Genomic DNA, 288,358 nt, shown 5'->3' with positions numbered 1-288,358 from the left:
ATATTTCTGTGCTGATGGCATCCTATTCTTCTACATTCCTTTAATGCACCAAGATCAGATATTTATGTAATGAGATCAGGCATTTGTATTTTTGAATAATATATGCGTTTTAAATGTACGTTCACAAAGAATGGTAATACATACTTAATTTTAAAAGCAGGTTATTGTCCTGTGACTACTCTATTTCCCATCCTTTATCTTTATCAGTTATTCCTTTTATGAATATTATAGTCTCTGGAAGCAGAAATGTTGTGCTTGTAGTATTGAGCACTTGTCTGTAGAATGCCGCATTTTGTCATGAAAATAATTTATATGCCTTACATGGAACAAGTAGACTTTCCATGGGGAAAGTCTAGAACACTTCTTTATGCAGATGTTACATATATTTGTGTAACACCTACATTTGGACTCTGAGCACAGATAGAAGTAAAGAAAATAAGTAACAGTCTCAGCCAAAAGTCTGAAGTCCTGCAGAGGAGCTGGTTACTGGGTACAGTCCTTTTTACTTCCGCATTTGTGCTTTAGCTAGAAAGCCATCCTTTGAAGCAGTGACAGGGGTGGAGCTAAATTTACTCAGTATAGATTTTTTAGTATAATGTATATTAAGTTTTTGCACCTTTGTCTTCTAGAACATTTTTCTGGACATGAAGGAGTATAAATTACTTGGGTTCTTTAGCTTCCTTTTAAAATGGGTGCTATAATGCCCTTTGGTACTTTGGCAGTTTTTCTTGTGTTTTCCTGTGTTTAGTTTACAAGCTCTTTGGAACAGAAATTATTTTGATCTGGATAACCCTTCTGCTTGTAATAAACATCATGTTCAATAACTAACAGAAAACCCATCCTAGTTAAATAGTACAAGATGCAAATACAATGAAAAAAATTGCTATCAGAGGAAAAGAGTAATGAGTTTCTCTCTGTAAATACTGTGATGATACACACCTTTTATGTGGAGTATTTAACTGTTGCAAGGTGAGTGTCTGAATTTTTAATGAACTCCATACAGTCATACACAGATCGCTTAGTTAATTGACTCACAGCTTATCTCTTAACTTGAAGAATGTCCTGTGAAATTACTCTTTCTGTACATGGTTTATAATTTGAAAGGAATTGCCCAACCTAGTCTCCTGAAATGTTGACCCCTACTGTTCTTTTATATTTTTGTGTATGTTTTAGTATCTCTCAGTGGTTTGTTTTGGTCTAAAAAATATGAATACTAATTATCTGCTGTTATTTTCAGTTCTGATGTAGCTTTGTATTAAATATTAGTTAATGTGTAACTGGGTTTTTTTCATAGAAATTCAAGGAAAATAAGAGTTTGTTCTTTCACACTTGTTTAAATTTTAATTGCCTTTCAAGTAACAAACAAGCTTCAAGCTAAGACTTGCAGATGTTTAAAACTAGGTCATCTTGTTTATGCACAAATTCTGCTTGCTACACTACAGAGTTATGGTCTATAAAAACACTTTAGAAGGATTTTACTAGGATTAGGCAAGTCAATAAGAATTTTAGAGTATCCTTATTGCAAGTTGCCATGAAATAACCATTATTTTTTATTAGTTATTGAGCTACTGTCATTCTGGTTTTTACCTCATTGGATTTACTTTATTCATCCAGAATATGATAGTTAATTTTTAAGGAGACTCTTCACTAAAAATATAAGCCATGAAATCAGACTGGTATTTAACCAGAATTGGTCCTGTGGTTTCCATAATTTGAAATAATTTGTGGGTCACCTTTACACAGGTCACCACAAAGAGAATAGCATCATGCAACACCACATAATCATACGTGGCCATTACACAGTCATCTTTTTAGCCATGAAATTAATTTAGAATATGGTAATGTAAAGATCCTTCCTTCTATCACCTCATGTTAGTCAGACCATGTGCTGTCAGCCATTCAGTTTGCTAAAGCAGTTCACAAAAAGGCCAGCAGTTTTGCTCTTAACTGCAAAATCTTATATTTGACCAATAATCAGAAGTAGAGGATAAGTGGTAAAATGGTGACATCACAACTGCACATGAAAAAGATCTTTAGTGTCACAGCAGCAGTTTGTACGTAGTTTATAATGGTTTTTAGATTTAAGCTGTCACTGATTGAGTAAGAGTAAAAAATTTCAGGATCACTTATGGTAAACTTAGAGTAAACACAAAGGCATGGTGGGATTTTTGAAAATTTTGTTCTTTTTTATCTGTTCTGCCTGGTCACAGCCAGAATCATCAGTGAATTGCTTCTAGTGAGTTAAAGGGCAGCCCAGTTTCCTAATGAAGACCTACATGCAGTTGGGTTTTGTTTTCTTTCTGGGAATCTCTTACCATTTTATGGCAGTAATATTAAGGATATTAAGAAAATTTTATTGGATTTCAGAGCTTTTTATGTCATCTTGGTAAATAGCACAAGATTAGAGTTTCATTTACCCCTGCTATTATCCAACCTTGTTCAGAATAAATAACATAAGGCTATATGAGAACTGACTCTTTTGAGTCAGAGAGAACTAACTCTTTTGTATATTATTTATCTCAGATTCTGTAAATGAGGAGAATGCTCATGTTACTATCCATATTAATATGAATTCAAGAGCCTCAGTGTTTGTCTCCAAGACTTACCTTCCTTTTGTAATTTTTGTATTTCATATTTGTCATCTTTTTATTACTCAGAAATAGGATAAGAATAGTTAATCTTACTGCAGTGCTTGGTAGGTTGAGTATATTGTCCACATGGAGGGGTCTCTCCGTTTCCCTGCTTCCTCCTGTTCTGCTTGATATCTTCCTGTCTGCTTCTACTTTACAGACATGAATGTATGTAAATAGATGATCTCGCTATTTGTGTTTGTTTTTTTATTCCTTCACTTTCTGATAGTGTGTAGGTGTACTCAAAACAGAATTTTAAACTCAGTGGGGGGTGGTAGAAGAGAAATGGAGAAAGTTGGCTTTGTTATTTAGAACATTGCTCACTTAGAAAATTTATTTTATTATTTGAGATGCAATTTGCAAAAGCAACTAGGCTAGGTTGATAGAGTTCTATTTTTCACTAGATGACTGGATTTTGAACCTTTTCTTCATGACAAATATCTATCTCCTTTAAAGCTAAATAACTGCAACCTGGAAAGAATCATGTTTTCATCTGAAATTTGCAGTGTTTCAATGTGAATAACACTGTAGTTAGTAAATAATTATCAGGTTTGATGTCACTGCTTTAACTTTTCTTTGAACACTGGATTCTTTGACTTCACTACATGGTCTGCTCTCCCTTCTTTCCCCCACTTCATCATGAGGAAAGAAATAACATTTCCTAGTTATTTTATTCATTGCTCCTTTACAGATCAAGACATAGTATAAAGAAAATCTTGAGGCACATTTAAGAGCACATTTAATAGCTGCCAGTTTAAGGATTAAAGCAGAATTTAACCCTTGCTAGCATTTTATTGAAGTCTAACCTGTGATTGTTTTTATTCATTTGTGCACAGATCTCAGTGGCATCACTTAAGTAGTTAGGCAATGCAATCTGTACTAATGCCATAAAGTGATTGTATAGGATCTCTTCATCTCATCTCTTTCAGAATTATTAAAACAACTATATAGACATACTGGCTCCTATATCTTGTCAGATACTAGATTGGAATTGCAGGTACAGGTGATATGTTTTCTTGGAATGATTAGTACAGTTCAAAAAGTAGCATTTGGTCACAGAAGCCCCTTTTATGGATCTGAAGGATAACAACAAAGTTCAAAATTAAATACTATTGAGAATAATTTGTCTCAGATCATATGAGAAAGGAAATAGTGATAACTATAGAGAGCAACACAGAGAGAGGATATAAACAGGGAATAGAGGTACCAAGATTATCATTTACCTGGGGAGAGTAATAGGTAAATTGTAGCCTGTGGAACAAGAACATGTTTCAGTCAGCACCAGTAGAAAAATCAGAAATAACTTAGCTTGATCTTCAAATTCTGTTTCTGGAATTTGAATTTGGTATGGAAGGGAAATAAACCAAGCCACATAGCTTAGTGAATGATTTACTTAAATTTGCCCAATTTATAATCCAAGCAAATGTAATTTGCATGAGCAGCACTGAAGCAACACTATTATTTTAGTGCAATTTTAAAGGCATTTTCTTCAGAGAAGGCTCATAGTTGTTTAAGTTCGTCTGAAACTACTTTTCATGTATTGCATATTAATGTATTGCAAATAAAATACAAGACTTGAATAAACTGGGATTTTTTGTTTGCTGGGAGGTTTTGTTTCAGATTTTTTTTTCCTCTTTACCTGTTCTGGGAGGAATATCTTGATGGTATTTGTCTTCTTATAACAGTTGACTTGCTTTAGAGACTGGTTAGATAAGTAGGTTCTTTGCCACTGATCACAGCCCCTTGAGACCTCCCATTCAGCCAGTTCTTAATCCACCTCACCATCCACTTGTCCAGCCTGCACTTTCTGAGCTTGCCTCAGAGGATATCATGGGGGATGGTGTCAAAAACCTCACTGAAGTCCAGGTAGACAACATCCACTGCTCTATCCAGTCACTTGTCATTGTATAAGGCAATGAAGTTAGTGAAGCATGGTTTCTTTTGTTTGTTGTCACCTTTGTGTAACACTGCTGAATCGTTATGAAATTTCCTGAACTGTATTTTGTATACATATGTATAATACATGTCCATAATGAGAAAAGGCAAAGTTATAGTTGGCTGTACACATTTATTTCATTTGATATTGTCATTGTGTGAAACCTTTTTAGTCTATAATTGTATTCAGATATCACACCAACACCAGTTAGGAGGTTACAACTGGTACAGAATTATAGCAAGAATTTTAATTCAAAACTATGTCCCATATGTAGAATTTGGATTTGCAAACAATACTTAATTTTAAACTAAACTGAAAAAAGACATGGCAGTAATTCCCTTAAAAATTAGTAGATCAAAACCCATGTCTTAATTTTGTGGCAGGCTTCCATTTCTGATGATACACTGAAATTAATCCATACCCCGTAATGTAACTGAGACAACACCCATAAAGGAGCAGAAACAATTCAAGTGGATTGTATAAATAAATATCATATATAGATTTTTCTTAGCTAAATCTGTGTCTTATCTGAATTTGTATATCTGTTATAGTACTTTATAAATGTGGAAGAAGGCATTCTCATCTTTGACCTAGTAGATATAATATTTTTTTCCATGGAGGAAGGCAAAATTTTGACTCACCAGGCTACCAGGCTAGTCTTCCTTGAAAATATTTAATGTCAGCATTAAACAAACTATTATATTTACTAATGACATCCCCTTCTCCAGATCAGCTACACTGGAGGTAAAAGGTGACCCAAAAGAGGTCTTCTGCTGATCTTGGTCTCCCTGTGATGTAGCTTTGCACCTAGGCAGAGCATGTGCAGAGAAGAGCCAGCCCACATCAATAGATCTGTAAGAGATCCAGGTGTCTAGTAGCTCTTGCCCATATAGGAAAATAGGGGTCCAGCCCAATTCAACAGTGCAGCCTCAGAAAACCTATGTACAATCTCTGATGATAAATCTAAACCACAAAACAGAGAATTCTGCAGCTTGCTTTTTAGTCCTCACCCTCCAATTCAGCCATTTCAGGGAACTTGCTGAACACTAAAAATCCTTACCAGTCTGCATTTCTTTCTTAGGGAAACTCAGTGTGCTGGGAAGATAAGAGATACTCTCCATTGTGTCTTGCCTAGTGCAAGCTCAGCCTGAGGTAGGGACATGCAGCCACGTCTGAGAGCTGTGAGGTGCTGCCTAATGAATGCATAACCTGAGGTATAAGCTAGATATCTGGGATGAGGAGGGAATACTCTGCTCCCATCTCCTTTCTTTGCTGGGATGCATTTCACCTGCTCGTTTCATTATTTATAATGTTTACTGCTGCTCTTCACTGAGTGGTGTCGTGCTAGTACTTTAGCAGGTTCTCTGTGATTTTTGGTCAGCTGATGTTTGGAGTCAGTACCAAAACCGGCAAAATGCTGCAAGCTGGACATTGTTAAGAGCAGGCAAGCAGTATGTAATAGTCTGTGTGCATTTTCACTGAGATAAAAGCAATGTGTGTTAACAGTTGCAGCCTATTTTAAATTCTCTTTCTGTATTGTCGGCATTTTCAGCTTTTGGTCATAAAGCATCCTTTTTTATGATTTTATGACTAAAATTGCATTTTGAAGAGTGTGAAGCATGTTAATTCATGTAGATTTTCAAGCCACTTTGTTTTATTGATTCATTTTCATAAACCATTATTAATAAATCTGGAACTTTCTTCAGATTTTATGTTTTGAAAAGTGTTGTCGTTTTCTCTGGTTTCAGTTTGAATCAGGCTATTTGGAAATGTGCTATATGCATTCAGCAGCAGCAAAACAAAGCTTTGCATTCTGGCTCATTGCCTCCATTGCAGGGGCAGACAGGTGGTGATGTCTTGTCACCATGACTACATACAGCCCTTAGGGAGGACTCTTGTAAGATGATAGTAATTCCTGAATGGGGGAAGGGCATGAAGATATTCTCCTTCTAGCTGTGGGTTCTTTTGTATGGGTTGCATATGGTTACATGCCTATCCTGTCCACCCTATTATATGTGTGCGTGCTCCCTGAAATGCAGTAATGGGAAAGAATCGATCACTGCAGACAGTGTGATAGAGGCTGCTTGCATTTGCCATTTAAAATCTTTACGTGGATTGGAAAGGCAAGAGGACAGTCACAGTTGGACTGTCTGAGCCTTTGCATTGTATTGACCAAAGGTTTTCCCTGAGTCAGACACTTCAGAAGGAAAGGTATACCTATATGCTGAGGTGAAAACATATTAATACAGCAGTGGTTTAGGGCACTGGTCTGAATAAGAAGGGAGAACTCTGTGGCTATGACCACTTCTAGCAGCAGAAAGTAGACACACTTGGTGGGGAATGTTAATGAGAATAAATGGAAAAAGCCCTTCATCTCAGTCTTCCCACAGTATATCCCAGCAAATTAGGTAAGTAATACAAAGTTGGGCTTTGCTTAGGACACATAGACTTTTGCTTGTGAAAGAGGTCCTAAAGCACTTTCGGTGATGAAATATGGTTTGACCTTGTCAATGTCATAGCAGAAAAATATTATTTCATCTTCCTTGGCTTCAGATTCAAGTGGGTCATAAAAGTGCCACCTAGTGAATTGTTAGTATTTTCCTTCCACATGCTTCATGTGGTCTGACCTGGAGTGGCCTCGTTTAAACTTCTGCAATCTGCCAAGACCACAGCTGGAGTTGGAGTTGCTGCAGGATACTTGTCCTTTCAATTCCACTCCTCCTTTGCAGTAGCAAAAGTAAACACCTCTTCTACAGGAGGAAATGCTTGAGTAAGGAGTGGGAAACTTGAGAGATATGTAGGGAGTTACCATAACCTCAAAAAAGGTAAAGGACTGTCAGACTTGAAGAGTGCAGAACAAGGTAAATGAAAGCTGGGTATTTTTGTGCTTTGCATGAGTGGAATTTTATATTAAGGAGCATGCAGTTGTTACTCTGTATGACTACACATAATACCCGGAGAAGATGGGTTGTGGAAAAGTGTTTGTTATTTGTGATGAAATTTAAATTATTTAGTGTTGGAGTTTTTGGCCTAAAGGTTAGTCAGGAATGTTGTACACAGACAACAGGAAGATGTCTCTGTTTCAAATTAATGTAGGCTGACATAAAGAAGGAGAGTGTAGAGCTCTGGGAGAGTAAAGATGGAAAGAAATCTTACCTTTTTAATGGGGAATTAATTAGAATGATTTGGCTAAATGGAAGAAAGGGCTCCAGCTAGTACTTCCTTAAAGTGTCTAAGTCCTCATGTTAAATGAGAGTTACTGTCTGGATCTTAGTTTCCCAAGGGAAGCAGCTCTGTGTATGTTTTCAGTGCTATGGAGCAGTGGTGAGCTACAGAGAACAATTTGTCTCCTTTGTACTCCATCTTTAGATGAAGCATTTCCTTCACTCTGCCGTTTGTTCCTAATGATTTGGGAACGGAAAAAAGCAGTGACCTAGAAAATATAGGAATATCGTTTTACTGTAAAATATTTACAATCTCTAGCTTCAGCTAGACAAATTCTGCAGAATGTGGATTGGGAGCAGCCAAGCCAGTAAACAGCATTGTCAGTTACATATTTTAATATGAAGCAAAAAAAAGAGCTTGTATATTCTTGTATATATGAACAGTCTGAAAAATATAAATAAAATTGTTAGAACAAGAAGTATAGGCTCACAAAATCACTTTGAGAATTTACTACCCAGCCAACAAATTGCTCCGCCTGTTTCATTAACAGCATAAATCACCTAAGTAAAAAAAAAACATTGCATGCTCTGGACAAGTATGCTGGGCTTAACTAAACAAAGAGGGGCTTTGTATTTTAGTTACCTATAAAGTTTAATGACTTGTTTTTAATGACATGAAGGCAAGGCTAGTAGACATTGATACAAGGTGCCAATGTCAGAGTGTAGTGAACTCAGATCACAGTATGAAAATAGGCTAATTGTGCTGGATCTAGGAACTGAGAATTCCCCTATAGGACTGCCCAATGGAGGCCAAGTACCCCTTACAGCTATTTCCACTCAATGTATATTTCCATGTATATGGGCAGCAAGCAGGATGTTGCTTCATGTCCTCATGTGGAACTCCTGAAATTCTGCTGTGTGTGAGGAACCTAGAAGGCATGGTAGAGGATGCAGGTAATTTAAATACTACTTCTGCCTATTGCACAACCTGGATGCACCAGGTAATTTATTCTCATTCTTTGGTAAAAAAAAGAAAAAAAAAAGTTCTAAATGGGGCAGTTATAGATTTTAAGGCTAAAACATATAACTGAAAATGCACTTTAAAGTAGATTCTAGGTTAAAATACTTCATTATGAAGATAACAGTAAAATAAAAATCATTGCCTGTCCTAATTTCGGAACAAACTCTGCAACACATGAATTAAGGATGCGCCTGGTACAGATGGGAGATGTTAGTAACATCGTTTCTACACAGCACACATTCATGGAAGTAGCATATGCTCTGCCACTTTTGTCTCGTCACTTTCAGAGTTTGAAACGAATGTGCTGTTCCCTGGACTTGCAGAAGCAAAATCCCATCCAAAGAATAAATAATATCTATGATACGTGTTGAGATCTGACTGTATAAATTAAAACTACTATCCCTTTAACCTTCTCTCTATTTTTCTGTTTATGTATTTCCTTTAATGTTTCTTAGTAGAGAGAGACAATTTATACAACTTTGGCATTGCATGCTTTCACACACTTCTCAGATCTTTCCCTGCATATTTGCATGAAGAGGTAAGATAAGGCCTTTAATATTCTGCAGATATAAAATCTCTATTTTTTTTCTGGGTCAATCAATTTCCTTCCTTAGATCAGAGCTGGGATCTCTAAAGTGTATACCAGGACTGAGCTTCCTGCAGTCATAAAATTAGACCCATCACTGTCATCCCCCTGTAACAGCAACAAGAGGAAAAATTGAAGATGTGTACATTTTTTTGGCTGTTCAATTAAGTCAATCAGGTCCAAATCTCTGGGGAAAAAATTCATAATATAACTTACAGTGTTTGTGTGACATAATTTAAAAACCTGTGCATGTTATCTTTGAGTATAGCTGCTGTTATATGATAAGTTGTTAAACTGCTTCTTGTGGTTTGCTGGATGTGATATCACTGTGTTAGACTGAGGGAAAAAATGGCATGACCCACTTTGATTTAGATGACCAGTTTCACTCATTAAGACTGTAATTTGCTTGTATTTCACTGTAAGCATGTACCTGGGGCTATGCCTTCTGAAAGCAAACCAAACACTTCTGTACCAGGAAAATGGTGAGGAAGAGTGTTTGTGATCCATGTATGTACAGACTACTACAGTTTTAGAATAAAGCTTAAAGATCCCTGTGATGCTGAAATTCCTGTTATAGAAAAAAAAAACCAGTAATGCTATGTAAGGTCTGGTAAGTGCTTTTTATATTTTTATGTGTGTTTCCAATTAAAACAATGAATACTTTTAGGGGTGATAGTGTTTTCCCTGTTACCCCTTAATGTAGGTTATGAGGAAAAAAAAAAACATTAAGTGGGTTTTATTATACAGGAAATGTACTTGAAGTGTGGAATGCTTGGGAACGAATGCCTGCTTTACTGCTATAAATTGTTCATGATATGTCTTTTCATATATGCATCAAACATAGCACTCGCTGAAGAGATGCATGTGATTTTTCTTTTCTCCTGAGAGATGGTAATTGGCTTCAGTTTACTTAGGCTACTGCAGTACAATTTATTCTCTTAGCTTAGCCAAGCCTCATGTTGCAGTATGTTTTCTTCTATGAGGGTGAGGCATTTAATTTGTGAAGTGGTGCAGAGTATGTGTTACATTACAAAGATGAAGCACATCCCTGCTCTGTGGTGTTTAGTGGAAACAGATCACAGCACTTGACCATTCTCCTTTACCTTCTCTTGTGTTATTATTAAATTGTATGTGAATTAACCATGATCTTTTAGAAAACATCCGTTGTAACAAGCTCAGTAATTTGAACACATGGCTAATGAACTCTGCTTGCTATTTGCTTTGTCTACTTATAATTAAATATTTCTGTAGTTTTGAGCTTCACTCTCATGGTGTTATTTGTCTTTTCCAAGGCTTATCTTTTTCTAGATACCCAAACATTTTCAAAATGGCAAAAATTAAAAAATAATACAAACTTATTTTAAGTGTAAGATTTTGTTGTTAGTCCAGTAATCTTTGGTGCTCAGTTTTCTTTATGTTTTTTCCATTTTATCTATCTAGTTGAAGCATTAAAGAGATGAACATAAAAATCACAACAAATGGCACTTCAAGAGAGTTAAGTTCTGAAATGTAAAAATCTTCACACAATTGTGACATTTAGTGTAGCAATAATAATAATGTATCATGTCAGTCATATACTAGTGATGAACCCTCTGGGCAAGGACTTTCCTGATTTTTTAATTCCTATCATGATTTCACCTTCCAAAGGATTTAATTTTTTTTTGTCAATAAATTACAGTATGCAATTTATAATGGACTAAGAAGTGCTGGGTACTCACCATTTCCTTTAATGCATTAATGAATTTCACAGTAAATACATTTGACTATTCAGGATCCTAACTTCCCATAATGGCAGTCCTGCTTGTCTTTATTGTGGCCAGTCTGCTTCTTGGAGGAAACAGTTGGGGTTTTTTTCCACCACACACTGGTGTTTCCTCCTTTGTTAAAATTACTTCAGTGCTGAATTAGCTCCAGTTAATTCTGTAAGCTCGTTACTCTTTTATGACTGTGCACATGGTAGCACTGCTGCATTAGCTCATGTGAGGCACTGGGACTTCTGGGAACACTTGCATGGGAACAGCATTAAACTGTGCTGCTTTGTGAATTAATTTGTAATGTACTGAACAGGAATATGTCTCCTTTCTGGGCATTCATGTGGAAATTTTTTCATCTGAAAACTCATTAAGGAAAAGTACCAAGTAATGAACTTCTACTAGGAGAGTGACTTAGCTCCACTGTCAGCATTACTAATGCTCTCTTTTTGGCAATACGTGACAGATAAGAAGTTGAATACAGAGTGGAAGGCATTTTGTCTGTGGTTGGACATGTTGAAAATTCACCTGGACATGGATCAGTATAGTCATACAGTAAGGATTTTAGGAGCTAATAAAATAAGGAATCCTACTTTGCTGACTGGAAACAAAGGAGGATTAACAGTAGGGAAGGAATACAAGCACAATATGTTAGTAGTCTAAAACTATGCTTGACTGGAATAGCCATCACTACTGGCTGGCCTAGTAGCATGTGGAGTGTTCTTTGAAATGTCTTTTCTATTCAAATGCATTGGAAGCATAGGAGTGCAGTAATGTGAGGTTTAAATTATACAAATTCAACTGATTTCTGTGTGATAAGGAATAGGTAGGAGGGAAGAAGTTGTTCACAGAAGCAGCAGAGGGTAATTAGGAGGACATACATGCCCTCAAAGTGAGCCTGTTTACAGACCAGGTTGGACCAAGACCCTCAGCCATTTCTGCTAGTCCACGCCAAAAGCAGTGTTTTTGCACATACAGTGCTTGGTAGTAGATAGATGCAATAACCTCAGTTTACAGAGTACTGTAAGAGACTCCAGGTTCCTGAAAATGAATTATTAACTTCCATTCCTCATCAGAACACTTGCCATCCTGTTCACAGAGCAAAAATTCTGCAGATTTTAGGTGCTGGTTTGAACAGATAATATGAAAAGATAACAGTAAAATGAAATTGTTAAATTGAAGTTAGGAGCCATAGAAGCAGAAGAGTTCCAAAAGTCTCTGGAAGTAAATTGAATAATTTATAAGATTAGATGAGTTAGAGAAGCAGTGGAATAAGTAATGTACCTAACTTTGACCTCAAGGATGTACATATTGACATCAACACAAGTTAGAAGATTCTCATTTAGGTCTCCTGTCTGGTGCTTGTAAGTATGCCCAGACAGCTGGGGAAGGCCATGTCTTGAGCTTCAGCCCTGTATTCTAAGAGGGCCAGAGGCCATCTCCAGGATCTAAGGGTATGAGCAGGCTAAACAATTCTGCATGTTCTTAGTAAGGCATTTTTCTGGTGTGGGGAAAGCCATTCATATAAGTACACAGCTGGATAAGCACACCATGGGATCTCACACACAGCTCATACATTGGGTGCAAAGCATTGTAATGAATGGGATGACATAAGGTTGGTGTTCTGTCACTAGTGGGGTTTCACAGGGCACCGTCTTAGGCCCTGTTCTCTTCATCTTCATGAAGGACTTGGATACGGGACTGGAAGAGATATTAAGCAAGTTCACAGATCATACAAAACTGGGAGGACCTCTTGACTCCAATGAAGGCAGGAAGACCCTGCAGAGATACTTCAACAAATTAGAGGTCTGGACAATCACCAACCATATAAAGTTGAGCAAGCAAAAGTGCTGGATTCTGCACCTGGGATTGGGCAACCCTGGATGTACAGATAGACTGGGGAATGAGGTGCAGGTGAGCAGTGCCACAGGGACCTGGGGGTCCTGGTCACTGGCGAATCAGCAGTGTCCTGGCAGCCAGGAGGGTCAAGTGTATCCTGGGGGCATCAGGCACAGCATCACCAGCTGGGCAAAGGAGGGATTGTCCTGCTCTGCTCTGCTCTGCTCTGCACTGGGGCAGCCTCACTTTGAATATTATGTGCAGTTTTGGTCACTGCAATATAAGAAAGATCTGATACTATTGGAAAGTGTCCAAAGGGAGGCAATGAAGATGGTGAAGGGCCTTGAGGAGAGGCCATATGAGGCATAGCTGAGGGCACTTGGTTAGGTGTGGAGGAGACTGAGGGGAGACCTCATTGCAGTTAGAACTTCCTTGTGAGGGGAAGAGGAGGGGCAGCACTGATCTCTTCCCTGTCGTGACTGGTGACAGGACCTGAAGCAATGGCCTGAAGTTGTATCAGGGGAGGTTTAGGGTGGATGTTAGAAAAAGGCTCTTCACTCAGAGGGTGTTAGGCCCTGGAATAGCTCACCAGGGAAGTGGTCACAGCACCAAGTCTGACAGAGTTCAAGATTTAGACAATGCAGGAGTTGAACTCAATGATCTTTGTGGGTCCCTTTCAACTCAGCATTTTCTGTAAACCAGTGAAGTATGGCTTCCTTATTGCATGCTTGTCCAACTCAGAGACAGCTGCAGCAACTGCTGATGCTCAGTGAATTAGAGTTTTTGACAGACTTTATTGTTACAATGTTCCATCAGTTATTTCATGGTTATATAAGAAATTTAATATTTAGCCAAAATATATTCAATATGGTATAATATCCACAGAATAAGGAACACTGAAAACATGCCAGTGAGTAAACTCCAGGAATATTCTACTTACTGTTAATTTTGAAGTGTAATGATAAATTTAAAATTAGATAATATAATAATGTATTTCAGTGTCCTAAATCTTTCTGCCCTTGAACAGCTTAATGACATCCGTATTAAGTCAAACTGTGTTATCATTTAACATCCAGATACTTTGGTTATGAACAATACTTGTCACAGCTCAGCATCAGTGTTATCCCTTACTTGTGAGATCAGCTGAGATGGTATTTATTAATTTTGAGAATTACTGGAATAAAAAAGAATCGCTAGGCAACTAAAACCAACTTTTATCTGTTTGCAATAACATTTAGTCCCTTGGCTAAATGTTAAATGGGACCAAACAAAAAAACTTCATTGGAAAGTTTATTTGCATATTTAAGACTCATAAAACATGGGCAGCTTTAGTAGCAGTAGTGAGGAGTGCCTTTATGGCTGAGGAGGGCTTTTGAGGGTTGAGAGACATTTTGGGGGTAGAATTGTGTAGGTATCCTGTTTTATACCCAGACAATATGCTGATAACAAAGAAGTAAAAAGAAATGCAGTTTGATCAAAGTTCTCAGATTTTTTTTTATAAGTATTTTACATAGAAGTTGAAATATGAAGTATAAGGTGTTTAGTTTTAGGGAAAAAGAAAGCAATTCTTATTCGCACCAAAGTCAGTTTTTATCTTGCTTTAACGAACTGAAGGTCAGAGACAAAGCAAAATAAACATAATTTTAAAAAAAGAAATCTTTATTTTTTTGGCTCATATGTAATATTGTTTGCGTTGTTTATGATAATAACAATTTCTTGCATGCATTTCACCAACACATTACAAGTCAAAAGCATTTGTAAAAGAAAGACTCTACATTTAATGTTAGCTTGTGTATGAAACACAAAATGTCCTGATGTCCTCGATTATACAAATGTGCCATTTTTTTCTTGGGAAATATTTTATTTGTACAAGCCTAGTGAACTGTGATTCAAAAAAGAATAAGAGTAGACTATGTAAACAGACACTGCAAGATAGCAAGGATTTAATCAACTATGAGACTATCTTGGAACTTCTGATGCAAATAGTGCTTAGAAATTCACACATTCCCCTAATGCTTTCCTTGCTATGTCCTGTAACTATTTGGAAACAAGCTGGGTTCCAGATTTACACAATTTACTTCACATTGGAATATATGCAAATATATTATTAAAACAAGATATAGTCTACAAATACTCACTTTTTTTTTTTTCCCATAGTGTGATGATGCCAGTTTGGAATTACTGTGGTTAGAAAATAAGCCAAATGAATGAGGAAAGAAATATAAGAAACAGTGATCTAAACTTGAAGACACTTTTCTTATATACAGAACTGTTGCCAAATGGTATTTCTTTACATTATTTATATTTGCTAACCACATTGTCAACAGGTTTAACAGTTTGCAATATGGCCTGTACAGTCTGATTCTACACGACATAGCAGCCACTTCAAATTTAAAATGCAAAACTAAAAAAGCTCATAAATAGCTGCAAACTATTGCTTAATGATTTGAAAGAATGAGGTCTGGTTGGACAACTTGATTCACTTCATCACTGACACATGACTTCCTATAGTGGAGACTGTGGACAGTGAAGGAGCAAGGTACAGCAGCAACAGCATTGACATGCATCAGTGATGCTCTCCTATTTATGACACAGAATACAACACGTCCCGTTGAGCTCTTGCAAATTAACCATACTGTGATACATATCTGATGCAATTCAATGCGGCAAAGACATTAAATTCTATGTTCAAATATGCACAACAGTATACTGTTAATATTTACATGGAAAAGGGTATTTAATGGATTCACTGGATGTTGGAGATAATGATAGAAGACAGTAACCAAATAATAGCCCAGGAAAAAAAACAGCTGTCAAAACCAAACCAAAACAAAAGAACTCCCAGATATATTTTGGTGAAGCTATTTTTCCAGTGCAGAAACTGCACAATATTTTTTGAACTGTAAATATTTTAACATAAACAAGAACTTATTCATGTTTAGTCATTCACATAAAAATAAGTCATTGCAGATTCCTGTAAATTAGAGGAGACTCTCCAGGCACATTAATCTGGATGCACATAGTCTGGATGCAGCCATACAAGTAGTTAGAATACTTCAAATTTAAGAGCAACCCTGAAACATGGAAGTTCTTAAAATCTTCAGCTTTGTGCAATGTCATATTTTTATTTATGCATGATTGACAAGTGCAGCATGTCTATGCAAATCACTCCTATCTGTACATTATAGAGAATCTGAGAGTAGAACTCCTGGTCCTCATACCTCTTTCCCCAACATAAAAGCTATTACAAAAATAGTCACATGTAATAGTAAACAACCTGTGAATTAAAAAATGATAAATACACTAATACAGTTTTTGTAAAAATATGACAAATGTGGCAGTTGCATTACAAACAGTGAAGAGAATTACTGTTCTACATGTTGTGGAAATAAAGTATCTTTTTGCACTCATTTCATGCTCCATCTTCTCTATGGAGCCACCTTTTCCCTTATTCTTAGCAGTGTCAGCTGTAGTGAAAACAGTAACCTCTTGTCAAGTTTTTTACCCTGATTAACAGAGCCACAGTCTGATGATGGAGGTTCACTGTTTTGTTATAGGCACTGACCTTAAGTATATATATAATGTATATATATGCACACACGCGCGCGCACACGCACACACACACATGTGTAAAAACTGTCAGTTTGGCATAAATCTCCTGCAGGAGTCCGGTTGATGATTCATTCTCAAAGACTGTAAACAAGTTGTCCCATTAACAAAATTCTTAGATCATTATTTTTTATTTTCCCTGATGTCTTTACCTTTGTAGTTCTTTTCTGCTTTATCTTTTTCATATTTTTCTTTGTCTGGCTTTGTTACACTGTCATAAGAGGGTGGGGAAGTTGTAGAAGAACTCTCATCTGTTTTTTCTGGGGTGGAGTTTCCTTTTAGTTTATCAATAATTATCTCTTTTATAATGTGTCCATCTCCTTCTTTGTTTTTATTTCTATTATATATACTAGACACCTGTTTAACTTTTACCCTTAAGAGGTGACGTCTGTAAGCACGCTGAATGATGACAGCAGACACCTCCTCCTGCTTTCGTTTCAGTGTGGTTGTAATTGGTTCATAGGAGACTTTAGAAGGATTGGCTGCCATAAACCGATCTTCCATCTGTATTCTGAGGGCGTCCATCTCCCCACTTTCCCCCAAAACACGCTTTGTGAAAGCAAACAAGATGTCAAGGCAGTGAATTCTGTCACCACTCACCATGGGCAGATCCATTGCAATAAGCTGGACTTTGTTGGGTTTTGCTATGAGAAGAGGTGGATCTAATGAAGCAGCAAAATCTGATAATTTACTGTATTCTATGAATTGTGTTGCATCGGGGTCAAACTTCTCCCAGACTTCATAAAACATCTCAAAGTCATCCTCGCTCAAGGGTTCAGCGCTTTCTTCAGTAGCAACACTGAAGTTCTCCAAAATCACAGCAATGTACATGTTCACCACTACCAGAAAGGATATGATAATGTAGCTGACAAAGAAGAAAATCCCAACAGAAGGGTTGCCACAGTCACCTTTCACAGAGCTCCCTGGATGATCTTTATGTGGGTCACAGTCTGGCTCCCCACTGTTGAGAATTGGGGCGAGCAAACCGTCCCAGCCAGCGGACGTGGTGATCTGGAACAGGCAGATCATGCTGTTGCCAAACGTTTCAAAGTTGAACATGTCATCAATCCCAACTTCCCTCTTGACATAGGCAAAGTTGGACATGCCAAATATGGCATAGATGAACATGACCAGGAAGAGCAGCAGCCCAATGTTGAACAAAGCAGGAAGAGACATCATCAAAGCAAAAAGCAGAGTGCGGATTCCCTTAGCGCCTTTAATGAGGCGCAGGATTCGACCGATCCTGGCAAGCCGGATGACTCTGAATAGTGTGGGAGATACAAAGTACTTCTCAATCATCTCAGCCAAAAACATACCTGGGAAAAAACAGCAAATAATTAAAATAAAATTTTAAATTAATTAATTACCTATAGAAAGATTTAGTTATTGCTATCTCCAATATAACCAGTGTAGGGATTCTATGCTATAGCAAAAATTATACAAGATTTTACATTTTCTTGAAAGCTGTTAATAAGGTGAAAGCATCTCTTCTTATGTTGAAATGCTATCCTAGAGAAGGTAAATAAGTAAAATAAAGACTGATTATAGCAAGTAGGTAGTCCCTGTCTAAACTTTCAGTAGTTCTTCAAATTATTGGGAAAGGGATGTTTATGTCTTAGATACAGCTAATTCTTGAAGCTCAGCCTATAAGCACTTTCTTTATGAAGGATGATATTGGCTTAATTTCTGCAAGTCAGGGATTTCTTTAACAGATCTATGTTTTATCAGCCCAATCTTTCTCAGATGTGTCACTCATTTGCACCTTGGACAGTCACTAGATTTTAACTGACAAATCTTAATTAGCAAAAGTAAAAAATCTCACCCATTTCACATAATTTTCAGTTTTAGTATTGAAAGTAAATCTGTGGTTAGTTTGAATATACCACTAAACATTCCTCTTTGTATTTGTACACATTAATCTAATGTGCCAAACAGTTCCATTATGTCTTTTGGTGTGGAAAATGACAGTGAATCTAATGGGAGAGATAAAAATCTTTTATGCAACATTACATATATTGTATGCTAGATAATATGAAGATCTGAATCAATATGTAAGTCATAGGAGAAAGGAAATTCTACAATCAGTATTAACATACTTGAAACAAATGTTTCCTATTTCTTCCAGTAATTCTTTCTTGAAAATGAGTTGCTCTTACCTACTATGGAGAGAATCACAACCACAAAATCAAAAATATTCCAGCCTATAGTGAAGTAGTAATGGCGAAGTGAAATCAATTTTAGGACAAATTCTCCAGTGAAAAGGACAATGAACACCAGGTTAATCCGGGATAAAATTGTTTCCATTTCTTTACTCTGATCATCTGTTTCTACCATCATTGTGACCATGTTAAGGCAGATGAGGATCATGATGCTGATGTCAAATACTTGTTTGGTTACAAAATCAAAGATCATGCCTTGGAATTTGTTCTGCAAACACAAAGATGGCATACAGTTTATACAGTGAAAATAATTTTCTTTTAAAATGCCAAATGAGAAAACAACACCCTTCAAGATTTAGGAATGCGAAGCAAGACTCATTCACAATAGAGGCAATAAGCCTAATACATGCTGGTTTATGTCTCATCTTGCTAGAGTGAATCAAGAAGTTCACCACTGTTGGCTGAAGAGACAAGAAGGGAAATGCTGCAATAATAAGAGTAATAACAATGACAGTTAATATTATTGGGTGAATGGGTGGTGTAAATTGATAGCCAGCAAGAGTACCAGCTGAATAGAAGCTAATTTTCTTATCTTTATTCTCAGATGGTATTAGAATGCTAACCCTCTTTCTTTCTTTCTTAAACTAATTGTGCTTGGTGAGATCATTGGACTGCTGAAGACACATGTCTCAAACACACCATGACTGTAATATCCTAGTTTTTCTTTAGTACTTAGCTCAATGTTTTTTGCCATATGTCTCTCCTTAGAAAGTCTATTTTTAACCACTTGGTGCATAAGGTGCAACAAGTATTTTATTTTTTTAAGCAGCGTAGGAGTTCAGTAAATAACAAGAGTAGTGTCTTATCTTAGAGACATATTTATCCTAGTCTATGCTTTACTCCCCAGGACATTCTTTTTCTCTGTAAGATTTTCTGCATCTGTCCTTCCCAACAGGTTACCAGTGCCCCTTTCTGTCTTCAGCTGCAAGGGCCAGTGCATCCCCATTTCCTACAAATTCTCTATGAGGAGAAAAAACAGAAAATGAATTTTATCCCTGGTAACAAGAACCAATAAATGATCCAAACAATTGTGGTTTTCCAGGACTTAGGCAGGGAATTTTGAAATTTATCATTATTAAATTTAACATTATTAAATAATTTTGTTCATACTTCAGTGTGTATGTTTTTAAACAAAATATTAATAATCCAATTTGATGGATTCCAAAAGGGACAATTTCTACCTTTACAAGAAAATAAATGGAAAAAATATTTTCTTTCCAGACCTATAACCTTATCTTGTGGACAAGACTATATTCCAAAATGAGTATTTAATATTAGGGACGTGAAAATCAAATCACTCTTACCACTGGCCTCGGTATAGGTTTCTGTGGCTTTTTGGATCCCAATTTTTTCATTGCATTGTAATATTTCTTCTGTTCTTCCGTCATAAATATATCCTGACCTCCAAAGTAAAGAAATAATATCAAAATTAATTAGTATCTACACATAAATCATTTATTTACAGTATGTCTCCCTGTAATATAATATTAACATTATATTTAATTTATATAAAAAGGAAGGGTTTTTTTCAGGTGTTTATAGGGTGGATGCTCATATACACTCCTAAAACACAGGAAAAACCCATTACTGGTGCCTTGTCAGCTTGGCAGTTGAGTTTTTCCAATGTTTCCATGCTCACTTTTGCTGAAATGGCTGAAAGCATTCTTGCTCTACTGGTGCTGTTCAATAACTTGGTGATTAGGATATGTTTAGTGAATAGGAACATGACTAGTGCCTTGCATGGCCTATCTTCTGTATAGACTTTCAGGATTACAGCTAGACAAGTCTAAAAGAGGCATAACTTTGAGGCAGAAGTTGTGTTAGGAGAGTGTATTAGTATCTAATCCATGGGTTTTAACAGCAAAAAAACCCCCCACCTTTGATGTAAAATTGGGAAAAGTAATTTATGTTATGCCATAGCAAATTAAAACACCACTGGAAGGAACCTTGACAAACTCAAATCAGCCTTTGTTTGCAGATACAAATGCTGCCAGTCAGATGTGCAACTGTCTGACTGACTTCCAGTATAGGTGAATTGTGCTTATTGATGAATCTTCACTGAGTCAGATGGAAGCACAATGTTAGCATCACTGTCTGCTAAGTTGGCCACCACAGCCTGAAGCATCACAAAATTGATAGTAACCCCAGACATGTTTAGGAAGCTAAAGAGTATTTTCACAAGGAAAAATTTCTGTAGTTCACAGTTTTTTTTTACCAGAGATTCTGTCTGGTATTGCTGTTATTTAATTGGCGATTGAAAAAAACCAAATCATATGAAACTGCTTTTTCACATCACACAAACATTTAGAATGACCCTGGCATTTGAAAACTAAAAACTGTGAGGCTTCAAAATATTTTAAATGTGATTATTTGTATTTTTATATTTTAAGGTTCTTTAAAACTGAACTGTATGCACTATCAATACAACTATTTAAAACATACTTCTATGTCAAAACTACACAGAAAGAAACCACCATTCCGTGTATATCTTTGCTTTACTACTGATAAAAAATTATAGATTGTATTTTTGTCTAATGAATTAATCTCATTCTTATAGAAGTGTCAGAAAAAAAAAGCCCTTATGTGCACATTTTTACTTATACCTACAAGCCTATTCATACGAGGTCTATTTGACTTACTCTTAACTTATTTGCAGATCCGTTATTCACTGTATCAACACAATGCCATATTTTGTCTTCATTAAGCATCAATAGTTTGTAAGAATAATTATAATGAATGTACCTTAATTTATCTTAATACTTCAGAGTAAATTGAAAAATAAATTATTTCATGCCAGATAATAGTGCATCTAATCAAACCAATAATTCACGATCACTTTTCACATCCTCATTTTAACTATACACTCAATTTGTAAATTATTATGAACCAACTTTTTATTTCTCAAAATGCTAAAAATGCAAGGTGCAGAATCACATCCACAGATTTTAGTACAGATAATTATTTATTATTTTTTGACACACTTTACTTCAAGTCTTGAAATTACTTTTGATTTTTATTAGCCTTAGAGAAATAACTTTTTAATTCTTTATAGCTAGTAATTCATACCAATATGGAAATATTTTAAATACTTATCTTCTTTTTTTGTTGGTTGAAGTTGTCTATAATAACACCAATGAAAAGGTTCAAGGTAAAAAACGATCCAAATATGATAAAGATGACAAAATAGAGATACATGTACAAGTTGTCCTCATACTTAGGTTGATCTTTTACCTACCAAAAAAAAAAAAATTATTACCCATGAGAATATTAGATGTAAAAAGCAATACGTATAATTTAGAATTAGGTATATGCCATCTCAGACAGAAAAGCTATGAAAAGCACTAATTTATTAAAAAGAGCACTAATTTATTATAAAGAGCATTAATTTATTAAAAAGATCCAACTTGTCCATTCCAATCAATATTTGGAGAACTGGAAGCTGACAGAATTATTGCTCATATGTAATTTTTAAGTAAATGTGCTCACAGATATGTTTCTGTATGTACATCTATAAAAAGTCCCTCATAGAAGAAATAAGCAAGGTGGGATGTAGAGCAGTCATTAATACTTAAAATTTTATTAGCAGAAATCTAAATATTTTATATTGTGTTCAGTATATTATCATGGAACAGAAACAATAAGTTTTACTATTGCCTAAATCTCCCTGGAACTCTTTTGGTCTTGCATGAACATTCTTACATCCAGCTAGGAACCGCTGCTTCAAGAAATACCTAGTGAATATATGTTTTGTGAAATCCATTAAATTGAGAAGTTTTGATTTATTGTCTCGGTTTTTCTGGATGCCACATCCCAGAATCTGCACCTCTAGAGCACAACAAGCTTGAGTGTAGGAATGCTAAAGATAATGAAACAGTGTGTTTTACTCTGAATATCACTAACATGACCATTTGTGTAAGTTAAACAGAGTATTAGTTTTGTAGCCAAAATAAAAAACTAATCCCCAGAAAGCTTAACAGATGATCTTCAGCCTTAAAATCTAATTGCACTAAAATATCTAGATAACATAGGTACTCAACCTAAGGAAACAACAAAATGCACAGTTACAAATTATAAAACCTGATTAATGTATTCCTTATTTAATAACTGCATAATATAATCTTAAATTAATTCATACTTATGATTACCAAAAGAATTTGTCAAAAACCTGTTATTTGTTCTACTACATTAACTTTATAATTAAAAAAAAATCCACTTAAATTAATTTAGCTTTTTTGGCTAAACAGAAGGAAGTGAGATTCTAGTAAAAATTCTGAGAATCAAAATAATATTTATTGGTGCTGATTATAATTATTTGTTGTGTATGTAGCTGTTTAAATTTTATACTCTTTATCAGAAAATAATCAACAGATGACCTTTGAAAGATTTACACTTACATCTCGTGAATCAACAGCAGCATACATAATATCCATCCATCCTTTGAAAGTAGCCTAGAAATAAAACAAAATTGTTTATCTTCCCAGTAAAAATACTTTGGTCTTCTGTAAAACATGCTCAAAGATCCCTTAATCTCCGTGGGGAAAGTAAAGGTTAGAAGGAATATTTGAAAAGGAAAATTACGAAAAATCAGAAAAAAAATTAAAAAAAAAAGAGCGAGAAGAATGAAAGGTTCACAGTAGTGAAGTAGTTATTGAAGACCTAGACTGTCTGTATGTATGACACAGATGACATTTATACACAGCTTCAAGAGCAGCAGTTTTCCTTACACATCTTCAGAGGCAATGATGGCCATGATATCTGAAGCCAGAGAATCAGTCATCATTCAGTACTACTACTCAGCACATAAGAGTCATATTGCCTTTACAGGCAAAACATTTTAATCTAGGTAGTTAATTTTGGAATTAAGGTCAGCTAGAAATACTGACCTGCTCTGAGATAGAAGGGACAACCATATAATTCTTAGATAACTTTGAATATCAGAGCTGTAAAAATCTTTTCATTCAGCGGTGCTGTATGTTGACTTACAGATTAGTGATTCTACGATCATCTAAATATAATTACATGCTTTCTTGCTTGTGTTTTGAATCAGATCCTAGCTTTAGAAGCTTCATGCTCATCAAGGAACCTGTAAAGAGCTAAGGTCTTTATTTCTTTGACACAAATAAAATATGCTCAGTACCTAAAATAAAGGCAGTTCTGAACAGTGCATAAGATAAGTAATTGAAGGAGAAATGCAATTTACAGATTTTGTATAAGTAGTAGTAATTAATGGAATGAATATGCTATGCAATAACATCCAGTATTTCACAAGGATAATACTTATTTAAATTTATAAGTAACATAATACTCATATAGTATACCATAATGACTCTTTAAAAAGCATAAAGGAATATGATAGTTCTATACTGTGCGCCACTAAAGATATTCTTGTATTTTCTACACTTACTATTTTCACATTATTATTATTATCATCATCCTGAGATTGTATTTTCTAGTCTGGGAAAGGAAAATTACTCTACTATCATTAAAAAAAAAAAAAATACAAGAAAAAATGTAATAGAGTTCCGTGAGCTGTACATTATTGCTATGAAAAAATTGTTCCTCTACTTTACAGTCTTAACTTGCCCACTTTTCCTAGATACCTTTAAAAAGACCATGTACATATATAAAAAGAAAATATATACGTTTACTTACTACTTGAAGCAGAGCAAGATATCCAGCTCCTACATTATCGAAGTTTACTTTCACATTCTTCCATCGGGCACTTTGATTGCTTTTTATGAGTTCCACACACTGAGTATAATTGTTGACATCACTGATATCAAACATCTCACCAGTTGTGGTGTTGACACAATGATAGAATTTCCCAGCAAAAAGATTTACTCCCATGATGCTGAAGATTAGCCAGAATATAAGACATACCAGCAATACATTCATGATAGATGGGATTGCTCCTACAAGGGCATTTACAACCACCTAGTGTACAAATTAGACAAAATAGCCACTTAGCTTACAGAAAGAAAACGAAAAATACTTGAAAATGCTTCAAAAATGTCAAAACAGTATTATTATGGGATGGACAAATAAAGTTGTGGGAGAAATTTTAATGAAGGTTTAATAAAATGCTAATGAGATTGGAAAAAGCAAGAAATAAAATGAGATGGAAACAAAGACAATGCAAAAGTCTGAAAAAAATCAAAAAGCAAAAGAAAACCTGTTAGTAGCAAGATGAATTCTTAGCAATTGTGTGCTCTAGAGAAAAAGAGAGAAATAAATGTTAAATTCCAGCAATATAAATTAAAATACATAAATAGAAAATAAAACCATGAAAAGCTCAAAGAATGATGATGTGGAAGACTAAATAAAAATGTCTGCATTTAAAGCTATCATTACTAATGATTTTATTATTAGAAAAGTTATGTATATATTGGCATCAGTGTATTTTAGTATCCACACAGAATGCAACACAATTAGGGATATCTTATTAATCATTATTAACAGCATTTGCTCTAAGTCTTGGTTTTAAATTGCCTGGGCTCACTATAGTTGCTCTTACATGTATCCTTCTTTTTCTTTTTAATTGGTTGCATTTAATTCCCTTGAGCTTCTGTGTATGGGCAAGGGGCAATAAAAGACCAGATGAAATCCTTGGACAAAAGTTTTATCTTAGTTATTGTGGAGGGATAGAATGTAAGAGACTAGTGCAGAAGGTGGTCTCACACCTGAGGAGTTGCAGCTGTACTAATCACCAAAGATTAGGAACAGGCCTGTCCTTAATAGGCCACAGCTGTGTCCAATAAGAAGACGAGTGCTACAAAAGAGTGGGTTAGTGAGGTGAGGGGAGAGTTGGGGTTTCTTGGCTGTACTGTGAAGAAGGAGTCAGTGCTGTGAGGAGCTATCCATGAGACATCACCAAGAAGGTGTAGAACTTTTAGAAATAAGTTGAACAACAATTGATAGTTGTCAGTAAGTTGACAACAAGTTATTGTAATTCAACTAAAAGAAAGTTGTAGATATTCAAACAATAATTTTCTAGCAAATCAGTAGAGACTGTAGTAGTCTTTTGTGCGTGGGCTTGAAAAAGGTAGTATTTTTCATTTCACTAAGTTGACCAAAAGTAGTCTAGCATCAATAGAAGTTTTGCTTATTTATTAGCTGGAGACTTGATGTGTTGTGTGTATTGCCAATCATGTAAAACATAGTGGTGATGGTGGTGTGCACAGGACACACTTCCCTACACTGGCAGGTGTAATCACTGCTAGGATATTGGCAGCCTTGCCCAGACAGGAACCACATTATTTATTTGGCAAATGAAGACCTATGACTGAACTATGAATATGTATTGCAGCATTGGGGTATTTTGAGGTGAAAGATTAAAATTACATTTCTCAATAAAGTTTTGGTTTTTTTTATTTTTTATATATCAGTTTTTTCTGTAAGTAGCACGGTCTGCTATGGTTCATAATAGGGTTTTTCCAGGAGGGTTTTTGTTTTGGTTGGTTTGTTTGTTTTTGTCAGATTGGCAGAATATGAAAATTACAATCTCCTCAACAGGTGATTTTAGCACTCTTTACATTCATAGGAAGGAAAAGGTCTCTAGCTAAGGAAATTATTTCTAGTCTCTCTCCTTCTATACTTCCAAATCTATCCTTATTTCAGGTGTCTTTTTGAAAAACCTTTCCCTAATACTACAGCATTTACTGTGGGATTTCTTTCCCCAGGCAAGTAGACAGAGAGACACAGTGAAGCTTTAGTTTCTGGTATGTCAATCTTGTCAGCTTTTTCACCTTTTGTTGGTTTCTTTTGCTTTCTGGCTAATTGTGTTTCACCTAAACCACTGACAAACTAATAGAATTGAAGTTAGCTACATAAATTGAGTGAAAAATTTCCCAGATAAACTGTAGGAAAAAACCTCCCGCCGTCTACTGTAAAATTTGTCATGTCTTTTTATTTTTCTAGGTCCACAAATCAACGGCAATTTTAATAGTCAGGGGGCTGGGAAAACACAACTATGCAACAGTGACCAGGAAAATTTAATGAGCTCAAGGTCTAATTTCCAAATGTAAGGTGTACATTGGCCTTGTTTGTAAGGACATGTTGAAAGGCCTTTTTCCACACATTTTTGCATGCCTTCCCATGTTGGAGTTCTTTGAAGAAAGCATGAGTGTAACCATTAATACATCAATTTTTGTATGCATACATTTGTTCAAACTCATTCATTTTATCTCACCCTCATTCCTTCAAATCGTGACAAGGCTCTTAAAGGTCTTAAAGCTCTTAATGTCCGTAGCGATTTAATGGCACCAAGTTCAGAATAGCCCAGAGCATTGGCTATTAAACTAACCAATGAGACCTATCAAATACAGAAAAAAATATTTTAAAAATAGTTCTACGCTGTTTATTTAAAACGAATAGAAATTCAAGCAACAAATCAACAGTGACAAGTTGTAGAATGCCACCATTTTCATACTTGCTGGAAAGGCAAGAGGTCTTATAAAGGCATGGTTAAAAAAGGAATATATTCTATTAAATGTCTATCTCCTATGGTTGGATAGGGTTTGACAGTCATATGGAAGCACACTGTTAGTGAAAGATAAAATTTTCAGGAAACTTTAAGGACAAAATAGCAATACTTTCTGTAACTTCATTAAGGTTCGACTTTTCAAACAATTTAAAATTCTGACTACATTAAATTGTTTTATTAACATCTGTCAATATTGTGAATATCTATAAATACTAATAATAATATAAACACTAATATAAATAATATATAACAACAAATAAACAATAAACTATAAGTACTAACATAAATATTAACATTTAATAAACACTAATAATATCTATGTACACTAACATCTATAAACACTAATAATATACTAAATATTGTAGTAGCTAATTACAAATATTTGTTATAAATATTACTTCTAAGTGAAACAGTTCATAACAACAATAACCAGGATATTTCAGAAATATGAATTGAAAGAGATGGTACTATCTCATTTGCCTGGCAAGTCTCTGTTTTTTTTTTTTTGAAGTCTTGTAAGTATAAAAAAATATTATGGGATAGATATTAACAGCTGCTCACCTTATAGCAGTAAGAGCTTTATTGTCTAGAACACTGTTAAGATCCTGATGCATTTTATTGGGATTTTGCTAAAAGACAATCCACTTAAGTAAGGAGCAATTAATTTGCTCCTCAAATGGAACTGAGCTTTAGACAGTGTTAATATGGAAGGAATTAATTTTCTTCAAGCAGTTTTGGAGACAGAAGTGGGGAAAAATCATGCCTTACTCATATTTTATTCATTTCTACCACCAAAAGCATAGATGACATGTAAATGAACATAGGCATATTTTGATCCTTAAGAAAAATCTCTCAAATGTTAATTTCTGTGCCTCAGTTTAAAGAACTCTTCAAAGACTCTACAGAAATAGGAATTCACTGATAATGGTAGTAAGATTTTGCCCATTATATGAAAAGTTGGTTTCCTATGTTGTTTATATCCATAAAGACCAATTAGATGACTCACAAACACAAGAGTTACAAGACCATGTCTAAGAAGGCCAGTCCAAGAGCAAATACAAATCAATTGTTCGTTGCTATGTATATTATCTAACAGAAAATAGTTTTAGTGAATTCATATTGCTGGACATTTCAACTGGATTTTATGTCAGAATGTAATTCTTTTTAACAAAGGAAAGGATTATTTTATTGCTCTAATGGATAAATGGAACTTGCTGTGATTTAGAAGCATATTAAGAAGAAAATCTTACTGATTTTCTGAATCTGTAACTGAAGTCTGTTCACTTACTAGAGAGAAGTATTTTTCAGCCATTATATTAAATATTGATGTTAATTATTATTAATAATTATCATTAATAGAATTTATTTTTCCTGTGATGCTACAGGAAGAGGAATCCTGTTTGTCTTTAGTCACCCATAATATGTTCCAGAGATAGTAAAAGATGGAATTTTCTGTATTTTTAATAGAATATTCATTTATTCACTCAAATCAACAAGGTACCCAGGCATAACAATAAACCTTAGTGTATAGACAGCACATTTTATGAATTAAAAATAAATGATGAAACAAATATTTTAAAAATATCTCTTTCACTGGGAGAGTGAGGTGTCCTATGAAATTGAACTCATATTAATAGCTCCTTCATTTTATAATTGTCTCCCCAAATTTGCACTGTGTCTTACCTATCTTTCACAAACAAGACCCTTTCCACACTGTTAGGTAGCAGCAGCTCCTGAAAGCCTTCAGTGGCACTGTGTGTATTGGCAGTTCTTAGGTCCTGACTGTAAAATTCTTCAGTCTTGTTTGTGCTCCCTATTTCAGATTATTGGCAGCTTTCTTAGCATGGTGATAGTGCTCTTATACCATAAACATTAAGTTTTTTTCTCAAACAAATACTTTATCTATTGGAAACAATGTATTTTCCTCTGGACAGTTCATCTGAGATGCAAAGTTTTGCTTGGAATTCTATTGTATATAAAGCTGTTCTGTACTTCTCTGGTGATCTCAGTCTTGTCAACTTGGTCTTCTCTCAGCTGTTCCACCTGTTTTGTTGCCAGTATGTGAGAAAGTAAATGTATCTGTAAACTGATAAATAGATTCATGCATGCAGATGCAGTAATTTTAAGAAACTAAAATGAACTCAAAATGGTAGAAAGATATGTCTCCTAAAATTGAAGGATTGTATGTGCTCATTTGTGTTTTTCTTCTAATATAGACTCTCTGTTGCAAAAAAAAAAAAATTGTTTAGAAGCTTAGCAGTGACAGCCCTGCTGAAGATCTTCGGTCAGGCTGTACAGTAGGATGGCTTGACAGAGTCTTAAACTGAGGTAGGCAGGTGTACCAAGAGTCATCTGTCACGGCTGGAAAGTGGCAGAGCTGAAAATTACCATTTCTTTGTGTAATCTTCAAAATCTAATTTAGTCACAATCAGTCAAAGCAGCTGTGGCTACTTGCCACAGTGAGAGACTCAGGTGTGTGAGATATTAAAGGTCAAAGCCCTAAAGGACTATCTGTGTTTACTCTTGAATAATTTTAGAGAATGAAATTAAACAATCTGATTAACTTTAGTCATTTCTATTGAAGAAGGAGACATTGGTGTTCTCACTGGCAGAATGCTGCTGAATCACACCTCTTTAAACTGCCAGTTAAAGCAGTGCAGAGGCTGCTTTTCTATAGGAAGATAACATTAGCTCACATTTCTTTCAAGTGCTGGTTGTGCTAAAGAAATTGCTGAGTTAGCCTTAAACACAGTAAGGCATTTTTTACCTCTTGCTAGAACATTGAAAATAATTCTTCAACAGTAGAAAGTTCCAATCTTATTTATTCATGTTTTTGTTTATAAAATTATGAACTATGGAAAAAAAGTTAGCAACATAAGCTGCTTTACTTATAGTGATGTATTTTTAGGTTTGAAAGCCTGCTCACATAAAACAATCTCTAAGATTAAACTAGGAAATCACAGAGTATGGCTTAGAATAATCTGGTGAGTTTTAAGATGCAAAAAGAATAATTAAAACATGAGTTGTAGATTATCTAGAAAAAACCCCAGCATTGTTTAACACAATCCTGTAAGAGTGCATCTCTCTACTTCATTATCATACTCTTAGGACAACCATTCACACTGCTTTATTCTAGTGTAGATTTTCAGGACAGAGCTAGAGATTAACTGTATAACGAAACTAACTCAGTCTGGTAAGAAGAAAGAGATAATATATTTTGAATTGTGGGCCACTCTAGACAGGTTTTTTTTTTCCTGTGGAAGTTACAAATATGATAAATTTCTCTATACATATGGAATAAGTATTGAAGAGACCAGAATTCATGCAAATATCTCAAGAAATAGGGTAGCATGGGCAGAAATTACTGTAAGTGCACAATTGCCCTCAGATGCCATCTCTCAGTTCCACGCTGAGGACATGTATAGGCAATGAACTGGGTCAGATAATGTGTGAGGCAAGAGACCAAAATATTCTGAGAGCAAAACCGGCTTTGATCCCTTCTGACAACATAAGCAAGGCCTTTGCACAGAAGTGTATCACAGCTGGGAAGGCAGCCAAGAAGCCTTGTATTCTCCTCTATCACAAACCCTGCCAAGTCATAGCTGATTTAGCTATTGCAGATAGTCCATTAAAACAAATTATTTTTTAGATCAAATAGCCACTGACTTTCTGGTTTTACTAGAAATGATTACAGGATAGTTTTCAGTTAAAGAGTTCTGAGAACTTAGATAAAATCTGGACCAAATGAATTGTTTCATTTGAAAAGCTGAAGTGTTCAAAGAAACTTGAACAATGAACTGTCTTGTTTTCTAAGGAATAAGGTAGCATGGTCAGAGTTCATTAATGATAGCATGCTTAAAAATTAGGTTTTTTCCTCATAAAATCTCAAGCTTGATACATCGTTTGTATGAAAATATTAACCATGAAGAATGGACAAACTGATAGGCAGGCATCCTTTTCCTTTTAGCATATGAATGGACTTTAAAGAACACCTCCAAATCACTGCAGACTATTACTAATGCAGTGTAACTATAAAATGGGAATTCTTTTTTGCACTTTTATAATATTAATCTACTAATTAATTTTACAACACAGAAACTTTACTATAGGGAATTTTACAATATTAATTTGTACTTACATCAACAATCAGGAAGTCCAGCCAGCACCAGGCATTAGTAAAATATATTTGAAAACCGTATGCTACCCATTTTAAAAGCATTTCCAAAATGAAAATATATGTAAAAACTTTGTCAGCATATTCCAGCATGGTCTTGATAGTTTTGCGCTGTTCAATATATATGTCTTCAAAAGCCTATAAAAATATATTGAGGTATTACACCTGTTTCACAGAATATGCATGATAAAATTAAGGAATAAACAATAAAAAATAGTTAGAGAAGAGCTAATATTTCCCCTTGTTTTTCTTCATTCTCTTATTTTATATGTTTTCCATCTTTAACCATAATACTAATTGGAACAATAGGAGACCTGTCTGGAGTTGAAAAAAAAAATTTAAAAAATTGTTTTACTAATGAATGAAGAAAGAAACTCACTGCAGTTTTTTTTATCCTCTGTGGTATTTAAGAAACTTTCATATAGACAGAAAACCCCCCTTTTCTTATATATCTGTTACAGATATTTATTTTGCTTTCTAGAAAGCAGTTAGATAAAACTTATGTCTAAAAAATCAAATTAAAAAGTAATGTATTTGCTAGAATATACAACTATGCACGTTGATATTGTAGCAAATGTTCAGCTTGAGTGAACTTGGAAAGTTGTGAAATGCAAGTCTTTTTGGATGGTGGTTGTTATGCTTAATTTGCTGCGGCAGTCTTGCATATCTCCTGCCTTCAAAATAGGAATAGAATGAAGTAATTATTCCATTTTTTAGTATGGTCTTTCACAAGCAAAATTCAAAAAGTAGATCAGACTAGGAGGAATTAAAGACTTAAATCAATATATTTAGCTATATATTCACAGTTAACAATAGCCCTTTGTACTCAAATGTCTTGACAAATATGCTGATAATTGGCAGGCAATTTAAACTTTGAGGAGCTATGCTGTCTTCAAGTTTGGGTCAAGTTTCATTCCATTCTGGAACGATGAAATGTAGGAAGTTTTATACAGCTACAAGCAAAGCAAGTCTTTCTGAAGCAAATTTGATTTTTGCTCCTAAGAGATCTCGAAATACTTCAGCATCTGCAATTTTGTTTTACTTACTAGTGCTCCACTGCTGAGGAGAATCATGAATACAATGAAAGTCTCAAACCAGTTGTGCTCAACTATGCTGTAGCAGGTTTTTCTAAGATTCCACCAAGTTTTTCCTTTGCCATCTTCTATACTTACTTGACAGCATGGAAATTTCTGTACACAACCTGCATTAGATTAAGAAATGTTAGTATCCAAAAGCCAGTTACTTCAAAGTCAATATTAACTGTAGTATATATTATTAGCAGCTTTTACTGATTTTATATGGTTTTTAAAAAGTAAATGGAATGATGAATAGGCCATCACATCGCACAGGATGATGAATATCTGAATTAAAAAAACTAATCTGGAGAGAAACTAGACTATGGTATACTTAATTATGAAAGAAGTCAATAAAAAATCAATATTTTTGACTGTTAGCATGTAACTGTTCTGTTTGATGATGGAGTCACACAAAAATTGATTTCTTCCAAATTTCAAGGGCCCTTTCAAATAGCTGAAAAGCATTTTACCAGTAGAAAAGTTAAGGAAGTTTCTTAGTTACGAGCTGTATGCAGTGGCCAGATATATGAAGTTACTCAAAGCCTAGGGAAATCTTGTTTTTTTCATCAGATTTCTACCATTCTGGGCTACAAATATTTTCTTTTGATTTTTGAGGACATGAAAGTACACCATATTTGAAACCTTCAAGAAGCTAAATGTACTTAGTAACAATGTAATTTTAGTAATACAAGTCGACAGTTATTCTACAACCTTCAGTAAAACAGGCTTCTGGTTCAAGAGCTTCTTCACTTTCAATTTCTGCTTGCTCGCCCTCTCCAGGAGGAGCAATATCAACAGTGCTGCCTTCTGATGAGCTTGATGCATTTAGTTTCTGTAAGTAAAGTTCCACAGAACAATTTTTTCTCATTAGATACATATTCTGTAAAAAAATGGTACTGAATCAAATCATGCCAGTCTAACTTTTAAAGAATGACAAATTTATAAATATGCATTATTAAAAGTAAAACCACAGTAATCACATGTAAATTTTATAATTCTGTTTCCCAGACATAGTGTTTTTAAATCGTTTTCAGTTGACAGTACTGTTGTACTGTTGTAATTATTTCATCTGAAATACTTTCTCCTTGACTGTGAAATAAGGCTTGTAATCAGAAAGCAACATTAAAGAAATCGTGGCAGTGAAATTCATCTGATCTATCACATGTAGCAGTTGTACACAGGAATTTCACAAGGGATGTAAAATGCACCTCTCACTTAAATACTTTAATTTGTGTAGGTACTGATGTAACAAAAGGGCATTCCAGGGCTGGGTAGATTTGTGCTTTTAGCTAAGCAGAACTGATCATGTCCTTTGACCTTTGGAGGAAGGTCATATTTAGAAAGTATGAAGACCTTTCTACACAATTTTGTTGAGAGAGTGCTTAATATCAACTACCTTTCACATTTAGTTTTCAAGATAGTGATATTTTTAGAATCAGAAAATCCCATACTGTTTAGATTTTGCAACAAATAATAAACAGTAACTTGTTTCTTGAAAGAGGCACTTCCATGTATTCTCTTCTTCTTCGGAGACACTGCTGAAAATGAAAACTAGTTATTTAACTCTTCAGCTGAAACCCACTCTCTTCAGGAAAATGTATTGGCAGCTAGGACCTTTCTGCCAGAAATAAAGTGGCACATATAACTTAATACAGCTTTGGAAGGAATTATTTCCACATATTTAACTTTTACATGGTGTGAATGAAGCTTTATACAAAAATCATGTTGAATGATGGATAATTTCAGGGATAATTTTCAAGAAGGTGCCTTTTGCACACACAATATATAGTCAATATAAGGTCTCTCAGACCTCAGGTCCCATGGTTGTTGCTGCATTGTGACCAAAAATACTGTGTTTAACTTCTCATATTGCACTTCCTCTATGATTTCTGAAATTTATATCTGTAAAATAGTTCCAGCCATGTTGCCTCTAAATGGAATAATTTTATTACTGGTCACGTAAATCTGTGAGTCTGAGTTAAAATACTGTGTATCTCATTGTGAGAATATTTTAAATTTCACTTTCTCTAATACATTAACAAGAAAAATACCCAGTAATGTACACTATATTAAACATTATTAGCACACCAACTTATTATCCACACATAAGGCTGTCTCTCTTTTAAAAATAATACTTGTGAATTAACTCTCTTCTTGTATATCATGGAAATACCAAGGAATATGAAACCTTCCATTGGAATGATAGGCAGTTTCTTCATTAAATAAAACTGAAATATTGTAAAATAATTTTCTGTCGCATTCAACTTAGGAAAAGTAAAATTAATTCATGGCCTGATCCAGCATCATTAAATAAATCATTGACTTAATAGTAGCAAGATAAAGGTTCATAGATAGTAGGCATCCTTTATAAATCTGAGTGAAAATTAAAAGGCAGTCAAATTTCTAACTGCATCTTCCTATGTAAACTCTGCTGCAGATAGTTCTGTCAGCATAGTTGCTAATACCAAGTGACAGAAGTGCAATTTATAGCCAGTACAAACATATACTACTATAATTCTTTTCAGTAATTTTCACATAGAGCATTCTCTTCATTATTTTTCATATAATCTCAAACAACTGCATTATTAAGAGAAAAACATCATTACTTAATAAAACTCCTCTTCTTTGCTTCAAGACCCTAAATTAGGAAAGAACCAATACGTTTTTAAATAAGGTGACATTAATGATATTCTTTCTAGTAATAAAGCTAATAAAACTAATAGGAAGCTCAAGATACATGATGGATTAGCACAATCTTCTTATCAGCTCATAAATGTGATTATCAGCCTCTAGAACACACCATGCCCTATAAATATTTATTTGCATCTTCAATGATATCACATTTTCCTTTATAAGGAAACATTTGAAAGCAATTGCTTATGATGCAGCATTCTCAAGGCCTGAATCAGCAAAACAACATGCTTGACTAGAGCAGAAGCCTGAGCAATACTGTGGAAATCACACACAAAAATAAAAGAAACAATCAGACTACCTCAGTGCGATTATATTTTTCTGAAAACAGTATTATAAATATTATTGTGTAGGATATAAACGAAAAAAATGCTTCATCACCCACCCAGATACTTGGTTAATGTATGTATAATCAGCCTCCATAATGTTCTTTCAGAGCAGTGCATCTCTTATCAACAGCTTCGATCATTAAAACAAGCTTTGACCAACAGCGTGTTAATGTGCCCATTTACAAGAAAATGCATTCACTTAAGACCCAGTCTTGCTCTCATTTGATTCTATTCTAAATTTCAATAAGAGCAAGAGCAGGCTACTGAAGTTTTAAGCTTTACAAACGGCTTCATGATTCAAGGGACAAGAAAATAAAAGGATTCAGCCATTACAAATTGCCTTTAGTAACTCAGCCATGTGGTTTTATCCTTTCAGTCTTGAAAGCTGCACTGTAATTGAGTGAAAAAATATAAAATGATGGAGATTGATGATTCCAAAGTGATTCTAAACTGACTTTAAATCTCAGATCTTATGACCTTTGACTTTTATATAATGTTAGAATATAATTTTAAAATCTCTCTCCTTAGAGTTTTATTTGGTGTTTGGAGCATATCTTGGTTTAAAATTTGTTCACTAAAATCTGAGAATTTTCAGAATACCCACCAATATTAATGTTTTTGGCATCTCTGGGCAATTTAGACCACAATAGGTGGATCATACCACACTATAATCAAATAAATAAAATTAACCACTTGGTGATCCTTTTCAAGCCAGTGAAACTCTGCCTGAAGGAAACAGCTTTCAATCCTACTACAGGACTGAAATCTCAATCCCCTCCAAATTTTGATGCCTCATTTTACTAGAATCATTTAACCTCCTTAGTTTCACGTAACTTTGTCTCCTGTCTTATAATTGCTGTCACTATTCCTGAAGGCTCTGCCAATTACTCATCAATGGCATGTTTGCCTATAATGAAAAAAATCCCTAGGATAAATAGATATAAATGCAATTTTATAAAAATGGTGCTGACTATTCCCTAGACTTTCTAATTTACACAAATAAGTCCCCCAACTCATTTATGGAATGCCATTGCGAAACACATTCCAAGCACCTCTATTTATAAAGGGGTTTAAGAAAAGAGAAGTTGTAAAATGTTTAGCTTTTGATAGTTCTTTAGGGAGAGTTATTTGCTAGGTATAATTTTAACGATTATGAATTAGTTTGCTTTGCTACCAGTTTATAAAAACTCAAGATATGCACTGTCCAAATGAATATAGCGTGTAGTTCGTAGCATCTTGAAGAACTGCATTACAGTGCATTGTAGATTTAAAAGTATAACTGTAATTTTTAGATCAGTAGCTACTGCAATAATTCAAATGTTATTCATTAAGGAGTTGAACTCATGGCAGAAATTATTTCAAAATAATTTAACACATTTCATTGAATATTTACATTTATAAGGGCTGAATCAAAAAGGGTTGTTTTTATTTTTTAAAAACTATGCATGCTCCCTTTTTCTTTGGCTTCTTTAGCATAAAACATTCCAGTACTTTTATGATCCATACTTCAAAACCTGAAGAGCATGCAGTTATTGCTAAATACTGTATTTAAATATTCAGAAAAACCATTAGCGGAGTTAAAAAATGTATGTTGGGCTTGCCAATCCCACCTGACCATGCTGTGACGTGAGTCCCATGACTCAGCAGAGAGCAGCTGTGCATGTTTCTACTCTTGCAATGAATAGGGAAGGTACATAGCTGAATAGCATGCAGGCCAGTCAAAATCCATTAAAAAGTGATTATATATATATATACATATATATGTATAACTTGCTTAGGTAACCTGTGTGAAAGTGGTGACACGTTGCTCTACCTGGTTAAAAAGCACCAGAGCTGCATTCTTGATTGCTCCAGCTTGGTTTTACCCCTGTGAGAAGTAAGAATGGTAGGTAGTGAAGTTCAATACACAGGATCACTAGTTTTTCTCTTTTTGGAATCTCTAATTCAAACATGGCTTTAACACAATTAAAACATAATTATTAATATTTTATTATTAGCTGGAAAAAGGGAAATACATACCATCTGAAATGTTCAACAAACTTTTCTACATAACTTGTTAGTTTATTTTAGAGAAATTAGAAATATAGAAGCTAGAACTACTAATCTGCACACAAAAATTGTGATTCATAAATAAAAGTGGAATGAATAAAATTAACAAAGACATGATTAGCAGATCTGGAAACTACTCCTGTATTTATATAGTCCTCAATGCTTATTAATAAAAATTTTAAGGGTTTTGTTTATTTCATTCCTCGTCTTTGTTTAACTGACTATGTGATTACCTCTTTTATTTGAAAAATATGTACATACAGGAAGCAAAATACTTTGAAGATGTATGCCTTCCCATTCCTCCTTCACCCTCTAATAATAGTAGAGCTCCTAGGTCTTGATGAAAATAAACATCTTTAATTTCTCTTCAACTCAAATGTGATGAATTATCACATTGTGTAAAGTTTATAGCTCAGATTTAGTATGCTATACACTTCTAAATCTATAATCTTTATCTCATTGTTTCAAAAGAGGATTGTATCAGTGCCTGGACAGTGGAACGTCAGTGTATCCAGAGGTATGGTTTAAATCATTAACCACAGCTAGTCTATAACTTAAATAATTTGTCACTTCTGAAGATACTCTCCCAGAACTAGTCAGTTTTAAAAAAAAATTACTATTGCTGGACATTTTAAACATGATTAAAAAAAATCCAACAAATTGATGAAGTCCTGCTGAGTCTGTTTTGGCTAAGAAATTTATTGAAGCCCTATGAAGATGCTTATCTTTTGGGAATGCAAAAACTCTTTTCTTGTCTTTTTCACTTCTTCTAGACACAAAGGCCCTGATGAAGCAAATCAGAAAACTGAATTTATTAATTGCTTTCAAAATTCAGTAGACTTGATGATGAAGGATATATTTAATTTTATCAAAATCATCTGTTGTGTTCATTAAAAGTCTATTGACTAGTCTTATTTCTCCAGTCTGAATTTGTATTTACTGTACATACCCTGTAGATAGAAAGGTTTTTGGAATTGTGAATGACTGAGGCCTGTAGGTATATGTATTTCTTTAGTTGTAAAATAAGTTTTCCATAACTGAGAAGTATAGTTGAAATTATTTTTCAATGTTGAAATGTAAAACTATATTTATAAAGCTGTCAGTCAGCTCTAATGAACAGTTGTTAAGTAGGATACAATCTACAATAGTTAGGAGTCTTATGTTTGGCAAGATTAGCATATTTACTCATTTCACAATAAAACCAGCATCCACATGCTAATGTTAAAACCAACCAAATTATCCCCTTCAGCTATTTCTAATTTATTTATCTTCAAAGGTAATGATCTTGAGTATCTTTTCTTCAGAGCAGAAATCTGTTTCTTTTCTGGTGATTATCTCATTGGGTATTGCACTTCTCTTTTCTGATCATTAAAAAAATCTTCCTTCAATGAATCAATGAAATGTTCTCTTCTTGCAGGTACTTTCAGCCAATTATTCCTCTAAAGCAGTGAGAAACTTTATAATATATATAAGTTATTGTTCATCCAAAAAGAGGTGTCCTCAAATTTCTGGTTATATGTATTAGAAATTGCAATCGGGTTCCAGAACAGGTTCTGGCAGATTTTGGAAGTGATTAACTTGCAAATTAATTAGAAAGGGTTTCCATGAAAGCATGAAAAAGGGGGGAAAAGAAAAAGAAAAGAGCTAGCCTTCGAAACAAAGATCGATGACTGGAGTTATTTTCTACTATAGTGTGTATGATTAAAAAAATAGGAAATATTACAATTGATTCCTCACTCAGCCACAATTACAATGTCTATAGTAATTACTTGCTCCTGGTATATTCCTCAGGAAAGGACAGGCTATGCCCCACTTCTAGCATAACAGACTTCAAAAAATCATTCTGCTCCTAACATCAGTGACAGTCAGTAAGACACTGGAGGAAAAAAAAATTCATTTTACGATTCCTGTGCAGATCGAGCTTTCCACAGCTCTGTGGTTAAATAAAATGTTACTATGGGGGATACCTCCTCAGGGTATTTTAAGTGCTAAGTACTGCCCCAGTTAAGGCAGGGAAAGTTCTGCCCCATCTCTTACCCCTCCTTTTGTAGACCAGGCCTTCTAGCAGGAATGTTTTCCCAGTGGGACCCCTTGAGAGGCAAAACAAAGCAAGTGATGGTGTACTGTTCTAGAGAGGTAACTTAAACACTGCACCAATGTACTCTTTATCTTCCTCAAAAGACAATCAGAAGGCAGCAAAAGATTCAGCAATACTCTTGAGTTGGTAGGAGAAGATTGGGAAACTTCACAAATTCCTGTCACACGCCAGAACTTCCAAATCCAGTGGATTTTTATGCACTCAATAAAATAACCCCACTTTATTCTTTCCATAGAAATTATCCAGAAGGAATAGAATAAGGAATCCAGAGGAGAAAGTGAAATTAATACAGCATTCACAATTTTCAGGATACTGTCTGATTAGATACTGTTCACAATATGCACATTTGCGCTGTATGAATACATGTAAGGCAGTTAAACAATAGAGAGTTATGTGTGAGCAGAACTTGATGGGAGTATTATTGTTTCAGTTTCCCAATGGCATTGGCTGCTACAGTCTGTGAAAATACTGAAGCAGCATAGAAATCTTAAACCTATCTTAACCCTATTGAAAATTTCTCCACAATTTATATATAAATACCATCCATTATTTACTGCTGGATTTCCCACAGCCACCTGAAATTTTCACTGTCAAATTGCTTATTAATTAGTTTCTCTTCCTGAAGACATATAGATACCAGTTCATGAAAAAAGAGCAAAATCCCTTTTGATTTATTACTGTCCAGAAACGTCAGGATGGCCTTAGAAGATAAAGATATGATGCCTGAACCAGGCAAAGCTGGGGTTGAACATAGCAATTGACTTGTGAAAGTCACCTTGAAATTGGCATTCAGAAGTTGTCAGCACATCAAGAAGGGCTTTTAGTCCCTTTTCTTGGGGTGCACATACATCACATTCACCCGGAAAGCAGAGGAGTTTCTGCCTTTGCATTGCATTTAGTTTTTTCCTCAGCTGTTCTGACAGAATATACAGCAGTATATTGTGAACTGAGCCATTCAATCTCCTTTACAGGAGAAATAAATCAGTAATACCTCTGGCACAACCAGTGACCTAACTTCTCTGAGGCAAAGTGGCAAAGACTAGCCAGGTGTGGATGGGAACTTCCCAAGTTCCTTCAGTGCAGATGATAACATGTCATGTAACTACAAATTCAATATCTGCACAGCCCCCGCAACATCCTAATGCATACTACAAACCTTTTAAAAAGTAACATATTCAGGAAATTTTTAGGCTTGTAACTTGATGGAGTTAATAGGAAGGCACTCACTATTGTATTTATCAAAGTTAGCCACAAGGACAGAAGAAAATGTATAGTGTAATGTCATTTAAAAAAACATCAGAATATATGAAAGGGCATAGAAAACTTTGCAAAAGGTTCATTGGAAATGAAAACCAAATTTTATTAGATCAGCTTATATGAAAAACATTTAACTCTCAGACCCAGAATCACTCTGAATGTTTTGGGTGTTTTTTAATACTAGTTGATCTTTTAATTGACACTGCTTTATACTTCCTCTCTTATATTCTAAATTTACCATGGATAAGCACTACTGCTGTACTATCTTATACATCTGCATTGAAACTGTTTGTCTCATAACTGAGCAACTCAGATGATAGAATATCTTGCTCTTCATCTTACAATTGTTACACAGAGCAACATTTTTTGCAGGTGCAAATAAACACACACTCTTGATGTTCCTTAGCAAAACCCTCATACCATGATTAACTGGCTCATGGCTATGCATCAGTGTAATGTGGTGAAGTTTGATATCGCTGAGGAATACATCATTATTGCAAATATGCCAGATATACAGCTATGATAAAGTCATGAATGCAGTGCTTCTTTATAGGAGAGCTTTCTCCATGGTACACAAACACTTTTGGACTAATGAGTAATTACATAACATCACAGCTTCTAATCTAATTGAAAACAAATTTATCCATGGTTCCTGATCCCTTAAACCTCAACATTCCTAAATTTCTAATGGCACTGAATATAATTAGATTCTGCTAATGCATTTATTAGCTTGTCATTGATCACTACCCCAATATACAAAGTTTTCCTCGAATACCATTAGCACCTGTTCACTGTGGGATTTGAGCCACTTAGATTTTGAAACACATAGCATTGGTTTGTTAGACCAACTTCTGCCACTTTGCACAATAATAACAACATAACAACTTCAAGTAAGCTGTTTCTGCATGCATGTGTATTACAAGGTCATTCTGCCTTCTACCCTTATTCCATACATTCTTATCACATGTAGGTACTACAGAAAAATGCTTTATCAAGTGTTTACTAGTCCTAAAGCCTCATAAAACTGTGAAAGAAATATTAATATTTAAAATAAAACATATTCCAAATTTCAATAAACAAAATACTAAAAATGTAAACTCTAAGGATCCTCTACTATACCATTATATATTTTTTTCTTGAATAATACATAAAATAGTAAAACATAAAATATATTACATGGTATATATTTACAGTTTAAAAAACTCAAAATATGTAATTAAAACATGTAAATGTATGACTACAATTTAATAATTTTAAGATATGAAAAATCCTACCTGTTTGCTTTCTTCCATATCAGATTCGCTGCTAAATTCTTCGGTATTTAAATTTTCAAAATCTGATTCTCCAAGTGCAATGGGCACTGTCACAGTGAGGCCTGGGTTGTTTATGAATGACATGTAATCATTTTCATCAATTACATATTTTTCCACACTGCTGCCTGTGCCTACACCACTGGTGGTTCCATTCCCATCTTTGAGATAATTCAGATCTTTGCTTATTTCAACAGCAGTATGATTGGAAATGCAGCTGTCTTTCTTGTTGTTTAGCTCTTCAAGTGCTTTGATTTCCTCTAAAGATTTCTGCTTTCTAATGAAGGCTTTTCGGATGAACTCCTGTATCTTTTTTTTAACATAATCTATGCCTTTCTGAATCCTTGCCACAGCAATCTGGAGATTGTTCATTTCATTATCATCGTCTGTAGCAGCAAGGTTGTCTGAACTAAATGAGCTCAGCAGCAAGGCCAGAAATAGGTTGAGTACCTAAAAGATGAGAGAATACAGCTATGTAGTAAATACAATCATATCAGAAGTGTTAAATTTGGCAGTGCTAGGTTAACAGTTGTACTTGTGCTAGGTTAACAGTTGTACTTGATGATCTCAAAAGCCTTTTCCAATGTAAATGATTCTATGATTCTAAAAAAATCAGTAGAGCAGGTTGCAGATCATAAATAACTTTTTGAGGCTCTGCACATTTTTCGCTGGTAAAATGTCAAGATTGCAAGGTCAGGTAAATGACTAAGATACAAAAATTTTGAATTCTATTTTATAAAAATTTAAATAATGTTAAAAATGTCACTAAAGGAAGAGAATTTAGACAGGAAATTTTGACTGCAAATTTTAACAGGAGAAGAAACTTAAAAATAAAGTAGAAGTGTAAATGGTGCATCCCTTTTATAGCACTTATTTATAGGAAGTACTCATCAATTCAATATTTTCCAATTGAAATTTTACATTTTAAGTTGTCAGCTTGAATTTAAACTTTTCTATAAAGGTTTCTTTTACAACCTTGAGTTAGAAGCTTTTTAACGCCTTTTTAAGCTGGATGACAAATCACTCTGGGTTTCTTTTTTGTTTTTCATGCATAAACAATCCAGAAAGTTCAGTACTAAAAATTAAACAGCACCTCTAAATTAGCTGAAGTACTCCCATCATAGTATGTTGGAGTTGACATTTTGGTTTCCTTCTAAGTGGTTGTACCCATAGTAAGAGTACTTCAGTGTATAGAAACGTATGAAAAAGAGGAAAAGGGAATCTTCAAATGATTTTACCCAAAATTTAGCACATTCATATTAATTTTTTAATTCCAAACAGAAGGATGACAAACATTTTCATTGCCTAGCTGGACGTCCTGAACATCTACATCAGAGTTAATGTTAAAAAAATGTTCATCACATACCACTAGGTTTCCAATCACCATGACTAGCATGAAAACAATAAGGCACATGGTTTGGCCTGCAACCTCCATGCAGTCCCACATGGTTTCTATCCATTCTCCACACAGCACTCGGAATACAATCAGGAAAGAGTGGAAAAAGTCGTGCATGTGCCAGCGAGGGAGCACACAGTCACTGGAGATCTTGCAGACGCATTCCTTGTAGCTCTTCCCAAAGAGCTGCATCCCAACCACAGCGAAAATGAACACAATGATGGCCAGCACCAGGGTCAGATTCCCCAGAGCCCCCACTGAGTTGCCAATAATCTTAATCAGCATATTTAGGGTTGGCCAAGATTTTGCCAATTTGAAAACTCGAAGCTGCAAAACAAAAACACAGATGAACCTTTAGCGTTAGTTACAAAATAGAACCTGGGTCCAAGTTGTTTAGCAGAGCATACCAATTTCTGTAGATTAATTTGTTCTTCAGTAGTAGCACATTATTATTATTTTAATATAAAGCAGGGATCATGGAGTATTTGTCAAACATGCATTGTTTATAATTTCATTTCAGTGATACACATAGTAAAAAAAAGTAATAATTTGTGTTTGTATGACATTTTATTTTACTATTTTTAAACATCCACTTACAGGTTATTCTTGAACAATTCTTAAAGACATTTTAGAAGTTTCTACACTTTTCATCACCATCACTACATCTTTGCTGGCTTAGTTCCACATTCCCTCAGCACCACATTAAGCCTTCCATGCTTAGATAGAGGCCATTTTTTTAAACAAAAACCTAGGTTGATGCAGACATTGCAATGTCCATTCAAATCATAAAAATTAACTTAAAAGTAATATTCATTACCCAATAATGAATATTGGGTTATGTGAAGTTGGGTACCATTGCAAGTAGTGCTAAATAAGTCAGTTCTTCCTGCTTTGTGTATTAGGAGATAAGGTTTTCAAGTAATTTGGTAACTGTTGGTAATAAAGGCTTTAAAATCATTAATCTTGTACCTCTAGTAAACATATTTATAAAGTAGTTTGTGCACAATACTAGTTACTATAAAAAATACATTTCTAGTAGAAGCTCAATAATATTTCGATTTAAATGTTATCTTAAAGTCGGCTTGTTATGATTCTATGTAATGGAGTGACTAAAAGTTTATTGTTGGTGCCCATTAAAGTAAATGTCAAGAGAAGATCTGCTTAAGTTCTTTACAAGTACCATAAAGTAATGTTCACAATATAAAGACTAAAAATGTTATGATTATTTGTGCTGGTGACAATATGTATGTTTTCACAGATATTCAGCTTTTATTATTCTCAATGAAATCAGTGTAAAGATTCACAAAATTCTTAAAAGGTAGCAATTAGTGTTATGTTGGCAAAGGATACCAGCTGGATAGAAGATTGATAGGATAATTTGATACTAAAAGGTATCAAACACCTTAAATTTTTACTTACCAAACATGGCTTTCAAATTAGGCACATATGAAAAGTAATGTGAGTCATTAAAGTATGTAATATATATTTACAAAATATGGTAGTTATTGCTGGCACCAGCACTTTTATTTCTTGAGTGAGATAATTGCATGCAAATATTTAATTATCAAGGAATTTACCAATCTGAATGACCGAAGAACAGATAATCCTTCAACATTTGCAAGACCAAGCTCCATTAAACTAAGGCTAACGATAATACCATCAAAAATATTCCAGCCTTCTTGGAAATAATAGTAAGGGTCCATGGCAATAATCTTTAGTACCATTTCTGCTGTAAATATCCCAGTGAATACCTAAAACAAAATGAATGAATTGTTATGAGAAATTTAAACACCTGAGGAATTTTTTTTTAATCTCTTACTTGTTACTATAAAAAACAACTGATTGCTATCTCCAAATGGTCTCTAAGTTTTTCTAAACAGTGAAAACAAGTAACTAAATCAGGATTTATAGTGGGACAGAGATTTAATAAACATATAAAAAAGCTATTGACCAGTCAACAGTTCAGCTCCCTGGTATGTGCTGGACTATCCACCCAGCAGATGATGTGATGTGACCTGGTGTTTTAAGTCCTGTTTGATGAGGATGGTTCCAGTAAGAAGACTTGACAGCAAGTATTTTCCTAGCTTACAGTCTAAAAAGATGATAGTCTCTAATGTCAGACTGTCTAAGCACAGACTCTCTAAAGTCTGTCTTGACAGATAGACAGGGGAAGACAGGGGAAGTTGGAGATTCTTGTCCCATGCTTTTTGTAAGAATATAGAGATTTCACATATAGTTACCATGCTGTATGATGGCTATTTCCTTTTAGGAAAATGAACTTCAGGGTGATGATGCTATTTGAAATATCTCCAAGTGCCAAATGTGAAATTATCAATGCATCTTAGTGGTTTTAAGTCTGGAATTTAACTCCACACTTTCTTGCAGTGCATAGTGATCAGTGGTTTGTGCAGCACACCAAAAAAGTTCGGGAGCATATATTTTTTGTAAAAGTATTTTCACTGTAGTGTAATTGAAAAGAAATTCCAAGAGAAATTATTAATTTGAATATTTTATCAATTTTGTACAGAAGAAAATGATGTTATATCAGTACCATGGTAAAAATAGCATAATCTACCTTAACATTTGAAAGAAAAAACCAAAGCTAGATGTCAAGAAATCTGGCTTTCCAGTGAAGACTGCACTTCCACACATGTTCAGTTATTCCATTATAGTAGTTAAAAACATATATTCATGAAAGATAAAGGCTCCAGTAAAAAAATCCTTTTACCTGTTAAAATCATAAGTGCCATTTCTTACACTTCTTATTCTTTTTATAATCTAAACTGATTATAAAAAGACATTCTGGAATAAATTTAAACAAATACAATACATTTATAAGTTTCTTCTTTTAGAAAAGGGTATTTTTACATCAAGTAGTGTAAGACAAACTACTTACCAGGTTCCCCACAGAAAGGACACTGCTAAACTGTTCTGTCATTGGGTAATGTTCCATGGCCATAAACAAGGTGTTTAAAACAATGCAAATAGTTATAGCAAGATCAACAAATGGATCCATCACAACTAAATTGACGACATGCTTTACTTTTAACCATGGACTCCAGCAATCCCAGATCAAGAAAGTATTTGCAAATCTGTACCAGCATGGTGGGCATTTCTGTCTGGATTCTTCAAGTTCTGAAAAAAAATAGAAAAAATGAATATTACAAATGTATCTTCTGGGAGTTCTTGTTTAAAATATGGGAGAAGATTATATAAATCAAATAAACTGCTCTCACTAACATGAGATTTCCATGCTTATCTACCTTAAAATAAGGCATCTAATTAATTTAAGATCCTCTACCACCAGTGGATAATGAAGTCCGTTCACTAAAGAGTAAATTATCTGAGACAAAGGGAGAAATGTGTTTGTCTTTCCCAGGACAGTAGGGAGAATCTAGACATTTAGTTTAGGTTACTTAACTTGCTTACAGCAGATATCTTAATTTCAGATATTAAAAGTCAACATGAATCCTTTATGAAGCTCATACCAATCCTTTATGAAGCTTATACCAATATATACTATATTTTTTGTTTGAGGCTCTGGCAATCCCCTAGACACTATTATTTTATCTCTATTAGTCCATTCAGTAGTGTAATATTTTGGAAGGTGTCATGAAACATGATTAAGCATTCAGATTGTGTAAATAACCTTAGAAATGCTCAAAAGCCCTTTGTAGTTGATGTTCAGAGATTCCACATGCCAGTTTCACATTTACAAAGAAAATTATGTAAATAATTTCTCTGCACATGTAGTTAGCAGAACTTCACTGAACTGCGTGTCAGATAAAATGCACTAAATACCTTCCATTGTATTTGTAAGTATGCTGGCTATGCTCATTGCTCTTTGTCTTGCAGCAGACTCTTCCAGCATTTCCATGGAAATTTGATATGAACTCAGTCTTCTTTTCCTTATTTCTGTTTCTGTAGTGGTGCCCTGTAAATGAAATACTGAGGAATTAGACCATCCTTTTCAACACCCAATTAACAGTATTTACTGCATAAATATTGTAGTGATAATCAAATCAGATTTGGGCAATGTACTATGTCTTTCACTGAATGTTCTGTTCTTGTCAGTATTTCTTCTTCATTGAGGGACTCAGTGGGAATTTTCTACAGTGGTACAAATAATCAACTGCAGGACCCAATACTAACACAGTGTGGGACCAAAGGTGGTTCACATTTAAATGACTGGCTGAACAAAATTTTTGCTTGGTACCTCCTTGATAGCGATAATAGTAATAGTAATAGTAATAGTAATAATAATAATAATAATAATTGCTATAGATGAAAAAGGCTTGCTTATTTGAATATTTGAAAGAACATCTTAATTTACAGAAGTCTGAAACTGAGACTAAAATGTTATGTAAATTTAAAGGTACATAGGAATTGTACATATTTTTCTCATGAAAGGTATGAGAAAAAAGTCCTTGAGAAGAATTCAGGAAGGGGTATTTCTAATAACTATCATGACAATAGAAGCCACCTTTTGTTTCATTTTATAGGAGTTTTCCTATACATATTTCCAAGCTATAGCCTTATTTATATATTAAATATCTACTTTGTTGAAGTTAAACTATGTAGAAATTGTCAAATTAAATTAATCTTTCTTCTCCATGTGTAGATCTCTTGCCAAAAGAAAGAAGAATATCATACTTTATGAAGGCTTAGACATAGGAGGTTGAGGATTTTTTTCCTTTATGTTGTCTTATTTAGAAACTATTGCAAATTATTTCTTTAAGAAATTATAAGGAAGGCAGAGATGAGGAATAAGAGAAAATTCTGTGCCTGACCCAAACTGTAATAAGTACTGGCTTACTTACAATTACCTCTGGTATAAGCTGACCAGTAGGTGAAGTCAGAGTTGAAGGTCCTCCAACCAAGGAAACCACTCCATTGCAATCCACAGTGCTGTGCATCTTCCCATTCACTGGAAGGGCTGGTATCATTCTAGACGACACACTGGCCTGACTAATGTTACTGTTGCGCCTCTCTCCATGTCGATTTGGAACAAAGAGAGAATCTCTTCTGCTCTCATTGTCTTCAAGAGTGCTGTGCTCATCATCAGCGAAGTCATTTTCAGATCCTATGTCCTTTGCATGACCTCTGAAACTGAAAATGCTGGTTTTGCTGTTGCGTCTTGGTGAGAACAGAGAACCACGAATGCTTAACAAAGACTGTAAAAGATTTAAAACAAACCAAACAAAACAGCATTAGAACTAAAGTTGTAAGTTCTTGGCTTTTCAAAGAATAGTTACAGTGCTGGAGGAAGGATAGTCACTTTTTTCTTCCATGGTATAAGTGTGTCCACTACGGGAATGTGTTCACCAGGGGACCTGAAGCAGAGGGGAAAAATTCTTTTAAGGTAATGTAGCAGGACTGAGGAAGAGTTGTGCAGAAGACATAAGCAAGGTTGAACAGTTCTGAGTGAAGAAAGTATATTGAACTGGCATGGACTGTGCTAGAGACAGTTTTCAATATCACTATCAAGATTTTGAAGGTACTTGTCTTTTATTCCTTCAATTACAGTACAGAGCTAAAAGTCTTTTACTTCTCTTCTTCATCCCCTGGATTCCTAGGGATAACAACTAATAATGCTCACCCATCACTTTATTCTGTTTTAATTGGTAGATGCAGAAGTGATCTTAAGTTTGCCATCGAAATCCTTCTAAACTGATGTAAGGAACTTGACTGACCTCTTCCCAATAGGCTCAAGAGTGGGGGAACAATACCTAGAAGACAGAGGGGACAGCCTGGGGAAGCTGTGGAGATAAAGCAGCAGCACTCTTAGGCATAGCTCTCCGGGGACCATAGCAGGCCATACCACACCTGCCAGAAGGTATCACTTTGCTATCAGGCAGCTCAAAGAAAGTATTCACCAGGGACACTGTTACCTAAAGATATTCCCTTACAAGTGAGAAAAAGAAATCAGTGGTTGTTGGTAATTCATCTTTTAATTACAGAAGAAGCCAGTTAATGAAGTGTTCTTCTCCCTTGCTACATATTTTATTAACAGCATTCATGAATAAATAAAATGAGTACTAATACTGGAGAAAAGTAAACTGGCATTCAGCCTTCTTCAGTTCTGCATTTTTGCAAATCTTCACATCTTGGTTCATCAAAAACCTAGTTTGAGACTATTGTCACTTTTTCACTATTTCTGCAGGTGGAAAGTCCTTATATATCATAGCAATGGGTTTGATCCCAGGATAATTAAAGTGAAAGTGAAAACTATCCTATATTATATAAACCTATGTTAATATTTCAAAAATCAAACACTGCATATATACATTTATCAACCCATATGTATCTCTGTATATGCATCAGATGTATAAATTCGTATATTATGTGTGTGCTGCAGTGGTAGAAGTGCCTGTTATAAGGTCTGGCAGGTGTTTACCATTAAGAGATGCGGTTTTTCTGCTCTTACAGCTACACCAAATTTTAATAGTTTGGGCTGAAATTTTCTATGCTGGCTGTCAGACTCAGGCTGAGTTACTTGAAAAATACCACCCAAATGATTTTGCTAACCCATTTATGTAAACTTGGCTGGAGAAAAAGTGCTGTTTTGCTTATACTGAAAGATAATTTTATTAAGAAAAACCCCTAGCTTCTATGGAACATGACACTGACTTCTGATAAAGCAGTAAACTAAATACTACACCCTTTTTACATGTCCTTTTAAATATATCTGGGCAACGTACAGTCCTTCAAAAAATGACATGCTCACCAGGGTTTCATCTGACTACCAGTGATAGCCTTGTTCTTTTAGAGAATGTTCCCATGGCTGCTATGTTTTATTTGCAGGCCAATCTTTCCAATATGTGTTGCCACATTTTGAGTATAGCTAATTGGATCAGCCCCCTCAGGGATTTGGGAGAAGTTATGTCTGTTCTGCAAGTCCCTGCTGCATTGAGACAAAAGATATAAGCCAAAATGGCTGCAATTCTAACACATGTAGAGGCAGAAATGTACGTGTCTAAATGCTACCAGAAAGTAAGGACTGAAAGGAAGGTTTGATTTTTCTGGCAAACTGCATCATTCATCTGCATATGGAATATGGTATCAAAGGACAAAGCCTCTTACAGGGCCCAGCTGAGCAGATTATCTCCCCTTACCATTCTGCCTCACTGTTTCATGCTCTGGACCCCATCTCACCAGGGAGATTCTCCATGGCTAACAAAACAAATGAGCTCTTCCTTTACCAATTCTACTGTTTGCAATTCTTTCGCTCTTGGGGCACCCAAGTTGTAGTTGTATGCTGTCAACTTTTGCCCCAAAGCTTTGTTACAACTGAAAAAAAACCAACAAACCTTTCAAGAGCATCTTTAATGAAGAAGTTATTCCTAACCTGGGTGGTATTCAGAGGTAAAAGTCATCTATTTGTTCAAACCACACATTATCATTTTGAAGAGGTGCATTTTGAGTGATTTTTTCTAGAAATGCCATAAGGGTTTGTAGCCTTGAAATAAGCCAAGATAGCACAGAATCATTTTGGCTGGAAAAGACCTCCAAGATCATCAAGCCCAACCTTTTGACTGATCATCACCTTGTCAACTAAACCATGGCACTGAATGCTATGTCCAGTCATTTCTTGAGCACTTCAAAGGACACTGACTCCACCACCTCCCTAGGTAGTCCATTCCGATTTTTTACAATCCTTTCCATGAAGGAATTTTTCCTTCATGGAGAAATTCCTCAAATTCCCCTAGCCATCTTGAGGCTATTTCCTCTTATCCTGTCACTGGTTGCCTGGGAGAAGAGGCTGACCTCCACCCAGCCACAATCTTTCAGAGAGTTGTAGAGTGATAAAGCGCCCCCCAAGACTCTTCCAGGTTAAACACCCTCAGCTTCCTCAGCTTCTCCTCATAATTCACTCTCTAGACCTTCCCCTTTCCTTCTCTGGACCTGCTCCAGCACCTCCATGACTGTCTTATACTGAGGGACCCAGGACTGGATGCAGGATTCAGGGTGCAGCCTCACCAGTGCCAAGTGCAGAGGGCATACCTTTGGTTGACAGAAGTGACCCTTTGATTTAGGGAAGTAGAGATAGAACTTTGTATTAAATTATTTCCAGAGGTCCTTCATAAACTACTTGTTTTCCTATGATGGAAATTATTCTCCTGGATGCAAGGAGAATGATGAAATCATGATTTCTAATGAAAAAGATCAGTATGACTAAATTTCTATACATACAGGCCCAGAAGATCCCTGTGTAATTTGTCCTTATTGTGTCCTTATAGTGCTAGTTTTCTCATTATTTCACATTAAAGAACCTAATTAAGGAAAATAATAGAAATTAACGGTAATGTGGGATTTCCTGTGCAGAGTATTTTGATGTTGCAGCCTGCTAAAAAGCCCACATATTTGTATAGTTTTGAAATGGATCCAGGACAGAAAATGTATGGTTCATTAATGGATATATATGAATACTAATCTTTCTTTCTCCAGTCTACTAGACACATCCTCAGAAATACATTTTCATAAATGTGTTAATTAAGTTTATAAGTATTCTTGGTATGTTTTTTTAATCCCTTTGCTAATAGAATGGGTCAAACCATCTCAGACTTACACTGTGAACGGTACTACCACTTCCTTCCCTTACCATTTACATAACTTCCAATACTTGCTGTAATATCAGTGAAAATAAAAGTAGAGTGGACACATGTGATTTAGTAAAGTAGAGTGATGTACCTGGTGAGGAGAAGTGAGCCTTTTTTCATATGTCAGTTGACTTCCTTCTGTGGAGAAGCGGAAACTTTTCCTTCTGATACTGTCTTCTGATTCAGACTTGGGGAACTTATCGATATCTCCTTTGTCCTCTGCTTCAGACATTTCTTTCTGTCTTCTTTTCTTCCTTCTGTTTCTTCTTTCTTTAGCACTCTTTGAGCTCAACTTTGATGCTTCTGAAGAGCTTTCCAGGAGTTCTCCTAATCCCCCTACACCACTGAAATCTCTTGATGCCACTGATGCCGCTGCTACTGCTGCTGTTGTCTGTCAGGTTACAAAGCAAAGTATTCTTAGTAGGCCAAAAAAGAATAATTTTATAGTCTTTTATCCACTGGTTTTTACTATCACTGTGATAATAATGCTCTTCATACACTCTTGAATGTGTAAATATACCCAAACAAATTGTACTGAAGATAAACTATTGAGTTGTACAGTTCCTCACAGTTTTGCAGCATGAGTTATTTGAAGCACCAACTTTGGCAGAATAACAGCTACACTATTAGCGAAAGAATTGCTGCACAAGACACTTGTCTGAAATAAAAGGAGTCAGAAAACTGTTAACAATAGTGCTTTTTCATGTATTTCAGACATGTTTTTCCATTTTTATTAAGAAAAGCCCCACATCATGGTCTAATTTGGCTGATCCCTTCTGAGCTGTTACAGAGAAAACTAAGGCCTAACATTCATCCTGTGAGCTAATGTATCAAATCCTGAAAGCAGTTGAATCCAGCCTTTCCTCACTGTCCTCACAGCAAGAACATTCTCTTTACTTTCCTTCCACCTTTGCTGGTACCAGGCACAACCTCTAGACACATCTTCAAGTCCTTCCTCCCTCTTCACATTTCCCCTCCACATGTCCCACTGTATCTGCACTCTAGGTCTTTTTTACAGATATGCAAAGATACATTTATTTTCTGTGGTGCTACAGCCTGAGAGAAGAAAATAAGGAAAGGGGTGAGATGACTTACTGGAGCAGAGTCATCCCAAAATTCAGGACCAGTATTTTTAACTACAGTGGTCAGCCTACTTGTTTGGGTTCATTAGAGAAAGGTTCTTTTAGTCATGAAAAAAAGAAGAATTGAGAGTATATCCAGTGCTGTTCCTCAAAAGAATTGTGGGAGATTGCGATGAAATTCTGTAGTGGAAATATCTTTAGGGGGATGATAGGCTGCTCATAGCTTACAAAAAAGGGTGGTGTGATAAATGGCAAGAGACGAGGGTTATATAACAAAGATGACTAGTAATTATCCAGCAAAACATATTATATTCAATGCCAAGTATTTCAGGAATGATGACATATCTCTTTACAGCAGGAAAGGATAGTTTGAAAGCTCATAGTATGAATTAATGTCTTTGCCACAATATACAACCCATGCTATACAAGTTGACTCGATACAGACTTTTTCTGCTAAATGGAGTATTAAAAGGATTCTGAAGTGTTTATAAAATAAAAAAACAATACTCAAAATTTTGTCATACTGGTTGCAGTATATCATCCTTCAAAGATTCTAACAGAAACAAAGGCAGCAGATGCCGAGTCATCACCCATCTACTTCATATAGTAGAAGTAAAGATCTAACAACTGGATCAATCTAAAGCCCACTATGATGACTTAAGTTTGTAGATGAATAAGTTCAGTGTCAAGGGGGTGAAGAGATGGGTCCCAAACTAATTTCTGCCTTAGCAACTAATTCAACATTTCAGTGGTGCACCTTGTACTGCCTACTTTCTGCTAATGTTTTCACAAACAAAAGAGATCCTGACTGTAATAATGCTTTACTTATAATGAATGTAGTGGTTGCTCATTTAAAAAAAATATGACTTTCAGGGTCTTTATTCAACCTTATTATAGTCTCTGTTTCTCAATCTATTCTAAGTCTGGATCAGCTTCATTTCCCCCCACTCTCAGATACACAAACATCTAGATGTGCCTGCTGATATCTTTTAGTATAATGTGATTTAGTGCCTTTAAGGCATTGAAACACCAGATTTAAGAAAAACCCAGCAATATACACTTTGCTGACATTCAACCTTTCTAAATTTGATTTTTGCAGGATTCTACTCTTTCTTTAGTAATTTGGAAGGGATAAAGTTTACTGACTAAAATAAAGATATGCTAATGAGATTTCACAAGTCATACATAAAGGTTTCTTTTCAAGCAAAAGACAGAGAGTTTGTCTTTTTGTTAGCACTTTATGAAGTCATTCTAACTCAGTGAAAGTACCTGTAAAGTATTACCAAAAATAGAAGTTCATAGGAGTTTCAAATTTGCTAACATTTTATAAACACTGTCCTGTTGAAAATGACTAAATGCCATTTGAAAAGCAGTGGAAAATCAGCCCAGAAATTAAACAGATGGCTGACTCACAGACCTGAACTCCTGCATATATTTTACTTTCAGATAAGAAAAGCTTTCACAAAAGTATCTATTAAAATGCTTTTTCTCATAAAACTTTAAATGATTTTCTTCTCTTTTCAAAGGAAACAAAGATTACTTGAAAAGAATTCTGAAGGAATATCTTTGTTATGAATATTGCTCATCTGGTTTTGAACATTGCTTGTCTGTTCTAAGAATACATAAACTTCTAATTTACTATAGTGTCAATTAGGGATATTTTTTATTATCTTGCTGGATAGAAACCTAGAAGAACACTGATTACAATCTTCTCTCTATTTGATGAATATTTGGGGAGAATTATTAAGTGCATCAAGCTTGGCAGTTTTGACTGAGATGTAAACCAGAAGTAACATCACTAGGCTTTTTCATGCTATATATAAGATCTTTAACATAAAAGGACCATTATTTATGACTACTTAAATCAGGTTTCTAGAGCCCTCTTATGAAAAACGTTTTACTTTTACAGTCTTTTGGTGAATGAAGTAACATCCTTTTCTGTACCATCAGCTTGCTTTTTTTACTCTTTGGTTCGTTCCTGGTTTTCATTGGCTATTTCCACTTTTATAACTTGCATGGTAAACATGCAAGATCTTTTATTTTCTTAAATTCATGGCACAATTTGTTCATGTTCTTAATCATAAAAGATTTTTTCCCTTGCCTTAGGAACAAGGTTGTTCAGAAAGTACAATTTCCATTATTACCTGAGCTTCTTCTTGTTGCTTCTTCAGTTGTTCCAGCATTTGCTGAAATTCTGCCTCTTTCTGCTCTGCTTCTTCCATTGTTGCTTGGTTCTGTTCTTCATAGGCCATGGCCACCACAGCCAGGATCAGGTTTATCAGATAGAAAGAGCCCAGAAAAATCACCAGAACAAAAAATATCATGTATGTCTTCCCAGCAGCACGCAGTGTCTAGGGAGTAGAAAGCATATTCATATATTATCCCATAACTTATCTTTTTCAGCTCATGCAAAAATAAGCCTATTTATGTGCTTTTGGACATCACCAACAATTTACTATTTATGTCATAATAATTTCTTACCAGCTGATAGAGGTTTTCCCAGAAGTCCTGAGTCATTAGCCGAAACAGGGACAAAAAAGCCCAGCTGAATGTGTCAAAACTTGTGTAGCCATAATTGGGGTTTCTGCCAGCTTTCACACATATATATCCTTCTGGGCATTGCCTATGTGAAAATCAAACATGAGGACTTGTCAAAACTTTTATTCCCTTCTAGAAAATAGGTATTAGCTTTTGGAAGACTATGCATTATTTTTCAACAGAAAAACCATAAATTACAATTAAATTAATTCAGAAAAAAAAATTCCCAAGAATTTAATTAATAGCATAGTAAATGAAAGATATCCTTTTCATCCACTCACTGGTTGAAATTACCTTAATATTAAAATTCTCCTCAATTACATTTTGCAAATAGAATCTTTATTCCAAATTAATTATTTCCTGGCAGAAATAATTGCTAAAATGTTGTTAAGGTTACAGACAGATTAAAAAATATTATCAGCTAAATCCAATTGTAGTATTAGGGATTTCCCTCATAATGCTGATATATATATTTTTAGTAAACCTCTTCACTGCTGCCAGTCAGGCATCCAAGTTCAGCTAACAATTCTAGGCATATAATTTGGCACATGTAAATGGCAGAATTTGCCAGAAGTGAAAGAGTTAGGCTTGAAAAATAGATTCAATCTTGAACTATGAAGCCACTGCTGTGCTTTCTTTATATTTTCCATGTTCTCTTTATCACTTTTAACTTTTGTTTCCTCCTACTTTTTTCAATCAGTAAACCATCAAAGGAAACTTTAAAAAAATTCCGATCTTATCAATAAAAACAACTTCATTTTCCAATCAAGCAGAAAAAAGTCCGTTAATTGTTTTTTTGTTTAGCCAGAGTGTAAAAAATTTTGACTCCAGTAAGAAATTCTCACTTAGCTTCAAAACTCCATAAGTTCTGTAACCCTGCTAAATATGGAGTTGCAACTAGATCTCATGTTACTTCTTTTCCTACAGAGCATAGCACAGAAAGTTTGAAAGGGTCTTACCCTGCATCAGAGCTATTACCACAAAGTAGGGCATCTCTTTGTCCTTCCAAAATGTAAAAATGAGCTGTGTAGAAAGCATTAGAAATATATATGAATAGATCAAATAAACCTGAAAGCAATACAAAGTAAAATAAAAATAAATTGTGTTTAATCATAGTAACTAGCTACTGATTCCTTTGTAGCTTTTTTAGGAGCCTTCCTGGTTGTTGTATTTTTTATTGTATGTATTTGATCTCTGTAAATCAGAGAACTGTAAGCAGTTCTACATAAGTCAGAAATATAAACCCCTCAATGTTCTTTACTTGGTCACAAAGAATTACATATTTTAGCCACAAATATATAAAATAGTTATATCAGATATTCTTACTTTCATCCTCAATGTAATCCTTCCAGTTAAACGTGCTCACTGTCAGGTTAACAAAAGTACCGTTTTCATTCATTGTGCTGTTAAAGTAGGAAATAATGTTTATCTCAAAAGTAGAATTGTCTGGAGGCCACTGCAGGCATTTATTCCTCAGGTTGCCCATGAACAGCTGCAGCCCTATCAGTGCAAATACACTCAGACAAAATACAGTCAGGATCATGACATCTGAGAGCTTCTTCACAGACTGAATCAGGGCACCTACAATAGTCTTCAGGCCTGCAAAGAGAAAAGGTCCATAGAATTATCAAAGAGTATCTTTGCCTTTCCCATGTAATTAAGAGGCCATGCAGACACTTAAATATTTTTTATTTCTTAAAAGGTAAAGCTTCATGAGCAGCCTCAGAGCTTGTGAAGATGAATGAAAGAAAAATATTCTTTTTTATGAATATGTAATGTACATATATTCCAATAAATCGAATATAATAATCTCAAGCAGGAAACTTTATTAATCATGCTTTCTGGGTACAGATTTGATTGCATTTACTAATTTTTCTCTACATTAAATATACTGCAAATAATTCAGTTGCCAGTTAATTCTAGACTTGACTTCACGACAGTGCAAAGCAGCATGAGATAGAATTGCTGGTAATTTTGAATGAAAAAATAGTTTGCATTTGATAAATTTTCCTGTGCATCATTTCTTTCCTTTTTGGTATCTTCTTTTGTTGTTAATTGCTTATTTTTAAGACTAAGGTCAATTTTAAGTGGTTAAAAAAGGAAAAATTTCATAACCAAGAACGCCATAGCACTAAGCTTTTGTAATGTAGAGACAATTTGTCACAATAAAATGCAGAAAAACAAAGCAAAGTAACCCATAGGCCTCATATTTTGTATTTCATGCAAGACTCTGTTAAACTCAAAGGCTGATTTTGCAAAATAAAAGAAGCTAATGCTGAAAAGGCAAAGAATCATAAACTAGGTTAATGATCCATGCCTTTTTATTTCTCTTTTTTTTTTTTTTTTTGGCAACATGAGCAGCAAACAGCAAGACTTATGCTCACAGGAAGTGAATTCAATGGAACGAAAGTCAGCCTCGGTGTTTAACCTCGCTCTCACCTGGAATGACTGATATTGTTTTCAAAGCTCGGAGAACTCTGAATGTTCTCAACGCTGAGACATTGCCCAGGTCCACAAACTCTGTCACATATCTGTAATAGGGGAGTTCACACACAAACACAATGACAGCACACAAATAACAGTTGGAGATACGAGGGGCCTAACACCTGACACCAACTACTTCTTACCTGGAATTACAGAAATAGTTTTCAAAGCTCTCAATACTCTGAAAGTTCGAAGAGCTGAAACATTGCCTAGGTTTACAAATTCTGTTACATACCTGTAGGATTAAATCACAGTTATTCAGAATTGAGGCAGAGCTTATACCTATTATGTGGGTCTTCAAAACCTCTGTGGCAATACTAGCAATCGTACTTCAAAATTTACCTGTCTCTTCAGTACATTTCACTTTAATAATTGTTTTGATCATTTTTTCTTAAATGTCATTGGAGTGAAACTCACTGATTTGTATTTGAACATCTAGTTAAACTAATTAGCTTGTAATGGGACGGTAACATGAAGTCAAAGGGATGGCTTCATTTCTGGTGAGCAGAAAAATGTAGGCCATGAAATTAGTGTCCCTCAGCAGTAATTACACTAGTGGCTGACACTCCATTTCAGTTTCTGCTGAATTTTACTTTGATTTATGAATACTAAAATGCGTTATACAGTGTCTAAGCTTCAAAGGTTGCAAAAATTAAATATGTTTAAGTAAATACATTTATTACAATAATATTTACCACTAATTTCATGCCCTAAAAGCTTAAAAAGTTCTTGAACCACTTACGCCATTAAAATGACACTGAAGTCAAGCCAGTTCCATGGATCTCGCAGAAAAGTAAAACCTTCTAAGCAGAAGCCCCTTGCAAGAATTTTGATAAGTGATTCAAAGGTATAAATTCCAGTGAAAGTGTACCTGAAAATCATCAGAGCAGGAATAATGGATTTTTGCATACTTACAGACAGTACCATTCTTTAGCAAAGATTACTCAGAAGAAAAAGTATTTCAAAGTGAAAGGAGTAAATTATTAACTTCACTTGCCCTAAATATTGTAGTTGCTGTCCAGTCTTTGTTGAAATTTGAACATGATACATATGCTACTAATTTTCTAAAAGGTTGGTTTAATCTCAGTTCTTGTACTTACAAATAATTTCTGATTCTAGTATTTATGGAAACATTTCAGACTTTGATATTTATATGTACATTCTTTGGCACTCACAGGGTTGCCTATTTGCTTGCATTCATAAATCAGGTAGATGTCTAAGTGTTACAAAAACTGAAGAATTTTTTTATGTCTAAATCAGAGAGTTTTGTAAAAATCAATTCTGGATAATAACTATACTAATGCCTGTATTACATGTTTATTTCATAAATAATCATCAAATACAAGAAAGCATCCCCAGACTGCTATTCTCAAACGTGGGGAGCATGATTACCAGCTTACCTGGTGTGGGAACAGCTATTCACTTAACAACATAGAATAGTCAGTTATAACCAGCATAATGCAGGCACTTCCTGAGACCCACATGGATCTCTGTGGACCTCCAGAATAAAGGAGCTCTACCTACAGACCCTACAGCTCTCCTTTCAGACTCTCTGCAACTCTAACAAGCCATCATCACTGTTGACTGGGAATGGGTTAAGGGCAGTGGTTTCTAAACAGGGTTCAGTGTAAGGTTCATTAGTGCAGAGAAATAAATAAATAATAACCAGTAATGGCTTTTTGAGAAAAGGAGGGAACGAAAGAAGCAACAAGTGATTAGAAGCAGGTTTTCCATGAGTAGTATTATTTCAAATAAAAACATAAAGGGCTTTGAGGAACATGACCTAGTGGAAGGTGTCCCTGCATGCCAGGGGTTTGGAACTGTATGATCTCTAAGATCCCTTCCAACCCAAACCATTCTATGATTCTACAGTATTTCAGAGGAAGACATGTATCTGTATTTTGTTACAGAATAAATATGCATTTACAACCATGAACAAGAAAGAGAAATATTCCTTATTTAGGTCAGCTCTTTGTTACTCTTTCATAGGTATGGCCCTTTCCTCAGCAGTTTGAGTTTCTTGCAGTTTGTGGATTATGTGTCCTTGTTGTGGCAGGCACTTATGAGGTCAAACCAGTAGGGCACAATAAAAGTCCCGCTGTGATGAGATCATGGATACTCAAGCAAGGTATGGCAACAATTTTACATGCACAATTTTACATGCACATCTGTAGGTCCCTGTCTGATTTACAGCTCAGAATATCCAAGGACAAGACCTCCTGTTTTTACTACACAGCAGAAGTTCAGATATTCCTCAGGCATAATTTTAGCAAACATGGTGTTACTCTTAAACCATTTAAGTTGTTCGGGAGGAAACGGGAAAGATATTGATGATCTCATGGAATCTGATTCTTCCTGACTCTGGACAAGTCCATTCTGGCATTCACATTTTAATAAATGCTTCTTATTTGGAGTCACACAAAAACAAAGATCTAAAAATAAAGAAGTAAAAATGTTCAACTTACTCTACATTCTTTGTCCAGTCTGGAGGGTTACTCATGGTCATAAATACGCAGTTGGTCAAAATAGTGCACATGATAAGCATGCTGAATAATGTAGGTTATAGTTAAGGCACATAAGTCAAAAAAGTAGGACAGCTTTGTAACACTGAAATAACTTAAAAATATTAGGTGTTTACAAATGTGTACAAATAACATCACACTCTAATTAAAGCCTAAAGCCAAAGCTTTGCACATAAATTTATGTATTTTAAATGGTATGTCATCTGGCATATAGTGCGCTTCCATTAAAAAAATGCAATACTTTTGTAATTATAGCAGGTTTTAAATGAAGTTTAATATATCTTTAACTCTGTAAATCATGAAATGACTACCCAAATGTACTCATTTAATACAGCTGGATGGATCAGTCTAAAAGATCCTTAGTCAGAGGTTGGTTGTTTAGGCCTGAGTTTTTCTTTGAACGCTATTGAAGTATATTTGAAAATACTCTCCTTTGTCCCAAATCCTTTATAGGACACCTATCCCAATGCTGAAAACACAATGCTGAAAAAGCTGCTCTTTACCCATGCTCTTTTGTCCTTGCTAAGTGAGTCTAGTTCATGAATAGTACTACTGGTCTTGCTAAAAGTGTGACCTTAGATATGTTCAAGTGCAATGGTTTGTTACTAATGTGGCCTTAGCTGCAGGGCTCAGTATGGATCAGGTCTCCTTTTAGATATAAAGCCTGATATTTAAACTCTGACAGATTTAGGTGGTTCAGTAGAGAATTCTCTCAGCAGGGATGAAGATCATACTGCAATTCACATGTGATATTGCTCCTTTTTTAAATGTGAGCAACATATATTTTTTTAGAATAGTTCACTCCCATGGACACAATTTGTACATCCACATGAAAAGTATTATTTCAGTCATTAAGTATTTTTAAATAGCAACACTTAAATCAACATTTAGAAAAAAGGATATGAATGTACCAAAATCTTGATAGCAATTTTTCTGATGGGATTAAAAGGAGTTAAAATATACAAGGCAGACGTGGCACTGAATCGGAAAATTGCTTTTCCTTTATTCAATACTATGAAAGTCTGCAAAAAAAAAAAAGTAATACAAAAATTAAAATACAGTGTTGACTACATATATATCTTTACCTCCTACTAAAAATTTCCATTTACCACCTGAGAGGTACAAGTTCCATTCTAATGTCTACCTGTGGTATAAAAATAACTTATTTCTATTAATGCAATGGAGTAAGTCTTCCACAGCCAATTCTCAAATTTGCAAAATTTTCCAGCATGTGAACTAAAATATGATGTAATTAAAATTTGTGGAAATTACAAAAAACAATACCACTTTATCAATAAAAGCAAAATGCAGGATTTTGCCACTAAAATATTTCAATTTTATTTCTTATGAAGTCTTTGATTACAGTGATTCAAATTTATCAAATGTATTCCACCTTGTGAGCAAACACAAACAAAATTAAAATAGCAAAAGGACAATGCCAGTTTGTACTTGGAACAAATACTTGACAGAATTATATACACACATATGTATAGTGATAAGGAGAAATTGTCATTACAAATCATTCACAATTTAAAAATTTGGTTTCATTTTCTATTTTAAATACTATTAATATCAATTATATGCATCTTCTAAAATATATATATGTGAAAAAATTAAAATTATTAATATATTGCCAGCTAACATAGTTCTGAGCAGTGTGAGACAGATGCCAGGGTTTGGCATCCTATGACAACAAAATTAAAAAAAAAATCTGGTTTTCTTGTTAACAATGTGCTCTTACTTTCCCTATATGTGAGCAGAAAATTTAACTAGTGATTATCTTTTAAAACGTGGTCCAATAAACCTATAGTTTGTGTTCAGTTTATTCTCTTTCTGTGGGCAGTCGTTGCCTAAGTGTATTTATCTATGAATGAGGTTTACTTGCATCTTTGGTTCTGCTTGAAATTTCTTCAGGACATAACTATTCTTCATTCCTTTTGCTCTTCGTCGATGGTAATGGCTCTACTTTGTGTTAACATAATAGAGTCTTTGTTACACTCTCAGCAGAGCTATAAAGTATCACTGTTCTCCATGTTGATTTCCATTCTCTGTAAAAACTTGGCTGTGATCAGAAAAATTCTGCCCTCTCTGTGGCCTTTACTGCCTTGGACAGTAATCTCAGGGAAGGAAAGTAAACCACTCCACGGCAGGAAAGAAAATAGGTAAAGGAGTGTTGCTGGTGCCTGCTCACAGAAAAACCTCAAGCTAACACTGAGGGTGGCAGAGAAGGGACACACACTCCTTGGCATTTCTCCCTGCCCTAGAGTCCTTCACCCAGCTGGAAATGCTAGCAAGATGTTGCCTGTCCCAAGGTCACTGCTGCAGCTGAGCCTGAAGACAGACTAAATTCACATATGATTTCCTCTGCACTGACAAGTCAATGATTAAGGGTAGTTTCTACTATATACACCAGAGGAGGGATGACTAATTCCAGACCATGATTTAAAATGTCCATTTGTTTTCTGTTGAGCATAATTATACTGCTACGTAATATAAACACAGGTGTCACACACTTGTGACTAAAGATCCTACAGTTTACTAATTGTTCTCAGATACTAAGAAATCCATCATTAGTGTGAGCTTTTACACTTTTGTTCCAAAAAAATCTGACTACTTTTTCTGATCAATGGAGGTTAGAAACTATACTTCAGAACTTCTCAGGCTTTCTGAAACTTCACTTGTTCAGACAACTTTATCCCTGAACTTACTTATGCAACTTTATTCCTGAAGTTTTGCAGGAAGTGGACAAAAGGGTTTCGTACTGACATTATATTGTAAGAATTTCCATGGAACTGTTGTCATAACCCAAACCATATAAATTTAAATAACCCTTGGCAATGCTACTTCTTTGAACTTTAATTTCTTTACATTTACTTAATAATGTATTTACTTGTATTATCTACAGCATTGTTTATTTAACTTTGGCAACTGTTAGGTTTTGCAGTTACATATAGATTCTGCTTTATTTTCTGTTCCCATTAATGAGGCCATAATTTTTAAACCTGTTTTACAAACCAAAGGCAACCGCAAATTTAGCCACAAAAGTGGCAGTATTATTTGCATCATTTTTTTCTAGCAAAAAAATGTTTCCTTGGAGTTTAAAGTATTTTATGCCTTGATTTTTTTATAGTGGCTCAAGATCAAATTTCTTATCTTGATGACAGCCTGGAAAGCTTCAAGCCATCAAGAGAGCAACTGTGTCCAGTTCTTTCTGTTTCAGAGAGGGAAAAGATAGTCCCAAGTACTTCATAAAACACCTGCATTTTTTAATTTAGGGATGCTCATCTTCCTTCACTCTCCTCACCCACAACACTTTGCAGTCTATCAGAAACTGAGAGAACCTCTTGATGCTGCTAAAGGAGCACACAGAAATAAACAAGAGCATAGAGGAAAACTGGCTTTAACTGCCACCCGTACTTTCTCTAATCAATGCAGGACCTAAGGTACTTTTACTTGTTCCCAGGTTGGACTATTTCAGACCCTGGAGGATTTTAAAACAGACTACAACTAATCCCAGCTGTGGAAATATACTTGTTTTTTCCTTGTCTTTCTCTTAACTCAAATAACACCTGTCCGCTTCCAATTGTAAGCATCATTGCTACAAGACCAAAGCCCATACATTCTACTGCAGATCCTGACTTGTAAAAAGTCAAACTTTTTACTTGAATGGATCTGTTCGAACTACCTTTTCTATCTCTGAGTCCCTGATTTGGGGATCATGTGAAAAGGAAGATTGTGTATGTCTGTGCAAATTGGAAGGGAAAATGCACCTCTATTAGGAGTTTGCATATGTTGCATTCACACACGTAACTTAGATACATTGCTTTAATTTCATAACTCTTTGCTCTGGTCTTTCTGTATGAAAACTCTTCAGAACACCAAAAATGTCTTTTTTTCAATTCATTCCTCAAAAACGAACTTTTCCATGGTCTTCTGGAGACTTCTAATTGACAGCTCTGCAGTAGAGATCTATCATAAAAAAACCAAGCACCTCAAGCAATAGTTTGCATTGTGGTAGTTTCATATGAGCCAACATTTACAGAATCTCTATATGCTACATGTATAGAGATAAAAATATTTAATATGTATGTTTGCATATGTTCTATAGCTATACAGAAACAAACAATATGGTTACAGTCCTCTATTTCACTAACTTGAGCGGATGCTATCTTGTTATCTACAACTATTTCAATTGCAAAACCAAGCTTAGAACATCTCTTTTGTCATATCCAGTCTTACTATTACATTGTAATAAAACAAATTCATTCTGTGCTCAAGTTCAGGCAAGATCAAGGAAGACACATCTTCCTTACAATGAAGTAAATAGCAAGTAACTCAAGAGAATTTAAGCAGTCACAATATGGAAGAGCATAAATCAGTTCTGTTAAATAAAAGGATGGTTCTGGATATTTAGCAGATTGATAGTTCTAACCATCATATTTTGTGATTAAGCTTTTCTAGTGTATAAAGTTATATTCTATTTTGTGCAAAACTTAATTCACTCACTTTTTTATTGATATAATATGGGTCCAGGTCTTCCAAAGGTTCAGACACCATTCCTGGAGGTATGTCACCATAAATAAATGGCAGTGTCTTTCCTGCCTCCAAGTCACTGTTTGGTTTTGGACCATTTTCATCATCATCATCTGTATGTTCTTGCTTGGGCTTTTTAGATTTTTCTTCTGCAGAACGCTTTTCAATAGCTGCGAGAGAATCTCTAGTAAAATAGCGGAAGCTTTCAGGTCCAGGTGGTACCAGCAGTGCCTGTGCCATGTTTTCATCCTGCAAATTTAATTACTTTTAGCTTCTTGCATAAGAATCACCTATAAAAGAAAATTAAATAATTTAGGCAAGCTAGATTGTACCAATATGAAAAACCCCAACATTTGGTCAGAAACTCTTTCCAGGCTTAAATAGAAATAGAAGCAGCATATTTCAAGGCTGAATGGCAGTTAAAAGCAAATGCTCAGAATTTGTTTTGATATTTAATAAATTATTTTTCAGCTTTTTCCTGCTGATCCAGAAAAAGACATTTCTTTTTCTGCCCACAGATACTGCTTTGCCTGTGTCCTTGGACACTCCCACTTAGAGAAAATTGCTGATAAAAGTGTTTTAACAGTACAGCTTTTTTTTTTAAATGCAAGTATTAAAGCATGTTCTTTGAGATACTGCTGAAAATTGTAAACCGACATTCTACAACTTAATAAATTTTATCTCTCCATATTTTTTCAAGCATCAGTTATACAACTTTACAAACATCAATACTTTCATTAAACTAAAAGATTTTGCACAACTGGTTTGCACAACTGTTTAAATGACAGGAACTGAATTATGGGAGGAACAAGCATAATTCTTACTTACTGACACTTAACTGTGGTGAAGGCTAATATTAGATCCCAGAGCAGCTTAGGTTGCATTTATTGACTGTTAGCTGTGAATCAAAACCACAGGCCTTTTAAGTAAACAGCATGTATAATTAAGGCTATATGGGAAGAGACGCTGCTTCTGATTCTTTGCAAGGCAAGTGTCATAGTACTATTTCAGACTGAAACTCATCCGAAACCTACGACTGGTTCACTGTGAATGGCTTTAGTACCAGTGGTGGATGATGCTGTTTTTCCCTGCTCTCTGCATTGAACTCTCTACTGTACAGCAGGTCTCTTTATGAAGTCCTGCAGTGCATCAACTGAAAGCAGTGTTATTTTTCGCTCTTCCAAGTCCTTCTGCAGCAGGATCAGTTATTTAAAGTGATGTGCTGTACAGCATAGTTGAGAGGTTTGAATAGCTGGAGGGAGAGAATGGCAAAATGAAGGCAGATATGGTTAAAGAGTCCTGCCACCAGGGAATAAATTAAAGCCTTACTTGGTGTCTACTTTGAAACAGTTTACAGCATACTGTTGTAAAAATGTTAGTTATGAGAACTAATTTTAAGAGTGAGTTTCAATACTTAACTAATTTAATTATGTTTTCTGTTACATGAAGCCATGTAGCCTTTGCTGCATTACTTCATGGATGTGCAACATATGTATCCTGGAGGTGCCACATCTAAATTTGAATTGTAATATTCTGCTCATTTGCACGCATTCAATAGTCCTTCTCCTAAAGCTTCTTGCCTGTCTGAAGCAGTTTGTAGAAATCCACACACACAGAGATACACAAAGTGCTATGGTAATGATCTTATGAAATAAGATATGTGAAGGCTGAAGGGGATGTTAAAAGTGCTTGAAAAACCCAGAGTAAGAAACTAGAGGAGAGAAATAAAACAGCATACTCCTAAATCTGAATTACCAATCCAATGATTGGTAAGGACTCACGTTCCTATGCCACCTCAAGTCTAAATCTCCGGAGTGGGTTCACAACACAGCATCCATCAGTGTGTATGATCAGCACTGAGGTCACTAAAATAATTCAGTCAGTAGATTATAGCACCAAGCAGATAAGTAATACAAGACCAGAACCAAGATATCTGACCATAAATTCAGAATTAAAATACTCTGTACTCTAGACACGAAGAAGAAAATTTCTCTAAAGGAATATCTGGAGAACTATGAGTGAATGTAATGTGCAGAATGAAAGACACCTTGGAGTGGCCATACAGATGCAATATAAAAGGAAAAAGTAAATTATAACATCAGCCAGAGTCTCCAGCATGCAACCTTATCATAGGTTTCTATGATGAAATTTCCACTACTATTTTTTTCTTTGTACAAGATGGATGCCTTTGCTAATCCCTTTTTTAAATTAATGTAACTCCCAATTAAAAGGATCCTAAACTCAAAATTGTCCCTTCTTTTTAGAATTAAAAGCACACTCATTTTCTGGATACAGTCCTTTGATTACTACTTTTGCTCATGCAGGATTAATGAACTATGAAGATGCCTGAGGTTTCTCCTTGGTCTTTCTGAATAATTCATTTATTTATTCCCCATTTTACAGGTCTGTGATTCAACTTGTCACTCTAGGTGCTTTTTCTATGAAACTAGTCTCAAAAGATGCATCCAAATCAAGTAATCAGTGTGTATTTCTTGTCTTTATAACGCAATGCATTTGTTTACTTTTCCACCATTAATAGTTACAGCTATGAATACTGTAACAAAATGCATTGTCCTCACTTAAAGGATATGCATTTGTATTTCTAGAAATCCACAAAGGAGCCAATGACTGACTGGGGAAAGTATTGGCAGACTTAGGGATTCACTGTATTTTTCAGGGAAAAAAAACATACCCTAAAAAAAAGTTTTCCTGACGAGTTAAAAACATTACTTGAGACCTGCCTCCACTACTGTCTAGTGCAATTATATCTTTTCTTTGCTGCTGCTATTACACAAGAAGGTTTTTCCTATACTAAATATGCCCCAAGCATTTTAATTTAAGTTACAAAGCTTAACATAACAACACAGAAATATGTATCTGATTACAGTTTCTCTACATGCATTAATTTAATAGAACAATTAAACAGAAGTTGTGCTGTTGCCTGTACTGAGCCCTAAACAAGCTCTTTGCAATCCTTGATTCATAAACTGCTCATTTGTTAGTGATAGCTTCCCTCTCCTTCCTTCACTAGTTTTAAAATTGCTTGTTATCTGGTAAATAAACAGCCAAGACATGAATTATATTAGGCAGAATTCAGATATTCTGTATATGTAATAATTCAGAAAAACTGTCATTAAAAAAACAATTTTTAAAGAAAGAGTCTCAAAACTACATGTGGTCCAGGCCCCTCAGTACCTTCTGCTGATCAGCAAAGAGAGTTTCAAGTCTTTGAAATGCAATTCTGGTTTATATATCATATATGTAATGCTCTGTAATTTAATACATTTCATTAGAAAAATGAAGTTCCCCTTTATTAAAGACATGCTTTTGCAATTTAGTTGTAATTGAGCATTGCATTCTGTAAGTCCTTCTCCAGTCTTCCTTCAGCCCCTACCTTTAAATAATAAGATGGAGCAATAAACAGTACATATATGTTTTTAATTTTATACATATTTCAGCTAGTTATATTGTGGACATATATATATGTCCCCATATATATAACAGCTAGTTATCTGTGGATATGTAATATATATTCACAGATAACTTTAAATTTTATTTTTAATATAGTAATCTTCTCTTCATTTACAGAAGATGAGTCAGAAAGTAAGTAAAATATCTTTGCTAACAATGTCAAATTAATTTTTCTGTATCTCTGAAAAAGCCAGAAGAAGTGGCCTGAAGGTATCTATTTTTATGATCTCTTAAATAGGGCAAATGGTAAAAGTGAAAGTACCAAGAGAAGTACCAGGTAGATACCATGATTGTTTATTCAAATCTTCAGGTTATCTAACAGGTTATCTGCATTTTGCATGAAACTGCACATACACCCTTCAAGGTTTTCAAGGTGGAGAAATAGCAAATCTTGCTGGGGTTTTCTCCCTTTAAAGTACTGCCTGCTAAAACCTTGAAAAAGCTGACTACTGAGATTTTCATTCTATTAAAACTGTAACAGTTGATTAGGCTTGGAGCAAGTGCATGAGTAGCAAATGGAATCTGTAAAATGACCAGCTATCGTAATTTTCTTATGCTAATCTTTTATTTGAGAAGCTGTAATTTGGAACTAGTATCTTCCCCTGTGCCAAGCCTTGCAACAACCTCTCAGATGCTAAAGCCTGGATTAAAAACTTTTCTCTAAATCACTAGTGTTAATAAGGGCAGCTGTCTCAATGGAAGCAAAGCTATTAGTCCAAATCAAAGGGTGGGTCTCCCAGAGTGGGACAGACAGAAACAGCAGGGCTATTGGCACCACCTCTAGCATCAGCTAGAAATTGCTTTCTGCTGTTTAGAAATTAAAAGTGTAGCTCTTATGTGCTGATACCAGAAAAATACCTCAACTCAAGCTCCTACTGTCCCGAGGAGGAAAGAGATACAAGAGAGCATATGCTGGGACAGTCTGAAAAAATGAGTCATCTTAGCTCCCTCTCATAGTGTTTGGGACGTTGCTTTACAAAATTCAGGTATTGATTTTTCTGGAAGTGAAGGTAAATTACAGTTAAATTACTGTTCTCTGATCAAATTCCAAATCAGGAAATGCTTCCTTCAGTTTGTTCAAGAAAGAAAAGGATAGGTAAATATTAGTTTCTTGTGAGAAGAACTAAAATTAAATATTTTTATTGAAATTTTTCATGGCTTTTGTATACAGAGAATAATTTCATGAAGAAAAATGTGGTCTGAAATACTTTTTTAAGTTACAGATCATTATCTTTTCATAATTGACATTTACCATTGTTTACCATTTATCTTGGCATATTTACCCTATTTTTTACTGCTTTAAAATATTCTAGTAAAAAATGAAATGACAAAAAAGATCAAAAGAGACTCAAAATGTCACTGCTGTATTTCACAGTGGTAAATGCAATGCAATGCAGATTTCTTTGAGATATCCGAAGAGACATTCAGTTAAAATTAGCCGTGGGTCCTAAGGCAAGGAATACATGAAAGTTGGCTTCATAAAAATAGGTATTTCAAGGAAAGGAGTGATTTCCTCAAAGGTGAAAACAGCTTCAGAACTTAGCACCTGGTCAGAACCTGCCTCTTTAAACTCTAATCTAGTAATTAAAACTTTAACAATTTGTTTTTATAGGTCCTCCCTGATGAATACATAGGATTTGTTTTCCTTTTTTCCATTAAGTTCAACATTTATTATTGATCCATTGTGTAAATTTTTAGATTATAATTTATCTGTGGCAATGACTGTATTTGTATTTTGTATTTTTGTCTGTAATTTTGCAGTCAGCCTCAGTAGCCTATAGGCATTAGTGTTACATAACTATTTAAAATAAAAATAAAAAATAATTAAATCTATGCCAGGTGTTTATTAATAAAATTAATAAATACCAGAAGACAAAAATACTTGTTATGAGAATATGAAATCAATTAATATTCCTTAATAAAAACTTGCTTTAAAATAATTTAGAATGGGGTGATTTAAAATAGGTGGAAACCTGGCAAAGAATAGTATATGTAGTAAAAGCTTCAATTGCTTCAGGGGTACTACATGCAATCTTATTTCATGTTCTCAGTAATGACTCTAAATTAGGTGTGAAAGTGCATTAACTAAACCTTAAGAACCCCACCCTCAGCCAAAGAAAACACTTCCTGCGACCTCTCTCCAACATTTGCTTTTGAATTAATTAGTTCTTATTTCTTATCTTAGTTCTTAATAATCAAAAATTGATAGATTATGTAAAGGAATAAATCTGAATTCCTTTAGATACCTACCTGCAAGTTGTAGAACTCCCAAAATAAATTATCTGACCCATTTATCTTATAGATAAAGTTGACCGAAACCTCTAGGAATTTTTTAAATGTAAGCCTGCCCTGTATTTTCTTTAACATCATGAGTTGCCTCTGAGAATGTGTGAAAAGAGATCAAGTGTCAATACTTGAAGTATTGGAGAAACCTGAAGAAGGACAATTGAAAACCATATGCAATTAAAGAGGAAGAGGAAGGGTCTTAGTCCATCAGTCTAATTGGAATATTTTACTCTAATCAACATTTTGCAAATACCTTCCAGCATCAGAGATCCTTAAATTCTAACGAAAAATAGATACGATATATTTAACACAAATTTCTATAGCTGAACCTCATAAAGGTGTTAATTTCATTTTCCCACTGGTATTTTAGTGAAGATATGTAGCAGAATATCAACTAGCCATTTTTGGCAGTGAAACATTATTTCTGGCAGAGAAGAAAAGACAGTCTTACCTTTATTTTTCTAAGAAATGCCAAATCTCAGAATTTAACCTCTGCATGTTTTGCTAATGTGAAAAGAAAAAGGCTGCATTTCTGCCAGAAAATGAATTGGCAAGGAAGGCTTCTCCTTGGGACCTGAAGTGTCTTCAAGACTGCAGTTCCTTCAAGACTTTCTCATTCTTTGTTCCTGTGTCCAAAGCTTCTCAAAAATTAATTACAGTAGACAAGGGTAAGTCTACATATTCAGATAGACATATTTTTCCAGCCTAAGAGCACTGAGAAGTAAGAAAAACAGGATTGAAAATTAGTTATGTCACAAAACCTAATACAGAACAAAAGTACTTTAAGAATATTCTTTAAGTGTGCATTTCAAAGACTCCACCTCATCTTTTACCTGCATGCTTTCAGTAAAAGGGAAAAATGGGCCTTGTTGGAATTACTGCATCACTAGAACAGTTTTTGGTAGACATGGAGTAAGACATGGTAGACGGTAGTTCCCAGACCAACAGGAGTGTTCTCACCTGTCATTTTGGGAACTGAACAGTGTGTCATTACTCCCAATGGATTTACTGTCTTTAAGCAAGCATGGAAGTTAATTAATTCTATATTTGCATGAACATATGGGTACTTCTTCAAGTTATCTATTATAGAGATTGTTGGTACGAATGCTTTTCTTTGTGCAATAAAATTTTTCTTCCCTGCTAAGTAATATAATACCAGAAAAACACAGTATCTTCAGGTTCTTCAGTATAAATTATTTGCATCATTACAAGAGCTGACCAAAGGTTGGCCATGTGTTCTTCAGTCTTTAATAATCTGGGTATCCAGTTCATTAAATTTAAAGTGTCTACTTACATCTTACACATATTCGTCTTCAGCCATTGAGATTCAGATGAGCTGTCTTTAAGACATTTATTGTCATTTAGATATGTCATCTAGATATACCTCTGGCTTTTTTTTTACTGTTTTATATTGTTATTTTGCTTTTACTCCTAGAGAAGAAAAGAAGAACACATCCCTCTCTTTTAGGTCTCTGCTCTTGTGAAAGCAGCTCTTAATAATACTTTTCTCCAAATACAGTGAGCATGAACAGCCACAGTAGAAACTCTGTAGATAAAATAAAGAAAATCTGAGTAGACACAGATCAGGTCAGAGAGAACACAAAAGGTGGGAAAACAAAAAGTGAAAGCTTTCTTTTAGATCACTGCTTCTTTTACTCTTAAAGACAGAGGATCTCCAAGTACTGCAAGTACAGAGAAAATATTTCAAAAACTAACCTAGAATTTTTCTGGTACTATTTCCTATCAATCTAGAATTGCATTTTCCCAAATATACAATAAGTGTTAACATAATTAGAGCTTCCATTGTTTAATAATGTAACATAAACTCATTCCAATGATGGCTAAGAGCAAATTCTCAATGCCTTGGTCATTTTGAGTGAAGCACTGATTCAGCACATTTTGCTGTGGTGAGTCACTGCTGGAGAGGCTCCACTGAAGACATCTGAAAGCTGTGTCTCAAGAACTGACCTCAGGGAATCATGACTCTGCCACCATTGATACTTATCCACCAACACATATTTTACACTGAATGCAGCTTTCCCTAGGGGTACAGACAGGACTTCCCAATCCCTTTGACTATTGGGTGCATCTGGATTCTGCCTCTCAAGCAGCACTGTGGCTGAAATTTGATCTCATGGTCAGATACAACAAAATGTTTAAGTGTTTCTGCTCACAAGTTTCAAAATAATATGTAAGAGATTCTAGAGGTTCCTAATAAAAGAACAATCACTAATACTAAACATTCATAAGGCATTTATTTTCAAAAAAGGGAGTGTAACTTCTCTCCAGTTGTAAAATATCTGCCAGTTTGCAAAATGCTGAGGAATTCATTTTTAATGTGAGAATTATTAATAACACTAGAAGAGCAGGTAATTTCAACAAATCGGTATTTTCAATTAAAGCACAAGTCAGTGAACCCTTTTTCACATGTGACCCCAACCTTGTCTCTACCTCTATGCATCATGGTTATACTGTACTAATAAGTGGTAGTTACAGCAAAACTTCCAAGAAGAATCATGGGTAAAATCTCAGGCCTAGTCAGAAGTGATTCCTGATTGACAAATTACATAGATTCTTTCATGTAGGGCTCCTTCCTGAACTCTTCTGCATATATAGCACAAGCATATAATCTAAAACTGGTTAGAATATGTTTCAAATTCTGAGACATAACATTACTTCAAAGAATGTTTCAAACTATATCCTCATGCTCTTTAGCTCCCAATGTAATGATAAACTGGAAAAGAAAGAAATGGGGTTATTCAAAATGAGATTTTGCTATAAAGATCATTATAGGACAATACGCCAGTGATGATGTCCCAATAAAACTTCAGTGAGCAATATCTAAATACATCACAATATTGATTTTGCTGTATAAAAGAAATAGAAAGCTCTGTTTGTAAAGTAGTATTCTTTTCTAAATTTTTTTAGGGAATCTTACAAAAATGCATTTGCAACAGAAAACATTGTTTATGAATTTCAGAAAAAAGAAACAAACTAAACTAGGAAAATTAATTGAATTGGTAAGAACCATGCAGCTGAAACACTTGCTTTCCTAGTCTTACTATGCTGCAGAAACAAGTCAATAAAAAATATGAAAGAATAAACTTCGTATAAAACAAGATTAATGAACTGTATTTGGAATTTGACAGTTGTCTAGGAAACCAAAGGGGAAAAATTGGAACTTCTGTTTGAGAGGCTCACACAGAGTCCTTGGCTGAATATGATCATTACTATACCAGGAAGAAAACACACATAAAGTCAACATGAAAATAGAGTGCTTTATACCCAAGGTTTAATACAGCATATGAAAGATGCACATGGATTTCTCCAAGGCATTTATTCAGGTGTCATGGAATTGTCTAATAAAATATAATCAAGCCTTAATTCTGGAATGTTTTCCAAATGGAGTATGGAAGTATGACTTACATCTAGTCTCTACCTGCATGTAACAAATCTAAAGGTGCAAAGCCTATAAGTTACAAGTTCTACCATCTCTCTAAAAGTTCTCTCTTATAATGTTGAAATTTCAATATATTAAAAAATAGTATACTAATTAGAGGCCTATAGCTCTAAGTGATATGTGCTATGGAATGATAGCTAGTGCTGTAGCAGGTACTAGAATTCTAGTACTCTACCTATTATAATACTAACTAAACAAATTGATTTGTAGGAAATACATGTCAAGTAACTTAAAATGGTGTTAGCAAAATCCTTTCAGGAAGACTCCTTTAATGCTCAGTTACACCTTCACTCAGTAGGTAAGACATTCCTTCATAATACTGGTTGAATTTTATTTATATTGATTTTGGTCAGAACTTTTGTCTCAGGTCAGAGACAAAAGTGTCTTCATGCGAGCATTTTGGCTTTAAATATCAGTGACAGGCTTTTCTTTAGACATTTCATTTAAATGACAGTAAACATTAGGACTGCCCTCCTTCAGTTCAATCTGACCTTGGACTCTTGGGACCTTTTGAAATTGCCTACTTATTTCAGTCATCAATTTTACACCACTCAGATATTAAAATATCGTTACTGATTGCCTTTCTAACCGTAAAGTCTAGTACTTTTGCCTTCTTCTTGTCACAAACAAGTTTTGAAGATTATTGAGCTATTAAGTAAGAATAAACATAAAGAATTTTTTTTAATGATTCAAAGCTGTTTGTGATGAGGGAAATTTATTTTGCTCCTTGATAAGGTGCAAGAGTGTAAGTTAGGTGTATACCTTCACTCATCATTTAGAAGTGCCCTCTATGTAATGTAAAAGTTATCACACATCTTAGATGCAGAGCATTATTTTTCTTAAAGTGTGCTTTTCAATGGAATATCTACTGAAAATAAGAATAATTTTCTATCTGTCTATCCCTGAGTGCCACTGTGAAGTTAGGTCAACTTTGCTAAAATATATAGGGAGCCTTCATTCCTTTGGCTTAATATCCTAAGTTTGTAGTCTAGCAGTTTTATCCTTACTATTTAGCCACTGCACAAGAACACATGCATTCAAAAGTAAATGTTCTTGATAGTAATAATTGTGGAGAAATTCATGGAATTTAAGGAAGTCAAGTTGGTAACATGTTAATTGCATCTGAGAAAAAAAGCCTGCATTTTTAGGTGGGACACAGATGAATACACATTCAGGTTTCCAAGACTGTCACACATATATCTCAAATATTTATAAAAAGGGATAAAAATATTTTTGTATCAGAGTCTTGTTACAGTTACACAGTTGTCCTCTGTCACTGGCTTTTGAGAAGGCAATGAGAGTTGTTTGTCAAGAAAGCACATTCATTTAACATCTGAAAACTTTGTGTTTGGACGTATTTAAAACTGGACCAAGAAATTTAGATTCCTATGAGTATGTTTTTAACCAACACAAATTTGGAATTCCTTAGTGTGTCCAAACATTAAAAGATAGTACAATAATGCTTAAGAAAGGACAGAGTTTTCAGGATATGCAAATCTAGGCAGGCAAGAAATGGGAACATGTGGCCCCAAATTCAGGCTACATGGACTAAAAAAATTTCTGCTTCTATTCCCAGACTACCAGGCAGTGAAAGGACATAATTTATGAGAAATGGTGACAGACTTTCCCTTCATTAATACAGTAGCCAGGCCACACAGTGCTATGTTGCCCTACATAAAAGGATCTATTTTTCCTGTGAACATTTCATTTCCTCGTTTACTTTTTCATCTGCATTTCTATAATGATTTGAACACAAACTTCCAACTTTCTAGAATCCTATATAATCATACATAATAATATTTTATGGTTAAGCAGATAAAGGAAGTTTCTTGCTTCACATTGTTCTTAAAATAAATTATGCTAAAAGATCATGAACGTTGATCCTCTCCACACTGAAAAGGAGGGCTTTAAAATTAAATAAGCAACATCTAATTTAGGTATAAATAATCTATAAATGGAAATTTCCTGCAACGTATACTTATCCCAAGATCCTCCTGTTGTGTGGTTACAATGGGTATGTATGGTAAAGGAGATCACAGAACCAGTAGTCCTGATGCTCATCCCAGCCATTTTCCTTTATGGAATCTGTGATATCCTCTCAGATTTACCAGTGTGCCTCATTGCATTCATTGAGGAAATCTTGTAGAGAAATGTGAGGATGTGCCTGATGTGTCTCACGGACAGGGAGTCAGCTGTCTGTTCTCCTCAGCTGATCTATACACACACACAGTAACTTCAGCACCTGTGAAACTGCAGCCCTGCTGAGCAGGTACATCATCTGTGCAATTGATACATCTGGCATGTGCCAGATCCATGCATATGGACTATACACTCAATATATGCATATTCAAAATGGGACCATATGATAAGGGTATATGACATCCACAACTTTGACCCAAAGAAGTAGCAGGAAAAACAATTCCAGCTTGAAAAAGAGACCTGTGCACATGGGTAGCTCCATGATTGCACTTACCTAAGTAAAACTACTCAGTCAAAAAAAGAGCAATAGCAATAAAGAATTATTAACCATACAAATAATTAATCTGATCATAAATAACCTTTTCCTTAAGCTTTTACATGGGAAAAAGCCTCATAAGCTCTTTAATTAAAGATTAACTTTTTTAGTTGTATTTTTTACTGTAAAACATATTCTGTGATCTGTCTTAATTGATAGAGTAAGTCAGCAGCAAGTTTTTGTAAGAAGATGTTACCAAGATGGGGATTGTTAGCAACAATTTGAAATCACTGTTTTGGGGTGGATTATCTGATCCTTTTTGTTTGAGATTTGGATCTTCGGGGCTTTTTGCTTTTGTTAGTTGATTTGTTGTGTTTGTTTGTTTGTAATGTGAAGAAATAATTTGGGGCTGCATAATGAAAAAAAGAGAAACTGGATACTTTTGTGACCTAGAATTTAACTTGCTTACTCCTATTTTGGATTACAGTGGTAGTACATTAGTAGTACATGGTTACTCAAGAGCATATGCTGTACCTACTCTATATTTATATTTTCAAGTATCGCAGTCCCTGCCTGAGCTGCTCGTATCCCTATTCCTGGCTTTACCTCATCATAAGGCAAGGAAAGTCAAGCAATAACATTATCACAGTCATATACAGGAGATTCCAGCTCTTCATAAAGACAATTTTGATTTAAAAGCAGATGAACAGGTTGTATGATGCCAGCTCCAGTGTCAAGGTCCTATGGGAGTCCTATTGGTCAAATATCAAACTTAGACATGCCATTGCAAGGTGCTTCACAGATTTTAATCAGGAGTAGATGTAATGCATAATATCAGGTTTCCAGTCAAGAGGATGCCTTTTTCCTACAGGTGGTTTTTAGAGTGGTTGGCAGTTGATTTGATGGACTGATTGACACCACAGCTCAGACCATGTACAAGTGTTGTGTAAGCAGGGCATCAATTTTACTATGATGCTTTAAACCATTTATTTATTCAAGTGAGGATGAAAAACCAATATATCTTGCAAATGGCAACAGTATATATTACTGATTAACAGCTGTAAGATAAAAAAACAAAACAGAAGAGTTATGCTGAGTGGAAAATAAGCTAACTAGAATTTTGTAAATTAAATTTCTAACTTCTAAATATAATTTTGTGATAAAGAACAGAGTAAATGCAACTTTCTGAAACTTACTTTCAATTATCACTGTCAGAATTCAGAAAATATACAAATAAAGTACCAAATATCAGAAACTTGCATTTATTCTCCTTAGGTTTAACTGAAGCAGAGTTCAAGCAATTCTTTTCCTTTGTCACCTTATGGCAAGAAGAGCATATAGATAAAAGGGGCCAAGATTTGTACTTTAGAGAACAAGGTCACAACTTGCTTGCCTTGTACATAGCTCTCTTTTAGTATCTGCTCTTCACTGATTCATCAAAAGTTGTGGGACTCCAGTAATGTCATTAGTACATGGCATACACACAACAAATTATATTGGGCAGAGATGGGAGCAGCAGAAGGAAATGGGTATCATCAGTCAGAAAGTTCTATCTTACATCCCACTATTTTTTTTTCTTCAAAAATCCTTGCTCTTTTGAGGGCAAATAAATTTCTCTCCATACCTAATCTTCATAAGGTAAAAGCTAACTCATCTAATGCCATCTCTGAAGAAAAAGAGGTGAAAGCATGAAAGGTGTCACCAGTATATTGATTAAACACACCCTACTTTTTATGATTTTTTTCTTTCCCTTGATACTTCCCACTCCAGGTTACCTGATAATATACAGAAATGACCAAACTATCACTCTGACAGCCTTAGAGAGCAGAGGGGAATTGTTTCATGTTCTTCACTAAAAATGTAAAATAGTCTTTCTTTGCTAACATCTAGTATTACCTATACAGAATTTTGCAATACTGACCTTTATGAACAGAGCTCATAAAATCAGACCTAACGTCTGCTCATTGAGAGAAAAATTGTAAACTGACAACACAAGCATCATTTCTGTAAATATCACAGCCTATTAAACAACATATCTGTTTAACAGGTGCTATGAAGCTTCAAATTACTGCAGCAACTCACATTCTTGTCTTTAACAACCTTCCATTCCAAAATGGAGATGTGCAAGAGAGTAAATATTAAATATTAAACTGTTAGAGTTTAAAAGTCCCTTCTGAAACTGTTTTCTTGACAAGTCAATTATGAAAGCACAAACGTGATGTATTTCTAAAACAAGCATCATTATTACTGATTATTTATCTTGGAGTTAAACAAGGATACCCCCAAGCACCATAAAGAATACAAATTAAAAACTTCTTTCTTTCACATCATTACTTCAGGTACAGGCCTTGCTTTCTACTCTGAATACCACCTGAGAGCCAATCTTGCTTTTTTTATATATATGCATTGAGGAGGTGATTTATAAATTGTGGGCTCCTTATTCTGCTGTATGGGCTTTTTTTTAAGGCAATTTTTTTCCTACTGTTTTCTTTCGGAATAATTTCCAAATCAATACTAATATAACATATGCATCTCTAATGTCTATATGTATCTGTAGAACCACTATTCAAAAAAAGAATTCACATATCAAAGTGATCTTCAGGAGATATTTTCCTTTTACCTTTAATAACTGACAGCTTTAATTATTATGGTAACAATGAACGAGACAATAGATGAATGGACAATGAAATGAAGAAATATAATAATACTTGTGTTGATATCTTCAAACAGCCCTATTAAGAAGTATATATTAAGCTTGACAGTAATAATACAGACAAAATGTGAACTACACATTTGTTGTGGACCTCTGCTTAATAAACAGTCGGTGAGTCCATTCTCTCCTACACACAACCATGAAAAAAAATGGCACAGAAAGAAAATATTTCCCTGTATTTTTTTACAAAATTTAGCTAATAAGGGAATTTATTCAAATACCACCATATATAAACTACATATATATAAAACAGCGTAGATTTTATCCCTGAATCATCAGAATCGTGAGTCTGAATATCACCAGATTTTGCTTCCTAGGAAACAAGGTCACTTCTATAAAATGCTTGGAATTAATGCTGTACACCTTGATTACAAAATGATCTGATTTTGTGAGGAAGACTACGGCATTACAACATCACATTAAGAGACCAGATATCAGACTTAACGGGGTTAAAAAGAAAAAAAATCACACCATCATCACAATCATCAGTACAAAATGGCTTTGAATTCCCCGTACCATCTTTGACTCTATCTTAACAGCAAACCAGAGGGAAAAATCCAATTCCAAAATGTGGAAAAGACCATGTTGCCATGATTGATTATGGGTAAAATTAAACGTTTTGCCAGCTTACCTGATTGAAAGAGAATGAAAAATCACTGCAAAGCCCAGCATCCAAAAATAGTGTAATACATGTCTCCTCCTGAAACAGTCCAGATTTCCATCCACAAAGCCTTACTAATTGATCACAATTTCTGTATTCTCGATGGAAAACACAGAGACCTTTCCAGAATGCTCTCTGCTTCTGCCTCCGCTTCCTGTTCTCAGTCACTCTATGGTACCCAACATATATGAGAAAACAGCTTATTCTGCGCAGGGGGGCCGGGGAGGGGATGCAGGGGCGCAGTGACGAGCCCAGCCCGCAGCACCTGACGTGGCAGCTCCACCTACTGGTGGCGAGCCCGAGCGCGGCGAGCGCAGCCGCCCGGCCTGGAGCCTCCGCTCTGCCGCCTTCCAGCCGGCCGCCTCCCTCTGCTCCGACCTGCGCTGCCGGCAGGCAAGGAGCAGAACAGACCCACGGAACCACACTAACTATTGAATAACCCTTCCAAATACCTTTTACATAAAATAGTTCAATTTTGAAGCCGTTGGCCTTATACATTGAACAGAGCATTTGGTTTTAAATGTGCTGTTTCCTTTAAAATGCATGGGAACAGAGGAATGTGTAAATAACAGACTCCCTAACTGCCTCCCTAACTGGTGTATGCAGAACTTGCTAATTATCTTGATACTTTCTTATTCATTAAAAACTACCAGGTACTTTTGGCACCATGTTCATGTCTTTCACATGTGTAAAATGTACTATGCTTATGTAAAATCAAAGCTCAAAGTCTTCCCCTTAGACAGGCTTCCTGGGCATGTGCAGATTTACATCTGCTTACCTAGAATTCCTCTGGCTATCCTGGGAAGAATTATTAGAGCACTGGCTCCAGCACCACCTCCTCCACGAGCAGCAGTATTGAGTGAATAATATCCTTCAGGCAGCATATTGTTTTGTCCTGCCTGGCAGCTTGAGGAGCGTTGTGTCTGTGGAAAGTGAAGTGTAGAAATGCTGAGCAGTGTCAGCAAGTGTGTGCAATATAATGACTCAAAGCCTTGGGGTAGAGACTGCTGCAGATCCCACCTAATTGAAAATCAAGCTACCAGCTTTCATGTTCAGTCATGTGGGATTTAATAAACAAACACGATTCCTCAAAACAAGAATAAATGAGTATAACAAGCAATTAATATCTTCCTTTCTTGTAGCTCCTGTAGTTCCCTTAAATGCCTCTTCTGCAGAGCTTAGAAACAGTCCTTTTCTCTGGCCCCTGGTCACACAGTTTGTTTTGGAAGCAAGGACCCCAGGGCAGCCAACAGCCAGCACCCTGATGGCCCCTACCAAGTCACAACTGCACAAAGGAGCAGGAGTAGTGATAACTACCTACAACTCATGTCCCATATCCCTCATATCAACAGATATCCCCTTTGCAGTTAGCATTTATCCTAAAACATTTTGTGTCAGTTTGTGAGTAGTCCATTTGGTTTTAGTTACACTTGCTGTGGGCTTGACAGATATAAACACCAAGTTACTGAATCTGGCAGCAGGAAACAGGAATACATTTTCAGGGGATGTATGTATTCTGTATGTACAGAATAATCTCTGTGTACTAAGCAAAAGAGATGTACCCTCACATTCAAAACTTATGGGTTTTGTAAACCTGGGGCATACAGGAACACTCCTCATCATACTGCTCACACAAGTACCCCTGTTTGCTTCAAAGAGACTTCTTTAATTTTTCATTTTTATTGTTAAAAAAAAGTTCTTGGGGGTCTTTGGAAGTTTTCTTTAGAAAGTCTTTATTGTCCAAAGGTAATCATCATCTAGTAACATCAGAGAGTTAAAGGGGAGTAATACATGTTGAATACAGTTTCTCCTGGAAAAATAAAGAAATGTGAATCTAAATAACAAACCATTTCAACTTTATTAAAAAATAAAAATAAAAATAGTCCTTAATACTAGCTGTGTAATTCCAACAGAAACAGGTATATGAAAAACAGTTTTTAACCTGAGCTGGTTCAGAGGTTTGATTCTTTGTTAAGTTTTATAAGAGTTTAGTCTTAATATAGCTAATTTTTGTGAACTAATGTTCCACAAGATAGTTAGATTAAGGTCAAATTAGTAGAGAACCCCCAGTCCTGCTTTTTTGTGATACTGTCCTTATATTTATTGCAATCTTCTGAGATATGCCAGTTGGCACAATGACTATACCTAATGTATTTGTCTGTACCAAGACAGCCTTCTCATGGGTGTAGGTGCGCTATTAGAGAAATGTTATGTCACTAATATAAACACTTCAATTATCAATCTTCACACTAAAAGAAGAATCCAGAAAATCTAAGTTTTGTTTGTAGAAATGCTCATGCCACACAAAGTCATGGTAAGTGTTCATTTACAGAATCACAGAATGGTTGTGTTGGAAGGGACCTCTGGAAATCATGTAACCCAACCTCTCTGCTAAAGCAGGCTCACCGCGAGCAAGTTGCAGGATCACATACAGCTGGGCTTTGAGTATCTCCAGGCAAGGAGACTCCACAGCCTCTCTAGGCAGTCTGCTCCAGTGCTCTGTCACACTCAAACTAGAAAAGTTTCTCCTCATGTTCAGATAGAATTTCCTGTGTTTCAGTTTGTGTCCACTGTCTCTTGTTCTGTCACTGGCCACCACCTGGGCACCATCTGGTCTCATCTTCTTGAGATTTGTCCTTAAGATATTGTATGCATTGATGAAATCTCCTCTTGGCCATCTCCTCTCCAGGCTAACCAGGCCCAGGTCATACATAGCTCATGTACGGCCTATATTCTTCTTTATTCATGTACAGACTTTGAATAATGTTCTTAAGATCTTCGAAATCTATCAGTGGCACAAACAAATAGCTGTATACATTTATAATATAAATGCATCAAACCATCTATATGGAACAACTCCTCCCAAACCCCTGAATTTTAAAATATGAAAATTTCATTTAAATTATATTTAAATATTAAATGTATATATGTGATAAATAGTAGATACACAAAATATCTCTCCTCCCTTTCTTCTGCCTCACTAGATCCCACTGCCAGATCTGAAAATCAGAAGTGACCATTCAAAGGACAACAACAAATAGGCTGCCTTGGCAAAAGTAATTTATAACAATTCCAGCGTGACACTTGTTTCAATTTAAATTATGATTACAACTTTTAATGAATCATCACTGAAAGTTCAACTCAGAAATTATATTTAAAAATGTAACTTGAAAACCCCTGACATTTCTAAATAATCTTTCTGGGAATCCTGCCCCAGGTGCAGTTTTGCTCCCAGTAAAGACTGAATACATGCAAAGCTATCCAGTCACTTTTAACTAAACAGCTCAAATACAAATGTTGAAATATCTTAGTTCCAAAGAGGAAAATAATTTTGAAGCGTTAAATAGGAATGAGTATATCCCCTGTATGGGGTTTCATAAGGGCAATCCCTGTACATAGCTCACATGTAAGTTTTCAGCACTTAAGTTATCAAATATTTATTTTATGAATACAATTATTTTTTGTCAACAATTCTCCTTAGTAATTCTCAGGCACTGTTGTGAACTAATGTACTTAAAGGCACCAAAATATAAAATGATATTATCTCTAGTCCTTCAACTACTTACCAATGTTACCTGTTGAAAGAAATCAAAATTGCAGTATTTAGCTAAGTGTAATGAACATGACTTTAATTCAAGTTCAACACTGGCTAATATAAGTGCATAAATCTCTTCAATTTCTCTCTTTCTTTTCTCCTTTTATCCCTACTATGCCAAATAAAAAAAACCCTACTTTTATTAAATTTTGTACCAGCTACTAATGCATATTTACAAGCCATGGACCTAACACAGTAGCTCAGTGGCTTTTCAACTAATAATCTGCATTTTTACTTGAGAATCTATTTTAACAGGCTATAGAGCATACTATCTGAAAAATTATCTGTTTTAATTATTCCTAACATTGTAATAAAGATATATGATCAGCAATCTGTACTTCAATGGTTATAGATTTTAATAATAACAAAATTATTTTAACATTATGTTATTAAATAAGTTAAACCCCTCCAAATCTTGTAGAACCAATAAGAAGGCCATATGCAAGTGGACTCTGTTGTGATAATTCCATTCATTCAGTAAAAATCAACTAAAAATAATTCACAAAGCATAAAACACCCCAACCACCTTTCATACTGGCCTAAGTGCTTCCAAAATATTGATCTCAGTTTACAAGTTTCCTGTCATTCAGATGAACTACAATCACAAAGTTATCATGAGCTGAACAAAATGTACACAACAATCACTGCTTAGAGATATCTTAAAATGTTCACTTATAAATGCACATACTCTGTTCATATATTTAGAAAGAGTAGGACTCTTGTGTATCTACATTTTGAAAAAATAAAATCATTGTATGAAACTGATGTCTAAGATAATTACCAGCAAACAATAATAAAATAACTGGTCAATAAAAAAAAAATTTCTTATGCCAGTGATCCTCAAGGTAGAGGTGGGCCTAACTGCATCTTCAGGAGCTTTGCAGCCAACCTCACTTGGCATTGTTCACTACTCAGTGGGAGATTTGGTGAAAAGTTCCACAGGTTAACTGGAAAGATGTAGCTTTCCCACCATATATGTTCTAAATGTTTCTATCCTCTAGTATGTAGTAGGCGCTGCATCTGCTGCCACTGCAGAAGTAGTTTACAAATTTCCAAGTGGTAGAAGCAATATTTATACTAATCTTGCTAATCTTGCTTGATAAGTTTTTTTTTTAATTTTATGTCTATTCAATCACAACACAGGAGAATCACGGAATGCAACTTATTTATTAGTAAATATGTTTTTTGCATGTCATATGCCTCAAGAACTTACAGGGATACAGGCAAACAAGTTAGGAGAATTTTGAGAAATATTAGATATTTATGTGAGTAACAAAAGTTAGAACAGGGGACAGGAACTGACTCAGATAATAAGGGTTCAATATCTAAGGCTTGCACTCTTCTTGTATAACTTTCAGAAATTAATGTATGTATGTGTCTTAGTTCCTCTCCTATGAAATGGAGATAATTCCTGATGTCAGAAGGGGCTATAGCATAAATTAATTTTGTTAGACAACAAAGCTGTAGAGATCAAGAGTGAAGAAATATTTTGTTATTCCTTGTAAAGTCCAAAGAGGCCAACCAGGCCTAGGAAGCTATTATTTCAAGCACCATATGTTCACAGGACATGGACAATGTTCAAAAGGATCTAACATATATATGACAAGACCAATAAACAAAGATGAAATGAAAGCAATCGATTTCAGAGTGAACAAATACAATTTAAGGTAGGCAGATTTTAAGAGGTGGGGAAATGAATTAAATGATACCTCAGCAACAAGTGCACTAGTGTGCTCTCAGAGCTAGTAACAAAATCTAATAATGTTCTCCCAGGACACCTATAAACAGAGAGATTGCATTCATATGTTTTCATTCCATTTATTGCTACTGAGTCATGTGGTTTAATTGGTCAGATGAAGGGTAATCATCACTTGGAGAGAGGGGAGGTTTTGTTAAGCAAACCTCAAGTTATGATTTATTTATTTGCTAGTCTTTAAAAGCTGGAATGCCTAGAATAATTGCTCTGTTTAATAACATATGCTTGCCAAGTTGATCTTGCTTTAGAAAGTTTCTCTGTCTCTCATACTACATGTAGCAGTTATCTATACTAAAAATAGTCCCTTTATAACTAAACTATGAAAATATATTACACTGAGAGAGAAACATTTGAAACAAATTACTCCAGCATGTTAAAGAAAAATAATTGTACTTTGATCTGCTTTTGGCCAAGAATGATAAGGAGAGAGAACATGTAAGCTGCTGCACTGAATTGTAAAGTACAGGTACACAATGTCACAGAGAGAAAAGATGGAAGTGATATGTTCTTTCAAAAACCATTGTACTTATTCCTTTTCAAATCTTAATCCATCATTGGTCATTAAAAGAGACTTCAGTGTTAGCCTCAGGCAGCAAAGAAATTACTGGCTTCAAAGTTTGAAAATATTGCAAATGTGATATAAAATAGTCCCTTCTTCAAAAGTAGATACCAAGACCAGAGAATTTTTATTATGTAGAAAAATTTTCAGAAATCTTTTGAATTCCAAAGCTTTTTTTTTTTTTCAGGCAGAGGTAAAATGTGGTAGCCTGCACTAATACATCTCAGATGCAAATATTTTAAATCTGAAAGAAATGTAAAAAAAATCAAAGATTGTTAATGATTAATAGTCACCAAAGCAGTTTCTCTTAAAGTAACTGGAACTGGGAAGAGAATATTCTTCATATTTAGAATAACATTAAATTTCAGTTTCACTTCAATGAGTAATTTGCAAAGGTGACTCTCAGATGTTAAAGGCAAGAATAATAGGCTTTATGATTTCATAAGAACTAAACAAAGGCCAATAAATTTTGATTGAGATTCATTTATATCTTTTTAAAAGATGACACATCAATAAACCACTGTTCAATCTGCAGACCTGTCTTTTGCCTGAGCAATTTCCAGATTTAGGTCTAGAGTTTGAGAGTTAAGAGATTTGTGGATTAAAAAAAAGATAAAAAGGAAAAGAAAGGGTTCTACATATGTGAAGCAGCTATTTCTTTGAGGCATGTAAACGACAGGCGTAGATAAGTGTCTGTTGGCCAGAACAGCTCCAAGCATTGCTCCTTAAGCTTAACATCCCATGCGCTGTGGAAACTGGAGTTTGACCTTTTGCTCCGTCTCTTCTGGGCAAATGTTTTTGCATGATTTAGAAGAATGGTTATTTTTTATGCAGATGACTGTTAGCCATGCTCTAAGAGGCAAAGAGAGATTTCTGGTAGAAATGAGCTCTATCAGCATGGCTGAATAAGCAGAGAGATTCTTCCAGCTATCCTAGTTTTAGGGGACTTGAAAAAAAATCAGAAAATGAGATTTATTCAATGCATATTTGTTTTCATTCCTATGGAGTTCCTATAACTGCTATTAAAATGGTTAATACAACCAGGAATAAATCATGTTTGTAGGTGTTGAATAGCTTTAGGAGATTTAGATTCAGCTATGAGAGATTTGCTAGGATCTCTTTGGATCTCTTCTTAAGTTTTCATAGAGAAACTCTTTACTTTCTCACTGTAACTGCTTGAAAGTTTGTGCCACTTTGTGAAAAATCCAGTTTTTATGGGAAAATAAAACCTTAGAAAACTCCAGAGAATCTCAGCAGTTAAGTCTATTTAATTACTGTGGCACTTTATTGTGGTATATCAGAGACCTTATAATATCTTATTTTAATTTTACTTCTCATGAAGATACAGAAAATCAAATCTCACTTTGCCAATGAGCTTTAGCACTAAGATGTAATTGCCATATACCTACAGATTTTAGAAGTGAGAAGTGAGTAGAAGGATTAAGATTACATAATAAAAGCTTTTCTGAGTTTGTGTATATTTTTTATAATGCAACTGAAATTCATATTTATTACCAGTACACCTTTAACTAAATTGCTCCCCTACTGCAAAGAATTACATATTAGTAGTATTCTAAATAATAAAGATTCATATAATTTTCAAATTTCTTGCATAAGTTTTATCTCACTTTTAATAGTACAGATGTTATTAATTCAAATGATATTTTTTCTTAGATAGCATAGAAGTTCCTGTTTAGTTTATGAAGTTGAATTAATATTCAAATCTTTAATATTACATACTCCAATGAAATTATAATTTTCCAAAAAATACATTCAAAAAGTGACTTTAGAATTAGGCTTTTGAATATGACCTTCAGCATTTTTGATCTCAAGTAGGCCTATATGCATTTATGACGTATTTCAACATTTATACAAGGTTGTCAAAGTATATTCCAAAGGAAGGTGCTGGGAGATGCGGGCTCTGCGGAGCAGAGCCTGTGGAGCAGGGCCGTGCTCCAGCACCGCGGACAGCGCCGGCTGAGAGTAACAGCGGCGGCACTTCGCGGGGAAACCCCTCACGAGTACGAGTAGGTCTGCATAAAGGAGTATTTTAAGGAAAAAGTTCCTTAAAGTCAAACTAGAGCGCATTTTTTGGTGCCAACAGGATTTCTAAGGGATTTCAGTCCATGCTCGCACAGTAGGTATTTTGAACTATTATTATCACTGCTTGCACTATTTTAGTATTTTGGAGTCCTTTCAGGGTCCAAGATCCCATAGCAGAGCTTGAACAAGCATGAAAATGGATCATTTTCCTGGGACACTCCAAGGCTTTGGAATAACTGTGATGAGTGGTTTAAGCTGACAAAAATATCTGTCATTACTCAAATGGACTGTCTCTTCAGCTACTACCTTGTGTTGACAACACTGATTTTTGTGATGAGTTAGATCATGGATCCCAATTCTAAGTCCATGGTTTTCATCTAGATCCATTCCTAGTTAACTCTGCACTTTTTTTCTCCCCAGGCCCCATGTTTTGGTATGATTAAATTTTCCTCCACAGCTGAGAATTGCTGAGCCAACCCCACATGCAGGTGGCTGCTAGCTGTGTGATGTGACAGAGCAGGTGTATGTGATAGAAATAGAAGATAAAAGTAGAAACAGTCAGCTACACAGCATTCCAGTGTAAGGTATCCTTTAGTAACACTAAATCCAACACTGCTATTATAGGAATTGTGGCTAGAGACAACTGGGGTGAGGCAGCCAATTTGTACATTAGTCTTTTACAACTAATAGTATCCAGAATACCAAAGATCAGTTCTAAGATGCTATAAAATGCAATGGAGCCTTGGATTAAAATAAGTAAAACAGATCACCCTAAACACTCTTTATTGAGCAATAATATAATAGTTCTTGCTACATCCAAACATTCATTCCTTCTGTCTTACTTAACAACTTTATTTTTCTTCTGGCTTTCAATAAATATATAGATGTCATTTGTGTTTTGCAGGATCAATAATCAAAGGAAAAAACCCAACACATTTACTTGCTACTATATCTGTAGTAGGGAGTTGTGCACAAAGAATGATTTATTTCTAAACAGAACGTGCATTAGTACATAGTAAAATAAAGATATCTGGCAGTACCTTGAGTTTTCTGCAGTTATGTGTATACTGATGTATTCAAATATTTACCTCATTGTAAAAAAAAAAAAAGAAAAAAAGAAAAAATCGTGTTGTGTACTTTAAATGTCAAGGCAGTTGTCAAGAATTTGTAAGCACTGCTCAGTGCTCCCGTTCCTGTATTTAAAGCTGTGTACTCGAGGGTAACAAGCTGTGCGGGCAGGGTGTGCGGCTCCAGCGCGCTCGGTCCTGCCAGGAGGTGGAGCCAGCACGGAATCCGCTGCCGCTTCGTTTCCTCCCTCTCCGCTCTCCCCCCTCCTTTTTTTCCCCCACAACCAATTTTCTGATCGATGCTGGGATTCAAGGAGTGAATCTCAGAACAGGAAGCAGGCGAAGAGACTACAGAATACTGCAGAGGCTCCTTTGTTGCTTTTATGGGGAGGTTCTTTATTTCTTTCCTTTTTCATTTCAGTGAAATCAGGAGTTTACAAGCTTCTTTGCCCAGGAACCTGTACCTGCAGTAGAAGGAGCCTCTCATCATCTATCTACAAGTGTATGGATATTTCTTATGCTATGATTTTTAATCCTCCTTTAATCAGGTAAGACAACATTATATTTAATTATAATGCTAAAAGCCAACAAATTCTAGCTGGTTTTTACCAAGATTCTTCTATTCTGGTGCCACACCTAGTTTTCAATTAATATTAATAGAGCAAGAGGAGAGGAAATAATAGCCATCTTTGCCACTGCATGGATTTTTCATAGCATTCAATCAGGTCTTAGCACAATAATGAAAAATGATGTTGCTCTTTGCAGCTTTCTGGTCCTATGTTTTTAAAGCACGCATGTTCATAATAGGAATTATTTTTGAGTTTGTGTTTTTCATCTTAATTGTGGTAATTTGTTGCTGCTGTTTTAAGGTGGTCATCCACAAGTGTTTTCTTTTTCTGTGGGAGGCTATATCGGTGCTGTATTCTGAATACAAATTGGAGGGTCTTTTAAAGCACACAACTGCATCTCTGGGATTGCACAATTTTGATGCAGAGATGTACTGTTGCTTCTTTATAGCATTTTCAGTGTGAGGCTGTCTTTACTTCATAAATTCATCAATTTTTTTTTCTGTGAGGCATAGGAGATTTATAGGATTCTCCCCTCCCTCATCTCCCAAAACAGCCTCTCCCTGATGGAAGACAGAATGGAGGACTTGTCTGTGACTAAACATGGTTTTGCACTGCTGCATATACCATATGAAACACATCTGTTTTGTGACTTGTTTTTTATATATAAGAATGAAATTTTTATTTTGAAACTTCATTCCATATTGCATGAGAGAGAAAAAAATATTCCTTTCATTATTTTTTTAGAAGCATGATACCCACTGGGAGAGACAGCAGAATGACTCAGGAGGTGGGAAGCTCATGCAGCACCCCCTGACTCTTCTTTCAAACCTTCTGGTCTTTTTTCTACCTTCTCTTCATTACAGCAGTAATGGTTTTAGTTGGTAAAAACAACACAGAAATGCACTGACTTACAAAGTCATAGATCAGAGAAGGGTCTCAATAACCAGGTTGTGAAAAATACAGAGAATGTGCAATCAGTTTTTTCCCTGTTGCTTTCTATTATAAGGTGTTAAGTAGCACTTCATCAAAATTTTCACACACCTGTGAAAAGGCAAACTTTTTTCTTTTTGTGGTGATTAGTAAAGCAACAGAAAATTGCCTGTTGGGATTTGAATGCTGGATGCTGTGTTGGCTTTAGTTGATTCCACAGATACAAGTGAAACATTAAGAAGGTTCACACACATTCTCGCCATCTCTGCAGGTTGCCTGCTTAGCTGCATTTTTCTGATCAATGTTTTCAATATGCGTTATCTGGTTATGGCTGAGCCATTGCAATGTCTGAAGGTCTCTTCACTAGATGGTAAAGGTTCCTTCATTATTGAACAGATCTGGAGAAATGCTGAATGATCATGTCCAAATGATCTGCTATTTCCTCTGGTGACAAATGCATTAAATAATTATGCTCTCATATGTCTATAGGCCCCACTTTAACAACAAACAGACATGTCAATGGGATGACTCACATTCTCAATATTAGGCAAGTGGATAAATACCTGGCTCTGTTCTCTTGATTTTTAGACTGCACAAATTTTCAAAGAAAAAATATTTGTAATAACAGAAATATTGCAGTGTTCATAAAATGCAGTTAGTAGGTCAAATGGGCATGTAGCTTCAAAGGTAATCTTTAGATGAACTCTTCTGTTTAAAAAAATAAAAAGAAAATCAATTGAGTTATCATAACCCTTAAAGGAAAATATTGAAGCAAAATTCTTACAGATTTTGAATATATTTATTGTGAACATTAGGTCTTGGGAAATAGAGGCGCATAAATGGCTGTATCATATCAAAGCCTGATCCAGATATCTTTTGCTAGGAATAAAGTTGGATATTTCTGAAGGAGTTCAAGCAAAACTTGACCCTAAGAGAAAGCTATGCTGTGTGAAACTTAAGTATAGGGGCTATTAAAACCTACTTGTTATTTCTGAATACTGAATTACTCTAAATGAAGTGTACTTTGTACTCATGTAAGCATCAGATCTCAACAGCAGAGACCATTGTACCCACCCTGCAGCAAGAGCAAGAACAGCATCAGTTATGCTGCCAGGGCTGCTTCCTTGATTTCATCTCAGATCTGGACGAATAGATTTGTGTGGTCACTACCTGCAGCCCTGCTCCACCCCCAAGGAGCCCTAAAAACTCTCCCACCCAAGGGTTGGAGAGAACACTGAAATCTAATATAGTCTATCTGCTTGACTCATACCTGGTAGCAAGAAATGCAACCATAATCCCGTTATGCACTCAGCTCTCAGCTGGAGCACAAAAAATCTCAAGCAAGATTTTCACTGTGTTGCTTCCAATGTTTAAGGCCATAGACATGCTCCCACTGGCTTCTCCAAACCACAGTGGATCCTTTGCAGCTGCAGACCCTGGTCCTGCACTCCCCCTGAGTGGAAGCAGCCTCTTGCCCATCAGAGCCTTCCTGTTCCTCTCTCGGTCCTGCCCTCGGTCCCAGCCTGCCAAGCAGGCATCAGGAATCCCAGGGCCTCCTTTCTAGAGGCTTCCTGAAGTCACTCGAATAAATTCATTTCTTGTACCTTCTCTCATTTCATGGACACCTACCAGTCTTAGAAATACTGGGTTAGAAGACATTTCTGCCAATGGTCACTTGTATCTCCTGTTCCTCTGTTACTGTCTTTGAAAGACAAATAATGTACCTCATTTCCTAGAGGTGGGAAGGAGGAGAGGCAAATGATGTTGTGAATTACTAAATGCCTTAAGAATTAAAAAAAAAAAAAAGCTGAGGAAATAATCATCCTATACTTAATGCATACTTGGGAAGATATCCTGTAAAGAAGGTTTGGGATCAAAATACTGACAGAGAACAATTTAAAGAAACATTGAATAACTATATTCACACTCTTCAGTTCAAATTGCAAGTTTGCAACTTTACCTCTCTTATTTTTGCCTCTGAACCTACTATTGTTCCTTTTCTGACCCTTACCTCCGACTGAAGTTCAGCTGCTGCCTCTTTCTGCCTCTGACTGGTCTGGGACCAATAGAAGGGCTTTGCTTCCACTCCAGTTTTCAGTGCTGGGTGCCTCAGAAGTTCTCAGTATTAACTGTGCTGAAGGGGCTGCTAATGTAGAAACACAGCCAACACATGGCAGCTCTCTAAGTATTTATTACAAGCTGCTAAGAAGCTTTTTCTGAGCATATCTAGAAATTATTTTAGAGACATGTTAAATGGCCAGATTTCAATAAATTTAAACAGGAGCAACAAGACTCAAACTCATATATTGCCTGAGCAGCCTACCTGTCACAATCCAGAATAAACAGTTTGTAGCAAAAGCTCCCAAAAAAACTGGCTGGAAATACATTTTAATGTTGCAGTATTACCACAATGCTTATTAAATAGACACAAACCAGTTTTTAATCTTCCTATTAAAAAACCCAACAGCATAGATTCATCATTCTTGCCTGTTGTTTTTTAAACTTGTAGATTAGGGAAATAATACTGTCAAACTTTTTCCAATAAGCAGACTAAAAATGTATTTTTTCTATTTAATGGTGAAGTTTTTGTTATAAGCATTCAGATGGAAAGAGGATAGATGAATCTGCATTGTGAAGTTGATATTTACTTTCTATTTTCATTGAAGGAAATATTTTGCCATTTAAAGTGCCATTAAAGAAATAAATCAAGTATCAACAATCAATATTTGGCAAAGCTGAAAGCATTATGAAGTAATTCACATAATGGAAACATTAAGCAAACGAAACTCTGTCAGGTTGTCCATACTATATGGAAAAAAAAATTAAAAATAAAAAAATTAGCAATAACTTCTTTTTAGGTCTCTCAAGATGAAGTTCAGTGATTGTTCTATGTGAAATTTTCTTAGGCTTTGTGCAATTGTGCTCCTTCTTGCTGCTTGATTCTTTGCTTGGTTTCTGCTGATTTTGGCCAGATGAATTGTTGTAGCTAATGCTAGTTGATCCTCACCATCTTTCTGGAGATCCTCACAGGTGGTTGCCATTATGCATTAAAAATGCAAACTTCCTTCACTAAGGAAGAGGCTCATGTTCAATAAGATAATGATTGCTCCATGCAGGGTACAGCTATCTTACCTGCACAAACTGATGACAGCACGAGCAGGCACGCATTTTGAGATGATGGATGTCCAGGTTTTGAACGTACAGCAAGGGATTTTCTGATGTGGCCTTGTCATATGAGAAGGGGTGCCTTTGTTTTATGCCATAAGGTGCTGTTTTCTGGTCTTAAATGGAGTTGCGACATACAGCTTTTGAGTAATTCAGATGCCAAACCACCTGCTCTAGCCAAAATATTGGGTACCATTCAAGACTGCAGTAAAAAGCAGGATGGCAGCAGGTCCGTCCAGCCTTTAGCTTAGCACTTTGGTTTCAAAGGCAGCATTTGTGCTGTATGGAACTGTACAAGCCTACCTGATTATTTTGGCCTGTTAACTTCTGGCTCCATAGCTTTCTGGTTGCCGATATGGAGCTAACTTAGTTAAAGCTACAATGTTTCCCCATCTACTGCTGTCATTCCTCTCACATCATGGTGAATGTTTCTTTAGTTGAATTATTACAAGCAGGCTTTCAGAGTGGGGCAGAAACAGCCCTCCTATCTGAATGGGAGGTAATTATGCATCATTTTTTTTCGATACCATCCTTCACCATGTCTCACCAACCTCAGTGTAACTGCAAAATCCTCCACAGACTTTGATCCCAATGTAGTTTTGTTTGATGATAAATGTAAATGACTCACTCTGAAATTAGAATTCTGACTCAAGTTCTCTAAAGCAATACACTGTGTTCTAGACTCGCCCGTTTGTCTCAGTAGGATAACAGATATATTAGGAGCTGGATTCCATACATGTATACAAAATGGAGATAGATACAGGCAAAAAAAATTGACAGTCTGTGATCTCAAGAAAAACAGAGTTTCATGGATCATAAACTGTGGGGAGCAAGGTTAGAAAAAAGTGTCCTTTGCCTAGACACTGGGATTTGCAGTTAAAAATCAGTTCCATAAACAGGTGCCAGCACCTGAGTATCTAAACACACCATGTGCTTAAAGGCAAGTATATGGCAAACTTCTAGACTAGCACTATAAAGAAACAAGGTCTCTGACCAGGATAGTTGAAATTTGACAGCCTATCTCTAAGTATGCTAGTTGTATTTTGTGTAAAACTAAACATTTGTACCAAAGCCAAATGAGTGGAAAATCCTACTTCTTGGGCCACAAGGCAAGCTTTGTTAGATAAATCTTCCCTCCTGGAAGTCTCTGGCAAAGTTATTTTAACCGGCACTGTAGCACACAAGGTTGTATCTGAAGAGTTTAACAGGTGTATTTGTAGAGTGTGTGAGCTCCATGTGTTTTCTCCTTGCTGAAAGTCAATAATGCAACCATGGAAACTACAAGATAAGTACTGACACAAGGCAGGATGAAAAAATCTTCCATCTGTAGTTGTGTTAACCTGAAAGCAGACATGGGGCAAACACTGCACAATTGTTTGCAGATTGAGGCTTTGGTGATGGCTGCACAAACACCCTGTGCAAATGTGTTCACACAGGTTAGATTTTTGAGTGCAGAACCTGGTTTCCATTTTGTGATGGGTAGCACTACAAAAGTGTTGACAGTAAACAGTCCCACAAGTACCGTGATAATACTGCTGAAAAGTTCTCCTGGTGAGGCAATGACAATATGCTTTGAAAATACAGGGGTGCAGGTTGAGTTCTGCTTTCATTTGGCTTCTGGAAAATACTAATAGATAAAATGAAAAGCACCAAATTTTACTCTCAGAAGCAATGGGAAGATGGAAACCTTTAAGGAAGTCAATTTTATTAGAAAGAAATAGACAGTACATATTACTGGGCCACCCTTAAAAGAGTCACTTTGCAACAGAAGAACATTTTACATCTGGCAAAGAGTTTGCTTTTGTAGTTATGTTGGCTAAACATATGCAACAGTCATAACATTTTCAAGACTTATTGTTTCAAAATTTTTAATGTTATTTTCAGTAATAGTTAACATTTAAAGTGCTTCACGGCCTTTAAGTTTGTGACCATAAAAAGATACTTGTGCTTTTGCCAGATGAAATTTTTGGATCTTTTTGGACCTGAAGCAAAGCTTTGGCCCTCAAAGCTAAGCCCAAAGGCAGGCTACTCTCACACAGAGAAATCTGGTACTTTACTCCAGTAGTATTCTTCAGGGGAAAAAAAACTGAACATAAGCCTCAGGGAATGATGATGGTGATGATGACCTTTAATGTTATATGGAACACTTGGGTGTTATTATTCATGCTGATATCTTGCTCTTTGGAGTGGCAGAGGCTGGGAACTCTAGAGAAGTGTTCTCCATTGCTGGGAAAGGTATTATATAGCTTTTCTCAGTATTGACCTCACTTCCAAATTAGTTCATGGATTCACACATTCTCAAAATAAGCTGTCCTTAGTGAGAAAGATGAAGGATATGATGCAGAAATTGAGTGAGCTGGTGAGCTGGTATAAATATTGTGAGGATGGGAAAATGGCTCTGGAATTGTGGTAAGAGGAAATATCATGGGGGAATCTAGAAGAGTGACTGATGGGCAAAACACAGTCAAATGTAGGATGGGGGAAATAGAAATTTTAGAAGGGTATACAAATTGAGTTTATATGAAAAAAAGTTGAATACATTGCAAAGGAAATACTGACTTGTGTATCCATGTTTCTGTATGGAAATAAGCAGCATGGTATGCACAGCTCCTGTGGGAAAACGTCCTTGCAGTGGTACAGCTCCAAGTTGCAGGTGATGCTGTGAGCAAGGAATTCTTCTAAGAAATCTTTGGGGAGCTCCTGTATTCCCTCTAATCAGAACCTGTTTTGCTGGCTCAATCATAGTGGGAATGGAAAAACTCTCCTGAGGAGGTTGTCAGCATCTGCTCTGTTGTTTTATTCACACATACCAACAAATGCAAATTCAGTACATAAAAAAACCCCGTACATTTAGGAAATTATTCTGAACTGGAAAAAAATTATCAAACTCCACTGAACAAATTTCAGTTTCAAATAGTCCGGTTACAAATGGCTGCAGTTTTATTTTAGCCTAGAATTTTGTAGATTGTCCTCAGCAATCCTTCTTTTCCCCATAGTTATAAAATATTATAATGAGCAAGCCTCCACTCCTTTTTTTTAATAAAGTTACCTTGAAACTGAATCTGCATTTTTTAAAAAAGAGACTAAACTTTAAAGCTGTTAATTGTTTTCTCCCTCTTATGAAGACAACCAGGAGCTATAAAAAATTAGTTTTGGGCAGCTATATGATGTAAGTATTCAACTTTCCATTTCTGGCACATTTCCATACTTCTGTGGCACTTCTTCTTTTCCTAACATCACTACCCAGGAAAGTGATGTCCGAGTATGAAACAAGGCACCCATGTTATTGCAATAATACTTTGCCACAAGGTAACTTACTAAGGGTTTCTCATGAATTTGGTGTGTTTCAGCTGAGACACTTTTTAAATCAAGGGACTGGTATAATCCACACTGGTCAGAATATCAGAGTAAGCACTCATAACCATTCCCTCTGATCCTGCACTTATGAATCTGCATTGCTCCCTCAGGCCTTTCAAGTTTCTTGATGCAATAGTGATAGTACCTTCCTTCTCTTACTTAACTGCATGTGTCGGCCATAGGCACATTGTCCCTCAGGATAAATTGATCCATAAAGATGTTTTCATAGCGTTCAGAATATTTTCAGTTTATGTCTTGATATGACAGGTTTTGAGAACACTATAAAAGGCAAACAGAAACTGGGCCTGGCAAACTGTTTCAGGATTTTTTTAAATGGCATTTCTATTTAATTGTGAGCCAATTAACTACTCTGTTTCCTTTCAGAGCAAAAAGCAAATCTTCTAAATTTAATAGAGACTTGTTTAATGCTTTTTAATGTTATATATCTGACTGGGCTTTTCATTACCCAGGGAAACAAGCATGCAGGTCACTAGGGAGTAGTGATGATATTTGCTCTCTGCCTTTGCTTGGGACATGGAGGGGATGAAGGGGCAGCTCTTAAGCTTTCTAACAGTTCCTGTATGATGGTCTGGCAATCCTATATAACCATTTGGCTGCATTCTGCACAAATCAACAACCATATTACTCATCATAGGATGTAATTTCATGCTGTTTGCTTTAATTTTTCCCTTTTGGTTGCCAAATTTTGAATACACATCCAGTCTTATGTGTCTCCTACTGATGACATCTTCATTTAAAATACATAGTTACTCAGCTGTAGAGATGCCTGTAGTGTGAAGCTTTGGACAGTTGGCAGAACTGTAATACATAATAACCATTAAAGTTACAGTAATTAATACATATTGTTCAGTACTACAACAGGAATATACAATTTTCCCCCGTCTCTGTCAATGTGTATCAGAATGCAGACCCTATATATTTTCATATGTTATTCTGGTTCCCAAAACACATGTGGTTCTGCTTCTTAAAACACAAAATGGGAACAATGGTAATGGGTGCAAAATAAGTGGCTGATATTTAGTAAGGAGGTGTGGAAGTAAAAGGATCTACTAAATATTTCACACTTAAAAAATCACATTAAAAGTATGCTGTGGAGCACTGAATTAAGGCTGTCTTTACGTTCTAGAAATCATGATTTGTAGGTAGTTGTGAAAACAGCAGTTTGAGTGAATTGCCTACCATCAGGCAGTACTGAGTACTCATCTCTTGCCCCTTTTCTAGTCAGTCCAGAGAGACAGACACTTCTTGATGTGGGCACAACTTGCCTCATCTTAGGGTAGATATCTGAAATAGGTCAGAAGAATTGCCTTTTACAAGACCTACTTTTCTCCAGAAATATGAAAGGAGTTCAGATTGGCTTAGATGCAGATGCCAATAGATACAGGCATCCAATGCCAGAGAAGGCAAACCCTACTTGTGGCATGGCCAGTTCTCCAAAACAGCATACAGACCTTGCATGAAGGACACAGAGTTATCATCCTTCTTTTCCCCTTCCCACTAGTCACTTCTCCTGATCCCTGTGCAGCACCAACAAATCAAGGAAGTCTCCTCCAAAACAAATCTCACTGCTTTTAAGAGCTCATCCATATTGTATACTACATCAGACAGTGAACGTTGCATTACAGTATCTACTGACAAATGCACTAAAACTACAGCAGACCTCAATTCTATGCTGTCATTTCAGTCCTTTTTCCTATAGTAATAGGGGCCTTTTATGGGTGTGTTCATACACAGTTTTAGGGAGGCCATGTTGATACACATATGAATGAGTTATTGAATACATGTTTACACATACTTCACAGAGATCCTGTCACATTTATAAACTCATTTTCACATTTTTTTGTCCATCCGTCCAATTAATTCCAGTCCAGTTATCTCAGTATTCCCTCTCTTGCTCATTCATCCCAAGTTTTTTTTGCTTTCTCCTATGTCTGCTTTCTCCATTATACTGCTTCCTCCTCTGCTTCTGTTCCCCAGCCTGGTCTCCTTTGTATTCAAATTGATCAACCTAGATGAAGTTTATGATCATAATAATCTACAAGTCTTTGAAATTTTCACGTCTCTGCAGCCAGCCTGCAGGACTACTGCAGCCAATTTTGAGACAGTTGCTTTATCCAGGCAGACAGTTCTTACACATATCATTTCCCTGGAGGTTTCTTATGCTGCCGGTCTTCAATCTGAGATATGTCTCCCTTTTCTCCTAAATGCCCCCTTTTCCTTCTACATTTCCTTCTGGGCTTTTATGTTTTTTTTTTTCCTTGTTTGTTTGGTTTGGTTTCTTTAATAACGAACATAACAAAATGATCTAGAACAAAAAGATGAAAGCATTCCCACTCCTGGATCAGCAGAGTCCACAAAGACAGACTTCAGTTGAAGGAAAATGCCTTCAGATGGACAATGAAACATAAACAGAAAAATGCATTATCTCTGTAATTCACCCTTGTAAATCTCTGGGGTGTTCTTTCAAATACGTGCAAACTAATTTTTCAAAAATTTTAACTCTAAGCAAGTATTAAAGATACTATTCAAAAAGAAAAAGTCCCAAAGAATGTGACTTATTCATGCTTTGAAAATTGGTAGCTATAAAATTTAAGGATAAATACATATACATTGCCTTTTTCTTAGAAATAGTTTCATTTGATTTGAAGCTTCCCTCTAAAAATTGGTCTGAGGCAAAAATGTAAAATTTTAGCCCCAGCACTTCAAGTTTGGCATAAGTGATCAAGAGAGGAAGAAGAAAAAAATAAAAGGAAAACGGATAGGTCAATGTCAAGTATCTCAGTAATAAACAGTACCATCAGCCCCATCTGCAATTAGCATGAGACATCACAACTTGTAACTAGTAGCTGGCTTGGACCCATCTGCACTCTGTCCCTAAGGATATAGGAAGAACCGCTAACCATAAACCATCCTAAGACTAAAAGAATATTTAAAAGTAAATATGGGACCGCATCTGTGATTTAATTTCCAGAATCACTGAAACCACTTTGCTTCTAGTTTATTTGAAGTGGCACTTTACTGAAACAAAGCCAGCTCTTCCATTCCAATGGCAAAGGGAATCTGGTGGGGACCATGAATGAGAAAGGAAGTTGTACTGTGCACTTGTGCTTTTTTGTAGTTGCGTTTTTTTGTGCATGTGATTCTATCTCCTTTAGAGACCTTGATGTGTTTCCAGGTGCAGCTATGTAGTAGAGGCATGAGTAGTGCTTATGAGGAAACATTTTGTGGCATCCTGCCCTTGAAGGTTGATAGATATCCAAGGAGTTAATGCTTCTTTCAAGCTGCATTAACTCCTGCAGGAGCCCCTTGGCAGCTGGTGCTGTGCAGCTGCAGGGAACCTGTCAGCGTCAGTACAGTTCCCGGGGGAGAAATTCTCATCTGTTATCCATGGAGATATTTGTTTCCCCCATGTGGGATGGTCCTCAAGCTTTCTGTGCCTATTGTGTTTTGGGTTTGGAAGTTTCTCAACAGGCAGTTTTGTTTGTCACTAGTCAGCTATCTTTGCAAATGCAAGCCTATTTAGACAATGCTCCGTTCAGATCCAGGTTCTCTTTAATTTGCAAAGTTACAAATAGGACATGTACACCCGCACGTCCTCTCACATATACCAAGTCAAAACTCAGGGGTTTTGGCATGTAGCGGATGAGGTTAATTTTTTTATCAAAAACAGCTTGAAAAGAGTGGAGATGATGTAAAAACTGTCCCAGCACCCCACTCCCTAGGTCCGTTTCTATGGTTTTACAGTCACCGTTTCCTATTTAAAAAAGCCCCACAACACCCGCCCACCCGGAGCAGGGGAATTGGCTGGCTGCAGGCAGTAGGCAGCATGGCTGACTCTGTATCCAATACAGACGGTACGCAAAGCTAACTGAAGGAGGGATGGTGATCCCCCGGTTTCTTCCCGCCCTGATGCTAAAGCCTGAATTTTGCTCCATTGCTGCTCAGCTCGGTTCCTGGGACAGCGGGGAGGGACCTCGCCCGGCGGGGCTCCGCTCTCCTTCGCCGGTGGCTCTGGAGGGCGGGTTCCCCTCAGCAACCCCCCTCCACTTCTGCCTCTCCTGCCTGTGTCTGCCCGAAACACCTGCTCCCTCCCGCCCCTCCTGCTGCTCCCGTGTGACCGGGCCCTGCTGAAGCCGCCGGGGGCAGCTGTCCCCCTGGAGCAGGCCGTGTGGCAGCGGAGGCTTTGCGGGAGTCCCCGGGCCCGCGGGCGGCGGCGCTCCCCCTGCGCAGCGCGGTGCCGCAGCCGCCGGACCGGTTGCCTGGCAACCTCCCCTGGGCGCCGCGCCATTGCGGAGCCCGGCCGCTCCCCGCCGCCTCCCCGGCCGCCTTCTCACTCGGCCTCGACGCTTCCAGAGACACCGGGCTGCCCGGCTCCCCTGGCTGTGCCCACGGCGGGTGCCGAGGCTCAGGGCGGCGGCTCGGTGCCGCACCTGCAGCACCCGCCGGCGCGGCGGGCTGGGCGGTGGCGCCCGGCGGGCTCCGCCCTGCTCCCCCTGCCTTACTCCCCTGCCTGCTTCGCGCTGCTCCCGGCTCGCCGCAGCGCCCGCCCTGTCGGCGGTGCCGGGTTACAAGGAGAGGGTGGAAATGTTTTGCGTGGAAGTGGGGGCTGCTCGCGGCAGCTCATGGAGATGGAGGGCTCGGTCCGTGCCCCTTTGTCCCTGGCTCGAGGGAAGCTTCGCCCGGCTTCCCTGTCGGAGCCTGGCCTGGGCTTACGTAAGCGATAACTGATAAGGCACAGGCTTATTCATAGGGTGTGTTTGCAACAGAATACACTAAGAGGCGATAAAAGTAGCATCACAGAATATTTCCCGCAATAATTTGCCAGTAGGTTCAGAATAATGATTTATGTTGTTCATCCAAAACTTCTAGACAGATGTTTGGGAGATGTTAGAATCTCCCATCTACCTGGTGCCTTGTATCCTGAGGATATAAATGATATATGAATTTTCTGTAGCCATGCTGTAGTAAAGATTAATTAGAGATTTAATTCTAAACATCTTTGCATAATGCCCATACTGGGAATGCTAAATTCTGAGTTCTGGTTTGTCAGGAAAGAAATCACAGCATGTTTTATTAACAGCATAAGTAGTCAGCACATTCTCCTATTCTGGCATCTGGAAATATCTAGCTCATCCCATACATATGGCACTTCTGTTATCATTACATCTTTGAATTGTATATTCACTCTCCCCACACAAACACACTAAAAATGGATATATCTCTAGCCTGACACACAAGACTCTACTTGTGGGGATAGTTTCTCATGATGTGTATCAGGACAAAGATTGGTTTGAAGAAGGGCCCACTGAAGCTAGATAGCTGAAAGGCTGTAATCACTTAATCAGCTTCATTAGGGATTTGGTGAATACTCTTGCATTGTCTTCCCACATTGCTCTTTGATTTGGAGACAGTATTTCTCTTTTTGTCAAGGGAATCTTGAACTGTTGTTTTGAACCTTTCTTGGATTTAAGTCAGCCTTTGTTTTTCCCTGTGGTCAAGGAGCACTGGAGGAGATCATTACAGTCTGGCAGAAAGCTTATCTCACTGTAGTAAATAAAAAAGTTAAGAATGGTATTTTCATCAAGTGAAAAATCCAGATTGTCTAATTGTCTAACTAGAAGGAAGGATTTAAGGGCCTCTCATCTGGAAAGACAAGTAGCTTTTTTGTTCGTGCTCTGACATTTGATTGAAAAGCAGCAATTTTTCAAAGGCTATTTCTGATAAAAGAGGAAAATGGTTTAACAAATGCAAGTAATTTCCAATTATTGGTTAACAGTAATTAAAGATAACAACTGATTTTCACCAATTTTTAAAAAATAATTCTTTGAAGTACATCTTGCCAGAGACCTATGGATAGTTTCCTGAAATAAGTTTTAAAGAGAGTAAGAAAATTGATTTGAAGGACCCCCAAACTTTCTCAGTATGGATCTTTCTATATCTGCTTTCACATTATATGATCCTTGCTACACATTTTTCTTAAAATGCTGTCCTGATGTCCATGTTGAAAGGAAACAGGTGATCCTGGTCACTTTCTGATCTTGGAAGAGCAATCCTGTGGCTGCTGTAACTCAGTGGTAGCCTAATTTGATCTTTAGATTTGCTAGCATTTAGGCATTTTAGTGACTCTTTTTGCCTTTTTATTCTACTTATACTGGGTTCTATACCAGGTAAAGGATCTGTGCCAATATTTGTTAGGGCCCTGTTCTGCTCCACTGTTCAGGCTCTGGAGATCCATTTGTTCATATTCTGGTGCCTTAAGCCTTTTGAGCTTGCACTTAGGTGAAGCACTATGATTTGGTAGACGCTGAAGGTAGCCAGCTAGTCCTTTTCACTCTAAAGTGAGAGGACATCTCGAGACATTAAGATTCCTGATTCCTTTTCTGAAGTGTGATGGATCAGCTCTTTGATCTTTCTGAAATCTGCCCAGTTATTTACAGTTTTCAGCCAGACTAGTGGGCTGATCTGGCTAAAATGCAGAGGTGCAGAAAAGCTCAGGCCAACACAGTGGGAAATGAGCAGGGTAAGAGTGGGTGGAAAATGCATCTGCCCTTTCTGACAGAACTATCTCATATCGGCTTAAGTTTTCAAGTAACTGCATTTTCAAAGGTAACTTGCTGGTTATACATCCATCTAAAATGTTGGAAATGTGTAGGAAGCTGTGTTTTTATATAGCTCTTGTAGAGCCATTTGGAAAGATTTGTTTTGCAGGAACACCTACTGCTCAAAGTGCACAGTTCAGCACACGATATTGTATGCAGGGGCCTCTGTCTCAGCTATGGCTACTGAACAGACAGTGGAGCGTTGTATGAGACACACAAACCTCAGGCACAGGAGGACTGATGTTTATTTGCTGTCTAATTTCAGTAGTGAAGCAGTGAAAACAAATTTTAGCAGAGGTACTGCACCAGCTCTAAACCTTCCACCTTCCAACAGGGCAATCCCATTTTATGCAATCTTTGATGCAGTTCCGTGGAGTGCTGACAGCTTCCTCTAGGCCTGTGGAAAAACATAACAGATGAAGCAGCACAAAACAATGAGAAACCTACACTTACTAAGACCCTAAAACAGTGAAGGCCTGTTACAAGTTTCTTGATTCTCATCCTGATCAGTTTTGCTACAAAACTCACACTTACTACTGATCTTTTCCTTCTGAGTTCTAGATTTTCTTAAAGTCCTTGAAAAATTGTCATATGTCTACTCTGTTAATTCCCTTTTTTCACTGGTAAAAAGTTTTTCTAACAAACCTTCTTGCTGCAGTTTAATGCCACAACCTGTTTATCTGTATGTTAGATAAAAAGAAAACAAATTCCTTTGCTTCTTTGGAAAAGCTTTTCGGACATATAAAGACAGTCACTGTGTCTTCAATCGATCTTTTCAATGTAAAATTAAGACAGAAAGAGCTCAAATTTTCTATCTCATGGACCCTACATTTCCTTGGATGTTTTATTTCTGTGGCCTGAATTCTTTCCGTATTGTCTAAGTATAAAATGTAGAACTTCCATTTCTTCAATTGCATCTCTTTTTGAGCCCATTTTGTTGTTTGTCAGGACATTTGAAATTCTAATACTATCCTCCAGTTTACTTGTAGCCCTCCCAGTTTCATGTCATCTCAAAGCTAGCAAACATGTTTTTCAGTTACCTAGATCACCATGATTAATTTAGTAGTACAGTAAGAATTGTAAGTATCATGGGGGAAGAGGTGACAGGAATTCTTTAGATTCAATGTTTTCAATTAAATGCATACTATTTACAAGAAGAAAAAGCTCTGCTTAGTAGGTCTCTTTTGCTCTTTCAATTAAAATACTATTTTATTTTAGAGCATAAAATTAATGGTGTTGAGTTTTTTTAAGATTGAAGGTCTTAGAGTAGTATTAACGTATTTTGCAAACTGCAGCAAGTATCACAGTAACCTATGCTTTGGTCAAAGTTGCTTGCCACTGTTTTAATTTTGGGACAGATTTTATTTAAAGTTTAATTTATTGTTTCAGCAAAGAAATGGAAATATGCCAATGTAATTTGCTCCTATCACAAAGTTGTAAGGCGTTGTCAAAGACTGAGCAAGCTATTATACAGAAAGGACTAGATGAGCTTGATGACTGGTGTTAGTGGAACGAAATGAAATTCAGAACTATAAATGAAAAGTCATGCAATTAGGGACAATCTAATATCGTACAGGGACACACAGCTGGAGAGTAAAACGATCACAGAACCACAGAGAATGATGGCCAGTTGCCAATTGTGCATTTTAATGCTTTGCTTTGCCATTGAACAAAGACAGTTTTTTACACATTTCTGAGGAAAAACTGGTAATCTATTTCCCTTCTAATTTTATTAATCAGGATTGTCTGTAAATGTCTCTTAGGACATCAGGAAAAGATTAGGAGGTTTCTCTTGGCTCTGTCCTGTCAAAAATCATTCACCCTCATGTGGAGCTTCTTTACACATGACACTGAACACCTCTTCATTTCTACCCTCTCTGTGGGCCTTGTATTTTACCAGATGAGTAAATGACAAGGTCCATTTCAAGCTTTCACACATGCCACAGTAGAGGGAAGATGGATACCGTCAGTGATAAAACTGTTCATAAAATGTACCCATCGCTGTAGGTGGGAAGCTAGACAGCAGTTGGAATGACTTATTACCAGAATTGCTATTCTTATTTCATGTTTATGTTTTAGGCAATTTTTTACCATGTTCACACAATCGTTCTTAAACACAGGCTATGTTGAATTGGGTTTTCATTGATATTTTCTATTTGATTTAATAATTTTCCCTTTTAGCTCTAATAATTTTATCTGTTAGATTTACTATAGCTGTGTACATTATCTAATATATTTTAAGGATTGTTACAAGCTTCTCTAGATGTATTACTGTTGTCTCCTCTTTAGAAGTATATATATTTTTCTTTTAGACTGCAAAGCTGATATTGCATTTCCTGTGTAGACTGCCTCTCCAAAATACTTGTTCATTTTTCCTTACAGCCTTGTAAGACTGTAGACCCAAGCCTTTAATGCAATGGGATACAATGTCCCCTGGCTATTTCTTTTTAGTCTTCTCTTTTTGCTGTCCTTCCTCACACTGTGCTTGTAGATTGTATAGCACTGCTGGAATCAAAATGAGATCTCTGGTAATTTCAGACTCTTACAATAAGAAACAAATAATCAGATGCTTTCATTTAATTTACTGTTAATGGAAGAATGAGGCACCTTTTCCATATTGTGTGAATTAGCCCAGCTTTTCAGGTACTTGGTTTACTGTAACTTTCATACAAAAGCAGTTGCCTATGCCTACAAACAAATAATCAAAATGCTTTTGTAGGTAGAAGCTCTTCTACTCCTTCTGTGAATCTGTGCTGCCTCATAATCCTCTTATTCTGAGAGTTCAAAACAGCCACAAGTAAACTGTAGTCCTAATTAGAGACAGCCAGGAGTTTTCATCCAAAGCTTCTTAACCAAAAAATTGGTTTCCTGGAATTATTTGTAAACTTTTTGTTTATTTCTTTGAATCATCTGTGAAAATAGAAAGCCCTATAGAATGAAACACTTTTCTAAAAAGGCTTTTAACATTATTTTAAAATATTGTGTAATATTTAAATTAATCAAAACCAAATCAGTACTTTTGATGTGGTTCAATTATAGTTCTGATTTGGCACATTTTGTCTTAGTTGCTGAAAATTTCAAAAATCTTATTTTGACCAAGTCAAACTCTTCATTCTGTCACCACAATTACAAAAGGAAAAAGGAAAAAATTATCAATATTTTCTCCTCTCTTCAGTGTCTGTTTTTCAAAGCCACAGTGATGTCTCTTCAGTCACTCTCTTAATTCCCTCTCCAACATCTCTCACTTTAGATTGACCTTTTGCTTTTTATTAGTTTTCAGACCTTTTTTTTTGTCCTCTTTGTGGCCGAAGGAAAGGAGACAGCAGAGAGTAAATGACTGCCAGAAGATCTGAATGTATGGATACACAATGTGTCTTGCTTGAAAAGTTTGGAAGAAGGAAGGAAGTGTGAAAAGTGTGAAAGAAGGAGGGAAGGGCAGAAGGTTGATGGTGAGGCAGGAGAGAGATAAAAAAGTTTTATTGGTGCAGCAGGAGGAAAAAGTATGAAAATTGGTAGGCATGGAAAATACAGAGCAAGCAGAAGGGTGGAAAGAAGTAGGATGGTGTTTTGGTGGAGTGGGGCCCAAAGGGGGTGTTTTACTGATTTGCCACAGAGAGTGGCTTACTGTGCTCCCAACCACCTGCTGCAGCAGGGAGCAAGAATAGCTGACTTCTGTCCAGGAACTCTCTGCTGCAGGAAACACTCAGAAGTGCCCTCCTTCCCTCCCTTTGCTGGCCGTTCTGCATTCAGAAAGAATGCACAGTGAACATATTGCATGCATTTATTTTAGAATATTTGCACTACCTGTAGTTTAAAATAATCCAGACTGCTGATAATACAGTTTCAGCAATTGCTTAGGTTATACTCTGCCTGTCTAACCTCCATTTTTTGATTTCTCTTACTTCACTATCCCTCCTACTTTCTTTTTTTCACACTTTCACAGTTTTAACAGCTATGGTCATATCAGCAGTAGCTGCTATGTATTCAAAAGAATATTTGAGAATCTTGAGACTTGACTGGTTATATAAAATCATATATTTTAGTGCAAGAGTCTCAGTTTAAGCAAACTCAAGCATGCAAAAATTCTTTACCATTTCTAAGAATTTATGAGTATATATCAGTACCATCTACTGGCAGTAAGAGTTACAGCACTTAGTAGGCTCACACAGGAAATGCCAGACTTTACTTCAATAACCAGGATCCTTCAGCAGGAAGTTAGGTGTGGTCTGTAAAAGGAGAATTAAAAAAAAAAAAAAAAAGAAGAAGAAGAAAGGAAAAAAAAAAAAAGGAAAAGGCATGATGGAATTTTAACTGCAGTCTTCTCTGGTGCCATTCCAAACCCACATAACGGCAAGATTCTTCACTGGTAATGAATTTTTAATTGTTTCCTGCAGTATTAAAACAGAATTATGCTTTTTCTTTTTCTTTTCTTTTTCCCTTCTGTAATTAGAAATAAAATCTAACAGGATCCTGCTGTAGGACCACTTTCATTTTCCTGGTGAACCTTTCTGCTGCTGGTAGTGAGAGCAGCTTCCAGCAGCAGTTTGGTGACCGTCCATGACAGAATGCACCAGGTGCATTTGCCTGCAGTGGAAGAGCATGCTCACAGGGAGACCTGCAGGAGTTGGGATCTGTGTGGATTGTGTAGGTGTAAGTGGCTGTGTGCATATGGTTGAAAAGGAGGAGAAAGCATCATGTTGCAGCTTATTTAACAGCCTTCAAAAATATTAATTTGTTGCGGCTGTGCCGGGGTATGTGTGCTAAGTGAGACAGTAAAATAGGATCAGGCTGATTGTATTCAAACTTTTGTATCATTTTAATCTGATTATTGTTTCTGGGGATATTGTCTTACTCAGAATTTGTTATTTTATTGCATTTGCTATATTTTTAATATGCTTACTCAGAAGGATGCTTGAGAAAAATTCTTGTAGGCTACAGCAGATAGCCTGTTTGCAAATTCAGATCAAAGTATTTGCATTGGGAATATTTTCCACTGTTCTTTTTAACTGAACTGCCTGCCTCTTCTTCATTAAGAAGAGATGACCCTGCTCTTGCTGGTGAAATTTGTGAAATATATGTACAATTGATATGATATCAGATGTAAAAGATCTAAGTGCAGGATGTAATGATTAAGGATCAGTTTTGTTTAATTCAGCAATTCTTCCAGTGCACAGTGTGTTGCCAAGCAGGGGATCTGAATACAGGTGCTTATGCCTGAACCTTGTTTCCTGAGCTGGCAGTTCAGCAAAGGCAGCATATTTGTACTCAAAGAGAAGCATCTTGTATTGTTTTCAACTGATCCTTCTGGCCTTACGTGGCAATAGTGGATTCTAAGAGTCATTTCTGGTCCATATAGCTAGAGGGAGGACTGGTCCAAGATGTAGCTTTCAGGGTAATAAGGAGCTACGTTGTCTGGAGTCTCACTCAACACTGAACCAAATACTTCAGAACTGTTGATTCCTCACACTGAATGTAATGGAAAATATCTCCTACTTTATTCATGGGAATGGATAACATGACCCTTGATAAAGGCAAAAGATGTTATTGTATTGTATATAAATTTTTTTTATCAGCCTGTAGAATTGACAATCTATTGGTGAAAAGCACTAAGTGAATTTTAAACTAAATGCTTTAAGAATCGATACCTCTGTGACAACACTTAGAGGCAAGCTGCAAAGGAAGATGGTTTGTCTTGAAATAAAAACAAATTTAAAAATTCATTTCACAGCAGCCTCCTCTTGGATGATAATTACTGAATTTAACAAGATGTCCCTCACAAAATTCTGTGATGGTATATTACTTTACATTGTTGGTAGATGTGTTGTTCTAAATTTTTTCTGTGTTTTTTTGTTTTGTTTTGTTTTGATTTTTAGCACTTTTTTTATGAGAGAGGCTAAACAGTAATTAAGAGGTGCAGGATGAAAAGATGGCACAATCAGTGCTGGTACCACCAGGACCCGACAGCTTCCGCTTCTTCACAAGAGAATCCCTTGCAGCTATTGAACAGCGTATCAATGAAGAGAAAGCTCAAAAATCCAAACAAGAACGCAAAGATGATGATGATGAAGATGGCCCGAAGCCAAACAGTGACTTGGAGGCAGGAAAGACCCTGCCATTTATTTACGGCGACATACCTCCAGGAATGGTGTCCGAGCCCTTGGAAGACCTGGACCCATATTATATCAATAAAAAAGTGAGTGTAAAAGTATTTCCATCGGACTTTAAGAAAACTAAATAATAAACAACCCTTCAAAGAGATAGTATTTCTGTTATTTTTGATCTAGAGCTTCCATATAATAATTCCCCCGACAGCTGATGTGATTGGCAGAAATCTCCACTCTTAGAACAGAAATTAGTAATGCTTGTGGGACCTTATAGATAAGTAGAGATGCACTTTTTTTTTTTTTTAATAAACCTGGGATTTTATAAAAACCTGTAACTTTCAGTGTTTTACACACAGGAGAATTGAAGTAGCAGCACAGCGTTTATCATTAGAATAATTACTAATTGCTGTGTTGTAGTTGTGAAAGGAGCAGGTCTTCAATATGAAATCCATCTCACAGATAGCTACACATCCTACTACTAGATTTCTTCACTGTTGTGAAAAGTTTAGGTTGCATTCTCTTGTCACTGGGAAGGATTGGGAAGTATGTAAAGATAATTTCTCAGGATATGATGATCATCCTGATCCATATTTACTCTGTAGAGGCATCATATATCCAACTTAGTCTGGGTGCAAAAATTTTCTTATCCAGTTCTATTTTGTACTAGGATTGTTTTCAAAGAGGAGGTGTTCAAAAGAGGGACATAAATAAAGTGGAGGTAGCAATTGCACTTGGAGTGTTGACAGAATGTTACATAATTAAAAAATTATTTTTATAGAGATGTTACTTAAAAAAACCAAAAAAACAAAAAAACAACAACAATCCTCATATTTGCTTTGATTTAAAGTAACAACAACTGCTGTGGCCAGCACAAAAGTGTTGAACTTTAGACTAGTGTCCAGATGGCCTTGGGTTTCCTCCAGATTTTCAGTCCCTTTGATTTTGGCATCATACATATTGCAGTCTCATTATTCTACTAGTAAAGAAGAAATTATTTTTTTCCCCTTGTTTTCATATTTTTTTTTCTCCTGCTTTCTTTTCTTTCCTGTGGAAACTAGCTAACTAACAAAAACAAGTGAATTAAAAAACAAAACCCATGAAAGTGAAGAAACTGCTTCAAAGAAAAATGAAGAAAGATTCCAAGAATTGTTATGATTCAAACTCAGACTAAGGGAAAAAATGCAAATGAAGATATTTCCTGCAGGAATTAGGGGTATGCCTCATCAGTAGTATGTTGAAATAATACCAATATAGGCATACCATGAATAACTAAGCAGAATAGCTCAAAAAATCGATTGTGCCTTAAGTGTTCATTGCAGGATTTCTAAAACGGAATTCATGTATGGAGAATCATGAGTTAAATCTGAAAACAAGGTTTTCAATAGTTATCATGTTTTGCTCCCTTTACTCAAGTGATTTACCCTATTGAAGTCTGGAAGGCAAATAGAATTTGGGTCAAAGTACCGATTCCTTTCCTTAATTCTTTCCACATTCTGTAGTAGTAAAAATCTAAATTCAATGCCAGAAATCCTAAAGTTAGAGCATGTATCATCATGCTTTCGAAACTAGAATAGTAATTCTGCAATTAAGTGTGGATGTGAAGTAAAATCCTGCTGAATTTCTTGTTCTTGATTGAGAAATGCATAGCAGTTGTCATGATCTTTTCATTACAAGCATTGTGGTTTCCAGTAGGCAAAGCAAGACTTCAAGCTGTATGTTGCAATCATAATTTCTCCTATTATTTTTCTTAGCATTCTTTGCATATTTTGAACATCATTTTTGGGTCAGGCTCCATTTTCATTTTTTAGCATAACTTGATGAGTCAGCATAACACAAATGCTACTTCATCAGAGGTTTGACAGAGTAAAGGGAACAGAAAACATAAGAGCTCTGATTATTAGGAGTCCTGTTTTTATTAACTCCAGGACCAATAGGAAGAGAGTTGAAAAATCTTCATAGTAAAGAGCATGTTACAGACTCTAGTACAATAAATGATCAAAGTACAGCTTGAGAATCACTAAGTATGGGAGACCGCAAACATGTTAAGTTTGGAACCATTGATTTTTATAATTTATAATTTATTATTTCAGGCAGGGAGAGGCATTGTTGTTTTAGCTGCTCTATTTGCCACACCTGCTCAGAAAGTAGAGCATAATCTTGACAAATGCTGCCCTCTAATTTCAGTTCAGTTAGATCATGGCTGCTGGCACTGTTCCAGGTCTGCATGGCTTATGTGCCCTTTGGGCTTCCTAGGACTGCCACAATGCTATCTAGATCCATTTCCTTTCAAAAGCATGAAAGTCATCCATGTGTAGAAAGAAGACATTATGGAAATAGACAGGACTTTCCTCAGATGTGGGGGAATCAACATAATTAAAAAAAAAAAGTACAGGTTCTTTATCGCTTGGATTTTAAAAGCACTGTTACATTTAAAAAATGTTTTTTTAAACGTTGATAATATACATGAGTTATTGCCTAAACTGGAGAGAGTGAAAATACCTGGATACAGTGAATAAAGTGAATTCTGTATTAGGTGAAAGTAAAATATGACAAGGAAAATAGATTTGCAGGTACAGAACTATCACAAGCAATAGTTGAAAAGGGGAGTAATACATTGCTCTCAGAGTACAGCAAAAATTGAGTACATTAGTTTTATGTTCAAAAATGGTTATTGAACCCTCTTGATTTCCATATTTGCATGATCACTTAAAACTTAGATCACTTTGACTTACTTTTGTCTTAGTACTTTGATTTGATAATTTAAGATGGTTATTTGATTTAGAGATTGAAGTTGAAGTTTTAATGGCTCTCATTTTGGTTACAGTTACACACCTCAGTGTATATATTATACCGTACAAAAAGTATGCTAATTCTTCAAATATTGCCTACATTACTTTCCTACTTGTCTCTGTTTACTAGCTAGCAATATCAGGATTACTTATGATTTCTTTATTGATGCATTTAAGTGTTCATTTAATTGTATATATAGTAATTTGGCTGGATGCTACAATGTGTGAACTGGACAAGGGGATTGTGTCAATGCAAAAAGAGCATATTGAAGAAATATGATTAATGATGAAATGAAAATGATTCAGGGTTTGTAACTTGGTATCTTCTAAATGCATTTTTTCATTCTCTTTTTCTTTTTCCAGACCTTTATAGTATTAAATAAAGGGAAGGCAATATTCCGATTCAGTGCCACCTCTGCCCTGTACATGTTAACTCCTTTCAATCCTCTTAGAAAAATAGCTATTAAGATTTTGGTACATTCATATCCTTTTCAAGTGGTTAGTCTAAAACTGTAATGAATTAAATGTTACTTAGTATTTAAATCATTCTCTGGCACATGTCCCAGGATCAATGTGATCGGTAGTGCTTTGTCCCTCTTCTCTCTACTATTTCTGTCTTCTGTTCTTTTTCTCATTCTCCTTTTTCATTTCTGTTCATTGCTGGATCCTAATATAGTAATACCAGAAGCCAGACAACCAGTCATCATCCTTTACAATTTCTGTATCTTCTTTCTTCCCCCACATAATTTTTCCTTCCCTCTTATTTTTTTCTGTAATCTTCATGTCTTTTTTTCATCTTTCCCCTCCTCCACATTTTTCATCTGCAGCTATATTGCTTGGAATACTTTCAGTTCTTCCCTGACACTGTATATTAAAATCAAATCTTTGATCCCAGATCTGTGCATGCATGAGTATTTAGTGAAAATATGGTTTCATTATTCCTTTTCATTTTCTGATTCAGATAACACTTACAGAAAGATAGATTCATAACACAGCTTAGATGTTTTGTTTTGTTATTCATTCTCAGTCTTGTATGTATCTCACCTGTCTGTTTTATTTCTTGAGCATTATTGCATTATACACTTGTAAGCCTATTGATGTTTTAATTTCAGTCTTCAAGAAGGTCATGAGATTTCCAATTGCAGGTAGAGATTTGAAAAGCTAAATTATTATAATTACTTAACTATTATTTTGCCTTTTTCTGTGTTTTAATAGCAGACTATAGTAGGCATCCCACTGGTCTCATCCCAAATACCAATGTGAGCAATGAGGTCATTGATTTCAGAAAGCCAGCTTACTTAATAAGGAAAGAATACAAATGTTTGCACACTTGTATTTACAGAAGTCTAACATAAGCACACTGAAAGTAGCTTTGTGTTAGCACTGCATATAGGGATCCTAAGATTATGTAGACTAAATTTTGAAAGGACTTTTTTCAGTCTTGGTATACTGGAAGACTGACAATTACAATGCTTGGTGTGTGCTAGACATTGTTATCAATGCCTAGCCTACAAATGACTTCCAAAACAATCATGATACTACAGAGCCTATTTTCAATTTTTTTGCTACAGGTGCCACTACAAATATTTTTAAATTATGTGACACTCTTTACCATATTCTGAAGCATTATTATATTGAGTTATGGGGAATAATAGAAGATTGTGGGACTGAGGTGGTGGTGAAGGGCTAGTCACCAAAGTCAGAATTCTAAAACATGTTGTTTAAATTTATGGTAAGGTATATTATAATTATTTTTCCACTAATGAAAGCATAGTGAGGATCTGCAACTCCAAGTGGACATTTCATCAAAAAGGATTTTGAAAGCCTATGTAAAGTACGGGCAGGTGAAACACTTGTACCATGGGTTTTTAATATTTAAAAAAATATATTTATTTCTCTTTTGCTCTGTTCATATGTGAATTCCGTAAAGGGAAGCTGGGTTCTCATAAAGGATTTAAAATATATTCATTGCACAGAAAACCCAAAGGACTGTTGAATATGATGCCAGAGTTTTTTGACAGCTCAGAAGGTAGAGGTATCATTATCACTTAAAGGTGTTTTTATTAGCATAGACATGCAAAGAAAAGTTTTCGAGGGTGACCTCACAGTACTTCTCACCCCATTGTATTTGGATTTCTATTTAGGAGCACCACATGAAGAACCTGCAGCTGTTCTCAAACTCGAGCTTTGTCCTGTCTGTAGCTTTAGGTGTTGGTGCCATCATGTGGGCATTTCGTGGTTCATCTGCATGGTTTTCATTTTGATGGTTGTGGTATTTTTGTATATTAGAAGAATGTCAGCAGTTCTGAGAATAAAAGGTTGTAGATTTAGAGTGATATGGACCTGTTCTGGAATTCTATTTGGATTTATTTTTTTGAGAATCACATGTGCTTTCCCCTCGCAAAAGCATTTATATTATGAAAGTCATATATAAAATAACAGCAAGAAAATACTTTTCTCACTAAGATTTCCCTATGTTCTCTCCTACTATGTGGCAGCTAGCTTTCAGTGTATCGTAGTGATAAGGAAAAATGTTGATACATGCCTAATTTTATGATAAAACATTAAAGTGAAGAAAATGTATTTTTCATTTCTTTGAATGCATGAAGCAGTTCAGATTTTTCTAGATAATCTAAAAGAAATACTTTTTGTGTTATTCCATTAAATTAGAAACTAATACTTCAAAGGATGACATTTCTGTTCAATAAGAAAAAATATTTTAGACTTGGGGTGCTTTTTAAAATACCTTTCAGATTTTCTAATTTTTAGTATATGATTGTTCTCTTGTGGCAATAAAACAGGGATTGAAAGCTTTAACATATTCAGGGCTTTTCCCTGGCTATTAAAAGAGCAGTAGAGGAATAGATAGCTCCTGATAGTGAAAATCTACCAAAGCAGTGTGTTATTTGATACTCTTTTTATGACATTTTCTGGCTTACATTCCTTAACTCTTAGCCTACATTATTCAGCATGCTTATCATGTGCACTATTTTGACCAACTGCGTATTTATGACCATGAGTAACCCTCCAGACTGGACAAAGAATGTAGAGTAAGTCAAATGGATTTTCTCTGAATAATATCCAATAATCAGAAATAAACTGCTGTAAATTATATTAGGATGGCTTCCCCTGGCAACAGCTACCTTGTTGGGATATCCTATCAACAGGTGTTCTGATGCTATTTCCCTTGCTGTAACATTAAATACATATAATTGTGTCATGACAAGTTCTTTAATGTCCTTCCTCTGTTTGCAGTACTAGAAGGAAAATGTAAGAAAAGCTATTCTTATGATCATACAGAAAAAGTGGATTATAAGTATTTTTGACTGTGTTCTATATCACATCTGTGCAAGAATGCAGGGAAATGCAGTCTTTCATCTCTGTTGCAATAACTGTTACACATAAAGGAATCATCGTACTGATGGCTGTGTTGATCACAGTGCAGCTTTCTCTTACCAAAACCAATCTAACAGTGGAAAACTTGTATGCAGAGTGAGCCATTAAAAAAGTATTGAAATGGTTAGTTAATCATTGGTGCAAAATGATGACTGCTTGTCAAATTGGTCCAATTAGCTTCGAGGTGTCAATACACAATGACAGTTCCAAAGCGGCAGGCCACTGTGTGAAACACTGTTCTTGGTGCTTCCTTTCTGCTGCTTCTTTCACATTCCCACTGATCCATACCTGTTTAATCTTCAGAAATCAAAACACCATAGGGCTATTAAGGTTTCAACAAAGACATTCTCATTTTGAGTTCAGTGTAAGTCTCTATGTATTCAGGATGCCTAGCATTTAGTAAATATTTATGATGAAAATTCGTTGCTTGAATATTTCTTCATGTCTGTATATTGTGCCAGTTAGAGTTACAATGGATGTCCTCATCTGTGGAGTAAAGTTCTGCAGGAAATAAATTTTTTAGTAATTGAATGGAAAAATTTCATATTGGAAAATTGTTTTCAGGCTAGCTCAGTTAGAGTAAGCTTTTTGAGCAGTTTAATTTGAATTCCTTTTCATTAAAGATATAAATTAAACTAAATTTCAGGATGACATCACTTGGACACAAAAGATTAAAATTACTCAGAATGCCAGAATTAAATTACATTTCAACACATTTTTTAGTCAAAATTTTATTGGCATTCATAAATAATTTTGGTTGTTCTTTCACTTGTTTGATTCCAGTACTACATCTCTCTTGCTGAAGGTAAAGTACTGGATATATCTACTCCACAGCACAGTTACAGAGCAATGAAGACATGAGGGTTGGCACTTGCCAACTTTTGGGAGTAAGCAACATTTCAGCATTAAAAAAAAACATTGAAGAAAGGAATTTTTAGCCTGAAAGTAACTTCTAAAATCCTAAGATAATACATCTGTGTGTTTTGTTATAACATGAATTCAGACTGGTCATAAACATGCACCAATGAAGTAACTGGGAATTTTGCATCTGACTTATTGCATAGAATGTAGAAGTTGAATTTAAGATGTGGGTTATCAGACTTTTAATTGTAATTTCATTTCTCTTTCCTTATGGTATAAATTATGCTGATGTTAAAGTTGGTTGTAACTGCCATTATTTCTTATGCTACTTAATGAGAAGAAAATGAGAATAAAACAACTAGAGAGAATAAACTGCAAAAATAACGTGATCTATAAACTCTGTCTTGCATATTTTCCTCAGATACACATTCACTGGAATTTATACCTTTGAATCACTTATTAAAATTCTTGCAAGGGGCTTCTGTTTAGAAGATTTTACGTTTCTCCGTGACCCATGGAATTGGCTAGATTTCACTGTCATTACATTTGCGTAAGTCTTCTACTTATTTTTTTTTATTAAAAATTCTTTCTGGTAGCATGAGATTAGTGACTAAAAATTGCCTCATATCTTGTCAGCCAGAATATTTGGAGCCTGGACTTCCTGCAGTTTCAATATGTTTCTTCTACTCTTTTACACATTTTAGTATTTCTAGCCAAGCATGTGCTGCGGAGGCCAGCATGGTGTGCCAGCCCATTAGGATTGTGAATGCCGTCACCCTGAACTGTTCATATCCTGTCTCCTTTCTGCATACCAGAATTAAAGGAATCCTTTTGACTTCCTGCTAATAGCTGACCAGATTAGTTTTCAAACATCGAGTCAATGCGGTTTATTATGATAAAACTTAATTTAATTTTATGGCCAGAAGTATATTTATAACACAGGCAAAATACGGTGAACGGTGAAAAGGTCTTGCTCAAAGACCCAAGCAAATAGAATAAAATCTGCCTCAATTCTGAGTAATTGTGATTTAATCCTACAGGTATGTAACAGAATTTGTAAACCTAGGCAATGTTTCAGCTCTTCGAACTTTCAGAGTATTGAGAGCTTTGAAAACTATTTCTGTAATTCCAGGTAAGAAGTAGTTGATGTAAGGTGTTAGGCCCCTCGTATCTCCAACTGTTATTTGTGTGCTGTCATTGTGTTTGTGTGTGAACTCCCCTATTACAGATATGTGACAGAGTTTGTGGACCTGGGCAATGTCTCAGCGTTGAGAACATTCAGAGTTCTCCGAGCTTTGAAAACAATATCAGTCATTCCAGGTGAGAGCGAGGTTAAACACCGAGGCTGACTTTTGTTCTACAAAGGCTGTACTCACATTTTCAAAGCATAAGCCTTGTTTGCTACACATTGTCAACAAATCAAAAAAGCAGGAATCAAGATGTAATTTATTTAAATTGATTCATGCTTGTATTAATTGTATTTTCTTCTCAAAAAAAATCAGCCTTTGAGTTTAACAAATTCTTGCATGAGATATTTGCAGTAAACAGCCTATGTGATTTGCATCTTATGACATCAAGCTTTCCTTTATATGTTTTAAATATAAGTTAATTTTAAGCTTTCATACTGATGCAAATTTTCTCATTTATTGGAGGCACTCGATATAGCAACTTAAGTCAGTTTTAAGTTATGTCAACAAAAAAAATAAACTCTAAAGGATAGCATGGGCCATGCATGGGCTATCGTTCCAAAGATGTCTTTCTTCTCCAAACCATCACCCCTCATATACTGTAACAAGATTATTATGATATCATTTCAATGTGCACATATAATGTCTTTACAATGGTGTTACATTAATATAGAATACATTGCAAAAGTTCATAAAAGAAAGGTTTGGGCAAGAAGCATCAGCAAAAGCAAAAAATGCTATTTTATGTAGGGTTGAGATATAGCATGAATAATAAAATCACTTGTTCTGGCAAAAACAATGTGTTTGGTATTATCTAATTTTTATTTTTTTACACTATAAAATAAGTATAAACTTACATATTCTCATTCATTTTTCCAAATAATAGGGCTTTTCTTTAAAATTATTGTGTCACAAATTACTAGTCTTTTTGCATGATATCTTTATCAGGAAAAAGTCACATGATTTTTTGTGAGTGTTTATTATCTATTTAACATCATAATAATAATCTTTTCTCTTTGCAGGCCTGAAGACTATTGTAGGAGCCCTGATTCAGTCTGTGAAGAAGCTCTCAGATGTCATGATCCTGACTGTGTTTTGTCTGAGTGTATTTGCACTGATAGGGCTGCAGCTGTTCATGGGCAACCTGAGGAACAAATGCCTGCAGTGGCCTCCAGACAATTCTACTTTTGAAACAACTGTTATTTCCATCTTTAATAGCTCTATAGGTGAAAATGGAACATTTATTAATGCAACAATGACAATATTTAACTGGGATGAATACATCGAAGACAAAAGTAAGAGTTAATTATATTATCTACTGCATTGATATTCTGGTATTGATTTAATCAGATTTGAGAACATCAGTATCTTTCTCTTGCCTTTAAAAGTGTGTAACATGGCCAAGAAACATAAAAGCACTCATTTCTCTCTAATAAATTAAAGCATTGTCATTATATAATTTAACATTCATAACATTATATTGGGTAGCAAAATATCATTTTCTTTCACTGAATATGACTTTTAGAGTAAAATCACATTGCAGCATAAACCAGAAATTTCCATGCTAGCTTCAATCCTCTTGAAATAGTGTGACAGCCCTAACATGGGATCTGAAATGTAACAGCTAGGTTAGTGCAAGGTAGTGCCCAGTCTCATAAGCTCACATCTGAACATCAGCTAGCCCAGGAATCCTGCCAGAGCACATAAATGTAGAATTAATGGAATTGTTGTTCCTTCTGGAGTTGGGTGAGTGTCTTTGCACCACACACCCTTGCACAGCATAGACACCTAGATGCCAGTGATTTACCCCAAGATTCTTTCTTGCAAAATAAGAACTAGATTCCATATTGCTGTCTTTTAAGTTGTTTCTTCTCTTTGGAAAATCAAGAAATGAGCACTTTTTTCTCTTTTGTACCTCATAATAGACTATTTCCACCATTTTAGGTAGTTAATGTTAGTACTGTGTTAACAAAACATCTTTAAAAATTCAGATAGAACAACTCTGAACATATCTATAGTAGATTGCTATTCTGTCTTTCATATTGTTAATCTCTCCCATTTATCTGTTAGCCCCTTCTATTTATTTTAGTGGTTTTAGTATATTTAATGTATTCATAATTAGGTATAATAGGTTTTTAATAAAGTCTGTATGCATATTTTAACTGGTGACTATATCAATGAAAGTTAGGAAAGCTCAGTTAAGAACTAAATGCTTTTAGATCCAAGTCTTATTGCTTTATAATCTTTTAATATACTTATCATCTCAGCATGCTTGAAATATACAAATGTCATGCAGAAGTTTTGGATGATAACCTATTCTTAAAGCCATCTGAAGAACAGATTCCATTCCATTCCCCTTTAGTTGTTTCTGGTACTATGTCACACAAATAGAAAGGGGTTTTTTCTAAATATCTGACCTACATTTTCCTAATTTCTGATTGAATATATTACTACATCTGCTGTAGACTAAGATAATCATAGACTACTTTATATTAGTCTTTATACAGTTTAAAAACTCTTATTCACCTCATTTCTGGTCCTTCCTAAGGCAAGTAATCCTATTTGCCGTTTTGCATTTTCTATACCTATTTTCATTTTTTATTCTTTTTTTCAATCTTTACAGTTAGTCTGGTTTTTTTTTCTTCTTATTGTTTTTATTTTGCCTCTTTTTTTGTTACATTTTTTTTGTTTGCATGGGGTTTTTTTTTATGAAATCCTTAAATTGGGTGCTAACTCCTCTAGCAATTACTTCTGATTTTTATCTTTACCTCATGCCATACATGCAACATTAGCACATTTCAAAATTAAGTCATTTTTATATCAGCACTGTATTTGTTGATTCACAAACGGTTTGTATTTTGTGACAGTTACTGCATCATTTTGTACAGTGGTGGCTGCAGCCACATCGTGATATTTTGTATTTACCTATTTGATTTTGCCCTGTCAAGTGTAGCATTTTCCACTTGTCTCTATTGGAATAAATCCAATTGCTTTTGGACAAACTTGTCAATTTGTAAAGGTCGTTCTAAATTTCAAATACCTTTTCTCCTAGCCTTATGTCTTCAGAATACTTGATGCATTATTTTTCTATTGTTTCGTGTCTTGAGTTGGTAATGAAACTTGTTAGAAAACCATGTCTAGCACAGATACCTGGGAGATCTGAGAGGTTCCTTAATGAATTGACATTGTATCACTGGCAATAGCTCTCTAAGAACATTTTTCAAGTGTTTTGTGATATTTCCAGCCAGAACACATTTCCTTTATTTGTATCTGGAAGTGTCAGACTTGTACCCATGACTGTTCTGTTATAAAGTTGGCGGGAGACAGGAATAGTTTTGTATATGGCATATTTTCTACAAACTCATATTTACTGTTTTTATTAATTTAGCATTATTATTTTTGTATTAAAAGAATCTTGTTTGTTTTCCAAAGAAGTGGACTGAAAGTTGAGCTGTGCTACAAAAGAATGTGAGTTAGGCCCACAGAGGGTTTTGCAAGTTCTGCTTGGAGCCTGCGGGCATTTTTAAACTTCTTTTTAAGTAGGGGTCAGATGTCTCACAGGCTCTGACTCTGTCATCACCAGAATGTCTAAAAATGCATTGATTTCTTATATGATATCTGGGACTAGAATTGCAGATATATAAATTATGGACATAATTTCTCTCTCTCTTTAAAATAAGCAGATTTTATGCTGCCTCTATCGTATACTGGTGGTAACAGAGTAGAAGCAGTCAGTAGGAACTGGTTGCAATTCCCTGCTTGCCTGTTTAGCATTAGCCCTCAGTTAGTTCATGCCAGCTAAGTTAGTCCATGCCAGCTGGCAGTGAATCTCACGGAACCATCTGCTTCCTGAGAACAGCCAGAACGCACCTAGTTCTGGCAACTTTAGCTTAATGTGCCACCTGACTCAAAAATCTCCATTAGAGATTCCCATTTTTACCCTAAGAGTCACAAACTAGGAATTGATGGCAAAATGTGTTTCCTTTTCTGCTACAAAGAAAGAAAAATAAAAAAGAAGAGTGTGTTGGGGGTTTTTAGGCCTTCTGTCACTTTAAATTGTATTTTACCTCATCTTAATAGTTAGCCTAAATGTTCAAGTACATTCCCATGCTACAGAATTTTGTATGTTAGTTTTGTGTAAGGTACAATAAATACCTGGTTTCTCCCCCAGCTGCTCAAATCAAGATCCAATTAGAGATTTCTTGAACGTGTTGTGTTATCACAGAATCAATGGGGGTGGAAAAGACCTTTGAGATCATCTAGCCCAACCTCTGACCTAACACCACCTTGTCAACTAGACCATGTCACTGAGTGCCACGTCCCATCTTCTTAAACACCTCCAGGGATGGTGACTCCATCACCTCCCTGGGCAGTCCATTCCAGTGCCCAGCCACCCTTTCTGTGAAGAAATTGTTCCTTATGTCCAACCTAAACTTCCCCTGGCACAGCTTAAGGCTGTGCCCTCTCATCCTGTCACTGGGTGCCTGGGAGAGGAGACCGACCCCCACCTGGGTACACCCTCCTTCTAGGGAGTTGTAGAGAGTGACAAGGCCCCCTGATCCTTCTGTTCTCCAGGCTAAACACCCCCAGCTCCCTCAGCAGCTCCTCACAGCACTTGTGCTCCACACCCTTCACCAGCTTCACTGCCCTTCTCTGGACCTGTTCCAGCACCTCAATGTCCTTTCTAAACTGAGGGGCCCAGAACTGGACACAGCACTTGAGGTGTGGCCTCACTGGTGCTGAGCACACAGAAGAAATCTCATCCCTAATAGTTCAGGTTTTTTTAAAGGAATACTTGGATAAAATAATATGTAATTGATAATTATAAATGAATAGTACTAAATGTTCTGTATCAAAAGGCACGAATTAGGTCACAGAATTGGTCTCATCCTTTGCCTTTTCTTGGTATTTTTTTATTTGCTAACATATACAATTTGATATTCCCTTGTATCTTATAATTTGGTTAGGTTGCTAGAATTAACTGCATAACTAACTTTTTGTTTTCTAAAGAAAGGCTAACTTGAAGATTCTGTAGAAAGTAATTTTCCTGTCAAAACAATACTTTCCATGCTTTTTTCATTCCTAACCACTATATGTTGCAGTTGAACAGTTTGTTAGCTCTGCTAGTTTCTTTCAAGTGTAAAAGTCTCTATAATTGCTCAATTTTCATTACGCATAAATATTATATTTCTCATCACCTTTTTGATTTTTTTAAAAGGTCATTTCTACTTCTTGGAAGGACAAAATGATGCACTGCTCTGTGGCAATAGCTCAGATGCAGGGTAAGAAAATGATCATCATTTTTCATTATGCATCAAAGACAAATAATAAGCTACTTAGAATAGCTCAGGTAGTCAACTTTAATATCAAATGTACTGTAGAGCTGCAAATTATCAATGTTTTGCATTTGAAGCTATACCTAAATACAACCATCTCTGTGATTTGAATTTACACAGGCACTTCCATCAGCCTCTTAGGCTACTTTTGTAAAGGTAATCACATGAATGATCTGTGCATAAGTGTTGCTGCCAACTTGCTAACAACTGTTTATCAGCCATGCTACTTGGTGTTCTTTTGTCCTGATGGAGACGTGCTATGACGAATTGTGGGGAAGGGTAGAATACTATTAGTTATATTATTAAAGTATTGAAATATTATTAGGAAGTAGAATTAAAAATTGAAAATTAATAAGCTATATATTTTTATCTTAGGTATGTAGAATAACATTTTACTTGTTCATAATTTCATTAGCAACTGGTACTCCTGAACAATTTTGTTTTACTGCAGTATATCGTAATATAGAGTAGTTGTTAAAAATAGCATTTCCTCTTCTTTTGTAGTCAATGCCCAGAAGGATATATATGTGTGAAAGCTGGTAGAAACCCCAACTATGGCTACACAAGTTTTGATACATTCAGTTGGGCATTCTTGTCACTGTTTCGATTGATGACTCAGGACTTTTGGGAGAATCTTTACCAGCTGGTGAGGACTTATTAAAATAAACAGCACCATCACCAATACCATTACTACATAGTATTTGCATAGTTATTTTCATTCACTTGTCCCTAAGGCCTTTGGAACTGAAATTGTCTTTAATTTCATATATGTAAACTGTTGTCTAAAACAATAAGGCCCTTATTCATGATTTAGGTTCCCATGTGCTTCTTAAATACGTTATAGGGAATAGCTGTTATTTTATGAAGATGGTTAAGCATTATTGGTTTTTTTACCTAAATGAATAAATGAATTTAAGTTGTCAAAGTTTCTTACCCATGCATGATGTAAAGAGACGCTATGTTTAATTGATTTGCAGTCTAGTAAAAATATGTTTTGTTTGAAAAGGTTACACCTTGTCCCTGAACTACAAATATCCTTACTTGAAGGACTATAATTTTCTCCACTGTAACATTTTGTATAATGCACTATTTTTGTGGCAGTGTAGTTTGTGGCATCAGTTTGGGACTGATGAGACAGGAAGGTAAGATGCTGATCAGTGGCCCCACCTACTGTTAAATTTAAAGGCTGTAATGTAGGTGTATAGATTCTTACTGGTATAAGTTCTGAACTATTCAGAATTGGATTTACCTTGACAATAGTAGACACAAAACTTTTTCATATGTATCTAGGATATAATGTTATTTCTATAAGGAAAAATTAACTAAATAATCTTGTGATAACATAAATCAATCTTGTATATCTTAAGTATAACACAGAGATTAACTTATTATACAACAGTAGTTAAAGTCTTTTTAAAGAGTGTATTATCTCTTTTTCTCCAGACACTGCGTGCTGCTGGGAAGACATACATGATATTTTTTGTTTTGGTCATTTTCCTGGGTTCTTTCTACCTAATTAACTTGATCCTGGCTGTGGTTGCCATGGCCTATGAAGAACAGAATCAAGCAACAATGGAAGAAGCAGAGCAGAAAGAGGCAGAATTTCAGCAAATGCTGGAACAACTGAAGAAGCAGCAGGAAGAAGCTCAGGTATCCCTGTAAAGTAAAATTTCTTCAGTCCATGAATGACTGTTAACAGATGCTTTAGGTCCACATATGAGAAAACTTTTATTCCCATATTACTTTGCCTCATCAATTTCTTCATATTGTAAACAATCTCTAATGTTTTCCATTGCACTGGTTTTGCTGGTTTGATTGAACCTGTTAATTTTGTGACAAAAGTAATAACCAAAAAGTTAAAGTACTGGGTTTTCAAACTGGAGATGGAAATTAACTTTTTATCAGAGCACTTAAAAAGTTGCCCAGAATGCTTGTGGAGATAATCAAAAGCCATCTGGATATGGTCCTTGGGCAACCTGCTTTAGGTGACCCTGTCTGCTGGAGAGGTGGACATGATGACCTCCAGAGGTTCCTTTGCAACCTCAGCCATTCTGTGATTGTCTGAAATGGAGGTGGAGGTGTGGAAAAAAAATCTAAAGAGTAATTATGCTTATATAAGTAACAGAAGCAAAACTATTGTAGGTGATAGTGCTTCAGCAATATTTGGCTTTTTTTCTACTCCCTTCAGCAATATTTGGCTTTTTACTACTCCCTGCCCATCTCTCACAGCAGAAAGACATAGTTTTAAAGAGAATTGGGAAAAGTGGAGAAACCGAAGAAAACACTTCTTTGATACAAATGTAATGATTACATGCTGCTTTGAAATTACATTTCATTTTTTGAAGGCTCTCAAATCTTTAATAGAAAAATTTATAATGTCTTCTTGGCATATGGTCTCATAAAGCAGAAGTTGAACTATGTCTTCCATATAGACACATGACTAAAGTCAGCAGTCAGCGTTTTTTGTTTCATTGATCAATTGCTATATGTTTGGGGGAATTGGGAGATATTCTTTTTCTTGTTTTTTACCACACCTTGTAAATAAATGTTAATGAAATGCTCCACATGTTTTGAAAATCAAATAGCAACAAGTCTGTAATAGTGTATAGTTTAACACAAATCTCTGATTGCTATTTGCAAAGCTGACATATCAGCATTACACAAGATCTTTAATAGACTAGGGAGTATTCAAAACCCATCAAAATGTTATAAGAAAGTGTTGGTTCCAGTTAACAGGGATTTTACCACTTGTTTGAGCCTTCATTCTTTATTTTTACATAGTGCTTCAGATGAAAAAAATCATTGCAACATATTGCTTCAATCTGAAACAGATGTTTTTAACTTGTTTTTTTGACAGCACAGTTTTCCCTTGGGTTACTCTTGCTCCTGGTTTATGGAGCAACGGCAAATTATGGTTCCTGTAGTATTTCACAAATTACACTTCTTATGATATGCTGGGTTTGGTGAAGTGAAACATTGCTTTTATTTCAAAATAATAGTTTCTTTAAGAGTGGCAATAAATTTGAAATAGTGAGCAGGGCATGTATTTGTATGAATGCTGTAAATTGCACATGTGCTTGTGTGTATAGGCGGCGGCAGCAGCTGCAGCAGCTGACTCAAGAGATTATAGTGGAGTAGGTGGAATAGGTGGATTCTCCGAAAGTTCTTCTGAGGCATCAAAGCTGAGCTCAAAGAGTGCTAAAGAGAGAAGGAATAGAAGAAAGAAAAAAAAGCAGAAAGAACAGTCTGAAGGCGAGGAGAAGGATGGGGAAGAATTTCACAAATCAGAATCAGAGGACAGCATCAAAAAGAAAGGTTTCCGATTTTCCATTGAGGGGAATAGACTGACATATGAAAAGAGATTCTCTTCTCCACACCAGGTACCATAGTATTATTACCTCTTAAACACCTTTTTTGTCTACTCATCATATAAAGAAAGCCCTGTATAGCAGTTTGGTTAATTCTTGCAAGATACCGCAGATTCATTAATATCCTAAATCAAAGACTAACCAAGTAAAAACTTGGAGCCAAATATGAAACTGTAAGAATTTGAGAGATTTTGATTTTACTCTGAATTCCTGTGTGAAAAATCAAAATTACGTATACTAATTAATATGAGCTGTATTTCAAGCTTCTTAGTTAAAATGGACCTATCTCCCCACCAAGTTGGATGTATTCAGCATGATGAGTAGCTTCAAATCAAGGTGCATACATACAAAATGTAATGTTTCAAATGAGAAGAGTATTAAAATTTGGGATGCTTAATAGAAATTAATGCTCATGTGAAATTTAAGAAATTAATTGATGTGAGACCATTAATTGTGTTATCTTAAAGAAGGTGGAAATGTGTGTGGCAATGTGTCTCTGCATGTGTTCTCTTACATTGAAACACCAGTGACTCAGAATGCCATCTGCATCTCCCATCCAGACATTTATTTCATTTGATAGTTTTGTAATGTTATCTCCTACAGTTTTCAAAGCTCCTCTTCATTTGCCCACTTCTCACTCTCCCCTTAGCACTGCAAATCCAGATCTCGCATACATTCTCTCCTTTTTCCACCCCTTTTTGTGCCTCTCTATGCTTCTTCCTTTTATCTCTATCTTCTTGATTTTCCCTGGTCTTCATGACTTGCTTTCTCCCTCTTTTTAGTCATTACTACTAAACTCATTCCTGCCTTTTTAATCCTTTTCTATTTCTGTCTCTAGAAAGTTTGTTTCATCCCTTAATAGATCATGAGTGTTCATACTCTCTTCATGTATTGTTTTCTCCAGCCTCCCATTCTCAAAGAAGCTCAGACCTCTTCATCCAGTATTTTCTTACTAAGGACTGTCATCCTTAGACCAGACTGTGGTGGGAATATAATGTTTCTGGCTTTCTATTTCTGCCAATCCTTCCACTCACTTCCTAATGTATTTCCTTTCTCAATAGTAATGTATCCTTCCCTTCCCCCCACCCCACCTCCTTGGTCTGTTTTATGTTGTTAGCTGTCTAACTAATCTCTGTGAGGCTTCATTGCTGAATTTAGTTCATGATTCATTCTGTTCCTTATACAAATTTCCACACATGTCAATTGACTTCAACTTCATGTTGAAGATCCATCTGATCCCCTAGGTGCATATTCTTTCCTATCTCTTCATTCAAACTGCAGCTTATTCAACTGCAGCACAATTCATCCATCTTGTAAGAAATTAAGCATTCCTCATACAAATTCTTGTTCTAACATTTTCATCTCCAAGTTCATTTACAGTTGTTTGACTATGACAGTCTAGAAATCACCTCCCCTCTGGTTTTCCAACCCTAGTTCCTTTTCACTCTGGATTCTAACCACTTAAATGAAATTCCACTCACCAGCTTTTAATACCATTTTCCTAGAGAAAACTCAGGCTTATATATAATCTTTGACTTTTTCCTTGGCATTTCATTTTCTTTCAATGTAAATGACCATTTTATTCCTCTTGAAATCTTGTTCTTCCTAACATTCATAACTTTGTCTCCTCTCAGTTCTCCTGGTTTAGTTGTGCTTTAGGAGATCCTTTTACCCCTTTGACAGTTTTCCAAAGGATTTCCACAGGGCCTTTTGCTAGATCCCTTTTCTCTCTCTTTTCTTTCTTTTTTTTCAAACCCTATTCTGGACCCACAACTGTGAATCATTTTTAACTTGGACCTCTTTACTGCTGTATTCATCAAGAATGTTGTTGCAAAGAGCACTAACCTATCCCATTGCTTTTCTCTAATCTGCTAGTAAACATATTTACCTAAAGATTTTTTTTTAATATCATAAAACATACTGTACCTAAAGTTCCTCCCAACCCACCTTGTCTACTTACAGTAAACAAGTCTCAGCTTTGACTGACCCAAAGCAGCATTCATAACCTCCTGTTAAATTTTCAAACTAGTTTCTTTGAGCTCTTTCTGGTATGCTGCCCTTCATGCTTGGAAGAAGCTCCCATGAGTTTTCACAGAACACTTCATTGCTTTCCTCAAATCCCTCTTTAAAACTCTCTTTTACCATGCTGCCTACAGAAAACTTGACAGGGAAGTGACTTCAGGTGAGCTAAGATGACTGTTTATCATACTCATCAATTTTGCCTCTGTGTATTCCCTTTCTTTTTGTATCCATCTGTTGTGTTACATTTAAATGATAAGTTCTTTGCAGAGTGCCTTTTTGTTCTGCATTTTGCAGTCCCTAATACAATGGGGCTCAGGTACACAAAGATAAGTTGCAGAAGTGAAACAAAGACACTGCTTCATTATGTATCATCTCTGCTGTTCATAGAGATCTTGGGTGAAATCAGGTGCTAATAGTTACCAATGAAGTCAAGGCAATTACTGATATGAATTAAAATTAAGAACATGTATAATTAATTGTAAGGTTAGAGCATTAATTTGACTCTAATACTGGAGATCCTCCAATAGCAGAATATTTACTCCAATGAGTAAACTGATGAAGATTAGCAAACCTATTTATATAAAATTACAGGCAAATTGTTGCATATTCAGGATAGCTAAAACTTTTAAAAAGAAGAAACCTCTATTATGGTCTACTTTAATATCTGAAGAGATATGTATGTTTTTAAACTACGCAGTATTTGGGAGCTACTTCTGTGTGCAGTCTGGGTCACAGAAAATTTGCCTAAAATTTTATTTACTCAGCCTGTCATACTAATGCCAGCCTGGGGTAAAGAGTGTCTAGATATACTTATTCAGTTTATGAACAGTTGGTAATAACATAGGCAGAAGAGCAGAGGAAACAATTCTGTCAAGCAGTTTCTTTTACTCTGATTAAACTGAATCCAAAGCAGTAGAATAACTAGTCTTTGTCTGTCACTTATGTGCTCTTTGTTTACTACCCAAAAGGGAGTGTATTAGCGGGGGGACTGTGCCAGTTCATTTCTTTGTAGATGACCTTACCCTTTAAGACATTGTGGATTTTTCCTCTGTATGAAAATGTTGTATTTTAAATTATTTTCATCTGATAATAATTGTTTTTATTTGCCTGCAGTCTTTGCTGAGCATTCGTGGCTCCCTGTTTTCCCCAAGGCGCAACAGCAGAACAAGTCTTTTCAGCTTCAGAGGTCGAGCAAAGGATGTAGGATCAGAAAATGACTTTGCTGATGATGAGCACAGCACTTTTGAAGACAACGAGAGCAGAAGAGACTCTCTCTTTGTTCCTCATAGACACGGAGAAAGGCGCAACAGCAACATCAGCCAGGCCAGTAGGTCATCCAGAACAGTCCCTGCACTTCCAGCAAACGGGAAGATGCACAGCACTGTGGACTGCAATGGAGTGGTGTCGTTAGTTGGGGGGCCGCCAGCTTTGACATCACCTACAGGACAGCTTCTGCCAGAGGTGATGATTGATAAAGCAGCCACTGCTAGCAATGTAAGGAAGTCTGCAACAGCTCAGGCATGATGTTCTGTCCCTGTATGATCAGTCACTGTTCCCACAGATTTAGTCACATGGCAACAATGACGTTTCTGGCTAAGCTGTGAATGCTCCTCTCACATATTTCAGCTATAAGCTAAAAGAGAAATTGAAGTTGTCCAGCTCTCATTAATTAAATATGGGAAAATGCATGCAAATTGATTGGGAGTTAACAGAATAGCATAGTAAACCATTGAATAAATTTAGTTTGTGTAGTCTTACACTCATTGATTCATTATGCTTAGACTTAACTGGATGGTTCTGTACTTGTATATCAGAAAGGGTATCAAAATGGAAAAAAAATACATTTACTTAATGGAATATTTTAAATTAGTATTTAGCTTCCTGCTGTCCATACATGAAACTTTTGATGTTACCCTGGTAGTACAACTTACAAGGGTTATGACAGTGTTCCTGTAATATAGCTAATTTTTCTATTGGTTTTTTCATGTCAACATTACTAAATATTTTTTCATTTGTCTGGAAAATGTGCTAGGAAATTCATAGTTTATTCTAAATTAAGAGTTATCTTAAGAAAATTCACTTATGCTTAGTTCCTTTACTGCTAGCTGTGTGGGCTGTGCATTTTTATGTTTAGAAAAAGACTTCACTGCCTAAATAGAAAGATATTTAGAGCAGAGCTCATTGACAAGCGCCTGTGAAACATTTTTTAGTCTGAAATCTGCTTTAATATCTCAGCCCTGTTTCAGCAAAATACTTAAAAACATATTCTTCAGGCACAAGAGCAATGTGCTGCAGTGTTTGATTATTTGTTCTCTGCAGAGTCAGGCATACCTTAGTCTGTTGTGAAGCCTCAGTAGAACTGGAGCATGGTGTGGGACAGCAGTGTTCTAAACCAGCAGAGCTCTACAGTAACTCACAGTGTTATTAAATGTACCATCAATTAGCTACTTCATCGGTGCTTTATTTTCAGGGCACTACTACGGAAACTGACTTAAGAAAGAGACATTCTAGCTCTTACCATGTTCCTATGGACTACCTAACAGACCCTAGTGCAAGGCAAAGGGCAATGAGTATAGCCAGCATGCTTACAAACACAATGGAAGGTACGTAGCACAGATATTTTTTTGTATTACAGTGCCTGAAAAGTGCTATTAAATGTGTGATGCATTAAGTGGTAGTGATGTTTTAAGGCAGCTATTTCAGCCTAGAGGGTACAGACAAGAAGAGATTTCTCTATGGAGTTAGGGGAGGGATTTTTTGGTGGTTTTTTTTAAATTTTTTTTATTTTTTAATTTGGGACTGATAAATTTGGAAAAAGATAAAAGCTTGCAAAATACTGATAGGTTTGAGGTAGAAGTAGCAAGTTTCCAATTTAAAAATGGCTATGTTTCTTGCAATAGAACAATCCCCTTCTACCAATTCAATAGACTTGCTGTTTTACAAATGAGAGATCATATTCTTCTTTCTGTAAGGGTAAATTACAATTACTCTGAATCACGAAATTAAGCAATTATTTGTAAGAAAGGTTGAAACATTTTGTTGAGCCTTAAATGACGAAACCCAAAATAGAAAATAGGAAGGTAATAAAGAGCAGTTGTGCACATGTTGACCATAATGCTGTCTAAATACTTTTCTGACTTCAGGCTTGCTCTAAATGCTTATCTTTAATGAGGAGATTTTAAATTTTTTTATTGGAAGGGACTTTAAATATCATCTAGAGTTCCAATCCCCCTGCCATGGCCAGGGACACCTTTCACTGGAGCAGATTGCTCCAAGCCCCATCCAACATGGCCTTGAGCAGATCCAGGGGTAGGACATCTACATCTTCCCTGGGCAACCTCTGCCAGGGCCTCACCACTCTCACAGTAATGAATTTTTGCCTACTACCTAATCTAAACCTACCCTCTTTATGTTTAAAACTGTACACCCTCATCCTCTCACTCCACTCCCAGATAAAGGCTCCCTCTCCATCTTTCCTGCTGGCCCCTTATAAGTGCTGGAAGGCTGCAATAAGGTCTCCTTGGAGCCTTCTCTTCTCTAGATAAGTAACCCCAGGTCTCTCAGCCTGTCTTCATAGGCCATGTGCTCTGGCCTCTGAATATCTTTGTGGCCTCCTCTGAAGCTGCTCTCATGCTGGGAACCCTAGAGCTAAACACAGCACTCCAGCTGGAGGAGGAGAACCCCTTTCCTCAGCCCTCTGGCCATGCTGCTTTTGATGCTGCCCAGGAGGATTTTGGCTCTCTGGGCTGTGACTGACATGGTTGGCTCACACGCAACTTTTCAGCCACCAATAACCCTAGGACTCTGTCTGCTGGGCTGCTTTCAATCCCCTCATCCCCAGCCTTATGGCAGGATTCAAGACAAATTTCTCTTTTGCATTCTATCTAGTATTAGCTTGTGAATGATTCTGTTATCTATTGAAGCTTTAGTATAGTTATTTTGGGGGTGGATTTTGGTGTGTGGGGTTTTTTTAATAGGTTATTTTAAATTGTAATTTCTTTTAACTGAAAGCAGTCTCAGTTTCAAAATATCAACACAGTTTACCAACAGCACCTTGGAAAACAGCATTTAGGTTTCAAAGAAATATCCAGGTGATCCTGGAATAGAGAAATATGTTAAAAATATTATTTTCATTTTTCTCTCTAGAACTGGAAGAATCCAGACAGAAATGTCCACCATGCTGGTATAAATTTGCTAACACTTGCTTGATTTGGGACTGCTGTACTCCCTGGCTGAAAGTCAAACATATTGTGAATTTGATTGTGATGGACCCATTTGTTGATCTGGCCATTACCATCTGCATCGTCCTGAACACCCTGTTCATGGCCATGGAGCACTACCCAATGACAGAACAGTTTAGTGGTGTGCTTTCAGTAGGAAACCTTGTAAGTCTTTCATGATGTGCCATGTTTGTAAAATGCATTTTTCTTTAATTCTTTTGTGACTTATGCACATTCATGTAAAAGAAAAAGTTGACTATTTAGCGGTTTGGGATTGTTGAACTTAAATTTAAGTTGTTGACATTTGTAAATTTCACCACTCTTACTTTACAAAATCAAGATCTACTGAGTCAATATATGCGCTTTGATTTTTAAAATCTTCATCTTCTGTCACTGAAGCTCATTAAAGGAGGTTTTTTTTATTTGATGAATAGTTACAAATCATAAAAACTTTCAGTTCCATTCCCACACCCGTTCTGTTCCTCACTAGCACCTCCTAAGGATCTGGGTGTTCAAGGAATTTTAGAGGGGAAAGACCCAGTAAGCATGACAGATGTCATGAAATGATGAAATGGAATGACAACGTCTTCCACAGGTCATCCTGAAGAAGAACAGTTCTGCTCAACTTTCTGTAAACCTTTTTTCTTAATAAAATAAGTTTATGATAGGAACAATTATGTTTATTCCTAGAAGTCAAAAGGTGGTCCAAGGGCAAAGATGAGTTCTAAGGAGATAAAAATTAGCATTAAAATCAGATAATATTCTGTGTATTGGCATATGTACATATTAACAGGCTAGATAAAAACCACATTTTCCCATTCTTTTTATTTGTAACCCAAACTCTATGATGCATATGTAAGTTTCAAATATTAATTTTATTCCTAACCCCAGTGTATGGAAATCTAGAGAAAATGTTCAGATTTATCATTAATTTCTTGCTGATAATATAACTTAGCACGTGTTGATGCCATTAGTTTTACTTTTTAAATATTTTCTTCCTAAACTGGAGTAAGAATCTGTATTTTCCTTGCAGGTGTTTACTGGAATTTTCACAGCAGAAATGTTTCTCAAGATAATTGCCATGGATCCTTATTATTATTTCCAAGAGGGCTGGAATATTTTTGATGGTTTTATTGTGAGTCTTAGTTTAATGGAACTTGGCCTTGCAAATGTAGAAGGATTATCTGTCCTTCGATCGTTCCGATTGGTAAATATACTATTTAAAATATGTTTCTAGATTACATTTTTGTATTTGTACATATATATTTTGTGCATTTTTCATTTGCAAATTAAATACTTGGCTGAGACAGAAGATCTTTTCAGAACTTAAAAAATGCTAAATTGCATACTCACTACATGACATGTATATATTATATCAAGTTTGTTTTGCATAATATCATAGTAATGTCTATTTCTCCTTCAAGATATTGTCAACATCAATTCTATTCTTGCCAAAAGTATGCTTAAAGGATTAACTTTTCTAAGAGAGGTATTTCTTAGCGGCTTCTCCTAGATGAGGGAGTAAAAAATTTCAAGAGCCACAGGGCCTATGCTACATGTGACTGAAGATTAGTGAATTGCTTGGTGAATAATGAGTTGATTAATAAAAGTTGATTGACAATTTTAGCTTATAGACTTCCATTACCAATTGCCTTTATTGGTTAGTTTTACAAGAGAGTAGTGTTAAGATTTTTCATTGTCCAGGGACTTTTCCTCCCTGCCAGCCTTCTCTGTACCATCCTCTGCAAGGGTCTATCTGCTGTCTGACAGCTTTTCTGCTCAGAAATCACTACAGCATCTCTGTCTGTTATTAGAGATCTCTTTCATGAACAGGAACTTGAAAAACCTTGGTTTTCTTGCAGACTAGGCTAGCATGCAATTCAGTGTCCAAACACTCTTCTGAAAAGACCTATACAGTGAGAGACATAAAGCTAGAGTTCCTGGTCATCAAGATCAACTTCTGCCTTAAATAAAAAAAAAATTAACTTGAAATGAAGGTTAAATACATCCCCTTTAAAAAATAAGGGGGTTTAAATAAGTTTTTTCTGGTTATCTGCATAGCATTACATTGTACTTTGCCTGAAGTCTAAAATCTGTCTGGATTGACTTCTCTCTCAGTAGTAGATTCTGGTTTTAACTTGACATTTATGTCAAGTTGTTTTTATGTCATATTTTCTTTATGAAATAAAATCATCGCATGAAATAATATTTAGTTTTATCTTCAGTTTAGTATTCTTCTCTGTCTGAACAATTGCTGTATCTTTCCAAGAATTTAATTTTTGTCTGGTTTATGTTGTACTTATTAATATACTTTCCCTTGTTTTTCTCAATGTTGCATGACAAGCTTTGTAAAACACATTACATTTATTTTAAAAGACAGAAAATATGTTGTTAAAGATACTTGCAAGTCACTTTTATGTCTGTCATTAACAACTCTAGCTTGTTTCTCTTTTTAGGAAAACCATTTCCTCCATCTCACTGCCTGTTAAGTTGAAAGAATCCGGAAGTGACTATAATGGTCCTGTTAAACGGATCACATTTTATATGTGCTCATTTATTTTTAGTAATATTTTCTCAGAGTTTACAGGAGAAAGACTGTTTTGTCCAACTTCTTTAACAAGTAAAACTTATTTATAAATACCTAAAGTCATCCAAAGAGTCAAAGTCTGAATAGGAGTCTTTGTGATAATTTCAATGTAATTGAAATGAGCATAGAGATACTATTTTTGATTTCTAATCACTTGAATCAGGACTTAACACTGCTGATGTGTAGTATTGTACAAAGAACTGGAATCAGAAATTTTGGAACTAAAACTTCAAAAGATTACAAGAGACATGATGTAGACACATGGTAACTGAAATATGCAATATATAGCAGCAATTTCATTATAATTAGATAACGAAGAACTATATACCATTCTTCTGTTTTGCAGCTTCGAGTTTTCAAATTGGCAAAATCTTGGCCAACTCTAAATATGCTGATTAAGATTATTGGCAACTCAGTGGGGGCTCTGGGGAATCTGACCCTGGTGCTGGCCATCATTGTGTTCATTTTCGCTGTGGTTGGGATGCAGCTCTTTGGGAAGAGCTACAAGGAATGCGTCTGCAAGATCTCCAGTGACTGTGAACTGCCTCGCTGGCACATGCACGACTTTTTCCACTCTTTCCTGATTGTATTCCGAGTGCTGTGTGGAGAATGGATAGAAACCATGTGGGACTGCATGGAGGTTGCTGGCCAAACCATGTGCCTTACAGTCTTCATGATGGTCATGGTGATTGGAAACCTAGTGGTATGTAATTAGTGGAGATTTTTTAAACTCTAAGGACATATCTCTTGTTTTTCATGATTTAGAAATCTAAAATGAAAACTAGAGAAGGACTTCAGGAAATCATGTATTTCACTTGCCCTTTCTGTACACCAGGTTCAAATATACCTTGATTATCTATGAAAAATGTTTGTCTATTTTTCTTTTAAATCTCAGTAAGTATATAACCTCTTTAATAAGGGCAGTGCTGAATTGTACTTACAGTTAAGAGTGCCTTTTAAAAAACCATCTAATTTAAATCACCTTTTACAGTCAAGTGAACTAAATTATCTCAATATTGATGGAAAACTGCTGGTTTTTATGACAACATTTATAATAATTAAAAGCTTACTGTTTCCACTTTCAGTCATTTCTCTGGGAAACAAAACAAGCCTGACTCTTCAATTTTTTTCTCATAAGTGATGATTTGTAAATGGCTTATCCCTTTTGCTAGTGGCTTCTGAATTCTTCCCAAGTAACATTTTTAATAAAGACACAAGTACTGAATAATGTTGAATAATGATACTTTCTTTTCTTACACTGAGCATTCATTGTAGTACCTCCCCAAAAGACACATGAAATTTCTGTACCAACATTGCTTTCCTGATGCAGCTTCTATACCCCTTTCTGCAGTGCTTCCACTTTGCCAGTTTTCACACTTTCTGTATATATACTTTTCATTTTTCTTAACAATCCTTTCCACAACAGTACTTCAGAATTAAACAAAATATTGATTTTGAATAATTTCACTAACTTGCCATAAACCATGATTATATTATTTGTAGTTCTTTCTCCTTGAGGGCTGGCATCCTTTTTCTTTTTAGTATGATCCACAAATTTTATAAATATGCTTATCCACAGTCATCACTACCAAGTATCATCAGAGTAATGTGAGTACTGTGGCATAACAGGAAGAACTGACAAACATAATTTAACTGCTTTTTAATTAAATTCTTTTTAATCAGTTTTGCACATGGTCTGTCATAATTGCATGCAATCCAAATTTCTCTTGTATGTTTGTAAAATGTCATGCAAGAAAGTCTGAAATAGCTGCTTGAAACTGAGATGAAATAGTTTCTTGAAATTGAGGTGTACCACATCTGGGGACTCTATCTCTTAGCTAGTGTGCCTGCCCAGGATGAAGATAGACTCATGTATACTTGCCAAATACAAAATTTTACTATATTCTGAATTAGAGATACTAGAGCTATGGTCTATTGCACTGTAGAGGACTGGCATTTGCCTACATTCCACTGTCCTATGAACACTACAGTGGGCACAGCTTGCATAAATCACTGCATTATGTTGTATTCTGCCTTTTTATGTCTTTCTCCATGTTGAGGAGCAGATCTGTACTACTGCAGATTGTGGAGGAGACAGTCAAGGAATAGCTCAGATTTTTACCTGTATTAGTGCAGTTAAACCAGCTGAAACTGCTTTTGTCAAGATAATATAATGTTGGGGACAGGGATTATAAACTGAAAAGAATAGCAGGAAGGTGCATAGAAATAAAGTGTTACATGTGAAATAAAAATTATCTCATATTGAAAAACTTTTAATGACATATCTTTTATGACTTAAAAATAAGAGTAATTTTTTCCTTATTTTATTTTAGGTACTCAACCTATTTCTAGCCTTGCTGCTGAGCTCATTTAGTTCAGACAACCTTGCTGCTACCGATGACGATAATGAAATGAACAATCTCCAGATTGCTGTGGCAAGGATTCAGAAAGGCATAGATTATGTGAAGAGGAAAGTGCGTGAATTCATCCAAAAAGCCTTTGTTAGAAAACAGAAAGCTTTAGATGAAATCAAACCTCTGGAAGACCTAAACAATAAAAAAGACAGCTGTATTTCCAACCATACAATAGTAGACATAGGTAAAAACCTTGCCTATCTCAAGGACGGGAATGGAACGACCAGTGGCATAGGCAGCAGTGTGGAAAAATATGTTGTTGATGAAAGTGATTACATGTCATTCATAAACAACCCAAGTCTCACCGTGACAGTGCCCATTGCTGTTGGAGAATCAGATTTTGAAAATTTAAACACAGAGGAGTTCAGCAGTGAGTCAGACCTGGAAGAAAGCAAAGAGGTAAGCCTATTTCTAACTTTAAAATACTCTGATACTTTTCTTTTTTTTTTTTTTTTCTCTGAGTGTTGAATTCAACTCTTTCTTTAATTCTTTTACAAAAGCATATACAAACTTGTAATGTTGTTTAAGGTAAATTGATGTAAGGTTGTGAGTTTTGAATGATGGTGATACAATATTGCACTTACAGTAACAATCAAGATACGTAAGAAAAGGTTTTAGAAAATTAATTTTTTTCTCTATTTTGTTTAGTTAAATCCTTAACAAGCAAAGGAACCAGTTTAATAGTCCTGGATACCTGAAGTCATATGAAGTGTGTCTGGCTGGTGGAAATTTCTCCATGCTTATTTCATTAGAGCAGTTTATTTTTTAATCTGCTTTTTTAACAGTTCATTCTGATGTTTTAACCTTTTTTTATATAGTGAAAAATACATCCATATACATCATAGATACATTTGAATACTGGACTAGCATCACTAAACAATGTCAAATAAATCACTTATAATCCAGCTGATGGTTGCAGAACCATTGAAGTGAAGTAATGGCCTTATGGCAAAAAAGTTACAAAGCTTAATATCCTAGTATAAGATCCTTTCTTTTGATTACTCATTGTTATTTTCAAAGCTTTAAGATATTTGAATGTGTTACCTACTGAGACTAATAAAATGTACCTCTTTCTGGCACAAGGTGGTGCCAAGAGGATACATCCAATCTAGGACTGAGAGTTATAGAGGATGCCAAGGCATTATTATTGTGTGTGTATTATTAACCCACTGCTTTGTCCTGCGCAACTGAAAGTGGTGGAGGCACATCAGCTCAAGTGGAGTAAGTCTGTGCAATGCTTAGTACTGATGCTAGTTCATTCAGCATTAGCATGGGTATTTTTAAACAGTATTGCATGCTGTGGGGTAGACATAAACTAACATAAAGGCTTTCATTAGTGATTTTTTCTTACTTGAATTTGAGAGTATAAATATGGGTAAGATTCTAGTAATCTTCTGCCTAAGATCCTTTTCTGTACCAACTGCATTACACATTTAGTCATAGTTTCTTGTTTCTTACCACAAATGTCTTTATTATTCTTATAAAATATTTTCTTTTCAGATTCATTGTATTAATATTTATCTTTCTCTTCGAAACCAGTACTTGGGTGTAGAACAAATCAGTTGAAGTTTAACCTTCAGTTGCTCTGTTCTTTATTGCACAAGAGCAGTTTGTCAGTAGGAGAGGTGGAGGGTGAGCTTTACACAAACCTCTGTGCTGGTGGTTAGCAGGGCTGAGTATGACAATGGTGCATCTCTTACGTCACTGTATCACTGGATGATGTGACTGCTGACTGTATTCATCAGCCAAATCTTTCTTTTCTCTCCACGGAAGGACCCTCACTGGGTTGTTCTACAAGATGACAGAAATATTGACTTCCTATAGGAAAAGTTTTAAAGCAGATTATCTCACATTTGAGGCATGAACTCCAGTCATTAAGCTTCCACCATAAAAGAAAGGCTTTCTACACCACCTACCATATTTAAAAGAAAACAGTGTCTTCATTGCATTCTTGGAGGCCCTTAATGCTGTTGTGCTTCAGGAACTGCAAACAGGTGATAAGACAAAGAAATGCATATTAAGTCAGGGATGAGCTAGTGCCAAACAGCTCCAACTGGCCAAGTTTGAAACTCTGCTCAGTATATTTGGGGCCAAAATTTCTTGCTAATGCAGATGCTGAAGGTGAAAAAATGAAGAGAATGTTTATCAGTTTCAGGGATTTTCAAGAGAGACACAGCAGTAAGCAAAGATTGTGAGCATATTTCTTAGAAAAGTGCCTAAAGTTCAAGTAGGTTTGAGTCACAGAAGCATGACACAACAGCATTAAAATCTTAATCCTAGTTCCTACTCTTCACTTGATACTCTTAACCACCATGGTTTATGATATAGTGGAGTGTTGGCTTATTAGTCATATGACCAACACTCTTGTAATGAAAATGTTCAATAGGAAAAGAAGGCATTTTTTAAATTAAAAAATTGACTACAAATGGCTTTTAATAACGTTTCCTCTTCATTGCCATGCCATAATGTGCCTTGTATTTCTGGCCTCTCTTGTTTTCTTGTTTATATGACACTGCTGTTGCCCAGTTGATTTGCCGTCACTTCATTGCTTACACCACAAATGAAAAAATCTAAGTCAGGAACTGCCATCAAATTGTGTTCAATTAGCAGATTTTCAGATGAAAGGCAGCTGAGGCATCCAGGTGCTATGAGGACACTGTACAGGATAGCCAGATGCTGATGAGTGTGTGTCTGTGTGCTTCTGCTTGCTTCTGTGTCTACAACCAAGCCCATGTATTCACTGTTGTATAGGGCAATAAGCTGAATTCCAACAAAACAATTATTATTTCTTAGCAAGTTTTAATTAAGCATGTTAATGTTTGGTGAATTCTTTATTATAGCACATGTATCTTTCCAGTAGTTTGATAGAAATGTTAACTAGATTATGCCTTTGTAGAAACAATACATAAAATGTTGTACATACTTAGTAGGTGTGAATTAACAAGGAATTTTCTAGAAAGTTACTGAAACCTAAAATAAATTTAATTATAAAAACATTGTGTCCCTAAGGATGTCAGTGGGTGAATACAGTATAATAAGGAAATTAGAGAAAAAATACTAAATAAAACTTTATCATGGAAGTAGGCCATTAATAATTGTGGGAACACTGTGCTGAGTCCATTGTCCTATAAATAAAGGTCTGTGGATCTGAGCTGCAGTACTGCTATGTAGTGTAGAAACTATAAATATATTTTTTCCATTTTAGGTTTTAAAGTACTGTGAGGATGGTTTATATGGAAAATTTTGTAGTACCTGTATGACTGTATAATAATTAGTTCAAATAATCATAATAGTGGGTAATAATTAATTATGTTAAATGTACCTTATAGGCCAATAATAACTCCAAGATATACCAATGAAAAAATATTTTTCAATGCTTTGAAGAAAATGCGCTCTCCTAATGCTGTTGCAGACACATTAATAATGTATATTTTACTCTAAGCAATATTCAGTGCAAAAAACCAGAGGTGCTGTGTCCTGAACTTCATTTCCTACCGTTCTTACTTCTCACAGGAGTAGAACCAAGCTGGATCAGTCAAGCGGGCAGCTCTGGTGCCTTTTAGCGAGGCAGAGCATCGTGTCACCAGTTTTACACAGGTTACCTAAGCAAGTTATACATCTCTCTATATCCTATTTAATCACCTTTTAGCCAATATTGACTGGCCTGCATGCTCTTCAGCTATGATCCTGTCCCATTCATTGCAATAAGTACCAACATGCACAGCTGCTCCCTGCTGAGCCACAGGACTCGCATCACAGCATGGGCAGGCAAGAGCGGCAGCCCCAGGATTTCTGTGGTTCTGGTCCTCTCCATAATACTTTAATAGTATTTTGCAGTGCATGCTATGTACCTCTCCTAATCTTGATGATAAAGAATTCAGGATTCTGTGTTTGAAGGGTTTTCTTTTGCTTTGAGGGAAGGCAGGATATGTAACACATATGCCACATTTCTCATCAGAAGCTTATATTTATATATTAGTCCATCTGTAAATTGTGTTGATAATGAAAAGCTGCTAACTGTTTTAGAAAACTTTCATATTATTGTCTTTTAACTTATAATGGAGGTAACCTGCATACTCATCATAGTCATGTTTTTATTTTCACTTTTTTTTTAGAAGTGCTTTTCTTTAGTACTTGTATAAGCATTTCATTATTTTGGAGATTAATATGCAGTACTCGGAGCACCATTAAGCATGAAATTAATTTAATTTCTTCAGTCAAAGCATGTGACCGTAATTTGGTTGAAAGAATTCATACAAAACTGTTATTTGGCTGGTTAAACATTCAGAGATCAGTTCTGCTCTTACTTACGCTCACACTTAGGTTTAGAGGTGCAAAGAGAACACTGATTGAACGATATGGCCCAAATCAATCTTATTATAGCTCTTCAATTTATGGTCAAAAAATGATTACCTCCCCAAATAGATAAAATTGTCTGCCTTGAGAAACTTATTCTCATCTCATCAGTAATAGACAAAGTTTAGCATTCAAGTAAATAAACTACTGAGTTTGGATCAAAATGTGCAGAAGTTCCTCAGCTTCAGTGTGATTTACATTTCACATCTTAAATAATGCCATAATATTTACAATACCACAGTTACTGCTTTCAGTTTTGTAAATCAGTGGAATTAAAACATACTTACTCCAGAGCTTTTCCTCTTATATTTTGTAAAGAATAATTATTCTGCTAAGATGTATTTTGATTTTAAAATATTCATTATTTAAAATCCCTTGATACTCTGAAGAATTTAGGCTTTGTATTGAGAATTGGTAACATTGTATTAGCATATTGTGATTCACTGTGGATGATATTAAGTTGTTAATGTTAGAGTTAACGAAAGTTTCCTTAATTAATATTTGCAAACAGTTGTTCCCTTACTCTATTTCAGAAATATCCTTTCATTATTGCTTGTATGAATTAAAGAGCCTTTTAAAGTAGGTACTAGTAGGAGAGCTTTTTCCCACTGGAACATATTTCCACTGCTACTTAAAATGCTTTTGCTTTCATACAACTTTTTTGCAAATATTTTCATTAAATAAATTCTCATTAATAAATAGATCAAAGGAATTATGAATATCAATAAAGTCCAGAGTCGACTATAATTTAGAGATACTGGGTTTTTTCACTTTTTGCAACCAATAATCACCACAAAATTGTTTTGCTTTGATTTACAGTGTTCTGGATTTTTATACTTAAAGAGTATTCTGCCTTATTGTATAAGCATTAGAAAGAGTGAAATCCAGATTCCACCTAATTACACCAGTGGAATCACAAAGATATCTACCACCTTGAAGATTTTATAGGTGATATAACCATACTGAAAAAGACTGGATAGCTTGGATATAATATTGCCATTTATATCATAGAACATTTCATTTTCATACTGACATCCAGACAGCACTGAGAAAATAAAACCAATTTAATTTCCATTATTTAGCATTTTCACAGGTATTTGGGAGGAAAGGAAATTGAAAGCAAAATCAAAATGGTGGTTTCTCTTGGCGCCATCTTTCTGTTTATGTCTGTCCTGCTCTTTGCTCCTTCAATCCCTTAAATTATGATTTCAACATCTATTAGTGGCATCCTGGCCAATCATGAAATTTCAGCCTTTGTTAAAAATGTTAAGCTAAGAGCTGTCCATCTACTCTCAGATAATCATCTTTGGAACAAACAAAGAAATGTTAGAAGTGGCCTGGCTGTAAGTGAAGCAGAATTGTATGAATCTATGCGATGTTGTCAAGGTTCAGAAAGTAATTATGTCAAAAACTTCCTGACCTAATCTTGGCTGCTGCTTTTTGCAATGCTTCTCTGATAGGCAAGCTGCTTTCCTATCTTGAAAGCTGAATTAAAATCTGTATCTCATACTGTTCTGTATTGCTGACTAAAGCATGTCTGGCAAGGCTGTTGGTACATGTGATGTAAAAGATATTTAAATCTCTAGGATAATCAGTATACTGCTGCTTTAGAAACATCTAACTACTTTTGTCCCCTTGCTGTTTTCGTTGAAAAGGACGTAGAGTATGTACATTTTAAGGTTTTGAAAAACAGATTTTTCTGAGAATAATTTTCTTAGCATACTTTTCAGAAAATTTCTATCCTCATAACTCTCAAAGAGTGTCTAATGCTTGATCCTGATAAATCTCTTATAATCTGCATGACTGAATCCTTTTGAAATCTAGACTCATGGTATAACAAAAAGCTTAAAATGGACTTACTATTAGATCAAAGCTAATGCTTGGGTTTGGTTATTATCTTGTTTCTATAGGTTCATTTTTTTAAAAAGCTAATGTTAAGTAAACTGCCTAAATTCAGTTTTTGTAATGCTGGTAAGCAGAGAGCAATTTACCAGGTACAAAGGTAACTTTCAGATATGTTTAGGTGAAGAACTGGGATATATGCTACATACCTAACATATCAGGGTCTGCAGTTGGGGTAGTCTAGCTAGCCAGCTGGATTCCATATGTGTGAACACTGGTAAGTCACAGTAAGTGCTAGAAAAAGTCTTCCTATGTATTAAGGCATGGAAAAACATGATAGCAATAACATCATCCATTGCCAGGTCATGTTGTGTTGAATATATAGAAATCAGTACAAAGTCCCTGAGTCAGTTGCTTTATGCCAGAGCATAAGTTTGCTGTGGAAATATGTAAATGTTAATGAAAAGTTTTCCAAGCATACTGAACTTAATTGAGTTGATAAAATCTTGAGATGTTGTATCATAAAATCTTTCTAGCTGTTTCTAATGCATACGAAATTTTATAAATTTTGTACATAATGCCTTACAATAAATTCAATGTTAAAAATAACAAAGAAAAATGAAAAAAGAAATTATACTGTTGAAAATTTCTAGTTTTTGTTCTTTCTCAAATGATGCTGAACTTTTGCAGACTGAATTTATTGATTAATTTTTGTAATATTTTTCTTTATATACAATCTGGTTGGGGCCAAATTCAGGTATAATAGAGCAGCATGCTAAGGAAATACTCCATTACATCAGCAGAAGAGTAACTGAGTTCTCAGGAATGAGGCATTTAATAGTTGCATTTCTAGTATCAGCTGCTGTTAATTCAATTTAGGATTTTTCTGTTCAGTTTAACTCCTGTGATTATTGTTACAGCTCTGTAAATTAAGCATAGCAGATTTTTATTGAGAGGAGACTTGAAAGATACATCTCACCATACACAGTGCCCCACATAAAGTTGTCTTTTTGATGTTCCTGATAATTTACTATTCTATTGTTAATTTTTTACCTTTCTATCTGATATTTGTGATCTCTCCTTATAGTAGCTATATCTAATCTTCCATGTTGAGTTAACTGTTAGTCTTAAGCAAAAAATAGGAATTCATTACCCTCTTTTGCTCATTAAACTAACTGCATAATATCTGAGTCACTGAACTCTTCATTTTCCTGTAAAAGAATGGACAGTATGTCTTTCAAACTTATGGTTCAGCCAGTTCATAATTTTTGTTTGCTCTGCTACTCCTACAGCATTCTGCTAGAAATGCTCTCCAGATTGGAATGATGCAAGCAACATTTTAAGAAAACACTATGTAATAAAAACAGTCACTTCTCAGTTTTAAAATGATTTACTGTATTGTATTGATAAATGGTAATTTTTAACATAATCTGTAATTTTTTTTAATGTACCTTACATTTATGGTATTTCTGGCTTTTCCTCAAACTGATGATTGACTTCCACTGATGTTTAAATGCTGTGGTCCTTACTTGGTGACTACAGTATTTATCCCATACTTTCTAGTTTCTCCATTTTAGAGGCAGTATTCCACAATGACCAAACTGCCATGCGTTATCTATAATTCAAACATATTGCAATCTGAAATTTGTCAAAAATGATCTGCAGAAAAGTGTGGATCCATCTCTTTGTACATTGGGCCTGACCTCAACAGGTGTTTATACTCATGCAGAAATATGAGATATGAATTTCTAAGCTGGGAAATTAAAAAAAGCATAGATGAAATGGGTGTGCAGATATCACTGAAACTAGGTGCATAATACACCCTCCAATACATGTTTCCATTTGTTCAGCCTTCCTCTGAAATGTGCTCTATAGTGAACCATGGTACACAAAAATCAAAGTTAAGCTTATGTCAGAATCACAACGCAATATACTGTCAGTGTGATTCAACAGAATCAGAATGGGGGAGAAAGACATAAATCTTCTTTTTGTTTGAAGAACAAACTGAATATTTGTTGCTATGTAAAATTCCATTAAATGTTTCAAGTTACTTTTTGTATCTGCAGACTAATACTGTTTACATTTCCTTTACAAAAACTGTATAGAATTTGAAGCTACTCAGAACTGTTTTAAAGGAATAATGCCTCTAACTTCAGATTTAAGTGTCAGCAAAAATATATATCTTAAATGTTATCATATAACATCTCTGTCTAATATTAATTCCCTATAGACTCTATTCTAAATCTGCTTACATCATTCCCTTTATAAGATTAGCTACTTATCAATGCAGCCATTTTACTGATGTTATACTCCATATAGTGATAACATTAGAAGAGTCATAGAATGCTGTAATCAAACTACTTTTACTTATTATAGTACTCATATTTGTCTGTTGCCAGCATCATGTGATGGTGTGAAAGAATAATTTTTAAGGTTTGGATTATAATGTTGGTATGATTATTGATGCAGTATTATTTTATTACAACATTGTTTTAAAAGAATTTGTTTTAACTTTTGTCATTCAAATTTTTTTAGCCTTTTATAGTAATTGGACATCTATGTGTACTGTACCAAAGTAATAAGTAGTTTCAAAATGCACAATAAATTCAGAAAATGCGTTGGCAAGTGAGTATGCAAAATATCAGCTACTGCTCCTAAAGTAATGTGCTGCTCTTTTGGAAATAAAGATAATTAAATTATCCTATAAAACTCATAATATGTGTTTTCATGTCAATAACAATGAAAACATTACATTAAAACTTTAGATTTAGCTTTTTACAGACTTGCTAGAATAATATTTACTTGAGGCATGAAAATACATCTGTGAAGCTTGCTGTTGGTTTGGTCATGATTTTGGAAATTTATTTGTATTAACACATGTTATCTAAAGTGTAACCTAAAATGCAGCCACATGATTGGAATAATTAAACAGTACAAAATGTGGAAAGTACCCATTCTTAGCTTACTGAAATTTCACTTCAAAATTCTTACGTGTGGCTCAGAATAATACTCCACTAATTTCAGCAATTCCTTGTATGAAAATACCAAAATATTTTAAATAGGGAAAATGCACATTATGTAGTTTCTAATCTTGTGACCTCACCTGTAGTAGAGCAATTTGGCATTGTAGATTGTAGATAAGAAGTTATTTTAGTATCACAGCACTGAATACATTCAAAATATTTTGATAAACATTACAACATAAATTTCTATTCAAAATAATAAAACTGGAAAAAATAATTATGTGGGGTTTCATTCACAGAAATTGAATGCATCCAGTTCATCAGAAGGAAGCACAGTTGATATTGGACTACCTCCAGAAGGTGAACAGCCAGAAGCAGAACCAGAAGAAGTTCTAGAGCCAGAAGCTTGTTTTACAGAAGGTAGGCAAAGCAAAACAAAGGCAAGATAAATAGACCTAGTTGTGTAGATTCGTGCAGGAGTCTCTTTTTATTCAAAATCAAAAGAAGTTTAGTGATTATAGTTGTAATATCTGATAGTATTAGTCACTCTTTCAGAGTTCCTGCCATAGATTTACTGTTCTTGTGTGTTCTCTCTCTTTGGAAGGTATTGCAAAAGATACAACGATTTAAATTCAAATACTAAAAAAAAATGGTCAAAGAGGAATTATAAGGATCTAATGCACCAGCGCTATGATAAGAAATAAGTCAAATGATTACCATTCATTGTGATTATTAATAAATATTTACTTTATTCTGACATCTGAAAATTTATTGTCACATTTAGGGTGCGTACGGAGATTCAAATGCTGTCAAGTCAGTGTAGAAGAAGGAAAGGGGAAAATCTGGTGGAATCTTAGGAAAACCTGCTATAAGATTGTTGAACACAACTGGTTTGAGACCTTCATAGTCTTCATGATTCTTCTCAGCAGCGGTGCTCTGGTAAATTAAGTGTGGAACTATTGTGACTATTGTGATTTTAAACAGCAAGCATTTAAAATTACAGTTAATCACATAGCTACAGGTAACAAATTAGAATTTGATGTCAAATGAATATATGTTCTAATATAAATATATATCTGCAAGATATAATTAAATGTCTTCACAATTTGCACTGTCCTATAGGAATGGCCAGGAAAAAATTTGAATTGAAAAAATATACATGATGATAAGGCACGTGTCTTTCCACCAAGTATAACTTCGGCTTTCACTTAATACTTTTAATAAGGCTGGGTCCAAACAATATTCATCTTTCAGCTGAGCTGAACAGCAATACACAAAACTTACTGTAGGACCGCTCTTCGAACTTCATTTTAATTTGTTTCCAGGCATTTGAAGATATCTACATAGAGCAACGTAAAACTATCAAGACCATGCTGGAATATGCTGACAAAGTTTTCACCTATATCTTCATTCTGGAAATGCTTTTAAAATGGGTTGCTTATGGCTTTCAAACCTACTTCACTAATGCATGGTGCTGGCTGGACTTCCTGATTGTTGATGTATGTATTCTTTTTCATGTCCTGTACGATAAGCTTAAAAAAAAAAGAATATTATGTTTTCAGTATAAGATTTCTGTTCTATTCAACAAAAAACTCTATTTTAACTGGTGTGGTGGTATGGTTTATAATTCTGTTCAGAATTGAAAAAAAAATTTGGATATACTTATTTCTCTAGAGATGTTTTTTTAAAATTCTCTAGTTTTATGAAGTTTTAATTCTTTCTTGAAATTATGCTTTTTACTATCTTTTTTTGATGGTATAGAAAAGATGCTGTTCATCCTCTTCAGTTGTTTTGTACATGGAAGCAATTTCTCAAACTGTTTCTAACATTCTAATGAATTACTGTAAGTGTCCTGTCACTTCCTCTGTGCAATATGAAAGGAAAATACTGCTAGGAATTGTCGGTTCCATTGTACTATTCCGTACCCTTGCACTTTTCACTGTATCATGGGGGTGACCTCAAAGACAGTTCAGAGAACCATAGATGAGCCCCCCTAGAATGGGTTCCCACATGATTTTCCAAAGGCTGCACTACCAAGGAGCAGATACACATTGTCTGAAGGAGACCTGGTGAGAAGTGCATTGTAATTTCAGGTCTCCTTGCTCAACAATGTATGTAAAGTACTTGGTAGCATGAATGGAAGACTAGAGATCTTTGACCATATAGCAGATGTTCATTTCCCTTCCATCCCCAATAGCCTGATTTATCTCTCAGTTCCACAGATGTAATTCCCATGGAATGCAAGTTAGGGTATGTTTTAGACCACCTAATTGTGCATTACGAAAAGCACCAGAATTCTATAGAAATTGCCAAATATCTCCCTAAAACTACAGTGGAGGTCTTTACTACACAGAGTTTGGAAAACACTATACCTTGTAAATCCAGACCAACATTGCAACTCCTGTGATAAGATGTGATTATATGCTCATATAGTATTTTATGATTGAGTCTGTACCTCTGTAAAACTCAATCATCCCATGTGTAAACTACCATGACCAGTAGAACTTGTATTTCTCAACAAATATTTAATTCTTATTTGATTATCTGTGGTTTAGTTACTTCTGTGACCCTTATAAATAGCTTTATTAGTTTTTCATGTCAACCTTACCTTGGTGCATTTTTTAAATTAAAAAAAAAAAATCTGAAGTATTATTTTTAATCTATTGTCAGGGGATTGACATAAAAAACCAAAAAGAACAATTTGGAGATGAAGGAATTGAGGGAGCAGGAAGGATGGAAGGGAAGGGCATTAAATAGACATAAACAGAAGGTCGATGTTTTATTTTTGATCTATTAGGGACGTTTCTTCCCAATGGCTATTAGAAGTATATTTCCAAGGATTATTGATGAACGATAATTGTATTATTTATTTTACAGCTATTCTAGTTTATTTACTCATCTGCCTGCAGACCAGACCAGCGTTATGCAAGCCAGGATTGATGAAGTGGTTAAAGGAGTCACAGGGAATGTAATGAAGTGTGGATATGCCTAACAGTGAAGCTTCTACCATTATCTAACAAACAGTTGGTTCTCAGTCTTGATTAGTCCTGTTAAATCTGAACAGCACTGGTAGCTATGGCTGTTGAATAAGATTTTCTGGACACTAGAAAGTTACATTTGACCAAAAGCAAGGTCTGGATGTGTTTTTTGAGAGCGTTTACATTCTCATCAAGTTCTGAAGATATCATGGGAAGTCCTGACCTAAATTGTCCATTCTAATTCACCCAGCTTTAGGGTGTTTTGTTTCTGCATGTGACTTCATTTTTGTTTAAATCCCACCAAATGTTGACTGGTTTATGTGACTATAGAAGGCACTTTTATACCATGCTATCAACATGATTTCATCAACAGGTACCTAGAATATCCTTTTATTCTACTTTGTCTGACATAAAAATTTTTCTGCATTATAGAGGGTTTCCTGGAGAAAGAGGTCCAGCCTTGAATCTTCTTGAGAAGTTCAGGGCACACATCATTCCCACCATATGTATCAGAAAGATATAAGATGAATGAGCAATATTGCCTTTCTGTTTTTGTGTAGGTCTCTTTGGTTAGCTTAACAGCTAATGCCTTGGGCTACTCAGAACTTGGTGCGATTAAATCCCTTAGGACACTAAGAGCTTTGAGACCTCTAAGAGCCTTGTCGCGATTTGAAGGGATGAGGGTAAGACAACGTGAAAGAATCTGAAATAATGCATGCATCCACGGAAACAATGCATGCAGAATAATCAATGACCAATCCATGCAGAAATGCTACACTACCATCCTCTATATTTCACATTTATCACTAACATATAAGCAAAGGCTTCATCTGCTTATATGAATTCATGTGTTATGGCACATATTGTTACTTAATGAGGATCCTTGGCCTTTCCCCATTTTCATACTTTCATGGAGGGCCCAAGGATTTATCAACTGCATGGATCTATGCAATATTACTGAATTTATCCTATACAAACACATCCTGCTATAGTCAGAACAGTTTAAAAAAGTTCCAGTACTTCCTCTTAAAAGTGTATGCACATACATCCATGTATGCATGCACATGTGTATTTTGTACCAGTTTAGACTATCATACATAGTCTATATCTTTTAACATAGTATTCTGTATATATAAATTGGGAATGTCTTTTAGAAATAGAAGTTTTAGAATTAATTTGTATGTTAATAAGTAAATTAGCACTATTAAAATACCTTCTCTCTTTCATATTAGAACGATTGCATTCTATTTAAGAAAACTTTTCTAGCATATCAGAGGTGGAGCTGGTTTCATGATTTCTGGTTGCTTACTGCTTTCTGTATTGATTGTAAAATGTTGATTATAATCTATAGAGCACTAAGCAGCCTGAAAACATATTAGACTTTTGCTGGTGTATTTGAGAAGTTACTGTCCCCAGCTGTTTGTTATCACTCTATCAGTTACCACAGCTAAGGCCCTCAGCTGCCCAACAGGGCATGTTCAGTCTGTTTCAGTGCAAAGTCAAAGTGGTCAGTTTAAATCATTTCTTTAGTGTCCTGAAATGGACAAAGACCTGATGTACTCAGCCATGACTCTAAAGCTCTAGAAATGTTTCTCTCAAGGGTAGTAGTGAACAACCAGACATGGTAGATATTTCTCGCTCCAGCCACAGGAAGGTGTCTGGCTTGCACCTTCAGGGTCCATCTGTCTCTCTTGGACATACTGCCATAGTAGGCATCAGCAGATGCACCTGAACTGGAACCCTCCCACCATAATCAAAGGGGATCCTTGTGTGAGCTCCCTCCTGCGATCACTATTCTTTGCCACCCCAGGTGATAAGCTGATTAGCTAATTTGCAAATCAACTACAAACTGGAGAGCTTCTGAAGAAAATGTCATGCTCTCTGTGTGTGGAAAGTAAGAGAAGAGACTTCAGTGAAAAAGGAAATGGGCTTTGATGAAATGTTATGAATTCAAACAGGAAATAGCATTTCTTTGCCTCCAAAAATTTTTTTGACTTTTACTAAAGCAAATTTGAAAATTTGGGATGTTTCTATCAGAGGTAAGACCTGTCTAAAGCATCAGTATTATCTCACTAAAATAATATTAGCTGTTGGGGTTTCTTTTATGACAATGATTACCAAAACAAAAAACTCAAAATAAAAATATTTCAAATTTTATATAGAATTGCTTAAGTGGAAATTCATTGTTGCAAGGAAAAACCCAATAACCTTGTCATGAAGGTTTAAGGATAATTGTCAATCGCATGACTTCCATGTTGGTGTAAACTTTATCTACACATTTGATCCTGATCTGCCAACTGTATCTCTTTGTACATTCCCAGATGAGGAGAAGATTTATGGGTTTAGCAAAAAATGCAATAAAAAGTAGTAGATTAAGTTAGATCACTTAAGATTAGAAATATGACCTATAACTTCATTAGTTAGGCAGTTAACCATTGAAATATTCCAATGGATGTACTGAATTTTGCCTTATTTAAAGTAATTAATTCCAAGTTTAGTGTCTTTAAAGATACAGTAGCTCAAGTTGATGGAGAGATTGATATAAGACTATTTTAAGGTCTGATACATGGAAATTCAATATGTCTGTTCATAACATAATCATTCCATTGGTATTTATCATGTATGAAACTGAAAATATGACAATACAGTACAATGCATATATTTGCATAGACACTTAAATTGCTTCCATTGAGCACTTTCCATATACAAGCAGGAAATTCTGTTCAGTACATGTACAGTTTTTAACACACTGTACGATTCTCTAGGATTTCAACTTGTGCCCATACAAACTAGTAATTAAAAGAAAAAAATTGCTCCTATGAAAAAAATTAATTTTTTTCCCTGCATCTTCTCACCACTGGTATTGCTATGAAAGTTATACTTTAATTTGCACTTGGTACTTCATTAAAATAGTCTGTGGGAATATAATTAGTTTGTCCATGCTCTGTCCCAAGCAGTATCACTCACTTCTATATGGTGCTAGGCACTAATACCTTTTTCTTTCAACTAGAAAACAAGGGGTTTGATGTCTTTCTTATGCTTCCCCTGCTTTCATTTGGTGTCAGGCCTAGCCTCTTTTTCTCACAGACTTACTACTGGTGGAAGCTGGAAGGTGTTGGGATCAGTGTTTCCAGTGATGCTCAATGTATGTTTTGAGTGTCTTCAAATGATTCGTATCACAAGCTGGTTCTCTGTAGCTTCAGGACTCAGACTAATACCAGAGAAAGTAGGTCAGCTGTAGAAATCCAGCAATTAAAGAAAGAACATGACTGGACCTGCAGCTGCAGCACAAAGAGGAACAGAATTATTGGGTGTACTGAGACTGAAAGCTCGAGGACAAATATTTTCACTTCATTAACTATCCCTTTATATCTCAAAAATTGTTCCTGATGGATGATATCATTACATTTAAGAAATCTACTAATATTTTTAACTAAAAGAATTGATATAACTTTCAATTAAAAAAAACCTAATATATTTGGAAAATATTCCCAAATTGGGAAAAAATGACCTTGCCATTTATTATTCCAGTCAAATTGTTGTAAAAATAAGTGAGTACATGGTTTTCTGATTTAAACTAATTCAGCATAGTTATTAGACTGTTCATTTTTCTTAGGTCAAACAATATCTACAGTCATGTGGTTCACAGTGCTGAGTACAAGCTTGTCAACATAAAAGCGCAATGTTGAAATAGACAGAAGAGATTTATCCATCAGTTAGGGAATCCTCTCAACCCAGATGCTGAATTATAAAATTCTATATTACTTTTCCTTGTTAATTTACAACAGTTATTGCAAAGGAGATTTTTAGTATGATTAAGAAAATATTCTGATTTGTTTTAAATTTCCACACTAGATATAAAGACCTATTAAAATATTTGATTTACAATAAGTGGGAAAAAGGTACAAACAAACAAAAAAGCCTGGAATATTCAGACTTCATGCACCATTCTGTGCTTTTATAAAGTGATGGAGTAATTTACATTGAAAGTAATTTACATTTGATCCAGTTCCTAAATTTAAGGAATAAAATTAATTCCCTGAAGTCCTATAGGCTCTCAAATGTTGTCCAAAGTATGTATCACGTGTGTAGTACATGTGATGATGCTTCATCACCTATCTAATATTCAAAAGGTTTATTTTCTGTTCTGTAAGAGGGCAAGGAATGAAAGCCTATCTACCTGGATCTCTAATTTTATAATTCATTGATTCTAGGGATGGTATTGGTTGCAGATATAACTGTAATGCCAAAATACTTCATAGAACTTCATTACATATTTGTATTTCAAACAGAAACAATAAGTTTATTATGCTAGAGGATCTGTCCTAGTACTTACATAATATATACTAAATGAAGTATAAAAAGCCTATCAAAGTAATAGCTAGTGTTTTGCATTAAAAAAAGAAAAAGCAAACATCTTTAAGTTTTAAGGATCTGCTTCAGTTGTTTTGGCAAAGTTGGTGGCAGTGCTCTATACTTAACCAGTTCTATATTCTTAGAGTTATTTACAGAGAGATTTAAAATAGGAATTAATTAATTTAGCATCATTGAGTCCATCATTAAATTAATAATTCTCATTCATAATGGACCTACTTTCTCCTAAATTTTATTTTCCTCTGTGTTTTATTTTCATTCTGGCATGTTTTTAATCATTGCTCATCATCACACATGAAATCATTTTCACATTTTTCTTTCCTGAAGCCTGATTTTTCCCAAAATTCAGTTGGGAATTAAATCAAATCTCTTTTTCAAGTTTTATCTGCCAGTTGCCTTAACACTATCAGCTCTGGTGTGTTCAGATACTCAGTAATTTTCCTGGTTTGAACATTTTCACTTTTTAATTCTAAACGTAAACATCCAAAAGAACATGCATACATTACTTGGTTTTATTTTTAAAAATCCTCAAAGTTAATTTCAATTAGAAATTTGCTTAGAAATAGATTTGAAGTTGCTTGGATTTATCCAGGAAACATGTAGTATTAAAAATTTGGTTTGTTCGATTCAATCAGTGATTATAATTATTATGGTTTTGCAGATATACATTAAGTAAATATTCTAAAAAGCACTGATAAATACTTACTTTTCCTCTTTTTTTTTAAAGTTTATTTTAATGGTTCTTATTTTACCCATCCTTTAAAGCTCCCATTTGCTACTATTTGTATTTTTCCTTCTAATTAAGTTTGGCATTTTATCTTTTCTCTATACTGCTTTTCTGACTTGTTACTCTCAACAATTGAGTTGTAACATAGATATTAGAATTATAATTGCATGTTACATGTGAAGCATTTGTAAGATCCTGGTGCCTGTGTTCTTACAGTGTCTCTCTTCGGTTTCATTTGTACTCCAGGTTGTGGTGAATGCACTGTTAGGAGCAATTCCATCTATTATGAATGTGCTTCTTGTTTGCCTTATATTCTGGCTGATATTTAGTATCATGGGAGTAAATCTATTTGCTGGAAAGTTTTACTACTGTGTTAACACTACAACTGATGAGAGGTTTGATATCAGCCAAATTAACAACTTTAGTCAGTGTGAGGAGCTCATACAAAACAACGAAACTGCCCGCTGGAAGAATGTGAAGGTCAACTTTGACAATGTAGGCCTTGGTTACCTTTCTCTGCTCCAAGTGGTAAGTCACCTGCCCTTAATTTCTGTTTATCTTTCTGTATCTCTGTTGTTTACCTGCAACAGTAAAAAGTTTTTTACTTCTTTTTTTTTAATTTAGAAATTTTGTTTCTCAATTCTTGGTTTGAATTATGAAGTGTGAGATAAGTCCATAACTCTACAGAAGAAGTAACACAAAGCCTAGAGGATATACTGACTGTGAGAAAAAAAATGTAATTCAAATATAATAGACTGCTGCCTTGAATCTGTATCAAGTAAACCTCTAATGCTCATGCACAGAAAAAATAACTTCTACACCAGATATTACTCATAATAGACAAAAGAGTTCTTAATGGATGCTGCCCCTCTATAGTCAGATATTAGAATTGGCTTGCAATTCCTGTACATGAATAAAACATACAATAGAAAGCAAGAGTCAGCTATTAGGATTTCACTCTGCTGGTTTTCATGATGAGTACTAAAAACACTTAGTCTTCAGCTCCTAAAAAATGCTTCTGACAAGGCATTTTCCAGGAACAGTGTGACCTAAACACCTGTGTTCTGTTTATAGGCTACATTTAAAGGATGGATGGATATCATGTACGCAGCTGTGGATTCTCGTAATGTAAGTATAGTCCCTTGACTCCATTTGTTTTGATTGTATGAGCTCCAAGATTTGAGAATGTAATTTTAACATCTTTCAGAAATTACAGTAAAAATAAAAGAACAAAGAGTTACTATAATTTTGTAGTTAAAGAAAATGGAAATCATGGGAAAAATACAAGAAATTAGGTAAGCAGAGGAGCAGTCCTACTGTATTCCATTTTCTCTATGGTACACTTGAATCAAATTTCCCCAATCCTACAACTCACCTGTAGCCATGAAATACCTTTTCCTCCTCTCATTATGCATTGAGCCATTCTTTATATTTGAAAACAGACACCATCACAGAGAGGTTTTTGGGGGATTTTTTGTAATACTGATCTTATTTATAGTTAAGACTTTCCTTGTGCTCTGCAAGCTGCCTGACTGCTTTCTTTAAGGCAGAGTGCTTATTTTTAATTAGATCTGTGCATTTTCTTACCCTTTGGCCTGCCCCTTGTTCCCTTGGTGCAAGTTTTCCTCTAGTTCTAAGTAGACAATTGAATAAGCTATACTAGTAAAGCTCCATTTCTTTTTTTTTTTTTGTAAGCTGGACTCACAGCAGGAGGCCTGCTGTAGTATAGTGAAGGTGAATAGCTATACCAAGAAAATATGCTTAGTCTAAACATGGCTTGGATGCCTCTCTTCCACAATCCTGTGCAGTTTCCCAAGTGCCTGTAGCAATGAAATCTCCACAAGCAAATATTTTGTATTCATTGTTAAACTAATGTGTAGTTTCTATGCCTTTTTTGCAGGTTTTGGATCAGCCCAAGTATGAAGATAACCTGTACATGTATCTTTACTTTGTCATCTTTATCATCTTTGGATCGTTTTTTACCTTGAACCTTTTTATTGGTGTCATCATAGATAATTTCAACCAGCAGAAAAAGAAGATAAGTACTTCATTATTATTCTGAAAAGAACATTAAAATTTCTTATTTTTGGTCCACTGTTGACAACTTTATTAATATTTTTTATGATAAATTAGTTAAAGTGCCGCATAGTAAATACATTAAATTATTAAAGCTTATAATTTGTCTTGATGAGGGTTAGATGGACAAATGACAATCTGTGACTCTCCATGGTTAGTGAAATACTCAATGTCATCTTTGTAAAGATGTGGATTTGAGAATGAAGCCTTAATTGACTCATAAAAAGGCTAACCACTGAAATAGCCAAATGTAGCTATAAAAACTCTTTTCTATACTACTTCATGTCAAAAAGCTCAGCGGTATAGATTTCTGAACTTTGATAACAAACATTGTATTATCTTTATTTGTACCTTCTTTAGTCTGTGTTTTGTCAACACTGCCTGAAAAGGTATCAGTGTTCCAGCTGCTGAATTCAACACTTTCTGTAGCTTAATACTTAATATAAAAATCATAAAAGAGGATTTTTATATCTATCCTAAAATTTCCCACAGATGAGAATGTGATCATTAGTATTATTTATAAGTAATCAATAAAGATACATGATTGTAACCAGTTTTTGTCTCTTGGGTTTACTTTGGAGGTCAAGACATTTTCATGACAGAAGAACAGAAGAAATACTACAATGCAATGAAAAAATTGGGTTCAAAGAAACCACAAAAACCTATACCTCGACCAGCAGTAAGAATAAAAATATTTTCTGTTATTTTTACATCTATTCAAAAATTGGATTTTTTCTATTATGCCTTAGGCTGAAATAAGTTGTAAGCAAAAAAGAAAATGTATAAGAAAAGCCTTATTAATCTGAAATACGTTTTTTTTCTTTTTCTTCTGCTATAACAGAACAAATTCCAAGGCATGGTCTTTGATTTTGTAACCAAACAAGCATTTGATATCAGTATCATGATACTTATCTGCCTTAACATGGTCACAATGATGGTAGAAACAGATGATCAGAGTGAAGAAATGGAAAACATTTTATATTGGATTAACCTGGTGTTTATCGTACTTTTCACTGGAGAATTTGTCCTGAAATTGATTTCACTTCGTCATTACTACTTCACTATAGGTTGGAATATTTTTGATTTTGTGGTTGTCATTCTCTCCATAGTAGGTAAGAGCAACTAATTTTTATAAAATGTCTATTTCTGTGAACATGGATATATTTTTGCCGTGTAAAATCTATTTATATTTTGGTTCAACTTTGTCACTAGAAAGTCTTATCCATAAGATAACTGAAACGTATGGTAAGAATTTTTTAGCAAGAGGTTTCATACACTCCTACTTTTTTACTGGTCGAAATCAGATCTATATTCTGAAATCAGTAGAGATTCCTACACATGCATGAAAGGCAATTTTGATGTAAACTTACAGTGAGAGTTGCAGGTGAAAGAGTTCAGTCATCCAAAATCCAAGAGTAAAATCTGTGTGGGACTATTATGAGGGTAGGATGCCTGCACCCCAGACAGCAGGGTAAAACCCTTTGCTTACTTCAGTTTTGTTTGATCCTGAGAGGCTTTGTGCCTGAGATAGAGTGAGCAGAGCTGAAGCAGATGTGGTAACAAATAATGACTACACTAACCTTTGCTTTACCTAGAGCAGCAAACTTGAAAGAGCTTGAGTAAAAATTGTGGGTTTTTAAGTACTCCTTAATATGCAAATCAGTTTTGCTTTTTTTGTATGAAAAAAGTTATTTTTCTGCTTTGAGGCACATAATACAATGCTCAATTCTTTTATTCTTCTGTGAATCATAACAAACCTTTTTATCAGTTTGTTTATGTTTGGAATTTCTGTGTCCTTAGTAATAAACCTGTGTTCATGTAATTTTATGTGTGATTAAGAAGTCACAGTTCTCCTAAAATATACATATTTTTTTGAATAACCTAACTTGATTACATGGAATTTCAATACTAATGTGCTTATGATTTTTCTTCAGATTAACTGAGATTATTTTTGTTACAATTAAACAAAAGGGTATTCCTCTAATCTCAGCATTTGCTAAAATACATACACTAGTTATCAGTTTGTCCTAAAAAAGTATACCAAACACAAAGGTTTTGTAAAAAAACTGAATGGCTAATTCCTAAAAATCTGTTTAAGTATCCTAATTCCTAAAAATCTGTTTAAGTATCCTACTCTTAAAGTTCTACAATCCTTGTAGAATATATCTTTAGCAGTGGTTTTAAAATGTAATAATACTCATTACTGATTTAACTTGTTTTTTCCCAGGTATGTTTTTGGCTGAGATGATTGAGAAGTACTTTGTATCTCCCACACTATTCAGAGTCATCCGGCTTGCCAGGATCGGTCGAATCCTGCGCCTCATTAAAGGCGCTAAGGGAATCCGCACTCTGCTTTTTGCTTTGATGATGTCTCTTCCTGCTTTGTTCAACATTGGGCTGTTGCTCTTCCTGGTCATGTTCATCTATGCCATATTTGGCATGTCCAACTTTGCCTACGTCAAGAGGGAAGTTGGGATTGATGACATGTTCAACTTTGAAACGTTTGGCAACAGCATGATCTGCCTGTTCCAGATCACCACGTCCGCTGGCTGGGACGGTTTGCTCGCCCCAATTCTCAACAGTGGGGAGCCAGACTGTGACCCACATAAAGATCATCCAGGGAGCTCTGTGAAAGGTGACTGTGGCAACCCTTCTGTTGGGATTTTCTTCTTTGTCAGCTACATTATCATATCCTTTCTGGTAGTGGTGAACATGTACATTGCTGTGATTTTGGAGAACTTCAGTGTTGCTACTGAAGAAAGCGCTGAACCCTTGAGCGAGGATGACTTTGAGATGTTTTATGAGGTTTGGGAGAAGTTTGACCCCGATGCAACACAATTCATAGAGTTCAGTAAATTATCAGATTTTGCTGCTTCATTAGATCCACCTCTTCTCATAGCAAAACCCAACAAAGTCCAGCTTATTGCAATGGATCTGCCCATGGTGAGTGGTGACAGAATTCACTGCCTTGACATCTTGTTTGCTTTCACAAAGCGTGTTTTGGGGGAAAGTGGGGAGATGGATGCCCTCAGAATACAGATGGAAGATCGGTTTATGGCAGCCAATCCTTCTAAAGTCTCCTATGAACCAATTACAACCACACTGAAACGAAAGCAGGAGGAGGTGTCTGCTGTCATCATTCAGCGTGCTTACAGACGTCATCTCCTGAGGCAAAAAGTCAAAAAAGTATCATGTATATTTAGTCAGGATAAAGGTAAAGAGGAAGATGATCTGCCCATGAAAGAAGATATGATTATGGATAAACTAAATGAGAACTCCACTCCAGAAAAAACAGATATGACCCCATCCACAACCTCCCCACCTTCTTATGACAGTGTAACAAAGCCAGACAAGGATAAATATGAAAAAGACAAGTCAGAAAAAGAAGATAAAGGTAAAGACAGCAGGGAAAGTAAAAAGTAACATAGAAAGCTGTTTGTAATAAACTGTTTACAGCCTGAAAAAGTATGTATTTGTGTCAACAGGACTCCTGTAGGAGGTACATGCCAAACTGTCAGTTTTTACATATATAGATATATATATAATTATATATATATATATAAGGTCAGTGCCTATAGCAAGACAGTGACCCCTCGTCATCAAACTGCAACTCTGTAAAACAGGGTAACATCTTGACAGGAGGTTGTTGTTTTTAGTACCAGCTGACACTGCTGAAGAGATGATAAAATGGCCAACCAGACTGTAGGGACCAGTTAAAAAAATAAGGTGCAAACCTATGAATCTCTGTGTTTAACATGAAACACACAGTACAAAAATTGTATCCACTGTTAGCATTTCAACAGTCACATTTGCCATATTTTTACAAAAATCAGTGTTGGTGAACCTATCATTTTTTAATTCACAGGTTGTTTACTATTATATGTGACTATTTTTGTAAATGGGTTTTATGTTGGGGAAGGGGGTATGAGGACCAGGTGTTCTACTCTCGGATTCTCTATAATGTACAAACAGAAGTGATTTGCATGAAGGCATGCTGCACTTGTAGTTCATGCATGGGAAAACATGACGTCGCACAAAGCAGCAGTCTGACTACTTCCATGTTTCAGGGTGGCTCTGTATGTTGAGGTGCTTAATAACAGTATCCGTATCTCATCCAGACAAATCTTAATGTGCCTGTAAAGTCCCATAGAGTCTACAATAATAGAACAGATGTTTTATTTTTTCATAAGTCATTTAACAGTAGTTGAACAATGTCTGTATAAAAATTTTACCGAGGGACATAGAGTCCACTTCTAAGTATTCTTCTGCGGAAAACAGTTTACCTGACCTTGGGAAATTGAGCTTACCAAAAACCCGCAAAACACAAGGATTATGAAGTTGTTCTGCTTCACCCTGCAGTATCATTTAGCCATCTTCTGCTCTCAGCAAGGTTGACATTGTATGTGTTGATTAAAAAAGTACCCTCTCTGTAAATAGTTATTTTATCCCGTGGTGCATGTTTGAGCAAACAAATAATGACATGTGCACAATATTTATTGCATCAAATATGTACCACAGTAAGTGTAATTTGCAATCTCTCAACAGCTAATATGAAGTATTCTGTACCATTATAGACAGTTTGGAAGCTATCACTGATGCATGTTTATCTTGCCTTTGCTGCTGTAATTTTACTCCTTCCACTGTTAAGAGTCTAATATGGGAAGCCATAGCTCAGTGGTTAAGTGAAATAAATTGTTCAATTGGTCATCATTCTTTCACGACATCAAGCAATAGTTTGCAGTTATTTAAGAGCTTCTTGCTTTGCATTCTAAAATTTTAAGTGACTACTGTACAGTGCATAGTCAGACTGTACAGGATATGTTGCAAACTGCTTAATCTGTTGAAAACTACATGGATAGAATTTTCTAAGAAAATATAAATAATGTAAAAAATACCATTTTATTTTATTTTTCAGCATTTTGTACATAAAATAAGAAATGAGAATTATCTTCAGGTTGATGTTACTGTCACTTTTATTACTTTCTATCCATAGCACTTTTTAATTCAAGAACTTCACGAAATAAGAAACAAAGGAAAGAATGGGGTAGCTTTAGGTTTCTGCTTTTTTATTAGTACTGTATTTTTGCACACATTTTAATGTGAAATAAGTTTCAAACTGAGTCCAAAATGCACTTGCTTCCAAATAGATATAACTTGTAATTGAAATGTGGTGGGGAGGATTTGTTTAAGATTCTAGCACTGCCTGCATCAGAAGTTTCAAGGTAGTATTTTTATTCATGAAATCTTTACCAGTGTTTGTTTACATAGACTATTCTTATTCTTGTTGATTCATGCTGCACTAGAACTGTTCTAAATATAATATGGGATCCACAATGCTTTTTTTTTTCCACAGGAATTAAATAGCAAACTTGTATAATTGATCACATCAGGACATTTTGTGTTTCTTACACAAGCAAAAATTCGATGTTGACTCCTCCTTTTACAAAAATATTGACTTGTGTGTCGGTGAACTGCATGCAGGAAAATGCTATTACCATAAAGAACAGTAAACCACATTACAGTTGAGCCAAAAGAATAAAGACTTCATTTTTTATTGTATTTAATTGTTTTGTGTGCATTTTTTATTTTCCCACTAAAAAATATTGAATATCAAGAGGTGCTATGAAAGTAAAATATATATAAAATGTTAGAAATAGGTTTGTGAAAAGTAAAAAAATTGAAGCTGTATGCTTTCTGAAAGATCTTAAACATCATTTCAGCTTACACTCTTGAGGTTATTAATCCTAATCAGGATCCCTGGATAACATTTAAGAGCTCATGATGCTTCAATCCCTTTTTCATATCAGGTGTTCTGAGACACCTAAAAAACCAGATATTAAAGAAAGTCTCTAGCTAACAAGGCTGCAATGTATGTATTATTTCAATTATATTTTACATTTGAAGTGAAGAATTATCTTTGTGTTATAAAGAAAAAAATATTTATCTCATTATTTTCTAAGTATAATTTATTATTTTATGATAAGACATGAGAGCCAAATTTTTAGGTAGCAATCATATTTGAGTGCTATTTCTAAGAAGAATTTTTCTCTGTTTTAAATTTAAAGTAATGCCATGAAGGTTACACTGAACAAATTTAAACCACAAACTCTAATCATCATCATAGATGTGCAGATATGCACTCTACATCAGATCCTCTGAAGAGTACTGGGAAGACCAGATGTACCCAGGAATCTGTGTGATGTGGAACTCTGAGGTGCGGGTGTGCACCCCAGGAGAAACACAAATGGAGCAGTCAGATGGTGCATGCCTTTCGTCCCTTCTCTCCACAATTTTCAACCACTGATGGTCTGTTGAGGTTGTTCACCCTAGAAACGAGTATTGCTACTCTCGTGTAGTGAGCACTTAGGCTGCAGTGTTTCTGTTGGATTTTTCACATCAGCTGTAAAAAACAATTGTCAGGGCAGGGTGTAAGATAGGGAGAGATGAGAGAACCCAAAATCCAAAATATCCACAATCCAAAGTGTGTAATTAAAGGACAAGTTTCACGCTGGTTTGGTTGGTTTTGGGGAGAGAAAAGTCTTGAAAAAATAGCAGCTACATAAATAATAAATTTGTCTGACTTAGACTGAAAATAATTAGTATGTGTCTGAGAGGGGTTTGCGCTTACCAGAAGACGAGCACAAAGTAAGAAATTATTAAATGCCTCAAACAACAAGCAGAACAACAAGCAGCTGTGGTTGTGCTTGGGTACCCCTCCCTTTGTTGTTTGTTTAGGAAACAGATCTGCAGCAGTACTAGAAACACCTGTGACAGACCCATGGGACACGGGCGATGCCCACGCGTGTCCCGCAGCATCCCGCTCGGAGCTGCCCCGGCCCCGCCCGGCTCGGCAGCGCCCGGGGCCGAGCAGCGTCCCGGGGAGGGCGGAGCGGGAGCCGCTGGGGTCACCCCGCCCCGGAGCCGGGGCAGCGCCGCTGCCCGCGCTCTCTGCTGGCGATGGAGGGCGGGGGCCCGGAGTCCCTGGCGGCGGCGGCGGCGGCGGCGGCGGCTGCCGGAGCGGGAGCGGGAGCGGGCCCGGCTGGCGAGCCGGGGAGGCGCCCGGCAGCGCTGGGATCCCGGCGGCTCAGGTGAGGGCCCGCAGGCGCAGTGCGCGTCTGCTAGCGCTCCGGCGGCGGCGGAGCGCGGCGCGCCCGCTGCCAGCGCAGGGGCTGGGAGATCCGGGTGAGGAGAGAGGAGGACAAACCCCGCTGGCATCTGCGCTTGGGAGTCACCCAGAGACAGCGGCTGTCCCCAGAGCGGAGGCGATCTGGATCCTCGCCCGTAAGAGCGCCTGTCTCTGCTGGCGTTTGGCACACCTGAGGTGGAAAGGGATGCGAGGTGAGGTGAGGTGGCCTGCGGCTACCTTGGGTTAGGGCTCCTGGGGTTCTGGCCGTCCCTCGGCGCTGCCGCTGGCCCAGCAGGTCCATTCCCAGCCGCGGCCCTCGGCCCGGAGCCCCTCGGGGTGGGTGGGTCTGCCCCGCTGGGCCCCGCTAGGCCGGGCGTGCCGGGCCGGGCCTGGCCTCGCTGGGCGGAGCGCACGGACCGGGCTGCGCTGGCCCCGGCATAGCGGAATAAATGGGAAACGTCTCAGGGGATTTCTGTGTAGTCTGTGGTTCTGGATAGATCTGTGGTGCTGCAAGACTGTGCTTGTCCTGTGTGAGAAACTGTGTTCTATATCCACTCAACACAGCAAACTCGGGAGCGGTGATATACCTCCAGTTCAGTCTTTGTCTAAAACATCTTCTGCTCTCAGTACACAGGAAGACAAACAGTTGTGAGAAGCTAGTAGAGCCAAATAATAAACAGCTTGTTTCAGGCTGCAAAACATGCTCAGTTTCCCATGTTCGTTCACACTTAATGGGTAACTATACCCACCATATATTGCAGTGTTCTGAAGGAGGATGTTTTACTGGGGAAAGATTGCTGACAAAAGTCTGCCACAAAAGATTTCACATCCACGTTTGTCACCCTTACTTTATCAGTGGGCAAATTGGAGAATGGATTTGTGCATAGTGTCTGTAGAAAAAACAAAGCTCTAAGGGATTTGTAAATTTCAGTATATTTACCCTGAAAAGTGGCAACGTAAACAAACACGCAAGGGCAAAGGTGCTGGAGTGACATACCTTAGGGTGATTCCAGAACAACTTATGTGCTTTTTAGTCTTGTCAGAGCAAAGCAGGCTAAAGTAATCTCTAAAATAGGGGTTTTAAAAATTGACTACAAGGAAAGGTCTGCCCTTTTTGTATGCCTGTTCTTATCTGTGGCTATTGTTTCAAGATGGTATATTCATGTTTATTGTTTGAAGAGTAGTTCAGGTTAACTCAGCAACATCCCTCACTAGTCACTAAAATTGTCATCATAATTTGTTTTAGAGAATGCAGTTAAGTGCAGCAAAATGAGAAAATGTGGATAGTTTGTGACTAGGCATGCTTTATTTTAAAGTGTTCTTACACTTCATAAAGCTTTTTAGGTCTACTTAGCTTTTACTATGAACTAAAGAGAGCTTTCTGCAATATGTGGTAGAATTTTGGTTGAACCTTGGGAAATCTGTTTGTATTTTGAGTTAGGTAGTATATATGGAATCTAAAGTGCTTGAATGTAGACTGGTTTCTTCAGTCTGTGGGGACTACTACACTTACTTGTGTAGTAGTCCAAAAAGTGTTTGCAGCATGCACTGTTACCTTGCTATGAATTTATCTTTGTGATAGGTCTTGTGTCTAGTGTTTAGATTTTTGTCTTTGTGAGGTTGTTCTAATGACAATTTAAAGTTATTTCCTGTCTCTGTGATTGCATTGCAATGGCTGTGGAGGGAATAAGCAATAAGCAACTGCAGGAGGTTGTAATGTGTGTTACAACACACATTCACTATTGTAAATTGTTGTATTTTGGAAACAAATGGCCTTGTAGAGACGCTACAGATCGGCAGACAGCCTTGTTTGGCACTTGTCACACTGGTAGCACAGCTTGCTTCAACCACAGACAGATGTTACTGCATGGATGTACTACATCAGTCTGTTTGTTCAAAGTGAAGGGGAGGGAATGGGGCTGAGCTGGGGGTTGGTTTACTTTCTATGGGGGAATCTCCTACAGGTGGTTGATGGTGACTGATGGTTTTGGTTTAACCCCAGATGGCAACTAAATGCTGCACAGCTGTTCACTCACTCCAGCAGCAGGATGGGGGAGACGATCAAAAGGGTAAAAGTGAGGAAAATTGTGGGTTGAGGTAAAGGCAGTTCAGTAGGTAAAGGAAAAGCTGTGCACACAAACAAAGCCAAACAAGGCATCCATCCAGCAGCTCCCATGGGCAGGCTGGTGCTCAGCCACATCCAGGACAGCCAGGGCTGCACCACACGTAAGGAGACTTGGGAACAAACACTGTCACTGCAAACACCTCCCGTTCCCCCTTCTTCCCCAGGTTTGTATGGTGAGCATGACACCCTATGGTGTGGGATATCCCTGTGCTCAGCTGGGGCAGCTGTCCTGGCTGTGTCCCCTCCCAGCTCCTTGTGCACCCCATTCTCCTCCCTGGTGGGGCTGTGTGAGGTGCAAGAAAGACTTTGACTGTGTGTGAGCACTGCTCAGCAATGACAAAATCATCCTGGAATTACCAACACTGTGTCCAGCACAAATCCAAAACACAGCACCATACCAGCTGCTATGAAGAAATTTAACTCTCTCCAAGCCAAACCCAGCACACTAAATTAGAGAAATGTTGAGCCAGAGAATAAGAAGGTTTGAGTGCTGTAAAGGCCATAAGCAACTCACTTGATGAGCCATTGGAAAGGTCTTAGTTGTTCATGTACTCTACGTTAGACCCACAGGAGAAATAATGACAAGGTATTCTCAAGAGATCAAAACAGCAAAAAGAACTTTATTGGCAACTTTAGAAAATCAAAGAAACTTTGAAAAGGGTTTAATGCAGCATTCAATCAACATAAAACATTTCTCAAAGCATTAACTTGGCCCATTCAACTTAGCAAACTGTAAACCAATTCAGTTTAAAGTTCTTAAAAATTCCAAGAAGAAGGAATTAGAAGAAGAAAGGAAGGCAGAAAAGATCCAGAAAAGGAGACACATCAGTACCAACTCCTGGATTCCAGTGGTACTGAGATAAAAATTCCAAGAGGAAGTAGGGTCAAGAGATCTGATTTCTTTGTGGTTGGCCTTAAATACCCCTTGGCCTTCCTGGGCCCTTCCCCCAGGTGGGACTTGTGGTCATTTGGCCGCTTAGGAGCTGGGTTAGGGGCTCCAGGGGTGGGGTGTGGAGCATTGCTTCCCCTGTGCCAGGAACTGGCAGCCACAGCAGGGCTGGGGTGCAGCAGGCTCTAGGGTGGGGGGTGTGGAGCAGGGCACCAGGGCAAGGCCTGACCTGCCCCTGTCCCCTCACACCTGCACTCCAGAGGGTCTCTGGACATCAATCTTTTCATCTCTCACAGGTATCTCTGGCAGTGAAGACATCTCCCTAAGGTGTGTATGAATTTGATAAAAATAGAACATTTGTGTTACTGGAAAAAGGATTCATCAAATAGATGCACTGTTAAGTGAAGGACTGCATCTAAAATTATCTAGAAGATTTAATATTTTTATTTTTTGCTGTTTCTAGTATGCATCATTGTACTGTATTATTCTCTTACCCCACAACCCATTTAAGGAAGCATATATTTTTGCTAATTCTAAAAACTTGTCAAATGAATAATGCCACACTACTCTGAAACTAAGATTTTATCTTTTAGAGGTTTTCTCACTGAACTGGTTCACTTTGTTGTAAATTGCTTGACTTTTTGAGTCCAGTTTAAATACTTTTGCAGACCTTAATAAAGATGCAGGTATCACTGCTCTCCCTCTCCTTCATCCTGTTTGCTCTATGGCTTTGACAGGTAAAAAAGAGAAGCCTGTTGCATTTCCCATTTCCCAGGCAGGGCCCTCTCCATTGGGAATGCCTTCCATTACTCTCAATAGCCTCAGTTACTTGATGATTAGTCCAAGCATTTGGCAAGACCAGCACAGTTCTGTGCCAGGGTGTGCAGGCTAGGTCAAAAAGGAGAGTGGGCATGGCCAAAATGGAGATAGCTGCTCTTATCTGCCCTCCAGGGAGGGGGGTGAAGTGAAGGTAATCCAAACTAATTGGTTTTGGTGATAATACATTCTGTATAATGTGCTGTCTGATAAGCAAGTGTTAGAACAGATAAAAAAGAATGTATTTCCTAATTAATGGTTCTGCAAAGCAATCTGGAGCCATGAGGCAGTCTGCAGATAAGACTTGTACCTAGTTCCCTAAGATTCTTTTTAAATTAGTCATAATGTGATACTTAAGTAGTTAAAATGTTAAAAGGTATTTTAAACATATCCGAGACTGCTTTGACATATAAAAGCAGTTTTGCAGGTAACTGTTTTGCAAAACTGTTTTCTTTGGGGCTCTCCCCAACTTCATTGTTGTGTCACAAATCAGCATATGTGACCCAAAGGTCACAGCATTTCAATGCAGTACTTACCATGTGGTGTTCTCAGGACATTTTTATCACACACATATTTGACAGGAAAATAAGTCTAGTGTCCTGATAAGATTATAATGGGGTACTGAAAGGGTTATGTTTGAAAGTATGAGTTCCATGTTATTACATGGATCCTTTGATCAGCCTGTTGGGTTTTTTTTATTCACACTTCTGCAAACTGTTTGTGTTCAAGTGGGAACTGCATGACTATGGGTTTGACACTGCTTTTTCACTTTGCTTTGAAGTGCCAACAGCCTTCTCAAAAGGCATGATGTTCTATTTTAGTAATCAAGCACTGATTTTTGTTACCTGGTGAGAATAGATACAAAGGGCAAATTGCATGTATACCCTAGAAATACTGTTTTATATCATTGCATTAGAAGTCTTCCTTTATATGCAGTATTTTTTTGTCTGTGCTTTAGTCTTTTGTCTCTTCTGTTTTTTTGAGATCTTTGTCTCTCTACATAAATTACAGTAATCTAAATCACTAATGTGCACTCTGTACCAAATATGTCTGCAAAGGACACATATGGAAGTAGGTATTTTTGTGCTGGATGTAGTAGGTATGAAATACAAATTTGCCTCATTTTGTATAGACAATGTCTATATTTTAGTGAAAATTTGCAAGATATTTGTGGAAGGAGGATTTGGAAGAAAGATTTGAGGCAGCATTTTGTTTTCAGGTTGAAAATACTCAGGCATTTTTTATACAAAACCCTGAACTGTTGGTCATTTCACAGTAGACTTGTTTCTGTTATAGGCTTGCTATGTCACAACTGGCTTCTTTTGCAGTTCCCATGGCAACAAGGATTTTTGAGCTGCCAAGCAGGATACTGCTTTGAGGGAGTATAAATATTCTTTATTACAAAAGAAATTTTGATCATTGAAAGCTGATCAGGCACTCTGCTGTTCCCCCTCAGGTTCCTCCAATCATCTGTGTTTTGCCCATATGTTTACACCTAAATGTGAATTCTTATTTGACAAGAATACCTATTCTAATTTTTAACGTGGTATAAGAAATGATGAAAAAATTGTCAAGCCTTACTGTGGTGATAGCATAGAAAAACATGTTGTCTTCCAGTTTTCAACAAGCAGGAGAGCACTCTATATACCCAAAAATTTGTATGTTTATATATTTGTGAACATCATATATGCTTATAAAACCACTGAGAGTTTAGTTGCTTAGAATTTGCTCTGTTTCTGCTAATGTTTACTTTGGCTTGAACTTGTTTCCAAGATGCATTCATAAAATATTTACTTCTTTAACAGACTTACACTGTATTTTTTAAATGAAGGATCTCAAAATACTGCACCCAATTCACAAACTAAAATTTATTAACAGTGGCAGTTATTTTGTGTGTTTTTCAGTGTCTGTCCCTCACCATCTCAGCCGAGCAAAAGTGGCATGGGATGTTTGGGGTGTATCCTGAACCAAATAACTATAGGATAAGCCTTGATAGAGTGACTCTGCTTTGGTCGTTTTTTCAAAGTTAGATAGCTTTTCTGTGTTGTTGTTTTTCCTTCTGAGCACTTATTCCAAAATAAGAAGCCAGTTATTCAGATTTGTCAAGTTCCTGCCATAACCCCACAGTTTAGTATGAGTTATTTTGTTTTGTAACTAGTAAAAAGGAAATGGGAATTACAGAGTTGCTGAAACAATCAGCTCAGGTAAAGTAGATAATTTAATGTTGTAAAAGCCTCTGAATAGTACATCTAAGAAATTTGTCCTCATAAGCTGTGGTAATTTAGAGATGTATTAAAAACAAATTTGGATAGTAAAGGCAGCTCCCAGTGACCTGCTGGTCTTCATGATTTGGGCTGGGAGACCTCTGTTTCCCCCTGCCACTGTCACCACACACAAATGTAGATTATTATGGAATCATGAAAAGGAAAAAACACCCCTGTGACCTCTACAACTGGAGCTACTCATTCAAAGACAATCAGTTCTGCTGGAGAAGGATCATACAGGAAAGAGCAACCTACTATTTAGTAATAACTTCATCCAAATATCCATTTGTTTAAGACTTTTCACTACTGCTATCACCTGTGTAGGTTATAGCTGTAACAAAATAACATGCATATCCATGAAGAAATTGAGCCTAGCACCCAGAGCCAAGCATGAATACCTTGGATACACATAATTTTTTTTCAAGTGAAGCTAGAGGTTCTGGAATTACTGATTTTATTTTTTTTTCTTCCAACTAACTTCCATTAAAGTCAATAATATTGGAAAAATGCTTACAGGCTGCAGAGGTATACAATTCATAATGCTGTATGTGATTCTGGAACATTCTGTTTGGAAATTGAAGAAACTCAAGCTGTGAAAAGTGGAATTTGGAAATGGGTCTGAAAAGATTTACAGAGATGGATAGCATCTGGCAGTGTATTGCATTGCCCCTCCTCCCCTGCCTTCCAACACCACCTCAACTCACTTGTAAGAGCCCGAAGGCTTATTTTGGAATTTGTTTTCTGGCTTTGCTTGTAATACTAGGCAGTGCAGTTTTTCACTGAGTTATTTGTCCAGCGCTCCCTAAGAATTCAAGAGAACAGATAATTGCTACCTTGGGTTTTAGGCTGAAGAAATGCCAAAAGTTTGGGAAAAGGGATCCCTTAAATGCAATTAAAGAATAAGAGGAGTGGAGTAAGAATGTCAGGAACTCTCTTGTTTCTGGTGAGGATGTGAGGCTGGTGATTCTGCATGGAGCTCGTTAAATGGATTGAACAGCTAGCTTCTGCATCTCTGTTGAGACACATTAGGAGTGACAATGTGATGACATAATCACTGACCCCAGATTGTTCTCGGCTATAAATCCTCTGGTTGCAGTCTCCGCTGTTTCTCTGCATGTGCCGTTCACGTTTAAGGGCTTTTCAGATCATCTCCAGCACCATCTGCTGTATAATGGAAAGAAAACAATTGTGCTGTGTGTGGAGCCAGCTGACTCCCTGAGTGGATCTGGGGGGTTGCAAAATCCATCTCGTCTGGAGGAACTTGTCTGCTCGTTCTCACTGCCATACTGAGCACTAGTCACTAGGCTGCCATTATGCATGAAAAATAGAACAAAGTAGGCACTCATTTACAGGGACATACACGCTTTTGAGCTGGTCAGATGCTTTATGTGCCTTTTCATGCTCGGAGTACCGCACGCACGTCCTGGTGTCCCCCCAGTCGGAATTGGGGACACATTGTGTTTGAAGCACCTTGTCAGGATGAGTGTGCTGGTAACACTTGTGGTGCAGGGCCGGGGGCAGATGAGCACAGGATTCCTTAGCTGCAAGCATTCACTAGGTGTCAGTGCCTGATTGCAGCCAACTGATGCTCCTGCCGAGTTCTTTGATCGTGGTACCTCCCTTATGAAGAGGGATTTTAAAGAAAAATCACACTTTTGTTTGCGGAATGCAGTGTGGGTTACATTAAGGAATAACTAATGAACAAAAATAATTACTTTAGTCTTTTTTTTAAGGAACGGTCTGATAAAAATGCTGATATTAAAATAAAATTACTACCATGTTTTGTGCTTAATGAAGATAATTCAAAGACTTAGAATAGTTCCTGAACTGATCACTATCAGGCTTTCTTGCCAGCATCTGGTGTATTACTGATGAAACACTCTGCTTATACTGTTGCTGATCCTGGGTGTGAGTAAAATTCCTATTAAGATGTGGAAAAATTGTAGTTTTTATAGTCATATTATCTGTAAAATGAACACATTCAATTATTATCAAAACTATTAAAGATCAAGTCTGTAAATGTCAATCAGAGAAGAGGAAAGCCCCATGAATATAGCTAAAATTGCCTGGTTTTCTGTTCTCTTACCATATTGTATCCCTAGAGTGAAATATAGTGTTTATTAGAATATCTTGAATTGCTTGCGTCTCACTATTAGATTTTTTAAAAAAGATTGACTAAAAAAATTGATTTAAAATCCACTTTAAAAACAGATTTAAATTCATATTTAATTTAGTTTTAGTAATAAATTATTAGGGAACTCATCTTTTCAATCTCTGTAGAGTGATCAGCGTTCATCTAAAAGTTTAAATTGTTCCAAAGTGGATATTTTTTGTGTTGCCTGTGAAAGTGCTTGGTGAGAACTGTACATTAGTAGGTCAAAATAGCAAAAAGAGTCATTCATGTGATATATGAAAATATTTGAAATCGCTTTCCTGTATCTTCTTTATATGGAACTTTTCCTATTATATTTTAATCCATAACATTGAGTGGATGATACCCTTTACCCTTTTATACTTAATCTATTTACAAGTGAGGCCTTTTGTAGAACTGTTCCAGGTTACCCTCGGGGAAGTGCCAATGGTCATGCTAATAGATAAGAGAAGTTGGCTTGGTTACAAAGACAAGTTTTTGACCTGTGCTGTACACTGTCTTTCTACATATTCAATAGGTAGCAGAGATACTGAAGGGATTGTCTGATGGCCAACCTTCAGTATTTTCCCTATTTGATGTAGCTGTAAAAGGGTACTTTCTTTGATGCCATCTTTGTTTCATCATGCCGCCTACCTGTGAGACAAGAACCATCTGATCATCAAGGGCTGATTTCTTCTGCCCCAGAGTCACTCCATTTATGTTGAAGCACTGTATCTCTCATCATGGACACAGCTACCTGACTGGACAGATTTTTCAGATAATTTTTGATTGAGTTTGTAAAAGATCTGTAAGGGATACAGTAGAAAGACTGTGGAGACCATTGTCTGCACCTCTCCCTTAGAGACACACTGAATATAAACACTTGTTCTAAATAAAGGAGAGCTTAAATGACTTCTCATTGCATATGACTCTCTGATTTTGTGTCTGAACACTGAAGGAAGCCTGTTCTCCAGCTTCTATCACTCATTAACTTCACCAAAAATTATGTATTCACAATGATGCAAAATAAAGCAGACTCTGTCTCTGCTTTGAAAATCCTTCCTAGCCTAAGGCTTAACAGTTTGTGTAAGAAGTGAGGCTTTTTGGTTTTGATGACAACTTTGGGATTCTTCCAGAAGCTGATCTGTCTGAAAAGAGCTCTCTCTGCCCAGTGACAATGTTTTTTGTCTTTCCTTGTTTGACATGTCTTGAGAAAACTGTTTAAATTAGCTCCTGGTTGTTGCTTTTGACTACCCTGTTTTTCAGTGCCAACCCTGAACTTCTGTTGGTATGGCTCCTTCAAAGTTTGTGATTCTGCTAAGCACTTTCTTGCAGGCTTTCTTCTGCACTGAAGGTGATTAAAAAGGCATTTGCAAGTCAGGAAATCCATTTGATGTCTCTCTGAAGCTACAACCTTTAAAGTAATGCTTACTGTATTTTTAACATAGCCAGTAGAACTTGTGTCATCCTGTATTCAGTCATCGTGCATTTCACTGGGGCTCCCACCTTGCTGAAATGGGCATCCTAGCACTGTAGGATATCTGAATTCATAAGCTTTAGAGTACAGTCAGCTCTGTGCAGTGGAAATCCAAAGCACTGATCTCTTTTCTGTGGGTGAACTCTTAATGTGATTGGATTTTCTCTTCTACCAGTGATAGCCATGTACTTGTTTATTGTAGTTGAGAGCAGTTCCTAAGAAAATGAAAGACTTGGATACTATTTTTTCTTGGCTGAAAGTGTTGAAATTGACACCTATTCATAGATATAACAGAGACATAATGTAATGAACAAGCTATAAAATAATGTTGGGAGGATAGTGCTAAGCAAGGGCTGCCATTTCTCTTGGCTGATATTGGATGAAATGGGGCATAACACTCTAATGCTGGGCCACTCACTTGTGTGTAAGGATCATTTGGCTTTCTTGTTCACAAGATGGATTTGGAAATAGGAGCTAGACTCTTGTTCCCTGCCAAGTGAGTCTTCTCTTCTAGAATGCTTTTGCAGCTCTGTATATGAAGACACAGGTCGATTTTTGCAGAACACTGCTTTCTTCGGTGCAGCTGAAGTTCCTGTTACTTGGGGAGTGAGGGCATTTTAATTTATCAGAAAAATTATGTATGTTTTGAATTCCACCTTAGCTGTGATGGAGGAAAAAGTTAAATAATGACCTTTCATTTTACAAGGAGACAAATTAGGCACACTCTGAATTTCTGAAAAAGCATCTGATCTTTCATATAATTTTCCTCTCCTTTTTTTAACAGCTCTGCCATTTACAAGCTTTAAATTTGCTTACTATTAATTCAATAGCTTAACTTAATGCCCTACTCATCATCTTTTGTGATTAAAGATCTTTAATCTTTATGTGATGCATAACTTCTTATGTTTGTTTCCTGTACAATGGTGATTTTTCTTTATGTTATTACAAACAAACAGGCATGAGAATGGCCCCAAGGAAGTGGTGGTATTGAAAGGCTGGTAGTACTGGTTAGTCACATGTCCTTATGAACTGGACATGATTTCCTTGGATGCTCTTTCCTTGTCTGTTTTGGTGAGCTGTGCATCAGCAGCACTGGGGAAAAACACTGAATACTATCAATAGCAACAGTGCATGGCCTTTCCTAAAAGTATACATGAGGTAAAGGAGGAGCTCCTTCAGTGACTTCTGGAATTAAATTTTGTGTAAGTGTATTTAAAAATGTAGTACTTTTGTTGGTAGAAATGTAAAACACTGTTAATTTTTTACACCAGAAATGGTTACGAAAAAAACCCCCTGGTTTGTCTGTATGATGTACTTGAGGACCTGATTCACCATTTGATACCTCTTTTGATGACTGGTTGGCACATGGATACATGTAGCAGCATATGGCACAAAATCCAATATCTAATACAGGAGAAGGGTGACTTTTAGATATCAGTGTAGCCTTCTGACCTCCCTGGTCATCTGTGTGAACTGACTGTGGGCAGTCCCACAATAAAAGCCCCAATAAAAGTAAAAGGCTAAGGACTACTTTTAGTGACCAGTATGAATGAATATGAATATGAGCAATAGGTGAGGCTGAAGATAGGGTAACTGTAGACACATGAATGAAGCTGGGCAGGGGAGAGAGAGCTGAAACTTGCTAGGAAAAACCAAATTAGGAGGATTAGGACATTGTGCATGTGATTGAAACCAGAATGATAATATTCAGGGCAAAATTTATCTAAATCTAGTTGATTTTTGATTTTATTCTTGAAAAAATGAGAAATGCCCACAGTTGGGGTAAGCATCAAATGTTTGGAGGAAATGTATTTAGATATTATCCCTGTTCTTAATGTTTTTCCAACTCTCCTGTTTGAATTAGATGTTTCTAAACTAATTGTGGTCTAGCTGCTTAAGCTCATAATATTTGGCTTCATGCATTTATCTTTCTGTATGTTTTATTAACCTTAAAGGCTTCATCAAGTCAGTGCATTAGTAGAAGAGGAGGAATATAAATAAAAGAAGAAACTCTTGTCTGCAAATAAGCAGATAAAGAACCCTTATAAATCTTTCAGATACTCAGCTGTGTTGACTAAGTAAAATCTCATAAGGTGCCTGTGTCATAGCAGTGAAAAGTGGTGTTCCTCCCTGACCTAGCTGTCAGTCTGTCCGTGTTCCTTTCAAAAGTTAGTACCTCCTCTTTGCCCTTACTGTGCTGCGCCACCATCACTGGAGCAGATACGCCTAAAAGCCAAGGATTTTTATTTACCACTAATAAAAACTGTGTTAATAAAATTTTTCAGGTTTGTTTAATTTTGCCTTTCAGCCATGAAGCATAGATTGTGGTTCAAGAGAAGCTTGGTTTTGAAGTCTGATGTTTTAGGCTTTGGTATTGTTATTTAGTTATGAGAAGTCAAATCTGGGTTTTGAGAAGCGCTTACCTGACTTAGCTGGTTTGCAAATAAGCAAAATTGGAAATAATTTCCATGGTAGAAAGCTGCTTTATAAGATAGTCACAGATGAGTTAATGGAAATCTATGTATACTCTGGTGCAAAAGTTCCTCGCTTACCTCTTGTCTCTTTTTGTGTCATTTGTTATATGACTTTTGCTTTGACTGAAGGCAGATAACTATACTTTTGAGCTGATTGAAGGAGTATAGACTGAATGTTGGTAAGTGGGTGGGAGTCTGAGAAACTTGAAATTTATGTAACTTGCATTCTAAGAGGTTTAAATTAGTCTGCCTTGAATATGTTTTTCAGTTTTGCCTGAGATTTGTTCTCACCTGGCATTATTTTCATGGAGGTTTCTGTGCTGTAGGTTTTCTTAGTTTTTATTTTTTTTTTTTTTGGTTGGTTTTGTTTTTAATTTTACTTGATTTCACACAAGCTCGCTACATATATTTTAAGAAGAAAAGAACATTTGTTTTGGTTTTCCTTGGTATTGTTTATCAAGGAGTAAAGAAAATCTTATTTCTAATGGGTGCCGCAGTACTGTTTGTGTTAAAGCTGTGGCACGTGTCTTTGGCCTTTAGCAGTGCAATAGGCAGTGTAGTCCTTCCCCACTCACCCCATTGATGAAACTTCCCAGTGTGCCCATTCCCGAGGCTCTGGCAGCTGCACTCCCAAGGCCACCCTTGCACAGCTGGGACCAGAGCCCTCCATGGCAGGCGGCCCCAGTGACCCGGCAGGACCTGCTGGACGTCCAGCACAGCTCCTCAGAGCCAGACCGAGTTTCCTCACCAGTTCCATCCCGGGCTGCCCACAGCAGAGCTTCACATGCCCATGAAGCTGTTTATTCCTGGCACAGTAACACAGAAGCAGCTGGACCTGGTGCCTCTGAGCAGGGACCCCCAGCAATGGCTTTGTGCCTTCACCGTCCCAGTGTGGAAAAGTCTTGCTTCTCCTCCAGGAGTCTTCAGCTCTTGCCACCCTCCCTGTGTCCATCCCCCTTCCTGGTGTCACCCAGCTTCATCTCCTTTCTTATTAGTAAGTTCCTCCTGTGTCTCTCAGTGTCCATTCACCTGGCCAGCATCACCAATCTTTGTGCCTTTTGTTATCCCAAAGTTGGCAGTTCACAGCCTCTTGTCTCTCTCTGGCCTCCCACCCAGAGCTCAATCTGCATCCTCATCTGCATTCCCAGCATCTCAGTGTAGTTTTTACAGCTCCTTGATAGTTAATTCCTCCTACTGTAACAGGAGGAATATATTCAAGTGCCAGATCCACTGACCAGTATGATGTGTCTTATGAGAAAGGGCTTGGTTTGTTTCCGTTCTGAACTGAAACACGGTTCAACTCCCTTAGTCACAGTAGAGTCTTCTAGGTTCTGTTGAAGAGTAAAAATGTATGAATGCTGTCCTTAATGAACCCTGTTCTTTCCTGAAGCAGTTTTGATTTTCAAAATATATGGTGATGTATTTACACTGTGCATTGCCCGGAATTATCCTCCACCTTTTCCAACCTGACCTGTCTTCAGGCTTCATTGGCAGTCAATGGGCGTTGAAGCCAATATAGCTTGTTATATGGACTCCGCATTTTTACTTTGCTGTTTGACTGTGGAGTTGTTTTTTTACCAAAGACTCATGGAAACTCTATCACACATATCCTGCTTGATAGCTTCCAACTACTTAAACCCCAGAATACTGGGACTCTGCAGGCATTTCTTAAGACTAGACTATGGCATTTTTCTACCATTTGTGAGAAAGAAACATCAATTTTCCATTTGTTTTCAGTCATAAATCATACATAACTTCCTGTCAATGCCAGCAACTTCAAATTGGGGAAACCTTGCCCTGGGTTTCATAATCAAACGTCAGTGGGTTTGAAAAAAACCACAGTTTTTTGACTATGCAGGATTTTTCTAGGTAGCTGAGTAGACACCAGTAAGTCATACGTAGCTCATTCATCACTTTCTTTTTTTCCCTCTAATGATGTTTATTTTGCTTGGGGCCATGGTGGCACGTTTTGTAATAACACCAGATATCCTGAGTTGCCACATGGAATTGGCATTGGCTGTGAAATTCACACAGTCTTGCTGCTACCTTACAAGCCAGGTTCCTTCTGCTTCCAGTGTCATTGGACAGACGTGTAGAATGCTGAGAAACCAGGTGTCTGCATGCAGGAGATCCAGTAGATCTAACGTGTGGACATGACATGCCTTCTGGGATCCTGCTAGCAGAACCGTGAATAAGGGTCTTATTTCTAGACATGTGTGAGAAATCTGTTTTAACATCCAGTCATCTTTCAGAAGAGGATTTTGCTGTGCAAGACCTGACCTCTTACAACAGGTCAGGTGACAGCTCTTCTGCTCCTGAGCTGGATGGTAACCACTGCTTGTCTTAGTCAAATGCCTGAGGCTGCAGTCAGTAGCCTGGTGAACAGACTGGTGACTGTCTCAAAAGTCTGCCTGGAGCATTCTCTAAACATCAAGCTCCACCCATGTCTTCATGAAGGATGTTAGAGCTGCTCTCACCCTTGACAGGAGAGATCTACAGTAATTGGTTTTAGTGAAGGACTGTGTGATAGGATATCATAAAGTTATATAACCAGAGTATAGCTGCTGGGATCCAGGGGCTGTGAGTGCCTGTGTGGTGTATGAAGTGGAGATCAAGAAACATTAGTTACCAGTAATCAGAGTTCTTTGAGATTTGTACATCCAAAGACCATTTTGCCTTCAGCCATTGCTTACCTTCTCTCCTACTTGGAAAGATTTGCATTTCAGGAGAAACTAGGATGGTGAAGGAGGTGCTATCCAGTACCACAGCCTGAAGGTTTATTTAGGAGGGAGGTTCTCCTGTTGAACTATTTCATACAGAGATTTCCAAAAGAACTTCATTCTTTGTAGAGTCAGAGAAAACAGAAGTAAATATTTTGGTAGCAATACGCATAATCAGGGGAAAATAAAGCAAAGGAAGTTGTTGCAGGAATCTGCTTTCTGGTGGAGCTTTCCTTTTTTCCAATGTAATAGCTGAGGAGAAAAAAGATAAATGTGTGTTGTATGGAGTATCAAGTATAGGTAAGTGTAAAAAAAGGAGAAATAGCCAAACAAATACAAGTACAAAAAGTAATTCCTTGAGTCACAGCAGGGACTGGGTACAAACCTGGATTGTTTCCATTTCTCCGTCTCTGTGTATATGTGCTTAATTAGTCCACTAATGGCCCTTTGGAGCTGGAAAGCATTGCTGAGATTTAGCAGGTGCTGGCTCTGGAAAGGGCCAGTCGGGTCCAGGTGCTCTGCCGGGGAGCAGCCAGTGCAGCAGGTGCCTTGGACAGAGCAGGTGAGAGGGAAGCCGGGGCAGCTCAGCCGTGCGGGGCAGCTCCGGCCGGGGCTCCCTGCCAGGCTGGCCCGGGCTGGGAGCTGGTCCGGGTGGGGAGGCGGCTCTGGGATCCCTCGGGTCCGGCTCAGCCCTCCGGGTCCGGCTCGGGAGGTGCCTGGCCGGGTCCCAGCAGGGCGGTGGGAGCACAGCTCCAGCCGGGGCCAGGGGCAAGAGGCTCAACTTGAAGGAAGGGTCCTGGCAAAGGGTGGGCAGTGGCTGCTGCTGCCTTGCTCTGTCAGGGCCACCAGCTGGGCTGTCTGTAGGTTGGGCTTTTGCCCAGGCAGCCAAACGCCCCCACCTGCACAGGAGACTGTCCTCAGCACTCTGCAGAAGTTAATTTAATATATTTAAAATGCATTTATTACGTAAACGACTTTATTCAATTCTTGATATGCAAATTGGGGCAAGTTTCACGAGGACTGTCTGATGTTACACAGAAATCCCAGGAAACTGGCAAGGTTAGGTTCTGGAAATTGCACAGACCCCACTACTGGGGAGGCTTGTGTGTGCAGCCCTTGTGGAGTGTGGGGGAAGCAGCAGCCTACTTAATGCTAATCAGTTTTTGTAGCAATGCTATTTGTGTTTTACTTTAGAAACACTGTCTGTATTAAGAGTTGCTTCATTCTGTGCCTGTTGTAGAGCTGTTGGGGTTTTGTTGGTCATACTCTCCTATTTTCATAGTAGATTTTGCAAGGCATTATGATTGACTTGTTTATACTGCCCATTTTTCTGACTAGCTATTCTGATGGTGTTTAGGGGATGGCACAGTGCTGCACCTTGCATCTAAATTAAAAAAAATGTTTATTAAGTCTAGTTGTGGCACTAGAGTTCTGTATGTCTGTTAATTTCTCTCAGCACTCAGGCTGGTTGAAAGGTGAAGTGTTGGTGCTCAATTCCAAATTTCTTTCTGCAGACCAAAAAGAAAATAAATTTGAAGTCTTCCAGCCAGTTGCTTATCAGAGCTAAATATCTGTTTAGGTGCTCCTCAGTATCCCCTATTCAGTATTGCTTATCAGGGCCAAATGTCTGTTTAGGTGTCCCTCAGTATTCCCTTATTTCCCCACTAAAGAAAATGGTATTGATTTTTTGGATTTGAAACTTAATAGTTTTTTTAATACTTGCAGGAAGGGATTTCCATTTTTCTAGGCATCTAAGAAGAGGTTTTATGTTAAACTGAGGTAATTTGGTTAAAAAGACACCTACTTTACTTGTAAAGACAGAATCTGAATGTTATGCACAGGATCTGCTGGCAGTTTGTTGTGATAAGACTGACAGCTAATTTTTTCAGAAGCTAAATCAGCTATTACTTTGTAGTGAAAGTATGCTAATTGGTATAGTCTTGCTGTCATTAAAGATCAATACTTCATTGAAGAGAACAGATGCTCGTATTTAAAGGAATTCACAGTTAATTTTATTGGAAAACTGTAGCTGAAGATTAAAATTTGTAAACACAAAGGTATTTGTCAGCTTCTACTGCTTAATGTTTTTCTTTAAAGGGGAAATCCTGGAGTACAAATGCTTTGATATGGTAGTAAATGATATCTTAGCTAAGAAGATTCATGTTTGATTTTGATTTTAAATGTAATTAAACTGTCATAAACTAAATGTGATGCTGTTGTCTTCAACTGAGCTGATACCTACCTGATTTATATAGAGAGGTAGAAAATAAAAATTCTCTGATCTTGGAAAAAAAAAATTTCGAACTTGATTTAAGAGGCTGCAAAGAGACTGGACTATATTTCAGGCACAATAATTGAAAATTGTTCACCTGGTCATTCTCTGCATTTGAATTCTTATGTAGATAGAAAGTTTTGTGTAAAGTTCATGCAGCACACTGAACATTGGCTACTCTGTTATAAATACAGTAAAATAAATGCACACGTACCAGTTATACAGGTAGAGTTTTACGCAGCTAATATTCAAGATAAAGGTATCTACTAATTATTCTTTTTGAGGTATTTTATAAATACTGCCTCAAACAGAAAGAAAACATATTTTGTAGGAAATTCCTGGCGTCTATCTCTGAATTATTCTGATTTGCATTGAGATTTCACATCCTTGTTTGTATAAAAGCACCACTGTTATTTTGATAATCACAAGCTTTCCTAAATACACAGCACTCTTCACTGAAGATCTGGATAGCTGAGTCAGTCTCAAAGAATGTATACAGGCAGTAACTGTGTTCCTACAGCTGTTTGCTTGTTTTTTCCTTACAAAAAGGAGCTGAAAGGGAGAATTCCTATTCAGTAGTGGAGCTGAAGGCTTATTAATAGACTTTTTTTTTCCTTGTCTTTAAATTTTGTCATTACCTTTTAGTACTGAGTGTCCTCGCTGGCTATGAAGTAGCTTATTAAAGCTGGTTTTTAGATGTGCTTTTTTGTTGTTTTCTTCTTGCTGTTTTCCCATTTTGCTAGCATGCAGATGGGGGTGGGGAGTGGGAAATAAGGGAGAGAGCATGTTCCAGAGGATGCCAGGATGACTTCAGTTATTGGATGGCTGCTGTCTGATGGATGGAAAAAGGGGGAGTAAACCTTTCATTCTGCACTGACAGAGCTGAAACACAGAAACCGGATTTACAGGTAAGGGTGAAAAAAATTCCTGTTATGAATAGCTTTTCTTGATCCTTGCCTCAACATTTCTTGGCTATAAAATGCATGTGCAAGCATCTTGCTTGTTCCTCACAAATGACTCTGAAGCAGCTTTTCCCGTTATTATTTCTGCTGCCTTGGAGGTTTCAACGGATGTGAGATCCATAAACAGTGAAATCATAGGCATGCCTGATGCTGGCAGCTTTCTCATGTGACAGGACACGCAGTGCATCTCATTGATGCTGAAGTTGCTCAGTAAGCTGTAGGAAGAGAGGTCATTTTGTGTGATGGAAATACTCACTGTTGAAAATACAGTGTATGCTACCAACAGGAAGAGAGGTGCTGCAAGATGTAAAAATGCTTTCTTTGAGTTTGCATAGGAAAATGAACTGCTTCTGAAAGTGTCTTATTTAGTGGTGAACAAACAGTAAGAATGGCTCCTCAGTACTACTGAAAGGGATTTTGTCGATTTTTTGCATTATTTTTAGGTTTGGAATGAATGTGGTTGATAACTCAGGTATAAAATTATCTTTGTTATAAGGGAAAAAAAAAAGATTCATATTATTATGTGTATGAGACAGATAAATCTTGTAGTACCTACAGCATTTACATCTGAGTTTTAATAAATTGTTGAAATAGCTTGCTTCTGCAGAGTTTGTGTTAGCAGCAGCTGTTAGTTCGTGAAGTCTGGAGATGGCAAGCAGCAAATAAATTGCTTGGTACAGAAAGGAGATTGATTTATCAAGTCACATTATATGAGAATATAGGACTAAAGGCAGAACTCCTGGCCCCACTGAAACAATAGGATATTTTGATATTTGCCTCACTGGGGCAAGGATTTCAATGAGTCAGCTCTCTACTGACTTTCCTCTACATTTTACATGTAGGAAATAATTGTTATACAGGACATACACCCTGTTTTGCTGGTTTGAAGCAAAAATGTTAATTGGTGTAAATAAATTGTGATTATAACTGATTTGAGTGTGTATTTATAGAATATATTTATAAAGCTAAAATGGTGGAATTTAGTTTTAATAGATTTCAGAGATTTTCAGTAAATGCATGAATCCATTTTTGTTTTATTCAATGAGAGAATTCCCTTAAAGCAGACCTACAATTACTAAAAATTTGTGCCATAAAGAAAAACTGAAACTAGCCAATAAGACTCTTATCAGTGCTAAAAAGGACTGGAAGAAGCTTTGTCCACTGTCTACTTACTTATGTACCTCACCATCACGAGTGGTGTCCTTTCCTCCTAGCTGTTTCTTCAGAAAATGGAGCCTGGTATGTTTGCTAAAAAAATCAGTAATTTGCAGCAAATGTCAATGATTAAAAAAATTATTCTGAAAGACTGGTGAGCTGTATCTTTTGTTTGTTTAGGTTTTTTTGTTATATTGGAATGTAAAACTGGTAAATAACACTGACTGAAAAATAGTGGAGTTGTACCCTAACATTTGTTATTTGTAGATAATGGATATGTATCTCAAAGCATAAGCTCAACTGTTAAATTACAGTCTCAAATCCATGTATTCAAATCACTTTCCCTCCATCAAATGAGAAATCTGACTCAGAAGTGTTCCAGTAACAGAGTAGTTGATGAAAACAGAGATGTAGTTCCACATGTGTTTAAATTATTCTGTCTCCTTGGAAACGCTGCTGCTGCAGATGGATTTGGCTTTTGGTGGCTAAAAATATCTGCCGCTTAATAATGACAGCATGAAAAATACTGAATAAAACTACTGTGCTGTCACCAGTTTTAAAGTTCTCTAATGATTCAGGTATTCTGTGTGAACTACAGATTCACATTTTCTGTCCAGCATTCACTGTCAGCTGCTGCCAGCATTCACCAGCTCAGTGGAAATGAGATAAGCCCATTAGCCTTGGTTGGAGACCCTGCTGAGAAGGGAGCATGTGAGTGGGAGGCAGACTAGATGAAGAGTTGGAAAGCAGGTAGAAAGTTGGTTAAAAAATTCACGGTGGTGATGCAGGTGAGGTGTTGTGTAATATTTGAAGATACAGGCTTATTCCCAGGGAAGTCCATGATAGAAGTATTCTTAAGCACTGACTTTGTAAGTTAGCAACCTGCAAATGAAAGATTTTTTTTCTTTTATTTATTATATTAGTGAATACTTCCTATGTCACCTGTATGTGCAGGTGACTGAAATACCATGTAAACCATTTAAAGTAAGATATTAAATTACCTTAAGCAAAAGCCAAAGCCTATATCACTACAAAACTTGTTACAAGAAAGAAATAGCATTCAATTACTTAGCATTGCTAAGCAATTTCATCTTTTAAAGAATTAATTATTTTCAGTCAAGAATGTGTAACATGCAGCAGCTGGACTCAGTGATCCTTGTGGGTCCCTTCCAACCTGGGATATTCTATCATACTACATTATTTAATCCAGTTCTTCATTATTCATTCCTTCCGCATATCATAACTTGTTTTGTTGTTAGCTGGTATTCAGTATAAATGAAAAATACCATTTTTTTCCGTTTTTGCTTCTTTCCCGTTGGGTGACTTCCTGCTTGAGCCTGGAAAACAGAACAAATGAGAAACATTTTCATAGTGGGCTAAATATACCTCTCGTATTCTTTTATTTTGTTGGTATATAGATGATTTCTGGTAGCATATGTTAGTACGCTGATTCATTTTTCATCATTGAAAAGGGCATTTTTCCTATTATGAAGTATCTTAGAGATAGCATTAAAATATTACAATGTATTGTGATACGTACAAATAATTAATCCTCCTCAAGTTAATACTAAATTTTATTTTTAACTGACACCACAAGTACCAAAAGTCAGTTAAACTGAAAGTTGAATACCTGCTTTTGATTGCTTGAAATCACAGAATCAGTTAGGTTGGAAAAGATCTCTGAGATCATTGAATCCAACCTATGACCAAACACCACCATGTTAACTAGACCATGGCACTAAGTGTCAAGTCCAGTCTTTCCTTAAACACCTGCCTGGGCAGTCCTCTCCAATATCTAATCACCTTTTCTGTGAAGAAATTCTTCCTTATGTCCAGCTTACACCCTCCCATGGCGCAGGTTAAGACTGTGACCTCTTGTTCTGTTGCTGCTTGCCTGGGGAAGAGACTGCCCCTCACCTGGCTATACCCTCCTTCCAGCGTGTTGCAGGCTGGACGGTCCCTCTGAGCCTCCTCCAGGCTAAACTCCCCCAGCTCCCTCAGCCACTGTCTACCAGCACCCCAAGCCCTTTCCCACGGGGCCACTTTCCAGCCACTCTTCCCCCAGCCTGTAGCACTGCATGGGGCTGCTGTGGCCAATTTGTAGGACCCAGCAGTTGGTCATGTTGAACCTCGTGCTCTTGGTCTGGCCCATGCATCCAGCCAGTCCGTGTCCCTCCACAGGATCTTCCTGTCCTCCAACAGATCGACACCCTGACCTAACTTTGGAAATTTGCTAGTGGTAGACTCAATCCCCTCATCAAGATCATCAGTGAAGATATTACACAGGGCTGGGCCCAGCACTCATCCCTGAGGCACATCACTCATGGCCGAACAGCAGCTGGATGCAGCACCATTGGCCATCACTCCCTGGGCCTATCCATCCAGACAGTTCTTTACCCAGCAAAATGAATGAGAGGAAAAGATACAGCATCTTTCATTCTATATGAGATGTCAACATGTTAAGAAAGCAGATAATTAGATGGATTATTGAAACTTTTCTATGAGTCTTCTTGAGAATAATTTGTTTTCAACTGAGGCAGACAAACCTGAGTTGCTTTAATTTTAAACCTTCTTTTCCTGTGTATGTAATTTAAATTCTGTGGAGATAATAAGTAATCTAAACCTTATTTGGGGAAGTAAACGTGTGATACATTGCTAGAAGTACATCTTTGCATTTTATAGTGGCAGCCAAGTCGTGCCAACTTGAATCCTTTGGGTTTTGGATATAGAAGTGGAAGTTCTCATCTGGTAAAAATAGTAATGAGAAAGTTTGTTGCATATTGCCTATGTCTAGGTTGTGGAAGATAGTGATGATAACATGGAGGAAGTACTGTGGCTTTTTTTGTTTTTTTGGTTTGGCTTTTTTTATAGCAAGTTGCAAACAGATGAGCTGAGGATTCTGCCAGGCTAGATTTTTCCAGCAATTTTCAGCATTGCTTGTTCATGTGGGAACAGAATTCTGTGCTGTACAGTTAATACCAGACCACAAGGAGAAGGCAATCTTACCACATTTCCCACTGGGCAGAAAACCTCCAAAATACCCACTTGTCTTGTCTCTAAATCTACTAAAGTTAGTAATTTTTTTAATCTTGTCATGTAGAAGTTATACTATTGTCAAAAATTGTGGCCAGAACAAGGTGTGAAATATTTGGTCATTTTTAACCTAAAATTTGCATCTACACTTTCCTATCACCACTGTGCACACATACCTCAGTACTTAAACAGTTAAACTGGAATTGTCTGTTCCTCTATTTTAAGAAGAAAAAAAAAGAAAGAGGAAAACCTAGTTCAGAGCAAGTTTTGCAAATATGTTGCAGTATGGTTTTGTGTTACAAGTTCATGCTGCTGCTCTTGGAGTTCAGATGCTCTGAATTTGGACATGTTGAGTGTTTTTGTGAGTTTGTTTTGCTTTGGTTGGTTGGATTTTTGAAAAGCTATTAAACATTACATATTTCAGAGTAGCGAATGGCTACCTCCTGTGTCAAGATGCAGAGAACGTGGGGCAGAAGAGGAGAGCTGTTGAATTCATGCTCCCTCTGTAGTGGCTTTGATGGCAGTGGTGAAGGAGCAGCCAGGCTGGGTGCTAATGCAGCATGTAACAGGGAGCTGAGTGACGTATGCTGGGGCTGGACAGGTGGGAAGGCTCCTTTGGCATGTAGCAGTCATGGCCATGCTGTACTTTGGCAGGAGATACGATTCCCTGCCATGTTGTGCAGTTCCTCTGCAGGCGGGGTGCAAGATTGATGTTCCTGAAAGAACAGCATGGAAAATCAGCACTGAAATATTATGAAAAGGTGGTGCAGTGAGCCAGTGAGTATTACTACATGGGCTAAACTGGGCAAAATTCACATTAAAAGCCACTTATTTCCAGCACTCAGGAAGTTGATAGCATTCCAGTCTTCATTATGGAGCTGAACCCTACTGCCATTCTTGCAGTGGGAAGCAGCGTGGTGCGAAGCTGCTGTGCCAAGTACACTGCTGCCAGTCTCAGAACCTCATTCCAGTTGCTGGGAAGGTGCTAAGCAAGCCAAATGTTGTATGTTCTTTTATAAAGAGATGCAGTAAAGATGTGTTGGCCAGAGCTTTGCTGTAAGCAGTCCGGCAGTACAGTCAATGCCAATAGTAGTAAGCCTTTTCTGGGAGCATCCATACAAACTTGAAAATTTCTTCTGGGATACAGGTATAATTTCCTTTTTCTTTAAATCTTCTGCAGAGATTTTAGGTGAAGGGCTTTTAATTGATGAAATCTCATCATGAAACCTCAAAACCTAGAAGAAAAGTGCCCAATACCAGGTCTTCAGTAGTGTTACCTGAAGACTATGGAAAGGACTTTGACAATGCTGCTAATAGTGTCCTAGATTACTTATGTGGAGGTTAGGCATTATGAACCTGAGTTTGTGACCCAGCTTCAGGATGTCTTTCTTCTGAATCTCCTGTTTTCCTCTGGGAAGGAAAGCTTGCTGTAGCAAGCTTAGAAAATTGTTATAAATTAAATAGAAAAAAAAAGCTGTCTCAAACAGCTTTTGTGGACAAATCTCATATTGACAGGAAGTCCCTCTTGCTGAATTCCTCTGGATCTCTTTGTACCAGCTTGCACCTTCGTTGCTGGAGGCCTTAATGCTAAGGTCCCAGCTTCCTGGCTGAATTAATACTCTTATTCATTTTACTTTGTTCTTTGGGGAGCATGCTGAGAGAAAATTTAAGAAAATTAGCATAGAATTTTCTTCTGTTGGCTGGGTTATACAAGCATTTCATTCAACTGTTGACATCAATTGATGTAGCTAAGAATTAGAAGGCCATTTCACTGTATGCAGGATTCTTGTGTTGAGTGATGAAGAGGGGGATATTTGCATGCTTGGTTCATGTAGGACCCATGTGAGATCTTTTGGAAGACTGAAGGAGCCAGATCTATCAGCATCTGTACTGCTTGTAGATCCAAGAGGTGAGCATATGTCAGCATCGTTTCTGCATCTTAAATTCATTGCCAGTTGAGCTAGGTGGCATGTGTTAGAGTGTACAACAATGTGTAGGCAGTCTAGAAGATTAGTGGATTAGTACTCAAGTGTGAAATCAGGAGTACTGTAAAGTGATGGTATAGAAACCCTGTAAAGAGCAGACTTGGCAGGATTTGGCTTGCACTGCCAGAACGCATTCCCTAGGTTGAATTGTGCAGTCTTATCCTGCAGGATTTACTTGGTGCTGTGGATTTAGCTAGGCTGAAGCAAACGAGGAGAGAAAGACTTTACCTATTTAACATTTGTGTAAGTTGATCACTGCTGTAAGCAAAAATATATGAGTACATTATACTAATGGTATTCCCTGTACCGATACCGTGTGGTCTCTTAAGTGGAATTAGCTTGCTATGTGTTTGTAAATTTTACAGATTGTAGTATTGAAACTACCAGAGCCTACCTCTGGCAACTGGTGCTTGTGATTAGAGCTGCCAAATACAGCAAAACATGTATTGCAAACATTAATTTGAATTCTGAACAGCTGTTTGATTCATGTTCGTGTACCTCTGTTGTTCACTGTTTGCAAGCATTCATGCAAATGGTTTTTTGTCTGCATTAATGCAGTTCCTTATGTGAATAGTCATTTTCACAAGCAAGTAATATTCTTTGTGTGAGTGATGATGTCACTGTAGGTGCTTTTGGGTTTGACTACCTCCCCCTTCCCAAATTTAAAACTGTCAGTTACACAAAGAGCAGAATAATTCAGTGCATTGTATGGAGCCAAGCAACCACCTTGATTAGTTCACAACCATCTCTGCTGCTGACATTCATTTAGCAGGTAGAAAAATGTCTTGTAAAAAATGAAGCTTTGCAGGCTAAGAAAAAGACTTAAATTCAAAGAGAGTATTAATCACAACAAATAACCCAAACATCTTGACTTGTGAGCATCAATATTTGTGATTTGACTGTGAAATTATTTGCCAAGTCACCCTAGAATGTTATAGTACATGCTGACTGGCCAGTGGGTGGGAGTTGTTTGTGATGAGTACTTTGCAGTAATGTTTTATGTGTAACATCTGTTTTCTGCGTTCTCCAGTTCAGTTTGCAGTAGAAGTTTTTTATGTTCAAAAGTGAATCTGTATTGCTGCTGCAGACTTTAAATTTTTTTGTACTTTCAGTTGATACATTTGAGGAAAATGCAGTGTGACACATAGGACAGTTATTTATTGAAGGCCCACCTTTGATGTTTATTTTTGGGTTTATTTTCAGATAAGAATTTTTATTCAGGTAGATTTTATCATGAAATATGGTCAGGTCTCAAAAGGAAATTAGTACAAAATAAGGTTTCATAAATAAACCAAAGAAATAAGTAGTTGAATTTCTTATACCCTGTCCCCCACCTCCCTCCACTCCAATGCCAGTGTGTTCTTGAGCTCTTTTTCCTCTTGATTTTTCCGTAGCTTTAGTCAATAACTGATTTCTATAGTGAGGCTCTTCTCTAAATCATGAGGATATATAATTTGAATAGGGTTTTATTATTTCCTATCTTTTTTTAATGGTTACTGCATATGGTACATGCTTGATGTTTATTTCTTCACAGGTCTGCTCCATATTTGTTCAGTGTCCCAGATGATGTTGTATGAGTTGTATACTATAGCACTGAATTTTGCAAAACATTTATTTGAAAATTTTTGTTAGGATGAAAAAATGGTTTGATTTGTCTTTGTGACTTTTCCTGGTTTTGCCTGGAACAGAGTTCATATTCTTCTTAGTAGCTGGGTCAGTGCTGTGTTTTTCAGATTCAGTATGAAAATGATATTGACCACACCCTGTTTTGGTTCTTGCTAAGTGGTGCTCAAGACACCTTCTCTAAGGTGTCTTACCCTCTACCAGTGAGGAGCTGCACAAGGAGCTTGGGGGCCATGGCCAGGGCAGCTCACCCAGACTGGCCAAAGGGATATTTTATAGCATAGAATATCATGCCCAGTATATAAACTGTCCATGTGTGTCAGTGAGACACTGAGGATACAGCAACTTATGTTAGATTTTGTAGAACAAGTTTGGCAATGTATGTTACCACAGTATCATAAGTAAAATTTTTGCCTGGGAGCACAGGTAATGAATTTACTGTCACCTGTCCACTCACTCAGTAATCCTAACATCATTCTTTTTAGGCCTTTCACTGGGATTTGGGGATATCTGCTATCTAAAGATATCTAAAGGTCTTCTGCAATGAGATTGTTAACTAAGATTCTCTAAAATTTCCAGCTTTTTTAGGTACTAGAGAAAGTCAAACCAGCCAGGCTTTTTATATTATTTTACTTTGTAGGTTCCAGATAGTACTGTGACAGTGTGAAATATATCTCCCACATTTACATGGAATTTTTATCTTCTAGTAATACCATATTGCCTCTGAAATTTTTAAATATCGGGTGCCTGCCAGGTATCTGGCGTCGTAGGAAGGCAAAGCCTGTTGCCATGGAGCTTTGAGGACTTGCTTCCCCAGTCAGCATACCTGCAGCTAGAGATCTGGCTAAATGATCTCATCGTAGGAGTAGTTTCATCAGGCTGGAGGAAAACTAGGAAGTGAAGGAGTAAGAAATGGATGGGGGTGTTTAGGAGAGATACATCCTTCTCACAGCCCCTAGCCACCACATGCCTCTGCTGTGTCAAGTTGTCACTTTCTTCAAGAGTCCTTAACTGTGTTAGGCAATTGGTGTTTCACCTAGAGCTCATAGCAATGTGTTAGCTTATTTTCCTTGCTTTAGTATTGTTCCCTCTGCTTCAACTTTGTTTTGCCTTGCTGTGGACTAATGCCACAAAAGTATGGTGAGAAGGATGGCAGAGGATGATGTATCACATTGCTGTGCAAGGATTTTTTTGTTGTGAAGGATATAGCTACAAACAGGAAAGATTCCAGTGTCTGCTTGTTCCACAGTTGTGTGAATTGGAAGGATGCTGCTCCAAATGAACTGTAGCTACTAGACAGCTGTTTAGTAATCATGTGGAAATGTCTGTTTCTAATATTGAACCTTTCAAGCCAACTTTTGTCCTTTTTAACCCAATGGATAAGTATGATATAGCAGATCTCTTCACCTGTAGCTGACAGTTACTTTTCAGACTCTGAAGGCTGAACATCATTGGTGCCTTAGTGGAAGTCCAAGAATATTGATTGACCATCCATTTGTTTTTCTTAGTCATGTGCTGTTGTTTGGTTCCTATAGTCAGACATGGATATCTGTGTACTGCATTCTGTACCTATATACATTTGCTCACTTCATAATATACACATTACTGAAGTACTTCTGTGTATTTAAGAGTATTCCCATCCTATATAATGGTAGTCTCACATACCCTAAGTGACTTGTGTTAGCAAAATTGTATTGCTCCTTGGTCACATTACCCTTATGATTCCTCCTATCAGTTATGGGACTTATTTATAGTTTTCTTTCTGTTCACGTATTGAAAATTTTACTTGTGTCAGTCTTTGGTGCCTTGTACCATTAGACCTACCTCTAGGGTCTTCTGTTCAAATAAGATTGGATTTGGATTTCTTTGGACTGCAGTTGCTTCAGTTGGTTCCCCAAAATCTGAATTTACCTATTCAATTGTAGTTATGGTACAGGACAAAGAAAAACTCAGTTGAATTCTCTGTCCTGGTTCCCTGATTGTCCACTTAGGAAGCCTTTAGTGATATCGCTAACTTTGTGGCCTCACTGCTATTAGAAGTTGGACTGTTGCTTATTCTTCCACTGGGATATATCACACACTTCCATAAACATCATTGGGTTGTGTGTCCCATGCTTATTATGTCCTAGTTCCTGGAAATGTGGATCTTGCTCAGGTACTGCAGGTTGCCTGTGTAAATAATAAGGCTATCAGATAGAGCATGCCTTTGCACTACTGTGCAGATGTGCTTTTTTTCTGAAGTATATTGGCTTATGGAGTGGCATCTGTTTATGCAGATGTTATTCTAAAGGGATCTCCTGCTGGTACATAGTGTGTACAAACAACTTTAGACACTCTTTAATCTCTCTCTGTGGTAGCCAAGCTCTTGAGTAATGGAAGTGTCTCCTTCGCCTATGTAACATATTCCTGGGGAGACCTGATTACAGAGAGATTAGAATCAACAGATTCAAGAAAGTGGCAACACCTAAATTTGATCCCAACTGCTTTGTCAAACAACCTTCTCAGTAACCTTCCTGGAAGAGATTCAGAACAAAAATCAGGCAACAGTAACACTGAATACATGTAATGGCTAGCTATGCCTTCTTTGTGTTGTGGTGATACTCAGGTTCTGCAGTATCCCTGTACCTCCTGTACCTTCTCTTGATCAGCTAGTGATGTAGAGCTAACCTATGTCATTTCCAGGAATCCGAAGACCCATTTGTTTTGGTTCATTATACAAATTATCTTAATGAAATGGCTTTGCTGCTGCTGGATTGTGGCACTTGTTGCAAATGTAGGCTATGCTAAAACCAGGCAAATTTAAAGTCCTTTGGTGTAAAAAATATTTTTTCTCCTACTTGCTGGAAACAGTTGTGGCTGTTGACACTCTCACTATGTGCAGTGACTTTACTGATGCACAAGATACCATTTAGCCCTCCAGTTGCTGTGTGCTTTTACTGGTGGGAGACAGTGTCTGACAAAAGGGCTTTTGTCTGGAAGTCATCTCAGGGTACAAAATGAGCTCTTGCTCTCTGACTGGCTGTGTACTCATGATGATCACAGATATTAGGTTTGCCTTGCAGTGCAGTTATGACTTATGTTCTTTGGACCTGGAACCTCATGACTCCTGTAGCCACAATTTCAGTGAGTCCACACATGGATTTGACTTAGGTCTCGCTTGTATGATAAACTCTTTGTCAGCTCATTTCTCACTCTCTTCACTGAGATGTTTGAATGTAAGCATTTTCTTTCTCACACTCCAGCTGCTTCTTTACCCTCTTCTACAGTCAAGCTATAATCCTGTGGATTTGATATTGCAGGCTGTTGCCATGGAAATAATGGTGATTTCACAATTTCAGTGCTGTAAGCACTGCAGGAGACAATGGAAAAGGTGGTTGGCAAGAGATATAGTGAGGATATAGGGGACAATTCAGAGGAGTTGTTTTTAAACCTGTACTTGGGGGGTGATTCTTTATAATTGTGGGGTTTCAGTGTGTGTTTAGTTCTTTTATCTCTTTTTTCTTTTTTGTAAATGTGTTTTTATTAGAGGTTGGTTCATAAAAATGCATTCCTACATTTTTTGCAAAGGTTATTACAAAGTGATGCTAAACTCTCCTTTCCATGTCCTCAGAATAAAAGTACAGTGCTTTCTTTGCAGTTTATAGTAATTCATTTTTGGACAAAAGGGCAAAGGTTGAGATCTAAGCAACTTCTGTTTGAGTCATACTTTTAGCCTGAAGATATGCCTTTCAGGAAAACATTTTTTTTTCATAAATAGTAAAACAAGCTGAGAACATCATGGTGAGCATATGTATTTAAATCAGTCTGTGTGACTGACTGTATGAAACCCTAATATATTTGTTATTTAATTTTTAGTGTGCTCTGCATGCAAAGAATTTTGGTGCTGAAGATCATCTTATGCAGCATCTGTTCTTAGTATTATGTCAGGATTTCCATCTATACTGAAATATTTCCTCTAAATTAGACACATCCATAAAGGTAGAGTGAAGCTTACTGGGAGAAATAACTATGTTATAAAATGAATTGAATTGGCAGCTTAACAAGCCAAAGGCAAGTGGCATCAGATGAGAATTTTTGATACTAAAAGCTTAAAAGCATCAAACATCAGCCTTTTCCCCAGCTATTTACAGCAGCATTCAACTGATTAGCATAGTCAGAGAGTAGATATTATCTGTAACTTTTAACTTAAGATCTTAGAATTAATTTTCAGTCTGCAGTAGGAATTAATCAGTAATGAGGGTGATAGTAACCAATTTTTTAATTAAAGATAGAGAAAAAGTGTTTCAACCTATCAGATGTGTTAAAATTATCTAAAAATTGCTTTAAAAATATTTTGATCTTTTTCTGCTTGGTATTCCATAAATGGAGATACAAAGATCAGCTGTTATATATGAAAGGGAAACAATAAGGAATGTTCAACATGACTCTGGCTTTGTTGGGCAATGTGATTAGGAAATCAGATTCTTAAGGATGGATCTAGTCCTTTGATGCTTGTCTGAATGGAAATAGTCTACTTGTGTGCCAGTACTCATATCTGAATTTCAAAAATTCTAGGCAAGAAACTTCTGAGGAAATGAAAATGACAAAGTGAGCCAGAACTGTTTATGCAGGGCCTGGCCTGGAAAGATGCAAAGTGTCTCATACAGCTCTCAAATCTAATTGCAATTGTGGGCATTTATTAGTACTGAGAATTATATAAATCAGACCTTTAAAATAAATCAAAAGAGAGAAGGTGTTTTTTTCTGAACTATATTTATTAAAAAACAATTTTTGTCATGTAATGTTTCTTGGTGCCAAGTAAGTTTTTAAGCGTTATATAAAGGTCCATTTTTGATGAATTACATTGGAGTATTATGCTTGACCTAAATTTGCTGCATAACTGAATATATATATATATATATATACACATATATATACACACATATATATATATACATATATATATATATACATATATATATATATATATATATGTATGAGATTGGCTGTAGAATTTTCTGCATTGGTAGAATACAGGTAGCATTTACCTTCTGTCTTAAAGTCAGTGTGATGAAAAATATACTGATGATAGGTTGTGGGTTTTTCGATTCCTTCCTGGAAAATTTGTTTAAAACTCTTAGTTAAGGAGCCATTTAGCTGCAGGTAGTAGTGTCTGACTGATAGGTGAACTCTTTAATGATAAAGGAACTGGGAGACCTGCACAGTAGGTGGATGTTTCAGTGCCTCATTGCCTCTGTTCCTGTTACAGGTGCATGGTGACAGCATCGCAGCAATGAGTGGAATTTTAAAGAGGAAGTTTGAAGAAGTTGGTGGAACCTCCCCCTGCTCATGTGTGTGGGAATCAGATGATGATGTTTCCAGCAGTGAAAGTGCTGACAGTGGAAGTAATGTCCATCCATCTGCTTCTAATCATTTTACCCGTAAGTACTAAAGGGGTGTGTAAGGCATGATGCTGTGTCTTACACTAGCTAAGAAGGGTTCACTTTACTTCTTAGAAATACAGTGAAAGCTTTCTGCTTTTTTTTTTATTTTAAGTATTTTATCTGTTTTATTACATTTAAATGCTGGCACTCTGAGGAAGTACTTATTTTTGAAAAAAAAAGACCTATTTCCTCTGGTAATTGTTTTGGTGAAAATTTTAATGTCAGAGTGAGTTTCAGAGGAAATTCCATGTTTGTGCTCTATCATTCACATCTACTTAGTGTGACATATTTTAAGCATATAGGAGAGTGTCTTCCATTTTGGGTGATGATTTGGAGAAGGGGGAATATTGGCAGTAATGTGAAATGAACATGCCTTTTTCAGGATTAAAGATGGAAGTCTGCATGCATGCATACACATGCATATATGCATATATTTATAATGTGAGAAAGGCATAACTATGTATGTTATGCTTTTGTGTATGTGCTTTTTCAAGTAACACATGTGTACATGTGCTTGTGTACATATGTATGCACACGTGCAGTAATTGTGCTGTGACACACAGAAGCCTTGAGTGGTATTTTAAATGTAAAGTCTGTGACAGAATGCCACAGAACTGAAGAGTGAGAAGCTGCTGGGTTTTATACATATTTTTGACTAGGGTCTCAACTATGGTAACAGAAGAAATATATTTGTCTCTCTCCCACTGAGGTTTATGGACTTGTGTAAATCAGGTACTCTTCTAATAAGAACCCTACAGTAAACAAATAAGTCATGCTGTTCTTTTTAAGAAGATTTGAATTGTGAGTTTTTTTCCTTTGTTCCTTGTAAAAAAGTTTATTATTTAACTCATGGGTTGTTTGCTGGTTATTTTACTGGAATCAGGATTTCACTTTGGTTTTAATTCCTAAACTCATGGTTAGGGAAGTTAACAAGCAAATTTTGCTGTCTCTATCTTAGGTGCAGCTGGCAAGTTTCTCTGTGTATAGGCCAGTTAAACTTCAGTAGGCTGCTGGCGCAAGTTACACACCAAGTATGCTCACCCTCCATTAAATGTAATCCATAAGCAGGGTGGGAATGTGGGTGTGGTGTGAGCATCTAAAGTTGTTTAGCAGGTCTGGAAATTCCTAGATGCTATCATGATAAAACAGTTTATTTAAGGCAATTCTAGGAAAGCATAGGGAATCCAAGTACCTGTTTGCTCTCTATTCAAAATATGTGTACCTAGTTATCTGGAAAGAATAAATTAAAGGTTCAGAGGGACAATATGCCGGAGGAAACCAGCTGAAACAAAAATAACTCCCTTAAATTTCTCCATTAAACTTAATTCAAGGTTATTTTAAGATCTGAGTACTTCCACATCGCTGCTTTTCGTGTTACTTGTAGTTCAGCTAATCAGTTTGCTCACCTGCAGTGAGGCCAGTCCAGTAATATTCCTGTGTATTATGACTATTTTCTTTTCAGCAGGGTGATCTCTGCTTGAAGGGCAAGTGTTTGCAGTAAGGCAGCCCTGTCAGTTAGTAATTATGACGTGTCAAGTGGTTCCAATAAAAGGCAGGAAGAGTGCTGGAATTGAAGTTGGTATATGATTTAGCTCTTGGTTATGGAGAGGGGAAGATTCTTGTAACCTGTCTTAGTCAGGAGTAGAGTTATATTTTACAGAGTTTCATGTCATAGGGAAAAACCCTGAGATAATGTTTGGAATGGAGCTGAACTATCTTGTGTGGGGCAGAGGTCTGCAGATAGAAGTATTTTTCTGAACAGCATTTGTAAGAGACAGAAACTATTGGCAACATAGATTTTTAAAGTGGTTTGTGTCAGCTTAAAAATACCAAAAATGGGATCTCAGGAATGCTGAGAACATTGACCAAAAGCCCCTCCAGGATATCTAAGATGTGTGATCAGAGAGATTCAGTCACCTTACAGCATAAGCTTGCTCTGAGTGTTTTGAGAAGAGTCTGTTTGCTGTTAATGTAGCCACTGTGTAGAGCAGGAGCAATAGCAATAAATGCTATTACTTTTCAGACTCTGAACAGATTATTAAAAACAATAATAATGCCTCTTGTTATGATATTTTTGTTAGATTTGGAAAGTTGTAGATTCCCTGGTTAAATTCATAGAAATATCTCCAGCACAAAAACCTGAGCCTGCAGACATTTTCCATTGCTCTGTTGTTATGTCATGACTGACTTCAGTTTTTACAGTTTCTATGACAACTGTGATTTTTTTGATTGGTAAAGAATCAAGCACTAAAGGATTTTTTGGAGCTGTAAAGTATTTTTCCATCAAAGGAGAAGAGTGAAAATATCAAGATGCTTTTCACTAATCAGTATTGAAATTGAATTGCTGTCTAAATGTAGATACCTGTTTGTGGCAGGCTGCATATACACTAATTTTTTCAAACAGAACAGATGAGAAAATAGCCCTGTTACAGTTGCCAAATAATTATCTGGAAAATTAATGATAATTTATGCTTACAATTTAAGGCATTCATATTTTTCAAATCATGTAGGTAGTGACATTCCCAGGTTAACCCTTAGAGAAAGATACTTATCAAGACATGATTCAAAGCAACACAACTGGATTATTTTCTGAGATTCTTAGGCAATTTTTGTGAGTCATCAGCAAAAGGGTACTTGGGAACTAATGATGAAATTACATTAGGTGGATGCAGGAAAAAAGAGATTAACAGAATGCACAGGTGATCAGTTTGTGGTTCCTGGGGAAATAGAGAGAGGAGCTAATAATGAGCTCATCAGGGTGGGAAGAGAGCTTGTGGACTATGTCATATGTGAAGGAAAAGAGAAGGAGGTTCCCTAAGATGAGGAGCTTGACAAGCAACAGGGTGTTTTTCAGTCAGAGCAGGAAAGCAGTGGTAACAGATTTTACTTGGTAAATATGTCAGCTTGCAGAAAGGGCTACAGATTGGCTGGCTCAAAACTGGGAAAAGGAGGGGGGGCTAATGAACAGAATGAGAACGAGCCAGCTTATCAAGATCAAAGGAATTTAATGCTCCAGGAGTTTGCAAATTCTTAGTCATTGAAAGTGAGTCATCCTCTTTCACTACATTGATGTATATGGAACATATTTCAAAAACAAATTAGAAAATTACTGGGAAGTGTTGATTTTGATTCTACGGCACATCTGTATCTGTGCTGCATTTATTAGAGAAAAGCACCCTGCACTCAGAGCATATGTATAAGGCCTGGTCTGTATTCAGGAGTGTGCACTGTCAGCAGCTCTGGAACCATCTTTTGCCAGCAATTCTTAGTTCAGAATGATGCTAACACAATGTATGGGATTCTATTTGCTGATCGAATATTGTCTGTGAGATTGGATAAAAATTAAACATGATGGTTAGATATTGTCCTTGATTTGTTCTACAGAATTAAAATTATACCAGATCATATTTTAGCCACTGGTTTTAGACTTTATAGCAGTTGCTCTCTCTAGATGCTATTACAATATGCAAAATAATTTTAATAACTTTACAGTCTCATTTATAAAGTCAAAGAATATGAAGTTTCTTTTTTCTCTCACCAGTGATGCATGTAATTTTAGAAATGCAAAATCATGATTACCATGGCTTTTTTGACAAAGGGGGATGAACATGCCTAACCTTACAGTTTTTCAAATTATTTCAGAAGTTTTTGGGGGTTTTTCAGCTAACTTCTAGCTTGAGCTAGTCTCAGCTAAAATCCTTCTCTGCAGAAATGATAAGATTGGGAAGTAGGTGATTTTTATTTTTGTGAAGAGTTGCTCCATGGTCTTTGTCTAATAAGATCAGAATTTTAAAGTGTTGTTTCTAGGGGTAAAAAAGCCTGAAGATGTCTTGGGTACTAAAAGTAGCTGTCTCTTTTTCAGGTACAAGGAAGCATTATGACAACATTTTCACCCAGTGAAAGCTGTGGGTGGCCTGGTACCATTACACTAGCTTCTGTAGGGAAATGATTGGTGGATCAAATCACAAAGAAGGGAAAAATGGATTTTTCTGTTACCAGTTTATGACCATGAATAGATTCATTTTTGTCTGAAAAAAAGTTTCATGCTTGCTTTCTCCTGACTGCTGTATCCTAATGCTCACTTTATTACTAGTGAGAGTCCCAGTGGCCTTCAGCAGCTTTCTTTGAATTGCTTTATGTGCTCTTACAAAGCAAATGAAGCCTCAGCTTATTGCTATATCCTCTCTCCTCATCTAGTGCCGTGATCAGTACATATTCTTCATTTTGTACTAGTTTAAAATGTTTCCTACCGGTCTGTGTAAAGATGGTTTTAAAGATGCTTTGAAATTTAAAGCTAAGTTAGATTCAGTGCTTTTGACAGGGTATGTTGTGACCAGGTTGGATGGGGAAGACCCTGAGCAGCCTCATCCTCATGGGTGGCATCCCTGCCTGGGGGTGGGAGGTTGGAACTAGATGGTCTTTAAGGCCCCTTCCAAACCAAACCATTCTGTGATTGTCCATTACAGTGACCTTTATAACTAATTTCAGGCTGGAGCACCCTCAATACAGGTGCCATTGTGCAGTGTTTTCTCCTTACTGAACATTGCTCCTCTGTTCTTTGCTCTGATTTAGCCAAGCACTAACTTTGCAGTAGGGATGACTGAGGGGAGTTAACTCCAACATAACAGCACAGATTCTATTGGTAGTGGATCTTCTAAAGGAAGTTCCTTCCAGGGGCTTGTGCTTGCTCAAAGGTTTTTCCTCTATCAGTTGATACAGCTGTGGCTTGTATGAACATGCTGAGCTTAAGTCTCTAGCAGTGAGCTGGGAACAGCCTCTCTGGCGTTTGGCTTGGTTGGTCTTTTTGTGTTTTTTTTTTAATAGACTAGCAGTTCTGCTTGCAAAGCAGAGCTAACAAGCAGATGAACTTAGTGTTTATCTTGGTGCTTCATAATGAAACCATTCTAATGCTTACAAGAAAGATGCAACTGTATTTTATCTCTGTTTGCAGTCTTACCAGACTTCGGTGGTCGAGTTTTATATTCTGATTTTTCTTACATCATTTGTATTGTACTAGGACTTTTGGCTCTACTGGGGACCTGGACCTCCTTAAGATGAAAGCCTGTATCTGTATACAGAAAACACAGACTGATTTTCTCCAGTATAAGACAGTAAATGCATGTAGTTGCTGTCTTATAAACTGCAGGGAGAAATGAATCCATGGAAATTACTGACCCAAGGGCAAAGATTGCATGAATTTTGATTGAAACATTAGGGGAAAAGGAAAGTATTCTGCTTGCTGGAGACTGTATTGACTTCTTCCTTCTTCTTCCTCTGTACACCAGCCCCACTTCATGTGTTTTAGTCTTACTGACATGTCCTGGTGCCCAGGGCAATCCCCTGGTGTGCACTGAGTGTGAAGGTGTATTTAAGGTCCTGATCCTTACAGGAATATAAAGAAATTGAGTCTCAATCCTCTCCCTCCTACTGTAGTGATGCAGTTGGGAGACTATAAACAAGCTATAATTTCTTTGGAATTTGCCAAAACAGTTACATTAATTGTTTGATTCTAAAGCTTTCACAAGCTGTGTTCTGTGAGGGTTTGTCTGTTTGGCTTCCCAGCAGTCTTGCTGTGGTGTCCTGTGTTCATCTACCTGTTCATCTGTCTGTTTTGAGCTTTCAAGAATTTAAAGCAAGTGAGGGGATATAATTCTTCATAGATGGTATTCAACAAAATTGATCATCATTATTTTGCTCACTAAATACGCAGCATTTTTGGTGTTTTGACTCTGTGACTACTGATGCTACCCTACCACAATGTGTTTGTAGTGCTAATGGCATTAAGGCATATGGGCAGCATCCAGCCCTCAAAGTTTATTTTCAGAGTTTTTATAATACGTGTAGCAAAAAAACCCTCAAAAAACCCAAAAACAACAAAAAAAATCCTACCAACCAAAAAGAAAAACAAACCAACCAAACCAACCAAACAAAAAAATCAAACAGAGAAACCAAACAAAAAAAAGGAGAGAAGATAAGCAGCTCATTTAGTCTGAACTTACGTAATAGTGATATGACTGTTCTGAAGGGGAAAACCAGTTAGCAGTTATCAAGGACATTGGCTTGTAGTCCTGTTATTTCCCAGTTCACTATCAAAGCCAATTAAGACTCTTTTTGTAATGTGGAGTCTTTTGTATTTTAATGAATTCATCATCAACTATGTATGCCCCAGAGTAATAGTGGTGAGAAAGGGAGTTTCACCATCAAAGTGATTGAAGACTCAATGACTTTATCCCAAGTGAGGCTTCAACTGTTATTATCCATGGCTCCTTGTTACATGATTCGTTTTCACTGGGTGCTTGTGTGCAAAATAATAATGTGCCAAGCCATTAACTCCCACTTGGAGTGAAGGTACTGAATATTCTGTCACAGGACTTGCTGTGAAGCTTAACTTCATGTTAGTGCTTGTTGAATTCCAACTAACTTGTTGAGTTACTGATGTTTAGTGAATTGCTCTGTATAAATATGTTTTGTATTTGCAGCTTATTGTAAAGTTGTTTATCTCCATTTTGGAAACTCCAGGCTTTAGATACGGACAAAGAACAGATTTCTTAGTACTGAAAAGTAGGTTTTGTGTGTTGTCAACTGGTTATCTGAATATTTTATTTAGACTAGGATATTAGGAGATGCTTTTGAAAATGTTTAAGCACTGTTGCTTGCAACTAAACTAATGTCAATTCCAAACTCTTTCTTGTTTTAATTGAGGTATGACTGCTAGCAAAGAAAGCAGCCATAGGCAGTGGTCATCTGTAGAGCAATAGTTCAGCAGTGGTTACTATGGCAACCATAGGTGACCTACATTTTACCAAAAAGTGATCATGTTTCTTCTTTTTTTTTTTTTTTAATGGAGCATACCCGTTGACTTCTATAAGTATTTTTCATTTTTTACACATTGTTTTACTTCAATAGTATTCTTAGTTTTGAGTGATTAGTGTGAAATGGACATAAAAGTTTTGGAGCACAGATACCATATCATTGTTACACTACTATTTAAAATTAGTAGAAGTTTTTACCTTTGCTGTCATGCCCAATTGAATGTTCTTAGGAAGAAGGTAACACTATTTGAGTAGTTACAGTTGCATAAAAATAATGTATTATTTGTATGCCTACCAGTGTGTGGTTTATAAAGGCTTGCAGTAGAAAGACTTGTTGTGCATTTATCTATTTCACAAACATCACAAGTCAGTAGGCCACGGTATGAATAAAGCTACCCAAACTTTGGACTTTGAACAAGCATCAAAAATGCTTTTGGCTGTAGTAAATTCATCTTGTCATTGCCTTTAAGGAAATGAGAATTTTCTCAAAAAATGAGACTATTCTGCAGACAGACAGAAGAGCAGCTAGGAGAGATGACAAAATGTGACATTTCAGGTAAAAAATTGAGTTGGCATTTTAAATATACATTTCTCACAATGAGATTAACACAGAAGAGGAGGTGCTGGGTCAGAGCATGTGCACAAGGAAGTCATTAAATGTTGTGATTTGTCTAGAATTTTGGCTTGCAGATGAGCCAGGCCTGAATTTTCATAAAATTTTGTTAAAATGTGCTCTTCAAGAAAGAATTTACATTTTTTATTTTATTTTTTTTTTTCTAATTGGGGTGACTTTGGTAGTGTTTAGATAAATAAAATGTTCTACTTTAAATTGCTTATTGTGCTTTGTAGTGTGAAGGAATCTTTAGTTTCACAGAAATGAAGACAGAGAAATGGACAATAGGGGCTTTTGAGACCAGATTTTATTTTTCATAACTTAATGGATTGCCTGCTAATTACTAAAACCCTGTCATAGGCATGAGAGTCTATCATGGCATTTTGTGGATCTACTAAGGGCTGAGGACAATCTATTCAGATCCATTTTTTGCAGTCCTTCCTCACTGTTCCCATGTGCAACATCATATGTATCCTGCAGCTGATAATGGAACCACCTCCCTATGTCTCCTATATTTTCCATTTTCTCTCTGCCCACGCGTCTTTTGTAGCCTGTTTATTGCTTTGAAGTTTATGCAGCCCACTCAGGTTCATCCATACTGCACAGCATGCTTTGCACCAGCACTTGAGTCATGTGTTATTATATTAGCTATAGACTCATTTGTTTGCATAACTCAGAAAAGAAAATGTTTTTTGTTTGTTACCTTCTTTCCTGCTTCAGAAAGCTGGAGTTGGATGCTCTGTGTCCATCTGTGTACACTCTGATACATGCAAACAGCAGCAGTAGTTGGCATTTTAAAGTAGTGTTGGCAAGAAATATTAATTACTTGTGTGAAACAGCCAGTACTAAATGCTTTTGGGAGTTATGTAGTTTGCCTTTATGATGTCGAATTTAATTATCACCTACACCTCCTGTATCATGATCAAAAACTGTTTTTCCTCAAATCATTTTGATCTTAAAAATTCTTACGTATCCCTTAAGCAGAATGTCACAAGAGCAAGCATTGCATCCCTGATTCTCAAAATCATGGCTTAACACAGTATGTAAGAGCTGTATGCCCAGAGAACTGTGGCCTGTGCTGAAGGAGGATGTGAAAATCACCAGAGGTCTACCTGGAGTCTGTACCAAAGCTAAGACCAACTAAGTTAGGATTCCTACATTATTTGAAAGCCAGATCACAAGTGTTGGGGGCAGAATGGAAAGGGACACTGTGCTGATTTTGGCTGGGTTAGTTACTTTTCTGCACAGCAGCTGGGAGGGGGCTGTGTTTTGGATTGTGCTGAGCACAGGTTGATAATCCAGAGATGTTTTGTTATTGCTGAGCAGGGCTTGCTCTGAGCCAGGGCCCTTTCTGCTCCTTGTACGGCCGCACTGGAGAGGGGCTGGGGGTGCCTGGGAGACACAGCTGGGACAGGGGACCCCAGCTGACCAAAGGGACATTCCAGACCACGTGACATCATGCTCAGCATAGAACGTGGGGGAAAAAGAGGAAAGGGGGAGGACATCTGGAGTGCTGGCGTTTGTCTTCCCAAGTAACCTTTCCCTTGATGGGGTCTTGCTCTCTTGGAGATCGCTGAGCCTGCCTATCCGTGGGAAGCAGTGAATTAATTCCTTGTTTTGCTCTGCTTGCATGTGTGGCCTTTGCTTTCCCTGTTAAACCCATGAGTTTTCCAGCTTTTACCTTTTGATTCTCCTCACAGTCCTGCTGATGGGGCAGTGGGCGAATGGCTGCCCAAGGCTTGGCTGCTGGCTGGGGTTAAACCATGACACAAACAGGCATCTCTGATGGCAAAGCTGCTGTCACTACCTTGTGCCATCAGCCCCTTCTCTCTATATGATGACCACAGTTTTGCAGTATAGATTAAATGTTAGTTTGTTTTTAGTTTAGCTTTTCCAAAAAACTATATCCGAAAATGTATTTTAGAAAGATATCCAACCTCACTTTAGGGGCTTCAACAGATGGCGAGTCTGTCACCTGCCATGGTAAGCAGGATTAATGTTTAATTGTCCTTGCAATTACTGAATTTTGCCCTGCTCAGTGAAATACAGGAAGGTTTTCAGACTCCCTGATGTGTCAGAGCAGAAGTACCTCATGTGTACTAGAAATCAAATGTGCATATTGGCTGTATGATCATTTATTTTTTATATATCAACATGCTCTTCTGAATCTTTTCACCCTAATATGGTAACCTGGCTTCATTTTAAACAAACAGAATTTTCTGTTTATTCTGTGAGCTTGCACGTGGCATCATATCATTTTTGATAGAAATTGTAAGACTTTGTTGGTATCATGTTAACAGTAATGAGGCATGAATTCCATTTTTTAAAGGACAGATTAAGGAAATGTCTACAGACTAAAAACATGATTTCAGAGGTCTAAAAATCTCTTGAGAAAAACTGGCGTTCTTTGAGATCACAAGGTCAGTCGTACAGTAGCAGTTATTCATGTGCATATATCTCTACAGTCATACAAGTCCAATTTAATTTTGTACCATTTGATGGTATAAAACATGATGCTATATTTTACATCTCTGCAGGGTTTTTGATTAGCACTTTTGGAAGAATTTAAGTTAAAAAAAAAAGCAACAGTTTTCCAGCTGCACCTTTGTGTTTAAAAATGCTTAAAATTCACGCTGAAACCTATTGTATCAGCATACATCAGCAACTTCCAGTGAAATTAGATTTATGCAGGTAAAATGTTCCTAACTTATTGTGTGTATTTGTAAATAAATTATTATTGTATATTTACATCCTTTGTCACTTGCTTGCAAAAGTATCTGCTGTTTAAAATTTTGGAAAGAGAAACACCAAGTTATCTGAAGAGATACTTTCAAGGCTTTTATTTTAATTGTCACATCATGATGTGATTTATTTTTTCCAGAGACTGGAAGTAAGGGATATGATTCATTCAGCCACAAAGAGCAGGCCAACACATCTCAAGTAGTAAATGTCTTCAGAGAACTCTGTGTAATCAGTAAAATATTTTAATAATGTCACAAAGTAACTTAAAATGCTTGATAGCAAGAAAACTATGATAGCAACTTCTCTTGGTTAACTAATTCATAATTTCATGTAAGCTTTACTGGGATACTGGAAAATGGGTATTTATCTTTTATTTGTTTGTTATTAGAATGTTATTTTTAAATGTTGCATATACTGATGAAGGAAAAATCAGAAAGCAGGACTGTAGGTAGCCCTTCTTCTGAAGGGTTTGTTGGATTTAGGAGTTAACCATGATGCAGACATTAAATCTGTCTGGTTTTTATGGTTCTAAGTGTGACAATTTGTCATATTGTTCTGATTTGAGATGTGGAGGAAGGATAGGAGTTCCCACCCCCTCCCCACTTCTCCCTCTGGTACTCAAAGTTGGATTTCTGGTCTATGTAGGAGATTAGTTGAAAAGGGTTTCTTATTCGGGGCTGTATTTAGTAAAGAACATAAGTAACCTATCTAATACATGAGATAATAGGATAAATAAAATGATAAAAGAATAGGCATGGTGGGTTGTTTGTTGTTTGCTCACCTTTGTTTTGTGAAGACCAGTTTTGCTCTATGTGCTCTTTAAATGGCAGGTTAACTGCTGTAGCTAATTCACAGAAATAAGCATATTCCAAAACAAGGTCAAGGTGGGAAATTAATAATTTAACCTCATATAGATGGGATTTTTGAATATCTCTTTCGCTGCAGGGCAGACAAATGATAGAAATATAAGATGACAAACACAATTTTGAAGAAACACGTTTTACCCATATCACATGTAAGAGGAAGGAATTGCTAGTGGACTGCAATTCTGCTTTGATTTTGTTTGTTTGGTTTTTTGTTGGGCTTTTTATTTTTGTTTATTTTAAATATCCAAACACAAGGTCCTTGTCCACCATTTATCTTTACACCGCTATCTCCAGCTAACAACAAAGGGGGTAAAAAGATTACCACCAAAACAAAGCAAACAGTCCCCCAAACAAAAAAAGCAAACCAAAACCCTTCTACAGGTCTTGAAATGACTCTGCATTCACAAGGTCTGGAGAGTGATGAGGATGAAAAATTTACATGTTCAAATGTCAATCCATTATTTTAAAATGGGGAGAATGGAGAGGCAGCATAAATCACTAATCCAATTGTGCTAGAACAGCTGCCCAGATACAGCAGCCGTGAAATCTGTGCTAGCAACCTGATTAAGTTGTTTTTTAACCAGTGTGTCATCTAACTTAGCTCTGTGTGTAGGATGAGGGTATCTGGATTCAGTGGCTGATTTAAGACGTTTTAGCTCTTGGGGATGAAGCCTGATGAGAGTTCCTGCACAAATGCAGTGTTTGCAGCCTCTCCAGTGGTGCTGGCTTGGGGCTGGATTGTGCACTTGGCACAGGAGAGATGTGAGACATACAGAGATTTACCAAAGGCTATAAATTTCTGAAGGGGACAATCACCGCTATCACAAATGCAACAGTTTTCCCATGTCAGGATCTATAAAACTGCAGGACAGCTGAACAGAGGATGTTTCAGGAACAAATGATGGCATAGTCTTATTTTTAAAAAGGACATAATTTAATTTTATGTGATGGTGCCTGCATTTTAATGCATAGCATAATAAAGCCTGAACCCTTTGGCTGAGGTCAGTCTATCTACTAGTGTCTTCTTTTAGGAGTAGTTAAGCATATAAAGAAAAAATTCTTCTCTTCCCATAAATGCTTTCCAGTGGTTAAATTCAAAAGCTTTTCATTAGAAATTGCAATATATAGGAGCTTGGACGATTTCTGTGAGTACAAATTCCCTCATAGCACTTTTTTCCCTAGAAATTATAAATACAGAATAAAAAGATAAAAAAAGATGTGTCCTATGTTGCAATTGCTGTAAAATTTATATTGTAGTACTTGAGGTTTGTGTTATAAGTTGTGGCCTGTGGTTTCCTTTCTGAGAGTTTTGCTCAGGTGCCAGTATTAGCTAAAAATAAATATTTACTGAGGATGACAAAATCCACTATCCAGAGAGCAAAATTAATTTGTAGGTTTGTACTTCTTATGATGTAAGCTATAGAAATGCATGACTTGTCCATTTCAGGACTGGGAGACAGTTTAAAAACCTAAAGTAATTCCACTGGAGAAGGTATGTATTATGTAAAAGAATAAACACTTTGATAGTATCTCCACCCTTTTGTCTGGTAAGACACAGATTTTGTTGATAGTATGATGTAGTGTTTGAAATGTGACACAGGGAATTCAGTGACTTGCATTCTATCCTCTAGAGTTTCCTTCCTTTGGGAATTTGAAGAATTCATTAAATACATCTGACCAGAGGAGATTAAAGCCCTCTTTCAGCAAGGTGCTTAAGTTGGATTCATGGTTAATCAAAATAATTGTGCTGGGACCATTGGTTTCTAATATTTGTTCTCACTCAAATGGGGCCTTAAAAAATCAACCATGTAAAATGGCAGCAGAATAAGTAGTTAAGGATGCTGATGGACAATTTCCAAAAAGCATACTATTCACAATATTTTAAGAATCTTTTTCTTTCTACCTCTATTTCTTCATCACTATCCCTATTATCCTTTTGATTGTTTGAAAAGCATTATAATTCAGTGGTCTGGTTTAGTACTTAAGTAAGTCCTAGACACATTCTTGTTATTTCTAATCCATCAAGAGTACCCAACAGCTCCTTTATTTTCTTTATACCAGTCTAATGAGGTCAGCAAGGTCAGAAGAAACTAGCAAGAAAGGTCAGAGTGGCTTATGCAAAGGGTCCTTTTCTGTAGGTTGATATTCAGCATGCTGGGAATAGGTCTGGCTATAGTATTTGCAATCTGCAGTGAAATAATGACATGAGCAATTTGACAAGTAGGCTTCATTATCCTTTCCCACAAAATGTATTTCCACAACTAGAGCAATTAGTAGGGATTATCTTTGAGAGGAGAAATAAATGGCTTTTAACTGCCTCTTGTGTACTAAAATACTGCTAGATGCTTTAAATTTTTCCCATGTGGGGAACTTATTTTGTCTTTTAAATTCAAATGTCAGGATATCACCCTGTATCAGAAGAAACAGTACTTTCCCATCCACTTACTGATCTAACTTAGAGATAAAATCCTGAAATTCATATCAGACTTAAATTTCCAGACTTGACACTAAAATTTTCCTTCCCCCCCACCTATTATTGCTGAAAGTGAAAAATACTTTCTTTCTTTAATTGTTTTGACTTGTTCAATGAAACAGGTTCTCTCTAACTGGTGGTCTTGAAGCAAACCCTTTACTTTTAACCACTAAAAGCACAGTTAAGGGATGGCGAACAATAAGATATTAGATTAATTTTTTCAAATTTTATTTTATTTTTTCAAATGGAGACATTAGGTATGGAACAGTTAAACTCCTCAAAGCCCCATAGAAGTCCTTGTTACAAATGGATTTCAGGATGCAACTGGTCATGCAAACTGATTTCACATCTCTACTGCTAGTTCAATGCTAGCAGTTCAGTAGGTTCTTCTTTTTGCAATCCAGAGAAAAGGGTTGAAATACAACCATTAGTTAAAGTATTAATAACACCTGTATACTGAAAATAAGAGTAGTGTAGTGTTTAATAAGTGCTTGGCATCCTATTTGTTACCAGTTTTTCTTCCTACTGCTCAATTGTATGCAGTCTGGCTATGGCTTGAGAGTCCTCATTGGTTACCAGTTGTCTAGTAAAAATTCCTCTGCATTTTATTTGACATTTATTATGTGGGCATCTCAGCTTTTGGGTTTATTTTCTGAAGATTTGACTTAGGCTGGTGACTGGGTGTTGGCTAGAGACTATAGTGTTGGATATCACTGGCAGATTCACCTTATTTGTATGCGTGGAACAGAACAATGGATGTGCAGACAGGCAGGAATTTTCATTTCTGGTTCAGGTTGTATTTGACTCAGCTGTCAGCTTATCTAGTGTTTGGGTTTTGGTATTTCCCACACCCATTGATAGTAGTCTGAGGTCACTGGTATATTTTCACCAAATTCTCTGCTTTTTTGTAGCAGAGTGAAACCTTTCAAATCCTGCACTTCTTGCTCAGTGCACTTTGTGAATTTTCACGCTGCGTTTGCTGGATGGTTAGGATGCAAGGGAATTCCTTTTTATTGCTTTTTCTTTTTTAATGGATAGAGTTATGTTCCTAGCATAAATTGGCCATCAGTGCTACAGTATGGTATTTCTGGTATTCTCATTCCATTAATTTTTCTCTGTCATTCATTTACTTTAGGACCCATGTGCCTTATTTTTAGCACATATGTATTAGATAAAAATATATTTTTAAGATTTCAAAATAAACATTTTGGCCTCATCTTTCACAGTTTGTCTTCAAGAATTTACTGTATTTCATCTTCTGAAATGTTGGTTTACCTGTGCTTTTTCCCATTCTTGGTTCTTTTAATTCTTTTAATTCTTTTAATTCAGTTTATTTTTGAAAAGTCACTTTGTTCCTTCCATATCTTACAACTTTCTATAAATTTATATTTTTAGTGGCCTTTTCATTCCCATCTGTACTTTTTCTGCTTAATCTAAAAAAAAGAAAAGCTTATGTATAATGTCTGTGCTAACAACATATGTATCCTTCTCAGATTTTTACTGTAAGATTGTTTTCCAGTAAGTAGTTTGTCTCTCCTCCAAGACAGTTGACTGAACTCAGCTGTGAAGCAAGAGAAAAATCATATGCAAACTTTTTAGCAATTTCCATCTCAATATCACAAAATCCTGACCTTAAAAAAAAAACCATTCTTGCTGTGTTCTCTTGTATATCTCAGTATTGCTTTAAAAGTGATGTTACTTTGACCTGCTGATGCATCTATTTGTATTCCCATTAGCATCACTTTTTAGTGTCATAAACGTGCCTTCTTTGTCTCTGCCTCTTGAAACAGAGGCAAGTTTTTGGTCTTTTCCTGTCCACTTACCAGTCAGGGTTCACTATTATTGGTAACTTTAAAAATTTTTGAATCCTATGCTGTTTCAAATGTTTTGGAGCAGTCCCTGCAAATGTATTTAATTGATTTTAAAATCTCTTTTAAAACTTGCCCTACATTATGTGTATAAAATTGTCAGTTGTCATGCAAAAATAATGGTTACAAGATGACAAGTGGTAGCTCTTTGTTTTCTCTGCAGTGTCTTTGAATCCTTTGCTGCTTCCTGCTTGACATTTAAGATGCTTAGCTTCTAAGATTATATATCAGGTTATATATAGCTTTTAAGGCTGTAAATGCTGTCATTATTGTGGTATACTAATTTAAGGCATCAGGCGAGGTTTGTGGGGAAATTAGCATTTTTTAATTAGATTAGCTTCTACAGCTAGAAAAGTAGGCAGGCTTTTGTGTCTCTGACCCCTTTCTCATGTCCTCAAAGGGTTTGGTTTTCCTACTCATCTCAGTTTGTCTACTTCAAGATACTGCTGCTCTCTACAAACTGCCTGTGTCATTGCTTGACACACTGAATGTCACGACAAGGCTGGCAGTTGCTGATCTGGGTCTGTTCCTGTGTGATTATCATCATAAAGCAATTTTTGAGTTGTTTGCAATTTTGCAACTACAGAAAAGAGTAAGAAGATCAGCACAGAGCATGTACCAATTTGCTGTTGTAAGTATGTAGCAAGCTAAATGTGACAGCTTTTCAGGAATTCTCACAGTGCTGGAGATAATAAGAAAAACTGCAGGATACATGCTGCACAGTTATGAACTCATTGCCATTGTAAATGACACAGAATATGTTTCCTGAATGTAAATGGGCCACTCCTGTCTCTCAATCCAAGACATCCAGGGCAGTGAGAATATCTTTTGATCTGAAAAAGTAGAACATTTGGCACCGGCAAATCTTTGTATTTCTTGAAACCTTAAATGACTGAAGTCAGCATTTGCAATCCCGTATACTAGAGCCTATGTAAGTGGACATAGGGCAGGAGAGCAATTCCAGGCTGGCAGCTAGAACAGTGCTAGTGTCACTGAAATCTGCACACCCCAGAAGATGGAAAGAGAGAGCCAAGGATCTTGACTTCCTGCTCTTCAGTCACAAAACTAGTGAGTCCCCTATGAGCTTGGAGCTGTTGATGTGGTAGAAGGCTGTTAACAGCAAATGACAGCTGGTGCTGTCAGCTAGCACCTTTGCTGTGACCTGGAAGGTCAAAACAGACACACTGACTACACTATTTCTAAATATCTGACAAGTCTAGTATTATCTCAACTTAATATAGCAGAAATAAACATGGTCCTCATGTTCCTAAAAGGGAAAATATTATGATGGAAACAATATTATCCTCAGTGCCTAAAGATGTTAGGCCAAAAGAATTAATCCTTTTGAGAAGTCACAATCATTGCAGGGATGCCAAAAACCACACTGAGTTGGTAATTGCTTCTTTTCTGCAACACAGGAAACTGTCAGATGATGCAACTTTGTATCAGGTGATACCAGCCATCCCTGCGGTTTTGTCTGTGCCATAAATTGATGATCCTAATGCAAAGTATTTTAAGGTAATCCTGGTTGAAAGTCTAATTTATTTTTTAACATGTTCACAGGAAAATATGTTGAATAATGATTTTAAAAGGGGGAAAAATAATTCCTCCTCTGCAAGTGCACCAACACAAGAGGCTGCAGTCTTTAGGGACTGTAGTCTGACATCTTCAACCCTTGGGTATTGTACTGCTGTCAGGGTGATAAGTGTGTCTACTTAATATTGTGAACAAAAAATCTAACTGAAACATTAAGTTCTCCAGCTGGTAGGTTTCAAGCAGTTTAATTAAAAAAAAAAATCATGATGGTATCTGAAATGCTGAAATCTTGAAAGATATTTGAGCTATAAAAATGCTCTAATTAAAGTCATTATTTGGTTCTCATCCCTTTTAGGTAGAAGTCTTAGATAAAACACTCCATAACTACTTCTACAAAAGAACTTCCAAACTTGATCATGTTGCAGAAATGTTGATCCTTGCACAATCTCAGGGCATGTAGCTACTACACTTAACCCTTTAAGCTCTTGGAAAAATAGACCAAAACCACAGTGTTTTGAACTTTGAACATCAGCTGAAAACAGTGTTATCAAATTAAAAATCAGTCCATTTTGGTCTCTGAAGTTATACAAGGGCATCCTGGAACTGTCACTGATTTGCGAATATGAATGTGGATATTTAAATACTGCTATCCATCTTCTTCCTATATGAAAGAAATGCCAGTCAGTGTTCCTTAGAAAGCATATTTCTGAATTGGACTGGCTTACTTTCATAGTTAGGGTTGGAAGGGACCTTAAAGACCATCTAATTCAAAGCCCTCTGCCATGGACAGGGATGTTACCCACTTAGAACAGAGCCTTTGAGCCCTTTGCCCAAAGACCTATCCAACCTGACCTTGAACACTTCCAAGGATGGGACATCCACAAGTTCTCTGGGTGGCCCGTTCCAGTGCCTCACTACCCTCTGACTGAAGAATTTCTTCCTAATGTCTAATAAAATCTCCCCTGTTCTAGTTTAAAACAGTTCCCTCTTGCCATGTCACTTTCCAGCCATGTAAAAAATGACCCTTTCTCTTTTTCAAAAGCCCCTTTTAAGTACTGGATGGCCACAATGAGATCTTCCTGAAGTCATCTCATCTCCAGGCTGAACAGCCCCAGCTCCTCAGCCTGTCCTCACAGGAGATATCCTCCAGCCCTCTGATGACCTTTGTGGCTCTTCTCAGGACCTGCCCTAACAGGTCTGTGTCCTTCCTGGGCTGAGGACCCCAGAGCTGGCCTCGGTTCCACAGATGGACTCTTCTGACAGTAGAGGGGCAGAATCAGCTCCTTTGACCTGCTGGCCACCCCTCTTTGGTGCACTTGGATTTCTGGGCTGTGAAAGCACACTGTTGGCTCATGTACTTTCTGAAACCTTAGAATGTTGCAATGGCATAGTAAAAAATTTGCTGTAAAAGTACAGCAGTTCAGCTTTTAACTTGATGCAAATTATATATATATATGCTAGGAAAATTATTTTGGATGCTAAAGTATATGAAAGGATTTTTCATTTAATTTCTTCAACAGTGATATTAGGGCAAGTGAAATCATGTTTTTAGGGTAGGAGAAGGGAAATTACCTGCAAAAGACTTTTACTTTATTAATGTAGGCTGCTACCATGGAATATTTGGCGGAGGTGGGGTCTGGGCAGGAATTGTGTTGTGTTGTGCTGGTAGAGAAAACTCAGCATAAGCAATAAAGTTCCCATTGCTGTGCTGATGTTATCACTGATGCTGGTAGACAGACAAAGAAGTAAATAAAAATTATTTTCAGGCTCTCCTACATACACAAGAAATCAATGCTGGCCAAATGGAAATGGACAGAATTATTAAAGAAGAATCAGCTTCTATTCTTAAAGGTTATTTGAAACAGCAAAAAGTACCTTACATCTCACAATTCAGTGTTTTTTCAAGGTTTAAATGATTGTATTGTATGTGGGATGTATAAAGGTGGGAAGAAATGTTGTAGCAGATCACTTCCTGTGGAATGAGATCCTAAGCTGATGTTCAGCAATTCTAGACAGGCACCTTTTATTTTAGAATTTAGATATCTTCCCGTCTATTAGATTGAAAGTCCACTATGTAGCATTATGTATTTCATTCTAAGTAGTATGTTGAAAATGTCTTGTGCTTTAAGTTGGAATGCTTCATAAACTAACTGCTGTAAAATGTAACACCCTATTTACATTGCTGCTTAGATATGTCTGTGTTTCTGGTATATTTTCACATCTGTCTCCACTCAAAATACTTGTTTTTATGGTAGATGGGAACAAATTTGAAGATTGTAACAATAAAAAATACATCTTTCTGTGGAAGATGAAAACTAAAGTGCTTGTCTGCTTCACTGTGGAAGCTGAGAAAACAAGGAACGAGGGAATGTTTCTGGTTTAGCAGCAGTGGTGATTTGGGAAGGTCTGTAGATGACTAGTCCAGGAAGAAAAGACAGTCTGCTTCCACCTGGATTTTTTTCCTGTTCCAGTTGCATTGACTCAGTAAACTTCTTTATGGTTCACTATGGTACATAAAATGGAACTAGAAGAGCCAAACAGATGCAGACAGAAAATACTAGCTATCATGCTTGCTTCAAATATCTCCTAATTTATTTAATTTTAAACTTTTTCTGGTCAACAGCCAAGTGAAATTTTTGAGTTGGAAAATGATACTATGAGAAATGGTGTGCTTAGTGACCAAGCAAGGGAAAGGGACGGAGTAAGAAGTATTTCAGTTAATTATAAACCAAAAGGCACCTTTGTTTATTCTGCTCATGTCTTACAATTTCTAACCACATCAAGTGTAGTTCTGAATTACTCCTCAGCATGGATCATGTTGGAATGTCTGAGGTGTCATGGAAACTGGATGGAGAAAAGCTGGCTTATGAAGCCATACCAGACAGCACAGGCAATTTCTTTTCAGGTATATGTCTTCTTCTCTCTTTTTTCTTTTTTCCTTTTTTCTGAGAGAATGACCACTTTGCTCTTTCAAATAGAACTTACTTCATTTGGAACGATGGCTGTAGCAAGCATTACATTATTTATTTGCTTTGAATATTCACATCATCTAAAGAAACAGCAGTCAAGAGATTCTTTTGCTACTTGGCTGTACACCTCTCAGTACAGTAGTTTGCCTGCCAAAGTTAGCATTTCTTTGATTTTGATAGTTAACCATCAGTTTTGAGAAAGATTGTGAAAGGAAAAAGAAACTCTGTGTGTTTACTGCAGAGGAATATTTTTGTTTGTGTACAGTAACTCTTCTAAAGTTATTTTTCAGTGCTGTTTTCTGAAAGGAAGTGTGCTCTCCTCTGGGATATCAGCCTAGAAAAGGTTAATTTTATCTTGGAAAAATGTATCTTATGTAAGATGTAGCTAGAATGTATAATTAAAAATAGGGTTTTCAGGACTTGTGCTAAAAATCATTGGGAAGGGATATGCTGTGCTATAGGCCATAGTATGTGTAAATAGAATTAATTTTTACTCTGTGACAGTTTTTTACCCCATGATTTACAAGGCTGCCTCTGGTCAAGCAGATATTAAGAGTCAGAAAAAAAGCAAACTATAGATGGTGTCCTTTAAATTGGCATGGCAGGGTAAGAATGCCAGAAGTAGGAGTGAAGGACAGCAATGGCAGCCTTACACTGAGGTGCCAGGAGTCACTCTATGAAGTTTGGTGATGGGATTGTTAGAGTGCCAGAAATCAGACCAGCTGCTCACAGGCCTGCCCCTCACTTATAAGCTGCTTTCTCCATCCTATCTGTTGACCTGAGGATATCACCTTTCAAATAGATTTTGTCTATTTCCATTTATTTCACTGACTAGACTCTTATTTCAAAACATGGTTGTATTTCTTTGTTGAGAATGCCATTTATGAATGAGTAATATTTTCATATTTATGCAGTTCAGGAACCCAAAGAATGTCATTCCTCCTGTCATGTCAGGCTATGGAAATCTATCAAGCCCTACTATTTGGAACTGAACAGTCAACATGACACTGCTTGAAGATTGTTTGATTGATCTAGAGAAAGCTAGACATTTGGGGCCAGGGTGAGGAAATTTATTTGATTAAATTATATTTAGTCTAGAAAGAAATATGTAGAATTTATACTTTAGATATCCTACCCCAGTGTTACTGACTGTAACTTTACATTAATTAATATTACACTATTTTCTCTTAGGTGAGCATTTTTAATGCTGTAGAACTTCTGCAATGGCACAATTTCACAGGAAGTTTGCAGCTATGCCTTATCCCGAATTCAATTTAGAGGAGTTTGCATGGGCAAGGTTTATAGATCTTACCAAAGAAGCCACCACAAATCATCTATTTCCAAGCCTGAAAGCCAGTGCTGCGGCATTTAGAGCTGCTGCTGTTGCTGCTGTAGCTCATAAATTTTAAGCCATGGCATATGAACCATGCTGTTTGTAAGAGCTGGAGGAGAGTGTGCAGGGTCCAATTAATACATTTTCTAAATCCTAGACTTCAGGTATTTTTTGTCACTACAAGACTGTAAAAGTTTCAGCATAACCCCCTGTTTACTTAACTGGTATGGAAGTTAGTACATTTCTGGGGTACTTGAAGAAACCAGACCTCTTGAATTTTTTTTTGCAAGGTACAGGATTCAAGCCTTTAGAATAACAAGACATTGAGTGGTGCAAGTTGTCCCTTTTTTGTTTCATGAAATAGAACATTGCTCTTCCCAAAAGTTTGATTCTTACATGATTCATCCAACTATGATACAGGATACTGAACAGCTGATTAAGTTTGATACCCAATGAAATAATGTAGTTGTATTAGGTGGAAATAATTTGAAGTTCAAATCATGGGCTTAGTCTGGTTTGTGATATATGGCTGGTTTTGGGTTATTGTGGGTCTTTGGGTTTTTGTTCAGGGTTTTTTATTTGTTTTTAAACTCTGTCCAAGATATGTATTTCAATGCATATAACCTTTATAAAAGTACTCAAGTCTAAATGCATATAGAGTAGAATAAACCAGGATTTATAAAATTGTTACTTATTAATGATGGTGATTACTCGGAGTCCAAATTTCCTTAACGAGTTCACTTTTGCTGTAGCTTCTGTGAAATGAGAAAGCATAAGAATGTTCCTGCTAATTTTCTTGCAAAGTAGATGTGGGATCTGACAGTTTACCCATATTTACAGATGGTCAGAAGGTTCTTGATTTGTTTCCATTTGGATTCACAAAGAACCTTTTATTTAAGAAAAGAGAGAGCCCTTGCTTACCTTGACTCCCATGGGAGACCCTGGGTGGAAGAGACTGCTAAGCATTTGTATTCTCCCACTGTTGTTTTGCGGGGAGGTGAATTTGGATTCTCCTGAAGAATGCCTGGCTGTTACAGGAGGGGTATCAGGAAGTATTGTCTCATTTGAACCTCTGCCTTCTCTGGAGTGACAAGGGAGGCCTAGGTTTTGGCTCCTGTGAATCTCTCGGGTGAGCTATAATCCCTTTTGTGGTGGCAGAAATGCCCTTCCTCAATAGTGTGTCTGGGCAGAAATTCAGCAATGTGGCTCTGACAAAGACTTCCTTCTATTTAGTAACTCTGTGAGAAGAGAGGATGGGATGGGATGGAATATAATTTAGCTACTTAAAAATGTCAAGTTATATTTAGGAAATTCAAAATTCCACTATGGAGGATTGAAGCTTCCCTCCCTCCCCCCACCAACCTTGAAGAAGTGATTAACTGAGGGTGCCTCTCAGCATGGAGACTGCTTGCTGCTATTGTCTCCTGCAGAAACAACTCTGCTGCTAACTGGTTTAACTGTATCATGTCCTTGAACGTGTTTTCCTCTAACCACCTTTCAGGATTTGAGGACTGTTCCATAGTATATAACAACATATAGAGAAAAATGTGACAATAGTACTCTTTTCCTGACCAATTTTTGTTCTTTCCATCTGTCAAATGTTTGAGTTTTCTTTTTTCTCCTAGTGCCACTGCAGCAAAAATGCCTGCCTTTTGTTTATGTCTTCCTACATGAGCATTGTGACATCATCAGTGGTATCGCCAGGGGAAAAAAATATGCATAGCTGTAGCTAAACCAGCTGCTCGTTAGCAATCTTTCTAGTCTGCTTTCATTTCTTCTCATTAATGTACACACAAGAGTGTTTCCTGCCTAAGAGACATGGAAGGTTCTCAGCCACAAAACATCTGCTCAGTCCTTGTCTTTGGATAGATGAAAATGGTAGCACTTCAGAATACACTCACTTTTGATAATGGCATTTTTAAAAAAACGAAATGAATGTGAGAGTGTAGAAGATATTCATTACTGGATTTTGTTGTAGGTAATTCTGAATCCTTTGCTAACCATCTTGTATAATTCAGTGTAATCACAGAGACTGCATATCAACTGTTACAAAACCATAATAACACAAACCGAGTGAGATGCCAAGAACAATAAAGAAATGAGTTTTGTCATTGATTTGCATGACGACACGGTAAGGCGAATCAATCTGTTAGTCATGCTTGTCCCTTCTTCCATGCAAATCAGCAGCAAAACTTCCACTGACTTTGATAGGACCCGAATAATGCCAACCATGAGCTACAAGCTGTCATTTATTCTAATGAGAGATCTTAAATAGAATAAGGAGGTATTTCATTTGTGGAATGTTAATGAGAAAACAGTTTCTTTTGCTATCTCATGTTATCAAAATGCTCTGAATTATTCTAGAGATAATTGACTGTTTTGTAGAATAGCTGCATCTTTGCAATGTTAATATTATGGATAATTGTGTGTTCGGTACGAGTTTTCAGGGCGGAGGAGAGATGTTCATTTATCATCACTAGCTGTTTGTAGAAAGCTAGCTTTAAATTAGAATACTCAGGGAATTCACTCTGCAGTAGGAATCAAGCTATCTCCAAATATTCTAGCATGGAACCCTGATACTGATAATAGATCAGTGAAAAAAATAATTAATATTTATCTTTTTCTGTAAGGGCTTTTGTAATTTGAATCTAGATATTCACTTACTCTAATATGAAATAGGTAAATATTAAGTTTTTAAGCATTATAAAATGTTATTTAAATTAATAATTTTTGTTTAAAATAAACAAGAAAACCCAAGCCAACCAACCAAATGCACGCATGCACCCACACACAAACAAACCCCAGAGCATCACCAACTATTACCAAGAAGAGATTAGACTTCACTGTATTACATAATTTGTCATTTGAATTTGAGAGTAATCCCTGCCCAAATGGCCAATTCTTATTCACCTGAGTAGCCTCAGTGAAGCCAGCAAAACTCATTTTAAGACCAAAGATTACACGATAATGCCCTTGACTGATGAGACAAATTTAAATTAAGGGGCTGTTTTTTAGGTATAATTTTTCATTTGGAAGCTTGTCCTCCACATAAAGGATAAACACTGGCAGATTAAGTGTTGGCAAAATATTACCTCTTCAGAATATTAATTTCAGTGTGTACTGTGTGCAGAGCGATGCAGACAATGCATGGCTTGTGCCACTCCCCGCAAGAAAAAATTACTTGTAACAAATCTCTTGAATTTCTTCTTGGACCAGGGTTACAGCGGGAATTATAATAATAATTAAAAAAAAAAAGTTCAGGGGATTTCCGTAACAACTGCTGTCTTAATGAACTAAAGAAGCCTTAGAATTTGTTATTCCTTCCTCATAGTAGACCTCAGCTGATAAAAATATCCGTAGCCGGTGAAATCAGTGGCATGCCTGGCTTTCTCAGACAAAACTCCCATGTGATCACACAGGCAGCCTCAGTGAGCCCGAAGCTGCTCAGCAAGCAGTAGGTAATGAGTCTTTGTGCAGAGTGAAGCTCTTGTGGCTGAACAATAAAGCATATGGTACCAGCAATAAAACACAGTGCTGGGAAATTTAAGAAGATTCTGCTGGAAGTGGGAAGACAGTGAATATGTCAAACGTTATAAAATGACGATCAATCTGGTTTGGGTCCTAATTAATAAAAACAGTGCATGGATTGGAAAAACAACAATTTGAACAGGTCAGTTTTTTTATAGATTCTTCACACACTTCAGTGTTTTAAATATAAATGGGTTTTTTGCTATTTCTTGATTGTTAACAAAGCCAGGTTTTTTTCATTTTGTACGGTGGGATTGGAAGGATGCACATCAGTCTGATACCAAGCTAAATAAATTGTGTAAGTTCTGTGATCAAATTCATTGTAAAAATGTTTTTACCATTATTCCTATGCAATTCAAACTTCAATTGTGCATGAAAAATGGGATAGCAAGTAAAATTAAATTTATGCTAGATGGATCATTTACCAATATCATAAAATATTTAGTAACAACAATCTATTACTCTGTTATGTATTCGAGACTAATTCTTTCTCAGTAGGAGATCTGTAGTGTTTGTGTTTGGTTAAACATAATGTAACATTAGAGCATATCTTACAGTGCACTTACATGGGTTTTTTTTCCTCCACATTCTCCTTGGAAATTTTTGGAAGTGTTGTTTTGTGTTATTTTTAATGCAATTGTATACATTCGGGAGTGATACATTATAACTGCATGCATTTCACTCTAATGTTAATGCAAAATATGTTATTATTTTTCGAGCAAGTAATTGTTTCTCATAGTAGTTCTTAGTTAATTATACATAATTATTTTATTTTTTGAAAACTGCTCCCAAAGATTTCTGTGACCTGTGTTTTTCTTAAAGAGGATAGATGTGCAAATTCTCAGTGATTTATCATCATATAGAAATTAACAATGTAAAAGTTTTATTCCTTAAATCTCTTTACAGTATTGGGTTTGGGTTTTTTTTCTTTCTTTTCTGAGTGCTGAAGATCGTAAATTAGATATGCTGATTTTTGGGGATTATTTTAGCAGGAAGGAGATGGAGCCCTTGAAAAGCGATTGGGGAAATAAACAAAACTCGAAATGTAGAGAACAGTATCTCTTTTCATGTGCACTTATGATTCCAAGGGAGAAACGTGCTTTATAAGCCGCCCGTTTATTCCGTGGCTGTGGCCGTGCGGGAGGCGCAGGGCCCGGCGCGCTGCGCTCGCGGTCCGTCCTTACCGCTTCGCTTTGTGCGGGCACGGCGGAGCCCGCGCTGCCCTCCCTCGGTAATTAAAGAAAGGGAGAAGGGAAAGGGAGCCCGGGCTGCGGCTGCAGAGCCGAGGGCGGGGGCAGCGGCTCTCCCAGGGAACCGCCGCGCCGGGCGGGTGGCGCTGGCCCGGTTCGGGGCGGGGGGCGCGGGCGCTGCCGCCCGGCTCGGCGGGCCCGGGGCGAGGGGCCGTGCCCAGCATGCCCCGCGGCGGGGCGGGGCCGGGCCATGCAAATGCGGGGGCGGGGCGGCGGCGCGCGGAGGGCGCGGGCAGGTACGGTGGGCGCGGGCCGGGCGGCGGAGCCGCGGCCGCTGCGGCCGCTCCGGCCCCTCCGCGGGAGCGCGGCCGGACACGGACACGGGGACCGGGCGGGGCCCGGCTGCCTCCAGGGCTGAGTGCGCTGCGGGCGGGGCCGGGGCCGCGCGGCCCGCGCGCTTTGGCAGTCGGAAATGTGCTGTGGCTTACGGGGCATCATTTTCCATTTGCAAATATTGCTGATACCTAAGCGAAGTGCTTTGCAGTCCCTGCTTTAAAACGGTTCTCCTGTAAAAGGTAATTTTATATTACAATCCTGATTCAGCTTGGCATCTCAGAACGCAGGCCTGTTCGTCTTTTAAACAATAGATCAGAAAGGATATGTAAAAGCACTTTTTCACCGTTCTTATGTGCAGCTATTAATTTATTTTAAAGAGAACCCTGGTAATATCGCAGTAACACCTGCAGTATGTACCATAAGATTGGATGAGATAACACTGAACATGTCACTCTATGCTAATTCAAATTGAGAAAATACAGCAATATACAGTCATACAATTATCATATAATTGCTATATTTGTCTAAAATGAGTATGGTGGGTTTTAAATTTAAATTTATGAGGTGGTTAGGTACTTACAGTAGGTGCATACAGAGATAAAATTAACAGTGTGCAGTAAAATAACAATAGGAGCGTCTCTACAGAGCAACATTTCCACTGTTAGAATGGAATCACAACTTTGAAATACACCTGTCTTGTCTGTTTATATAGGAAAGAAACAATAAAACAAACGTTTTTTCTGTGGATTAGGCTCTTCATATTCTAAAACACTCCCAGTGTCAAGTTTTTTAAGAAAGCTTAAAGAAAAATTCCTGAAGCGAAAAGGTGTTCTGTGTTGCTACCAACTTATGGTAATTTTAAGACGCACTTTTCTTTACCCCATCTAAATGCTATTGAAAGTGTGATTATGTAAACATTTTATGCTGCAATTGGAATGGTGGCTGTTGAGTCTCTTTTAGAATCATAAATATAACCAAATCTTTATGTAGGTATCCGGCATTTTGGAGACAGAGATGTGATTTTGATCTCTCATGTTACTGGAGTTTTGTGTTAATTACACTGTCTTAATTTATTTCTGGATCTGAGGAGCCCAAACCTGCTGTACAATATTTTGGTTTGAGGATGCAGTGTTTGCTGTATATCTTAGTTTTTTGGTCTCCATTGTTTACCAGAAAGAGCAATTTACCTTTATCTTGCTTTAGACAGATGCAGTAGTATACTAAATGAAGTTTGAGTTCAATATAAATTGAAGACATGTAAGTCATGGTTTAGAGTACATAGTGGCAAATGTTTGGAAACTTAATTCCAAAGCTTAGATAATTTTCCTGAGATAGCAACAGATGATTGTCTTATCTAAAACTTTTGTTTGCTCTTAAAATGTACTTCTAGTAACTGAACCTTGAAGTTTAGAGATGTTTTCCCTTTGAACAAGCGGCTGGAAAGTCAGGCTGAAGCAAGGCAGCTGTAATATATTGCAGCGTTGGTAAAGATGTCTTAAAGATAAATTTACATGCAGTCTGTCAGTCTGTCTGTCTGTCTCTTTTTGCTCTTGCTCTGAGCCAGACATGATGCTGAGAAAAAGTGGATTATAGATGTACCCCTTCCTCAATAAAATATCCCCAAAGACCATCACATCTTTAAAATGCTGATACCACTTAAAGTCCTACCAGTGAGTTTTGATCACTGTTGCTTCATTGCTTTTTTGTAGGCTTTTTTGACACTGGAACAGGGATTGAGTGTAGATAAAAGACAGATATGACTCATCTACAAATGTACAGAAGATGAAAATATTTACTAGGTTAAAGCAGCTCTGAGGTAAATAGCATGCCTTTAATTTCTCCATCTCTCCACAGATACGGATACAGTATTCTAATGAAACTTATGATAAATGGGAGATGTGAGTGATTTACATGGAAAAAAAAATCAAAGTGGAAAATTGTGGCCTTTTTCTTCCCCCACATTTGCATATAATTCTTTCCTACAGATCCCCTATCTCTACAACCACCCTACAAAAAAGAGGTTTCTATTTTTAGCACCTCTGCTTCAGTTTTTCATTACTTCAAATAATTTTTCCACAAAAAAATAGGGAAAATGGGAAAAGGAGTAAAAGCTTGTATTGCCGTAACAATTTGATTGAAAATTCACTTAATATATGTAACTGGACAACTTAAATATTGTAAAGTTAAGGACAAAAGGAAGAGGAGCTGCTTGATTTTTTTAAGGTTTTTCTATGCTTAAACACAAAAATATAAGCAAGGATACTTCTTAAAAACTAGCATCCAAATGCATTGGACAATTTGCATTCAGTCTTTCAGATGAAAAGATCCATGGCTTTTGTTTAGTACTTCATAAATAATTTTGTGGAATATATAACTTGATGTCCTGATTGATTTTGGGGCTGGTTTGTATCCTGCTCTTTCATAAGCAGCAGGGATTTGCATATTTATTCCATTGGCTAATGTGAAGTAGGAAATGTGGGCTGCAGAGTACGGAGCCTGACTGATCAGTCGTTCTGGGGGATACGGGCAGGAACTACAACATCATTTACCGATGGCAGCTTCACCGTCTCGCGTGGTTGTTGGATTTTGATGAGGAAATGCAAGCAGCGATACCATTATGTAGTGGGAGGCTGCAGAGTAAATCAGCCTCTGTGGTATTTGTAGCTCTCATTAGCATGCTGCCCCTTCGTTACATTTATTTATTCAATTCTGGCAAATCGTTTCTGTGCGTGCCTATCAGGAGGTGATATTTTGTCCGTGCTGGCGGGGGGATGGAGGCTGCGGGCGCGCTGCGGTGCCGCGCTGTGTGTGCGCCGGGGCCGGAGCGGCCCCAGGCCCTGCTGGGCACCCCTGCTCGGGAACAAGGCTCCTTCTCAAACACATCTCGGGAACAAGGCTCCTTCTCTAACACATCTCCCCGGGCTGCTGGGGCCGGGGCTGCGCGGTGCCTGTGGCCTGTCCCACCTGAGGAGCACCTGGCTGCTCCTCCTGGGATGATGGAATAGGCTGACATAGTGCTGCTGCAGGAGGAGGTCGGGTGTTTGGAATAGGGATACGATGAACTTCTTAGTGAACATTTGATGATGACTTCTTAGTGATTTAAAATTTGTTCTTTGTCACTATTGAACAGAGTCTGCTTTAAATGTACCATGGATGTGTTAACAAGGAAGCTGGATTGCAGATGTTGTTAGCTGCACTTCCTAAGCAATAGCCATCTCTTGTAAATGCCATTTGTGTGGGGGTGATAGGGTAAACAAAAAATGCTGAAAGCCACAATATGTATTTGTTAATTGTTTTTAGTGTGGACATCAAATGGCAGCACTGCTTACTTCCAACATGGACTGCGACAGCTGAGCAGGCTATTCTCAAGCAAATATTTTGACTTTTAAATATTTTATTTTAGGGGCAAGGAGGGAAATCCCACTACTCAGGGGGGAATTGACTCCCAGAGTTGCCATTATTTTGCTGTCTTGTTGTATCAGAGTCTTTATGGAAGAATTCACTTTCAGAGTAGCCAGAGGTTTCAACTTTGTTGCTTTCAATTAAGTTGCTCAGTTGTTTACTATTATGCTTCTCATCCACTCTTGCTTCTAAACAAACATCTTTCATTAATAAAATGGAAAAGTAGAAACTGCACAGTATTAACCTTTTTATCTCCTTTGGAAAAGACAGAGTGATCAGAGATTTAATAAAGGAAAATACATCAAATAATAAAAAGAACCCACTTCCGATAGATAGGAAGTGGAAGCCACATACCTTCACAGCAGTGCTTTCAGGAGAGTGTAGGGCAGATAATTAATTTTGTCCCAGCAGACTCCCCTGGCTGAAGTGGTGCTGAATGGTCATAAGGTGCTTACAAGTCAGGCAATGAGATGGCAGTGGGCTCGCTGCTCAGCTCCTATTCATCATTGTCTCAGTGACAAGAGTGCCTTGGGAATTGCATGGGAACATGCTTATTATTAGACCTGCAGCTCTTCTGTCAGCTTTCTAAGGAAGTTTTCAGCTTTGAATTATAAAGCGAACTGAAAAGAATTCTTAGACATGTTTCTTAGTATACAAGTCACTACAGGCATAAACCAAATTTTCTTTAGCATAAAAACAAGTAAAGAGAGTCAACATTCAGTTTTAACACAGCTGGGAATGTAATTTCAGATCCATCTTACTGTGGTCTGTCGTGTTGTGTTAGCACCACAGGCTCTTCCTTTGGGTGCCTTTGTGTTGATTATGTACAGGTGAGTAAGGACCTCTGGGGAATTTTTGCTGGCCACAAATATGAAATTACTATTGGAAATTTTGCCAGTAATTGAATATATGCTTTTAAAATAATTTTTGAGGTTTTCACTTATTGAAAATACAGAGAAGACTACTGGCTTACAGAGAAATGTTTTACTTTATTGATTATGCATATTTTGTTTCTCTTCATAAAAAAAAATAAATCTCATTCTATTGGCCATGGTCACTAAATCTGAGACTTCGAAATCTTAGTGTGGCTGATCTTTTTGACTCATTTTGTAAGGAAATTAGGTTTGTGCAGTTATGCTTTCTCTGTGCCTGTCATATTGTTCAATATGTCTATCATATTTTCCTAATTAGTTTTTTAACCTGTTAGCTGGTATCAGCTGAGCTTGAAGCAGAAGCAGTTAATCTTCTTCAAGTATTGTGCAAATGGGTGGTGAGATGGGAAAGAGAGATTGCTAGTTCACACCAGTAAAAAACAATTGGCACTGTGGCTAAGACCCTGATTATCAAAGTAACCACATAGAGGAAAGCTTAAACCATGACCCTGGGGAAGAGCATCAGTGAAGCAGCCCTCATACTGTGCCTTGGGTAATCCATCCAGAATAGACAAATCCATAAATAGTAAAGGTCCATTTGTTTCTCAGATTTTTTCTTCTTTTCTTTTTTTTTTTTTTTTTGTAAACTTGAAATTAAATTCCTCTCATTTTTAGCTGATAGCTGAGTAGCTTATTTTTACCTTGTGTTCTTCTTAGAAGATTAGGTCAATTCCTTACATATATGTCAGTGGCAGAAGAAGACTTCACGGTTGTGTTGTATGAATTCACTGTTTCCTGCATTCAGTAATTTGTTGTGTATGTTAAGGGGTCTGTTTTTGGTGAATTTCCCTCATCAGTGTTTCATTGTGAAATAATATTATTTCTAAAAATCTCCAGTTTTTAAAAAAATAAATGTATTGTTTTTCAGAGTTGAATAGATACACCATGAATGGTGCAAAGTCAAAAAGCAAATCCTAGAAACAAATAGCAATTTTACATCTTCTGTTTTTGTGTAATTTTTTTTGTGGACTTGAATATATACTTAGGACTGTCTTGGGTGTGCATGAAAAATGCAGATTGTAGCATTATATTTTGGTTGTGCATTGTCCTTGATCTAGATAGAAAGCTTGAATTATTATAGCCATAAAGCTATTTTTGAAGATAGCAATTTCAAAACATCAGAGCCTTCCAGTAGATATTAATAATTTATATTTTCCAGTACGAATAGTTTTATTGACTTTATTCTCTAGGGAGAAAGATGCACTTAAACGTATTTTTACTAATTTTGGCTCTACTTGAGGCCAAGCCTTGAATGAAGTCATGATTTTACTGTCATGCCATGGAGCTACATTCATTTCATTGATGGCAATTGAATATTGGCTCCTGCTGACCAAATTTTTTTTTGTTTTTAGGGGCCTGTTTTATTCTTTGTCAGATATTTCTGCTGATAAAAATAATGTGTTTCCTGGTATTTTCCTAGCTGTTTCGTTTCTACCATTTTCTTTCAGTTTTATAGTAAAAAATAGCAACAGAGTTTTGAGCTACCAGAGAAGCCAGTCTGTAACTTTACATGACTACTAATAGCTGTGCCAAATATTTACTTGGTGTCTTTAAAATATGCACAGCACAGATTTTATTGGAGAATTGGGTTAATTATGTTCTTTCTAGTGTCAGCATTTATTAAAAAGATAAAACCAAGCTGTTATTGGACATTTTTATGCTTTCGGTGTTTAAAAAAAAAAAAGAGAGAAGGAGAAAAAGGAAAAAAAAATGAAAAAGCCCATCAGTCAAAAATCTTTTGATTGGTTCCTTGTAAGTCATTTGATGCAAAGAACCAAGATCATACAATAAATTTTCAATGTCTTGTTGCTGAAGTCCAAAGAATATAATCTGACTGTTGAAGTATTGGGGCTCCACACTGTTTTTCATGCGTTCCCTCACTGAACCTGGAAACTCCTGGGGCACTCCTGCATAGGAACAGTAGAAGGTATTCCTGTAGCTGTGCCTTTTTTTGAGTGGATGTGACAAGGCAAAGGCATGAGGTTGGTCAAAATCATCTGCCAAGCTGGAATTTGAGCGCTGAAGGGAGGAGAGTTGAAACAGTGTCCATTAGGGAACGTGCTGAGCATGTCTATTGTGTAACGCTGCAGCAGCACTGAAATGCAAATGGCTGCTGGCTGAGCACAGGCAGGTCTTCAATATCACAGGATTTGGTGCATAATAAGCTGAGACCCTTTTTCATGCCACCTTTGTGGCGAGTTCTTATTACCAACATTTGTTAAAGCATAGTAAACATGTACATTAAATGTATATACGTAATTAAATTTTACCAGTGTATGACAAAAGAACATCTATGTTAGAAGAGCAACAAAATTTGCAGTTAAATAAAGAATAAGTACTAAATAGCATAATTTTTCTATCATACGACCCTTTACTGTGTATTTATTTTGATATCCAAAGCAGTGTGTATTTACACTTCCGAGGTGCCTGTTGGATCTAAAGATGTATTTCACAGGGGTGCTGCAAATGGTCTGTGTTAGGGCAGCGTTCTGCTCCACAGATTAGTTCTGCTCAAAAGCTGTGTATCAGTACAGCTGATCTGCTTTTCCTGCTTGTTCAAAGTGAGCTGAGCTAATGCAAAACCTTAGCTGTCTGTTCACATACATAGCACAGATGAACACCACTGAGTGTGGTAACACTCAACTTTGAGGACACCTGTATTTTTGTATATCTTCTCCTTTATAACTGGCCTCCAGTGATCATGACAGAGCATGGCTTTGCTATTTCATTTATATTTCTTTTAAATAGTGAGGGAAATTTGAAACTCACTATTTTTGTCTGAGTCCCACTTCTGTAGGAAAGGAATCTTTTCATAACCTTTTGCTTCATTCCTTTCTCATGATTTTTTCCTGCTTCAGTTTTTCCTCTTTCATTGTGGTGTTACTCAATCTGTATTACCGTTTTCAAAAATCAACTAATTTAGGCAATTTTTCATGTTTTAGGCACATCTTTGACATTTCCCAAAACGTCTGCTAAGAATTTCATGTCTTTTCAGTAATGTTCTTTGGAGTGAGAATGCTTTTCAACCACTGCAGTTGCAAAATTTTTAACTATCATTGGTTTTTAATGCAGATAAAACACTTTATCTCTTTCTCCTTTTTAAATATTTTTGCCAAGTTTAGACATGTGGAACATACATATGAAGATGAGAGAAAATAGGTAAAAAGCAAGAGAGTGAGAGTAAGCTTTTCATGTTCCCTCTCCAGAAGAAGCCATTTAGAGGTCAGAATAGCCAGCATAATTGATTCCTGCCAGAGGCAGTATGAATTTATATCTTTACCCTTGACTTGACTTTTAGCCTATATTTGTTTAGCCATTTAAATTGTTGTAGCCATTTCTTCCGACCATGCCCTTGGCAGTCTCATTGTTGACACTTTCACTACACTTCCCCTGCATTTGAAGTCATAATGCCTGGAAATATTTTTGAAAGAAAGCATGTAGGCTACAACTACGTACTGTGTAACTCTAATCCCAAGAGCTAGAGCTTTCTCAATTAAAGCAAGCATTGTGTAATATAAGGTGTATTTCCTCACAGGGAAGTTCTGACTTGATATTGAAATTGTAATTTTGATGTTACATTGGCTGGGATATGCAAATGTAATGCTTTAAAGATGTAATTAAAGCTTTCAGAGAGAAAAGTTGATTTTTAAGGAGTCCAGAAGATGAATTAAAGGAATTCAGTTTCCTTTTATTGAAGGGGGAGAAGGGGAAAAGTTATGTTCAGAAACAGAATTTTGGTAATTAATAAGCCAAACTGTCATTCCCCCAGAGATCCTATTGTTTAATACATCTGCTTTGTGTATCAAACATTTCTTTTTGAAGTGTTTTAGAATTGATCAGAATCCCATTGTATTTGGAGACAAGGCAGAATTACAGAGCCAGCAAAGCTGCTCTTTACTGATGCAGAGGTGCAAGGTGTAGGGAGGAGCTCATGTTTCCTAGCAGTGTGGGGAAGGCTGTAAAATTCCCTGTCCTTCCAATGGCTCTTTGAGCAGGAATGGTTTGTCTCTTATGCTGAGGTTTGGCTGTGGCCATTGAGGACTGCAGGTCTTCTGCTTCTGAGTAAGGTTTCAGGATTAGTCTCTAAGTCATGTCTGCTTAATGAAGTAAGAAGCAAGGCACTTGGAGGTTAGATGCCTGAGAGAGAAATATTTTAATCCCCGGTGTCCATGTGGGTACCCTTCAGCATGGAACCGTGCTCGTGCTGTTAGAGCTCCCTGTGCCCCACAGTCACAGTCCAGTACCTCCTGAAGGGAGGTACTCTGACCTTCCCTTTCAAGAGCAGAGCGTAGGTCACTCTTCATCCAAAAACACCTTTCTTGTAAAGATCTGCTGCTGAATGGGTCTCTTGTTAATTTACAAAGCAGCACAGCTAAGAAATCCACCCAGGTGCTGGAGAGCAGAGTCTGTTGTTCAGTACCTGCTCCTAAGCTGTAGCTTAGTGGAGAACATCCTAGTCCTTTGTTTAGGTGGAGACCATTTTGCTGTATAGAAAATAATGCCAAGATTCATAGTCCAAAGAGGGTGGGCACAGATAGCAGCCAAGTGCTGTACTGTATTTACCAGCCTTTGGGTACATAAACAATTGCTCATGGATTTGGGTCTGCCCAGCCTTTCTGTCCCTTTTCCTTCTCAACATGCTTTACACTCATAACAGATTTTCCTTTTGTTCTTGGACACCTTACTTGGAAGAACATGAAGTTTCAGGCTCCCAGGGAGACCTCAACAGATTCAGATATCTCAAATCTCTGTAACTTTGGGTATGTGCAGAAGTGCCTTTATGTTAGGGGAACTTGAAAGTGAGACCCTGGAAAAGCTCACATGCCTTTGAAGAAGACAATTTGGTGACAGATTGGCAGAGCCTTCTAGGAAGGGGGTTTTGGTCTGAGGGACGACCAACGAGGACATTGGAGTAATTTCAAAGTTTCTGGTTACTCCAGTGAAAGCAGCTGTTGCTTTCACTGTCAGCAGGCAATAATCAGCCATTCATATGTCCCTGTGCTCTTGCAGGGGGGACACAGCTGTAGCTGTGAGGTGTCAAAGTGTACCTGTTGAGATGGCACATCACTCCCTCTGTTCTTGTTTTGTAGCCCTAGGAAATATAGCACCAGTTCCAAGACCAGGCATGTGTTGGCTGTATTGGGGACCAGTGCTCCCTCTACATTATTCTCATGAGCTACATCTTCTGATGGAATTCTGCATCTTTTTCTGGGGATTATTAACTCAGAATTTGAAGAATCTGAATAGTAAACAAGTGCTCAAGTGTTTCAGACCTGCACGGTTTCTTGCTCATTTTCTCTTCCTTTTTCTTGCTGATGAATGCTTTAGTTCCCACATTAAAGAGGAGCAGTGTCAGCAAGAGGCTGTGTGGCTTTGGGGAGCTCCCCAGGGGCAGGCAGGCTGTGAAGGGTTGCACAGCTGTGAGGTTGGGAGTGTAGGCAGGAACATGCCAGGTGCTTTCCAGCAGCTGCAGCCATTGGACAGCTGTCCCAGCTTGGGGATGCAGGACTTAATGTGCAGTTCCATTTGTGTCTCCATCACTGTCCCCTCCCTGCACACCCCCCAAATATAAAGGTGTTTCCTGATTCTGTACAGGATCAGCAGATGCACTCTACTTCCCATGTCATGTAATCCCTACTGAAATGGAAATACCACTGTAATACAGCAACAAGATGTCAGTGACTTCTCCTCAGCTGTCCCCACTTTGTGCAGGTACCTGTGTAGTTCTGTCTAGTACAGCATTCTGCTGGCCACTCCTGCCTTCCTGCTGCTTACTGTCCAAAATATTGTAGAGATTGAAACTGCAGTGATTTTGAAGGGGGTGTGGGTATAGTTTCAGAAGATGTGTTTTGTTGTGGTTTTTTTCTTCTCACAGAAAACTAATAAGAAACTTGTTGCCTCAGGAGACCAAGTCAAGAATTTCTAAGAGGCTGGGCACTGTCATATAGCAAGATTTCAAGTCTCATGCTTAGGGGAAATTGGCTGTAAGGATGAGGAAGCAGAGCTGTGTATCTGCAGTTGTTTGGCAGGATTTTGCATCCCATTGCTTTCCATTGAAGCATTAAATAGTGACTACTGCTGGAGACAGGATATTAAACTTGGTACAATCTCATGTGTATTTTTTAGAGCTTTTGATTCTCAAGAAGTGAATGAACTCCCTTATTATAAAACTTCTGTTCTAATCCTTGCAATTTAATAATATCATTAAAATGTTCTATAATGTATATGCAATTTCAAGTTTTGACTTACAAAGGCAAGTTTAAACCTGCTCATAAGTCCCTCCTGCTGTGCTTAGGAGCTGGCAGGCAAAGTAAAATGCTTTGTCAGCAAAGCAAAACAAGTAATTAGAGCTAAACTTCTTTGCACTGGGAAGAAACCACTGTGCTCTTGCCACCTAAACCCATGAATTTCATCTAGACAGGTTTCAGTGTTTGTGGAATTATGATCTGGAATTAGTCTCACAGACTCTGTAAGATGGTGAGTCCTACCTTTTCTTTGGGTTTTTTTGTTTGTTGGTTTGGGTTTTTTTGTTTGGGTTTTTTTTTGTTTTGTTTTACTTTTTCCTCTTTTTTTTTTTGGTCGTTCTCATTCTCATATGCCCACCTTTATCTTGCCATGACTTCATACCATGCTGAAAGGTTGCAATTCTCTTCACACTGTTGCTTTTTCCAGGAAAGAACCTGGTGTTGGGGATTTAAGGGAGCTGTAGAATACACAGGAGACATTGAAACTACTTAGTATGAGGCCAAGTGTGAGCAAAGATAGCAGAGTACTAACTGCTGAAGGGCTGTGCTTGCAGGGTCAGAGCCCAGCAGCTACATCCCTGAGACTGCCTCTGTACTAATTGAAAAGATAAGACAGACATGGGCTAGGGACAGCATTCTCTGGCTACTGCTGCCAAGTGGCAGGACACAGCTCTTGTCCACAATGGTTGAGCTGTCAGGCCTCTGCCAAAACCCAGGTACCTTCATCCAGCCTGCCTGCTGGGAATGGTTCTGGCACCTGCTTCATCCTGCATAATCCAGGAGAGCAAGAGGTGGCCTGAGCCAAAGCCCTGAAATGTGCTAATTGTTGAACATTTTTGGCCAGTACTGGAGTCTCTGCTTTAACCTTGTCTTTTTTAGTGGCCACTTAGCCCAGCTTATGCAAGCTTCCTCACAGATATATTGGGGTTTTAAACACAGAGCCATCGAAAGGTTGGTGGGAAGGGAGTTCTGGCGGGCATCTAGTTCAGCTTCCAGGAAGGAGCAGAATGTGGCTGGTCCAGAATTAAGGAATCCTAAAGGTAGCTGTAGAGATTTTAATAGTTCTGTTTCACGAGCAGTGTAAATGAATTTTTTATTTTTCTTGCTTTCAGTGGGATTGGGTAGAACCCTTTGTCAAGTCCTAAGTGCTGGGTTGTGTGTCCCTGATGAGTACAGTGTGTCATCAATCCCAGACAAACTTTTTGCCTGGATAAGTGTTAGGAGCACTTGTCTTTGCAGTGCTGCAGGCAGGATGGTGGCAGCTGTGTGTCCCCTGGGCAGGCTCCAGCTGTTCTTGATCTCTCCTCAGCTAGTTAATTACATGCAATATTTCTGCCTCTGCTGTGTCATGGTTTAGGGGAGCACTCCCCAGGCTAGTGCTCCCACAGAAACTCTCCAAACTCACTCACTCTCCCTCCCACCCTGCAGTGGCTGGAGAGGAGAATAGGAGGCAAAAAAGGTGAAGATGGTGGGTTCAGATAAGAACAATTTACTGGAAATGGCAATGAGATAAGGAGAGGGACAGTAAGGGCAACAATATTCATGACAGAGAGTACCAGAAAAGAAATGTTACTGCTCACTGTGGAAACCCACAACAGACAACACCAGCTCTCTCTGCCGTGGAATTGGAGCCATAAGGAACTTCTGCTCCCCAGAAAAGACTCCCTTCCCCCTGCCCCCAGTAATGATGTGAGGTGGTACAGAATAACCTTGGTGTCCTGGCCATGCCCCCTCTGGGCTATTGCAAAAAATTAACCCCGTCCTGGCTGGAACCAGAACATGCTGCTAAATGAATGCGTAGTTTTATAATATTCTACTTAGCATCAGGAATATATTAGGCATTTCATTTCTTAATTCTGGTATCACAGAATAATTTAGGTTGGAAAATCCCTCAAAGATCATTTAGTTCAACCATTAACCTAACCAGTCCACCACTAAACAATGTACCCAAGTGCCACATCTACACATCTTATAAGTACCTGCAGGGCTGGTGAATTCCCTGGGCAGCCCATTCCCATGCTTGACCACCCTTATGTTGAAGAAATCTTTCCCAATACCCAATCTAAACCTCCCCAGCATAGCTTGAGGCCATTTCCTCTTGTCCTTGTTACCTGGAAAAAGAGGCCAGCCCCCAGCTGGCTAAAAAGTCCTTACAGGGAGTTTTAGAGAGTGATGAGGTCCTCCCCAAGTCTTCTTTTCTCCAGATTGAACAGTCCCAGCTCTCTCAGCTGCTCTTCATGTGAGTCACTTTCTAGACCTTCACCAGCTTCATTGCCCTTCTTTGGACTCATGCCCAACTTACTGTCATCTGCAAACTGACTGAGGGGATGGACACTTGATCCCCTTGTCCAGATCACTGATAAAGATATTTAAACAGGACTGGCATCAGCAGAGCCCTGGGAAACACTACTAGTGACCAGCCACCAAGTGGATTTAATTCCATTCCCCAGCACTCTCTGGGCCATCCAGCCAGCTAGTTTTTACACCCATCCAAGACGTAAGCACTCAGTTTCTCCATGAGGATGCTGTGGGAAACGTTGTCAAAGGCTTTAGTGAAGTCCAGGAAGACAACATCCCCAGTCTTTGCCTCTACCACTAGGCAGGTCACCTTGTAATAGGAGGAGATGAGCTTAGTCAAGGGTGGCCTGCCTTTCATAGACCAGGTAACTGGGAGAGGAGAATGTTTGGGAGACAGTTGGTGTCTTTAACTGGTGTGGGTAACTTCAGAACTCCAGGTTTTTATTGAGCACAAATTTATATGTGGTCTTTGTGCCTTCACTGTCTTTTATCTGTCTGTAATATTGGAATTATAAGATGAAATTCTTAAAGAGTGGTGTGAACACTGGTTACATCACTTATATTTAGCATTGTGAACTATAGTGTTCAGGATGATTTTTTCTTAATTTCTTCCCCCTTTGTGAGCTTTCCTTCCTCCTGTGGCAGCCAACGGAGGGACCAGGTCCGTCATTTTTTTCTTGGTTTGAAATTTCACAGCATAACCTAGAAGAAGGGATGCTGTTGACATAGTGGGGAAAATACTCCCTGAAAGCAATCTGTTACAGATTATTCTAGTGAAATAATCGCCTCCATACATGTCAAGTTAGAGTAGGACTTCAGATTTTTTTTTTCTCTATGGCTTCACTCTCCTAATTAGTCATGTGTAATTTCATATTAAATGATTATTCAAGACTAGAAGTGGCAATTTACTGCTATTTTGAAATAAAAATTACTTTGGAGTTTATGATTGCATATTCTGCAGCTGGATGTTTCAGTGCCTCATTGCCTCTGTTCCTGTTACAGGTACATGTGACAGCATCGCAGCAATGAGTGGAATTTTAAAGAGGAAGTTTGAAGAAGTTGATGGCTCCTCACCTTGTTCCTCTGTGAGGGAATCAGATGATGACATTTCCAGCAGTGAAAGTGCTGACAGTGGTGATAGTGTCAATCCGTCCACTTCCAATCATTTTACCCGTAAGTACTAACTCTGCGTACCCAAAGAATTATTCCTGTTTCTCAAAATAAAATAAATTTTGTGGTTAGATAAGCATGATGATTTTTAATTGAGCAGATCATGAAACATTCTCTCCATGATGTTCAGTTTGTGACTTGCTCAAAAATACTTAGTAAAATACTCTTACATTCTTTTACTTCTTGTCTGTTAGACTGTTGTTGTAAAAGTTTGAAGTCTCTTAGAAGCTCCTACCTATTTGCTGTTTGAATTATGTAGCTGTTTGTAGTTAATTTTAGGAGTTGTGTTCCAAATAGTTCAAACAGGTACTGTAGGGAAAGTGCTTTAGCTCAGTTTATTTTCCTTAGCTAAATGTATTGCAGCTGTCAGCTCTCTGTAATACAGTATTGGTGAGAGTTCTTCTCTAAAAACAAAATAAGCTTTCTTTTATTTGGAACTGATGAATGTTGTGTATGGTAGACATTATTTCAATAGTTTCTATTTTTCAGGTACCAGAGGATATTTCTGTACTTTGCAATGGTTTTGTGTACAAATAAGAATTTGGTCTTAAGTTAGCCAAGCTACATTTGCAGCATATATTTCTGGGAATGATAAATTTACAGTTTATGTTTGCAGTTTATGATACTTGTTTTAGATGGTTATATTATTTATTAATAGTGAACTGCATCTTCTAAAAAGCAGGGGTTTTCCTCCTTCAACTGTGTTGCATTTAGATCTCCTCTGTGGAGTTATTCCTTAAAACTGTGAGCCAAGGAGTAGGTGAGGCTCCTCACTGCTGCCCATACAGAGTGTGTTCCATGTAACTGAGTGGGTGGATGTGCCTAGAAATCATGTTTGTAGCATGTGATATGAATGTTCTTATAACTGTACTACCTACAGATGCTGCTGTTCAGTTTGAGCAGGCATTTGGATGTGGTGGGTCTGAATCTTCTTTGCTCTGGTAGGGAATGTTCCTGTGCACAGGAGGGACAGGCACGACTTTTGAAACAGGTTTACATGGAACACTCTTGAGGTGCTGTAGGATATTTAAGATGCAGTGCTAGTTTGGGATCTATTTTATTGAAGTGCCACAAAGGAGTAAGTGACCCAGTAAACCTCTTTGGTAGTATTTAGAAATTTAAATTTAGATTAGTATTTAGAAAATTTACTTGGAGACAATATTATCTGCATGCTGCTACTTTAACATTTGCATCTGTTGAAGAAGTTAGTTGATTATTCATTGTAGACTGAAAACAGGCCTTTTACATCAGTCATTCCCACCCACACAGAAGACCACAATTTTATTGTGAATACATGCACAGGTGATACAATGAAAGGGAACACTTCAGGGGACAAACTTGGAAGTTGTAGTACATGCATGTAACAATAAGCTTTAATTGTAGTTAATATAATAAACAATTTAGTTTAAAGGAACTTCCCTTTCTGTAAGAGGAACTACAGTATTTCAGTGTTATGATTAATGATTTATCTAACTGTGAAACTTCTGGCCAGAGTAATAAATGTTTATCTGTGTGTGCACTCACATGCATACAGAAATTGTACATACTACATTAAAAAAAAATACAGTTTTGTATATCCATTGGTGATATAGAAGTAGAAAGAGCAAGTAGTTTGTGTGTGCATTGACTTTTTAAAAAAGTATTGTCTTTAATACAGATGCACCAGCCTAAATTCCAAGAAATCAAATACAGAACCTCTGTATTGCTTAAGAGCTATTGAGTGAGACTCACCTGAAAATTACATCAGTATACATTAGCACACGTAATGTATACTAATGCACCTGTTAACAGTGTTCATTGGAAGGTATTTTGTTCATGCTTTAAACTCATTCATCTTCCATGATAAAAGACAAGAGGTGAGCTTTTCGAAGTTGAATATTTGAATCTAAATATAAGGTTGAGAGTCCTTCTGTGAGACGTTTTTCAGTGAGCAGACTGAAAAGAGCCAGTGCAGAAAAAAGGCTGTCGAGATTCCTTGCCTCTCTTACATGCCTGAATACCTCCTTGATGGAGGTTATCTTCCTAAGCTACTTCCTGACATGTTGTACCATTTTCTCTTCTATTTAGTGGGATGCTGTCACATCCTGTGTACTTTTTTCTGCTCTGTTTTCATATAGGTGAATACGAAGTTGACTACAAACTCTCTTTTACTGCCTGGAAAAGGGGGAGAGGGTTGTGTGACCTGTAGTCAACATCAAGATCTGTATATTAATTCTTAAATTGAGAATTAAAAAAAATGCTAACGTGATTATTTTTTCTTTCTAATTGACCTGACAAAGAGATAATTCTAAATTGCTTGTAACTACAATCTCTTCAGCACTTTAGGAAGCAGGCATTTTGTATATAAATCCATCTAGCACAGCTGATGCATCTCTGTATTTACACAACCTTGATACTATATGTATTGGGTCAGATAAACAGGAGCCTAGCAAGAATTCTGCTCAATTAGTCCTACAGTCAGTTTAACCTGCCAGCTAAATGAGGCACACAGCTGTTGTGGGTCATTCAGGTGGGGCAGAGCTACCAGAAGATAACTTTGTTCTCAGCGATTAACCCTGTAGTGTGATGACAGAAAACACATGACTGAGATGGCCCTAAGTGCTATTGCTTGTGACTGTTACACAGGGATAAATACAGAGTTTCTTTAACAATATATCCATTTAAACAAATAAAGACAGCAAGAAGAAATTAATAAATCCCTAGCCTAGGCTGCAGGCAAGTGAGCAGTAAATAAAAATTAAAGTCCATAAAGAATAGACAAATTTTACCATTAGCATTTTCTTTATAAGGTGTGTGTATTTTTACAGATGTGCACATTTTTAAGTCTCTTAGCAAATGATGATGGAGTGCCTTCATTACTGCTGGCAGATATAATCCCTGTTGTGTATTTTACTTACATTTCTCAGTCTATTGAAGCAATTTCAGTTTGATTCAGCAGGTCATTAGTCATTGCAGATTTACTTTAATGGGTGTATTACTGGCTGGTCCACATGCCTGTCCTATTTCACAGACCTGCCTTCATATCAGAAAGAAGGATGTTCATCTTCAAGTAGCAGTGCAAGCATTGCACATACAGTATTAGTCAGGACTTAGGCATACACGGAGTACAGGACTGGAGCACTCAAAATGCCATTGGAGCTCCTTTCAATTGCCCTGTTCAGTTCTGGGACCCCACTGCTGTGTTTCATCTGCTCCACAGCAAACTGAAAAACCTGGAATTGCTGTTGAGGATGTCAGTACAACACCCTGACCATTCCTATATTGTGTGCACTGAGGAACACCGAGTTCCACATTGCAGCTCAGCCGTGGGGGAATATGTGCCCTTCCAGGGAAGGGTAATGAGGCTCGTGAAGGGTCTGGAACATAAATCCTATGAGGAGCAGCTGAGGGAGTTTTGGGTGTTCAGTGGAGAAATGGAGGCTCAGGGGAGACCTTATTGCTCTCTACAGTTCCATGAAAGGTTGTGTAAGGTGGGGGTCTCTTCTCACAGACCTGGGGAAATGACCTCAAAGTGTGCCAGGAGAGGATTAGGTTGGATATTAGGAAAAGTTGCTTTGCTGAAAGTGAAGTTAAGCATTGGAAAAGGCTCCCCAGGGAAGTAGAGAAGTCACTATCCTTGGAAATATTCAGAAAACAAGTAGACATGGCACTTCATTATATACTTTAAGGGGCATGGTGGTATTCAGTCAAAAAGAATTTTAAGATCTTGGAGGTATTTTCCAATATTAATAATTTGATGAATCTGTGATTCTCCCTGCTTTGGTGAGGTACCTGCCTCTAAATGCTTGGTGGTTTTTTTCTGATACAGAAGAATACCCAAATTTATCTTACAGAATCGTGTGCAATTGAAAGACCTGTGGGGGCCTTGTGAAGTCCTGTCTTTTGCACTTTGGTGCTGGTAATAACTCCCCATAGCACATGAATCACAGATGCATCTCTTAAGAAACATAAGGAGCTGCTGCTTTCCTCTGCCATTTCAACTTCAGTGTCCTGTAGCTGAAACTTCTCTTTCTCACCTGCAGAGTCACTTGAGATGGCCAGCAGCAGCTTCTCTGATAAGGTGATTATCACCAACAGGAGGTGCTGCCATCACACAGTCTGGTTGATGTCCTCCATCAGTTATCTCCCTATTGCCATTAACATTATCACTGCCATGAGCAAGGTTATCCATAATCACAGGTCCTGCCATTCCACTAATTAGGGTACTGTCTTTAGAGTATTTTTGGATCTACTTTGGTTCATTAGGAATGGACAGGTCACTGAGGGCTCTGAGAAAACCCTTTGGTCTCTAAGTGCTCTTGCCATCTTTTGATTTTGCTGTTAAAGATAGTGAGGAATTTGAAAACACAAAAATACATCCTGTTGCAGTTCCTTCAATGTGCCCTGTAAAGTACTGTTTGAATTTTGTAGAGCTGCTAAATTACTGAGATTGCCTTACATATGTGCCCATGCATAATGTGAAAGAAGGTATGAATGAAATCCTTAGGAAGGTGTAGCTTTTTCTGAATTATCTTCATAGAAGGGTAAAATTTTATTTGGTGTAAGGTCAATAGCACAAGAGTTGACCTGAGCTTTGAACTTAAGCTGCATGTTTAATTGCTGGTTAATGATAGAAACTTCAACTCTGAATGAGTTAGAAGTGGTGGTGCTGGTTTACTATGGGAAAACACATGTAACTAAATGTAGGCATTTCTTTTTTCATGGCATCTTGCAGTTATTTATGTTGCCAGCAACCAGGCTTGGAATTTCCTTGTTAATGAGGAATATGTTTTGATTGCTATTTGTTGACTCATGTTATGAAATGCTAACAGGTTGAGAGGTTCTTGTATTTGATTTTAAAATCAGTCAGCTCATCTGAGCATTAAAAAGCAAGAAATGCAAATAAATTCAGCAAAATGCAGTGCAATGTCTTAGCTCAAACTTACACAGAATGACAGGACAGGGTATACCATGACAGCATCTCTTCATCTGGAATAAGGAATAATGTGGTGAGAGTTGTTAAAAATTGAAAAGAGAGGTTATAAAGCAGGTTCCCACTAGTTTTTAGAATGATTTGTGCAACTGATTATGTTTCTATATTTTTAAGTTGTCCATTATAAATTAGTGCACTTTGCACACAATACAACCAGAGATAGTTTTTGCATTACATGATGTTTTTGTTGGCTTAGAAATCATCAAACAAAATAAGTGTTGTCAGAAGACGTTCATGATAAGTACATAAAATATGGTTGTAAATGCAAAGTGTCAGTCAGCTGAATGGGTAGCTGTGTTTACATGAAATGGCCATTCACAGAAGCCACAGGTGGGATGGGACAAAGGATTGCCTGTACTGTCATAGGAGAGCTCAGCAATGCAATTGTTATGCATGGGTGTTCCTACAGGGATCCCTGGTAGGACTTTCCTCCTCACAAAGCTGGGGCCAAAGTCAGCAATAATCACCTAAGGAACAGCAGCTGGCATTTAGAGGAAATGGTGAGGCAGAGAGCACTTAACCATCTCCACTCCTCCCCAAAGGCTGATGATATTTGCAGAATGGAGAAACCGGACTAGTGTGTTGTATGTCTCATAAAAGCACTCTGGAGGTGGAGGGTGCTGAGGAAACTTGGATCTTTCACTGAAATTTTAGTGGTCAGGTTCCAGCTTCTAGTATGCATCCTAACAATGAAACATTTCTGCAAGATTTCCGACCAAACACTTGACAGTGAGGTAAAACGCTTAAAATACAAATTAATCCCTCTCTATTCATGTCAGACTTGTCTGTGAGCTAGTAATTTTCAAAAACCTTTTCAAATGTGACTTAAATCTGGCATCAGGCAAGCATTCCCATCCAGCTCCTCCTGTGAGGTGAATGTAGCTTTGATTTTACCCTAAAGGAACCTACTAGAAGGATAGAGCAGTGAAGTGCTCTAGGTAGGTGGTGGTGTTCCACAGCATTGTCTCTCTTCTCTCAAATTTCCTCTAATTTACAACTGAGTATGCAGTTCCCTTCTAGACTTTGAGATTAAAATTTCTTCTGGCAAATACCTCCCCTGTCCTCAAGACTACATGTTTCTTTTGGAGGGTGTATTTTATGTCACAGGATTTCCTCTTAATGTAGATTTCCAGAATGTAGGAAAAGTGTTTTATCATTCAGGGTTGGAAACTTGTAAATTGAGTGTATGGAGACTCTTAGAAAATACCTTTTTGAAGATAATAGGATAGAAGGAGAGGTAAGAGAAAGAGGTAGAAGCAATTTCTGGATACAACCTTTTCCTAGATTTTGTTTTCTATGAGGGTTGGGAAGCAAGCTGGCTTTTATATGCAGCATTCTGACCTGGATTACCAGGAGGGATTAGGCTTTGCTGTTCTGTGGTGTTAGACTTGATGAAACTGCATGGAAAGTCATGGAGCAGGTGGAGAATAGTGCTAATCCTTCTTGCCATAATGGTTTGTATGACACCAAGTATGCAAAAAGCAGACAGATTGGTGGTAGAGTGTAAGAAATGCAGCATTTCCACTGATCTAAGATAGAGCTTCAATCCAAAAGGCTGCTTCACACATGTTTTTTCCAGCCTTTTGAAATTTTACGTGCCTAAGATATTTCTGCACTGGTGACAATGCATTGCTTTGGCCTCATTGATGCAGGAGTGTGAGTAATCTGCTGGGGAGCCATATGGTTCACATTTATTTTAATGTGTCTTTGACATCAGGAGAATAGCTGAGACAGCAGAAGAAAGTGCTTATGTCTTGGAGTTCAGCCAGAACTGAGATCATTTAAGTTTTGTAATCAAAGAACTACCAGTTTTCTGGGTAAAAAATGTTAGAAAATCATGATGAGCTTAAAATGTCACTGCTATCAGGATTGTATAAAAATAGGAAGCAGATTTTGCATTTGATGGATGAACACAGCTTCAGCGGGTGCTTTTCTCAGGGGGAGGTTTGGATTCTGTTTCAGCCACTAAATATGCAGAAGGAAGGGCTGCATCTTCCACAGGTTTCTCACTGCTGTAGCTCCAGTGCCCAGCTTGGAAAATGAGGATGTTGAAAGGCAAATGGACAGTGCTGATGCATAGTGCCTTGGACATATGAGAGCAAGTCAGGAAAGCTTTGCTTCAGTCTGCCAGCATATTACTGCTCTTGCTTTCCTATTGCATTAGTTATAATTTATTCATATACAAATGAAACTTGGGTGATTCTTTTAAGCATAGGTTGGATTGCTAGTGGAAATACTGATTTTCCCCTTTAGAAAGGGGAAAATTTTTTCATGGGATTTGTGAGTTGGGTGGGCCAATGATGACATCTGTTACCAAGATACAAGAAATAAATGATGACTAAGTATGATAAAACCTCAAATTTTCAAATTTTCAGTAAATGTTACGAGGTGTATATTCATGCTTTCTAACAGATCAGAACATACATATTTTGTGTGTTCTTCTGCTCTGTCTTGAGTTAAACAGTGCCCTTAGCAGTGATTCCAGCAGATTGAACATACTGTGTAAGGTACAGTGCATGCACAATAACAAATGCCCCAGACTCTTGATAAGGTGGTAGTTCTGTTTTGGTTGGTTTGAAGTAAAGGGTTTGAATCAGTTATAGAGCACTTTGTCCCTGACATTGGAAAGTGTTCAACATTTCCATTCAATATTTAATAGTATTTTTGAGCTCACATCAAGGCAGCCCTCTGCTCAGAGATTTTTAGGAAGTGTAATAGAGCAGGGACACAGTGCTTTGCAGTGCTGACTGTGCTTCTTTCCGTGCGCTTGGTAGCTGAGGTGGTCACAATTCTCATGTCTCCTCGCTGACATTCTAATCTGTGCTTTTGACTAATCAAATACAATCCTGTAAACTCCTGCAGCTCCTGCCAGATCTATTCTTGTAAACAAAATTCACATAAATATGAATATATTCTAACTCCTCCCGACAGCAGCATTCAGGAGACGGCTGTGGAGTTCTTCATAGGGCCTTAACTCTGCCCTTTAATGAGCACTACCAAAAGATAGGATGTGTTCCAGAAAAAGTAATCCCATGTATTCTGAGGGCTCTGAATGTTTACACACGTGTTTAATTACAGACTGTTGTATAATTTGTGTGACTCAGAATTACAATGTTCATAAATAACAGCACAAGCTTCAATGGCATTTACAACAAATACGTGTCAGCTCTCTCATTGTCTTCATACACATCTTCAATCTAGTGCTGACTTTACAGTGCCAGTGACACTGAAGTTACCGTGTGTCAACATTTTCATGAAGTTCATCTTAATTCTGACAGTTTTAATTAGTGACATATCAAAAAAACCCCACAAACAAACAACTTTGATGGTGTGGCATTGACAATTCAATTACTGAAACTGATAAGAACTATAAAAAAATTGAAGATATGCATTAATGGGTTCTTTAAGACAGCCATGACATCTGCAGTCAAAACTGAGAGACTGCTGACTGAAGTATTAGGCATAAATGTATGGCAGTGCATGAAATTCATGTTCTGAATTTTGATGCACACACATGGGCAAAAATGCACATAGTGTAAAAGCTCATTCATGATTATCTAGTTTTTATCAGAGATGATTTTTTATTTTTCATCTGGAAGTAACTAGATCACATACTCTTCTGCTTAGCTTCATTTAGCTATTAATGTTAGCGTGTAGTGTGTGAATACAACCTAAGGGTCATTATTTATGTTTAGCCATTAGTATGAAAGTAGTATCTGTACCATAAAAAGATTGAGACTTGAAAAAACAGAAGTGCTTTTATTGCAGCATTTGTCATTCCTGCCAGTAAAGCAGCCTTGTCAGGAGTTCCACAGCTAAGATCTAAACCAGATTACTATCAACACAGACCTTGTGTCATAGATACTCAGGTTTACAGATGAGGATTCAAAGGTTTGTTTGATTCTCTAACTTGTGAGATTCACAGGTGCAGTTACCTTTGATTTCTTCATGAAATGTATTTGTATTTTTTTTTTCAAGAGCAACTTTCCCTTTCTTTCTTTGAGTATTTTGCAATAGTATTATTTCTCATTTGTGACTGGTTCATTTATTTGGCAAAAAAGCTGCCTGCCTTTCCGTAGCTGCCAGTATTTATTCTGAAATAGAGGCATCATCCAGTCAAGATCCAAATAACATTGATACTGATATCAGAAATTGGATACACCCCAGAATGGTTTAGATACCTCATTCAGCAGAAAAAGGGTTTTTTTAATATGCACTTTCTTATGTATTAGAGCATATTGCCAGTGCAGGTTCTGATTTAGTGTATTTGCTTTTATGCTACATTGAAAGAGAATGTTTCAGTATGAAAATTACCCCATCTTACAAATGCTCAGAAATTGGTTTTATTAAAGGCAGTTTTGTTTTGGAACTGTGGTATGTATGAAAAAGAGCAACACATTAAAGCCATATTTAATATCATGCAAAATTGACACATCCCTATCAGCCAGTCTGCTAATGAAATACCCTCTTCCCTCACTAAAGGCTTCCTATAAATATTTTTGACAAGCTTTGTTGATAGGAGATTTGCTTCAACTTGGATGCAAGTTAAAGATGCCTAATGTAACAGAATTTGTCTTTTGATTTCTCTTTGTACATGCTACACCTTTTTTTTGTAACACACTTTACTAGCAGCATGTGAGTCACAGGACCCAATCATATTTATCTGTTTTATATTTATAATCCAGCACACCTGCAGGAGGTCTGTTATTTATATAGCAAAGCATATACTTTACCATACTTTGAGCAGCTTATTAGTATTTAGGAGAAGTAATCCTTTTTCAGTGAGCCACAAAGTTCAGTGATAATGTCTGTAGGACACACTGTCTGTAATTTGGATACAGAGCTTTATTTTCTAATATACTTGGTTTTCCCACAGTCTGGTAGATGATGCTAGGTGTTTGCACAGTTTTACTTCATGTAGAAGTTTGTGGATTTACCTTTGTGGTGATTAACATTTCACAACCAGTAATGGAGGCTGAACTGTATTTTCCCTGTGACAAGAAACCAGACCTGTTACAAAACCAGACCTGAAGGCCAAGTGGGTCCCATCTCTGGAAATGGTGGAATTCTAGATTATCAGTCTACATCTTGTTGTTCTTACTGCTTTTATAGAATGATTCCAAGCCATTTAAGAGTGGTCAGGCACCCTTTAAATCATTTTACTGCCTCAATTCTGGCAATGAGGCCTCTCATTCATACCTGCACACACCTGCAGTTGTTGCTTATAAACTGCAAAGCAATGACTTACAAGCTGCATTCTCAACAACCTGTTGCTATTTTGCAACAAATCAAATAAATTGGACTGCTCATCTTAAAAATCAAGGGGTGTCCCTTACCTTTCTCTAAGGTTTGTGTGTCTTTTTTTATTTCCTCTAATGGCATGCAGCCATTATCAGTGAGAAACAATAGATCAGTATCATGGGAAGGAGTTGCTAAGTGTCTGTAGAATCAAAAGAAGAAGAATATTTAATAGTTAAAATCTGGCATTTTTTTTTAAACACGTTTCATATGTTACTGCATACGTTTACTAAAAAACCTGAGCACAGGTATGAGTGGAATCAGAAAAGAGTTAGAAAATACTAGATTTAGTTTTTATAAAAATTCTACACATTAGACTATATACACACACATGTATTCAGTGGATGGCAGCAGAAAGACAGATGGAGGTAAAGAAAAACAAAATCTGACTGCTAGTCAGAATTATTTCTATATCATTCAGTGGCGATGATGATGGTATGAATTTTTGAGACAGTATAAAATACTAAACATACTGCTTTTATAGTTTCTCCAACATCAATTTCTCACAAATTAGGTAATTGGATATTCTGATCTTTTCTGTTATGAGCCTGTGCTGTAATGATGTGGATCTCTCCTGCCTTGTGCAACTTTGTTGGCAGGGGTTGGAAGAGGTACAAGTCATTGGATCACCATCTGTCTGGTGACACTGAAGGAAGTTTCTTTCGCTGGGATTTGATTGCTTTCTTGGTAAAAGGATAAAACATTTTTGTGATGCGATGGGAAAGAAAAGCTTTCCTGGCCAAGTATTTCTCTTCTGAAGTAGACAATGGTGTTCACGACTGTAACAGCTTGTAGGGGCTTCTATTTCTAACGTTCCCTTCTTGTCCTTCTCACCTTGGAATACGGTGTCTGTGTAGTCAGGTGTTGTCACTTGTGCAGTTCCCTTTGTCTGAACACATCTGCAGCCTGACTGGAGGTCAGCATTCACACTGAAATCTGCCTCTGTTCCAGCGTCTTCAATCCTGAAGAGGGAGAAGCGTAAGAGAACAAAGAATGTCCACTTCAACTGTGTCACTGTGTATTACTTCACGAGAAGGCAAGGCTTCACCAGCGTTCCCAGCCAAGGAGGGAGCACGCTGGGAATGTCCACTCGCCACAACAGCGTGCGCCAGTACACCCTGGGGGAGTTTGCCATGGAACAGGAGAGGCTCCACCGAGAGATGCTGAGAGAGCACCTAAGGGAGGAAAAACTCAATTCTCTAAAGTTAAAGGTAAAGCTTCTCTAAGACTTTGATCTCTGCCCTAATTTAACTGAACAGTGTCAGAGCTATAGGCGCCCAAGGTATGTGTGTTAAACAAAACAATCCCCTCCTATGAGCTCCATTTTCAGTTGGAAATAGATGTTTTCCTGGAGTTTTATAATTTTACTGAAGATGCATTTTTGTTTGATTATACGAAGTGCTCTTGTAGTTGTCATTGCTGTGTTCCTCCAAGTGCTTACAGGGAGGTTGTTCTTTACTTCCTGTTTTCTGCAGAGAGTGGTGAAAGTTAGCCTTGAAAAGGGTGTCCAGCAGAAGTCTGGAAGTGCCAGGAAGAGAATGAGTCTTCTAACTTCTGTTTTTTTGTGTCATGGATTGCATTGCATGTATTTTTGACTTTTTTTTCAGATGAATCCTGTAATTAAAAGTGAACAATATTTAGAATTGTAACTGAGCTTTTTTCAGTCTCCTAACTGTTTGGGGTTTTTTCATAACTAAATAGATTCTTAAATAAATTCATAAGGTCCTAAAATCTGAACTGTCATAGAACAAACATAAAACCACTCAGGATGAAGGTGAATCACAGACAGGTATTTGGACAGGTTGGAAACCAAAGGCTAGTAGAGTGCTAGTGACTTATCCCTTGATAGAGGTTATACCTGTAACATCTCACATCACAGGATTTTCAGAGCATCAAGTGTGAATTGTGCTGTGTAACTGATGACTAGCTGTAGATCCCTCGGCTGACTTCTAGGAATCAGCTCAAAGAGAGGAATCCCCAGTGGAGTGAGTAAAGAATAGTCAAGCACACAAATATTTCACTTTTCTTAGCAAGAAAATAAATCCAGAAAAATCACAGATCTTATTTACCTTGAAAGAGTAGATGAGGCCGTTTAGCCTTTATGCACTGGAGCTTGGCTCTTCATCCTTTCCTAATCCTGCTCTTGGCTGGGATGTATCTCCTTTCTTAATTAACTCATTTCGTTTCCACCCAGTCTGTTTTGGGGACACAGACCATACTTTCTGCTTATTTTCCAAATACATGTTTTTCCATCTTCCCAGCCACTTGTTTGAGTGGATGATTATTAAGATTGTTAAGTTTCTGCAAAAATCTCTTCATAAATATGGAGTGAATAAGGAGAGCCTTATTTGCATTCCTTATTTTTGTCTTACTGGTGTTAAATTTTTTACCAGAGTGAAATATTCCTATTCATCTGGAGCATGTATAAAAACATTGGCAACAAAAATCTTCCTGTTTAACTAGTCCATTAACCTCAGTTTAGTTGCATCCCTGATTACGTGCTTGGGTTAAAAAAAAAGAAAAGAAAATTTCAAGCATGAAAAGAAAATCCAGGACTTGCTGAATTAGTGAAGAGTCACTGTAAAGCACTGAGCGTGTTTTGTTTACTTAAGAAAACAGGGCCTTGCTGATTTTTTATTACAGAGATGGAAGAGCTTCTTGGTCATTCACATAGTTTCTAAATGAATAAAAAGGGAAATGTGGCATTCTAAGGTGACAGTGTTAGCAGTTATGTCAGCAAAACTATTATTAATTTAATGAAAATGTGCTAATCACAACTTGCATAAAAAAATGACATCACAGAAAAATAAAGAAAATGAGAAAATGGAGTAGAATGAAGTTTAGTCAGAGGTTTTTCTATTTGAAAACCATTATGTAAATAGAAAGTAATATTTTTGGTGTGGTTTTTAATTTCAGTTTCTCTGGGATTTTTTTTTTTAATTGCATGAAAATATACAAATTGGTGAGTAGAAATTATTTGCTCCTGTAGAACCTGTTAAAAAAAGATAAAAATACAGGAATATATTGAAATTGAATTTCCATAATATTAGATACTGTTTTTGTTGCTAAAAGCAAAAGGCCAAATAAGAAACATCTCTAACTAAAAGCAGATAAAGGCTGTGAAATCATCTTCAAGTCACTTTGGCCATTTAGTACCAGCACTTTGATGAAAACACTGCTGACAGGAGCATAAACACTTATTAGCAGCAGAGTGTGAAAATTCTGGATGTAAAAGCCATCTTATCAAATGAAAGGTACAAGATAATCATTTGAGAAAGCATGAGTAAGCACAAAAAATTGCCTAAGAGAGTCCTTACTCATAATGTCTCCTGAAATTAACATTATTAGCATGAAACCAGTCGTGTAAGGCTGCCTGGTCTGTGGACACAGTAGGTTCCCTTTGTGGGAAGTTGTAAGGAATAACTTCCAACTAGGGCAAGGCAGAGATGTCCATCCTGCGTTTTTCCTGTTTTACTGAGTAGGACTGAATTTCACCCAAAGGCTTCATATATTCATTGGCCTTTGTTCTGTGGTCATGACATTAACCTTTAGATTTATGAGGAAATTTACCCATCTACTATCAAGTTTAATTAGATGAGCAATATTATGACAATCAAGAGAGCTTAATGTTCCCCTGAAGTTCTGGAAAATGTATTTGGTAGTTTTTGATAATCTTCCTCCTTCGGTAGTTACCCAGTTACTTTTTTGAGAAATGTTAGACTCTTTCCTTTTATTAATTCATTTGTTCTTTGTGTGGCAAAATGGAGGAAAAAAAAAAGTTAGAGGCGACAAGAAGGAAATCATCCTGCAAAGGAGTCAGGAGCTGAGGTGCTTTGCAAAGGCAATCTGCTGTCTGATGGCACATGGTGGATGTTCCAGCCTGCGGGATGCACGTGGCATTCAGCACATCCCTGCAGGCCAGTCCCTGATGCTCCACTGCTGTGGAGCAAAGTAGTTAAGGTTTGCAGGAGGAGGAGAAATACGTGCCAGGGGTGGAATGGTTCTGTAGGTGCCTTTGTGTGCTGGCCAGTTACAGCATTCACCTCATGGGTAAGAGCCCTAAAAGTTAATTTTTATTAAACAGTAATTGAATAAAATAGTAAATTAATTACAGGAGCAGGGATTAGAATTTTTCTCCCTCCACAGTTTCAAACTTAGATTAAATAACAGTGATCTGCTTAAGGAATGGTTTGAGCCTTGTGTATATAAAACTAGAGAAATGAGATTTCTTAGATAGGTCATTCCCCTGTTGCATATTAAACAAACAAACAAAGAAATCAAAGAAACATAAATACACTCTACTTAGTGCTACCTTGCTAACGTAAAATGAAAAGATATAAGCAAGAATGCCATTCTGGACTGAAATATTCAGGCTGAGTTGTGTGTATGGTGAGGTATTTGCTTCAGGCAGCTAATTCAAGATGCATTTAATCCCTGCATGGATTTACCTCTCTCTCGCTGTAGAGTGTACAGGAAAAAGGATGACTTCTAATGTTGCTTTTCCTACTTTACTGAAGGAATATGTTGAAATACCTGGTGTAAATAATCTCCCCATTGTCCCAGGGCCAGGCAGAACTATTGAGGGAGCTATTACCCCCTCTTGTACCAGTGTAATGTGAAATGTGTAACAGAAAGTGGAGTAGTACATAAAATATACCATTTTACAAACCTGTGATGCATCATGATCTGAACCTATGTCAGTAGTATCATTGCTATCTCAAAAGGGATATTTAAGAATTTCAGAGAGCTCAGAGACAGGAATCAATTAAGGTCTCAAAAATTATCTTGTGAAGCAATACAGAAAAGACTAGATTTCAAAATGGCATGAGATCTAGCAGCTAATGGCAAACAGTAAATTTAAGTAAATAAAGAACAGATAATTTCTTACCTTCATTACAAACTTGGTATTAAAAATGTGGTTTTAATTCATATTCTAAATGTGAAAGAAATGCTTGGTCACCCTATCTGTGATCATTTTCTGGAACTTCCTGGCAGTCATGCAGCATTTTTACATACAGCTTTTTGTCAATTGATAATGCATTTCACATATTGCCATCTATGACATGACGTACGTGTGAGCATTGTTTAAGGACTTCGTTAATTGTTTTGTGCAACAGATGACCAAGAACGGTACGGTGGAATCTGAGGAAGCCAATACACTGACTCTGGATGACATTTCTGATGATGATATTGATCTAGACAACACAGAAGTAGATGAGTACTTCTTTCTCCAACCCCTGCCTACAAAAAAGCGGCGGGCACTGCTGCGAGCTTCTGGAGTGAAGAAGATTGACGTGGAAGAAAAGCACGAACTGCGAGCCATCCGCCTGTCCAGAGAGGATTGTGGCTGTGACTGCCGTGTGTTCTGTGACCCAGAAACTTGCACCTGCAGTCTTGCAGGCATAAAATGTCAGGTAAATGTCTACATTATTTTCATTATTTAATTGTCTGGGGAGGGGGAAGGTTGTGTGTCCATGCACGTGTGTGTACTTTCTGTTCTCAACATTATAACTCTTGGAAATTAAGTATTAGGCAGTAACACTTGCGGATATCCAACCTGTTTGTTAGTGCCCTGTTTTAAGGCTATATGGTGGGCAATCAGTACAATCTCCCAAAATATCTTCAGTATGATTTTAGGCACATACATGGCTTAGGGGATTTTTTTGTTCTTACACAAGTATTCTGCTCCTCATACTCCTTTTAGGCCTTTATCTGAATAGGTAGATGCAGACAACAGAAGAATAAGTAGCCTGCAGATTTCAGAAGGGATATTACCTTTTATTTTAGAAACAATTAGCAGACACTCCAAATGTGAATTATAGTCCAAACTCTGTGGGAAACAGTAAATGACATTGTGCAATGCTGTCCTTTATGTAACATGCATGATAATTAAAATCTGTGCATGATAAATTTGCATGTAGGCAGTAAAAAGGTATCTGCTAATATAGCAAGTTTTTCCTCTGCAGACTGAAAAGGTATTTCATATTGTACATTTGCATAGTGTCAGCTGTACATGTCCCACAATGTTCCCTAAAAGATATTTCTGCTAGTTCTGCTGAATTGCTGTATTGCAGCTGAGTCTGCTTCCTGAAAGCATTTTTCGCCATCTCATAAAGCCAAGCTAAACTTTCTCTGCTATTTAAAATAATATAGTCTCTTTGCTGTTCCTGTTTTCATCTCCACATGTGGGGAAGATATACTGGATTGTTTTGTGTGGTTCTCCTGTGCATATTTGATGTTTAGGTGTTACGGTGCAGGTGAAAGTCACAGACCTTAGGCTGTCTAATCAAACTTGCCAACACATGGATTCAAAATTTTAAGATGTTAGATGTAGAAGTTCTGTGCCTGGTCTGTTTACAATATTGCATCTAGAATTGACTGGATTACTTTTGAAAATGCACTTGAGTATTTGTTCCTGTTTTCTGAGATCAGGTGTCCCCATTGGTAATTTATAAAGGTTTCTGTACATAATTCATTTTGTTTCAATGGATGTCTAGTTTCCATGATTTTTACCAAATTTTAAGGTGTTTCTGGAAACACTTTTGCCTGGATTTGAGCACAAAATGAAGTAAAGCTATAGCAGATCAAGAAATTGAAAAGCTACCTGTTTTTCTTCCACTGTGTAATACTTTTACCTATGGAACAGAATCAGTTTTCCCTTCTCTGCAATAGTGGAGCATGTCCAGGCCCCTTACTGTTCTCTCAGTACTGCTAAACTCCAGGGCTGACTCCCTGAATGATTGTTAGCTTTGACTTATTGTACCAGCATTTCTCAAGGTGAATCCCACTTCACCTTTGTATTTCTCTAGGCTGTCTAGGCTCTGTCATGTCACCAGGCTTTTGCTTCCTACTGTTAATCTGTATTCTCTTTTTTAAAAGGTGGATCGTATGTCTTTTCCATGTGGTTGCACTAAAGAAGGGTGTAGCAATACAGCAGGTAGAATCGAATTTAACCCTATCCGTGTACGGACTCACTTTTTGCACACGATAATGAAACTTGAATTGGAGAAAAATAGAGAGCAGCAAGTTCCAGCACTCAATGGCTGTCACACTGAGATAAGTGCACACAGTAGTTCCATGAGTCCAGGACCCCATCCAGTCGAATATTCGATTGCAGAAAATTTTGAGATTGAAACCGAACCCCCGGCTACAGTTATGCATTCCCAGTCAGCTGAGGACTTGGACTGCCCAGGGGAAGAGGAGGAAGAGGAAGATGGGAGTAGCTTTTGTAGTGGAGTTACAGATTCTAGTACACAGAGTTTAGCCCCTAGTGAATCAGATGATGACGAAGAGGAAGAGGAAGATGAGGAGGAAGATGAGGAGGAAGAAAAAGCAGATGATTTTGTAGAAAGTATGAGCTCCCATGCTGATATGGTGCCTCTTCCTTCTGTCCTTTGCTACTCTGATGGAACTGCTGTGCATGAAAACCACTCTAAAAATGCCTCATACTATACTAACTCTTCAACTCTGTATTACCAAATAGAGAACCACGTTGCTGGCACTGCTAACCAGATTGGTGAGACTTACTCAGAAAGGGATGCTGTCAAGAATGGTAGTCTTTCTCTGGTGCCTTACAACATGACTTCAGAACAGTTTGTTGACTACACACGGCCATCAGAGGAAACTTTTAGCAGCCCTCATTACCCTTCTGCAAACCCCTCAGTGATTGTTTGCTGCTCATCTTCTGAAGGGGATGGCAGTGCTCCCTGTAACAGTTTATACACTGAGCATAGGCCGAGTCACCCACCAGTGGAATTTCACTCATACTTGAAAGGTCCTTCTCAAGATGGCTTTGTCTCAGCTTTGAATGGTGACAGTCATGTGCAGGAACACCCTGCTGAGAATTCACTAAACCTCCCAGAGAAGAGCAGACTGCACGAAGAGTGCATCAAATCACCAGTGGTAGAGACGGTGCCTGTTTAAAATTAAATTATTCTAGGACTGACTTCCTGTGTTAAAATTCACTCCCACTGGATTTTCCTAGAAACTTACTTTTTTAAGGGGTAGATGATACTTGGACTATAGTCAATGTTCCAGACACATTTTGTTTTCTCAAGCTACACTGGCAGTGGTATTGCACAAAACCAGTTCATGTAAAGATTTAAATAAAAATAATCAACCCCTTTTTTTGATAAAAATAAACAGATAAGTAAAAAACACACCCAACATATTTCAAAGTAGCCTACCTATGAACGTATGTGAAACCTGCCAAGGTATCTGAATCAAAACTTCCATGTTTTTGACTGTCGGGCCTGTGCAAGATTGTTAAAAATGATACTTTGAAATAATCATGTTTAGAGTCCTAATTTTCAACATATCTGAAAAGATGGTAAGTTTAATGTAAAAATAACTACTGTACAAAAAAAAAGTTTTAATTGTTCTGTACTGTTTGTATTTTATTTATGGTAGTTAAAGATTCATGTTTTGATAAAAATGAACAGCATGTTCATTTGAGCAGAAGATCCATAGTTACTTACAAAGAGCATGGCCACTTTTCATCTGGAGTACCTTGTATTCTTCCTTATTTTTTCCTAATACTATTTCTGATAAATCATCTTGAAACATTTTTAGAGTGTACTATTTTTCTCTTTTACTGTTCTTGACAAACAGAAGAGTCAGAAAGGGGGCATTTACATCTAGAACAGAGAAAGGTAGACAATCCTCGATTTAAAACTAAAATCAGTGGCATTCCAGAGCTAGTACCCCATCCCCAAAGGAGAATGATCTTGTATATAATGGCAAAGCAGTAGCTTAAGCTCACACAGCACCTTCAGCCCAGCCACCGTTCAGATCCTTACGCACTTTAGTGCCACTTTGCAGTACTGTACGAACTGCGGGAACTGTGAACCTCTTCCGAGAAATGCCATAGCTCCAGACCCTGAGGCAATGTAAGGTCTTAAAATTCACTGTAACAAAACCTGTATGTTTCTCCCAAGCCAGTTTATGAATATGTCAGTATGCAATTTATAAAAGCAGAGCCTTACTGATCAAAGTTTAAATAAAGCATGGGAAAAAAATGTGGAAGTGTCTAGATTGCCTAAATTTTTATGATATACAGGACTGGCTTTTGTGAACTTCTGATTGTATCTCAAATTTAGTACCATTTGGTCTTATAAGGAAACAGTCCATTCAGTGAGGAAAAAATAGCTTCAGAAATTTTGTATCTGCAAAAGTCTGCAAGCAAAAGAACATGTGCATCATATGGATATCCATTACATTGTGATCCACTTGTTTTTAAATGGAATGGGAATGAAACTATCTTTAATTTATTAAACAACCTTGCTTTTGTTTAGAAAAGGAGGCATAGGAATCTGCTTTTCTCTGCACTGGTAATTCTGCACTGCCTTATTTTGATTTCAAAATCTATTTCAGCATTTTTGTTCTTCTAATACTGAGATTTCATTTATTATACATCAAGTAGTTGAAATGTAGGCCTGTCTTGTTTGTCAAAATACAGATCAGCATTTTAGTTTTTATCTGTGTCAAATCTAGGTGGTTAACAGTGTGCATGTAAACACAGTGTAAATTTTATCTCTGTAACAGTGATTCTTCTGGTTAGAAGCTCTTAAAAACATCATGTACAGTACTCCAGTAGAAGAACTGCCAATGTAAAATATGCTTTTCAAAAAAAGAGCTAACTTAATTGTTTTTATATGAAATCTGGGCAAAGTGATTCCTCGTATTTATGCTAAATTAGCAAAATATTTTTACTCCATGTAGTAGCTGGAAAGATTTTTTTATTTACTTGTTTCCACAAGAAGTCCTACATGTTTTATATGAACTGCATTGAAAAGTCTAGTTCTCTAGGGACTGGATTCCAAACTTGCAACGTATTCCATCTCCTGGAGAGCGCACTCATGCTGGTTATCTGGCTCAGCACTTCCACAGCCTCTGCTCCTCGCAGTCACAGACCACTCTAGGCTCTTTCTCTAAGGCTGAGTAGCCAGGTAAGTGCCTGTGTTCTCCAATGCCATACAGCAAATACCCATGATTTTTAAAGAGAAATGCGCTAGTCCTTAAAGTTCTGCACTTAAGAATTAATTATTCTGTTCAAGATATTCTAAGGGCAAATATAACAAGTCTCTTTATATATTGGGGTCTTGCTTTAACAGCGGGCTTAAATTAGGCACTCCCTTAACACCAGCAACAAAAGCACAAATCTCTTTTGCTTGAGCTGGGACAGTAGATGAGGATCAGTAGCAGCTCTTTAACTTCAGAGTGTGTTGGAGAACCACACACTTTACTGAGGTATTTCTCTCAGGGGAAAGTTAAATTAAATCTTTTGCTTTGTTATTCGTGCCCTTACTGAGCAATAAGGAATTATTTTCTTGGCCCCTGTCCTTTCACATGAAAAATATCTTTAATAATATCAGCAAGCACAGTAAGTGATCAACTTTATAAAATACTTCTCAGCTAGCTTTAAATATTAAGGTGATGGTTATTTACTATTTCCATTGGCACAGATTTCTGATCTAGAGTAGGATGTAGAAATCAGGTGAGAGTCGAGTTTCCCATCACTTGTTTAAACATTGATTTATTTTTTAGAATAAAAAAGCATTCTCTTCATTTAAAGAAAAGCCAGGCTTAAGTCATGGGATGGAAAATATTTTCATGTTATTTTCTGGGCTAGTATATACATGTTTTAACATGCTGTGTCCCATTTCCCAGCTGGTTAAAATTCATGTTGATAACCAGTCCTTTCATTTTGGGTAGGCTGTTTCTGTGTAATAAAAGTATTATGTTACTAAATGATATCCAGCAGTATTTGCTTCTGTATCAACACAGTATATTACTTGTGAAAATATCTATATTACTGATAGTCTTTATCAGCTTCATTTCCAAGATATCTAGCTACTGGTAAACACTCCTAAGAAGCCCAGTATATATTTGTGATTATATTGCATCGTTCACAAAAATGAGTCATAACAAAGGTATTTCCCTTTCTTGAAAGAAACTGGAATTTTCACCAAGACCATGACTGGAACAGCACCTAAAAGCAGATGCCCTTTTGCCTATAAGGTGAACTTCACCTCTCTTGGAAAAAGGTGCATTGTTAAATATATATAATGCTTTAATTGATGTTAGACATGAAATTAGAATTTCGTTGGCACTATTACAGCAATTGCAGTTGTTGCTTAAGAGCAACAACTCATGCCCATTGAAAGATCCTTAAAATTAAAAGCTGGTCAGGAGGAGCTTCTAATATTCTTTGTTGAGCTGTATGCCACTTAGATTAGAAAATTCGAGATTTGTAAAGCTTTACAATTTTTTATTTGCATAAGTTCCTGCTAGTGAATCATAATTGGAGTTGACATCTGTTTATTTTAAGGCCATTGGTTCCACTCCATAGTAACTATTACTTGCTATAGATAAGGTTCAGCTGCTCCCCTGCTCTGTTAGCAGTGGGATCCTGCCTTTGGTCCAAGTGCTGCAGGACTCCTGTGTGGTATTAGTGGTGCTGTTACTCACTAGATTGCTGACTGATCCCAGGCCAGATCCGGTTTCTAACCTGATCCCAGGCAGTACCTTCACAAACACAGCTGCTTTGTTAAAGATTGTACACATATATTTGTATGCAAAACTGAGCATGGATAAAAGGTTTTATTAGTTCAGGTGTTCCTGACAGAAATGTGCTACACTGGATAGGGAGTACTGGGCTCAGACATAGGAGACTTTGCCTTTGTCCTGTTGTGTCATCATGTTCTGTGCTCTGGTTTGTAATGTACTTGGAGATACTGTGATAAAACATAATTCTATAGTATAGAACAGGTAAAATACCATTTTATTCTCATGTTTTGGCATCATAACTGAATTTTTGTACTGCAGACAATGCCATTTTCCAAATTAGGCCCAGCCCAGCTCAGAAGTGACCAGAAATTTTTCATGAACATGAAAAACAGCTGAAATGAGCTCTCCTTTCCTTAGACTGGATTAATGAGCAGAAGTTAAAAAGTAAATTTCACAGTGAAAAAATTAGACTAAAAGCTGTGTTGAATACACAACATTTACCTGTCTAGTGCTTAACATTTGAGCAGCAAGATTGTGGTTTTCCTGCAACACCATACTTGGCAGCAACAAGCAGTCTTGCTCCTCTGCATTCTTTTGCCAGCTGAATTCTCTCAGTTGAAACTCCTTGTCTAGGTTGCTCCTGTAGCAATGCAGGTGTTCCTACTCAAACATAAAGCAAGACAGACCCATAATACCCTTTTAAAAGGCATTTGTTAAATAAGGGCACTGTTACAGCTGGTGAGTTTTATAAACTGATGTTCATTGTGGCAGTTGTTTTATTTCCTGAAACAGTCAGGAACAGAAGAGGATGATATGGAAAATCCTTAAGCATTTGGGGGTGTTAGGCTTTCCTGCTGAGACTAAAGAGTAATTCTGTCATCTGCTTTATTACAGTTGCAGGACAGTTGATGTAAAATACTTTGAAAATCTAGAATTAACTCAGAGAATATATTCTATAGAATTTATTTCTAAAATACTAAATGTGATTACTATTTTTTTAAAATGGTAGAAAGCTGTTATTTTCAAAACAGAGTCTAGTTCACTTACGTGTTCCTTGGTATGAAAAATCTCATCAGTGTTTCAAAGTTTTTTTAATATTCCTAATTTTGCTATTCTCTGTAATCATTGTCCATGTGCAAACTATTGTCCATTTTCTCCAAGAAGTGTCAAATCCAAAGTACAAATACTGTGAAGTGAGGAAGAAGTGCAATGTAGTTTTAAAGATGTCTGAATGAACACACACTTGAGTTCTTCACAAGTTTTTCCTTTTCACTGTCTCTTCCCTCCCCTAAATCCAACACAGCTTTTAATTTTATGGCTAACAAGAGTATAGTTTCCACTTAAGGAGGAAAGTTGTGACATCTTTGAGGACTTTTCTGCTACCCTAATAGCTGATTTTACTTTATATGGATATCCACTTTATGAAACACCTCTTTTGCAGCCTTAGTAATTTCTTTTTAGTTCCTTCCTCCCTTCTGGTGTTTGGGAGGTCCATTGTACAGTAAGACTTTTCATTAAAATCAAGCAAAAGGGCAACTCTTCTGTCCTTTGTGCTGAGAATGAGATCTTGAAAAGCCAGGTTGGGTGGGGTTTTGAACAACATGATCTAGTGGCTGGCACTAGATGGTCTTTCAGATCCCTTCCTAACCAGGCCATTCGGTGATTCTAGAATATATGTTGCCCTACTGCTGTCTTTAAGGTTAGGCAGACAACCACCCCTCAGAAGGTTCCATTGACTGGAGAACCATATTTTTGGTGCTCTGTGTTGCACCTTCTCAATTGAGATCGTAGTCCTTCATCCAAGGCTGGGGGTGGAACAAAAAAAAATTCAAAAGGTACATTTTGTACTTTATTAACACAATTATTTTAATATGGAGCTTAGCAATGACACTTCTCTTTCTGAATGAATGTCCAGCAGACCCAAGTCAAAACAAAGTTTGTCTTTCATGTACGTTCTTCTCTAAGTTCACTTTTCAAACATACCATGAAGATGGGATTAGCTTTTCTTGATAGGGAAAATGGTGGAAGATACAAATGTGCATCATTGTTCTAATAAAAGGATCAAGATAATCCTTTGTCTTCAAACACTTGAGTGAGTGCAGGGAGGATAGAAAGAACAATTTAGAGGAAAAGAAAGATGAAGCCAAGAGGCAGATTGATACGGATTATTTTTCCTATTAAGGGAAAAATAAAGCATTTTAGAAAAAAAACAACTGAAGGAAAAAGGTGAATTACGATCTCTTCCGAGCAAGGATGGTAAAGTATATGGACATTCACTACAAGCTTGCCCATGTTAGATTGAAATATTGTTTCTGTTATTTAATATATTGTAACCAAACATGAACTCAGTGGAAATAGGAACTGGCATTTTTTCCAGGCCAGAGTTGTACAGGTGGCCATTAAATAAAAGACTTATCCAAATCCATGGGGTAAAAAAATGAAAAAGCAGCACCCTAGAAGCATTGCTACTATGTCACTCTTTGCTGATGGCAGTTTCAAAGACAAGTTCAAAATCATCTTAGTTAACTCTGCTCCCGGCCATCTATTCTTATATACCCAGTTTCTCAGCTAGCAAGAGATGCTAAAAGCAAAGGCAGAATGTCCTTTTATCAGCATTTTATCTTGGCATTTTCAAATGAGGCTTAGTACATTATGGCAGGTAATTTTTTTAGGTTTCTCCACCTTAAACTTCTAAAATACGTTCTTAAGAATGAAATTTTGGGTTGGATTTTGGATGAAGGTTAATCTTGCTGGGGTAATGGGGGAATCACTGTAAAGAACCATTTGTGAGTCTCAGATATAGATTCAGCACCAGTTTTCAGCTTCTTGAAAAGATCATGATGTGCACTGGCAGCTGGTTCTCTTAAAACCAGAAAGGAAGCATGCTGGTTTTTTTCCAAGCCATTTCACACAAATACCACAACTTCAGGTCTCAAATGCCCATGTAAACAAGGCTTAATAACTGGGCACTTCTTTTAACTGACTTGATTGTAGGCACTTCTATGGAAATATGTCTGAAGTGTAGTTTGTGAAATATGTTTAAAATGTGTTTGATGTCAAATAAGCGCTAGACATTTAACAGTGCAAAAATAGTCAAAATCTGTAGATTACAAAACTGTTCCTAAGATCCTCAGCCTGTAATATTGTCTTAGTAAAGTTGATCTTTTAAGTTACATTGCATTCTGGTGTAATAACCTTTTACAAATAAAATTATTAATACAAATGTACTTGTTAATACCTGTTAACATAAAACATGGCAGTTGGTTCTTCTGATTTATTTCAATCTCCAACTAATAGAAATTTTGTAAAAAACACATTGCCTTTTATATGTTTAAAGTGTTTTGTTTTAACAGACTCTATTAACATTCACACTGTCTAGTCCGTCCCTGTCTTTAAGCAGGTTCATCTCTCTCTGTATATGTACATATATATATTTCCCCACAAGAATATAAAATTGCTTTTGAAATTTTTGTTGGCAAGTGGTAAATAGTACACCATGGCATAAACTCAAAAGCACTTAAGTTGATTGTCTTTCAGACAGGTAATCCATTCAAATGGGACTAGAAAAAAGGCATAATTGCAGCCATTAGTTTAAAACTTGTACATTTCTTCTAACATTACTAATTTCTGAGAAAAATAATTGTTACGTACTTAACATTTTCCATTACAGATGATCTTGCATACTAAAATTATGGAGGTCTCAACAGTTAAGCAAGATATTTATTTGGACTGCTGCTTTTAAACTGTTTGAAGAAGCAAAGGGAAAGAAAGTTCATCTTAAAATCTGTATATGGAAATAATTTTAAGCTTCATGAACTACACATTTCCTTAATTTCCTTTTTTTAAACAAGTTGTAACATCAAAGATGCCAAAGGGTAATATAAGCTACAATAATATTCAACAGAACTTAACCTAGATCTTATGTTGTAATAATTTATTCAAATTAACTGTATTCTTCTGTATTTATATTTTCCGTATTTATTATGAATGATATGAAATTTGATGTATTTATTGTGGCTTATTACTGCAGTGTATATATTACAAAAATGAGCATTTTTAAGTCTTTAATATTAGTTTTTTTGTTAATTAGTGGCACTTGTATCAGCTGTATTTTTATTATATATTGTAAAATATATATTGTCCATTTGTTTGCAATGAAGTAAACCAGGTTTCTACGTTACATCCTGGCTGCCAGTGCATTGTGCGTCTCATTTCTGCTCTGCAGTCACTGGAGAGCCTCTCTCAGCTAAGAGAGCTGGCATCAGTACTGCACCTCCTCCCTTACACCTGCAGAGCCTCCAAAGGCACTCTGTGAAATTTCAAGCATTTCTCCCATTCCTGATAGTCTGATAGAATAAGGAGAAGCAGTTTGTGTGGAATTTCTGTGTGTGTGTTCTTTTGTTTCTAAATATTTGTATGCCAATTAAATTAAATAAACAGAAATGCCTTCTTAGGTATATCAATTTGCCCTTTAATGATACTACTGCCTACAATTTTCTGTGGCCAGGGAAATACTGTACCTGATTCATAATAAGGTAATGAAACAATTGTTTTCAACAGCTGTTGGAATAAAATTTTGCAACAGCTCTCTCTGGTGGACAATTTGCAGTAATTTTACACATCAGATCATTTCAATGGCAGCATTCAAAGAATACTGCTACATTTCAGGACAACTGCTTATTTTGAAAATTGATGATCAACATAGCTTCATTAAGAAAATAATTAACAATCACAGCACAATCTCTGCTATCTTTTTATTCTGATATTTATTCCAACTGCGATTTATAAAAAGTAAGTTGTCCTTAAGTTTTCTTATCTGATAAATTACATAGAGCTAAAATGTTTGTATTTAAAAAAAAAAAAAAAAAACCAAACTATAAAGATGAGAGGTTGTGCTCTAGATTATAAGAAAGTTCTCACAGGAATGAGGGTATCACTTGGTTGTAGTCTGTTGGGAGTCCCATATTTGCTATTAGACTGCTTTTGGCATTGCTTTGAACTGTGGCTAAAAGGCTGCTCCAGGGCTTGCTAAGCCATACTGATATAATCAAACATAAAACATCTTTCAACACTGGTTCTAATTCAAGATCCCAGGATGCCCCTTCAGCAGTAGGAAGATTTAACTCTTAAGGTTCACTTGTAGGTTGATCTGTTAGTAGTACTCACGTTATTCTCTACTCACCTTAGAGTAAAGCAGCAATTACTCCCACGAGTGATAAAAAAAAAATCCTCAGATATAGTGGTCTGGCAAATTCCCACTGCAGTGAAAGGTGTCATAACCAATTGGAGCCACAACCAACCTTGGGGTTGGTTGTGGTAGGGACCTCTTGTTCACAGGCACCCAGAGCCACTGCCCCTAAAGTCCCAAAAGGTTTAGGACCTGCTTCGTCCTGCTGGGAGCGTGGCTCAACTGGCCTGGTCTGAAGTCAAGCCTTCTTCAGCACTTGGGATTACTCCCTGGATGTGTAAGAGAGCACAGTGAGATGGAGGTTATGACAGCTGTTCCAGTAACCTTCAGCAGTTTATACATCCATCTGATGGAAGTACCAATTTTTACATGCTGTATATGGAATACTATTCACCTTTGTCCCTTCATAGGGGCAGAGAAGGGCATTATAAAGTTACTGAAAGACAGCTGACAAAAAACTCCAAAAGACATAAAAGAGCCAGAGCACCCCCCTGCAACAAACTCCTGTTCAGCATGCCTTTCTAATTATTAAAAACTATTAGCCACTTTCAAGAGAACATTATCAACAGCCAGAAGATAATGCTGCTTTTTTATTAGCGAAAAAAACCCCAAAATCCAACTTCCTAAACCTCTAGTCACATTTACAGATCTCTTATTGCTCTCCTAGCATTATGTGATGCCTATATATGTGTGTACACACACACACACAAATATTTGGAAGTGTAATAGTCACTGTGACCTAAAAGTTAATTTCACATCTTCAAACAGAACAGAACAAAAAAAGTAATTTAAAATGTTCCTTTACTTATAGATCTGCTTCCCTCTTTTCTGGTAGGTTGTAGAGAGCCCAAGACAACTGGCGTACTAGGTATTGCAAAATACAGACTAAAATGTCACAGTTTAAGGAACTATGATAGTTAACATACCATAAAAAAATACTATATATAATATGTATTTTGTACTAGTGACCTATGTTAGACCAGAAAAGAAGTCTCAAAAAATGAAAGGAAAATCTTTAAAAGACCATTTTAAAATCACAGAATTAATTTCCCTTTCTATATCTAGAACTAAATACAAAATATAATAACTAGGTGAATTGCTATACCTAACCTCTGCAAAAAACCCCTACATATATTGCTATACCTGCAAAAAATCCAAAAAATACAAAGTGGAGCTTCTCTAGCATTGCTTAGGGAGAAGTTCCTACTTCCAAGTGCAACAGAACACTCGTTTCCTTGCAATTGAAGTTCTACCCTGGTTTGAAATATTAGCTCTTAAAAAAAACCACAAACACAAACAAATAGCAAAAACCCAACTGATAATGTGTAGATAAATGATGTTTCATATGTGCACATCCCAATATGACAAGCTTCTAAGAGAAACAGGTTGCATGAAGAAATGATCCTTTAGTGATATTAAAAATAATGCATTTTCTCTATAACATGAACTGAGAAGTAAATGAACAAGAACTTTTAAACTGGTATGCCAAATATATTCTAGAACAGGTTCCTCGGACACTGAGTTTCCATTCCATACCAAAGGTTCAACACAACACAGTTGCTCTCTGTGTAATCGCCCATCCTCTATTCATATTCCACAATTTTCTCATTGACCCGTGTTATATTTTTCCTCAACTCCCCCATTTTATCAAGTGTGTGTATTGGCCTTCAATTATTGGTTTGATCTGCAAAAGGAATAATACTTTACATTCCATTACCAAAGTAAAATATTTATCAGAGGATGCAGGCAGATCTTTGTTCAGTGTTGTTCTACACAACCTTCCAGTTTCAGTGGCATAAATAACCCTTCCTGGTACAGTCTTTCCAACAATTTCTGTTCACTCTGTATCAAGTTATTTTAAGTTGTACAGCTTAAATTTCCTGGGATACTCTCAGCAGGTGTCTCCAAAAGCCTTACAAAAGCTGAGACACAACTCAAAGGCATTATCAAGCCTGAAAAATAAATTAGCATTAAAGCTTCTGGGAAATTATCACTGGTCCTTGCTTATACACTTTTTTGTGTTTTAGATGACTTATAAGTACTGAAAATAATTTTTTGTGCTTTTATTCGGAAACTGAACTCATTAGGTACCATTAAATCATGAACAGGCTCCCTCCCCACCACAGAAGTAAAAAAATCCCACATCATCATCAATTCACCCACTAGACTTAAGTTAGCATTTATCTGTAATGATATTACTTACTTAGTAGGACAAAAGAACAGATTTATTATTAGTGTATTCTTGTCCTATTAAGCCTTTAATACCCACTCCTTCAAATCTATTCTGTTTTATATTTGATCATGCAGCCAAATACTTTTGTCTTCACTTTATAAATTTTAAAAAATTGATTATATATTTGATGATGCTATATTATTTTCTATGATACAGAATTTCTATTTGCTATATTATCTATTAGCAGAATAGTTAGGAAGGCCAAGGTGTCATTCATACAGATAAATCTGAGATCAGTCCTTTGTAACAGGAAACAGAAACAAGAAAAAAAATAATATGCAAGTGTTGGCACAAGAAATTGCATATGGATAACATTAGAAACCTCTGAGGTAAATATTGCATAAAACACTAGAAGGTAGGAGCAGAAGTTTACTAGATAACATGTAATTTCAAAGCAATAATGAACAGAATACTGAAAAAATGTGTGAATGTTAAGCAGCTCAAGAGCCTACTACAATAAAACTTTATAATAAATTTGTAAGTGCATGAAAAATAAAAAAAATTATACAAGAAGTTTTGGCTAAACAAAAGATTAGTATCAAAATAAGCAGATTTTCCATTAAAATAATCATAAATACATATTTCAGTGAAATTACTTTTTTCTTCTAAAAAACAACTGACTTCCTAGAAGCTGAGCACAATGTGGTATCCTATTTGGCTTTGACCTGATGATCTAATTTTTTAAGTGAAGAGACTAAAAAAAAATATTGAGAAAGTTTCACTGAGTAAGGTAAATTATAAAAAAAATAAAGTCAGCCATTTGAGCATAAAAACATACATATAAAGTGTATTGGGTTTTAGACAGCAAACAATAATTTCTCACGACACTACAGAGAAAATTAGTCTTCTTCAGAAGTACTTACAGTATGTCAAAAAAAAACCCCCACATATGGCCCCTAAGATAAGAGACCTAATAGGAGCCATAAATCAGTGGTCAACATATAAAGTCTTATCATAGAAATATTGTAAACAAAATACAACCAGGATCCCAATGATCTTTGGTATACCAGACTCCCAGGGAATCTCTTATGATGCATTTTATATCCAACTTAAGAGGGAAAAGAAACTGTTTAAACATTTTGCATTTAAACTATCACGAAAAAATCCAGTATATGCATATCATCACAGTTCAGAATGGTTCTTTTCTTTTAATAAAATGCTTGTGGCCAATAATATCAAATATTAATCGTTCTGGCCAAAGATCCACTTCTGGAAGGGGTCTAATGGATTACAGGATGCCAAACTCGGATGCTCTCCATTTCCTGTAAGGCACATATGTAGTGCTTCATTGTACAGAGTTTGATCCTAAGTGAGGAAAAAAAGGAAGAAAAGTGAACAAACAATGAACATGCTAGTTCCCCCCACAGTTCTTCCCCCAAGCTGGGTGCTAAAGAGTAAGCTCATACAGGTGTTGTAGAGGGGGCTAGAAAATACACAGGTAGTATGTAAGTGCCAACTTGCTTTGTTAGGAAAACTTTGTAAAATATTTTTAAAACATCTGAATATTTTAAAAACATCTGAATATACAGATGTACAAAATATACAAAGCATCTGAATTGACTTCCAGGTGGATGTCTAGATGTCTAGACAAACACATTAAAAGGATATCAATTGTTTTTTTAAGTGACATTCCTACTAGTGACATGAAGTTTTGATCTGCAACTGAAAAGCTGAAATTATGTCCACTTTCCTGCCAAAACTAAACTTACATTTTTTTGGCTTCAGAGTTTTTGCTTGTTGGCATTTTTGCTTTTATTGAAAATCCAAAATTAACTAATAAAAATGCCATCTCACTGCACAGGATATGTACCTTCTGGTGCAGCCACTGCTCCTCCCCAACAGCAAAGGTTTTCTGGCCTTTGTAAGTGCACTCACGAAGCTGCACAGGTCCCTTGGAAGCATGCAGACAAAGCTCCTTCTGAATGTTATGGCGAATTTCGTGGTGTGCAGAATATTCAAAGTACTATTAAAATAATTTTAAAAGAAAATTTTGGTAAACAAACACAAAGAAAAGTATTAAACTAAATTAAGCCTTTCAAAGTCCCATACAGAAAGTAATAAATTTCTTTCCTTATTCAAAAATTTGAGACTACAGAATAATTCCTCTGATTTTTAGCACAGACACTTCAAAAGTGTTTACAAAACTAAAAGCAGTTTTTAGTAGTAATCCAATACAAATTTATACTTGTATGTGTAAATAGGAAATAACATTTGCTGCATGTGTACTATGATGTAAAATCTCACTCCCACACAGACCATATATAATTCAGAGACAAACTGAAGAGTAGATATAGTTTAAGATAACTTAAATTTTGGCATTTTTTAACTAAAAATCTGTATTCACTTCTGTTGCTAGATTTTCGTTTTTCTTAGAGCAACCAAAAAGAAAAGTTGTCACATGAAACAATGCTGATTGCTGTATGCCAACTTTTGCTGCTTGATCTAAACAATAAATGTGAACAGTAGGATGCTGTTATAGCCTCTTGTGAGGTAACCATTAGAAAATTATAAGCATGTATTTTGTGAGCTCATTTTACCATGATTTCCTGACAACAGAGTACTCCTAAGGTTCAGCTATAATTCTGATCCTAACAGGGATTTACTTCTAAAAGTTACAGACAGAGCTGTCCTTTTACCCCTTCAGCCCTAACTTAACATCAGGTCTCTTCCTTTTTTCCCCACATTTACCAGCAGAGTCCCCAACATTACATCTCACTGCTACTGTTTCTTGCCTCTGGATGTCAGCCACCTTCATCATATTTTTCCTTTGAATATTAAGGCCAGGCTCAGTTACCCCCCTTGGCTTTCCATTTTCCAGTGGTCAGCAATCATCTCCTCACTACCCTGGAAACCATGGGAACAGCACTGAGGAACAAGCAGACTCTAGGACCAACATTAGTCCTCAAAACAGGTAGTGAAGGAGTGACCTGTTTAGTCATTTAGCTCTCAGACATAGTAATTTACTCTTTATCTGGTAATCTGACTTCATCTGTCCTTTTATTTTTGGAACTTCAACATCTCTGCAAGCTCTGAAAATAATGACTTGAAAGCTATGTTTAGAACTTAATTAATTTTGGATACTGAGATGGGCATGTTTCCAGCCTCCAGTACTCTATCAAGGAAGAATAATATACAACTGATGTACAATTCTGAAAACTAGGTTCTCTTTTATATTCCCATTTCAAATATATGGATGAAGATGACAGCATGGGAAATAATCAGCCTACACTGCTGAAAGTCTGGTAAAGAATAAAGGAAACTGAAAACAGAGCATTGTAATGAGAAGGGTCAAGTAAGCAAATATGCATGTCTTAAGCATTATCAGCAAAATCAGTTCTCTGAAGGCTGGCATTTAAAGGGATTCAGACTGTTATTTTGTAGCAGGAGGGAAAACAAAAAACATAACACTTGAAAGAATAGAATTTTAGTATAGCCCAAGATAACTTAAGAGAACAATAGAAACATACAGCAGATCTCTTAATACAATGTCTTTCTACAGTGTTCCCAAATTAATGACTGTGACAATGTGAAAAGGCTAATAGTATTAATCCACAATCAAATAAAACCCCAAATTCAATCCTGTAAGAAGCTAACATAATAGGGTAGTTCTTAATCTAGACAGCATGCTATGTCTCACAAAAAATGATTAGTAAGAAGGTATCACCTGACTAGGATTATGTGGCTCAATTTTCACAGTGCCCTCAATGGATGTCTTTTAAGATTGAAAAAAAAATTATTAACACACTCCCTCCCATAAGATAACAATTATATTTTAATAAAAAATTTTAGACCTTTGCTGACCTTTCATTATTAAGGATCACTTTTAAAAGCAACAGAGAAGTGTGCATTTCTGGGCAGGGACGGAGATGTTCTTTTTGTTAGTATTACAGTAATGATGGAACGATTCAATATCTGACATCTATGGCAAGTCATATTGTAGAAGGAACAGAGCAGCATGGCTGCCTCCAAGAGCCATGGACCCAAGAGAGCTCCTCTTGAACAAATGGAATCATATTATTCACTTGCATTAGCCAGCACAGGATAGGCCACTTGGACCTCACACTGTGAGGCTGCAAGCGTGATAGGGAAGGTGGCTCAGGCCTGGACACTTGGTCTCCCAGTGGCTGGATTCCAACCAACATCTTCCTTGACACTGCGAGTCCTGGTGACAGAGAAAGAAGCAATAGGAGGAAGCATAAGGAAAGGAAGAATTAAGAAGACAACACTTATAAGACAGGAGTAAGGGTGGCATGAAAAGGTTTTGCACAGAAAAGAGAAGGCAAGTGAAGCAGTGCAAGTGTGTTTGAAATCTGAATTTGTATATTGAAGTTAAAACATTAGAAACAGGACATGACATGAAGAGTGGTATGGAATTTTTCTTTAAATATATATAGGAATTAGCTGTTAAAGAAAATAAAGGAAAAAAGAGATAAGGAGAGAGAAATTGCATATTAAAAATTAGTCAATTTCTCTAAAATTAATTTAAAGTTTTTATACAGAAAAGCTGCAACAGATGAAAGAATAAAAATCAGGTATTAAATATTTTACCTGGTTTCCTCCAAGTCCATGACAAGAATACATAATCAGTGGTTTGCCACCATGGTTATTTTCACCAACATCCAGACACATGCGGTTACCTATATTTTTTAACTAAAGAAAGGGTTTTGTCAGGACAAAAAAGCTCAGCGGAATGACAGAAACTCAAACTGTCTCAGTCAGAGACAAAAGTCACCTTTAGTTTAACAACAATTACAGCTGTTTGTTCGTTTTTACTTTCTGCTATACTCAAATCTAAAAATCCTATTTCCTCAGGTAATCTTTTCTAACTAAAAGCTTAGTAACTACCGTCACACATGGAGTTATTTATTAGCCTGCTCTGTACAATGTTACTGTGATTCAAATCACAGGTTGAACAGATACACATGAAATATTTAAAACAGGAGGAAGAGAAAGTTTTATTTGTAAATACATGCTAAAAATTCATGTTTACCTCAAGCTAAGAGCTATTACTTTGTTATAGCAATGCAATGTCTAAAGTTATTTGGCAGGGAAAATGACTTTTGACATAAATGAAAAATGAAAATGGCACAGCTATTGACAAAGCTATAAAAGGGATGCAGAAGAGATTCTTTGTCCAGAGTAGTGACAGAAAATCCTAGAGCAGTTGAGATAGCTAAAGTCTAAAAGCTGTGGCTAAAGTAGTACGAGAGATTAGCAAACTTCCTGGACTATGAGTAATATAGGAAATAATTAAAATTAAACTTACATATCCAGAAAACAAAGGATTCAGGTCTGGCACATATGCTTCTGGATAAACATTAGTGAGGTACCAGGTAAAATTTTTACACTGCAGGCGCTGCCTTAAAGCAAGTCTTTTTGATATGTCTCCAAATGTTTTCTGTTAGAGGAAAGGAGGTAAAGAAGGATGGAATATAAGTATATTAACATTCATTTTGCACATATAAAGCTATGATATTCTGTGTAGTACTAGGCAAGTTTTAAGCTTCATTTGTGGATTTTTTTCTTGTTAATGCTGTACTACTATAGTTACGGCTGTCTTTCAGTGTCATAACACCACTGACATCCTGCCTGCAGTATTTCAAAGCACTTGCAAGAAAAATACATTGCAGGATGGAAAACATAGAAGTATCTTTAGTCCCAAGAAAGTTTTATCATAGAAGTATCTTTAGTCCCAAGAAAGTTTTAACAGTGCCATGAAGTGGGAAAGTGCAAGTAAGAACATATTGATTACAGCCATAAAGCCATCTGATCTCACTAAAAGTGTAAGTTGAAACAACAAACTGGATTAATAAAATAATTAGCATAATATCCAGTACAATGTAGAATCTCCCAAACAAAATTCAGTTGTTTAGCTGCTGGACATGCCTAGGAAATGTAACGCTTTCAGTGATACAACAGTCATAAAAATCTATCAAGTGAAGGGGGAAAAACAACTTCCAAAAGAAAACTAGATTCTAGCTGGGCAGAAAACTTACAAAATAAATAACCCAACACCCAACCTCAACCCCAAATATTTATTTACTTGAAAATAACTGACTTTTTAAGCAGATAGAGACAGGATGGTTGTCCATCATCAAGTAACTTTTATTCTGCTGCTAAAGAACCACAAAACCTGCTTTTTCAGTAAGAATACTAAGCAACTTGAAACTAACAAGACATTTTTTTCACTCCAGAAAATAAATTAGTTTACATTGTCTACACCCATTAGTTTTTCTCGTGTTCTTCTGGTAGTTCCTGTACCTGCACAATGCAAACAACCCAGGAGAATGTATGAGGAAAAACACTAATAAAAAAACCTCATCATACAAAATCAACATTCATCACCCAAACGCTTTAGGTTTTTTCATGTTTGTTGGGGCTGCAGCATTAAGCAAACTAAACAGTCTTTTCATTAAAATATCTAGAATCCTTACATACTTTGTCAATAAATAACTTTTGCTCACCAAAACTTTCACCGCAGCAAGTGTGATTTCTAATACCACCACCACCACCTACTTGTTTCACAATTTTTGCTGCCTCTGTGTTTCTTCGGTAAAATATTTCTTTATATTCATCCATCCACACTTCTGCAAGGCGAACTTGGTTGCGTGTGATCACCTGAGTACCTTTTGGGAAAGTATGGGGACTCTTGCTGCGAAAGACATGGCCAACAACAGAGCAAGGCATGATCTCCAACTGTCCACCACATTGCCATACCTAATAATAACATTTAGTGTGTAAGTACGCCGCAATTTGAATTCAGGGAGTGGAAAAAAATTCAGTAATACTATTGTTTGCCAGAACACATCAAACTACTAGCAAGAGTACGTATATCAGGCATACCATCAGTGAATTTCCTAATCATATAAGCTCTGAAAACACACATTTCAGATAGCAACCCTAAAAGCATTTAAAAAAAATTAAAAGCAGCTTAGTGAGCATGTTTGCATTTTATTTAATAGGTAATTAGTAATTCAATTTTCCTTGTCCTAGTTGGCTGATTGAGCAGAGGAGTCAATATCTAATACTAATTTATTCTCAAATCCCCTGTACACTGTCAGCATAGAGGCAATTGCTAATTACAGAGCTAAACTTACTCTGAAAGACATTTCTATATTTTCACCTCCCCATATTTCCATTTCTTCATCATAGCTTCCAATGTGTTCAAAGTAGTCTTTTGATATTGAAAAGAGACCTCCAGCAAAAGTAGGTGTTCTGCAAAAACAAAATTTTACTGAGAAAGACAGAATGGTTTTTTAAATATAGATGTAAAATCATGGTGCAACTGTTCTAGGAATTTTCCATGCACTTGTTAGTATTTCACTACAGTGACGCACATTCCTGGCATAGATAATACTTCTAGCACTTAAGTATGTTCACACAGAGTCTCATTTGACATCTTATTGCCATTTATTAAGAACTTGTTCAGGCTAAAACCTGCTGGCATAAAAGAAAGCATCAGGAAAACAAACAAATTTTCTCTGTACAGAGGAAATCGAGCAAAAGTACAACTCCTACAGACCAGTAAGCTGTCTGTGGACAAAGCAGGTACAATTATCATCAAATCACTACTGTATCAGCCTGGTATTTGGGTGCTCTGACCCTTTTTGTCATTCTGTCCAGTAAAGTGAATGAGGAGACAGAATCACTGTACTGTCTCTGAAAATAACTGTGTATAATCCTCTTCTGCACCTCCCCCCTAGGAATACAGGTAATTTGCACTGTATGTAGAAGTAATGCAGAGCAATTACTATCTTGATGAGGCTATATTTTTATGAATGCTTTAAAATGTGGTTCACAAAGAAAGTATTACAAAAAACATCTAAGATGCTAATATGTCTGATTATACTCATCAGAAGAACTAATTTATTTACAAACTATTGTTCACAAGATAAACTCTCTGAAGACAGAAGGACTAAAACAGTATTCAAATTAAATTTACCTAATTGGATAGGTTTCATCCTTTCTTCTTTTATTCTCATGTTTAGGAAGAGACTCCCATCCAAATGACAAACTCCAATCAAAATTTCCTCTGTTGTGGCTATGCCCATAAGGAGATGGTTTACTGAATTCAAAGGTATTGAGATCAATAGAAGCAATGTCAGGGCTTACAACAGCAACAGGATTCTCAGCAATTCTTGCCAATAACGGCTCTAACCAGCCATAAAAGCATTCACCTGTGGAGAAAATGGGAACACTGAATTTTTGCTTGGCTAGAAAGTACTACACAGGGTATATTTTAACATGTCCAGCAAGCCAATATGGACTATTTTTAAATAGCATTGCTAATTATACTTTCAATAATATGAAATAGCAATAGGAAAGATGATATATATTGCTAACATTTATAATCAATAAAACGTCTGCAACAATAAATTAAAGACAACAGCATTATAAGCCTGACCTGGCATATTTACAGGTTACACTTACAATGAGCATCCAGGAAGGTAAGGGTCTCTCCTGTTGCTACTGAAGCTCCCAACAACCGTGCAGTGATCAGACCTTTTCTTTCCTTCTGACGGACTACTTTAACTATTTGAAACTGTTTCACATATTCATCTAGTTTATCATGCAGGTACTCTAGAAAGAGAAATCAGTGTCAGGATATTCAGTGTATACACATAACACTGCCCAAAATGTTACACTATTAAGTGAACAAGATAAACAACTCACACTTACCCCAGAAATTATCTCAACACCAAAGCCATAAAAATTCCTATCTCCTGAAAGTTACTTTTAGGGGCTGAGTATATTTTGGGGGTAGGGGTGTAGGAAGAGGTAACCAGCAGAGAACAGGAGATGGAACATTAAAATAATTCTGAACAAGAAAGGACGTGCTAGTACATCTCTGCTGCAGTGTCAACCATCTGAATACCAATTCCAGTTTCATAGTAAATGGATCTCACCCTTACATTATCTGCAGCACATGCAAATTCTTTCCTTAATGATGGCACATTTACACAGGTTTCAAAGGCTACAGTATTTACAACAGCAACAGAAGCCATATAGAAAACTATTTAAATGTTCAGATTTGGAGAAAGAAACCCATGTCTCTCATGAAACATCCCACATCATCTTTTTTATTCTGCCCATTCTAAGTATTATCCTGTACTACTGAACACGCTTCACATCCAAGTGTTTCAATATACTCAATACAGACTTGCAAAAACGTGCAAATACATTAGTAGAAGTATGTATAAACACGTTTATCTACAGCTAAGTATACAAAACTTGCATTTGTGTATACACTAAGAATTTATATAATTATTTTTGAGACTCAGCTTGACTGTTGAAGATTATGTTGCCATTAAATAATTTTGCTTTCTAATAAAGACACTGGCCTTCATATTAATGAATTTTATTTGCCTAAAGACAACCACGGTGATAAAATGCAAATTTCTACAAGTCTGGGCCAATTTATACTTGGATACTTTGTTCTACAAATTGCAATTGGTTTGAAACAAAAATTACAAAGCTACTTGTCATGAAAGCAGTTATGCAGGTAAATCAGAATTGGAAAAAAAAGAAAGTGGGTTTAAAAATCTTTTAGAGCACAGGAATTTCATATTTAACTACCTTATGGAAAAAATGATGGAGAAGGGCTATTTTATATTAAAAAAAAAAGAAGAAAGAAAGAAAACCACTTCGAGTACTGTTATAAATGTCAATAGTGGGAAAGAGACCTTAGCCAATTTATCATCTGCAAGGGTAACCTTTTCAATTAAAAACAAAAGCAGGAAGACTTCTTACCATCTACACTGGCATCATCCACCAAAATAATCTCTTTCAGCAGTATGGCAGGAGATGTGTACATCACACTGTGGACAGTTCTGAGCAGAGTTGACCACGCTTCATTATGGAAAACGATGATAATGCTTGTGGTTGGCAACGGCGGGCAGCGCTTAAACTTTTGCTCAATACATCTACAAATTAGAAAGTGTCAGGGGTAACAAAATGGACAACAATTTCTTACTCAAACTCATAAACTTTTCTTTCTAGTACAAAACTTTGTAATTACGGACATTACATAGTTCTGCTTTTCTGCTTTCTATCCTAGCTTTGGAGTGTAAAGGTAAGTACTTCAACTGAAGCAGAATATTTTTTTAATATCATGACTGAGAATTGAATAATTTAGCTTTGCTTCTGTCTCACACACATTTGAGTATATTTCATATAACACCCAGGCCTTCTTTAGGAAAAAAATATTATTTTATTGAAAACAGCAGGTACTGACTGAGCTAACTCAAAAGTCACTATTACTGCTGAAACCTAAGAATACAAAGAAGAATATTTATAAAAAAAAATCAGAGTTTGTAAGGAAAATATAACCTATCTAATTCAAATTTCAAAGCTCTGTAGAAGTGCTATGTAAGGCTTAGGGCAGCATGTCCCATTCAAGGGATACAAGTTTAAGCCCATAGTTTTTCAAGACTGACATATCCCAAACATCACTTTAGATCCAATGACAAGATGACAATTCTGTATTCATAAGTTGCACACTTAATGTTTATGGCCTGTCAGCTTTAGAGCCTGGAGGGCACCCCAAGGTAATAACCGGAGTCATTGCCTCACAAAATACACAAGCAAAGCCTCCCCAGTTATGCTCTAGGAGAGGTTATGGTGAGCTGCAGTGTGTATCAGCAGCAGATCAGTAAGTTCAGCCACTTCTGGCACAGATGGCTGACAACATTTCATCTGACACTGAGAGAGACTGATTGTTACTAAAACCCACTCTCCCAAGTCCTGCAGTCTACATTTAAAAAATTCTTCAATAGTATAAGATTGCTGCTGAGATCTTCCATTCCCTTGTTCAACAGTTTACAAATCCGAATTTATTAAATTATGTCTAAATTCCTAATTTATTAAATTAAATTATGTAGTTTTATTAACACTGAATACTAAAAAAATGGGGGGGTGGTGTTTTAATTGGAAAAATGTTGAAACCACATTTTTAGTTTTATTCTAAGTAAAACTAAGCAGGCTTCCTGAAAGTTACTCAGAAATTTTAGCCTTAAAGGCAAAATCAGAACACCTTATTTAAATATGGTTACTTTGAATTCAAAACCATGAAAGAAGTGAGCTTTTCTAAACATTCTTGGCTTTGGCACTGTGGATCACTATGTACAGCCAATCATTATGTATAGCTAGGAGACTTTCCTAAAGTATCACCCACTGCTGAACTCAAATCACTTTGCAGGCTGAATTTCTGAGAAGTTTTTCAACTATCAGGACATACACATTTCAACTTACTCAGGAGGTCGAGTGTCTGGTCCAAGATCTCTGTGTAAAGAAATCCTATCACTTGCAAATGCATTAAAACAGTGTTTCTCTTCTCCAGCCTGTTTTTCTTTCTGTTCTTCTGAACTTAAGTTGATGGTTTTAAATGCTTTGCCAGAAGCTCCAGGAGCATTAGGATCTTGAAGGGGCCGATCTAGAAAGGGTTTCAGTTCCACTGGAGTATAGTGCCCTGGCAAGCAGTGTCTTTGTCCAGGAACCTTAGTTTGCCTAATGGGTGCTTTTATCTGCATTTTTGGCTTTGCACCTTTGATGTTGTTCATAGCGTTTAACACAAGACCTAACACGTGACTTTTCTTTCCAACAACTGGCTCAATCCCTGCTTCATCCTTAAAATCTTGAACACCCACTTCTCTTTGTAATAAAAATAAAAATACCAGAAAGACAAATACAATAATGCTAAACTTCCAAAGTTTCCAGTGAAAAAATGTCTTAAATAGTTTAGGTGTCTTTTTCAAGGCCATTCTAGTTTTAAAAATTTTCACACAGCAGAAGTTTCTGTGAGTGTTGTTCTTCAAATATGGCACAGCATTTCTTGAAATTATAACACCTGTAAATTAAAGCAAACAGTATTAATTGAGACGTCATCAGTATATTAAACTATGTAAAGCCATAAGAAATTAATGGGAAGGAATTAATTCACAACTCCCAAAAGTCAAATGTTACACGAGCTAACACTCGTATCACTTAAAGATACATCAAACCTATCTATAAAATGCCCATAATGCCCTTTCCCTGCTTTTTGCTTTGGGTTTTATTTGTTAAATACATATAGAAGAACCAGAAATCAGGCATACCATCAAGAATAGAACATTATTTCTACATAGTGCCACTACTTCAAGTTTATTTGCTTCCAAGTGGTTTGTTTAAAATTAGAATAAAGTCTTATAGAGCAAGGAATTTTAGTTAAATGATGGGACAGAAGAAGAACAGGTGGCATCAATACATTAGTTCAAGCTGCATGTCAGAAAGAGCCATGTGGAAAGTGAATTAAAATATAGGAAAGACTTTTCAATCACCTTATTTCAACAATTTTCAAGTTTCTGCCATTTTTTTTTTCACATATAATCATTAGATCATACTAAAAGGTACCAAAACCATGCTTCTCAGCTCACAAAATTTCAAAAAAACCAAACCAAAAAAACCAGTCCACTTCTATGTCACGTATTATTTTCCCGTTTTTCCTTACTGCTGAAACATTTGAACTACAATACTGATACCTTTATATGGAACACTACAAATAAAAACTTTCTTCCCAATGAAAGGATTGCAACCAAATTACCAAGCTGCCAGACTGAAAAATGTCTTGTTTTCTCACAATGTCTGGTGGGTTGATCTTGACTGGCTGCCAGACACCAACCCAGCCACTCTCTTGCTTTCCATCCTCAGCGTGACAGTGGGGACAAAATAAGATGGAAATTTACATGGGTAGAGCTAAGGGCACTGTGATCACTTACCGTTACTGTCACAGGGAAAACAGACTTGTAATGATGAATTTGAATTTACTGCCAATTAAAAATGAAGTAGGATGGTGAGAAACAAAGGCTCAAGCTACCTCCCCTGGCTTGGCTTCATTCCTTTATTCCCAATTCTTCTCTCTCCTTTCTACCTAGTGGTCAGAAGGAATGAATAATAAGGGCTGTGGTTAGCTTGTAAGACTTGAGCAGTCCTTCCTCTGCACACTTTTCCCCTGCTCCAGCACAGGTTCTGTCCATGCAGTACAGTACTTCAGCATAAACTGCTCCAGCATGGGCCATCCATGGGCTACAGCTCCTGCCAGGATCTTGCTCCTGCATGGGCTCTCCATAGGCTGCAGATTTCTTCAGGGTGAATCCACCTGCTCTGGCCTGGGGTCCTGCACAGGCTGCAGAGTGGATTCCTCCTCTGGGGTGGTCCTTTCATGGGCTGCAGAGAAATTCTTCACTACAGAGTGCTCCATGAGCTGCAGGGGGAATATCTGCTCCAGTGCCTGAAATACCTCCTCCTCTCCTTCTCCACTGACCTTGGGTTCTGCAGAGTCTCACATTTTTCTCACTCTTCTTTCTCACAGCTGCTGTGCAGTATTTTTTACCCTTTCTTAAATACCTCATCACAGAGGCACCACCTGCTACACTGGGTGGCTCAGCTTTGGCCAACAGTGGGTCTATTCTACAGCTGGCTGGAACCAGCTGTGCTCAGCCCTGGATGAGACTGGAGGTGGGGGGCAGCCCCATGTCTCTTAGCACAGAGGCCACCTGTGCAGCCATCATAACCTTGCCATGAAAATGCAATACACAACGTAAAACACCAACTATATGTACAGATCAGCACTCAGCATTGCAGGGACTACAGCCTCTGCAGGTTGCTAACCAGGAATGATTTCCTAACACCATCAAAAACAAAATAATCACATTACTGTTTCTGAGTACACCATGCACAAGCACATAAGATACTAGTAAATCTGAAAGCTTAGAAATCAATAAGCAATATAAATATATCTTCCTCAAATGGAAAGAAAACATCTTCATATATATACCTCTATCTTTCTATCTATCTATCCATATATTTGAAATACATGATGCCATAAGAGGCATTAGAAACAGGAGACATGTGGAGAATGCTGCCACAACACTCGTATGACATGTGCCTGTCCCTAGAAAAGAACCTTCCCTGGAGTTAGGTGGGTTGTGGAAGACAGCAACACAACCCTTTCAGTGTGGATTAGTAAACTCTACCAGCAGGCCACACACAGAAACAAGTGCAAGTGATGTTTCTTTAAGAAAGGATCAAGTGACAGTCCTGGAATATTATATGCAGCAAACACCAGGTGGACAGAGGCTTGATTGCCACAAGCATACAGCAAAATCTTTTGATATAGACAAATGCTGAGTGTAGCATTGTTGACAAAATATCTGATAGGGATATTGCTTACAATAAGAGAAGACTTCTTTGTCGCACAAAAGAGTAGCAGTTTCCAGAACAGAAGCTGCATTGTCCCAAGAACTTTTGCCATGAAAGCTGTATTTTACTTAGGGTTTTTACCAGGATAATTTTGTAGTCAGAAATACAATCTTTATTCCCCACAAATGCCTTTCACATTTTCATGGCATAGCCATGTGTCAGCAAACACAGACCAAGCTACTATTCACTCCTCCAGGACATGATGAAGAAATATGTGGCATGATTAAACTCCCTGGGGTGACTGTTTAGCAAAGCATTTAATCTTCTATTCATTAGTGTTATTTTCACTAATAGTAGTCTGGATTCTTACAGCACTTTGAAATAACTAGCCCTAAACATCTGAAGTTGGATTTTTTTTTTTTGGGAAGAAAATAACCAGAAAACTAAAATGTCCTACTAAATTCTTCTAAAAGTGCCAAAAAGCAGCTGCCACGCTACTTCAAACCACATCACATGGGCAGTGTGAGAATTCAATGCAGTCTATGTTACACTATGCCACCCACTGGTTCTGATGTCAGACTGTCTGCAAAAACTCTTACAAGAAAGCCTTGCTAATGTAGCCAACAAGTAGAAAACTCTGATTTTTTTTGTTAGCTTGATCTAAACAACACTGTAGAGAATAATCTTTTATAAAAAAGTAAAAGTATCATTAACCCAAGTCAGCAGAAATTCTTTCCAGTCATGCAAGACAAAATTCATTGGGGTTAGTATCAAAGATATACTTGACCTCTGTGTTTTTACAAAAAGTCTTTTAAAATCTACTTTTCTTCTTTCCGAATGTTAAACAGGTTTCGAATGTTTCCTGACAATATTGCTTACAGAACATAAAAATCTAAAAGAGCAAGTAAAAATACTAAAACCAAACAAAAAAAATTCCTAAAAAATTAGAAACAACGGTTCAGAATTATTCTAATCAAAACCACTTAACTACATAACTTGGCTTCAACTTGATCAAATTCTTCTATAATTGGAGAAGCACAGTCTCAAAAAAAGTTTGTCTATTTCTACTTGTCATCAAAGCATACAATCCCTTCCTCAAACCTTAAGAGTCCCCTTAATCAGAAAGTGGGTGTGAATAAAAATACTGAGCAAATACTATAGGGAAAAAACCAAACAAACTTGACAATGATGATCAACTGCTCTCACCAAATCAGTGAAAGTCTGACAAAGATATTCAGGATACTTTAACTGTAAGAAGTGCTACTTCCCCTACTGGCATTTCTGAATCTAAAATTCTAAACAGGGCTTTTTGGTTTTTTTGCATGAGTATCAATGTAGGTGCTACTAAAACATTAGTTACTGAAATAATCAGTTTGGTAAATGATATTTTCATCTTCTACCACCATGGAAATTGATACTTTTTTCTGTTGGCAAATAAATAAAAAATAAATCACTGATCAAAACTGTTTGCACTTCCTAGAAGTTCCTCTCAGAGGAACATCCAATCACATAAGTGCCTTTGGTGACAGACTAAGAAACATCCAATTCAGAGTGAACCCTTCATAAAGGTCTAGCTTTATATGGAATATGAAGATTCTTCATAGAATAAAAACCATTCAGAAGCACTTCAGTAATTTGGGATAATTAAACAAGTTGCTGGAGTTTGGTAAACTGTGCTACTGTTTACAAGAATATTAGGTCATGATTTAAATAAAGGAGCAAATGATCAAATGAAATGTACAGAAGTTAAGGACTAAAGACATGAAAATGAGAAACAGAATCAGCTGCTTAGTTTCTATCTCCACACTTGCTTATCTGTTTCAGTCAGTTCCTACTGAATGCACTCCTAATAGGGTACACATACCTAAAAGAAATTCACAAACGCCAGGTGCTGTTCCTCCGGGTACATTCTTTGAAGCTCAGTCAGTAGAAATGCGGTTCTATTCCTGAAAAAAAGTTGTTGGAGGAATTCTGTATGTGTTCAGTTCCTGAGCCTTCATTTTAGAAACATTAAGAGCACAGGTTATTCTAGCAAATACTGGATGTAACCTGCCTCATTGATTATGATAGAGAAATGAGAAGCTGTACCTCTGGAGGAGCATGCTGAAGAAGCTGAGGAAGTTCTGAGCAACAGCAGCCCAGAACAGCTTGCTGAAACAAACTTGGTCAAGTATCTCCTTCAGCAGTTTCATTTAGATAAAAAAAAAACATGAGGAAAAACCCTAAACAAACCATCACCAAACCTCCTTCTATGTATTCTGATGGAAGTGCTTCAAACTCAAACTTTCACGTGCTCTTTCAAAATTAGCACTGCTACCACTTTTCTACAGCCAAGCACTGCATGTGACACGCAGAGACAGACAGCTCCCTTTGACAATTGATAGCATAGCAAAAATACACGGTAACCATTATTATAAAAATATTTATGGCTTATTTTTACAGACCTGGGACATGTAAATGACATGCACTTATCTCAAATTAAATTTCACTCAACTCTGTATTTTCCTTTTTTTTCCTTGGTCAGATTGTTTTGGCCCTCTGTTAAAATTATTTTAGATTGTCCCTAAAGATGCCATGATGAAAAGTGAGCATGATAGCAGCTGTAAAGTGCTGTTTTAACTTAGAAGGATTAGTGTCTCATTTTCATTTAAGCACCAGAAGATAATGTCTGGACCATAACTAGGGACTTTTGTTTGTTTTCCTGATTGTAGCAACATTTCAAAGATAACAAAAACATCCAAGTATCAAGTGCAGGTCGTAAAATTACAGTTTTTTAACTGGCCGTAAACTTTTGTTGAAGTGATAGGTGTAAAGCAAAGAGAGTTTCCTCATGGGAGATTTACTGGGTTACTGACTGCTAAACTAATCTTTGTTGGAAGCTTCAATAGCTGTCTTCACTTTCCTCCTCTTCCCACTTCAGTGTCTTTTTTCCAGACACATTTCACTGCTGAATTGTGTTAGTCCACTGTAGTTAGTCACTGATGCTAAAATTTAATTGCTGAATCACTGTCAGTGGTTTTGTGATATGATCTCTGTAAGCAGAACTATTTCCTATGGTACATGATCTCAGTGAGTCTTAGGGAAAATCAGGCAAGAGTAAGACAGACAGTAAGTGAATAAATCCATGCTTTACATGACTGAAAAAAATCTAGCACTTTAGAAACTTGAGGCACTCTCAGATCTTGTAGAAGACAGGCACAACAATGAGCAGATTCGGATAAGAAACTCATGTTGGCAGGCAACTGATCAGCATTTCATACCATGAGCATGATTCTCTACATTGATTCCAAAAGAGGGAAAACCTTGGACTAGGTAACAGCTCTTCGAACAGGCGAACCAGGCAGCAAACATGGCAAAGCAAAAAATGATCTCAAAGCAACACAGCGTGTTACCTAGAACCACAGACACTGGGGAAATGTCACAGAGAGGGCAATTATACCTTGTTCCTATTTTGACAGGGCTCAAGATATCCGGGCTGCTTCTGGTATCACCCCACCCCACCCCAAAAAAGGAGACAAGTTAAGTGGCAATAGCAGTTACGAGGAGGAAAACTGGTCTTCTGCTCCTTCCCACAATGCAACAAAAATAGCAATTCAGGCTCTCCGTAACTAACTTAATTTTTACTTTGCTCTGTTATTGAGAAGCCTCAAGATGACAGTAGCAGATGCCAAACTGACCAGGCCATTGAGCAAACCTGGCTAAAAAAGGAAACCAAACCCTGTAAGTTGGCTGCTTTGTCTCAGGCTCTAAGTCTGGCAGCTCAGCAGTGTACAACTGCCTTTAGTCAAGACTGAATTGATCAATAGAATTGATAATCTTTTAAACAAAGGTCTTTTTGTTACAGAAGACTAACATATACAACACTACTGAGATGCATACATATTTGTATTTCCAGTAAGATTTTTTATTTAACCAGCTAAATTTTTTATGAATAAATTCTTCTTTGTAAAGGAATATTTTACACAAAGTTTAAAAAAATTTAAAAACCATGACACTGAGTTTACTAAATTTAAAGTACACTTCTTCTGTCAGTTTCCAGACCTAAGCAAACATTGTTTTAAGTATAGTCACCTGCTGTGCAGAAGACTAACAAAGTGCCGGAGGGGACAAACAATGCGGTAACTCTTGAAAAGCCCTCGGAATAGGATGAAATAGACCAGAGTTATCCGGCAGCGTACACAACTGGTACCACCCTGCCGTCCCGAATCAATGCGGTACTGTGGGCAAACCCTTGGGCGGGATCCGTACGTGGCAGAGACACCTCCCTCGGTCAATACCTTCGGTTTGGACAGTGCATCCGGCCGGCACTTCCCGGAGCTCCGTGTCCGCACAGGCGGCAGCCCGGGCTCCTCGCCCACTCCGCGTTCCCGCGGAGCGGAGCTCGCAGGGCTGGGCTGGCCCGGCCCCGGGCAGGCCCCCGGCGGCCTCGCTGGGACTGAGGGCACCGCGCGTGGGGCGTGCGCGCCAAGGGCCGCCTGAGGGGGACCCCCAGGGCAGCCCCGGCCCAGGGCAGCCGCGGCCCCGCGCCCCCGCCAGGACCGCCCCCGGACCTCACGGCTCCCGCCCGCCTGCAGAGCCCCGCCGGGCGCGCCCGCAACGGGCTGCGGCGAGCGGAGGAGAAGCGGCACCGGACGGTGCCCCGCCGCCCACCACAGCCCCTGGAGAGGCCAAGGAGGAGCGGAGCCGCGCGGTGCCTCCCGAGGCTCCCCCACTCACCTCGTCCGGCGGGAGGACGGCGAAGGCGCTGCCGAGCGAGCGGCACCGGAGCCCCGGGAGGCCGGAGCCGGGCGGGCTCTGCGGCTTCCGCCCCGCGCCCGCCAGGTGCGCGCGGCCGGCTCCGCGCCTGCGCCCGCGCGCCCGCGCCCCGCCCTCACCTGGCGCCCAGGTGCGCGAGGCGGCCCCGGGGACGCGCCCGGGGAGCCCATCCCGGCACACGGGGCTGGCTGTGCGCGCTCCCGGCAGCGCTGCGGGGCTCGCTTCTACCACCCAAGGGACACCCTGTGCTAGGTGGGATTGACCAAGCGCTCCCAGCGCTGGGAAACAACACAACATCCCTCTGAGGGTAAGATCACAGACTGGGAGAAGGGATAGCACACCGGGCTCTCTCTCTTCACAATGCACTTTCTCAGAGAGATAAGTACAAAATCACTTTTCCACGGAAGCATGGTTTGATGTGGGGGAGAAAAAACCCGAAGTAATATTTGCGCCCCCATAACAGAGTGTAGAGTCTCCCCTGCTTTGTACACTCAAATAACAGCAGCACAATCACCCTCTCACAGCAGCACTTCAGAACTTTTTTCTATGAGCTGCTGAACCACAGGTATCTAAACGTGCTCAGCAAGTACAAGGGGTGTACTTGTACTTATTTGTGTCACAGCAGTGCCAAAAATGGTGATGGCAGTTCTTTTAGGAATTAATATTGCCCAGGAACACTTTCAGACTAGATATTTCAGACTAGAATCGCTCACAATTCATAGGTTCTGTATTTCTAGAATGTTAAAATCCTTCCTTACGACTTTGACAGCTGATGCCTAAACTGTGCTAAGCACTACAGCACCTGAGACAGACACAGCCAGTGCTCAACTTTTGTAGCACAAAATTCAAGTAAGACAAATTTCTAGAGTGAACTTTTAAAAAATCTGCTGTTTCCCAAAATAAAGCCTGCACTAAAGGGCATACTGACTCCTTAAAAAACCCAAACACCCAACCCCAACCATCAAGAATATCAAAGAAAACCCCACCTCAGAACAAGACAGACCATTCACACAGCTTCTCTTTTGGCAAGCACCATGTCACATAATAAGCAACAACTAATAAAAGCAACAACTTTTAGCAGAGACAGAAGCATGAGATTTTTGCAGTAATGGCCCAATTCTTTACATTTTATGGCAGGTCAATGTTGCAAAAACCAGAGTTCTAATTTCACTGAAAGATGAAGCAAGAGGTAAAACCACAGAGCAAATGAAGCTAGATAGCAAAACCACTGTTAATATCTTTGAAAAGTGGCATAGTCATAAGCTGATGGAGAAGTACTTGCTAGTGAAATATTTTCTTATTTTCCTATTTTTCCCCTGTTCAGCACTGTATATGGAACCCATTAATGAGTTCTTTATCATCAGCTTCTGAGGAGCCAGAATCCACTGCCACTGAGACTTTCCTGACACTGAAATGTCACCTTTCAAAGAATGTGACTTTTCCTGACACTGAAATGTCACCTTTCAAAGAAAATCTTCAGCAAATTGTCTAACATTATAAGCTCTGTTTAAGTATGTTTATAAAACTACTCACTCATTTAATGAATAAAAAGGTTAAATTTTAGGTTACTAAACCAGAGCTGCCTGATTTTAGGAAGTCTACAGCCTTTCAAAAATTACTGTAGCCATATTTGAGAAATTATTTGCGATAATCAAACCTAGTCCAGAAATGGGAAAAAACCCCCTTCAAATTCCTTCCACTCTATTGTGTTAAGAATCTTACTAGTTTAGTATTTTTATTAGCTATTTATACTAATTATTTTTGCCTAATGATACTTCCTAGACCATCTTTTTAGCATTCTACAAATCTAAAAAAAATGGTTGAAAATTAAAACAGAAAATAGTATTTAGCACAGGGTTACCAAAAATCATTTCATTTCTTTAGAAGATATTCTAGGCATTCTGTACCTGCAGATGAAAAGGGGGACAAGAGAGAAGAGGAAGAGACACCTATGGCTTATGTAGCTATAGCTACAAGATGCTTAGATTTTCAGTTCCAGTGAATGAATCAATAGAACCCACAGCTTCACTCTCCTCTTTTATTCATCAAAGGCAAAAGTGGAAGATGGGTTGCTAAGCAACATCACACTGAAGAGTGCAGGGCTTTGAAATTAGCATTACTGACTCCCCTCCATCCCAGAAGTCTGTTCCATTCAAACCCACTTATTCAGGAGCTAAAATGCCCCACCAAACTACCAGAACATGCATTTTTAAAGTAAGAAACAGTACAAGCAGAGAGGTATGACACCAAAACATTTCTTCTGCAGATTAAAAAAAAAAAAAAAAAAGAAGAAAATAAGCACAGGAAAACTTACATAAACCAAAAGGGTATTATATTAAAGCAAGATTTTTTCTGAAAGACTACTTAGAGTATTTTTTTTTAATTAAATCCAAAGGCATGTCTCATTTATACTCCTATTTTAAAAACCTCACATATAAAAAGACACCAGTGCCTAGATGGCTAATGGGAATTCAGAAATCATATCTGCATGGGGTATACATTAAACTCTTCACCAAAAGTTAGCCACAGAAAGCCTGAAGTCTCAGTTCAATTTCTACCAACTAATTTCTTTATGTTACCATTGTCAAGACTTAATCTGTCACACCCACCTTATGAAAGGCTAATGTCCATCTTATGAGAAAAGCAAATCAGATGCAGGTGTCTTGATGTTTTTGAAAACATCTTGCACCTATTTTTATTTTGAACTTCAGCTAAACGTTATTCCTGTGCTATCCAGGAAGTAACAACACACTGATCCTGCATGAATAAGGCTGTGAACAAAGAAACGTTGTTTTACTAGAAGCTGCCTCAGTAAGTACTTATTCTTTTAATAGTAAAAAACCCCACCAACGAGCATAGTTTAACCTATTTATAGGTTATGACCTATTTATAACCTACTGGCCCCCACAGCCCACCTGTCAGAGTCCCCCCAGCCTCAGCATTCTACAGATCTTTCCATGTTCCTCACTCCACTCCAATACCATCAGTTTTTCCCCAGTACACTAAAATCTTCCTCCTCTGAGCTGTGTCATGCTGCAAACTTACAGGAAAGAAGCAGGGGGCAGTCATGTACAGACTGACTGATAGTGCTCCAACAGAAAGGACAAAGCCACACTGTAAATTTCAAGGACCCCTAGGGCAGAAGAGGCCACTTATTTGAGTCTCTTCTCCATTCTAATATCCACACAAACCTTGCAGAAGTGTTATAGTCCTGAGACACATCTATTCATTTTAGTTTAGCTGACCAAAAGCTCCAAAGTCACTGGAATGCAGGACCTAGCAACCACCAGCAGGCAGCATCATTGTCTAAGTGATGCACCTCAATGCATTCAGAAAACAAGGCTAAAAATTCCCCAAGAACAGCACCCAGTTATTGATAAGCAAGATTAGATACAACAGCAAACAGGCTCCCTTTGGTAGCCTTAACATTGAGTTTTCCTATAAAGAAACCCAAAAATCAAACTGAAAGTGACTTTACACAATGTTAACAGGAAAAGCCAAAAACTCAAATTGCTTATAAAATATATAAACTTAATCACTACATTTTAAAATTCCCTTTTCATGCCAAAACATTACTTTTCTTAAAACATTACTTGATGTGGTATGTGTAAGGCACATATCATATCAAGTGCTGCTTGAAAACCAAATACAGCAGTGCAACAGGGTTTTTTCAAAAATTCTGCATCAGTGAAAAGAAACCTGATCTTTCTCCTTCCTCTCCCTCATTCATGACACGCTACTGCTCCCCTAAAGATTCA

The 288,358-nt window shown here is 36.9% G+C and overlaps 4 protein-coding genes across 11 annotated transcripts; 2 read left to right on the top strand and 2 right to left on the bottom strand.

Annotated features, from left to right (window-relative positions):
* Positions 1-14,565: 14,565 nt before the first annotated feature.
* On the bottom strand, positions 14,566-80,595 carry LOC118688693 (sodium channel protein type 2 subunit alpha-like). Its single transcript, XM_054515485.1, has 28 exons — positions 80,393-80,595; positions 71,585-71,847; positions 65,350-65,666; positions 61,748-61,865; positions 60,787-60,877; positions 59,064-59,192; positions 58,277-58,368; positions 57,164-57,436; positions 56,797-56,860; positions 55,781-55,922; positions 55,444-55,650; positions 52,309-52,608; positions 48,444-48,791; positions 47,419-47,551; positions 46,514-46,752; positions 45,195-45,368; positions 43,588-43,944; positions 42,186-42,671; positions 33,199-33,319; positions 32,458-32,612; positions 31,376-31,549; positions 26,944-27,066; positions 24,408-24,689; positions 23,150-23,203; positions 21,849-21,986; positions 20,060-20,164; positions 18,693-18,963; positions 14,566-17,852 (listed from the first exon to the last, which is right to left on the bottom strand). Exons 3-28 carry the CDS (start codon positions 65,614-65,616, stop codon positions 16,660-16,662), a joined length of 6,036 nt encoding a protein of 2,011 aa, XP_054371460.1. The 5' UTR covers positions 65,617-65,666; positions 71,585-71,847; positions 80,393-80,595; the 3' UTR covers positions 14,566-16,659.
* Positions 80,596-89,696: 9,101 nt separating this feature from the next.
* On the top strand, positions 89,697-163,242 carry SCN2A (sodium voltage-gated channel alpha subunit 2). Its single transcript, XM_054515350.1, has 27 exons — positions 89,697-89,990; positions 109,957-110,276; positions 113,340-113,460; positions 115,939-116,026; positions 117,655-117,783; positions 118,462-118,553; positions 119,443-119,715; positions 123,639-123,702; positions 124,261-124,402; positions 125,200-125,406; positions 126,846-127,136; positions 130,260-130,640; positions 131,617-131,749; positions 133,293-133,531; positions 134,400-134,573; positions 136,300-136,656; positions 138,287-138,766; positions 147,828-147,948; positions 148,313-148,467; positions 148,854-149,027; positions 151,067-151,189; positions 155,854-156,135; positions 156,682-156,735; positions 157,508-157,645; positions 158,258-158,362; positions 158,525-158,795; positions 159,911-163,242. The coding sequence occupies exons 2-27, from the start codon at positions 110,010-110,012 to the stop codon at positions 161,104-161,106; spliced, it is 6,057 nt and encodes a 2,018-aa protein (XP_054371325.1). The 5' UTR covers positions 89,697-89,990; positions 109,957-110,009; the 3' UTR covers positions 161,107-163,242.
* A 1,468-nt stretch (positions 163,243-164,710) lies between these two features.
* CSRNP3 (cysteine and serine rich nuclear protein 3) lies at positions 164,711-262,429 on the top strand. 6 transcript variants are annotated; one of them, XM_036386440.2, is made up of 7 exons: positions 164,711-164,771; positions 195,984-196,155; positions 236,304-236,474; positions 247,693-247,952; positions 251,859-252,155; positions 253,621-256,688; positions 257,693-262,429. In XM_036386440.2, the coding sequence occupies exons 2-6, from the start codon at positions 196,008-196,010 to the stop codon at positions 254,662-254,664; spliced, it is 1,920 nt and encodes a 639-aa protein (XP_036242333.1). In that variant the 5' UTR covers positions 164,711-164,771; positions 195,984-196,007; the 3' UTR covers positions 254,665-256,688; positions 257,693-262,429. The 6 variants fall into 6 exon arrangements, with proteins under 6 accessions (XP_036242333.1, XP_036242332.1, XP_036242331.1 ...); XM_036386439.2 differs by lacking the exon at positions 164,711-164,771 and adding an exon at positions 164,831-165,021; XM_036386438.2 differs by lacking the exon at positions 164,711-164,771 and adding an exon at positions 182,798-182,885 and having other exon boundaries at positions 261,920-262,429.
* A 3,277-nt stretch (positions 262,430-265,706) lies between these two features.
* On the bottom strand, positions 265,707-277,429 carry GALNT3 (polypeptide N-acetylgalactosaminyltransferase 3). Of its 3 annotated transcripts, none has more exons than XM_036386444.2 (10): positions 276,921-277,429; positions 275,421-275,593; positions 274,101-274,250; positions 273,613-273,847; positions 272,768-272,885; positions 272,187-272,387; positions 270,937-271,068; positions 270,219-270,320; positions 267,481-267,633; positions 265,707-266,975 (listed from the first exon to the last, which is right to left on the bottom strand). In XM_036386444.2, the coding sequence occupies exons 1-10, from the start codon at positions 277,427-277,429 to the stop codon at positions 266,853-266,855; spliced, it is 1,896 nt and encodes a 631-aa protein (XP_036242337.1). In that variant the 3' UTR covers positions 265,707-266,852. The 3 variants fall into 3 exon arrangements, 2 of the variants coding, with proteins under 2 accessions (XP_036242337.1, XP_054371479.1); XR_008508495.1 differs by lacking the exon at positions 265,707-266,975 and adding an exon at positions 269,472-269,832 and having other exon boundaries at positions 267,561-267,633; XM_054515504.1 differs by lacking the exons at positions 265,707-266,975; positions 267,481-267,633 and adding an exon at positions 269,109-269,832.
* Positions 277,430-288,358: the final 10,929 nt, after the last annotated feature.

The sequence above is a fragment of the Molothrus ater genome, chromosome 7, assembly GCF_012460135.2.
Source record: "Molothrus ater isolate BHLD 08-10-18 breed brown headed cowbird chromosome 7, BPBGC_Mater_1.1, whole genome shotgun sequence".
NCBI classification, from domain to species: Eukaryota; Metazoa; Chordata; class Aves; order Passeriformes; family Icteridae; genus Molothrus; species Molothrus ater.
The sequence above is the reverse complement of the archived record's forward strand: the minus strand, read 5'-3'. Positions and strand labels throughout refer to the sequence as shown.

Coding starts and splice junctions, on each gene's coding strand:
- LOC118688693 (XM_054515485.1), bottom strand. CDS start 65,616: ATGGCACAGGCACTGCTGGTACCACCTGGACCTGAAAGCTTCCGCTAT. Junction 58,369..59,063: donor TTCAGTGTCATTTTAATGGC/GTAAGTGGTTCA, acceptor CCCCTATTACAG/ATATGTGACAGAGTTTGTGG. Junction 32,613..33,198: donor AGAAGCCTGTTTTACTGAAG/GTTGTAGAATAA, acceptor AATCTAATGCAG/GTTGTGTACAGAAATTTCCA.
- GALNT3 (XM_036386444.2), bottom strand. CDS start 277,429: ATGGCCTTGAAAAAGACACCTAAACTATTTAAGACATTTTTTCACTGG. Junction 272,886..273,612: donor GATGAAACCTATCCAATTAG/GTAAATTTAATT, acceptor TTGTTTTTGCAG/AACACCTACTTTTGCTGGAG. Junction 270,321..270,936: donor ATCCTTTGTTTTCTGGATAT/GTAAGTTTAATT, acceptor CCCTTTCTTTAG/TTAAAAAATATAGGTAACCG.
- CSRNP3 (XM_036386438.2), top strand. CDS start 182,817: ATGGAAAAAGGGGGAGTAAACCTTTCATTCTGCACTGACAGAGCTGAA. Junction 236,475..247,692: donor CACTTCCAATCATTTTACCC/GTAAGTACTAAC, acceptor CCTCTGTTCCAG/CGTCTTCAATCCTGAAGAGG. Junction 252,156..253,620: donor TTGCAGGCATAAAATGTCAG/GTAAATGTCTAC, acceptor CTTTTTTAAAAG/GTGGATCGTATGTCTTTTCC.
- SCN2A (XM_054515350.1), top strand. CDS start 110,010: ATGGCACAATCAGTGCTGGTACCACCAGGACCCGACAGCTTCCGCTTC. Junction 147,949..148,312: donor AGAAGCTTGTTTTACAGAAG/GTAGGCAAAGCA, acceptor TGTCACATTTAG/GGTGCGTACGGAGATTCAAA. Junction 151,190..155,853: donor CGCGATTTGAAGGGATGAGG/GTAAGACAACGT, acceptor TTTGTACTCCAG/GTTGTGGTGAATGCACTGTT.